Source organism: Ochotona princeps, chromosome 3 (assembly GCF_030435755.1).
Source record: "Ochotona princeps isolate mOchPri1 chromosome 3, mOchPri1.hap1, whole genome shotgun sequence".
Classification (NCBI taxonomy): Eukaryota; Metazoa; Chordata; class Mammalia; order Lagomorpha; family Ochotonidae; genus Ochotona; species Ochotona princeps.
In genome coordinates, this window is record NC_080834.1 from 107,213,236 (window position 1) to 107,457,028 (window position 243,793).

Sequence of the window (243,793 nt, forward strand, 5' to 3'; positions counted from 1 at the left end):
CAGGCCCTCCCCCTACCCTGGTTTACCAGTATGTATAACAGACTGTCCCACATCCCATTTGGCTCTTGTACTTGTCAGTGGGTATTAAAGCTTAGTTCCATCTAACCAACTCAACTCTCCAGCCCACACGGATGTTGTTGAGTGCCTCTCTGTCTAGCCACCCCAGCCCCCATCCTAGTTTTCATGCCCTCCCACGGGACTAGTGACCCAAGAGGGGGGAACCCACTATTTCCCTCCCAGGTCTCTCTCAGTCCCGGTTTATGCATTCTTTGGGTGGTTCTGTGATTTGACTTGACAGAATTAGTCCCCAGTGCCAGCTTCTGCCAGCTGATGCTGTGGCTAAGCCCAAACATCCCTCACCCACTCTAATTTATGCTTGCACCAGCAGGAATAATCTGCCTAGCCTGGCTTTTCCCTGATCTAGTACACGTGCAGCGCACAGGTGTTGCAGCCTTGCTTAGTCTAGTCTGTCCCCATCCCAGCTCAAGCTCTCCAGTGGGAGTAGCTGTCTGGCGAGGGGACCAGCCCCTTAATCCCCTCGCCGGCTCTGCCCCTCCCTTCCTGGATCTTGCGCATGCTGGTTGGGTGCTGCAGTCAAATCCAGTACAGGCAACCTCACCCTAGCGTTTCATAGTGTGCACTGGTTTTGTTGCGAACAGTCCCGGCTCGACCCACACTCTGTTCTGGTGCTCAGATTTGCTAGTGGATGACGTGAACTGATTCAGCCTGGTCTGCCCCTGACCCATGCCAAATGTATGCCAGTGGGAAACTTTCCATGGCCTATTCTGGGCTGTTTCCTATCATGCTTCTTGCACTTACCTGCGGGGTCTGTGTCCTACCAGAGGAGTTGCCCAGGCTCCTCCATCAGAACCTCTCCAAATATCAGATTTTGCGCATACCAGGGGGTCCTTGAGCCAGCCCTATTCAGTTCACCTCATGTCCTAGCAGGAACAGTGGCTTTTCCTGGCTGGCTTTCACCCCATTCTGGTTCTTGTGGTTGGATGTTTCAGCCCAGCCATGGTTCGTCCATACCCACATACGGCTTATACATGGCTCAGTACAGGGTTGAGACCCAGCCTAGTCAGTCCCACATCCACCCTGGTTCTCCAGGACACCAGATGATGTTGGGGTCTGGCCTGGCCTGGTGCATCCAATCCCAGCCCACACTAGTGCCTCGGGAGATTGCAACTGTTTCCTAGATAGAACGCAACCCAATTTTAGCCCATGTGCTCCTTGGTGGGAACCTCAACCCAGTTAAGGTGTCCCCTTACCTCCCCAACTGGGCCTGTTCCTAGCCGTAGATCATGCGCCTGCCAGTGGTTGCTCTGACTCAGCTTGTCTCAGTCCCTCACTTGTCCTGGCCTCTGCCTTAGACAGTGTGGCTTATTGTCCTTGACTCAAGTAGACCAGTAGGTGCAAGAGCAAGGCTAGGCATGACCTGTGCTCCATGCTGGTTTCTAGTTTTGCCTGTAGGCTAAGGTTTGCTCATTCCTGCCCAATGCATTCTGTTCCATTACCAATTTCTTCAAAGGAAGAGTTACCACCATTGGGAATGGTTAGGATTGACTGAGATCCCAGAAGCACAGTGGGATCAACCTGGAGCTACCTAAGCAGCGATTCAGACAACCAATATCCCAGAGCTCCCTGGCCGGGCAGCCAGCAGGCAGAGCCTGGCACCACATGGTGCACTGGCTGCCCTGGGGGAGGCTGAGGACTTGTTCACTGCCTTGCAGCAGTGTCTTTGGCGTGACCCCCAGCATTGGGTCCGACCTGACAGGGGCACCCCCCACAGCCGCCACACTGTGAGGAGAGACACTTGCCCCCAAACCCAAGGCTCGAACCCCTCCCAAACCCACCCAGCCACCAGATATTAGCAGCTGTCCATTGATGTTAAAGGGGTATTAAGGTCACACACTATGATTGTGTTGGAGTCTATTTCTCCCTTTAAGTCTATTAATAGGTAGGTGCCTTGGCGTTTGGTGCATATATACTTCTTATGGTGATCTCTTCTTGCTGAATGGATCCCTTGATCATTATATGGTGTTTTCCATCTCTTTTGATGTTTTTCACATCAATGTCGATATCATCTGATAGAAGAATGGCTACCTTTGCATGCTTTTCCTTTCCATTTGCTTGGAATATCTTTTCCCATCCTTTTGCCTTCGATTTCTTCTGATCTTGGTTAGTGAGATGTATCTCCTGTAAACAGCAGAAAGATGGATTTTGTTTTTGATCCATTCCTCTAATTTATTGCATTTGGTTGAATTTAAAACATTTACATTCAATGTCAATATGGATAGGTAGCAATTTGGTTCTGTCATTTTGGTAATGTGGTGTTCTTTGTTTGAGTCTTCTGTTGACCTTTTAGTGGGATGTTCTCCACATTTGCCTTTGGTTTTGGTAGCTGCTATTCCTTTCCTCTTTCACTAGAACATCCTTGAGTATTAGATGTAGGGCTGGTTTGGAGGACACGAATTCTTGGAGTTTTTCTTTATTATGCAAGAATTTTATTTCCTTTTCAAAGATAAAGGAGAGCTTTGCAGGATACATTATTCTGGGCTGAAAATTTTTCCCTTTTAGAGTGTGTGGAATGTCACTCCATTCTCTCCTGGCCTGTAGTGTTTCCCGAGAGGTCAGCTGTGAGTTTGGTTGGGGTTCCTCTATAAGACACTTGATTCTTGTCACGTGCACATCTAAGGATTTTTTCCTTGTGTTCAACTGAGGAGAACTTGATTATCATGTGCCTTGGTGAAGATTGTTTTTTGTCAACCTTGTTGGGAGTCCTGTGTCCCTCCTGGATGTTGTTTCCCAATTTCTCTAGATTAGGGAAGTTTTCGTGTGTTTCATTGAATACACCTTTAATCCCAGTTGCTCTTTCTGCACCTTCTGGAACTCCCATAATTATGTTGGGTCTCTTAATTTGATCTTTCAGTTCCTGGATTTTTTTTTTTTAGCTTGGCCTAGCTCTGCTTCCAGCTTTTTATTTCCCCCTGGTGACAGGAAATATCTTCCAATTCTGATTCTTCCGCTGCATTCATTCTACTTTTTTTTCTTTTTTTTCTTTTAATTATTTATTATTTTTACTTCATTAATTACATTGTATTATGTGACACAGTTACATAGATACTTGGGTTCTTCCCCCCCTCCCCAAACCCTCCCACCATGGTAGATTCCTCCACCTTGTTGCATAACCACAGCTCAAGTTCAGTTGAGATTCCCCCATTGCAAGTGTATACCAAACATAGAGTCCAGCATCTTATTGTCCAGTCAAGTTCAACGGCTTCTTAGGTATACCCTCTCTGGTCTGAAGACAGAGCCAGCAGAGTATCATCCCAGTCAATTGAAAGCTCCAACATACCATCAGCAAAAATTTACATCATTATGGAATTAATTGACATAGTAATGAGTAACCAATATGTTAAAAGTAAATGCGAGTTCCCAGCCACCTTCTGTGACCACCTCACTTACATTTCAATTTTAGTTTATACACAACATATAACATTCATAACATAACATGCTATACATAACATCATATCATCTTAAATTAAGGCAAACATGTGGTATTTAACCTTATTCATTCTACTTTTTAGACTCTCCACTGTACTTTTAATTTGCTCCACTCTATTCTTAACTTCTGAAATGTCAACTTGCATTTGATCTCCTGTGTAATAAATTCTTTAAATTCTTGTATTATGTGCTTCTTGCTGTTGGTCAGATACTGTATTGTCTATTTCCTGAATTCTGTGTCCCCCACTTTTTCAATGTCTTCTTCAGTTAACTCTGAAGGTGTTAGAGGCTTTGTTCCTCTATCGGGGAGTCTTCAGTAACATTCTTTGTGCCTCTGTCTCTTAATTTTTGACATTGCATTCCTGTTTGGTGTATTTTTCTCCTTAGTGCAGTTTTCTAAGATGTATTACCTGCAGATCTACAAGTCAGCTTTTTCGTTCAATCAGAATCCTGGGTTAGGAAGACGCCAACTGTCCCAGATAACTGGTTTATCAGCAGCACTGATCTTGTGTAAACACACAAGATGGTGCCCAGTGGAGCACTGCCGGAGAGTTGGGGCTGTTGGCCTTGTGATCGGGGGGTCACACAGATCCTGCAGGACATGAACCTGGTGCTGTCCTTCCCATGAGATTAGTTGGGTGTGACTAGCTAAAAATGTGCCCACTCAGGTGTTTGATCCCTGTGCTGTTGGCTCCACCCCACCACCAGTCTACCCTGCGGAGTCTGCAGCCCCCTTTCCGTTCGTTGCTGGGCCAAAATATTCAGCAGGATTGGCTAGTCTCAGCCTGTCTTCACCTCCCGAGCTCCCCGTGCGAACTCAGGCTCCCACCTGGCTGCTGCAGGGGTTGATCTGTGGCCCCCTCTGGATCCCTGGTTGTGGTTGGAGTCTGGATCACAGCTCACAGGTGACTGCTGGGTTTTCTGTTCCCTGTAACACAGCTCTGCAGTTGTCGTTGTCTCTTCCCTGTGTCCAGGAGTTCTCCAGGTACCTCCTTGGTGACTTCCTGACCCCTAACCTTCTCTGTAATCTGCTCTCTGTTCTTTACCCTAATAATTTTCCATCATCTCAAACATGTCTGCACCCTTTGCCATCTGGATTCCTCTGTTTTTTTACTTTCTAAAAAGATCTATCTTACTTGAAAATCAGAGCAAAAGAGGGAGAAAGGAGAGCTAGGCTGAAACAGTGAGATCTATGCACTGTTTCACTCTCCCGAATGATCACAATAGCCAGAGCTGGAGCCATCTTCCCAATTTCCCACATGGGTGCAGAGGCCCAAGACCTTGGGCGGTATTCTGTTGCTTTCCCAGGTTATAAGCAATGAGCTGGGTGGGATGTGAAGAAGCTGGGAAACACATAGGATATGAGTGTCACAGGTGAAGGATTAACCCTAAGATGTTTACTTCCTAGCCCTGCAGGTCATGTCTCTCCCTCCCTTACTGTTCCCCTTTTGCTCTGACACTCAATCTAAGTAGTTATAAGCTTCAGGCTTTTAAAGCCTTGGGCTTGCATGATGGAGAGACAGATGCAATGCAGGCAGTTTGAGAAAGAAGGCTATCACCTGAAATGAGGCAGTGCATAGTATCTGGGGCTGTTAGGGGGCCAGAAAGTGGTAATAATTGTTGCTGTTCTTGTCATCTGTTAAAAAATGTGGGGCTGGCATGGTGCTGCAACACTCTAATCCTCCACTCTGTGGCGCTGGTATTCCATATGGTGACAGTGCCCTGGCTGCCTCACTCCTGAAGATTGTCTGCCTATGGCCTGGGACAAACAGCAGAGGGTGGCCCAAGTCCTGGGGACCCTGAACCCATGTGAAAGATGTGGAGGAGGCTTCCAGCTCCCAGCTTCAGATCAGATCAACCAGTGCAGGCTATTGCAGCCATTTAGAGATTGACCCAGTGGATGAAAGACTTTTTTTTCTCTCCTTTAATAAAGAAGAAAAAAATTGTCATTCAAATAAACAAGTAAATCTTTAAAAAATGTGCAATTGGACCCAGAGCTATGGCTCAGTGGCTAAATGCTCACGTTGCATGTGCTGGGATCCCTTATGGTTGCCAGTTAATGAGCCAGCTGCATCACTTCCCATCCAGCTCCCTGCCTGTGGCCTGGGAAAGCAGTAGAGGACGGCCCAGAACCTTGGGACCCTGCACCTGTGTGGGAGATCCAGCGCAGGCTTCTGGCTGCTGGCTTTGGAACAGCTCAGATCTGGCTGTTGCGGACATTTGGGGTATGAACTAGCAGAGGGAAGATCTTTCTCTCTTCCACTCTCTGTAAATCTGACTTTCCAATAAAAAGAAATAAATCTTAAAGTGTGTTTATTTGAAAGAGAATGTCCCGCCTGCTGGTTTACTCCCTGAAAGCCTGCAAGGCTTGACCAGCTCAAGTCGAGAGCCAGGAACTGTTTTGTCTCCACATGCGCGGACTTTCAAGGTGTGTATAACAGGAAGCTTTGAGCTAGCACACAAACCTAGGCATTTTGATAAGAGATAAGGGTGTTCCAAGCTGCATGTTGACTCCTTTGCCAAATGCCCATCCCCATTTATTTCTTCAATTTTATTTTTTAAATGATCTATTTAGTTTGAGAGACTATCTTCCATGTAGTGAATTATCTCAAATGGCTCTGACCACCAGGTGTGACAAAGCCAGGAGCCTGGGATTGCATCTGGGTTTCCAACATGGGTAAAGGGGTGAAAGAAGTTGAGTCACCTTCTGTAGTTTTGTTGGTACATTAGCAGGGAACTGAATCCCAAGCCCAACAGTTGACACTCTAATATGGAATGCTGGTATGGCAAATGGAAGCTTAATCCACAATGTTAGCCCCTCTTTAGCATTATATTCATTGTTGATTAATTAACAAACTTAAAGTAGTTTCTCTTTCTCGGAGCCAGCTTTTCATCTCTTGCTTGTCTTTCATTAGGGTTACTTTCCTTGTTTCCTTTGACTCTTAAGCAAAGGCTTGTAATATAAGTGAGGAAGAAGAAATCCGCATGTGTAAGCTGCACTTCTGGCCTTATTTCAGCGGATACTAGTTTCAGCTAGACAGCTCCTGTGTGTCCATAGGGCCAACTCAGGCACCTGAAGGCAATACTCTTGGCTTCTCCACAAGACGTGGATGAACATGACACTAACAGCTCGACCCAGACAATATGGGAAAATGCTTTAAAAATCTAAGCATTTACCCACCTTTATACATTATTATTACTATTATCATTATCATTATTATTATTATTATCATTATTCCTATTATTTTAACATAAGCTGTGATTCCTGCTGTCTTCAGAGACAGAGCCACCTGTGGCTTTGCTCTCTTCCATGAGTTCTAGAGTCTAGGAACTTTTGCTGGGGCATGTCAGAGCATGCCTGAGATCGCACACACGTTTCAGCCCCAAGGTGGGTGGGGAGTGGGGAGCAAATGGTCCCGTGCTATCATGGTGTGCCGGTGGACCAGGCCTGGGGTCTTGTGAATTGACGTTTGTCCCAGGAGTGTGGAGAGGTAAGGTCCCAGGCCAGCACATGTAGCAGAGGACTGGTCTGGGGGCCCATCTGTGAGCTTGGGTCCCTGGTGGGAGGGCAGAGCTGCAACCCAGCACAGCTCTGCTGGCTTGCATCAGAACTGGGATTGGGAAGACCGGGCTCAGGAGTTCACATTCTCCTGGGTGCAGGAACTGTGGATTGTTCAAGGAAGGGGTTTTGGGATATGTGGGAGGCAGGACTGCTGAGGGAGTATGTTGTAGGTGAGAAATGATTTGTGGGGCACTTTCATTGATTAGACCATTGTACTTGCAAAGAAGCAAGGATGCTGAGACTGAGTAGTTTGGAGGAGGGAAGCTGGAGGATCTTGGGGTCAGACCAATGCACCCACTCATGTGCATTGGTCTAGCCTGAGCTAGGGTAGGTAGCATTGACCACCACCGACTACTACCTTTCAGCCTACTCCAGCCTGAGCTGAGGGCCTACCTGGCAGGGCTAGACCACAGTTCGCTCCAGTGGGTATCAGCACAGAGAATGGCTCACATTAGGCTCGGCCATGAAGCTAACCAGCATGTGAGAAAACCAGGTCTGGGTGCAGATTCTGTGGGGGATATGTGGGCACACCCCTGTGGAACTGCAGTTTCCGCTGGTTTGCTCAAGAGCTGGGGTGAGTGACAGGTTCAACTAGGCATGAGCTTCCCTGCTGGGCTACTGCTCCCACTGGTGAACATGAAAACTGGGGCCGGTCAGGCTGGGCCGGGCTTCAACCCCCATTGGCTTGCATGTTAGCTGTGTTAGGGGGAGAGCCAGGCTGGGCCAAGTGACTGTATCTGCTAGTTCATGCATGAGCTACAGTAAGTGCAGGTTGGTTGGGCTTTGCCATAACATCAACTGGCCAGTGCTGGTACTGGGGCAAGTCCTGTCGAGTTAGACTGCAGAAGCACCTGGAAAGTGCAAGATCTGAGGCTGGGTTTGGGCCTACTAGGGCAATGGTGGGCACCCCTCCAATGGGTGGCAGCTCCCACTGGTGAGCATGAGAACCAGGGCTGGAGTGGGCCGGGTTGGGCAAGGTGGTAGCAGCCACCAGTGTTAAGCGTGGGGTAGATAGTGGTGTCAGTTGGGCTGAGTTAGGCTGCAGCACCCATAGATGTGTATGAGAGCCAAATAGGATGGTGGACATAGTGAACCAGTCTGCTGACATACTGACATGCATAGGAACTGGGGCTGGCGGCAGGCCTGGTTAGGTTGTTGGGGCTCTAACTGGGCTGCAGTTCCCGATGGTGTATGTGAGGACTGAGTTTGTGGTGGGCAGAATTGGCTGGTCTGCATCCTTCAAGGTTTGTGTAAGAGCTGGAGCTGCAGACAGTTTGTGTAGGCTGTTGTGTGTGACAAACTGAGCTGAACCCTGTGCTGGTTGGCACTCAGAGGAGTCAGATCTGGGGTCACATCTGGTGAGGTAATTTCAGGATCTCCCCTGTAACTGGACTGCTGGATGCAGTGCTCCAGCAATGGTGAAAATCATAAGATCTGTGATCTGACCAGGGTCAGAACTGGGCTCCTCATTTGCTGATGACGGTGCAGTGGATGGCACACCCACATGCACGTACGGGATATTGCAGTCCATTGGGGCCTGCAGAGGACATCTGGTACCATAGCAGAGGAGGAAGGGCAGAACAAATCAGACAGCTCTCCCAGCCAGGCTTTGACAGCAAGTATCTGGGCAAATGGAGCCTCTAATGGACTGTCAACCAATGGACCTTGGAAAGATTTCCTCATCCCTGAATCAACCCAACCAACAGCATTTCAGAACTATCCAAACCACTTGTAGTCCCCTAGGAGCATGCTCCATACTGGGGACCCAAGGATGACACTGGGTGCTGCCTGCCATCCCTGGGTACTGATGCAGTTGGGATGCTGGGTGTGGGTCTCCCCTTCTCTGCCCCCTTCCTCCAGTTGCAGGAAGAAAAAGATTGGAAAAAATAGAAACAAACAAACAAAAAACACCCCTAGTCATGAAGTGCCAGTTTCTAGAAGGAAAAACACACACAATGAATATTGACTCTGTGGACTCACAAGTCACGTGCTCTGGAGGCCCAGGATATCTGTGGGTCAGTGCCATAGTGCCACCTGCCACTGTCCAGATCTGTGCTTGGGGTCTGGCCTGGATAAGACATCTTCCTTTGATCCAATCTGAGTTACTTTTCCAAAGAGCTTCCAGCATGTAAGAGCAGCAGGCACTGAGACCCTGGGCTCACTGCTCTGTAAACTGGAGACAAGCTGAGGTTGTCAAGCAGAATAGATAGAGCTACATGTGACCCCCCTCCAATGATAGGATACAATTTTTTGACTTCTCAGGGGTTTATAATTGATTCACCTTTAAGGAAAAATTGTACTTCAAAATTTGGGTTTTAGCTTTGACATTGTGATATGATTCTGTTGCGATGCAGCTCCCAACCAGCTGTAAGATCTCAGGGTTAACAACTACAGTGGATTGTGTTGCTGGGCTGTTCAGTGAAACAGGTGGATTGTACACTGTATTCATTTATTTGAGAGGCAAAGACACACACACACACACACACACACACACACACACACACAGAACCAGGGTTGGGCCAGGCTGAAGGCAGGACCCAGGGACTCACTCCACATCAGCCACATGGGCGTGTTATGCTGGATGCCAGTTTGCACCATTCTTTTCACCAATACAATAATAAGTCACAGTTCAGGCAAACAAAAGTAGGGAGAGCAAAACAGTCTATTAGTGTATGTTCCAAGACGGGGATGGACCAGTTGAGACAGAACATGACCTGCTTTCCTCTTGGTTTGGTGCTTTTATCCCTAACACAGGAAGGATGTTGACAGGCCACGTGGCTGTGATGCTCCTGATTGGTGTAGTGATTGGGATACACCTGCGGGCTCCGTGTGCCTGTGACTTCCCAGTATGCATTGGGAATGCCTCCTGGGACACCAAGGAAACTGCAGTACCAATTATAGCATAACGATCAAATGACGCAAGGCCACTCTGATGCCAAACTTTCTCATTCCGCACATAACCTAAACTAGACTTTCCTGGTTTGCTTGAGTTCCCATTTTATTAGGACACTTTAATGACAAGTTAATCTGCAAAGCCTGTCTGGGGTGGACCCAGGAGGAGAGCAGGGTTCCTTGCTCTTCCCTCGGTTGGGGGTGCAGGGGAGGGTCTGTGGCTGCCATCCTTGTACCTCACGTCTAACTCTGCTTGACAGGAATTCAGCTCCATCTCTGCTGTGTCCCGAAGTCTCAATGATGGATGGACTTGGCGAGGGGGGGTCCCTCACACTCACAATCCCTCACACTCACTACCCTCACACAATCACAGTTACTACCCCTCACACACACTCACACTACCTCCACACACTCACACTCAGTACCTTCACACTCAAACACACACACTCACAATCACACTCTCTACCCCTCGCTCACACTCACACTTCCCTTCACACACTCTCACTCTCACTACCCCTGACTCACGCTCACACTCAGTACACCTCACACACACTCACGCTCAATACCCCTCACACTAACACACTATCCCTCACTCACACTCACTACCCTCACACTCTCTACCCTCACACTCACTTCCCTCACTCACACTCAGTCACTGCCCCTCACTCACACTCACTCATTACCCCTCACTCACACACTCACTATCCCTCACACACTCACACTCAATCACTGCCCCTCACTCACAAACTCACACTCACTACTCTCCACTCACACATTCATTCACCACCATCACTTACATTAACTACGCCACACTCACACCCTACTCACTCACACTCAATGAGTGCTCACTCAATGAGTGCTCAATGAGTGCTCACTCACACTCACACTCAGTATCTTCACATTCAAACACACACACACTCTCTACCCCCACTCACACTCACACTCACTATTCACTCACATTCACTCACCACCATCACTTACATTAACTATGCCACACTAACACTCACATCCTACTCACACTCACACTCAATGAGTGCTCACTCACACACTCAGTACTTTCACACCCAAACACACACTCACAATCACACTCTATACCGCTCACTCACACTCACTACTCTCCACTCACATTCACTCACCATCATCACTTACATTAACTACACCACACTAACACATCCTACTCACACTCACACTCTGAGTGCTCATTCAATGAGTGCTCACTCACACTCACACTCACACTCAATGCTCACTCAATGAATGCTCACTCAATGAGTGCTCACTCAATGAGTACTAAATCACACTCACACTCAGTACCTTTACACTCACACACACTCACAATCACACTCTCTACCCCTCACACTCACACTCAATACACCTCACACACACTCATGCTCAATACCCCTCACACTAACACACTATCCCTCTCACACTCACTACCCTCACACTCTCTACCCTCACACACTCACTTCCCTCACTCACTCAGTCACTGCCCCTCACTCACACTCACACTCATTACCCCTCACACTCACACAATCACTGCCCCTCCATCACAAACTCACACTCACTACTCTCCACTCATTCACTCACCACCATCACATTAACTACGCCACACTCACACTCACATCCTACTCACTCACTCAATAAGTGTTCACTCAATGAGTGCTCACTCACACTCACACTCAATGAGTGCTCACTCGATGAGTGCTCACTGACACACTCAATGAGTGCACACTCACACACTCAATGAGTGCTCACTCAATGAGTGCTCACTCACACTCACACTCACACTCAATGAGTGCTCACTCACACTCACACTCACACTCAATGAGTGCTCACTCAATGAGTGCTCACTCACACTCACACTCAATGAGTGCTCACTCAATGAGTGCTCACTCACACACACTCAATGAGTGCTCACTCACACTCACACTCAATGAGTGCTCACTCACACTCACACTCATTCAATGGGTGCTCACTCGCACTCACACTCAATGGGTGCTCACTCACACTCCCACTCAATGAGTGCTCACTCACACTCCCACTCAATGAGTGCTCACTCACACTCACACTCACACTCAATGAGTGCTCACTCAATGAGTGCTCACTCACACTCACTCCCACTCAATGAGTGCTCACTCACACTCACACTCACACTCAATGAGTGCTCACTCAATGAGTGCTCACTCACACTCAATGAGTGCTCACACACTCACAATGAGTGCTCACTCACGCTCACACTGAATGAGTGCTCACTCACACACTCACACTCACACTCAATGAGTGCTCACTCACACTCACATTCAATGAGTGCTCACTCAATGAGTGCTCACTCACTCACACTCAATGAGTGCTCACTCAATGAGTGCTCACTCACACTCAATGAGTGCTCACTCAATGAGTGCTCACTCACACTCACGCTCACACTCAATGAGTGCTCACTCACACACTCATTCAATGGGTGCTCACTCGCACTCACACTCAATGGGTGCTCACTCACACTCCCACTCAATGAGTGCTCACTCACACTCACTCCCACTCAATGAGTGCTCACTCACACACACTCAATGAGTGCTCACTCAATGAGTGCTCACTCACACTCAATGAGTGCTCACACACTCACACTCAATGAGTGCTCACTCACGCTCACACTGAATGAGTGCTCACTCACACACTCACACTCACACTCAGTGAATGCTCACTCAATGAGTGCTCACTCCCACTCCCACTCAATGAGTGCTCACTCACACTCACACTCACACTCAATGAGTGCTCACACACTCACACTCAATGAGTGCTCACTCACACTCACACTCAGTGCTCATTTAATGAGTGCTCACACTCACACTCAATGAGTGCTCACTCACACTCACACTCAATGAGTGCTCACTCAATGAGTGCTCACTCACACTCACAATCACACTCAATGAGTCCAGTCTGTCCCACATCCCATTCGGCTCTTTTGCATGTTAATAGGCATTAAAGACCAGTTCCATCTAACCAGCTCAACTATCCCTCATGGTTGTTGTTGAGTGCCTCTCTCTCTAGCCACCCCAGCCCCTGTCCTAGTTTTTGTGCCCTCCTGTGGGAGTGTTAACCCAAGAGGGAGGAGCCCACTATTTCCCTCCCAGGCCTCTCCCACTCTCAGATTATGTACTCTACAGATGGTTCTGTGGTTTGACTTGTCAGAATTAGCCCCCAGTGCCAGCTTCTACCAGCTGATGCTGTGGCTAAGCCCAAACAACCCTCACCCACTCTAACTTTGTTAGCACTAGTAGGAATAATCAGCCCAGCCTGGCTTTTCCCTGATCTAGTCCACATGAGGCACACAGGTGTTGTAGCCCTGCCTAGTCTGGTCTGCCTCCATCCCAGCTCATGCTCTCCAGTGGGAGTAGCTGTCCAGCAAGGGAACCTCCCCATATTCCCCCTGCTGGCTCTGCCCCTCCCTTCCTGGTTCTTACATGTGCTGGTTGGGCCTTGGAGTCACATTCTGTATTGTGCACTGGTTTTTGTTGCGACCAAACCTGGCTCGACTCACACTCTGTTCTGGTGCTCGGATTTGCCAGTGGATGACGTGAACTGATTCAGCCTGGTCTGCCCCTGACCCATGCCAAATGTATGCCAATGGGAACTTTCCATGGCCTGTTCTGGGCTGTTTCCTATCATGCTTGCGCTTACCTGCAGGGACTGTGTCCTGCCAGAGGAGTTGTCCAGGCTTCTCCATTAGAACCCCTCCCAATGCCAGATTTTGTGCATACCAAGGGGTCCATGAGCCAGCCCTACTCAGCTCATCTCCTGTCCTAGCAGGAACAGTGACTTTTCCTGACTGGCCTTCAACCCAATCTGGTTCTTGCTGTTGGATGTTTCAGCCCAGTTACGGCTTGTCCATACCCACATACGGCTTATACATGGCTCAGTGGGGGGTTGAGACCCAGCCTAGTCTGTCCCACATCTCCCCTGGTCCTCCAGGACACCAGACGGTGTTGGAGTCTGGCCCGGCTTGGTGCATCCAGTCCCAGTCCACACTTGTGCCAGGGGAGACTACAACTGTATCCTGATCAGAACACAGCCCCCATTCCAGCCCATGTGCCCCTTAGTGGGAACCTCCACCCAGCTAGGGAGTCCCCCTCGCTTCCCAACCAGGCCTGTTCCCAGCCATAGATCACATGCATGCCAGTGGTTGCTCTGACTCAGCTTCGCACAGCCCCTGACCTGTCCTGGTCCCCTCCCTTAGACACTGTGGCTTAGCGTCCCTGGCTCACACAGACCAGTAGGTGCAAGAGCCTAGCTCCGCATGACCTGTGCTCCATCCTGGTTTCTAATTTTACTTATGGGCTAAGGTTTGCTCAGTCCTGCCTGGTACACCCCACTCCATTACCATCCCACAGATTAGCCAGCCATTGGAGCTACTTTGCCCAGCTGTGCGACCCCCAAGTCTAGACCACATGTTCACCAATGGGAGCTATGACTCACCAGGGGAGTTTCCCAAGTTTTTCCACTTGAACCCCTCCCAGACCTAGTTCTTACACATGCCATTGGGTTTTACCAGGTCCCGGCGCAATCGGGCCTTCCTTTTGGCCTTGCATGAGCTGGTGAATGTTGCAGCTCGGCCCACCCCACACCCTATTCACGATGCACATTCGGGTGCTGCTGCCTTAACCAGTCCAGACAGTTGTCGGTTCTTTAATCTGTAATTGATGGCAGGCTCCTTGGTCACAGCTAGTTTAGTCCATCACCACCCCATCTCTTGAACTAACCAGAGGGGCTAGAATATCCACAATGTTTGGTCCACATATCCTCCACAGAATCTTCCCCCAGATATGGTTGTCTAGCATGCTTGTTAATGTCGTGGCCCTGCTTAATGTGACTTGTCAGTTCTGGGTGACCTGGGTCAGTTCTGTTTCCATCCCTGTCTTCCACACGAACCAATGGGTGTTGTATCCCAGCTCGATCCTACCCACTTCATACTCGTTCCTCACGTAAACCAGTGGGAGCTGCAGCCTAGTTGTGGTGACTCCCAATAACCCCCACCTGGCCAACCCCCTACCCTGGTTCCCATGCATGGCAGTATGTACCGCAGGTTTGTTCAGTCTGTCCCACACCCCATTTAGCTCTCGTACTTGTCAATGCACATTGAAGCCTACTTCAACCCAACCAACCTACTATCCAGCCCACACACATACTGGCAGGTGCCTTTCTTTCTAGCCACCCCAGCCCCTGTCCTGGTGTTCATGCTCCCCAGTGGGAGTGTTTACCCATGAGGGAAGTGCCCACTATCTCCCTACTAGGCCACTCCAACTTCTGGATTGTGCATTCTCCAGGTGGTTCTGGCATTTAACTTAACAGAATTTGCCCGTGGTGCCATTCTCTGCCAGCTGATGCTGCGGCAAAGCCCAACCAACCCTCACCCACTCTAATTTTGCTTGCACCAGTAGGAATAATCAGCCCAACCTGGCCCTTCCCTTATCTAGCTCACATGAGGCCCACAGGTGTTCCCCTCACCTGTCTCGGCCTTTGCCGTCAATGCTGTGGCATAGTATCCCTGCTTCCTGCAGAACAGTTGTTGTAACAGCCTAGGTTGTAATGACATGTGCTCCATCCTGATTTCTATTTTTTGTGAGTTGAAGTTTGCTTGGCCCTGCCCAGTCCACCCCCTTCCAGTTGTAGCTTTGCCCACCCCACATCCTGTTTTAGGATGAACCTTCTGGTGCTGCTGTCTTCTTAAAAAAATTATTTTTTATTGTATTGTTGACAATCTTTACATGGTTAGGGCAAAAAGGTTCCAGGGCTGTAGGAAAGTGGGTAAGACAATTATTTCCATATTGATTGTTTCCTTCATGTATCTGAGATAAAGGGGGTTTTAAGGGAGAAGCCTCACCCAGTTTCCCACCCACCCCAGGTCCCAGATGTGGGGCATGCTCTGAGATTCTTTCTCAAGTCGTTGTGATAGTTCACCAGTTACAAACTCCAAGCATAATAAGGTTGTTGAAGAATCCACTGATTGACATAGTCCATCATAGAGTCTCTGCCCAGTATTTTGCTGCCAACATATAGCTGAGGTGGTTGATCAATTTGTTCTGTCTTTTGTCTTTTCTTGGTTAGGGTTCTGAGTCTGGAATTTCAGTTGGGGAGATCCCCAAAGAAACTGAGATGTTCCTAGTCCAGATTCTGTATGTACTAGCAAGTACAGGGCCCTGGTGCAGTTCATCACCCCGATCAGCTGGTGGTTGCACTTGCTTGGTTGGTTCTGTTTTCATGGTGCTGCTGTCTTGACCTGCCCAGATTGCCATTGGTTCCTTTATCCATAAGTGATGGCAGGTCCCATGGTCACTCCTAGCTTAGCTCCTTGCCAGCCCCACTCACAAGCTAACCTGCAGGGCTTGTATTTCCACAGGGTTGGGCCCACACTTCACCCACAGAGTATCCCCGGAACAAATTCTTTTGCGTGCTGGTTAGTATCTTGACCGTGCCGAATGTGACCAGTCCACTGTTCCACCACCCAGTCAAGTAATGTTGCCCAGCTAAACAGGCCCCATCCATAGCTTTGGTGTGGACCAGAGTGTGGCAGTCAGTGATGCTCTATGCTAATAGCCCTTCTCAGGATTCTTAATTTGGCTGGTGATTCAGTCTGGCCCAAATAGATCTTACGGACACTCACCTCCAAACCATCAGGTCTCAGTCCCCACACTTACCCAAAAGTTTCAGGAACATGTAACTGGGAATCACCCAGAATTCATCTCTCACCTACACTAAAGCTGGTCTTTTTCATGGGTGTCCCTAAACAGCAATTTCACATCCTAAAAACGTCAGAGCTCACCGCTGGGTGGTCAGCAGGCGGAGACTGGCGCCACTTGGTGCACTGGCCACCCAAAGCCAAGGACTCAGTCACTGCCTCCTGGCAGTGGTCTTGGCCTACTGAGTCCCCATTCTCAGATCCGGCCTGGCAGGGGCGCTCCCCAGGGTCACCACCCGTGGGGAGCTGCCATCCGCCCCCAACCCCAAGGCGGAAGATCTTCTAACAGGGGTACAAATGCAGCTCGTCTTGATGCATCTCTACTTTTCTTTTTTTTTAAACCACATTAACTGTGAAGCAGATCCCAGAAGAGCAGGGAGGCCAGCACACTGATGATGGCAAAGGATGGAGAGGGGAAACCACCGTGTATTTCTTCTCCAATCCTCCTCCTTCTATACATTTCATTTACTTGGAAGGCATTCTTGAGAGATGACAGAGATCTACTTGCAGGTTCATTTCCCAAATGGCTGCCATGACTGGGGCTAGGCCAGGAGCTTCTTCTGGGTCTCTCACATGGGGCAGGGCCCTGAGCATTTGGTCCATCCTTTGCTGCTTTCCCAGGCACAGGATCTGGATTGGAAGTGGAGCAGCTGGGTTACAAACCAAAAGAGTGCCCATATGGGATGCTGTCATTGCAGGCAGAGGCTTAATTTACAGTGCCACAACTCTAGTGTCCTCATCTTTTCTTATTCTTTTTTTTAAAGATTTATTTATTTTTATTGGAAAGGCAGATGTACAGAGAAGAGGAGAGACAGAGAGGAAGATCTTCCGTCCGTTGATTCACTCCCCAAGTGGCAACAATGGCCAGAGCTGAGCCGATCAGCAGTCAGGAGCCCAGAGCTTCCTTCAGATCTCCCATGTGGGTGCAGGGTCCCAAGGCTTTGGGCCGTCTTCCACTGCTTTCCCAGTCTACAAACAGGGGGCTGGATGGGAAGCGGGGCTGCAGGGATTAGAACCAGTGCCCATATGGGATCCTAGCAAGTGCAAAGCCAGGACTTTCACCACTGGGCTACCACGCTGGGACCTATCTTTTCTTATTCTTGAACATAGAGCTAAATCAAGATTTTTAAAAAAATCTTAAGACATAATTATTTGTCTTAATGTGCGCACCATTGTTTTAATATCTTGTATCCCACTATGCCTTCATAGCAAACACTTCACTATTCCTAAATGAAGTTCAGAGATGGTATAACCTACATGCATGCATTTAAAAATTATTTACTTCTTTGAGAGGCAAAATGATGGAGAGGGGAAAGTACCCCAACTCCATCTGCTCACTTACTTCTTCCATGGAGTTAGGAATCCAGCCCAGGTGGCAGGGACCCACCAGCATCTGTTTCCCATCTTGGGTCTGCATCAACAAGAAGCTGTTGTTAAGAGCTGAAGCACCCACTGAACTGGGTCGTTCCAGCATGTTGTAACTACCCTCTCAACTGATAGGCTAACCACCCAGGCCTATGTACAGTTTTCCAAGTAATATGATGTCATTGCAGAATTCAGGAGAAATGGAAGCGATTCATGTTTATGTAATTCCCCAGGTGGATGTTTGGGCATGGCCTCATCAGTTGCACAATAGAGTACTCATGTGCTGACATCGAGGTGGACAGACACTCTGGCTGTGATTGCTGAAAGCGAGTCAGCTTGGCTGTGTTACATTGTAACTCAGATCCTGTGAGCAGCATTGCTGATGGTGATATAGTTTTCTAACATGAGGAATCTTGGGTCAAGCTCTGAACGAAGTGCAGACATGTTTCTCTCAATGTAAGTAGTAGTTGAGCTTTCAGGAAAAGCAATGGACACCAGAAAAACACAAAAGAGTTAAATACAAGATACTTTGTGTTTATACACGTTAAATGGAGTTCAGTTTCAGCTCAGATCACTATAGACTTCTACATCTGTATGAATTTTGAACAAGACATGAGTGTCCCTTGGCACTTCGAGCAATTTTTTGCTTACAGATCAGGTCATCTACCACACCAACTGCCCATTCCCTAATTGCAAAGAGTGCTAAAACATCCCACAGATCTCCAAAGTGCTCACCAATTGGGTGACATAGTCTCCTCTGAGATTGACTACAGTGGAGAACGTGAATAAAATTGAACTCTACCATACCTAATGCCCACAAACTGCTTTTTTGAGTAAGAATCTTGCCAGTTTCACAGTGACCCTCTAGAATTTTAGTCCACAAAATAAGATATTATTGGAAGATCTAGTCAAGAACAGCTTAGTATTTTAAACTCCCAAATACATCCCAGTTGGTTGGAAGTGGCTGCCTTTAATGCCATATTTAGAATGTCTGACATAGTGTGTAGCTGATTCCATCATTCAGGAACTATTTACTGAGCATCCATGCTGGGCACTATTCTAGGAGCTGAGGACATAGTAATGTATAAGACAGAGCTGGGTGATCACAGAGCTAAACTTTTAGCTCCGCAGGAGCTGACAAAAGTGTCTGCCATGGGTCAGGAGTATGTAAATTGACCATGCATCTACTCGGCCTGAAATAAAACAGCTAATTGAATCACTGTTGACCTCCAGGAACTCTCCTGGGAGTTTATTTTTTAAAATTTAAGCATTTGATGAAGGTCCATTTTGCTATCATTTGTTCTTTCTCTCTCTTCAGAAAGAAACAACAGTAGCAACAAATAAAATAACCTCCAGGCTGGAGAAGGTGGTAGCACCTGTTTGGCATATGTGATGGTCAGATCTGAAGGCTGGTGGGTCTAAGCCACAGCACCCCCCGGTGTGCATGAGAGCTGGATGGGATGTGGGCTGTGGAGGGCTGTCTAACAGCAGAGGCTGGCACATGTAAAAACTGGGGCTGAAAGTGGGCCTGGTGGAGATTATTTGGGGTTGCCCTGACTAGACCATGGCACCTACTGGTATGCATTAGGGTTTGGTCTGTGGCAGGCTGGCTGGGTTGGGATGCAGCAAGCACCTGTAGGTTCACATGATATCTCAGCTATATCCACCAGTATGTGCACTGGCTGGTGCAGGTGACAGACCAAACCTGACCCTGCATTATCTTGTTGATGCACACAAGAGACAAGTCTGAGGTCACCCAGGTGAGGTTTTGGGGGACTCCCTAATTAGATAACTGGACTCAGATCCTGTCCACAGGAAAAATCACAGGGTGTGTGGTCAGTCCAACCTTCGAGTGCATCTAGTCCTCACACAGGAGGGAAAGCAGAACAATTTGCGAAGTTTTCCTGGCCAAGCTTTGCAGCCTGTCCTGGGTCTGTGGATGCACTAAGGTGGACTTTGTCAACCAACAGACCTTGGAAAGATTTTCTTAGTCCTGGAGCAATGAAGCCAACAACTTCTCAAAACTATCAAAACCATTCGAGTAACAGGCTAGGCACATTCTTCCCTATAGGCAACATGAGATGACGTCCACCCTTATACGCAGACCCAGGAACATGCTGCAAAGCTTGGCTAGGACAATTCTCCAACCTGTTCTACTTTCTCTCGTCTGAGTCCACTTCATGGCCTTGTTGGACTAGATGAGGGTGGCCATCATGTCCCCTGTGTGCCATCTGGACATGCCGTCCACCGTATGGCTAAGCCCTGGCCATTATGTCCACTTGGGAAGTGGACCAGCAGATGGTAGGTCTCTTTCTTGTTTCCCTATCTATGTAACTCTGCTTCTCAAATGAAATAAATATGTTTTAAGATTTGCTTATTTATATTAGAAAGGCAGGTTTTACAGAGAAATATCTTTCCATACTCTGGTTTACTCTCCAAGTAGCAGCAACAGCCAGAGCTGAGCCATTCAATTAGGGGCCGGCACTTTGGGTCAACTAGCCAATCCTCCACCTTGTAGCACCAGCATTCCGTATGGGCACTGTTTTATGTTTCAGCTGATTCACTTCCCATCCAGGTCCCTGCTTATGGCCTAGGTAAGCAGTGAAGTATGGCTCAAGCTTTTGGGCCCCTGTACCCATATTGGAGACCTGGCAGAAACTTCTGGCTTTGGATTGGCTCAGCCTTGGCTGTTGTGGCCATTTGGGAAGTCGATCAGTGAATGGAAGATCTCTCTTTCTCTCTCTCTCTCTCTCTCTCTCTCTCTCTCTCTGCGTGCGTGTGCGTTACCTTCTCTCCATAAATCTTCCTTTCAAATAAAAAATTAAAATATTAAAGCATTCTTTGTTGTGCTAAGCAAGACACAAAAAAGAATGTGGAGGTGATTTTTGTGGGAAGGGGAAGGAGACACGTCTCCCCGTTCCCTTGAGTAAAAACATCTCGGCAATTCAGACACACTGACTCTGGACACGAGATTTTGCAAAGATAGCATTTTTCTTACACATTTCATGCTCTGTGGATGTTGAGTTTTATCATATCCAGCTTCTTTTTTTTTTTTTTTGAAGATTTGTTTATTTGTTTAATTGGAAAGGCAGATTTACAGAGAGAAGATACAGAGAGATGTTAAATCCATCCAACAGGCTGGCTGGGACAGCAGAGGCCTGTGGGATCCTGTTGAGAGGCTCCAAGAAGGAGGCAGAGGGCCTCTTACCCAGAGTGCACTCTTGCCCCCAGTGAGTTCTCGGATGTGCTTTCGTGCTCTCTGATGATAGGTGAACACCTGTGCTCTGTCTAGTCAACGAAACAAGTTCTCCTTATCTATTCCCTGTTTCAATAATGCTTTGACTAAGTCATCTTTCTAGCTTCCATGAACTCTCTGCTCTCAGACATGATCTAATTCTGAGTTGTAGCTGAACTATTGTTTTACTAAGTGTAGAAGAACTGTAACCCTGGAAATAAACTTTGTCAGTTGCCCAAGATAGTACTGTCTCCCTATTTTTTTTTTTTTTGGTTTGCTCCCCTCCCCAGGAACCAGGAAGGTAAACTTGGAGAGAAAGATCTTCTGTCTGCTGGTTCACTCCCCAAGTGATTGCAATGGCTGAAGCTGAGCTGATCTGAAGCCAGGAGCCAGGAGCTTCTTCTGGGTTTTCCATGCGGGTGCAGGGTCTTAAGGCTTTGGGCCATCCTCCACTGCTTTCCCAGTGGAGGCCAGAAGCAGGGAGCTAAATGGGAAGTGGATCATCCGGGACATGAACTGGCACCCAGGTGGGATCCCAGTGCTTGCAAAGTGTGGATTTAGCCACTGGGCCATTGTGCCGGGCTCCCCAAGTTTTTCTATTTTAACATTTATTATTGAATAAATATAGAATATACAATTTATACATAAATATATTTTAAATATTTAATAGTCAACATATTTAATTATATCAACATATTATATATAATATATAAATTATATATTATATTCTACAAATATAATGCATAATATAGAATACAAACAACAGCACATTAGACATTAATATTAAATATTTAATATTATAAATATTAAATATAAATTATATGATACACATAAATTTAACACAAATATTAAATACTTATATAAATATGATATTAATATATTAATATATTTTACTATATAAATATATTATAAATGTATATTTATTTTAAAAAGAATATATATAGAGAGACTTATGTGCATTGGTTCACTCCCCAAATAGCTGCAAAGGCTGGAACCGAGTTAATCTGAATCCAGGGGCCAGGAAGTTCTCTGGGGTCTCCCATGTGGGCACAGAGGTTCAAACACCTGGGCTGTGCTCCACTGCATTGCCATGCCATTAGCAGTGAGCTGGATCAAACTGGAGCAGCTGCTACACAGCCTGATGCACATATGGATTGCTGGCACTGCAGCTAGTGGCTTTACCTGCTATGCCACAGTGCTGCTTGAGAAGTTGGCCTGCAGAGTATGTGAAGGTAGGAAAAGGGGAAATGGGTGCAGAATTGAGGGGCAGAGAGGCCAGTTGGTTATGCATGAAGGAACAACAGGAAAGCAAAGACAAAGCAAAGGCGGTATTGCTACGTCTCACTGACACCTCAGACCTACCGAAAAGGAAGGAAGAATCGAGCACAAGCAAATCCTGAGGCCAGTGTTGGTGACAGTTACACCAGACAGGTCTCATACCACTAACCTGTCAGTCTATCAGAACTGTTCAATGAGAACTGAAAGTAATCTAAAATAACTCACTTTCTCTCCTTCCTCTTTTGCGTATAAAATTTTAAAGGCTGTACAGAAGTATTTTGTTGTTGTTGTAAGAACTGATTTATTTTTATTTGAACAGCAGAGTTATGGAGAGACAAAGGGAGAGACAGACAGATCTTCCACCTATTAGTTCTCTCTCCAAATGGCCACAATGGCTGGAGCTGGGCCAATCTGAAGTCAGGAGCCAGGACTTTCTTCTGGGTCTCCGACATGGGTGCAGGGTCCCAAGTTGTTGTGCCCTCCTCTGCTGCTTTCTCAGGCCATTAGCAGGGAGTTGGAATCAGTACTCCTATGATGCTGGTGCCAAAGTAGAGGCTTGGCCTGCTGTGCCACAGCAGCTGTATTTGCTTTTAGATGGAATTAGAATCACTAAATAGGAAAGAATGGGAGGTCCCTGTAAGGGCAGGTGCAAGTTCTTGGTGCCAGGAAGGGTCTCATGGGTTCAAAAGCATACATCTGGGGTTGAATGAAGCACATAAACATGGCAGCCAATCATTCACTCCTTCAAAGAGAGTCCCATGCCAACCTATTGGAGTGTGTTGAAGGGAAAAGTTACATTTCCAAGGTGGAACCGGAAATGTGATGCAAAAGAAAAAAACATCTAGTTGTTCTCAGCTCTATGTAATGACATGGATTCCCTAAGAACCAATGAATCTTGTCCGCAGTCATAATTTAAAAATAGAAATTGCAGTATACATTTATATATTTTCATTAAATAATATTAAATGATTGCTGATCGATTTATGTAACTTCAATCTGTTTACACAGAGAAACTTGCAGATGAAATTATCCTTGCCTTCTGGTTCACACCAATGTGTTGGAAAAAAAGATATCACCTTGACTGAGAAAGCTACTATGAAAGTGATCTATTTGGCATTGTATCATCCAGATCTGAAAAAAATTCAACATTGTCAATGGTGATTCATGGTCATTATTTGTGAGAAACGAGAGATACACATATACCTTTTAGGTCACCAAAGAAACAGATAATATTCCATTGCATCTTTTTCAGAAAAAGTTTAAGAGGGGGTTACGTTATGGACCTTTGAGTCTTAAAAAATTAGGATGTGACCTTATGCCATAGAAGCTAAGCCTCTCCCTGGGAAAACGCACTGAACCAGGCAAAGTCATCGTCTAAACTTGAATTCTAACAAACCACTTGTTTCAAGAGGAAATGCAGCCGGGATAAAACATTTCCTATTCGTATGAGCTATGCGTGTCCCTCACCAATTAGCTAGGGTCCCTGGGGCTTCAGAACTTTCCGCTGGCACTAAGGTCTCTATGGCAATGTGTGGGGTTGCTGCAGCAGAAGCACAGGTGGCAAGCCGACCAAGGATGGTTGCGTGGGACACACAGGTCTTCCTGGAGCCCCTGGGGCTGACTACCCCATGAGTTGGGCGTCTGCAGAGCACCCCGACAGCTGCGTCTGGGCCTCCACCTCTCCAGGAAGCACTTGGGATGGTCAACTCTGATGCCCAGGTCCGCTGATGCCAGTTGCTGCGCTGGGCTCTGGAGCTCCCCCTGGGGCTCCACTTCCGCTGATGCTTATGCTGCACCCTTTTGGCACCCTGGGGGCAAAAGGCTAGTTCAGGTGAACGGCATCCATTGTGCCCAGCCCCACGCCTTCATGCAGCCCTTCAGCATCCCTGTTCAAATCACACTCCAAGGCAGCCGGAGGCGCCAGGGGAGGTAAGTCACCCTCCGCAGCTCGCAGCCCAAGCTGTGCACCTTGCTGCACAGGTGCGTACAAGAGGGGCCAGGAGGAGGTTGGAGTTGGAGCTAGGCCTTTGCTCTCTTAAGTTTACCCATTTGCCAGGCCCCAGCCCCCGGGTGCCTGGTGGTTTCCCCAGCAGCCCTGATCTAGCTGAGCTGCATCCGTGTGGCTCCCTCCTCTAGGTCCCAGGGTCTTAGAGGCCAGGGATCCTTTATTTTAAAATGATTTATTAATTGTTATTGAAAAGGTAGATTGCAGAGAGAAGGAGAGACAAAGATCTTCCATCTGCTGACTCACTCCCCAAGTGAGCGCAATGGCCGGTGCTGCGCCGATCCGAGGCCGGGAACCAGGAACCTCTTCCAGGTCTCCCACGCGGGTGCAGGGTCCCAAGGCTTTGGGCCATCCTCGGTTGCTTTCCCAGGCCACAAGCAGAGAGCTGAAAGGGAAGTGCAGCAGCCAGGACATGAACTGGTACCCACATGGGATCCCAGCACATGCAAGGCGAGCACTTTTGTCACTAGGCTACTGTGCTGGGCCAACCAGATACTCTTTAAAGCTCATCCCTGAGTCCTGGCCTAGAATATGGTTTGGTATGTATTCAGTATGCATTTCCTGGCTGAATGGAGGAATGGGGAAATGACACCAACCTGTATCCGCATTAACAGTCTCGGATTTCAACCCCAGCTCCAACGCCTGACTGGCTGTATGACTGGGAGAGTTTCTTAGCCTCCCTCAACCTCCTGTTATCTGTGCATTGGAGATAGGACCAGCCCCTGCCTGCCTTTGAACCATCACCTAGCTCTCTGTACTGGCCCTGAGCGGCGTCATTATACACTGCATACATTTTAGTTCTTATTCAACCTCCACCTCCACTCTTTGAAGAGGAAGTAAGAGATCGTCTTTTGACTATTATCTCCCCAGGGCAATGCAAAGCAGAGCAGCTGGGAGCGCAGCGAAGTGGCGCCTCCTGCCTGTTTCAAGGTTGGGGCAGTTGGAAGTAGGCACCAAAATGGAGGCAAAAGCAATGCCCATCAGCTTCTTGGGAATGGAAGGTTTCAGAGCCACGCTCACTCTCTGGAAACTTGGATGATTTTTTTCATGTCAACAGTGGAGTTGGGAGCTGAGTAAGGGAGACATTAGTGGTCATAATGGTCATTGGGGAATCTACTCCCGTCATCCTTCAATCACGTGTATGGGAATTTGAGGGAGAATGCAGGAGGAGATGGAGATACAGTAGCATGCAGTGAGGGGCTTTGGGGAGCAAGCGACAGCTCATGGAGGAAACAGAGCTCCAACTCCCCTAGACGGTGCTAATGCCTCTGTGACACTCAGAGGGACTCACCTTGTGGTCAAAGATCAGATGACAAACAGCCAAGCAAATGGATCTCGGTACCCCTCCCCGCCCCCACTCCCTTCAGAACTGAATTTACTAGCTATGAAGGCAATCAGATTGCAGTGGCGGAATGGGGTATTTTTAAGTTTCAGGTCCCTGTCATGCACAAAAATAAACATTCTTAGCACTGGCATATTTAAGGTGGATTTTGCTTGAAAAGTGAGAAAGTGAACATACATACATGTGCATATGGGTTGCCGCTCGTAGAGAAATACCCTTGAACGGAGTGTAGTGTGTCACCAGATTTGCCCAAGAAGTAAAGGGTGGGGGAGGGGAAGCTAAGACGGCCCTCGACAGTCCCTCTAGCTGTTTTCCCAGTTGTTCTCTTTTATCGGGTAGGGAGCAGTTCGTCTACGTGGGTGAGGCCACCTGGGAATTTCATGGTATCTGCACATGGAATTTGGTATTCCTATGTTCATGGCATTCCCCTCAAGTTCTGGATGAAACAGATCCTGAGAAAGGAGGCATTTTGATTGAAAAGTGCGAGGATAGGATTACACAGGGGGCCGAGGTGGGAGGGGCCTGCAGAGCTCCCTTGTTGCCCGTCTAGCCCACATTATCAAGATTATCGTGAAAACAACACGGTAGCGCGTTTTCTGAAATGCCCAACTGAACTAGCGTTCTTTCCTCTCGCTGAACTTCATGTATCACAGTGACTTCATTCAATCTCATTTGCTGTTTCATAAGAAGCTGCTTAGTAAGTCTGCAATTAAAAAATGGTAAAAATAATTGTTCCAGTCTTTGCTGCAAGGAAAATGAATTACAGGGACATAGGAACTGACTGAGCTCAACACTTAGGAGTAATGAGCACATCTGAGATGAATGTCAGATGAATTAGGACACTTTCGAAGAAGTGCTTCTTGGACAGACTTGTCTGCCTGCCAAGGAGATTACAGCAGGATGAGTGTTCAGACTCTCTGTAATCGAGTTTCCCTTAGTAAGCCAGAACGGGCTCGAAAGCAGTGCGTTCTACTCGGGTGGGAAGGTCTGTCCGCAGTGAAGGCAGCAGCAGGCAGCAGGCACTGCTCTGATTTGAATAGAAGCATTTTAGAGGAAAACATGACTTAGAGATGTGTTACGTGCCAAAAAAAAATTCTCAAGGCTTCCTTCCCTGGGATGCAAGGGTAAGTATCAGAAATAAGTCCTGTTTATGTTTCTGGTCTCAGAGCACCGGAAACAACCTAAAAATATTCAACACCACAGTAATGATAAAGGAGATTAGGGCATGTCCAAGTGATGGAAGAGTAAGCAAGCAGTAGGGTTACAGAGTTGCTAATAACACGGGACAACGTTTATTATGACAAATGGCAAAGAAAAGGTTCAGGAAGGACTAGATTGGGACTAGGATCATTCTCTATTTACAACAATGACTAGCCCCCATCATTCCTTGATTTTGCTTTCCGTTGTGTGAGTTACGCACAGTTAACTCTAGTCCAGAAATATGAAATGGAAAATTTCAGAAATTAGTTGTAAATAATTATTATGGCATATTTCAATTTGACTGTTTTGTTAACCACTTACTAGGTCTCATTTGTGAATCTGTCATACAGCCAGCCAACCAGGTGTAGGATGAGTACGGTATCAGTGATGGTATCAGTTATCCACTGCAGGGCTTACAAAGTGCTCCAATGAGCCTCTAGAGGACACCTGGTACCATGGCTGAGGACGGAGGACAGAACAAATTGATCAACTACATCAGCCACTCATTGACAGTAAAGATCTGGGCAAACAGACACTAAGGTGTTCTATAGCAGCCAGTGGATTTGGGTAAGATTTCATCGTGATTGGAGGGGTGGGATCACCAGCAATTCAGGACTGTTGAACTATCAAAACCTCTTGAGAAATTCATGGTGTTATAAAAGTCTATTCTTCCTGTTGTTGATTTTGTATTGTGGCTTTTCATTTAAGAGGGATGTGTGGTGACCGAGTAATGGAGATTATCATGTCCAGATGTGAGGATGCAATGCAGTGTGTATCTCTACTTCCAGATCAAAGATGGACTCCCAATAAAACAGTTAACTATATGTTGACAATAGGATGCTTGACTCTCTGCCATTGTCCATGTCTGCAATGATGAATATACGACTCCTTATGAAGAGCTATACTATAGTAATAATATAGGAGAATTTGGTGGGGGGAGGGGGCAGGGGAAATATAAATAATTTGAAAAAGAGAAAGTGCTGCGATGGATGAGGAACTAGTGCACAGAGATGGGCAACCATCTATCAAGTGAACAGTAATGACCTCTAAGTACTAAAATTGTTGGTGCTGATTTGATGTCTTTCTAGATTTTCTCGTATTTTCCAAGTTCCATATAGTACACATACGGAAATTCCATTACTTTCATTAATCCTTTTGCATTTGTTAAGGTTTTGTTACTGTCTTAAAGGAGACGTGGAGAGATGGGGAATTATTCCCCACACGGTTGCAAGGGCTGGCTGGGGCTGGACCAGGTTATTGCCAGGAGCCGTAAATTCCATCTGGTTTCTGCAAGGAGAAGCCATCTTTCAGTGCTTTCCCAAGCACATGAACAGGGAGCTGGATCGAAGTGCGGGAGCTGGGACTCAAATCAGGCATTCTGACAGGGGATATCTAAATGCTTTCTCAGCCATTGTACCACATTCCCCAGAATAATTTCTTTTTATGGTTGCCAACTCTTCTACATCTTGGAACAATGTGGACAGAAATATTATAAATAGAAGTTCTGATTTAGAATACTGCCAGATTTGTCTTATTTCCAAATTAGTTCAGAATCAGACAATGCCGGTTTCAGGTAACATACCATGGTAACTGGGGGTGCTAAATGAATGTGTTGAAATGCCACAGAGACCTCATTATAAACTGCTTTTATCCTCCAAGACACGTTAAAATACACAACTAAAATCCAATTTAGAGCACAAGGGAAAATGCTGGGGTTGGGCATCAAACTACAGAAAATATTCAAATCTTAGGGTGAAAAAAATCTCTCTTGAATCAATCAATTACAAATTATAAAGGGCATTGGCTCAAATATCGTTAGAATCCTTTCCATCCCCACTCCCTGAGATTATAGAGGATGAGTAAAATGCTAAAATGAAATGAAAATTCCCAAATCAGATCCTTCATTGCCAAAGAAATAGCCACACCGTCCGCTGTCTTCTGAAGTTCATGTTCTCCAGTGCAGGCTGCTAGGACAGTCTGGGTTGCTTGGCCTTCAGCCCCCTCCCTCTCTGCAGAGTCTGAGGAGGGAGAGCTAAGGGAGAGCGAGGAAGAGAAAGTGAGGGAAGGAATGAAAGAAAGGCAACCAGCAGTGCCCTTGGTAGTAGTTTTGCTACACTCCCAAATGTCATCAGATTTTTTGGCAGTTTGATGGAGCCTGAGTTCTTACCATTGGAGTTGCATCTGTTTGAAGATTTCATGAAGTCTCCGAAAACAGCAATACCTATGGCCACCTCCCCAAAAAAGTCATGAATTAACCTTCTTGTGAGAAATGTCTTGGTTTGTAAAATGTTACCAATGAACCCAACCTTTAAAAAAATCCACCAAGGAGGCCCAGCAAAGCACAGGACCGGGGGTAGTAGGTTCAAAATCTTTGTGTTGGATTTCACTGGTCCCCCAGGCCACCTGCTGTGAGGTGTACCCCAGCCTTTGCCCAGCCGGTTTTCAGGCAGAGCAGAATTGCAGGGACCTCATGCAGAGCTATGAGGGAAGACAGCTGTGACAATTTCCCAGTTCTTAGGGGCTAGTTGCCTTATTCTTTCAGCATGCTGCTAATTCTGTCAATTTTTTGCATCATTCTTTCCACATGGAATTCTTATGGGAATGTTACAGGCATTTTCAGAAAGAATGTGCAATATCCTTGAAATATCCTAATCCTTTTTTTCCCGTAAAACAAATGACAGTTTTAGAGGGAATTCATTGCTAGTTACTGATTAAACAGATCTCTGAAGATCTGCTGGCAGCATTCCATAGTCTTATTGGTTGCAGTATTTTTATTTTATTTTATTTTTTATAATAAAGCAAACATTTATTAAACTATAATAAAAACATTCCATCAAATTACAAAACCTGAGCAAGAAAAACAAACGGCACATGCTTAACTGTAGTTGACATTCAAATAAAATTTGCATTCCCATAATATTATACAGTAATTAGAAAATACCAGCCAAAGTAATATTAGGATACCTTTACGTGCGATCTCAACAAATTTGAACAGAAGCAAATTTTAAAAAAGGTAAATTTTACAGTGAAACATAGCAGTAGATTAAGGATCTTAACATGTTTATTTTACTGCTATTTGACACTATGATACAAAAATAAGAGGATTTACTTGACATTTTTAATAAATATCTCATGGGCTGTTGAGTGCCTTATTGGTGAAAAGATTTAACTGGCTAATCTCATCAATCCATCTTGTACATTTAGTAAGCATCATCTCTGCCCTACATAACTCTTAATGCAATTCACAGCACACAAATGGTTATCATATTAAATACATAATCAACTTGGACTTCTCAACAACAAGGAAATTAGTAAACCATCAAATGGACTGCTTACCATACACTTTCCTCATAACTAAATAACACACAAAAAATCAAAATAATATTTGTCATCACTCTAAACTATTGCCAGCAACTGACGGAAACTGCCAATTTGCCATATTCATGTTCACAACATGCTAAATATACTCTGCTGTTACTTTATCCATGAAATGCCAACATGCCTAGAACAGAGAATTTTCACCATCTCTTGCCGTGGGACCTGACTTGCAGCAATCTATATTTAGATCAGAACTCCATGGGCACTTGATGAACTCTACCTTTCCATGTTGGCTTTCTTATATGAGAGAGAATATATGGTATTTATTCTTTTGTGATTGACTCATTTCGCTGAGCATAATAGTTTCTAGTTGGGACCACCTGGTTTTGAATAGAATAATATCGTTCTTCTTGACAGCTGAATAATAATCCATTGAATAGATGTACCACAATTTTTTTAACCATTCTTCCTTAGACACACATCTGGTTTGTTTCCATGACATTGCTATTGTAGGTTGTGCTGCTGTGAATATAGGATTACAGATCCCCTTCTCGTATGCAGATTTCACTTCTGTTGGGTATATTCCTAAGAGCGGGATTGCTGGGTCATATGGCAGGTTTATTTGCAATTTTCCAAGCACTCTCCATATGGATTTTCACAATGATTGTACTAGCCTACACTCCCACCAGCAGTGAAGGAGGGTACCTTTTTACCCACATCCACGCCAGCATGTGTTGTTTTTCAAATTCTGAATGTAGGCCAGTCTCACAGGAGTTAGGTGGTACCTCAAGGTGGTTTTCATTTGTATCTCTCTGATGGCTAGAGAGCCTGAGCATCTTTTCATATATTTATTAGCTATTTGTATCTGTTCTTTTGAGAAACGTCTGTTCATTTCCTTTGCCCATTTTGCTACAGGGTTTATTTTTTCACTATCCTTGGGTTTCTGAAGCTCTTTATAGATCCTAGATATTAGTCCCCTGTTACTTGTGTAGAATGCAAAAATTTTTTCCCATTCTGTAGGTTGTTTCTTCACTTTTTTAATTGTTTCTTTTGCTGTACAGAAACTTTTTAGTTTGATATAGTCCCATTTGTTCATTTTGGATTTAATCGCCGTTGCTTTAGGCGTCTTTTCTAAAAAGTCTTTCCCTGTTCCTATATCTTGGAGTGTGCTTCCTATGTTTTCCTTTAGTAGTTTAATGGTTTCTGGGTGTAGATTTAAGTCCTTGAGCCAATTAGAGCTGATTTTTGTATAGTGCAACAGGTACGGGTCCTGCAGTATTTTTAAAAGTACTTGGTAACATGAGCTTTCAGCTTTGTTGGGTGGCCTTCTCACCCAGCTCTGAATGGAAGAGCCCCCTTGTGTTGCACTGAATTTGTTCATGACCCTCAGGTGGGTGCCAGGTGGAATAGTCTTCCTAACCCTTCCCTGCATGGTTGGTGAATGTTTGCACTTCTTACAAATGAACTTAGTGCAGTATCTCCTCTTCCCTGTCTCTACAGGACAGCCTTTTCTACCCCAGGGAAGAGGACATATGTCTCCTCTAACGATGGAGACCTGCCTGATGGGCACAAGAAGCTGCCGTCCAGTGCTGGGGAGGACCGAGCCATGCTCCTGGGCTTTGCCATGATGGGTTTCTCAATCCTCATGTTTTTCTTGCTTGGAACAACCATCCTGAAGCCTTTTATGCTTAGGTAAGAAACTCCATCCAGAATTTCCCTTGCAGATCTGTTCCAGTCCGAGAATCAAGGAAGGGGAGCTTGTGGCACAGTGGATGAAACTGCCATGTGAAATATTTGTATTCCATATGGGCGTTGGTTTGTGTTCTGGTTGCTCCACTTATGATCCAGCTCCCTGCTAACAGCCGGAAGGAAGACAGCCAAGGAGTGCCCAAGTGCTTGGGTCTCTGTACTCAAATGGGAGACCTGGATGAATCTCCGGAGTCCATTTTGGTCTGGCCCAGTGTTGGCCTTTGTAATTTTCTGGAGGTCTGGAGGGTGAACCAGGTAAGGGAGGATCTCTCTTTTTCTGTAACTCTTTTAAATAAACAAGGAAATGAATAATCATCATAATAATAAAGAGTAAAGGAGGGGTGGCTGGCTTTGATTTCTCTAGTCTCAATTCTTTTGACAGCAGACCAGGACAGGGATCAGTGAATGACCTGGTTCTCTCTCACTGTTGAGTGTGGAGGAAGTGGTGGTTAAAAAAAATTGGAGATATTCCTGTGTGTCCTTCGCCCATCTTGTAATCCACATGTACCTCAACAATAGTAACCTGGACATTACTCATTTAGTTCATAAGTTCACCTTTCAGTGCCCTGGTTGCAGGCATTTGGGAGGGAACCAGAGGTTGAAAGATCACCCCCTTTTTTTCTCTCTGCTGCTGTGCTTCTATACCTTTCAAAAGCAAACAAAAATTGAAGTATCAAATGTTGATCTCCCATGGCCGGCACCGTGTCTTAGTAAGCTAATCCTGTGTGTGTGGCACTGGCATCCCGTATGGATGCTGTTCATTTTCTAGCTGCTCCACTTCCAATCCAGCTCCCTGTGTATGACCAGGGAAAGCAGTAGAGGATGGTCAAAGTCACTGGGCTCCTGTACCCACATTGGAGACCTGGAAGAAGCTCCTGGCTCCCAGCTTCAGATTGGCTCAGCTCCAGTCATTGCTACCATTTGGGAGTGACTCAGTAGATGGAAGACGTCTCTGTTTTGCCTTTCTAGTTCTGTCTTTCAAATTAAAAAAAATAATAATCTTGAAAAAAAGTGTTGGTTTCCCAGGGAGAAGGAAGTCCTCTGAGTGCCAGAAAAAGTGATGTTGAGCTATCTGGATTTGACAGGGTCTACCTGGCAGTTGCTCTTTTGAATTAGCTGCCTTCCTAATTACATGAAAAACGAGGGATGTGAAGAGCACCAGAAGGCCTGGCAGAATAGGGAGAGAAAAGGCTCCAAGTCCGTCAGGGCAAGGGCTCCTGGGAAAGGGTGGGGGCTCCTTCTGTTGCTTGTCAGCTCTATCTTGCACCATTCCCAGGCTACCGCTGTCAGGGTAGGATGTAGAGGTCACCACCCCGACAGCACACGGAGCCACTACCAGAGCATCTCAGGGCATCTCAGCGCAGGGTGTGCAGCTCCTGACCACCCAGCTTACTCCACTTCAGTGCAACAGGTTCATTTGGTGGTGCCTCTGTTGTTTTGGCTGCCAGGAAGCTCAGAGTCAGTGTTCACCTGTTTCCATAAGCACAAGTGACATTATAGCCTGCAGGTTACATGTCTGATATCATTCTAGCTCTCCTTTTCCTGTCATCACGTTCCTCATCTGATAAAATATAAGCACATGATATATGTTTATGTAACTTGAATAAATATGTGCATAACTGCACACATATGCAGTACCTATATTTTAAAAAATGATTTATTTTTATTGAAAAGGTAGATTTACAGAAAGAAGGAGACAAAGAGCTATCTGCTGGTTCACTCCCCAAGTGGCTGCTAAGGCCAGAGCTGAGCCATCTGAAGCCAGGAGCCTGGAGCTTCCGCTAGGTCTTCCACATGGGTGCAGGGTCCCAAGGTTTGAACATCCTCACTGCTTTCCCAGGTGACAAGCAGGGAGCTGGATAGGAAGTGGGGCTGCTGGGACACAAACCAGCGCCCATATGGAATCTTCGTGTGTGCAAGGCGAGGACTTTAGCCACTAGGCTACCGTGCTGGGCCCTATTGAGCTGATCAATCAATATTTTTCAAGGAATATTCAAACCCTATTCAGGTCAGTACTTCGTCAGCATGTAGACAGCTGAACTTTTTTTTTTTTTGTCTTTTGTAAGATTCATTTGAAAGAGTGAGAGCTTGCACATATGTATAAGAATCATTCACTCACTGGTTTACTCCCAAAATTCAGGGGTTCAAATACTCGGGCTATTATCTGCTGCCTCCCAGACACATTGGCAGGAAGTTGGAAAGAAAGCAGAGGATCTGGGACTCCAAGCAGGCACTCTGATACTGGATGTGGGCATCCTAGGTGGTGGCTTCACCCATTGTGCCACACTACCTACAGATCTTCAATTCTAAGAAATAAACACGCAAATTAAAAACACCATTTAATTGGTCAGCGAGATGGCTCAGTAGCTAAATCTTGGTCTTGCTGGTTTGTGTCCCAGCTGTTCCACTTTTCATCCAGCTTCTTGCTTGTGGCTTGGGAAAGAAGTAGAGGATTCCCGAAGGCCTGGGGACCGTGCACCCGAGTGGGAGACCCGGAAGAGGTTCCTGGATCCTGGCTTCGGATCGCCTCACCACTGGCCTTTATGGCCACTTGGGAGAGTGAACAGCAAATACAAGATCTTCCTCCATCTATCTCGTTCTCTGTAAATCTGCCTTTCCAATGCAAAATACATACATACATACATGCCCCCCTCTAATTTTATTTCAAGATGCCTAGGCTAAATTAACTGGGTGACACGTGGCAGACCCAGACACAAGCTCCAGGCTCCTGGCTGCAGCTTGCCTCAGCCATGGCTATTGAGCACATTTGGGGAGACAACCATACAACAGGTAGAGAATACCTGTTTTCTTCTGTGTCTGAAACTGTCTTTTTAAATACATAAAATAAATGTACAAACTTAAAGGACTCAAAAAAATTAATTGGGTGATAAAGCAAGCCAATGCTATCCAAGAGACCTTTCATTTTGATTTTCGTTTTTTCAACTGTGCCGTCTTTTTCTTAGACTATATCCAGTGAGTTTTGCGTTCTGGGCTTTATAGTCATGGTGCATCTCAGATAGGTTATATTAATCAAGAAAACTGTTTATATTCCAGATATGAATAAAAATACAGGGCCCCACGCGATGGCCTAGTGGCTAAAATACTTGCCTTGCATGCACCAGAATCCCTATGGTCACCAGTTCTAATCCCGCCAACCCCACTTCCCATCTAGCTCCCTGCCTGTGGCCTGGGAAAGCAGTGGAGGACGGCGCAAAGTCTTGGGTCCCTGTACACACGTGGGAGACCTGGATTAAGCTCCTGGCTCTTGGCTTTGGATTGGCTCAGTTTTGGCTGTTGGGGCCACTTGGGGAGGAAATCAACAGATGGAAAATCCTTCTGTCCTCCTCTCTGTATATCTGACTTTCCAAAAAAAAAAAAATCTAAAAAAAAAAAAATAACAGTATGAACATAGCTGACTAATCTTTTTCAAACGATTTGACTGCAGCATTTGTTAATCTAACCTCTAAGGCACAAGGAAACAAAGACTCCTAAGCTGAGTACCCTGCTGTGCAAAGAGCTGGTCCCAACATCCAAAGCATTTCCTCTCACTCATTTGTCTTACCTTGGGCTTGTTCTTTAATAACCTGGTACATAGTTGTCTTTTTTCCACACCACCATCACAGGTCTTTGTGGAAGGTATTTTTCCTTCCATGTCTTATGTATCCAGGACATCCTATGTATTAGTGCATGTTTAAATTCTCAAGGAATGTATTCAACACCACACTCATAGAGCATTTCATGGGAAGCCCTGTGCCTACACCTGAAGGATGCAGGCGATGTAGCTCCGGAGGGCTTCCAGGCTTGCTGCCTTGCTGATAGCAAAGTCTATTAAGGAGGCACTCTACATTTTCCCACTTAGAAGTAGAATGGCTCCACAGGCCTGCACCTTCCTACAACTTCTGGAGACTGATCTGTAGGTGAACTCCCAAAGGCACATTTTCATCAGGGCAAGCCAGTGGGTGTATTTTGAGATGATGGGGCATGAGTTTCCGAGTGAATGTGACTTTTGGTGGTTATAGTATGTAGGATTCTTCAACTATCTGTACCTGAAATAGTATTTACAGGGACTTCGATTCAGACTAACTGATCCAGGATCTCTGGAAGTAAAAGCCTGGAACCAAGGGCCGGTGATATGGCATGGCAGGTAAAGCTACTGCCTGCGTTGGCTTCCCATATGGGCGCCAATTTGTGTCCTTGATGCTCCGCTTCTTTGTATCCTTTCATTTTTTTTTATTTCGATAATCTTTACATAGTTGATTAAGGCACAAAGGGTCAAGGGCTATGGGAAAGTGGGCAAGAGCATTGTTTCCACACTAATTTTTTTTTTTTTTTTTTTGGTACCTGGGGTAGACAGAGACAAAGGGAGAAGCTCCATCCAGCCTCCCACCCATCCCAGGTCCCTGATGTGGGGCATGCTCCGAGGGTCCTGCTCAAGCAGTTTTGATAGTTCAACAGTTCTGAATTGCTGCCACACATGATGAGCTCTTCAGAATCCACTGACTGACATAGTCTGTTTATGGTTGGGGTTCTGAGATCAGTTCAGTTGGAGGGATCTCCAAAGAAACTTGGTCTGAGGTGATGCCAGACCTGATTCTTGTGTGTGCTTGCCAGTACGGGATGCCCCGCTTCTGATCGAGCTCTCCAGCTAATGTGCCTGGGAAAGTAATGGATGGCCCAAGTGTTTGGATCCCTTCCCACAGGTACATGGGAGCCCCCAGGAAGCTCCTGGCTTCAGCCTGACCCAGTGCTGGTCATCATGGCCATTTGTAGACAGCCAGTGGATGAAAGACCCGTCTCTACCTGTTTCAAATACAACCTCAAAAACAAAACCCAAAACCTTGAAATCCACATTTTAGTGCATTGTAACAAATTTATTTAGGTGATTCGAAAGTTTGAAAGACATTAAGCTATGCTTTGGTTTAGTGAAAAATACACCAATAGGAGCCGAGTTGAGACTGATCTTGGTAATGCTAGGATCTCATGGTCCTATATTACCCAGAAATGGCCAGATGCTTTGGGTTGCCACATTAGAAATATCACTTTTCTAGTAGGTGAACTTTTTTTATTGAAGCATTCAGAGAGAAGAGTCAAACTGCACTGCCATCTACACCCGCATTATGGACGACTGGCTGGACTGTGATTTCACTTGTGGTGTCGACTGTCGGGGTCAGGGCAAGTACCCATGTCTCCAGGTGTTTGTGAACCTCACCCACTTGGGTCAGAAAGCTCTCCTACGTTATAATGAAGCGACTGTCCAGAAAAACTCCAAGGTAAAGTTAATAAAATTAACCCTTTCACGCTAGACTGTCCTAACCAGGGTAAGAAACCTGGTGTCATTCCTAGTGGGTCCCTGTATTTGCTTCAAGTGAATATTTTTACAGTGGTCAAATCAGGCTAAATGAAGCTAAAAATATTCTTGGAGAATTGGGGCACATAGAAATGGGAAGTTATTTCAATTTCACAACTTGCCATCTGGAATTCATAGTTTGAATCAGCACACAAGCTCTTTGTAGGCAGTTTCACTTCCCGGTGATCTCATTGGCTACTGGATCAAACATGTGACAACAGATTGTTTGCTTTGAATCAAAGGGTTTAAATTTTAAAAATTATTTTCATTTGTTAGCAAGGGATTTTTTCATCAAAGAAATTTCGAAATTATAACTGGTTCATATGATTTTTAGGTTTATATTTATACCTAAATGGTATTCTATTATTTGACCTGTTACTTTTTGGAGTCTTGAATCAAGTACTAATTTCCATTGGATAGTTCCTGTTTTTATTTTAGATGCAATGATTTTTAATCTCAAAACATTCTTGTAGATCCTTAGTATAACAAATGCCTAAAGGTAATGCCGATAAACCTGAAGGGTTTTTGTTTAAATCATCAGCTCACAGATCCCTTTTTCTCTACTGGTTCTGCTTCTCAGGAAGCAGGGCTCCCTCTGTGGGCCTAGGGCAAAATCCTCAAGTTGTTACCTTTTGGGAAGAGATTGTCCTACAGATCAAAGACAACAGAAATATTATTGGGCAGTGATTGCTGAATTGACAAATGGGTTCCTTGGGTTACCGTACAGGAAGCGGTCAAGGATTTGTATGTGGGCAGCTGACACATTCCTTGTGGTCTCTGCAGTTATACAATGTAAGAATTCCTTCCCACTTCCTCTTAGGAGTATTTATTTCAGTGTCCTCCTGCCAACCTCTTCCCAGAGACTAGACAACATTTTATTGTCTTTGAAGGCTGAAACTAGTATCTTTAGCGAGTTCAGAATTAGAGCTGTTAGACACTTGGTATTGGTGACAATGTCCTTCCTTTTCTCCTCCTCTGATATTCCTAGTGCTTTTATACACCCAAGTGCCACTGGGATGGCAATGATTTGCTCAGGAGCGCTCTGGACATTAAGGAATTCTTCGATCACAAAAACGGAACCCCCTTTTCATGCTTCTACAGTCCAGAGCACCAATCTGAAGATGTTGTTCTCACAAAAAAGGATGACCAAATGGTTATCTTTCACTGTTTATTTTGGCCTTCACTGACTCTGCTAGGTGGTGTCCTGATTGTTGGCATGGTAAGATTAACACAGCATTTGTCCCTACTGTGTGAAAAATATGGCTCTACAATCAGAGACGAGAGAGGTGGCAAAACCCCTCATACAGATCAAGTCAAACTTTGGAGCTCAGGGGGGAATAAAGGCAGGAGCAGACATTCTCTAAGATGGTGGCCAAATTAAAGCAACGGCCTTCAGACAAATTCAATTTCTGCAGTAAAGCACAATTATGCTGGATTACAAACTGTAAAGTTAGGAAAGTTTATTTAGAAAAGGCTCATTATGTATTCTATTTACATGAGGAATTAATTTCCTACTCCAAATTCCTTTTCTCATGAGCTAAGGAAGCATTTTGTTCCCTTGTGGCTGTTAGTTCAGGGAGTTTTCTGCTCTAGTTTAACTCGGAAAAATGGAGATACTGAAGGTATTTTACGTATTGATTATTGAACTATCAAGCCCAACTGTATACAACATAGTTTACATTACATATCTTTCTATATAAATTTGTCATGTGTATTACTGCACTATAGAAAACAGCAGAAACTTAAGGTAAATTTAGCATATTTATGACAGCCTGTGCATGATACAGAAAATTCACAAAGTTCAGAATTATTTATACTTACCTTTGCCATGAACCACGTAATTTTTCTCCCATCCAAGTACTAAGCAGGCCCGACCTTGCTTAGCTTCTAAGATCAGGCAAGACTGGACGCGTTCAGGGTGGTATGTATGGCTGCAGACTAATCACGTAATTTTTCTTTCAGCAACATTTTTTGAGTTTATTATGCTTTTCATAAGCTTATTTTATTCTTTGTGTACATTTTTGTGGGAATGGAAACAAAGGCTAGAAATGTGCCCTGCAGTCAGGAGAAGCTGTACTGGATTTCCACACTCACCCTCAGGTAGTTTACACTGTGAAGTTTTATATGGAGAGCCAACCACTGTTGGTACTGCCAACCAACCGCGGCTATTACATAATGGCCTCATAAGGCACCCCAACAAATGCTTTCCAGATTAAACAAAGTTTTGATGATCCTAGTATCTTTAAAATTTTACTGAAAAATATTACACCACAGACATCAGAAACTTACTTGTAGATGTAACCAAACTAAAAAAAAATAATTCCATGTGTTTTGTGCCCCATCAGTTGTTTTCAAATCATAAATTCCTAAATACATTGCTGCAACCATATTAGCAGATAAAGAAAACAAAAATCTTGTGGTTTAATGCAACATTTAGGAAGCCATGGCATTTTTCAAGGAACAGCTGATATAGACTAGGGCTGAGAGAGACAAGGGAGGACTCCCAACACCTGCTCCCTTTTCTTGGCTAAATGTAATAGACATTCAAGGTCCAGGACTTGCTCTGTGTTTAAGACTAATAAACTTTCATACATTAAAGACTTCTCTGTAATAAACCATGTATGCATGCACATTTTAAGTTATCCAACAACCAAGATTCTGTAGATTTCTATCAAGGACACCTCTATTCTACTTTTTAACAAATTTTTCTCAGTATGGCATTTTGATATATATCTATATATTATATATAATGTTTTGACACAGATCACATATATATTACATATCACACACACACACACAAATATTTTCCTGTGAACAAATTCAAACCCACTATTTTGAAACCTGAAGTCTGTGTTCAGTTATTGCAGTTTTCAATTCTGGTGTCCACTTGATTCATTCCAGGAAAGAGCCATTACACACAGAAAACAAAGTCAGTTCAAATTATCTTAAAACTAGAGCCTATGTTGTGATATAGCTGGTTACATTGCCACATTTGATGGCTGGCAATGGTTTGTGTCCCAGCTGCTCCACTTCCAAACCAGCTCCCCGCTAATGTACCTGAGAAAGCAGCAGAAGGTGGCCGAAGGACTTGAGCTGCTGCCACCCACCAGGAGACCTGGTGGTCTGGGCCTCTATTTTGGCTTGGGTCATCCAGGGAGTGAACTAGCTGATGGGAGATCTCGGTCTCCTTCTCTCTTTTTCAAAACTATCTTAAAAGATAATACAATTTAACCAATGATTTGTTCAATTATTTGGAAGTACTAGCTATCAATGCTCATGTGGATTTCTGTTAAAAGCCCAGACTTGGGGCCCAGCGGCGTGGCCTAACAGCTAAAGTCCTCACCTTGAACATGCCAGGATCCCATATGGGCACCGGTTCTAATCCCGGCAGCTCCACTTCCCATCCAGCTCCCTGCTTGTGGCCTGGGAAAGCAGTCGAGGATGGCCCAAAGCTTTGGGACCCTGCACCCGCGTGGGAGACCTGGAAGAGGTTGCTGGTTCCTGGCTTCGGATCAGCGCAGTACTGGCCGTTGTGGTCACTTGGGGAGTGAATTATTGGACGGAAGATCTTCCTCTGTCTCTCCTCCTCTCTGTATATCTGACTTTGTAATAAAAATAAATCTTAAAAAGAAAAAAAAGCCCAGACTTACCTTTTGCAAAGTTTACCATACAGTAAAACCTGATTGCTTTTAATCCAACTTCACTTTTAACCAAACTCTCACTGGTCCATCTTTTTACACACATACACATGTGTAATATATATGTATAAACCTGTCTATTTAAAATACAGTTCTTCATGCATAGAGGAATTAATATTTAAAGATACATTTCTCTAATAGTTATAACTGAGGCAGAAAAACTGGCTTTTCAGACATAACAGATTCAGATTTTTAAATATGTATTTGCAGCCATTATTGAAAAGAATGTAAACTCAGCTAAACTGATTCTTAGCAACACTATTTTTAAAAAAAGAAATATAAAAATAGAATTATCACAGTTTTTCCTTACATAATACACTAAGGACTATTTGGACACAAGTCAAAGCAATTTTTTTTTTTTTAATAAACAGCGTGATGTTACAGACTGCAAAGTTCAAGAGAAGCAGACATTGACAGTTTCCGATGAGCACAAACAGTAAGTGCAGTCACAGGCCAAACTTCTTGCTAGGTACAGCAAGACTGGGAAGAGGTTTAAAATTTAGTCATATTGTATTATTGTCCTACATTCTCAACAGAATAACACATGCATCTTGCTGTGTCAAAAATTTTTGGGGGTCATTACTAAAGAATATTAAAGGCATTTCTCCTAATACATTATACCACAGGACTTTAGTTCACTGTATGACCAAAATGTAGAGAAACAGTTACTACAATCAATGGGGCTAAAAAGGATGGTTTGAGTTCTCTGTTGAAGTTTCCAAACTTAACCATCTGATGTGTCAGTAGTCACCTTTTGCTAGTGTTACACTCCCCAAGGAATTACAGTTGTGTTATGTTCCAGAAGGATGTATTCTTTTAGATTTTTTCCTCTTTAGTTAAGTCCAAGGACTGAATTATACTGAAATCATTAATTCCAATTAAAACTTGGTTTCTATAACACAATACATTTCTAGAAACCAAATGTGGACAAGTACTCCAACAACTCTTTAGAACATAAAATCTATTTGACAAGGGATTTTTGTCTCATGAGATCAATAGATAATGACATTTGAAAATGCATACTGGAATTGAGGAGTTTAAACTTATTAAACATGTTTTAATGAAAAACACTGAAGATTATCTGCCTTCTTGCCAAGGGGAAGGATTAACAAAAATAAGAATACCTAAAAATACACATGGTTCTTAGCACACCCACAGAATTATCTTAGTGACAGATTAAATAAGGTTGCAGATAAGACTCATAGACTTTAATTGGCTTACAAAATTCATTTAAAAACTTTCCCTGTACTCACCAATGTGACGAATAGGATCTACTGTTGGTAGTGAAAATCAGTTATCTAATGACACTTTATATACAATGGAGTAATTTTTACTTCCCCACATAACTCTTACACATATTTCTGAAAAAAAAAAAAAGTCAGAAAATGTCCTTATGGCTCACAACTATCAGTTTCTAACCTCAGCATGGCTGGAATATTAAACACACTTAAAACCACACAGAAGGAATGGTGCTGTATTAATAACAAGGAAGTACAGAATTTTTACTCAAGTGGAATACTTGAATCAAAGGTTTCTTTAAAGACTAACATCCCAACTTGGGAGAGAAGACTCTTAATGAATTCCAAACTCTTGAATTTTAGAACTTTGATATTTGTTTACATCTTTTATAAAAGATGTCTCTTGACCAGGACTGGAAAGCAGTGTATCTACAAATAGAAATGTGTGCCAATATACCATATCAGATAACAATGAAGTAAAGAGAACAAAATGAACTTTAAACGCTGTATTCAAGAAACCTCGTACCACAAACATCCTCACTGTAGCCTTTTCCAAATGGCTGGCACGATGATTGAATTTTAGCTCCAAGTTTTCTTAATGTCTCCTATTGCAGTTAAAAAAATGCATGCCAACTCTGATTTTGTAGCTTTAAAGCAGAGTGTGCTCCAAGACTTTTGCCTGTTGTACTGAATTGTGACTCATCTTTTTTTCCTAGTCGTCTGAGGTAGAGTTAACCATCCAATTGATCAGGACCACAGTCACCCTGAACTTAACCTCATAATCTCAGAGTGCAAGGACCTTTTAAGAGAAAAGGAAATAGGTTTCCCAGGCCATGGCACATAAGATATATTTACAATTTTAATGTAGTAATTAAAAATGGTTTTGTCTGTATCTTAAAAACAGCCCAGCTGTATTATCTTGTCACTGAGAATTTCTATATGAGGATGCTGTCCATGCTGAAATTTACATTTCAACCTTCACAATCCCATCCCTCATGAAGGGTTAATTCTGTCATGGTATGCACAATGTCTCCTCATGGCCTTCAGTCCCATTTGAGCAGGATGGATATAAAGAATGTGGTTCATGGCTCCTCCCTGTCCCACCCTCTCCCTCCACATTCCCCATTTTTCAAAAACATCTGAAGTAGGAAAGTGTCCTAAAAAAGTAAAAGCACCACGATCTATTAACACCACATATTGCCTTTAAACTGAATTTTTTTAGTGATGTCTTGGACACCAAATTATTTTTTAAAGTGGACTTAGAGAATATGGGTCCAGCCCAGGTGGTGAAGTTGTGCAGACATAGAAATAAGAAGTTAATGTGCCTCAAAATATTGCTGAAATTAAATTTCATCAAAGAGTTGGCAAGGATGGGCTACTGATCAAATCATGGATTGGATGTATAAGAACATTCAGAAAATAGATCCAACTTTTGGTGCTGTGCAATTTCCAAGGTGTCTTTGAAACAGATTGCTCAATTTTTTCCATAAGCAAAATCACTCAGTTTTACATGGAAAAAAGCATACAGGTGGACTGTGTTTTATCTATGTGAAAGTCGCCAATCCATTGAAGGTAAAGTTCAAGAAGGCATATATACAGTCTAATCAAGTCATCATTTGCCTGAAGAATAAGAACTACGCTTTACACAAAATACTTGATCAGCAGCTGTTTTCATAAAAAAAAACCCAAGTCATAGTTTCACAGTTGAAAAATTACACAGTAAAATATTTTACAATTCATTATATATTCACCAGATTCCCATTTCCTAATGGGCTTGTAATAAAAAGCATAATAGAAGGGAAAACCTCAGGGTTGATTTACTTTGACACTGAATTTTACAGGACACTAAGAACCACAGAAAGCTTAGGTTCTAGCAGAAAATAGCAACCAAATTCCATTCTTTAAAAAATCCAATTAGAAACATTAAAAAAAACCAAACCAAATTCTGTAAACGATTAACAGATTTTAAATTAACAGCAGTCTAAAAATATTCAAAATAAATGCTTCTGTATAGCTGAGAACATGGTAAAAAGCTTAAAGAATGATTTCCAAACAGTTATTTCTAGCTACAATACATTTTCTCTCTTTTTTTTACTCCAAAGTGATTATTACAGGAAATAGTTTTAAGTGACCCAATGAAACTGTACAGGCAACAGTCAGTTGTGACACCATGTTCAGTGACAAGGAGGGTTGACCAATCCATGGGAACGGATCTCTGACACTGAAGTACATGCAAGTAGCTCTGTTGTTACTGATTTCCACACAGATCCGAGGCACCCATTGGCATTCTGTTTTAGTCAAGCCCTTTTGCCTTTCTGAGCATTACCATCCCTCCTTTCTTTCATTTCTTAATCTACATTCTTTACAAAATTTGCCTATTTTTAATCCTACAGAATTAATTTGGTTTTAATAACTAAAAGTAAATGGAAATGATAAAACAGGTTATGTGCCGTGTGTGCTTTAATGGTGGAGAGGACGTAGGGAAGGTGGGTGGGTAAATTATCTGGATTGATGTTAAAAAGATGCAGAACTGTACAAATTCCGTACGGGGAGGCTCAAGGCTTGTTTGGCACTCAGGTAACACATGGTTCTCTGTTAAATCTTCAGTTTCCACCCCAAAGTTTCAGATTTATACCATTTACTGTTTCCTATAATCAATCCCTAATATAGAAAACATTGTGATTTTAGTTTGTATCAGTGGGGTATATCTAAATAACATAAAATGATAACTGTGAAGTCGTCTAAAATGATAACTGTGAGCTTTTTATCTGCAAAAGAATCTACTTGATTTCCAGCTCAAAACAGTTTAAATTCGGCTTAACTATTCCAAGACAGTTTACAGAAATAAATTTCCCTAATCTTCAAATTCATTTTTCTTGTTGGCAACATTATATACATGCTTTAGTGAAGTACCTAAATCTTTGATAATTATGCCCTTTAAGGGTGCTAAAATAACCAGATATTAAGAATATTTGTATTAGAGTCCTTTGCTCACTATTTAAGACTTCTAGTATAGGTACCTGATTTCATAGAAGAGCATTTTAAAAGTGATAATGTTGTACTAGAGTTTTCAGTGTGCACTCTATATAAAGTTGTTTTCCAATAACATCTAAAACTGCCAGGAATTTACTGTCCCTTTTTTTTTTTTTTTTTGGAGTGGCACCTGGACATTTGCTAAAACTATTTCCTAGGACATTAGCCATTCATTTCAAACACTGAATAAAATACCACATTCTAGTGTTATGACTAACAATAACTCCTAATTTTGGATAATGCTTTTTAACATGTTTATGAGTGTACTTGAATGGGATTTAATAAGGTAAGAGTGAGCTCTGACGAGGAAATAGGATATGATCTTAAAATGGATTAATGTCCTACTTACATTATTCAGATATGGATACATAGCTTAAAAAGGTAAAAGTTTCATGGTTTCTGTTCCTCCATATTATAAATATTATTAATGAACTTAATAGAGGTTGTGGGAGGGTTAGCATTCAGGAAGATAGTCTAAATGGTATTAATTTTGGCAACTAATTTCATATGATTCAGCCATTCTCAACTATAAAAGAAGATGGAAGATCAGGGATTCATGAGGAAACAAAAGCAAAGGAAAAAGGATGAAGTTTAATCTGCTTTCCTTAAACAATTATACGTTGACTAATGGTACAAGTTGGTAGTGCCTGAGCCTCACCTATAGATCAAGAGAAAAGCTGACCATGCTGCTACTAACAATAAAAAATTTGGGGTACAAAACAATGCATGACTATGGGACAGATTATGTAAATAAAGAATATATATTAATGATAGTTTCTATAATATAAATAGCCTTTAATAAAAAAAATAATCTTTTTTTAATAACATTAATACTTCTATTTTCTGGAAAACATGCATGAAAAATGTGTTCAGTTCAATTGCAAAAGGAGAAAAAAAATCAACTTAAGGTGAATACTGTACAATTCTGGAATGAGAACTACTCCTGCTCATTCTTTTTCTAGGATGATTATTTTACTTTGTGGGAGCCCAGAATTTCCCTAGGAAATAAGAGTCAGATTCTTGTAAATACTGTTAAAAAGAGGAAAAAAAAAAACCTGAAAAAAATCTAAAACCAAAAACACCAGCATACTACAGGTCTCATCTGTGACTGCTCCCAACATTGCGCAGCTAAGACCCCCAAATCACCAAAAGATTTCATTTATTATAAAGAAAAAGTCTTTGAAGAAATCTTAAGAGTCCATCCACCCCAAGCATTTTTCTTCATTAAACAAGGAGTCAAAAAACCCACTTCAAACTAAATTGAACAGCAATGGGAAAAATAAGAAATTGTTCTTCATTTCCATTCTATGTAATTCAACATGAACTCCAGCTGACTCAGTCCTAATGCAGTAACTGCCTTAATTGTGTCCACATCTCAAGGCGCAGAGCATTTACAAGACAAATACAACATCTTTCTTTTTCCTTCTCCATCATTTATGTATATTTTGGGAATTTTTGTTTTGTTCTGTTTTTTAAAAAAAGATACAAATAATCTTCAAAGTTTACCTTTTTGGACTTAAGGCATAACATGAAATCGCGCATTATTCTAAAGCTTAATTTTGAAATGAACTAGTTTAGTGCTATCAAACCCTGTTTGCATTTACATTATTTAAATTATATAGTATTTTATTTCTGTTCTTGCGGTAAGTTCTAATGCTGTTCATGGATTGTGCAATTCCTATGCAATCAGTCTTTGCCTGCTGACAGTTAACAGTGCGGTGTAGAATCCAGATACTGAGCTCTCAGTTTGTCAGTTATCATCTCAGTTCAATGCATGTTGCTTGATTGTGTGGAAGATCCAATCCATTTTTGTTGTCCAGCCACCATGATGTGCATCATTCATTTGTTTCATGAAGTATTCCAAAGCCTCCTGTTCAGTTTTATCTAAGGCTAATGTCTTTCGGATATATGCAATGTCATCAAAAGACTGCAGTTCTGGCATTCCAGAGCCAAGCATCATTGAGAAAAGATTTATGAAGAGATTGGCATGCTGTCGAATAGCTAGATAAGCCTTGTAGCACATTTCCTGAAACCTATAAGTAGTAAGAATAGTTTGGTCAGTAGGAAGCCACTATCCTCAGGTCTTTGCTCATGATACATATTTAGAGGCTTTTAAACACAAACATACAAAAAACACATTCTTCTATCAACACTTTTCCTTTCACTTTCTCCACTAGAATGTGAATTCCTGGAGATGAAGACTTTATTTACTACTGTGTCTCCACTCCAACACCTAAAATAATGACTGGCCCATCAGAAAATTAGTAAGTGTTTATTAGCATATGAATTGATCTACAACAGACACTTTAGGCTCAGTCTAGGTCAGCACTGACTTATAGATACACCGTTTTTATGAAAAGTTTAAAAAAGTACCTCAAGGTCTAAAACAAACTAATAAAACAGCACAAGGTAGTTAAGGAAAATAATAAAATAATCAATCACAGCAATTACATTTCACTAACTTCTTCAAACTGGGTGACCGAAAATGTTGGTTTTAAGCATTATCCATCATTTGTAGAATTCAATTTTTCAAACAGGTGTAAATAAAAATTTTCAGTGTACTATAAAGTTTTGCACTATTTTCTTTCTTGATTAGCTCACCAGATTAAACTGATTTCCTTTTTTATTCTTCCTTCTCAACATCATAAAAAATGTAAAAATATTAAAACATTCAGCTTTTCCTAAAATCATTCTGCTAAATAATGTTATTCTAAATTGAAAAATACCAATTGCTTCAGGTACAGTGTCAAGAATTTTTATTCTGTGCTTTTGATTTCTTGAACTTACCTTTCAAATTCTCTTGTTTTTGTGCATTCTTGGGCTCCTTTACTAATCACTATTAAGAAATCCTGTGTCAAAACAAATGGTACACGTTCTCGCTTATAACCAAATTTTTTCTTTTTGTGGTCCAAAAAGTGTCCAAAATCTATATGAAATAGCTTTCAAAAATAAGAAATTATATTAGTTTCATACATGCAGATACATAATATCTAAAATTAATAAAGGTAGTTTAAGAGCATTAGAACATTTTAAAAAGAGAAAATCATTACTTGTCCATCATCTTTCACCATGATGTTACTATTGTGCCGATCTCCAATTCCCAAAATGAAAGTAGCAACACAATAGCCAGCACAGGAACGTGTGAACAGGTCTATGGCTGCATCGTATCTATGAAGAAAAAATAAACACCTCATGAGTAGAGTGGAAATAGACACAGGGTACACACAATCACTGACATTACAGAAGAAAGGTATTCATGGCCTGAGATGTGAGGAATTTTGAATTTCATTATTATTTTTCTTAAACAAAAGAGCTACTTGTTTTTATTTGAAAGGCAGATTTATGAAGAGAGAAGGAGAAACAGAGAGACCTTCAACTCACTGGTTAATTTCCCAAATAATCACAATGGTTGGACAGAAGAGTGTCTTCCTTGTTTTCCACGTGGGTGCAGGGGTCCCAGGACTTGGGCCATCCTCCACTGCTTTCCCAGGTACATTAGCAGGGAACTGGATCAGAAATGGAGTATCTGGGACTCGAACAGGCACATACATGGAATGCTGACAATGCAGTCAGAGGCTAAATTTACTATGCATGATACTGGCCTCTGATTTTTTAAGATTCGCCTATTTATTTGAAAGGCATAATTACACAGAAACAGGGTGAGAATGAGAGAGGGTGAGAAAGAGAGGGAGAGAGAGAGAGAATCGGCCAGGATGGGGCCAGGACGAAGACTAGAACTCCTTCTAGGACTCCCATGTGGATGTGGGGGCCCAAGCACTAGGCCAACCTCTGCTGCTTTCCCAGGCACATAACAGGAAGCTAGGTGGGAAGTAGAGCAGCAGGGGCTCAGACTGGTGTTCAAGTGGAATAACAACGTTGCAGGTAATATTTAACCTGCTTTGTAACAATGTCAGCCCCTTGAAATTCTCATCTTCAGGAGTCCCAACGAAAATCTCCAGGTCTTGGGGTGGTAGGCTAGTGACAGAATCCTCGCTTTGCATGCACCAGGATCCCATATGGATACCAGTTTATGACCCAGCTGTTCTACTTCCCATCCAGCTCCCTGCTTGTGCCCTGGGAAAGCAGTAGAGGATGGTCCAAAGCCTTAGGACCCTACATCCACATGGGAGGCCTGGAAGAAGATCCTGGCTCCTGGCTTCAGATTGGCTCAGCTTCCGCTATTGTGCCAACTTGGGTGTGAACCAGTGGAAAGATCTTCCTCTCTGTCTCTTCTTCACTCTGTAAATCTGCTTTTCCAATTAAAAAATACCTTTTTAAGAAAGAAATCTCCACATCTTCCCTTACCACAGAATATGGTCTATTATAGTGAAAACAATTAAATTCTAATTAATTTTTCATTTTAATAATAAATTAGAAGTAAAACTCAAATGTGTGATGTGATGTTAATTGAAAAAAAGAACAAGTAAGAACACATTTTAGATAGTAAAGTTCAGTGTACAAAATTTTATCAAAGTAAAGGTAACTGTAATCATCTAAACATATTTCAAAAGATAAAGCGTATTTCTCTCAAATATTATAACTTTTCTATGGTCTAGCTCAGAGGAATATACATAACTGCTAACAGATTCATGATACAGAAAACTTCAGATGAATACAGAAATGATGGTAGAACTCACATTTCTCCTTTGTTCTTGTCTTTGAGCCACTGATGTAAAGTGTGGCTGTTGAACTGTAGTGCGCCTTTCAGGCCACCTTTGCATTGAATCTGCATGATTGTGTGAGAATTTCTCACTACCTCAATCAGTCCCACGCAGTCACCAATTGACAGACAACCATAAGGTAACATTCTATAAAAGGGGAAACACATTTACAATTATGTAATGTAATTAAAAAAATTTAATTTTCTCTTTTGTTAGTGTGACAAACGTGTTTCTGGAAATATACTGAAAATGACCTGCCATGTTTATCTTAACCTTCAACTGAAACAACAGTTACCTGTATATCAGAAGGGCAAAGAAAATTATTATGGTTATTAAAATGAAAACATTGGCAACTTTAAAAATAACGGTGAATTTAAAAATGGTTAACTAACTGGCAACTAAACAAAAGTTCACAACAAAAGTTCTCCCATTTTGGTTTCAAAATTTCTTTGCATTTGTAAAAATTATTAAGGACTCAAAAGAAATTTTAAGTGGATTACATCTACTGATATTAGAAACTAAAGAGAAGATAAAAATTAATCTCCCCCACCCTCGAAGATTTATTTACTTGAAAGGCAGAGTTATAACAGACAAGATAACTCCACCCACTGAGTCCACTTTCCAAAGTGGCTGCAATGGCTGGAGTTGAGTTTGTCTAAAGTCAGGAGCCAGGAACAACTTTCAGGCCTCTCACGTGTGGGAAAAGAACTAAGCACTAGGGCTTTCTTCTACTGTTTTCCAGGCCAATTAGTAGGGATTTGGACTGGAAGTGGAGCAGCCAGGAGCTGAAGCAGCACTCCTAAGGGATGCTGAAACCACAGACGGTGGCTTTACCTCCTACGCCACAGAGCCAGTATTTCTCTGGACTTTCATATATACTTCTATAACTAATTCCTTGTTTTAATTGATATAAATGAAGAAATCAAGCCTCAACGCAGGTAATAAGATAAAGGAGGAATATTCTCACAATAGTCTTTTCAGATAATTTTGAACATTTTTATTTGACACTATGCTGAACCTAACATGTGGCAGTTTTTCAAATCGCAATATGAATTCTGAAACTGTATCAATGAGCTGTTTACAATGCAACATTAAAATCTTGTCATAATTTTTCTCTGGACTTCTCACCCATATATCAGTTTACAGTACTCTGAAGTATTTTTTTGGGAAGACATAATTTACTAATTTATTCAAATATCTCAAATGTGGTAGTATTTTATCACACTCTAAAAAATAACAACTGTTCTCTATAGCTCCTCCCCACCCCTGTAAGTAAATCTTCAAACAAATAACAAAAACAAACAAAAAAAACAAAACAAAAACCAAAACCAAAAAACCAAAACCAAAAACCAAAAAAACCCCCAACTTTTACTATTCCTACCAGTCTAATCAGAACATTTGGGGACACTACTGAGTTCAGTGGTCGATACACGTTTTTCCAAAATTTTAAGTTATGCTTGAAAGCTCAAAAACTATCACTAGCAACAAATATTGTCAAGGCTATTTTCCTTGAAAACAAATATTGTCCATTTTGAAAAAAAATCCATTTCTGTATAACAGCTAGCTTATTATTTTTTAAGTAAAAAAAAAAGTTCCATGAAAAAATAAAAAGCTACCAGTTTCACCTCACACTTTCATTGACAAATCTCCTTGATAACAGCTATACTTTGGCATGTAGAAGTGCTTTTAGGATATGTCCTATTTAATCACTTATTAAATAGGTTAAAAGAAAGGAGTATTAAATAGGACAGGTAGCCAAAGGTGAAGCTGGGGAAAAAAACCTAACATCCACACTGGCCCATAAATTCATTACAGTGTGGTTCTCCTTGCTGTGTTATTCTCATAAAATATAGCTTTACTTCCTAAATTCATAATCTAATATAGATTAAGTCACTTACTTGTATTTTCCCCCTTACTTTCCTGTACTTTGGCTTTTTGAAAAGGATTTATTTATTTTTATTGCAAAGTCAGATATACAGAGAGGAGGAGAGACAGAGAGGAAGATCTTCCATCCGATGATTCACTCCCCAAGTGACTGCAATGGCTGGTGCTGCGCTGATCCAAAGCCAGGAGCCAGGAACCTCTTCCAGGTCTTTCACATGGGTGCAGGGTCCCAAGGCCTTGGACCATCCTCCACTGCCCTCCCAGGCCACAAGCAGGGAGCTGGATGGGAAGTAGAGCTGCCGGGATTAGAACCGGTGCCCATATGGGATCCCGGCATGTTCAAGGCAAGGACGTTAGCCGCTAGGCCACTGTGCCAGGATACTCTGGCTTTTATATCTACCATTCAGTTAAAGACACTCTCATTAACGCTAGCCAAGAGTCACAGTGTTTTTTATAGTGTAATTTCTTATACCTCTTAAAACACTGGCATTACAAATTGTTAATCTATAGATGCTTTCCTTCTATTTGTCCTGGTAAATACACAAATTCCTAAGAGTGCACTGCTCATTTTCTCTTACTTTATGCTCTTATCTGATTGCAACTGAGCATGCTCATGTTCTGAAGAGTCAAGAGCCCAACAAATCCTGTTGATATAAAAGTTATAAATAAATCTGAACTCTGCTTTTGTCATAAACAAAAATATTAAGATTTTCCTTAAATAATTTTTACATAAGTACTTAAACTTTAGACCAGAAAAATTTGTTAGATTGAAAAATGTTATTATTTCCAATGATTATACACTACTTACTGTTTATCAGTAAGAGACATACAATTAATTCTGATCCACTAATTTCTACTTTATCTAACTGCTGCTGTAGCTGGACTTGACTCTTACAATTCCTACAGAGAAAAGAAATTTTACAGAAGGTGGATTTTGGTGGAATGATCATGTATTTGTAAAGAATCAAGAAGAAAAAAAATTAATAGAATCAACAGTGACTTGGAAAACGAGAGGCATGATAGAATCTGGATCTACTACTAACTGTACAAAGCTTGGCAGAAAATTGGTAAAGATTTTAGTTGGCTTTATAAAGTTTGCTGCAAGATATTTCAAGATTACAAAATTTACAGCCTTAGAATTATTAGATTTCTATTATAAATTTTAGTTTATATTCATTAAACTCATAATACAAATGAGCATTCTGTATTTCCCCTATCTTATTCCTTTTGGTGTCATCTCAGAGATAGATGCAGACTGTACTATTTGTTAGAAATAGCTCTTCTTGGGGCCAGGTGCAATAGCCTGGTGGTTAGTCTTCGCCTTGCATGTGCTGGGATCCCACATGGGCTATCAGCGCAGGTTCCTGTCCCATCTGGCTCACTGCTTTGGCCTGGGAAAGCAGTACAGGATGGCCTGAAGCCTTGGGACTCTGTACCCAGAAAAAGCTCCTAGCTTCGTACTGGCTCAGTTCCAGCCTTAATGGACACTTTAGGAAGAACCAAGAACAGATGGAAGATCCTTCCCTCTGTAAAATCTACCTTTCCCAGAAAAAGAAATAAATTACACATACATACACATACAAATACAAATAAATAGCTCTTCTTCTTACCTGGCTGATAATACTTACTGGCTAATTCAAGACAAGAAAGATGAGGACAAATGAAATTACCTTAGAAATTAACTGCTATTAATTACATATATATAACCTATATTTTCTTATGGATAGCTGCTTCTATAATTAATACTAATAGTTTACTTTTACAGGTTAAGTTTCAGCATACAGGTTGCTTTAATGGCTACCCACCGAAGATCAAGACCTTGATTTTGCCAGATATTTTCCATAATGCGAATAATCTGAAGTGTTAGCATATCTTGCCGTAAATCTGAAATTCAAATAATATGTATCACTGGTTGTAATAAATGCAATTTGGGGATCATACAAAAAACAAGTATAGCTATATTTATGCTTCAAAACAATTAATAAGAAAGCAAGACTCTGATTCTTTAATTCTAACATATCCTCATTAACGTAACTGTAACATTGAAGTAATCAAGCACATTATTTCACAAAAATTTTAAAACCATTATTTATTTTTCTCTTGAATATATATCAGTTTTAGCCTAGTGGGATCAACAGAAATCCCTATTGAGATGTCACTTTCCTAACAAAAAGCCAAAGATGATCTTCTCCTTTCCCAATAGCAAAGACTCCAAATAAATTAAATCTTTCTCATATGTCACCTTAACAGACCTCTTTTTTCCTTTGTACTTTTGCTGTGATTTTTGTAATTATTTGTTAATGCACTTCTTTTCCTTGTTAAAGACTATACACTTCAAGAAGCTGTGGTTCTGTTTTACTGCTACAACTCCATGTGCTATGGTCTCACACACAGAATAGGGAATGAATGGATGCTATACAATTCAGGCAAGTAACAGAAACTGATTTTAGTAGTTCCAATCCTGAAGGAGTACAGAAATGTCAACTCAACAAGGGAAAATCAATTGGAGGTAGGCACCACAATCAAGAGACTGTGACTTTTCTTAGGATCTCTCACATGAAGACAATCCTCATCGTCCCATAACTTGTGCTATCCTCATATGCCAGAAGCCCCAAACTCTTACTCCTTTCTGTAGGCTCATGATGCTACAAACCATCAACCATTTCAATGTTTTTCAAGTCTCACATTCTGCAGAACTTCTGTGTGTATATGATTAAATTCTGTTTTTCATATGTTAATCTGTCTTACCAAGAAAACAGGTAACAGAAGGGCAGAAGGGAAGCCATTTTTCTCTCCTCTACACATGCATACTCATTAAAAATAAAAATAAGTACTCAGGTTACAACTGTAGGGGTTAGCCCTCCTGTAGACTCGGGGAGGATACTAAGGACAACTGAATCTCTTTTTAGAAGATCCACCTTCAGGCATGTGATTGGAAATGCAGAGAAACCCACTGCTTTTCCACTGTCCTTAACTCAAAATAACGAACACATTAAAGCAACATCTTTTGGGGTAACGGCTTCAACTCCCTTCTGTGTGTGTGTGATTACAAGCATAAAAACATCTGCCTGTATTGTTTTTTTTCACATGTGTATTCTTCAAATTGCTTTCATTAGTTTTCAGTTTATAAATATCCTGAGTAGAGAAAGGTAGCTACACTCCGGGATCAGAGGCTCATTAACACTCTTCCTTACCATCCCCATTTTTAAAGATGATCTCATTGTTCTGAAACAGTAACTCTGACATGATGTCTGGGTTCTCCCAATTCAACCACAGTGGCCTTTTTGCAGAGGACATAATTCGACACTCTTCAAGCCTTTAAAATAGGTAAAAACTTTACTAAGTACCTTAGCTTTGTTATTTTTCTTATCCTCAAATTTATTATAAATACATATACAGTATAGCTTTTGGATGTGCTACAGTTTTTAAATTTTCTCAATTTTGATTTATGAATTTATTTCTAAGAAGTATAAAGAAAAAAATCTCAAGCTTTAAAAAATTTTTATATGACATGGGCACATACCACTAGTTTTACAGATACTACATTTCATTTCTTATTCTAGGACATCAGAAATTTTAGCTATAAAAACAGCTACTAAATGTTTTAAACTTTATTAAAGTTGTAGAAATTCATTATGAAGACATTCAGTTCTAAACTGTTTGCAGGATAGAATAGGAAGGAATAAGGATATGCTACTGACCTCCTAATTAAACATACATTTTGGCTTTTCTCAACTTTTTTTCTAGAAAAGTTACTGACTTAAACATATCAATACAACTCCCAAGGAAGCACCTTACCTGAGATTTCCTAGTTGATGAGCAGGATTTAAAGGAGACAGAAAGCCCTGTAGGGCATCCATGAAATCTGGCTGCCTCATCTGCTCAACTAAAAACTTCATTTGAACCTGATTAAAAAAAAAAATACAATCATGGGTAGAAACTGTTTTATAAAGAGTAAAACTAACAGCTAATATCTTTTACACTGCTGCTTCAGTATGGTGAGGTCTCTAAATTCACATCTGAGGAATGAATTCTAAACAGGAAGGTTTCCATAGCACAGAGCCCTGTAACTCGGTGACAGTCAAAAATGGCATCATACGCATCTAGGGGCAAGACAAATTCTGTTTGCTGAGTTCTGGTTCTAGAGCAGGGTTGATCAATTATGGACTGCTGATCATTTGTTTTTATCAAGCTCTGTTAGGATGTAGCCATACCCACTCACTACATATTAACCGACTCCATACTAGAATTACAGAGTTGAATAGTTAAAACAGAGACCGCACAGACTATAGAAAATCTCTGTTCCACTTTGTTCTAGAGGAAAAACTACAAAATCCATGGAAACTTAATTTAGGGATCTTAATTTCAAGCTTTTTAGGAGATAACACATTTATATTCTGTTGGGTAAAAACCTTTAATGAAGCTAAAAGTAAACTGCTGGGAAAATGACTTTGAAAATATTTGTTACATTAAGTCTCACATTACATTCAGGGTTTGGCTACAAGAAATATTCCTTTTTAATCAATTGAGACCAGTGGCTAGACTGTTGAGCTATCATGTGATACCTGACATTTTATTTTAGAAAACATCCATGTGTTGGAAATTTTAATGTGGGTGGGGTAGACATGTTGATAAAAAGATTTAACAAAAGTTAATAAAGAACTATTAAGATTACGGTTAAATTTTAAAAATAATTTTTCCCCTTCATCCTATACTGAAGTGAACTGTGATCATGGGCTAAGGTACTCACACTGAGGGTATTTCTTTTTCCATCGCTGTCAACCCTAATGTTATGACAGTGCATTATATACTTTATCATTCACTGTTATAGTAGAACACAAAACCACTCAAAGCAACTGCTTTTGCATCCAGCACTTCAATTTCAGTTCTCTAGCACAAGTTCATTTACACTAACAATGATTTGAGTAATAAATTTCATGTTCGCAATAAATCCTTTGTATTATGGCCAATTTATGATATAATTCTGGCTTAGAAAGAAATGTCTGTATCTAGTTTAGGTATGATAAGTTTTGTTCCTAAGTGTGTAAAGTCCCCTCTAGACCATAAAGTCCAGTATCAAGAACAGTACATTTTCTAATGTACCAATATTTAAAAAGAATATATGTATATATTTAATCACAACATAAATTAAAATCAATTCAGTTATACACTATGTGATTAAATTCATAGAGTAACTTCCATTTCTAAAGGTTTTATTTTTCCTCCAAGTAACAATGATAATGTTTGGAAAAATTCAGTACTGTTAATTTATGTACTTGTTATTTGTGGTATTCACTGGCAGTATTTCCTACTAGTTCCCATTTCACAAGAGGTAAGCAATAATTTCACTCTTTTCAGAAGCATATGATGGATTAGACTGAATAAATGGGGAGTAGGAAAAGGTAATGAAAAATCTTTTAAAATATAGTTCATATTTCCTAATTACACTAAACTATTTTACAGATGACTGCAGCATATCACAAGTATGACTTCAAACTTCAAAACATAAAAATTAATTTCTTTCCATTAATTTTTGATCCTGCTATGAGAAAATAAATGATTGAACAAAGAAAGAAGGGTTCCATAAAAAAGAAAGGAGATATTGCTGGGCCACTCCTTATGGTGGTGAGCATGAGCTGGAACTGGGGCCAGACAGGCTGGGCAGGGTTACAACACCTGTTGGCTTAAAAGTGAACTGGCTTAGAGGGGAGAGCCAGGCTGGGCTAACCGATTGCATCCACTGGTGCAGGCATGAGCCAGAACAAGGACAGGCAGGCTGGGCTTTGCCGCAGCCATCAGCTGGCAAGTGCTGGGACTGGGGACAAGTTTTGTCAAGCTAGACTGCAGAACCACCTGAAGGGTGCAATATCCATGGTAGGGAGTGGGTCCAGTGGGGAGGTTGTAGGCACCTTGCTGATGGGCTGCAACTCCTACTGGTGAGCATGAGAACCAGGACTGGGGGGTAGGCCAGGCTGGCTGGCATGAGTGTGGGCTGGAGGGTAGGGTCGGCTGGGTTGAGTTAGGCTTCCTGCCCAGTAGTGTATATGAGATCTCAAGGGGATGTGGGACACACCAGCCAGTGCACTGCACATGCTGGCAGGTACAGGAACCAGAGCTGGGGGGGGGGGGGGCATTACTGGGGACTGCTCTGACTTGGCTGCAGCTCCCCCTATGGTACATGAGGGCCAAATGTGTGGTGGGCAGGGCTGGGATGGGCTGGGTTGGATTGTAGGCCCACTGGTTTGCAGAGGAAGGAGGGCAGAACAAACTGATCAACTACTCCAGTGAAGCTTGACAGCAAATTGCTGGGCCAACAGAAACTCGAAGGTAAACTGGGACAGTCAATCGATCTTGGAAAAATTTCCTCATTCTTGGAGTGGTAATATCAGCAGCATCTTGGAACAACTGGAGCCACATGAGGAGAATCCTCAGAAAATGCTCCACAATGGGGACCCTGGGATGACATCAGGTGGCAGTTCCCCTACCCCGGGTAATGTGGTAGTTGGGAGGCTGGGTGTAGCTTCTCTTCTTGTATCCCCTTCTTCCCCCCATATACAGGAAGAGGAAAAAGAAAATGTGTAAACAATGGTCTTGCCCACTTTTTCTTGATCCTTGACCCTATTCACTTTGATCAACTATGTAGAACAGCATCAAAAATCAAATCAAAGAAGTGGACGGCCAGCACTGTGGTGCAGCAGGCTGTTCCTTTGTCTGCTAGCACTGGCATTCCATATGGGTACTGGTTTGTGTACTGGCTGCTCCACTTCCAACCCAGCTCTCCATGTTTATGGCCTGGGGAACCAACAGAGACTAGCAAAAGTCTTTGGGTCCTGCACCCCCATGGGGGATCCGGAAGAAGCGCTCCTGATCCCTTTTCCAATAGGCTCAGCTCAGGCCTTTATGACCATTTGAGGAGTAATTAAGTGGATGGAAGACCTCACCGTGTTTCTTCTTATTTCTTGGCAAAACCTACCTTTCAAACAAAAAATATATACATCTTAAAAAAAAAAAGAGAGGAAAGTAAAGACAACTTTTGTGTATCTCATGTGGCTTAAAGACTGTGTGTCAAGAGCTTTGTATGTCTCAAGTAATTTCATTCTCAGAAGAATACTACAAAGAACTATTTTCATTTTGTACTATGGGAGATGTAGTGAAACTTGGATCCTAACCCACTTTGATCTCAGGGACCATGCCCATGACCTACATTCTAATCAGTCATGCCCACAGAACAAATCATATCTCAAAAACAAACAAACAAAAAAAGAAAGAATCACAAACCTTTTGTGTTTCATCCTTTTTTTCCTGTTTGAGAATGTCAGTCAAATTAATGAGCTTTTCCATAGCCTCAACTTGTCTATTCAGGTGCTTCAAGTACATCCCACATGCACGGCAGTAGGACTCCAAAAGCAGGCCAAACCTCTGACTAACTGTTTTATTGTGCATCTCGGATCTAAAAAAAAAAAAAAAAGTAAAAGATGAAAACAAAGCAAAAGATCTTTTTTTTAAAAAAAAAAAAAAGATTTATCCATTTTATTACAGCCAGATATACACAGAGGAGGAGAGACAAAGAGGAAGATCTTCTGTCCGATGATTCACTCCCCAAGTGAGCCGCAACGGGCCGATGCGCGCCGATCCGAAGCCGGGAACCAGAAACCTCTTCCGGGTCTCCCATGCGGGTGCAGGGTCCCAATGCATTGGGCCGTCCTCAACTGCTTTCCCAGGCCACAAGCAGGGAGCTGGATGGGAAGTGGAGCTGCCGGGATTAGAACTGGCGCCCATATGGGATCCCGAGGACTTTAGCCGCTAGGCCCTGCCGCCGGGCCCCAAAGCAAAAGATCTTAAAAGCATAAACACTACTAACAGTAGGACGGTAAAGAACCTATGACTCAGAAGCAAAACCAAAGTTTTCAGGTAGCTCCTAGACATTTAAATTTAATAACTATAACTTCTATGTTTATTTCAACTACTTTCCATTCATTAATTTCAATATAGGATATTACATGAATAAATGAAACGGGACACAAAATGAAGCAAATAAGCTGGGTACAAATACCCAAGAAAACTTGCTCTTTTGGTGTGTTTGCCCGCATTTTTCTATATTCTCTCTAAATTTATGTTAAACTTCGCTGCTAGGTGTCATGTTCTTGTCTTAACATTAAAAAAGATCACATTACCTAGCAATATGTTTCTAGATTTATAGACAGTTGATGACCTTTGAGTACCAGCAATGTCACATTCTACAAATTATTTATTATTCTTAGCCTGCTTTCTAGTAAGAAATATGGGATTTTCACCAGTAATATTCTTAACCCTAAGGTTTTTTTTAAAAATTAATTTTAGGATATTTCAATTCATATATAATGTAAAACCTATGGCTACATTAACCTGGCTCTAGCAAAATTTATCTTGCTTACAGTGAATTGTAATCTGAAAGTATTATAGCTCTCAAATATGAATGAAATCCAGTTTTAAATTTTATTGCTTATTTAATTTTGGAGAGAAAAAGTTGTCATCTCTGGTACCATACTTTCATTAAGGAAAATTCTTCCAGCCAAACAATATCTAAGGTACAGGGCTAAGCATTATGGTAGAACAGGCAAAGCAGTCAGCAGTGAAGCGGACATTCCATAAGTGTGCTGGTTTGTGTCCCAACTGCTAAACTTCCAATCCAGCTCTCCTGGGAAAAGGAGATGGCCCCGTATATGAACCCCTGCCATTCACAGCAAGAGTCAGATAAAGCCTCAAGGATCCTGGGTGTGGAACGGCCCTGCCGTGGCCATTATGGGCATGTGGGAAATGAATCAGCGGATGGAAGATTTTGCTCTATTTTCCTCCCACCTCAACTGTTTCAAAATAAATAAGTAAGGGTTTGGTGCAATGGCTCAGGGGCTTTGCCCACGCGGCTTGACCACGAGGGGATCTCATTTGGGCACTGGTTCATGTCCCAGCTGCCCCACTTCCAATCCAGCTCCCTGCTTGTGGCCTAGAAAAGCATTAGAGGGTGGCCCAAAGCCTCTGGACTCTGCATTCACATGGGAGACCCAGAAGCAGCTCTGGGCTCCTGACTTCAGGTTGGCTACTAGGGGAGTAAACCAGCGGACAGAAATCTTCCTCTTATCTCTTCCTTGTTAATCTACCTTTCCAATAAAAATGAAATAAATCTTGAAAAAAATCTAAAAAAACCCTGAAGTACAGAAGCAATAAATATTTATACACCTGTGAAGAAAGCAAGTAAACAGATACCTAAAGAATTTAGTAGGGAATTACTTTGACTTACTTTAAATGCCAAAAGAAAAAGTGCCCAATCCTTTGATTAGTCAGTGCTTTCTTGAGCAAAAATCTCACAAGAAGGTTATCCAAATACTGTTCATATTTTAGGACCTGGTGATTAAAAAACAAAAACCCCAAATGAATCAGCATCAATTTCTATATGGATAGTCTAAAGAAAAGTCTTCAAGAATATAGGTATAATTCATAAAAGTTGATCATTTTAAAGCAATTAATCAAACACCATTTTTCTATTTACATTATTTTACCTGTACTAGCTGAATTAGGTACTGAGAAAGTTTGTCATCTGTTAAATATTTTTCCAAGCATCGGACAGCAAAAGCTCGAACCATTGGATCTGGGTAATTGCAGTCCAGGAGCTCCATAGCCTGCTCTGGTTTGATTGGAGGCCAGTCTTTTACCAAGCAGTACATCTGTGTAGGAGGAAGAGAAGACATCATCTTTAAAAAGCAAAGAGAGAGATCTCTGAAACCTGGTCTTAGTCTGACTTTAAAATCAGTTTATATGAAAAATTCCCTTAAAGATGGATTAACATTTTTAGTTCTAATTAGTAGTATCTGTGGAAATGAGAAATTGTTTCTCTATAACATTACCATTATTAATTTAAAAGAGGCTATTTCATCTTATATTTTTTAAGATTTTTGAATTAACCAATTTGCATAATAGGTCAATTTTGTGTAATAATCCCAAACATGGCATTTACCTGGGCTACTTCATCTCTGGAATTCCATTTAACAGACAGAAGCAATTTGGGTAGAATCTCTGGGATCGTTACACAATAATGTCTGCATGGAAAAGATGAAAGAAAATAAAAACATTCTTACATCTTGGTTTGTATCAGAAGATATCAGTGCTTAACACTAGTTGTATATGTACCTAAAATACACAGACACATGGTTAAGATAGCCAAGGTAACAAAAAGCACACTGAAATGCATAAGTATTTACATTTAGTTGGCAATTCAGAAAAATTCTGGTATGTTTTACTATTCTTTATATATGGTTCATACTATTCACCCACTTAGGCAACATGAACCACAGAGCCACCAATTTTGTTACCACTGAACAAAACTTATTCTAATTATCTTTCTGCAGAAATACATTGTAATTTATAATATACCAATGTCCTTTAACAAGTAGGATACTTTCACTATAAAATAGTCATTCACTTTGAAAAAGTGCAAGAAAAATAGGTGAGGACTTCTGAAATTAATAATATTCAGACCAACTAAATCATAAATGAATTGATCTAAAACTACTTTTTTAAAAATCTTGAATTTTATGGACAAAAATTCCTTAAAAGTTAAAAAAAATCCCTTAAAAGTCCTATTAGAGGGTGAGAAAGTAAAAAGGGCTGCAATATGGAAAGTAGGAAGAAACATAGCCTTATGCCTTTCTGGACATATGAGTCAAGTCATAATTTTAAAGAAGGGAATAATAAATATGTAGATTATGATTTATTCTGGTAAAAATATGGCAAGATTGTCCAAAGACAAAGTTCCAACTTTTGTAACAGGCAGAAAACATTTTTCCATTGCAACTCTACCTGTGGCTCCATAAGAAGTCTTTCTCTTGCTCTGTGATTTCAGAAAGAGGATCTCGTGTACAAATTGCTCGAAGTTGTTCTTTATCATTTTCTCTTAATTCATTGTCTCTTGCTAGTCTGTTACTCTGTAAGACAAAGTAATATTTTATATGTCTTTTTTTCCTTGGTCATATCTTCCCTCTGGGTTCACGAGAGATCTAGAAAAAACAAATTAATGTTCAATAAGCTTCACATTGCTATTCATTGCTATAAAAGAATTCCTTTTTATACAAGCTTTATGTTCAGAGACAAGGAAAAATCAATTTGTGCAACAGATCCAGTACTTACATGATTAATATTCCTACCAGTCACAGAAGAGTAACTGCCCAATACAAAGGGAGATCAGATTTGGTTTTGAGGGAATGGTAGTAAACAATTTCAGACCCAGCATGATAGCCTAGCGGCTAAATCCTTGCCTTGCAAGCACTGGGATCCCAAATGGGCACTGGTTCATATCCTGACTGCTCCACTTCCCCTCCAGCTCCCTGCTTGTGCCCTGAGCAAGCAGCAGAGGATAGCTCAAGGCCTGGGACCCTGTACTTGAGTAAGAAACCTGGAATAAAGCTCCTGGCTCCTGGCTTTGGATCAGCTCAGCACCGGCTACTATGGCCACTTGGGTAGTGAACCGCTTGGGGAGTGGATGGAAGATCTTTCCCTCTGTATCTCTATCTTTCCAATAAAAATAATAAGTTTCAAACAGTTTCATGTTCCTCACTGGAAGGCTTTCTAATTTAAAAAGAAAAATAAGTAAGGGAGAAGAAATACCTTATTTAAACATTGCACAATGAGTATTAGGAATTTAAAAGAAAATAACATACCTTTTTATAACTTCAAATAATGTGTAACTCTCTTTAACACAAACATGTTAACTACAAATAATTATGAATGTATATTATACAAAACAAATACATATCCCTTAGCCACTTCTAATGGCTACAAATGAAAGCACATATCCAAACTACCTGGTTTTTATGCATTTACTCATGGTTAATTTATTAAACAGTTTAATATCAGTGTACCTATTTGTTTAATGAGCACTGGTTAGGCATGCGCCACACGTCTTGTCCTGTTCTTATTTTGTGGAATCAAATAAGAAAAATACTGGATGGCAGAAATAAGTACTACAGGTGTTAGCAGAAATTACTGAGTGGCTACTTCTGATTGAATATTTGGAAATGGATTCTGAGAAAACACTATACGATACTTTCAAAAAATTAGTGCAGGGCTAGCACTGTAGCACAACGAGTTAAGCCAACACCCATGACACTAGCATCTCACACAAATGCCAATTCTAATTCTGGCTGCACCACTTATGACTTCCTGCTAATATGACAGGGCAAACAGTGGAAGCTGGCTTAAGTACCCAGTTCACTGCTACCTACACGTGAGAACAAGATGCAATTTAAGATTCCTGGCTTTAGCTTAGCCCAGCACTGGTGTTGCAGCCATTTGGGGACTGAACCAGCAGACAGGAGTTCTCTTCTTTCCTCTCTCTCTTCCTATCACTCTACCTTTCAAATAATTAAATCTTTAAAAGATAAGGTAATTTTAATGACTCAATTTTAAGTCCAAGCATGCTAAAGGATTTAAAAAGAATTATACACAGAAAAAGCCTATTTTTGAATGAACTTCTTTAAATATTCTTATATTCAGTTTGTGATTCAAGTTAATAAGGAGAAGTCATCTGCACTAAGATGAGGACAGCACTACAGATGGAGGAAATAGTGAGTTCACAGGATACAGGAACAGAATGAATGTAATGTAAGACAGAATATGAAGAAAGTAAAAAAGACCCAATGCCCAGCAGATAGAGAAAAAAGATCGTCAAGTTTACAGCATGAAAAATTTTGTAAGGGTGAAAATTCTGGATTTTATTTTATATATATTTTAAAATATTTTAAAGATTATTTATTTGAAATTCAGTTACACTGTGTGAGAGAGAAATAGATTTTCTATTTGCTGGTTCATTACCCAAATGGCTATAACAGCTGGGGTTGGGTCAGGCTGAAGCCAGGAGCCAGGAGCTTCTTCCAGGTCTCCTACAGGGGTTCAGGTGCCTATCCTCTGCTTTCCCAGGAGCATTAGCAGAGAGCTGGACCAGAAATGGAGCAGTCACGACTGGAACCAGCACACATACAGGATGCCAGTCTTGCAGGCAGTGGCTTAAAATACTACATTCTAGCACTGATCCCTGTCATCAACTTTATAGGTCTCAGTGGCTTCAGCAATTGACCATTTAGAAATCTATCTGATAAAATTTGATGTATACTATCATCCAAGATAGAAAGAGAGGCTGGCACTGAGGTGTAATGGTGAAAGTATTGCCCACTAGCATCCCATATGGGCATCAGTGCAAGTCCCAACTATTCTTCTTCTGATTCAGTTTCCTGCTAATGTACCTAGAAAAGTACTAGAAAATAATCCATGTTCTTGATGCCATCACCCACATGGGAGAGCAAGTGGCTCAGCTTTGTTCTGTCCCATCCTTGGCTTTTGCAGCTTTTTTTTTTTTTTTAAAGATTCATTCATGTTGACTGAAAAGGCAGATATACAGACAGAAGATAGATCTTCGATCTGCTGGTTCACTCCCCAAGTGGCTGCAATGGCTGGAGCTGCAATCTGAAGCCAGGAGCCAGGAGCATCGTTTGGGTCTCATGTGGGTGCAGGGTCTCAAGACTTTGGGCTATCTTCTACTGCTTTCCTAGGTGATAAGCAGAGAACTGGATGGGAAGCAGAATATTTGGATACTAACCAGTGCCTATATGGAATCCTGGTGCATGCAAGGCAAGAATTTAGCCACCAAGCCATCTTGCCGGGTGCCTGGTGCAGCTATTTTGGGTGTGAACCAGTGGATGGGAAAAATCACTATTTTTCTATCTTTTCCTCTGTCTTTAACTCTTGCCTTTCAAATAAATAAAAATAAACCTGTAGAAAAATGCAAAGTGTGAGCCTTTTCAAATTCAGTCACAAAATTTTACATGAGTAAATAATTCCTTTTGAACGACTATCTGAATCTGAACATCATACTTCCTTTTTTTGCCCTTAGAAAGATATTACTCAAGGGCCAGCACTGCTGGCATCACAAATGGGTGCCCTTTAATGTCCCAGATGCTCCAGTTCTGATCCAGCTTTCTGTTAATGGCCTGGCAAAAGCAGGAAAAGACGGTTCCTGTACTTGGGCTCCTGCCATGCAAGTGGCAGGGAGACACAGATAAAGCTCTTGGATCTTGGCTTTGGTTGAGGTTATCTAGGGAGTGAACCAGTAGATGAAAGATCTGTCTCTCTCCTGGATCTGACTAGAGGCCAGAGATGTTGCTAAGCATGCTGTAACGTACAGGAGGATATACCCTGTAACAAAGAATTATTTGATCCAAAATGTGGATGGTGCTTGACTGAAAAACTCTGTTCTAGAGTCTTATTATTTTTTTGGACTTACATTGTAGTTTGTCTAATAGTTATACAATTTCTTTGTCTCAATTACCTTTTTCTTTGTTACTATGAGTAGAAACTGAAAAATTAGGAATTCTCACCAAGTTCAATGAAAGTCTTATAGACCCCAATCGATGAGAAAACTGCATTAGGTAATGCATTAACAAAACTGAAAGATGACGTAATAGCGATGATTTATCTCAATAGTGCATGATTATTCAAGGCTAAGACTATTCTAGTCTTCTCTTTATTTTTTTGTTATTTCTTTGTAACAGAATTGGAAATAACTATTGAAAAATGATGAAATAATTCTTAGGAAATAATTCTTAGGAAGCAGTAAAACATTTTTAAAAACAGGAAATCTGATATCTCATAATGTATCTTAGATTTACAAAAGCTGCTTATAGTCCCAGAGGGTATTTTAAAGACAGACTGCTTTATTTTAGTATTCAAATATTTTCCTCCTTTTCTTTTGAAGAAAGAAAGTTTTAAGAAAAACTACAAGGTATGAAATAACAATCCTGAAAAAGAGAACTGTTCAAGGAAGAAACTCATCTTTGAAATTAAGTGCAGGAAAGATATTATATTACTTAGTTTACAAAAAGAATTGCTAAACTTATTGAGAAGATTGCTGTAGAATACTGAAAAACATTCCCTAGTGCAGTGTTCCAGGCTGCCTGCGGGTGCTGCTGTTACTGTTTCTGAGGCAAACATATTTCAGGACCTCTTCGACCAACATTCATCGACTGGCCTATCTATTACCTACACAGGTTCGCAGTCACCCCCCGACTCTCCCACTCCCAAAAAAGTGATAAATTCGAAACTAGGAGAAAGATACCACATGGCAAAAAATATCTTAGCACTAACACATTTGTCCTTGAGAAATGAGGACAGTTAAAGGTCCTTGAATTCAGTTGTATCGTAGTTTGAAAGTAATTGCTAAAACTAAAAAACTAAATTAATCCCATATACTCTTTTTTTTTTTTTTTGGATAATCTGAACTAGTATGTTGAAGATTTATTATTTCCTCTGCTTCCAAGCTCAACTAACAAAGTATTTAAGCTTTAGTCTCAAGTTCAAGGTTATTACCTCAGAAAAATCTTCAGATTTTTTTTCTCTCAATTGATTCCCTCTCAACTCTCATTTAGTCTTAGCACACTTTATTTTTTCTTTCCTTACACCTACCATGGTTTATAATCTTGTATTTCTGCTTCGATTTAATATTTTCATTATAAACAAAGAAAAGCAGTGAAGCAATAAAAATACTAACATAAAGAGCATTTCATTCTTCCCCCAAACTGTCCTAGAGCTCACAGTATCAATGGAGTATAACTAGGATACATCATCTCATTCACACAGAGTATGTAATCAAATCTACACGTTATGGTTGATTCTTCAGAAACTCGGTGAGTTGCCTTACCAGTCCTGCATGGGAATAGCTAAATCCTGCTTCTCGGGATACAGACCAATTGGCATGCTCTTCAATCACTGACATATCTGGAAATTTCACTACACTGCTGAACCAGTCAAACTCCAATTCTAAGCATGGGGTTTCCTAAGAGATAGAAAAACAGTTATTATACATATGTAGTATTTGATTATCATTAAAAAAAAAGAAAGAAAATAATCCAATTTGTGATAATGAACAGCTTACTTTATTTGGATTTGATCCAGTAACACCGATAGGGTTCAGCAAATCTTCTAATCCATGAGGTACTGGCCAAAGATTTAGAGCCATTTTTCCAGATACCAGAGTGTCTGTGTAATCAAATAAGTTTATATTTCCCCAAGCCAATGGACAGTGTTCCTTAAAACAAAACAAAACAAAAAAAAACAAAGAATATTCATTTCAGAAGACCTCTCTAAAAAGCAGAATTCAACAACTGTTTATAGTGACAGCAGTATGAGAGTCATAAAAAGTCACACTGAGTTTTTTTCAAAGTCTAATTACTTTCTTTCCTTTTTCTCATTTGTCATTACATGTGTTTTCTTTTATAAATGAGGATGGGACTATGGTACAGTGGGAAAAGCTGCTGCCTGTCGCACCAACATCCCATATGGATGCCTTCTCAAATATGACTGACTTTAGTTCCAATTCAGCTCCCTGCCAACGTATCTGGGAAAGAGGCAGAAAATGACCCAACTGCTCAGGCCCCTGCACCCACATGAACGACCTGATAGAAGCTACTGGTTCTTGGCTTCAGTCTGGCCAAGCCCTGGCAAATTTGGCCAGCTGGGGAATAAATCAATGGACTGAATATCTCCCTCTCTCTGTCTTTCCCCCTCCTGAACTCTGCCATTCAAATTAATTAATTAATTAATTAATCTAAAAAGTATTTATTTTTATTAGAAGGGCAGGTTTTACAGAGATAAGGAGACTGAGATCTTCCCTCTGCTGGTTTACTACCCAAAATGGCTGCAATGGCTGGAGTTGAGTCATTCCAAAGCCAGGACCTTCCTCCGGTTTCCCACATGGGTGCAGGGTCCCAAGGCTTTGGGCCATCCTTTGCTGCTTTCCCAGGTCATAAGCAGGGAGCTGGATGGGAAGTGGGGCATCCGGGACACAAACTGGCACCCATAATGGCATGCAGTACTTAGAAGTTGGAGGATTAGCCAGTTGAACCAATGCACTGGCCCTAAATAAATAAATCTTAAAACAAATCAGGAATATGAACTAAAGCAAGGATGACAGATAAGATAATTGCATTTAGTCACTGCTAAGTAGTTACTGTGTATGGTTAAAAATTTTAATCAATATTAACTCAGGACACACTAATCATAAGTAAATTCTAGAAACTCTCCCAATGTATTCTTCTACAACAATTTATTAAATATTAAAAATAGGTTTTTTAAAATAAAGAAAAAAGTAATGATTATTTTGTGAAGAAAATCTAATTAGTCATATAATTAGGAATTTTCATAGGAAAATAGAGATACCTTACCTCCTTCGCACCCTTTCGGCCTTTAACAGAGCAAATGGAGAGGCAAAGTCGAGCAGCACGAGGAAGATCAGGAATGTATATGTCGTAATTCAGCCATTCATTCCACCTATGTAAAATTTTAAGAGAAAAGCATTTACCAAGAAAAATGCTTTTTCCAGAGTATATAACTGACTTCTATAATTCATAAAAAAAGGACAAACAAACAAAACAGGCAAGTGATTAATTAGAACAGGAAATTTATAAGATCATATTCAAATAGTTATTAAACTTGAAAAAGTACTCAATATTAACATTTCATGGAAACTGGAACCAAGGGGTGATAAGAATGTGCAGCAATCAGACATTTCACACACTGAAGATGGGGTATAATTTATTATAATCAATTTGGAAAACAATCTATCAAAAGTGAACATATGTATATCTTATGATCCAGTTCCACATCTAGAAATAAAGTCACACAAATATGTGCATTTTGTGCACAGAATGTTAAAAGCAGATGACAGTATTTCTGAACTGCAAGCAATAGAAATGTCCAAAACAAAATCAACTGTGTGATATTAATACAATATTTGTAGCAATTAAAATCAACATTAATTACTAACAAAGAGATAGAAATTAAAAAAAATTTTACAAGATAAAGTAGGATAATTTGGCAAGAGTTCTAAAGGCAAAAACAAACAAAAAATTTTAAAAAAAGTAAAAAACAAAACCAAAACCACCCCCACCCCCAAATCAAGTAAGGCTTATTGTAGAAATAAGGAAGAAGAAATTCTGTGGGAGTAAGTCCATAATATTTTAAGAAAACTAAAGATACATTTAAACATATCTAGAACTTGTTATTACTTTTGGATCTTCAGAACTGTTTATAAATTTATGGTAGATAAAATGCTCGATACACCTTTGTTTTCTCAAACTTTTTTATTTTAAAGATGAAATATTCTCTCTCTCTCTCTCTCTCTCTCTCTCTCTCTAGGTACCTGTCACCTACTAGTTCATTCTCCAGATGTCCCCAACAGTCTGGGGCTAGGCCAGGACCAGACCAAAGCTGAGAGTGAGGAATTCCATTCAGGTCTCTTGCATGGCAGTAACCAGAATACCTGGCCTTCATCTGCTGTATTCCAGTGTGTGCATTAGCAGGAAGTTGCACCGGAGCGAAGCTGGGAAGCACTCAATCCCAGGCACTCAAAGAGGTGCAGGCACCCAATGAATGACTTCATCTTCGGTGCCACAATCCCTGCCCCCACATGCTAAGACAGTTACGTCCTATGAATCTATTTGTTTCATCACTGCATTGTCAGAATAATGCATGTTTCTCTCTTCTAAATTCCATCCATCCCACAATACACACAAACATGGTTTGTTTTTTTGGAAATGGTTACTTTTATGAGTGTTTATGCCAAAGCAATTCTGGCTTTGAAGGATAACTGGTGATATTTCTGAAGAAGTGATAAAGTATATAATTTATCTGGTTTAGGGAAAGCATAGATTTAGAACAAGTACTCAATTTCCCATAAGAATCTTTATAATCTATTTTTCTATCTTACTAATAATTTTATCATTCATTTCTAACTTTTTATTAACAGAGTTTTTAAAATTTACATACCAAAATTTTATAAAGTTTATTTTTGGTACCTGAAATAACTAGGACAAATCTACTCCATCATACTGGAGTTTTTGCTTGGGGCTTCCTGGAATACTTGGGTTGGTGGTTACATAGTTTTGACCAAATTTGGAAGTATGTAACCATTATTTCCTCAAGTATTGTTTTTCTATTCTTCTTATAATTATTTCATCCAACTATGACAAACATGTAATATGAGTGGAAAATAAAAGGTTGTTTTAGTAAAAATTAAAAGACATCCTGGTGTTTTCTGTATTACCACAGCATAATTTCTAACCTGACTGATGTGCTTTCTGCTCTACAGTGGTTCAGACTGGGTGAGAAACCTTTTCCTACTTGTAAAGAAGCCTTTAAATTTTACTGAGGCTCAAGAATGTAGCTACCTAAAACAACTTAGTTGTAAGACTATGGGGCTGGCATGATGGCTCAATTAGCTAAGCCCTGCCAACAAGCTCTGGCATCCCATATAGATGTCAGCTTGTGTTCTGGCTGCTCCACTTCTGATCCAGATCCCTGCTTTTGGCTGGGGAAGTAATGGAGGATGTTCCAAAACCTTGGGACCCTGCACTCATGTGAAAGACCTAAATGAAGTTCCTGGCACTAGCTTTGGAACGACTCAGCTCTAGCTGCTGCAGATATTCAGGGAGTGAACTAGAGAACAGAAGTTCATTCTGACTCTCCTCTCTGTAAATCTACCCTTCCAACAAAATAAATAAAATCTTTAAAAAAATCGCAAATCTTAACAGAAGAAACTTTATATAATTTAATTTGAAAGGGAGATAGAGGGAAGAGAAGGACAGAGAGGGAGAGGCAGGAAGAGAGCAAAGGAGAGAAAGAATTCTCTTCCATGTAGTAGATCACTCCCCAAAGGCTGCAATGGCAGAGACTGGACAGGCTGAAGCTACCAGAGTGGAATTTCACCTTGATCTGCCATGTGTGCGACAGAGACACAAGTACTTAAACCATCTTCTGTTGTGTTCCCAGGTGCATTATCAAGGAGTTAATGAAACACAAACCGGCTCCTATAAGAAATGCCAGTGTTGCAAGGCAGCACCTTAACTTACTATGCTGCAAGGTCAGCCCACAGTAACAATTTATAATGTTCCCAACAACTTCCCAGACCTTCTGAGAAACTGATTTATTCCCAAAGATCTGTTAATTGTATGCAATAATTATCTTTTCTGGAGAGTGATTTGAATCTGTCAGTGATACTCATTTGATATAAAGGTCTTATGTCCTATATGTAAATGTCTGGTAGTTTATATAACTTGTATTAAACTACTGATACAAAATTAATGACTGGGGCTGGCATTGTGGTACAACCAGGGATGTCATTATCTTCAATGCCAGCATCCCATTTGATCGTTCAAGTCCTGGCTGTTCCACTTTGATCCAACTCCTTGCTAATTGCCTGAGAAAGCAGCTGAAAAGACATAAGGGCTTGGCTCCTTGCTACCTACTGGCAAGCCCAGACGGAGTTTCAGGCTCCTGGCTTCAGACTGGTCACCCTTGGCTTTTGTGGCTATTTGTTGACAGAATCAGCAGGAAATAAGATACCTCTTTCTCTCCCTCTCTGTAACTCTTTTACATAAAACAAATAAATCCATTTTTTCTTTAAAAAATAATATACACAACCTGTATTAATCATATTGCTAAATACTGATATACCCTTGGAAATAAAATTCAAACTATGTTTCACCTGGGATTAGAACAAGGGACCCTTTGAGTGTTCACATTGTCACATAAAGGCTCTCCTCCATGGTAGATACCTGTTCGAACATAGATCTAAAAAAAAAAAAAAAGATATGTGTACAGATATACTAAAAAATACATATACATCTACACATGCATACTAGACAGAACAAAATGTTACACACTAAAAATAATGCAACTGAATTGAGAACAAGTGAAAAATTTGTTCAGATATAGCTTTCCTATTTTTTTCTTACTATGCTTGTATAATAAATTAATACTGATATAGATTCTTCACCAAAATTTGCTGCTGCCTTCATCCATTAATAACAATAGGGACGACATGTTACTCAGAAAACATCATAACAGGACAATAATTCCAGTAAGCCAGGAACGTAATTCAGTTTTTAAACATTTTAGAAAGATAAATTGGCATATATGCGAATACTACTTACGAACTAGAGGAGTTGAAACAGAATGTAAAAGAAATTAATAATTTTATAAAAAAACAAATATTTCTAGTAAGTGGGATTAAAGCCTACAAAAAGCATCATTTCAGGTCAAAGGTTTTGCTGACAAAATGAATTTTGAAAAACTTTCAGTTTTAACAGTTTACAATTATGGATATTACAATTATCCAAATATTAGAATTATGAACGTGAGGATTACAAAGGGCTGTGAGCTGTGTAACTGGTAGAGCAGATGGAAACTAACTGAATCCATTCCATATTTTTTTATTTTCTGAGATTCAAGTGCATTTCTAGTCATCTGAAAATACATCACGATTCAACAAAATATTTTACATGAAGCAGTAAGCTTAAGTACTTGACCTTACTTTATCAATGTCTCGAATATTTACATTCACGTAGGTAGCACAAAGAATTTTTATTCTGAGTGCACTATTAATAACCCAAAGGGATTTTGTAGATGTTTCTCCATTCATATACGGCGTAGCAGTGGAAATACGTCTGGAATAAGATGGCATGGTAAAGCAGTCCATTGGCAGTTGCGAGTAAAGGCTTTCTTTAGCCATCAGCATTAAATTGGGCATCCTTCCAAGCATTATACAGCTTCTTATATACTGTAAAAGAGTTAAGGAGCAAGAACAGAGTCATTTCCCATAAAGTTTTTCATTTTAAAAGCAACATGTAACAGGATTATGAGAGTTGATATACTGATTTGCATAGGTTTAGAAAAAAATCAAACATTATAGATGATATTTCTTAGCACTTGCTGAGTTTGTAACATTAAAAAACACTACCATTTGAGAACTAGGCTGTAGTACAGATCAACCAAGCACTTGTAAATATAAAGTACACATATGAACACAATTAAGTCAAGTTTTGACACAACAGTTCTATCCTTATTCTTAAGCAAATAATACAACAGACAAAAACAAAATCAGTAAAGATCAGAAGATACAAATTATGAATAGGTACTTAAACAAATAAATAGTATCATTTGTTAGACTGTCACCCAATCTGCAAAGTCACATTCTGCCCAAATATTTTCTAAGAAACGTATTTTTTCTTTTTAAGAAACAGAAAAAAAAAAAAAACAAAGAAAGAAAAAAAAGAAACAGAAAAACATAAAGAGGAGGTTCATACAAGTATGGATATATTAAAATATTAAAAATCACCAGCCTGAATACTTTAGTAGATATTTTTAATATAGTTGTTTTTGTACACATATTATAAGGGTCTGCTTTCTTAGACCCTAAGCAACCTGGAAGGTCAATATCATGTTTTGCTTGATTTTATAAATGAGTATTTGGTACATACTTGACACATAGTTGCTTCTTGTAAGTATTTAATGAATACAAACAAGAGTAACATAGTGCTAATAGGATATTAGAAACAATATATCTTTCAGTATCAATTATGAATTTTTACATGTTCATTTTAATTTTATTCTAGTATCATTGTTTGGGATGGGATAAAAAAATGAAATATCCCATATTTTGGGATTAGTGTAACTGCCAATATTATCAGTTTCTAAAATTAAACAATTACAGAATTAAAAACTTATTTACTAATATTAATTAAAAACACATCCTAAAAGAGACACTAGTTCTCAATGTGATTACTTGTTAAATCTAAAATTAATACTCTTGAACTTGTTACTTACCTTATACTGACTCAGGGGATATTTTTCTAGAAAGTATTCATCACATCCACACACTTTTAGAATATATTTGCCCTGATACTCTAAAACACAAAGTTTTAGTTGTTCAGAGGATAACAACATGCTCCGGGTTTTCTTTCTGATTGCTTCGGCAATTACTTGTTCTGGTACATAGTCATGGTTGATTTTCAAAGTATATTTCTGTTTGTCATTATTTGGAGAAACTATTACCCAAATCACCACTATTATTTGCCCTATAACAGGAAAACATTATTAGATGCAGTCACAACATCCACTTCTATGAGACAACTTTCAGAATGTATGGACCATCATCGGATGGAGTATATCAGAAATTATTATAATGCTAACCAAATACTGATAAATATCGGGTGGAAACAAGATTCCTACCTGACAGCGCTGCCAGATCACACCCCAAACTCATGTTTTATGAAAGTAAATCTATGCCTACTCATAAATACATAGGACTAGGCTCACTTTCATTCTAAAGCATGTAACATAGTTCATGTGTGCCACCTGTGAAGAATGACTCATGACAGCAAGACAGAAAGGATTTTTAGTAACTATGGGAAATAAAAAGCAAATAATAAAGAGACATAAAGATGCTAAGTTGGAATGCTAGAGAAGATAAGGTATGAACGATTAAGGATTAGGAGGCAACAGGAGAGGGATTTCTGATTTTTCTCTTTTTAAGATCAATTAAACTGAGGAAATTGGAAAAATTCGCGCAAATAAAACTATTAATACCACAAAGTGAACTCTTAAGGTACTGCTTTCAATTCTTGCCTCCTGTTAATGAACATCCTAGGAGGCAGCAAGCGGTTGCTCAAGTAACTGGGTCCTTATCACCCATGTGGGAATCCTGGATTGAGTTTCCTGCTCTCAGCTTTAGTATGGCCCAGCCTGAATGTTATGAGTATGTGGGGAAAGAACCAGCGTAAAGAAGCGTCTACCTGCTTCTTTAGCTTTCTTTCTGTCTTTCAAATAAAATTAATCAACTAATTTAACAAAGTTCTGTTAAAGTGGTCTGGGTATTAACACGACAATTATTTCAACTTTTTATATGTTAGAAATTTTCGTAAAAATGTTGGGGAAAAGCAGTAAGAGTATTCTATCTTAAAATTAAGCTATAATAGAAAAGAATTTTGGGTGCACGGACATTTACTTACAAAACAGTAACTTATGAAGGTCCATTTTATCAACTGATATAAGAGATGTCAAGTCTACCTCTACATGATCACTCATTACGATACCTAATTACTAAACTTAATATCAATTAAAACTACTTTATATAATTATGACATGAGAACACAGACTTTTATCAAAAATGTATAAAATGTTTTCATTTATCCTAATTTTTAATTCGTAAACAGTTAAATCAACTGTAATTGTTAGTGTCTAAAAAGAGAGTGGAAATTTTAGAAGGTTTATTTATTTGAAAGAGTTACACAGACAGAAGAGAGAAGACAGCAGGAGAGACAGGCAGAGATCTAAATCTTTTATCTGCTGGTTCCCTCCCTGAATGGCTGCAATGGCTGAACCTGGGTCAGAAGGAAGCCAGGAGTTGGAAGGTTCTTCTGCATTACCCCTGTGGGTGCAGCAGTCCAAACTCTTGGACCACCTTCTGCTGCTTTCCCAGGGATCCATGTGGAGAGCTGGGTTGAAAAAGGAGCAGCCGGGTCTTAAATCAGAACCCATAAGCAAGGCTAGAATTGCAGGCAGCAGTTTTACCTTCTATGCCACAGCCCTGGCCCAAAGAGTGAATTTCAAACTCAAATTCTTCAGTATTTTGAGATAAATAATTTGCTAAGTGATCAGCACGATACATAAATAGCTTATTAAACTAAACTGTATATATTTGGTGCTCACCTACATCTTGTCACTAAGCAGTCCCTGTCATTAAGAACCTTATCATCTGGTTAGGCACTGACTACTAAAATTCAGGCACAGAGAGCAAATTTTACTATAGCAATGACAATTTTCTTACCTTTATCTAATTTATTATATATGTGCTTTGGCAGTTCTGGTGAAGATTCTACATTTGGAGGATAGACATACATTGCTCTACTATGAGGTGAATTGAGATCTCTGAGATCCACAGCTTCTTTACAAACATTCAGAATATTTCTTCGGAAATCCTGTACTTCTGGATCTTTAACCATATCAAATTCACACACTGGCATGCCAATAACAAAACCTTAAAAAAAAAGATATAAAGAACACAGCATTCAATTAAACACAGAATATGATTTTGTTTGTATTACAAACAGGCAATTTTATAGGTGAATAAATAAGTTTCTCTGGGTTAAAAAAATTTTTTGATGAGTATATATAGTAAGAATTGACAAGGTCTCAAATCAAAGATAATACATTCAGCAGGTTAAAGGCAGAAAACATTACCTAAATCAGTTATTCATCCACAAATGATACCTCCTACAAAAACTTTATCAAGTAACATCAAGGTGTTGAAAATAGTTCCAAAGTTTCACAGTAAAAAGGACTTCAGATTTATAATTACATATTAGTAAAAATTAATTTGATTAAAAAGGTTCTGCTTCAGACAGATATTTCAGAAATGTGACAAAAACTAAGCTTCATAGCTATCTGCATCTTAGAACAGGACGACAATGTCAGGACCAAGTTGAAAATTGTATCATACCAATTTCTCGATTGAGGATCTTTTCTTCACGGTTGCCTACTGGTTCAATTACTTTTAAAAAGGGTTGAAAAAGCCGAAGGTCACAAAGACGCCTTGTTTCATCAAAAAATTCTTCCCTTTCTGCTTCTTGGGTAACGCTTACGAAAATGTAAGAAGATTCATCTTGAAGAAGTTGATGGAGAGGGTATTTTCTTGCTTCTTTGAATAGTTCATGTTTTATAGTTATTAATGTAGCCTCACGGAGGCATTCTAAAGTCACTATCATTCCATTTGGCAGTAAACATTCTACTAGGATTCTTGGGGGCATCAAGTGGATGCCCCACAGTTCACCTGATGATGGTCGTGGAGGCATTGTTCTGATCCTTTACAAGTTTCACATATAAAACTATTTGAAGGAATTATATATATGGTTGTTTCGAAGCAGAAACCTAAATCAAAGAAGAAAACACCTGTTAAAAAAGCAACACTTACCAAATAAATTCCTTGGGGCTGTTAAGTATTTTGTTTTCTGTACTCTGATTTGATTAGGAAAATACATAATAGACAGTTGCTCAAACTTTTCTTAAAAATCTATTTCAGTTGATTAGAAAAAATCATTTGCATTAAATTCAATTTAATAAAGTCATCCAAACACTAATTTGATTGCATTTTTCAAGACAAAGCTAAGGCAATAGAAAGATTGGCAAGTAAGTTGTAATTGATACCAAAATTCCCATCACATGCCACCTTTACCATGCTGATTTATAATGTAACAGAACTGGGGCCAGAAAGAATTTTCATAGGTTATTATTCCACTGCTCTTCTTTAAAAAAGTTAAAGCCAGAGAAATTAAATCCTTTCCTTTTTTCACCTGTACTCCCAATATGGCTGTAACAAGAATTTAACACAGCTCAGTCTTTTCTTAAAACTATCTTTTCCATTTCCTTTTTTGGGGGTAAGGGGAAACTAATTCTAGTTTAGGTAATTAATATTTTAGAATACTCTGTTCTTAAAGTAAGTTTTAGGCATATACTCACAATAGCACAATTTCTCTGAAATCTAATGGAATGACCCACGAGTTCTCTCAAATAAACCAGTCTTAATATTTTTTAAGGCCAATCTTTTGTTATTATGGTTTATTTTATTTTTATTGGAAAGTCAGATATAGAGAGGAGGAGAGAGAGAGGAAGAACTTCCATCTGTTGCTTCACTCCCCAAGTGGCTGCAATGGCTGGAAACGAGCCAATCTGAAGCTACGAGCCCAGAGCCTCTTCTGGGTTTCGCATGTGGGTGCAGGGTCCCAAGGCTTTGAGCAATCCTCCACTGCTTTCCCAGGCCACAAGCAGGGAGCTGGATGGGAAGTGGGGCTGCCGGGATTAGAACCTGCTCCTATATGGGATCCAAGGCGTGTGCAAGGTGAAGACTTCAGTCACTGGGCTACCGCATTAGGCCCCCAGTCTTAATACTTCTAACAGAAATGAACTGATTTAAACACGACTGAGAGTCATGACTTTGTCAGTATGTTTATACCATCTGAACTAAGAGCATGTAATATTTTAAAACTGTTAAATACTATTATGACTGAAAAGTTCTTAATTTTTTTAAGACTTCAACATGCTTGGGGTTCATTTGGAAAATCTTACCAAAGTGGCAAAGCATGTTTATTTCTTGCCTTATAAATTTATTTAGTAGCTAAATTGTAGAAGTACAACCAAATGTAACAAATGATACCAGCTGAGAAAGAAAATTAAACTAGAGAAAACAATCAAAAAGGCTTAGACAACCTAACATATGTGATTCCTCCATCAAGTACAAGAGGTACACATCACACATCTCCTTTTCACCAAGAGTGTACTGATGCGGTCTTTGGATCACATTAGGTACTGCAGATACGATGAAGAATAAGGCAGATAGGACCTTTATCCTCACAAGACACAAGCCAAGAATGAAGAGCTTGTTCATATGAATGCTATCATGCCAGACTCTACAAAAGCATCATGTGGTCATCCTGATCGATGGAGGCTGCCATGAGGTAACACAAACAGAACCCTTCAAGATAAGCAGGAGTTTAGCAAAAGGAGAAGCAAGTGAGCAACATGACACATCCACTCCAGAAATTCCCACCTCAGGTTCCTCTCATCTACCTCATAGTCATTACTATCCAAGGGTGCGGAAACTTTTTCTGTTAAGACAATTTTATATTTGTAACATACGCAGGTCATACAAAATTATCAACTGAAAAGATTAACCTACTCTTGCAATGGGGGAATCTCAACTGAACTTGAACTGTGGTTATGCAACAAGGTGGAGGAATCCACCATGGTGGGAGGGTTTGGGGAGGGGTGGGGAGAATCCCAGTACCTATGAAACTGTGTCACATAATACAATGTAATTAATGAATTTAAAATAAAATTAAAAAAAAAAAAAGATTAACCTGCTGTAGATTTACTGAATTCTGAATCCCACCTGCATTTGCCTTGGCAGGGCCAGACCAAATGATTTCATGGGCCTTACAGGGCCTGTGGGCTGGATGTTCCCCAGTCATGAAATCCATCAACCAATTCTCTCATTAATCCATCTACATTCCTTTACACCATTCTCAGTGCCTAGGCACAGGCCACTATTCCTTCCTGTTTAGATCACTGCAAAGGCCTGCCTAAATGGTCCCCTATGCATGTTTGTCCCCTACAGTCCTCCACCTCAGACCCACTGTGACCCAAAGACAGTGGTAACTTAATCAATCATGTTTCTTTTGTATAAATTCTTGGTTGTAATAAGCAGTTAATGGTATGATTCAGAGCTATAAAATATGAAGAAGGCGAGGAGTAGGAATAGCAGATATTTCCAGCCTTCCTCCCACCTCTGGGAACAGAAATTACTTGAAAGACAATGGCAGGGAACAGGCCTGGTTGGGGAGCTTGGGGGAGGCCTTGGCTGGGTGGAGCTTACCACTAAGGGGCGCAGGAACTGGAAGGGGGCTGAGTTCTGGTCGGGTCACAGTTGTACTCCCTTGGCACAAATATGGATTCGGAATTGACGCACCGTGCCGGGTTAGACCGCAACACAGTTTGGTGCTGCGGAGGACCAGGATAGATATGGGACGGGCTCGGCTAGGTTTCAACCCCAACTGAGCCATATATGAGCTATATGTGGGTATGGACGAGCCATGGCTGGGCTGAAACTCTCAACAGCAGGAACCAGAATGGGTCGAAGAGCAGTGCTGGCCGAAGGACCTGCTGGTATGCGTGAAGCCTGACACCAGGAAGGGGTCGGATGGAAGAATCTGAACAGTTCCTCTGACAGGACACTGACCCTACAAATAAACGCAGGAAGCATGGAGGTAAACAACCCAGTGAGGCGTTGGAAAGTGACCCACTGGCATACACTTGGCTCAGGTTGGGGGCAGACCAGGCTGAGTCAGTTCACATCATCCACTGGCAAGTCCGAGTGCTGGAACTGTGTGGGGGCCTGGCCAGGTTTGGTTACAATAAAAAACAGTACAAAACACAAAATGCCAAGGCGAAATGGCCTGTGCCAGTAGGGAATGCAGCACCCAACCAACACACCTCCCACTGGTTTAGGTGAGGGACTAGTGTGTGATGGGCAGAGCCGGGGAGAGCTGCAATACTCATTGGTTCCAATGGAGGTCGGGGCTCAGAATAGATCCAACCCAGGGGTTACAACCACCAGCTGATCGGAGTGATGGACTGTGGTGGGCACTGTGCTTACTAGTAGTACATGTACGAGTCTGGACTGGGAACGCCTCAGAGTTTCTTTGGGGATTCCCCTGAACAAAATGGAGGAATCAAAACATTAACCAAGAAAAGATGGAAGATGGAGTAGATCAATCAACCACCTCAGCTATATGCTTGCAGCGGAAAACTGGACAAGGGGAAACCCTAAGATGGACTATGTCAATCAGTGGACTCTGCACCAGTCTCATCGTACCTGGACTGTTGCTGATGATATGTTGGAGCTTCTAATTGATCGAGGTGATGCTCTGCTAGATCTGCCTTCAAACCTGAGAGGGCCTCCTAAGAGGCCGTTGAACTTGACTGGACAGTGGGATGCTGGACTCTGTATGGTGTGAGCTTGTAATTAGGGAATCCCAACGTAACCTGAGCTGTGGTTATGCATCAAGGTGAAGGAACTCACCATGGGGGAAGGGTTTGGGGTGAAGGGGGGAGAATCCCAGTACCTATGAAATTGTGTCATGTAATACAATGTAATTAATGAATAAAAAAGAAAAAGAAAGACAATGGCAAATATAGGGAAATTATTTTCTGATAGATGAAATACCTGTCTTCATACTAACAACAGAGATTCCCCTGAAACAGGTTTTAAAATATATTGATACCATATGTTACATTTTTTAAAAGATTTATTTTTATTGGAAAGGCAGATACACAGAGAGGAGGAGAGACAGAGAGGAAGATCTTCCGTCCGATGATTCACTCCCCAAGCGGCCACAATGGCTGGAGCTAAGCCAATCCGAAGCCCAGAGCCTCTTCCAGGTCTCCCACGTGAGTGCAGGGTCCCAAAGCATTGGGACGTCCTTGACTGCTTTCCCAGGCCACAAGCAGGGAGCTGGATGGGAAGTGGAGCTGCCGGGATTAGAACTGGCGCCCATTTGTGATCCTGGTGCGTTCAAGGCGAGGACTTTAGCCTCTATGCTATCATGCCGGGCCCTATGTTACAGTTTTAAAAGAAAATTTCTGGGTAGTAAAAAGACCAAAATGACTCACTATTACACTATTGCAGAAATAACTTAAGCTATAACATTTAAAAACAAAAAATGTGAAGACTGCAAGAGAAAATGTCAAATGACTACTTTTAAATGATGATCTGCTTGCATGAAAAAGCTCGAATAACAACAAAACCAAACCACAAGCAATACCAAAACAGCAGCTGTGTTTATGGTTTTTCTTTGTTGAATGGTACTAAGAGGTCTATGCTACAGAACCACTAGGGCAACTATTTTATACAAAGGTTAACCCACATAGTTTCCACATTTTCTGAAAGTTAAGTCTGGTAGACAGATCACTGATCTTGCTCTGTACATTAACTATTAAATACTGAAGCTACATCTTCAAATTAAGGGAATAAATGTGCTCACCGACAAAAACTTGGCCATCGTGGAAAACATTTGCTGGCTGATGCTTTTATATACAAAACAGAGGACACTAACTTATTTACTCAATGGTTATTTGCCTACTTGTGTCATGTCGTGTTCTGCTGTCATCATTTTTCCAGAACTCATAACAAAAGTTCAGAAGATGCAACTGCAGCTAACATTTATTATGTAGTTATGTGCCATGCTTTTTTTTATTCTTTTGGGATAAACTACCATTTTATATTATAAGGAAACTCAACATCAGAGAAGTTGCTTGCTATCACAAAAGAGATTTGGAATCCACCTTTCAATGATTTTAAAATGCATAACTTGACTCATTACGCTGTTTGGGTTTCAATGAGCAGTTCTTGGACAGTTTAGTTCACTCCACTGAACTTCTTCTCCCTCCACCCCCAATTTGTTAAATTGGGATAGCAACAACTACTTCATTGGACTATTGTGAAGAATACTAAATAGTGTATGAAAAACATGGAAGCAAAGATATCAGTAATGTCAAACTTTGTTAATAAACATCAATTATTAGAAACATTATCTTTTCAAACTATTATGAATTCGCCAGATAGGAATAGGAAAAGGTGGATTCTTCCATTTAGGGAAGCAAGTAAATAAGAAACTTCATACAGCAGCACGCAATACTAATGTTAATACCTCTAAGTTAGTATTGGTAACACAGGGCTCACATAGCAGCCTAGAGTGGTGCAGACTGCTGGAGCTTTTCCAGTAGCTGGTAGTTCCACCAATCCCAGCTTCTAATTCAAGTGGTATCTATCAACAGCTTAGGAACGAAGAATCCCTTTATGATCCTTTTTCTCTCCTCTTTCTATTTATTTTTCTAAAGAGACAGAGATCTTCCATCTGTGGCTCACTCCCCAAATGGCTGCAATGGTCAGGGTTGTGCAGATCCAAAGCCAGGAGCCAGGAGCTTCCTCCAGGTCTCCCACGTGGGTGCAGCCATCTTCTGCTGCATCCCCAGGTCATAAGCAGGGAGCTATATCGGAAGTGAAACTGCCTGACCTTGAACAGGTGCCCACATGGAAAGCTGGTGTTGCAAAGGCTTAGCTTACTACACCATGGCATGGGCCCCTCTCTCCTTCCTCTTTTTGAGAAGCACCTGTTTGTGTCAGTGTCTAGTATGATTAGAAAAGAAAGGCAGATACGATGTTTTGTCTCTGTTGAGGACTCACTGATGATGGGGAAAACAACTTTAACAATGTGGTGATTAGTTTAAGATAGAAGATGAACTCAGGAGGAGCTTGAAGAGGGTAGAGAAGGCTTCAGGGAAGTCGAGCTGCAGTAGAGTTTCACAGACTAGTAGGAATTTCACAGCGCGAGTGGCTTGGACATAGGAGAGCTAGAAGAGGAGGGTATTACAGATCACCACAGAATGTGTTCAGGAAATCATCACTGTCAGTAACAATGTAAGCTGCTTTTTTCTATTACTTGGGTCTAAGCTATTTAGGAACAGCTGGCATCTGGAACAAACAAGAAGGTGTGCAAAGGCAGGCAGGGGTCAGAAAATGAAACCATGCTAAAGAGTCTAAATTTTATGTTGCACATTGTGAGTAAAAAGAAGTCTCTGAAACATAGAGCCAAAGAAACAGTACTTTTCATTATTCTTAAATCTATCAGCTTGTCTCAAAGACTATTTTCAGACATAGGATATACTCAAATGAACACTAAAGTATAAAAACTGCATTCTTAAATCTTAATGTATCTGGGTATCAAATGTGTAAAGTAAAAGGGTTCTGTCAGACTATGGTAAAAATTTAATGTTGATAAAGATGGGATTACCAAATTAAGTGCATATTTTTTCTATTTACAAAGAAAACTTATTTAAGGACTAACAGAGGGAGATAAAGCACTACAAAATTAATTTTTGAAATATTAATCTCTATGACTCAGAGGTCCAAGGTCATACAAGGAAAAACTTATTAAGAAGGTAAGGATTAAATATTCATATACTGACAAATCTTGACTATTCTGAACTCAGAAAATAGATTGTTCTTATTTTAATTTTCTATATATGAGGTTCCTTCAATAAATGCATAGAATATGAAATTAAAAGATAGTTATATTTTGGTGCAAAAAATCTGAAATCCATGCATATGAGTGTTCCTCATGAAAAATGCATATTATGGGAAAACTTGGCACAGATTTGAAAAAAATTTTTTTACAGCAGAATGAACTCTTGAATTCCATTTTCCAAGAAGTATTTAGAAATACCCTGTATCTAAATTATTAGGGCAGTTCTATTATCTTGGAGTAATACATATAATTCACAATTTGTACTTTTTTGATAGCAATTCTTATTATAAGCCTTAATTATTATGCTATACCAAAGCACACACAATGAAGCAAGGATTATGAAGAATTTGGGGAAGGAGTATTTCTGGTCCTAAAAGCAGGACAGTCCAGGTTGGAGTCAGTACTTTCTGAAATGCTCTCCACTTTCTCCACTTTGTTCTTCCAGCAGTTAGCTGAGGTTAGCATCAGAGTGCAGTAACAGGCCCTCTGTTGTGCATCTCCACGCGGCATCAACACACACCACTGTCTGAGAAGCTCAGCCTTATGGTCTTAGAAGCACAAGCCTGTGACAAAGTTTGATAACTAGAGATTTTTGGTTCCTTCTTTATTCTGACATAAGGATTGGGTTTGGTTTATCAGCCCAAATAAGGTAAGATGGTACTCAACAGAAGGCTCCCACAAGAACAAAAAAAGTAGCAAAAAGAACAAAAAGTCACAGGTACGTCTTTGTCACTTGACTTCTGTAGTGGAAGGTTTTAGTTTTTTAAATTCACTAGGTAATATAATATTTTGAATATCTGACATTAACCTTCAAGAAGACAACAGCATTTAGCAAATTTATTTTGCTGTTGCTGTTGGTTTTGTTTGTGTGCATGCTAAGACCTCTTTGGTTACCTGCAAATGGAACAGAGGAGGGTCTCCGACAGTTTCCGCTCCTTGGGGTGGCATCTGAAGGCCAATTCACCACCCTCCAAAAGCGTACAACCTTTTTAAAAAAAATCCCTAAATTGAAAACTTTTCTCCATTTATATTAGAACTCTTTCTAGATTTTTATCATTCAAGGTAGAGAGTGATTAAAATATAGCCCACAGAGCAAATTCAGCTCACTGCTAATTTTTATAAAGATTTATTTTAATATCTATTTACAGACTCAACAAACAGTATTTACATATTATCAATGATGTTTTCATACTATAATAGCAGCATTGAGCAGAAGTTATGAAAGCCACGTGGTCTTTTTATAGAAAAAAATCTGCTGTCCTTGCAAAAGGTAGAACTAGCTGACAACATTGGAGAAAATTTTAAACGCATACAAGCTAAGAAGTCATTTACAACACTGCCTCTGCAACCCACTGTACCATTTTCAACTGAAATTCTCTGGGGAAAACAAACAGCATTATTTTTTAGGCAGTAAGTTAAAATCTTCTTTTTTTAATGTTTTTTCAGAATTATTTTAAATTGAAAGTCAGATTTTTGCAGATAGTGACAAAGAGAAACAGAGAGAGACCATCCATCTGCTGGGTCACTCCCCAAATGGCCACAAGAGAAACAGCTGAGCTACTCTGAAGCCAGAATCTAGGAGCTTCTCTGACTCTCTCACTTAGGTGCAGGGTCCCCAGGACTTAGGCTATCTTCCACTGGTTTCCTAGGCCATAAACAGAGATTTGTATAGGAAATGGAGCGCAGGGATATGAAATGGCACCCATACTGGATGAGCATGCCAGCAGGCAGAGGATTAGTCTACTATGCCACTGTGCCAGCTCCACAATGTTAAAATTTTAACTAAGCAGTTATAGTATTGAAAGCTTGCACCCTGATATGGAACTTTTTGAGGAGCATTAATGTTATCCCTAAATGTTATTCTTAAATTATCTTATTCTCAGTTGTTTTCATTTTATCACACACTAAACAGTTACTAGAATTATCTTTAGATTTTTAATCCCCAATTTTCTCTATCACAATTCAAGTAGGATACTTAGCCATTATTTTCTTTACTTTCACTGGATATGCTTGATTTACTAATATTCATTTTAAAATGTTGCAAACAAAACTGAGTACAAATTGTAGACTAACATTAGCAAGACAGTACAGAAAGCTCTTACTTGGATTTCTGTATATTCTATCTTTTTAATTCAGGTTTTAATTTCAAAAGTATGTTATGTTTAAAGTTATGTTTTTAAAACATAATATTTGCATCAGAAAATCATTAAGAAAGTTATTTTGAAGCACACCTCTCTATAAGATCATGAAATACATCCAATACTTTTCAATTGCTTAATCACCTCAAACAGCCATAACTGCTAAAATAAGCAGTTTGTTTCCCAGATATTTATGTTCCATAAATGTAGAAACTACTTAAATGTTCACTGACGGATCAATGGCTTTATTTGTTTATGATTTTTTAAAGAACTACTTCAAAAGAGTATAAGTAGAAAGAAGTTGACAAAATATTTCTACCCTCAATCACAGACCAATAGTAAAATAATAGTTTTATGCAAGTTACATTTTTTTATTTGCTCATTAACTAGAAAACAAAAGTAAAGTTTCCTAGTTTTTAAATGACTAAATGAATCTTCAGTTTAGTTGGATTTAGGAAACAAGAACACAAACTTCCTTCCATGCTAGCTACAGACACAATATAACCAACATACCGGTTAATAATTCAATATTCTGATTACCTGAATATTTAGAATTAATTACTTCCTTTATTACTGTTCCCACAGTCTAAGATGATCTATATCTGTGTTTGATTTCATACTAGACTGAATTTTTCAAAGACAGGGTATTTTTTGGTCACTATCACTTTAGAACACAGAAAAATAACTACAAAAATTAATTCACTGAAATTACCCCAGCAAACACTTAACAAGGGTGTGGATAAGCAAGTAGCACTTGGGAATAGCAAGAAAGAAACTGATGAAAATTTTCCTTGTAAAGAAAAATCAAAAGCACTCAGAGACCAACTGGATTTGAGGAACAAGAAAGATTTAAACAAATTTCACTACAGTGAAAATGCATGAGAAACCAATGTCCTTCAGTACAATTTTCTGAGTCCCAGTTAGGGCCTCTCAGAGTCACAGAGCTGCTGCTGGAACAGGACCAAGAGGACAGCTGTAATATACACTACCTCTGGAAGGATGCACATTACCCAGTTCTTTCAAAATGCTGTCCTTCACTGACCTTTACAAGCTGACCATGAGAAAACAGATTTAACTCAAGCTTTGGGTGTGACAGAAAAAACCTTATTACTCCAACAGAAAATAAAGTTCTTCTGGCTAGTAGGTTAAAAAAAAGGTTTCTATATAAAGGCTTCAATTCATTTTTAATATTCAATTAATGTTCATCCTACTATGAAAAATGTTATGAAAATATACTATAGAGATTTAAAGCATTATATGTAAGCCAAGGGTTTTCTAATATGAGACTCATGGATGAGCTTAGGAAAGGCTTGTGCTAATAAATTTTTATAAGCAACAACAAATAATTAAAGCCTTGCTAAGAAAAGTTTACACCAATTTAGACCTAGTTATCAGTAGTATAAACAAGATGGGTTTAAATAATCCAGTGTGAAATACAGAATCCAGTGTGGTAAATAGCCCTTAGTAAAGTACAGATTAATAAATATTTGAGTTTAGATGTCAAGAATTTCAGAATTCATACAGATACATATAATCACTAAATTCCTCAATTAGGGAAAAAATAAAAATGTTTGTGTATAGCAGGGCGAATGAAGATTTCTTACAGTCTAAGCTCAGAAGGAGCCTAAATATTAAAAAGGTGAAGGTTAGAGAATTATGAGGAAGACAAATGTCATCAAATCATGTAGAAAACCAAAAAAGGGATTTCATAATATACAACTGTAAGATACAACTGATTCCAGCAGGAGCTTTTTAGTAAATATTTTTTCTTTCATGTTCCCTCAGAATCAATGCAGACTATGACATAATTTACACTATCAAAAAAAAAGAAAAAAAAAAAAGAAACAGGCAATCAAAAGTACAGTGTAAATCAGGCCACTCAAGAAACCCTATTTACATTTTCAGATCAAGAATGATAGCTTTTGGTTAATTGTGATCTCAAAACACACAACTAAGGAATTATTTAATCAATCAAATGAAAAACATCAACATTTTATTTTCCTAGTAGCATACTTCTGCTCCAACTCAATGATTTATCTTGATTAACCAGCCTTGTAGCCAACTGGCATGTACTGGGGAAGACAAATAGAAAGAATTAGGGGTGTATCCTTTTGACCAAAGAAAAGCAAAAAAACAAACATTCTACAAATAGTCTAACCAGTGACTTGAGCTTTAACATCTAACACACATAAGAAGCAAATAACCAAAGACAGTCAAAACATCTTGGAAACCCCCAGATTTCTTAAACTATGGTTTTATTTAGTATGAAGTAGCCAAGAGAAGAATGTGTGCTTACCCAGTCTAGTTCTAAGCAAAAATAATCCAACCACAGTGGTTTTACTTTACTGAAGATCTGTACTCTTTTATGCTCAGTTGTACTACCTTATGGAGAACTCCTAAAAGCTCTAAAATTGGAGCTAATGCTGTGGCATAGTGGGTAAACTCTCCACTGACATCCCATATGGGTGCTGGTCAAGTCCCAGCTGCTACACTTCCATCCAGCTCTCTGCTAATGCACGTGGGAAAGCAACAGAGGATGACATGCATGTGGGAGACTTGGAGAAAGCTCCTGGCTTCAGCCTGGGCAGGCCCAGATACTGCAGCCATTTTGGGAGTGAACCAGTGAAAGGAAGGTCTCTCTCTTTTCCTCTCTCTGTGTACTCTGACCTTCAAATAAACAAAACTTAACAAGAAAAAAAGTTTTAAACTTAAGGGAAGCAGGCTCATCTGAAAGCAGCTATCTTCTTAATTGCAAAAGGTGAATAAAAAGCTAATTTATTACTGATGATAAACAGAAAGTAGGGCTCAGAGTCCTTTGTAACTTTTATAAAAAATGAGACTAATGTCCTACGCACCGTAGGAAGAAAACTATTTCCTGGAACTTCAAATACAATGCCACAAATGCAAAACTCTACTCTTCGTTCATTAATTTAAGAATAAAGCTAAACCATAGCTCTAATTTTCAACACAAGGCCATTATTTTTCTTTTTATTTAACATAATTATGCATTTAATTTGAAAGCAAGAATGACAAAGTGATTTGGAGAGAGAGAAATCTTCCTCAATGTCCACAACAGCCAGGGGCAGAGAGGAGTCAGGAACTTCCTCCGAGTTTCCCACATGGTAACAGGGGTCCAAGCTCTTGGGTCATCATCTCTTTTCCTGCCTTCCCAGGAACATTATCAGGGAGCTGGACTGCTGCAGCTGGGCCCTGAACTGGCCCTTCAATTTGGGATGCTTGCATTGTACGCAGTACCTTAAAATGCATTACTATGGTGTCAGCCACTATGGTCAGTATTAAAACCAACTCCCCTGGCAGCTTTTCTATAGCTTTACTATTTTGCATAATGCAGTTAACACTAGAGTGGATTTGGATAACTTGTAAAATAGTTGTTTCCTGGCTGCTAATGATCTAGGGAAAAGAAGAAATAAGAATTTGTCATCAGGGTCTAACCGGGTGAGTTCACTGGAGGTTAAGAATATTTATCCCAGCTGAAGCAACTGCCTAGGTTGCCTTGTACCTCGGCAAGTGTTATATTGCTGGGAGAAAAGAACCCAATAGCTGGCAGGGATTCTGGGCTGGTTGATACCAAATTTGTGCTAACTATACCAGTATGCCAGCATAGCTGCTTTTTCTTCTTCTTCTTCTTTTTTTAAAGATATGTGAGGAAAACTGGGAACACCAGCCTGCGACATGTTTTCATGGCCCAAAGCAGGAGAGCTGAAAATTGTGTGAGGAAGGGGGTCTGGGGACCTAATGGAACGGGAGTAGCTGAGGGCATGCTTGACAAGGAAAGAATCACTTCCCGGGGTTCCATGACTGGGCCGTTAAACTCACACATAGGCGTGGGAGCTGACACAGAATGGTTTAGAGGGGACACTGGAGGGCATGTCTGGGTCAGGCCAAAGCACCTGTCCAAGTGGGAGATTGGGGCTGGGCTCAACAGCATTGTCCACTGCCTGCTGGTGCATGCAAACCTGGGGCTGGGGGCATGGCTGTTTGGGTTAGGCCACAGTATCTACCCATGAGTATCGGAGCAGGGGATGGGCCAGGTCAAGCTGGGTCACAGCATCCACCAGAACTTGAGATAACTGGACCTGGGGGCAGATTCTGTAGGGGATTTATGAAGTCACCTCTATGGGACTGCAGTGCTCAATTAGTTTGCACAGAGAGTTGGGGGCGATGACAGGTCAAGTTAGGCTGGACCACAGAAATAACTGGGCAGAAACCCACCTGACACTCACAGGAGCTAGGGCTGGGAGGAAACTGGATGGGCTCAGGCTGCAGCACCTGCTGGCAAAAGCAAAGGCCATGAGTGAGGGCACACCATGTCAAGCAGGGCAGCTACACCTGCTGGCACATGTGAGATCCAAAGCTGGAAGAAGGTCTAATAGGGGAACGTGGGGAACTATCCTGATAGCTCACAGTTCCAACTGGGGAGCACAAGAGCCGCAGCTGGGGGCAGGCCAAGCCAGGCTGCAGCACTCAGCATGCGTTTATGTGGGCTGGGTCTGGGGACAGGCCAGGCTGGGCTAGGCTGCAGCACCTGCTGGCATGTATGAGAGCCAGGACAGGGTAAGGGGCTGTGCCTGCACGATGGCATGTCAGGCTGGGTAGAAGTACCTAACAGCAGGTGCAAGACCTAGGTTGGGAATGAGCCTGGTAGGGGAACTCTGAGAACTCCTCAGGCCAGGCAAGGCTGCAACACTCATTGGCATGCATGTGGACTGGGTCTGGGTTTGGGCCAGATTAGGCTAGGCTGCAATACCAGCTGCCAACTGCCAGGACTGGATGTGTTATGTCATACTGCAGTGCAGTAGTCCCTTGTAGGCACAAGATCCAGGGCTAAGGGCATGTCTGCAAGGAAGTGTGGGCACTCCACTGCTAGGCTGTCCCTCCCACTGAGAACACCAGAACCAAGACTGAGGGTGGGCCAGCTGGTCAAGATGGCAGCATCTATTAGCATGTGTGAATGCCAGGTCTGGGGGCTAGCCAGGCCGAGTTAAGCTGCAGTGGTAATGTGTGTGCCTGAGAGCTGCATGGGATGCTGGCTGAGCTGGGCTAGGCTGAAGCAGAGGTTGGCACATACCAAAACCAGGGTTTGGGACAGCCCTGTGAAGGTCATTGGGAGTTGTTCCTGCTAGGCCTTGACACCTGCTGGTATGCATGAGGACTGGGTCTGTGGCAGGCTAGATGGGCTGGGACATAGCACCAACTGGTTGCAGGAGATAGGGGTTGGCGCATAACTGACCAGGCAGCTGGCAGCCACCAGTATGTATGTTGACTGGTACAGGTAACACACCAAACCTCAGTCTGCCTGCCTGGCACACACAAGAGTTATATCTGAGGTCACCCCAGGGAAGATCTGAGAAACTCCTCAACTAGACTGCTGGCCTCAGATCCCAGAAACCTCAGAAAAACACAGGGTATGGTACAACCTTGGAGTGCATATGTTGGGAATGGGCTTCCTAAATTTCTGATGTCTGTGCAGTGGACAGCACGCCCAGATGCACACAGAACACACGACAGTCAGCTCATCTAGGTCAGCAGGGAACATCACCTGCCTGGTCAGAGACGGGAAAGCTGAACAGGTTGAAAAGTTCTCCTGGCCAAGCTTAGCACCATGTTCCTGGATTTGTGAATGCACTAAGCTGGACTCTGTCAACCAACAGACCTTGGAAAGATTTTCTCAACCCTGGAGCAATGAAACCAACAATTTCTCAGAACTATGAAAATTACTCAAGTAATACCCTTGCTAAGCTCTTCTCCATATCAGACTCTATAAGGTGCCATCAAATAACCATCCCCCACGCCCAGGTGCTGGTGTGGTTTGATACTAAGGTGCATCCTCCTCCTCCCCCAGAGACACAGGAGAAAAAACAAACAAAGCAAACAAATAAAACATGGAAGCAATTATGCAAATATTAAAAAGAAAAAATTTTAAATTAAGTTAAAAAAAAGTAATGTCTAGCTTAAACATATTAAGCACGGTTAGATAATGGTGACATAATCAACATGTCCTTTTCCACTTGACTTGATTCTTTCAAAGACTTATAATAAACAAGCTGAAGACAAGGTGCTTCTGTAAGTCACGAGAACTTCTCTCCTGCAAATTGATTAAATGGCCTTTCCTGTCTTTCCGATACAGTTCGTTGTCTTCATAAGATTTTCCATGGTTGTATATATTTCAACAGTCCTCTTCCAAGTCTACCTACTATTAAGGGTAAGTGTGTGTGATCTCTAGAAAAACTTTTGCTTCAACTGTTTCCATAGTCTCTCTTCATCAAATAACAGCCATCTTATTCCTTATGTCATGGGATGAGGACATACTTCTGTATTATTTCTTTTAGTACTAATTTTCCTAGTATTTATTTTTTTAAAAGATTTATTTATTTATTTTTATTACAAAGTCAGATACACAGAGAGGAGGAGAGACAGAGAGGAAGATCTTCAGTTCGATGATTCACTCCCCAAGTGACTGCAATGGTCAGTGCTGTGACGATCCAAGGCCAGGAGCCAGGAACTTCCTCCAGGTCTCCCATGTGGGTGCAGGGTCCCAATGCCTTGGGCCATCCTTGACTGCTTTCCCAGGCCACAAGCAGGGAGCTGGATGGGAAGTGGAGCAGCCAGGATTAGAACCGGTGCCCATATGGGATCCCAACGCGTTTAAGGCAAGGACTTTAGCTGCCAGGCCACGGCGCCAGGCCAGCTAGTTTTCGTAGTATTTAGATGCATTGAACTTGCTTGCCTGCATCACAATGATTAACCTTAGGATCTTAACGAAGAATTTGCATATCTACCTTATGCTGTCATTATAAACAAAGTGAAACTTACAACAAACTACAGGTTTATCAGAACTTATTGCTGTATTATCATTGTATTTATCAATTTCTATCCACAGAAGGGGGAAAAGGGCCATAAGGATATTGTTCAGTCTTAGTCTGGTCCAATAAAGACAAGTTAGCAACCTGATTGAGGGTATAACCAGATCCAGCAGGTAAACCCACTGCATCCAGATAAGAGAGTACTTCAAAAAGTCCTGAGAAAAATGTGTATCCATGCAGTTTTGTAATACACATTTCATGAACTTTTTGAAAATCTTTCAAAAAGTACAGATTGAAAAAAAAAAACTGTTCTAAAACAAAGCTATCTTTTAATTATATTTCACATGAATGGTTTGAGGTACATCAATGTTTCCTAAGGTCTATGCTTTGGACTAAAATTCTCACTTTGACAAACTTAACATTCCAAACTCAATAGGATTATGTATGTAAGAAGGTCTAGCTGATCTGGCTAGGGGAGAGAATCAGGACCTAATGAAAGCTCCAGCACAGTCCTTATCTCCACAGGTATATGTGTCTATGATTATACTCTCCCAGGCACAAATAATGAGCAAAGCAGATATTCGTATCATTATCTGAACTGGTTACTGCAAGGACAGTATTTGTAAAATGGAATGCCACGGTCTGAAACGTACTGCTGTGACTGAAATGGTGATTTTGCCAATACTGACATGCTAAGGACATCACCAATTTGCTTTGCAGCAGAACAGTCTGCAGGCAAACAAATTAAATGAAAAGCTTCAGTTTAAAAATACTCAATATTTCCTGAACACATGTCAATTTTGCACAAGAAATAGTTGTGCTAGTGCTCTGCTGTCATTTTCTTCCTTTTAATTATTTTTACAGGAAAGGCAGATACACAGAAAGAAATATCTTCCATCTGCTGGTTCATACCCCAAGTGGCTGAAACGGCCAAAGCTGAGCTGTTCAGAAGCCCAATCCGAAGCCAGGAGTTTTCTCTGGGTTTCCCACACAGGTGCAGGGTCCCAAGGCTTTGGGACATTCTCCACTGCTTTTCCAGACTATAGGGAGGGAGCTGAATGGGAAGTGGAGCAACGGGGACTAGAACTGGCACCCAGATGGGATCGCAACGTGTGCAGAGCAAGGATGTTAGCCACCAGGATACTGTGCCAGGTCCATTCTTGGTAGTATATACTGCAGAAACAGGCACTATCTAATGAACATATAAGAAAAACACTAGTAAGACTTTCCTTTCAGTTTCATTCATCCCAAGGAATAGTTCCTAGTGGCTTGCATTACACATCTGTGTAATACAGTGTCATAAGATACATTTTTATTCATAAAGTATTTAATAAATAAGCAGACTTATACACTGGAAAAAATCTAGCTCTAGGTATTCTGGGTATCCTTGTTTATCTTATCAGTTCTGGGGTCCTTAACATTTTCTGTCTAGCTGTTATCTATCACTATCTTTTGCATCCATCACAAGCTTAGCTTATATTCTTAAATTAATTACTTTCTTAAGTGTTACCATTGTAAAATGTTAAGATATTCCTTTCTCTTGGGACCAGAGCAATCGCTCAACCGGCTAATACTCAGCCTGCAAGTACTGGCATCCCATATGGGCACTGGTTCGTGTCCCAGCTATTCCATTTCCCATCCAGCTCCCTGCTTGTAGCCTGGGAAAGCAGCAGAGGATGCCCCAAGCCTTGGGACCCTGCTCCTACGTGGGAGACCCAGAGGAAGCTCCAGGCCCTGGCTTTGGATTGGGCTTCGCTCCAGCCACTGCAGCCATTTGCAGAGCGAATCAGCTTGAACCCTGACCCTCAAAAGGGAGACCTAAATGGAGTGCCAGGCTCCTGGCTTTGGCTAGCGAGGTCCAGGTCTGGCTGTTAAAGTCATTCGTAAAGTGAACCAGTCAATGAAAGATCTGTCCCTATCACTGTTTTCTCAGCCAATTGAAACATGCTTACTTCCTCTGTCCCAACTGCGCTTATAATATGTTCTTACTCACTGCCAATCTACACACAATAGTATCATTAGCAATAAGACTCAAATAACAGTGCTGTATTTATGACTGCATTTTATTTTCCACAAAAGCAAAATTCTGAGAAAGGTATGAGTCATTATACCCAACGTAAAAAATGTTTCTTTGGTCAGAATATGAAACTTATTACTGAAACCAATAATTTAGATTAGAAATTTCTTTTTCCACATAAAAGGAATAGAATGTCTCTTTTTTTCTATTCAATATACTCAAACCAACAGAACTATCCATATTTCTGCTTTCACAACCCTCCATAGCTGCCTGTGGTGACAAAAACTACCTTTAGTGTAGCTCTTTTCAGTATTACTCTTTTGTTCTATCTTGTCAGGACGTTATTTTCCAAAGACAAAATTTTATCCCTTATCCTTAAAAAGCCATTACAATAGTTGTATACACAGAGAACATTCTAAAAATGGATATTTCCAGAATGCTAAACATTAAAAAAGTTCTCAGGTTTGTTTTATATTTCATGTTTTATACCTTCATAAATTAAAATTTACGGGCCCGGCAGCGTGGCCTAGTAGCTAAAGTCCTCGCCTTGAACGCCCCGGGATCCCATATGGGAGCCGATTCTAATCCCAGCAGCTCCACTTCCCATCCAGCTCCCTGCTTGTGGCCTGGGAAAGCAGTCGAGGACGGCCCAAAGCTTTGGGATCCTGGACCCAGAAGACGTTCCTGGCTCCTGGCTTTGGATCGGCGCAGCTGGCTCCTGGCTTTGGATCGGCTGTTGTGGTCACTTGGGGAGTGAATTATTGGATGGAAGATCTTCCTCTCTGTCTCTCCTCCTCTCTGTATATCTGACTTTGCAGTGGAAATAAATACATCTTAAAAAAAAAAATGGTCACCTTGGCCAGGGTTTGGTCAGGCCCAAACCAGGAGTCAGGAACTCCAGCAGGGTCTTCTATGTGGGTGTCAGTGATCCAAGATTTTGGCCATCTTTCATTGCTTTTCCAGGAGTATTAACAGGGAGCTGGGTCAGAAACGGAGTGCGTAGGACTCAAATCAGCACACATTTGGGATCCTGGCACTGCAGGTGTCCGCTTAGCTTGTTAAGCCACAGTACTAGGTCCTGTCATAAATTTTTTAAAGGCCATTTTCACAAGAAGTCAAAATAATCCATGAAATTATATAATTTCTTCTAACTGCTTCTTTTGTTTGTACTTATTAACTGTGTTTACACTCAAATGTGGCGTTCTTTATGACTATATCATTTCCCTATCTCTAAGGTTAGAATCTTCAGTGTCCAACCAATTTCTCTCTTAACAGTGTGATTTCAACTGATTACAGTATTCTCAATTTCACTTTTCACCTTAATCTTCACTATCACCATCAAACCTTATGGAGTCTTTTTGTTTTTTCAATTTGAGAGAGAAGAGCAGACAGAATAAGCTACCATTTACCTCCTATGGATAGTCCTAGTGGCATGAGCTAGTCAGTGGCCAAAGCCAGGAACTAAAAACTCAACGCTAGTTTCCAACAAAGGTGGCAGGAAGACAAATGCTTGTCATTATAGCTGCCTTCCAGAGTCTCCACTGGTAAGAAGGCGCAGTCAAGAGCCATAATCAGGAATCAAACACAGGTACTCCATCCAACCTGAGACATGCAGATCTTAACTGCAAGGCTAAACATTCATTCACTCCAAACAGTGCCTATGTGAAGTTCTGTGCTGTTTGAGAGACACTAAATGAAAAGGATTTCTGACAAGTACAATATGAGAACAGTATAGCACATTAAGTGGGCCTGAGAGTAAAACGTATTCAGTTTCTCCACTTGCCAACTCATTATCCATGTCAGCAGAACTAGCCATCTAAAATATGATCTAATTACATCATTATTCAATTAAAATAATGAGGTATAGCTACTCTCTACAGAATATAAGTCAAATTCAAAGTCTCACCAATCATGCCCTCACTCTTTTTTCTACCCCAAGCTCTAAATTTGCTAGATCAAGCTTTTCTCCTTACAGTTTTGTTGCATATGTAAATAAAGTATACTTTGCTTTTATACCTATTTCCATTTGTTTCCATTTCACATATTCATCCTGTAAGCCTCGGGGGCAAGCATAGTGGCATAACAAGTTAATCCTCCTCCTGTGTCCTGGCTATGGATCAAACTAGCTTGGCCATTGTAGTCATTTGGAGACTAAACCTGTGCATGGAAGATCTCCCTCTCTCGGTTCTTCTCTCCCTCACTGACTTGCAAGTAAAATAAATAAATCTTTATAAATTAAATCCAAATGTCCTCCTCTAAAGTTCTCCTGTAACTTCTTTAAACTTGGCTTAAGGGCCCGGCGCAAAAGCGTAGCAGTTAAAGTCCTTGCCTTGAATGCGCCAGGATCCCATATGGGCACCAGTTCTAATCCCGGCAGCTCCACTTCCCATGCAGCTCCCTGCCTGTGGCCTGGGAAGACAGTCGAGGACGGCCCAAGGCTTTGGGACCCTGCACCTGCGTGGGAGACTTGGAAGGGGCTCCTGGCTTTGGATTGGCTCAGCTCCAGCTATTGTGGTCACTTGTGGAGTGAATTATCAGACAGAAGATCTTCCTCTCTGTCTCTCCTCCTCTCTGTACATCTGCCTTTCCAATAAAAATAAATAAATCTTTTTTAAAAAAATAAACTTGGCTTAAGAATCCAGATGTACGGGCTGGCATTGTGGTGCCTGATGTCCCTGACAATGGCATCTCAGAATGAATGTTAGTTCAGGTCCTAGCTGTTCTACTTCTGATTCAGCTCCCTGTCAATATTCCTGGGAAAGCAGCAAAAGATGGCTCAAGTACTTGGGTTCCTGTCTCCCCTGTCATGTGTGAGAGCAGCATGAAGTTTACGGCTCCTGGCTTCATTTGGCCTGACCCAGGACAAGCTATTGTGACCAACTGAAAATGAATCAGTGGAGGTCCTAGCACAATGGCTCAATTGGCTAATTCTCCACCTCCAAGCCCCAGGATCCCATTTGGGCACCAGTTTATGTCCCTGCTCCACTCCCCACCCATCTTGTTGGTTGTGGCCTGGGAAAGCAGCAGAGGATGACACAAAGCTTTGAGACCCTGTAACCACATGGGAGACCTGGAGGAAGCACCTAGTTCCTGCTTTGGACTGACCTCTTGTAGCCACTTGGGGAGTGAATCAGCAGATGGGAGATCTTTCCGTCTCTCCTCTCTGTAAATCTGCCTTTCTAGTAAAAATAAAAATAAAAAAAGAACTGCAGGTCCTGCTGATTTGTTTGATCCTACCATGGGCAGAAGCACAGTGGCAGAACCCAAGAAGCAAGGTGTGGGAATGAGGTAGATTTCACAGCTTAGATACCCATAAATGTCACATCGGGTGCTATTTTGTAAAGTGGGATAAAGGCATTGGAGGAGGGACAGCAGTGAGCTGCATATGCACTAGGTCCAGGGGACAATTCACTTCTGGCCCAATGCATTCTACTGGTCCCATTAGGAAAACAATATCAACCCAGTATCCCACTGGTTCTATCTAAAATAGGTACAGCTGCACCCAGTCCTAATTGTAAGTAAGTTCTGGCAAGAAGAGGAAAGACAAAAAAAAAAGCCACACACCAGGCACCACCAACAGCCCTGTGCCCTGGGACAGCTGGTGTCAGGAGCAGGAGAAAGGCTAAGCAGACAGTGAAGTTATAGTACTGGATTTCAGGGGTGAAGAGTGGTAGGCCAGAAGTACAGCACAGACACCTGGACACCAGCACTGAATCTCTCTGGAGGGAGTAGCACAAGGGACAGCAAACAAAGAAGTGGACACTAAATGGCTTAAGTAAAGTTGACTGGTAGGCTTGCAGACAACATAGCTTCAAAACCAGCCCCAAGGAGAAGAATTTGCTAATCAAAGCTGCAACGAACAAGGGCAAAATAAGAAACATAGGCACAATGAAAAAGCTCAAGGACACCTCGCTACAAAGTGGCAAAGTCCTATGTCAACCTCAGCGTAAACTCAGGAAGACATGGAAGAAATACTGGATAAAGATTTTTTTAAAAAATGTTTGGGACTGGCACAGTAGACTAAAGGCTGAAGTCCTTGCCTTGTATACTCTGGGATCCCACATGGGCATCTGTTACTGGCTGGCAGCCCGCTTCCCGTCAAGCTCCCTGCTTGTGGCATGGGAAAGCAGTCGAGCACGGCCCAAAGCTTTGGGACACTGCACCTGTGTGGGAGACCTGGAAGAGGTTCCTGGCTCCTGGCTGCGGATCGGCACAGAACCGGCCATGCAGACACTTGGGGAGTGAATCATTGGACGGAAGATCTTCCTCTCTGTCTCTCCTCCTCTCTGTATATCTGACTTTCCAATAAAAATAAATAAATCTTTAAAAAAACTGTTAAGTTTCTTAAAAACAACAAGAAGCAAAAAAAAAAAAAAGAAAAAAGAAAAGAAAACAAAACAAAACATCTATTTGTTGCTTACAGGAGACACATCTCACCAACAAAGATATAAGGAAACTTAAGTGAAAGAATGGAAAAGGATATTCCAGGCTAATGGAAAGGGAAAACAAGCTGGTGTAGCATTCTTATATTACATAATACAGACTTTGATGTGAAAAACATTAAAAGATATCAAGTAGTACACTACATAATGATCAACAGATTCATTCAGCAAGAAATTACCATAATAAATGTCTATGCACCAAATGCCAGGACACATAGCTACATGAAACAAATATTAATGGATTTCAATGGAGAGACAGACTTCAATACAATAATAACGGGGGAACTTAATAACCAACAACCTCAATGGATGGACAGATTAGTGAGACAGAAACTCAGCAAGGGAACAACAGAACTCACCCAAACAATATAACGAACGGTTTTAACTGATACCTACAGAACCTTTCATTCTTCAGAGAATGCAAGTTATTTTTTTTATCAATACACAGAACCTTCTCCAGAACTGATCCTATTATAGGCCACAAAGAGTCTCAGCAAATTTTTAAAAATTGAAACCATGTCATGCATCTTCTCAGACCATCATGGAGTGAAACTGGAGACCAACAAGTCAAAATATTACAGAGATATTCAAATATTTGGAGACCGAACAGTATACTGCTAAATGAACAATGGGTTATAGAAATCAACAGTGGAAATTAAATACCTGCTTGTAATAAATGAAGGCGCCAAAACAACATATCAAAAGTTATGGGACACGATCAAGGCAGTGTTAAGAGGAAAGTTCATTTCAATCCATGCTTACGTCAAGAAATTAACTAAGTACCAAGTAAACAGGCTAATCATGTCTGAAGCAGCTAGAAAAACAACAACAAAACAATCCCAAGATTAGCAGGAAAAAAAGATAGTAAAATAAGGGAACTAAGGAAGGAAATAAACCACAAATGACCAAAAAAAAAAAAAAAAAACCCACAACACATAAAATCAATGAATCAAAGAGCTGGTTATTTGAGAAAATCAACAAAATAGATTTCCCATTAGCCCAACTAATCAAAAAAAGCAGGGAGATGATATGAATCAATACAATCAGACACAAAAAGGAAAATGTAACAATAGATATTTCAGACATATACAGAATAATAAAGAACTATTACAAGCAAGTATACGCCAACAAATGAAAAGACCTAGAAGAGATACAGATTTTTGAGACACATACAATTTACCAAAATTGAATCATGAGGTAAGTAATAATCTAAATAGACCTACTAGCAGGACTGAGATTGAATCGGTAATTAAATCCCTCCCAACAAAGCCAAGCCTTAGACCAATGGCTTCATTGCTGAATTCTAACAAACTTTCCATGAAGAACCTGGAAGGTGAAATCTCCGAGCCTAAGGAACTGTATCATGAAAAGCAAAATAAGACACATCCTTATTTATCACTCAAAAAAGTTCCCTCATGCTCTTTTTCGATTGATTTCTTTCAATTTTGATTTCTGTGATTTTGGATTAGTTTTGCCAATCCTTAACTTCACATAAATTTAACCACACAGTGTATGTTCTATTATGTTTGGCATATTGAGATTCACCTAGCTTTCAAAAAAACATTACAACTTTATTCATTTTTGTGTTACTGAAGATTTGAAGACTTACTTTGTTTCTGTGTTTGACTATAAACATTCTTCCAACGCGTGTGTGTGTACCTATACATTCATCTCTTTGTATATACTTACACAGTGAAATGCTGGCTTATAAGAACACAGTTAACCTTCTTTAACTGAAGGTTTTCCCTTTAAAGGGCCTATTTTGCAACACTGCCCTTGATTGGTGTCTGGGAACTTGTGCCTTGGATTTGAGTAGGGTTCTCACCCCCTTATCTAGTCAGAGTGACTCATCATGTCTCAACTACTTATGACGACAATATGGTTTATGCTAAATACCTATTTTCCTTCTGGGAACCAGGGACTTGGTTTTGTGTAGCACAAAGTATGATCAGCTTGTGACAGAAATCCCTCTCAACCTCCAACAATATTTACTGCTTGTTAATATTTCACAGGTGTCATCACTTAGGGGAATTAAGGGTGTTTTGTGTGACTCCCTTGAAGAATACCACTGGGAGCCACTGGATTTTACCCCACTCCCTTTTCTCTTTGCTGACCATGTAATGTACACTTTCACTATATTAAGTCACACAGCCACAAGTATTACTACATGGTTAGCCCTGTGAGTCCTCCTAGAATACCATTAAAGAAACGGTCCTGGGGAACCTCTTGACACATAAAATCAATGTTATGTTTAGCTTTATAAAAAATAGTTCTCCAAAGTGGTTGACTGTTTTGCATTCCAACCAGCAATAAACCAGAGTTCCAGTTGTTCCACATCTTCATAACTATTTAGTGATGTCAGTCTTTTTATTTCAGTCATTCCAGAGGGTATCTTACCATGGTTTTAATTTGTAGTGATATCCACTAAGTAATGTCTTAATTGCATTTCTTGATGGTTGAGGACTGTTTTATATGCTTACTGGCCATTTGTGTATCATCTGGGAAATGTGTTGGAATGTGTTGCTGGTTTCAGCAATTCTTCATATATTTGGGATATGTGTTCTTTACCTCTTTTAAGCACTGAGAATATTTTCCTCATTCCATGGCATGTTTGTTTATTTATTTTTATTGGAAAGGTAGATTTTCAGAAAGAAGGAGAGACAGAAAAATCTTCTACCTACTGGCTCACTCCACAAGTGGCTGCAATGGCTGGAATCGAGCTGATTCAAACCAGGAGCCAGAAGCTTCTTCCAGGTCTCCACTGTGAGTGCAGGGGTCCCAAGGCTTTGGGTCATTCTCTATTGCTTCCTCAGGCCACAAGCAGGGAGGTGGGTGGGAAACGGAGCAGGACATGGACTGGTGCCCAACTGGGATCTCAGCGGCTGAAGGGGAATAATTACCCAACTGAGCCATTGGGCAGGAGCCCTATGTTTACTTTTTTTAGTGTTGGTTTTTGATGAGCAAAAAGACTAACTTTGATTACTTCTATTTATTAAATTTTCTGTTCTGATTGGTGTTTTTTGTCTGCTGCTCAGGATATCTTTGCCTTCTTAGTAGTTTGAAAATATTTCTTCATAGATATTAGAATTGTGAAAAGTTATTATTTTTACTAATGACATCAATTTATGAGTGATTTTTACTAATTTTATGAATGGGTTCCTCTTGTATATTATGTTTAATAATTGGTTGCTATTTGTGTAATTCTGAAGAAAAACTACGGTGTACTGATAAATGCTATAATACCAAGAAGTAATATAGAAAAATATGGATAAATTTCACTAAGTAAAAATGAAAGATTCTGATCTGAACTACTAACGAAATTGGAAGTTCACTGGTAAATTAAAGGACATACCTGTAAGATATGACAGATGGTTAATTTCTGTAATTTACAAATAACAGACAAGGTAGTAAAAATTTTTAAGTTACTAACACACAGTAATTTAAATAATCAATAACCCTAAGAAAACAAAGACTTGAAATGTAAAAATAAAACCAACATAATCCTGGTTTTTAGCTATCAGACTGAAAAAAATTGAAGTGTGATGAAACTCTGTAACTGAGAGAAAACACTCTCCAATTGTTGGTGCAAATTTAATTTTCCAGAAGGCAATGAGACACAGTGAATCAAAAGTTAAATGTACTAAAAACAATTTGACCGCTAGAAATTTACTGTACGGTTGCATTTGTGAAATTTACCAAAAAGCCAGGTGAAAGAAGATTCACACACACACACACACACACACACACACAGTGCATCAATAGGAGCACAGCACTAAGTAGAATACGCTACAGCTGTTCAAGTTTAAGTGTTGTCTCTGTATATACGGATATGAAATCATCTACAGTAGAAGAGCAAGCAAAAAGCTCAGAACAGCGTGTTGGAAAAAAAGGAAAATAATTTCTGACACCAAAATACAACAGTTAAGATCATTGGATCCCCAATCATTCCTAAATTAGAATGAGAAAAAGAAAACCAAGCACCTCTTTCGATGAAATTATAAAACCAAAATCTTATACACCAATATGAAGATACGTAAGTATGTCAAAAAGTGAAATGACTTATAAGTCTATTTTGGGGCAAACAGATTTTGAAATTTAGATACAGATTTTTTATTATATTTTTCAAACTTAGAAAGGGAGGTAAGAATGAGCACCAAAACAGTAAATCCAAAGGATACTAAATTTATGGCTGAACAATCCTCAGGGAATACCAAAAAGCTCCAGACAAGCAGATTCTTCCAACTATCAGAACTCAAGGTCTTTAATTCCAAAAGTGTGGCCGATGTTATCTTCAAGGTCAGCAGAAGGTGTTAACTCTTTAAAAACAAATCTCAAGAATTTTTACCTTCAACAGGCACAAAAGTAGAAATGTATCAAGCTAATCAAAGTCTATTAGAGACCCAAAGTTCAGTTCCTTTTCTTCAGCACTGACTATGCTAAAACATAAGCAGTTCCATGTAACATTTTTTCAAGAATGGGATGTAAAACTGATTTTTAGGGAGTTCGTACAGCACAGTCATATAGCATGAACAAGGGATCTAATTGGGGAGGGGTGGGGAGAATCCAAGTACCTATGAAACTGTGTCACATAATACAATGTAATTAATGAATTAAAAATAATAAATAAAAAAAACAAAGGATCTAATCTCAAATGCGGAGCTCTCAATGTCTTTAAATTATGGTAAGCAAGGATCTTCAATGCATTTGAATAAAATCTCCACAATTTAAGATTGAGACCTAAACAGAGTGTGAGACAATTATCGGACTGAGGAAAACCACAAATTAAAATACTTAATACTCTTGGGGCTGGTGCCCTGGTGTAGTAGGCTAAATTTTAGCCTTTGGCACCAGCATTCCACATGTGCACTGGTTTGACTCCTGGCTGCTCCACTTCCAATCCAGCTGCCTGCTTATATTCTGGGAAAGCAGTGAAGGATGACATGAGTCTCTGGGCCCCTGCACTCACGTTGGGGATCCGAAAGAAGTTCCTGGGTCCTGGCTTCCAATTGGTTCAATTACAGCTGCTGCAGCCATTTGGGGAGTGAGTGAGATCTGTGTCTCTCCTTCTCTCTGTAATTATGCCCCTCAATAAAAGAATTCTTAAAAAAAAAAAAAAAAGGCTACAACTCCGAGATGAAGTGCAGAAAAAATGTAAAGTCTGAAGTTAACATCAATGTAGTTTTTTTTTAATTTCCTTATTTTTTCTTTTTAAAAAAGATTTATTTATTTTTATTGAAAGCAGGATATACAGAGAGGAGGAGAGACAGAGAAGAGCTTCTGTCCAATGGTTCAATCCCCAAGTGACCACAATGGCTGGTGCTGCGTTGATCCAAAGCCAGGAGCCAGGAGCCTCTTCCGGGTCTCCCACGCAGGTGCAGGGTCCCAAAGCCTAGGGCCGTCCTCAACTGCTTTTCCCAGACCACAAACAGGCATCTGGATGGGAAGTGGAGCTGCCGGGATTAGAACCGGTGACCATATGGGATCCCGGGCATGCAAGGCGAGGACTTTTAACCATTATGCTATTGCGCTGGGCCCAATGTCAATGTAATTTTAAAGAAAGCAGAATAAAAAGAAAAAGATGAATAAATACGGAGAGAAATTACAAACTAGAAAAGTAATTCAGGAGATAACATTACTGGGAATTCCAGAGAATAAAAAACACAGTAAAGGAAACTTTAAAAAAAGTAAGAAAACTTTAAAGAACTGGAAATTTTAAGTATACAGAAAGCAAGAACCAAATGAATACACGATAAATGAGAAAGCACATACATCAAATCATTACAACATAAAATTTCCAAACATCTGCATGAAAAGACACATTATGTGTAAAGAGAGAAAAATAAACACAAAAATAAAACACATTAGGAACTAGAATAGCACTATAAGATATCAGAAGAATATTTTTTAAATGTTGAGTGAAAATGATTTTTTCAAGGTTTTACTTTTACTTGAAAGGCACTGTTACAGAGAAAAGCAGACACACACACACATATCTTCACTCATTAAATGGCTGCAATGTCTGCAGCTGAGCTGATTTGAGTTCAGGAGCCAGAAGCATCCTTTAGGTCTCCCACATGACTGCAGGGCCCAAGGCCTTGAGCCATTCCCCCACTGCTTTCCCAGGCCATAAGCAGGGAGCTGGATCAGAAGTGGAGCAGCCAGAACATTAGCTGGCACCCAGTGGCATGCCAGTGTCACAGGCAGAGGTTCAGCCTACTACACAATGGTGCCAGTTCCATGAAAAAGATTTTCAACCAAGAATTTTATACTCAGTCAAAATATCACAGAACTATGGGAGCAGAATGTGTACCTCCCGGGTATCTCTTCAGGAAGTCACCAATGGACATGTTTCTGTAAAATGAACAAGTTAAACAGAAGGCACTGGGCACAGAAAATAAGGCTTGAATACAGGAAACAGGTGTAGGGAATTTCCAGGATGTCAAAGAGAATCTATTAAGTGAACAGCTGTAAAACAGATCTAAAGAGTACTAAAGATTAAGTCAGAGATGTTGGTGGGCGGAGACCAGGTAAGTCTGCTCAGAGATGCCAGTGTCTCCAGTGGAGCTGGGAGAACCAGTGCCAAGCCAGACTTCCTGCTGAGCATCCTAGCTCCCTGCCCATGGCTGCCAAGCGATGGGAAAATCCTGAGCTTCGCCTTTGGCTGCCTGGTGGCGAGCTCTGGGTTCCTGGGGGTCTGAAAGTACTGCCTAAGAACATAAATGGAGAAGGTCACAGCAGATGTAGGGGAGAAATGAATCCTGAGGGACACTCAATGACAGGGTCACTGTACTTGCAGTTAAGCCAGGGGACTGAGACCTGGTGGTGTGGAGGAGAGAGACTGGAAGATCTGTATGGGTCAGATTGATTCACCAGCCCACACGGATGTCCTGAGATGGGCTTGTTAGCATGGAACACTGCTGACCACCACATAGTTATTAACAGAAAAACATAGAACCTTACATAATGTCACCACACTATATGGTCATAATAATAAAAACACTAAATACAGATTTCGCCAGTGATGATTAAATATGAATGTGATTCAAAAAATTAAAGGAAAAATGGAATCAAAACAGCTTAAATTGGTGCAAATAATTTCCAAGAGCCATGAACTGCTTTCTCATGTGTATTCTCCATGAATTTTCTGAAACACTCTTGTATATCAGGAACATGAAATAACATGAAGATACACTAAAAATGATGTTACAAAAGGAAAATATTGATGGGTCAAGAAAGAGGATTACACCCCACTATAAAGTAATAATGAGCTGTAGAGGTTGCAATGGGTTTTCCTAAGAACATTGGCTTAGAAAATTTTAGCAGAGGATGGTTGGGAGGCACAGAACTGATCTGCTGCTCTTATTCATATAAATCATAATTTAAAACTATACACACATACTGCTTTATTTCCCTTTTATCTAAGCATCATTCAAAATGCAGTTCTATGAGTCTTGGTAAAAACCACAATCTAGGTTTTAAACATTTCCAATATTCTCTCTATATATATACATACATATGTGTATACATGTACACATATGTATACACATGTGTATATATACATGTATATCTATATAGATATATGCACATAAAACATTTTTGTTTTGAATCAAATATGCTGCTTCAGAACTTTAAGATATAAATGACTTTTATTTTCTTCAAATCAAAGTAATCACTTTTATTGATTTCTTCTACTTACCCACTTCTAAAAGTTTTCTACCGTTTCCATCTATAAAACAATACACGGTCCTAGGTAGTTACTAGGGAGCACTTCCGTTCTGTTATAGGATCCATATACATGAACTTGGGGATTTGGTGATGAAGAATCCCTTCACATGGACATCATTATAGCACCATTTGTGGACTTGTCTTTCATAACTGAATTATCTTAACAACTTTGTTAAAAACCATTTCCCACATAAATACATAATTTGGTTTAACTGTATATTCTTAGAGAATAAACTATACAAACTAAAGATGCTTTGCTGAAAAATGTTTAATTTCATTAGTATCATGCAGGAAAGACATATGGGTGGTATTAATGTTCAAAAGATGAGCCAATTTAAAGAAACCAATTACGACATGATTTCATTGCTAGACTCCTAAATCTCTTTCATGCATCTATATTTATTCTTATGCCAACCCATACTACTTGATTATGATGGCTTTATACCAAGTCTAAAAAAAATCAGGAACAGCAAATTCTCAGGTTCTATGGTTTAATGGGAAGTCAGCTGTTTTTGTGTTTTTGTACTTCCATTTATATACATTTTGGAAAGTTTGTCAATTTGTATGAAGAAGATCCACTAAATTTTAATCGCAGTTGCATTGACTCCAAAACCCAATTTCATGAAAATTGTCATAAGAATATTCTTTCTTCTAATTCACAATACAGTACACTTTTTAGTTTAAATTGTCTTTAGTTTCTGTCAACAATATGTTGTAATTTTAGTGCATAAGTCTGTTTTTTTTTCAACAAACTTATTTTCAAATAATGATGTGATGCTATTGTAAATGGCTTCTTAATTTCATTACTGGAATGTTCACTGCTAGCACCTAGCAACACAATTTTTAAAAGAAATTATTTGAAAGACAGGGCAACAGACAGGGCAGGGAAAAAATACGCATGCACGTACATACGTGCGTATGTGTTTGCCTACCTGCCTGCCTGCCTGTCTCTCCCTTTTTCTTCTATTCCCCTGGTTCACTAAATCAGTCACAATAACAAAGTCAGGACCAAGGCAGGTTAGGAAATAGGAACTCTATCTTGATTTCCCACAGGAATGAAAGGACCCTAAGCCTCTGGTTTCCATGCATTGCCTTCTCGGAAGGAGGCAGAGTAGCTAGTACTGAAGCCAGGCATAGGGACGCAGGAGTCTCAAGCAGTAGCAACTTAACTCGGTGTCACAACTCTGTTTCTCTCTTTTTGTTTCTGTCCATATTTGTTTCATGTCTTCTGTACCACTGTTGTTAAATGCATATATATTTAGAATTTTTGCATTTTCCAGTTTTATTCTTTCATAATTTTGAAATGTCCTTTATATCTAGCAATATTCATTATAAAATTTATTTTGTATTGAGGACACATATATATTTACCAACCAGACTAATTGTATAATTACAATACATACATGTAACAAAGCACTATCAATGCATGCAATTTTCTGAACCTGTTAAAAAATGTTTTAAATTAAAAAGTTTTAAAATTCTCCTTGCTGGATGACAGTAAGTATATACATTCTCTTTTTTTTTAACAATTTATTTTGAATTTTAAGGTGCAATTCCATAGGGTCTGGGACATCGCTCCATTCCCAAATTCCTACCCTCTGACTGATTCTCCCCATATAATTATAATAGCATAGTCCTTCATAAGCAGTCATAAATTCATCAGTCTGTTATTGAAGTGTGCCCCGACATTGCTGGTACAGGCAATGTCAGACAGTCCAACATCCCACTGTCTAGATATGTCCAACAGTTTCATTGGGTATCTAGCTTTGATTTGGAAGTAGGGATGCACATTGCAGTGTATCTTCACATTTGAATGTTAGTCTCTATTACGCCATCACTATACATTCGCTTAAATGAGAAGGCATATAGCAAAGTCAACAACAGGTATGAAGCTAAAACAAAAAATTTAAAGCACCACGTGATTGAAAAATGAGCCACTGACTAACCAACTCATGGATGAATAAAAGAAAACACAAAAGCCTCTTGGGTAAAGTGATGCCATGGCACAATCCATTAGCCAGCGATGGATTCAACAAGAGAAAAGAAACAATTTGGAAGAAAAGAAAATGAAAACAAAAGCATCAAAACACATGGAATGCAACAAAAACATTATGGAAAGGGTTATTGATCTTACAATTTGCATGAAGGCTGCCTTATATTAGAAAGAACATACAGTGTTTGCCCTTTTGGGATTGGCTTATTTCCTGAGCATAATGGTCTCTAGTTGGGACCATCTAGTTGTAAATGGTATAATTTCATTCTTTTTTAATGCCTGAGCAATATTCCATGGAGTAGATGTACCACAAAAATTGGAAAGTAGGGCCCAGCGCAATTGGCTCGATGGCTAAATCCTCAACTTGCAAGTGCTGGGTTCCCATATGGGCACTGGTTTGTGCTCTGGCTTCTCTACCTCCCACCCTGCTCACTTGTAGAAGTGGTCCAAAGCCTTGGAACTCCGCATCCATGAGAGTAGGAAGAAGCTTCTGGCATCAGACTGGCTCAGTTCCAGCTGTTGAAGCCAGCTGGGGAGTAAATCAGTGAAAGGAAGATGTTTCTGTCTCTCCTTCTTTGTAAATCTGCCTTTCCAAAATAAAATAAACCTTTGAATGTATACATATGTCATATAGACAAAGGTGTTACTTGAAATCAGAAAAGAAAACACTATTTGGAACGGACAATGGGCAAAATGTGTGGGTTTCCAACTTATACTTTACATTAACATAAATGCTTAGAATAATGAAAAACATAAAAGTAAAATCATAAAAGCACTATGTTATTTTTAATAGTGTGAAGTCTTTTCTAACCAAAAGTGAGATAGAATGATAAAAGCAACTGAATAAGAAATAGAAATTCTTATGTACAGTAAAATAACTAAGCTAAAACAAAACGCAAAGAATATGTATATGGTTCTCATATAATCAACAGAGAAATCCCTTCTTCAGCAAAAGGAACAACGTAATAAAAATGTGCAAAAGAACATGAGTTGACAATTTATCTAAAAGTAATGTAAATGACCAGAAATCGTTAATATTTATTCATAAAAATACAAATTAAAAGATGTGAGATTTCTCTGTTGAGTTGCAAATGTTTTAAGATTTTATTTAATTTTGGGCCCAGCGCGATAGCATAGTGGTTAAAGTCCTCTCCTTGCACACGCTGAATCCCATATGGACACGAGTTCTAATCTTGGCGGCCCTACTTCCCAACCAGATCCATGCTTGTGGCCTGGGAAGGCAGTTTAGGATGGCCCAAAGCCTTGGGACCCTGCACCCATGTGGGAGACCTGGAAGAGGCTCCTGGCTCCTGGCTTTGCTTCGGCTCAGCTTCAGCCGTTGTGGCCGCCTGGGGAGTGATTCCAATAAAAATAAATAAATCTTTAAAAAGAAAGATTTTTATTTTATTTTTTAATTGGAAAGGCAGATTTATATATAGAAGACAGAAAATTTTTCCATCCATTGGTTCACTCTCTAAATGGCCACAAGGGCTGGAGCTGAGCTGAAGCTGGGAATAAGTAGCCTCTTTCAGGTCTCCTATATGGGTATAGTGTCCCCAGGAATTGGGCCATCCTCCTCTGCCTTCCCGGGCCTCAAGCAAAGAGCTGGATTGGAAGTTGAGCAGCTGGGACATGAGCTGGTGCTTATATGGCACTTGCAGGTGGAGGACTAGCCTGTTAACCCACTGTGCCAGCCACAAGATTTGCAAATCCTAAAAAAGCCTCTAGAAACTGAAAAAGAGACATAATGAAAGCAAAGGGGGGAAAGATTTGCTGAATCAACTAACAAATCTTTATTTCAAGAGTTCTTGTGTAGAAGATAAAATGAAAGGAAAACAGTTAAAAACTAAACAAAGGTTAAAAAAATGGAGGGGACAGCTCTGTGGGGGTAGCCACAAATGAGTCCCAGCTGCTCCACCTTGGTCCCTGTCACCCATGTGAGAGACCTGGAAGAGGCTCCTGGATGTGGACTGCCCAGATCTGCCCACTGTGGCCATTTGGGGAGGGAACCAGTGGATGAAAAGTTCTCTCTCTCTGTCTCCTCTCCAACTCTGCTTTAAAATAAATACTCTTACAATATAAAGTACATTAGCTAAAGTAAATAGCAGAAAAACTGTCAGGTGGGAAAAACAGATAACACACAAAGAACATCTATCTAACTAATAATGCTATTTTCATTAAAAACTCTGCGCAGTCAATTCTCATGAGTAAAGAAAAAATAAAGGTATGGCCAGACAATTAGGTTCCAAAAGTTTTATTTCCTAAGCTAATCTTAAAAAGACAAACAAACAAAAAACCTATTTGAAAGACAGTGTTACAGAGACAGAAATCTCTCATCAGCTGGTTCACTCCCCAAATGGCTGAAACATCCAGGCCTTAGGACAGAACAAATCAGCAGCCAGGAGCTTCATCCGAGTCTCCTAAGAGGATGGCAGGGGTATCAAAGACTTAGGCCATCTTCTGTTGCTTTCCTAGGCACATTAGCAGGAAAAGGGAAAGAAGTCCAGCAGCCATGACCTCAACTGACATGTTGGTTGAACCCAAGACACCCAGCTCAAATCAATTGTAGACATTTAACCGAGTAGTAGAGTAACCTACTAGATATAGAGGTCAAGAAAAAGGAAGATTACATTTTTTAGAAACAGTCAAGCTGAGCTAATGGCCAAATAACATAAACAATAAAAAATCACTACAAAATAAAATTTTTCACTAATACAGAAAGGAATAAGCACAAATTAGAAGATAGTCTGTGTGACAAAAGCATTCACAAAAAAGAACACATTCCAAACAACCAATAAAATTTGAAGAGCAAGCAGCATTAATAACATGTTCAAGAATGTACATACATGCGTTGCAAAAATAACAAACAGAAAAAGAAGGAAGGTAACTGGAAACTTTAGCCAAAGAACAAAATAATAAATCATGCGAGGGGCCAACACTATATACAGCATAGAACACGAGGCAGCTACCTAATGTGCCAGCATCCCATATGGGTGCTGGTTCATGTCCTAGTTGCTCCACTTCCAATCCAGCAGCTGAGACAGCTCAAGTATTTCAGCCCCTGCCACCCACATGGAAAACTAGAATAAAGCTCCTGGCTTCAGTCGGTCTCAGCCCTAGCAGTGGCAGTCTCTTGTAGAGTAAACCAGCGGAAAGAAAACTTCTCTCTCTCTCTTTCTTTGTAACTTTCAAATAAATAAATATTTTTTAAAAGGTATAAACACCATAATTTCTCTCTGATAAAAGGCAGCCTTCATGTAAAATACAAGACCAATAGATATATAGATAAACATACATGTATATATAGCCATCTAGAGGAACTATGTAATAGAGGCTATCATATGATTTGATATCACTAATCTGAAGATACAATGCAGGATGCATCGCTACTTCCAAATCAAACATAGACTCCCAAGGAAAGAATTAAATATATATTGACAATATGATATTGGACACTCTGTCACTGTCCATACCCACAATGTCAACATACACCTAAATAGAATGATGCACTTATGACTGTTTTTATGATCAGGCAAGGTTGCAGTACCCACCAGCAAATGTGTGGGTCAGGTCTGGGGGCAGTACCCACTGGCAGATCTGAGAATCAGGTTGGGGTACAGGACAGGCTGGGTTAGGCTGCAGCACCAGTCAGTTTCACATTAAGGCCAGGACTGAAGGTTGCCTGTGCAGGGTTGGGTGGCAGCTCCCACCAAAACACGGGAGACCAGCAGAGGTGGGGAGGGGGGTGAGAAGGGAGAGGAAGAGGGAAGTGTATGAGCCTGGTGGGGAGTAGACTCCTTTGATGAGCCACTGATGAGCGTGAGAGCTGAAACTGGGGACAGACCAGGCAGGGCAGGGATACAACACCTGTTGGCCTACATGTGAACTGGGTGAGGGGAGAGCCAGGCTGGGATAATTGATTGTATCCACTGGTGCAGGCATGAGCCAGAACAAGGGCAGGAAAGTTGGGTTTTGTCAGCAGCAGCAGCTGGCAAGTGCTGGGACCTGGGGCAAGTCCTGTTGAGCTAGACTGCAGAATGACCTGGAGAGCACAAGATCTGGGGTAGGGAGTGGGTCCAGTGGGGAGGCTATTGGTACCTCGCTGATGGGCTGCAGCTCTAACTGATGAGCATGGAGGCAGGCCTGGCTGGAGAGGTGGTGTTACACACTGACATGAGTGTGGGCTGGAGGGTGGAGTTGGTTGGGTTGAGTTAGGCTTCAGTGCCCAATGATGTAGATGAGATCTCAAGGGGATGTGGGACAGACTGGACCAGCCTACTGCACATGCTGGCAAGCACAACAACCAGAGGTGGGGCGCCAGTCCATCGGGGGTTATTGGGAGTCACTCTGACTGAGGTGTAGCTCTCAGCACATGAGAACTGAGCATGCATTGGGCAGGGCTGGGCTAGGCTAGGCTGCAGCACCCACTGGTTCGCTGATGATGGAGGGCAGGACAAATTGATCAACACCCCAGCGAAGCTTGACTGCAAAATCCCGGCAAATGGAGACTTGGAGCCAAGTGGCCTGGGAAGGACATCCTCATCCATGAAGTGGTGATATCAGCATCTCAAAACTGTCAAAACCAATTGATCAGGACCCTCGGAAATGTTCCACAATGGGGACCTTGGGATCACATTGGGAGGCTCTTCCCCACCCCTGGGGTACTGATGCATTTGGGAGGGTTGGTGTGATTTCTCCCCTTGTATCCTTCTCTCCCCACTCAGGAAGAAAAAGAAAATGTGTAAACAATGGTCTCATTCACTATTCCTTGATCCATGATCCTTCCCACGCTGATCAACTATGTAAACATCAAAAATAAAATTAGAAATTGAAAATAATTTAAAATTGATTATAAGAATAAAATTTTGCTTAAAATTAAGAGCATGCTACTGAAAAACATATAAAAAATAAACTATACACCTGAATGTTATGAATATTTTTGTGAGGTTCATAGTTTTGAACATACTTAGACAAAAAAAAATCTAGTAAAACATTTCTGTATAACCATATTAACATAAATTATGCTATTTTCAACTTTTGAAAGCTACCTACAGTCAGAACATAAAGAGAATTTCATTATGGCTACAGAACAAAATGTAGATGTCATAACTCAAGAATGTAAAAAGTAAATGTGCATAGTTTCTGTGGTAAGGTGGGAGAAGTGAAAAGGAGGAATTTTGTATTTTTACCATTCATCTATCATAGTGGGGAATCAGGAATACTATCGAAAACTGATGATACAAAATGCAGACTCAGCATTTTGAAAGTACAAAGATGAAAGCAACAGAAAAACAGTGAGTTATTGACTAAGCATGATAACAAAATTAATAAACAGTAGCAGAAAAATTTAAAACAGAATTTAGGGAGCAGTTTAGCCTAGTGGTTCAGATATCGGTAGTCTCACATGACAGCGCCCAGGTCTGACGCCTGGCTTTGGTTCCTGACTCCAGCTTCCTACCAAGGCAGAACCTGGGAGGAAGCAACGCTGGCTCAGGCAGTTGGGTTAGGATCCCAGCTGTTGGTTCTGGCATAGCCCAGCCCCAGCCATAGAAAGCATTCCAGGAACAAACCTGCAGAAGGCAGCTCTTTGTCTCTTTACACAAACCAACCAACCCTTAAGATGGGAGTTGGAAGGCTCAAATTTACTCTAATCATCCTCAGTCCAGTGGCGATTAATGGAGTGAATCCTTCCATTTTTCAAATGCTCCTCTACTATTTGTTAGTCAATATTTTGCACTAGTATTGTGGAAGGCTTGTAGGGACCATTATTTTTATAAAAGTTTTCAGAAACTTTTAAGAAAAATCATGTAAGATTTTCTCAAGGGTGTGATATATTTCCAAATGCTGTATCCTAATTTCAATTTTGTTGGTTTCAGTTTTAGAAATACTGGCAAGGGCCCAGCGGCGTGGCCTAGCGGCTAAAGTCCTCGCCTTGAAAGCCCCGGGATCCCATATGGGCGCCGGTTCTAATCCCGGCAGCTCCACTTCCCATCCAGCTCCCTGCTTGTGGCCTGGGAAGGCAGTCGAGGACGGCCCAATGCCTTGGGACACTGCACCCGCGTGGGAGACCCGGAAGAGGTTCCAGGTTCCCGGCTTCGGATCGGCGCGCATCGGCCCGTTGCGGCTCACTTGGGGAGTGAATCATCGGACGGAAGATCTTCCTCTCTGTCTCTCCTCTGTGTATATCTGGCTGTAATAAAATGAATAAATCTTAAAAAAAAAAAAAAAAAAAAGAAATACTGGCAAAAAGAAACAAAACACAAACACACACAAAACCATAAAAAGCTGACAGCTGGTTATAAGGGTAACATACGAGATGACCCTATCTAATAATGTTTCTTTTTAAAGGAGTTGCTACTAAATATTTCATTAACACTTTTAAGTCATGGCTACAATGCATTCCATGGCATATAGAACCTGAATTTTTAAGCTGGTAGGTGATTTCCACCAACATATTCAAACTATACACATATCAACTTGGGAAACTGAGCTTTCAAAACCATGACAGAAGCACACCTGAATACTTGGTTGTTAGATTCTGTAACATGCTTTCACCAAGAGATACAAACTAGCACCACTTAGAAGAGCTTACCAGGTAGGATCTGAAAGTCAGAAACAGCTCGATACAAATGGTTCTTATCCTAGAGTAACAGCCATTAGGCATGTCAGCCCCTACCACAAAACGTAATTATAGCACATACAGGACAGTTCCCATGTCTGGTAATTAGCAGCAGTGTGGAAAGTAAAAGCAGAAAAGCATAGACCCTGGCAGAGGCACTTCAGTATCACAGGAAGAGACAAATTAAGGCAGGGATTATAGTACAAAATGGAGAAGAACTCAAGAGGCAACTTTACAGAAATACCTAAGATCTGGCCATCAGATTTGGTAAATCAAAGAGGATGAGGTGAAGGTTCACCAATATTTCCAACTCAGATAAGAATTAATTAGACTTAGTAAGAAGGAATCAAAACAGAGATGTGAAAACATTCTGAAAGGTATTATTAATCAGGCACCTTTCTACAGTGCTTCCTACACTTTACCTTTCTTTAACTTAGATGAGAGTGCATTTATAGATACTTCTCTCAACATAAAAGTAATTCATTCTTTTTATAGATTAATTCACTTTCAGTACTGACAGAAGTATCTATTATGGGCACAGGACTGTATTGAAAAAAAACACAACAGTACATATGTAAACAAGGAAAACACAACTAAGCTAACCATTATTAGCCATTCTGAAGTATTTTCTTACTTTTTTATGGATACTTTTTGGCTTTATTGTTTTGAACATTTGTACTCATAAAACATACCTTTTATCACATCAAAATGATTTCCTCAAATTGGTGAAAATTCTTCATAAATGCATTTTCTATGATCACCTATTTATGTGGGAGAGGAATCAGTTGACTTGCTGAACATTTAAGTGGTTATTACATTTATTGCTGCAAATAGAATTACTGGGTCAAACGAATGTCACTTATAAAGACATAAGAACTGTTCACTGGGGTAGGTGCTGATCATAGTGGTCAAGATGCCAATGAGGACGCCTGCAACCCACACTGAGATGACTGGATCCAACACTGGGTTTTAACTTCCAACTCCAGCTTCTAGCTAGCACAGACCCTGGGAGGGAATAGCGATGACTCAAGTGACTGAGCCCTGATACCCAAATGGGAGATCTGGAATGAATTCTCAGCTCTCACCCTTTTTCCAGCCCAGCTGCAGTTGTTAAGGGCATTTGCGGAGAGAACCAGCAGATCATGGGGCAGGCAATGCTCTAACTCCCTCTCAAATGACTAAACTGCACACCTGCTTTCCAGAAGTAGCGTATATAGACATAAAACAAATAAATGAGAAAACACCTTCATTAAAAAAAAAACATAAAAATATTCTTGCTAACTCAAAATAATGTATTGGGACTGCCACTATGGTGTAATGGGTTAAGCCGCCATTTGCAGTGTCAGTATCCCATATAAACTTGGGTTTGAGTCCTGTTTGCTTCACTTCTGTTCCCATCCCCTGCTAACTGTGCTTGGGAGAGCAATGGAGGAAAGCCCAAGCCACCCACAGAGGAGACTTAGATGAAGCTCCTGGTTCACAGCTGCAGTCTGGCCCTGCTATAGCTGCTGTGGTCATTTGAGGAGTGAACTACCAGATAATGGATCTCTCTCCCTCCCTCTCTGTAACTCTTTCCATAAGTAAATAAATCTTAAAAATTACAAATTTCACTTTCTTGATCGTGTATCAGAAGCTATTTCCCATTTGCTTGTGTTTCTTCTTTAGTCAATCAACTCATTTTCTCAAACTCTTTCCAGCCACCCACATGAGTCTTGGCACTTTTAAAGTATTTGTACTGGGATGGACGTGATAGCTCAGTGGCTGAATTCTTGCCTTGCATGTACTGGAATCCAATATCAACCCCGGTTCAAGTCCTAGCTGCTCTACTTCCCATCCAATTCATTGTGTGTGGCCTAGAAAAGCAGTAGAGGATGCCCAAGGCCTTGGGACCCTGCATCCATGTAGGAGACCTGGAGAAAGTTTCTGGCTCCTTGGCTTCAGATTGGCTCAGCACTGGCTGTTGGGACCACTTGGGGAATGAACCAGCAGATGGAAGATCTATCTCTCCTTCTCTTTGTAAATCTGCCTTTCCAATAAAAATAAATAAGTAAATAAATCTTAGTTTGTACTTATTTTGACTTGCACATTTGTATTACAAGACGACGAAGGAGGTGGGAGACAGAGATAGAATAAATGTCAATATTTCATTTTGAGTGCTTTAAGTTTGTAAGCCATTTCCCATCTAAATAAGTACCCTTTAAAAATAAGACCAGCATACTTTTTGCTTCTGAAAAATCATGTATTGAGTTGAAAGGCTGAGAGATAGAAACAGACACCTCTCATCATCCCATAACAATCTGGCTGAAGCTAGATGCCCATTCAATCCACATCTCCCACAACTGCTGGAGCTGTCACCTGCTGCCTCCCAATGTACATACATTAGCAGGAAGCCAGAATCAAGACTTGAACCCAGATACGGGATGTGAGTGTCTCCAGTGGCATCTGACACTAACCACTATGCCAAATGCCCGCTCACTGCCTTCATTCAACCCTTCAATTCACCTGGACTTCACTTCAGTGCATAGCATAAGACAAACATAAAATGACTTTGCTGAGTATTTAACACTCTCAAAAATGTTTACTAAGTCTTTCATTTTATCTTGATCTTTGGTCAGATTCTTTTACTATATTTAGAATGTCTGTTTCTTGGCTTTGTCTCCGTACTATCAACACTTTATAGTATGTTTTGATATCTGATCAGGATACAAGTTAAGTCCTCCGTAACTGGTGTTAAGTTATCCATTTAAAATCCATTTTATGTTTATAGATCTCAGGCAATAGTAATAACAACAATCATTTTCTTTACTGGTCAAGCACATTTTTCAAAATTCCCTCCTCCTCCTCCAATAAAAAGGGTATATGCTTAGCCCGTAAGTTCATAAGAAAGTAAGCGTAATAGATGAATTTCTTATCCAAGAACATGAGATTCCTCCTGCCATCTTCCCCTATGTCTCAACAAAAATTTTTAGGTTTCTTTACAGGGGCTCATAATTCTTAATATATAGTTTTATATTTTCTCTTAATATTACAAATTTTCTTTTTCTGATAGGTGCTTAATAATCACAATTATCATAAAGGAGAAATACTGATTTTAAAAAAGTATTATCTATTCATTCCAAAAATTCCTTCAGTTGACTCTTAGTTTTCCTAAGAATGCAATCACATTAGAGATGGGAAATGTGGGCCCAGCACGATAGCATAGTGGTTAAGGTCCTCATCTTACACGCCCGGAATCCCATATAGGCGCCAGTTCTAATCCTGGCGGCTCCTCTTCCCATCCAGCTCCCTGCTTGTGGCCTGGGAAAGCAGTTAAGGATGGCCTAAAGCCTTGGGACCCTGCACCCACACGGGAGACCCGGAAGCAGCTCCTGCCTCCTGGCTTCAGACTGGCGCAGCACCGGCCGTTGTGGTCACTTGGGGAGTGAATCATCAAATGGAAGATCCTCCTCTCTGTCTCTTCCTCTCTGTACATCTGACTTTCCCATAAAAATAAATAAATCTTAAAAAAAAAAAAAAAAGAAATGGGAAATGCTCAGCTCCTTTTCTAGCACTTCTTCCTTTCCTAAGACATCTCTTACATTGGTATGATAAAAGTTGAACTCAAAATAAAACAGAAAATCTGAGATCACCAGGTATAAATTAGTCTAAGATGTAAAAACAGTTTAATGTAGTTACAACACATGATTTTAGCCAAAAGGCTAAGAAGCATAGTACAGCCACAACAAATCATTCAGGATTCCCCTTTCAAATACTACTTTTGGAGAACAGCGAGTTAAGCTGCCACCTGCAGTGCTGGCATCCCAAATGGACATTGGTTCAAGTTCAGACTGCTATACCATGAGCCAGTTCCCTCACAATGGACCTGGGAAAACAGCGAAAGACAAGTCCTTTGGTTCCAGCTATCCATGTGGGAGATAGAGTCAGCTCATGCTTCTGGCCCGCTCCAGTCTCCATTATCGTGGCCATTTGGGGAATAGTCAGCAGAAGATATCTTTCCTCTGTCTCTCCTCTAACTAGTCCAAAATGAATAAATATTTTTAAAGATACATTTTGCATATTGCAATATAACTATTGTACATTCTAGATGTAATATGTGTTATCATTATCTTTGTACAAAGTACATTTCTATGTAAGACAGACTGCAAAACCCTACGCTATATTTTATGGGTTTCAAAGAAAATATTTCTGTATATCCATATTATGTGTTGTTCATCACTATATACCAAGGATCTAGCACATTCACAAGCACAGGGCCGACCTAATATATGGAAAATATTTTTTTATTTTATTTTTTTATTGGAAAGGTGGATATACAGAGAGGAGGAGAGACAGAGAGAAAGATCTTCCATCTGATGGTTCACTCCCCAGCTGCTTCTGGGTCTCCCACATGGGTGCAGGGTCCCAAGGGCTTTGGGCTGCCCTTGACTGCTTTCCCAGGCCACAAACAGGGAGCTGGATGGGAAGAGGAGCTGCCGGGATTAGAACTGGTGCCCATAGGGGATCCCAGCACGTGCAAGGCAAGGACTTTAACCACTATGCTATCGTGATGGGCCCAGAAAATATTGTTTATTCACTGAACTATTCATTTATTTAAAAAGAGATTTATCTATCTATCTATTGATCTGAGAGTGAGAGACTGAGGGAAATAGAGAAATCTTCCACTCACTGGTTCACTCCTCACATGGTCACAATGTCAGGGCTGGGCCAAGAGAAAGCCAGGAGCTTCAGCCCCTGTGTGGGTGGCAGAGCCCCAAGTATTTGCTTTTCCCAAGAACTCAGCAAGAAGCTGGGCCGGAAGAGGAGCCGCTGGGACTCCATGTAGCATGCCTCTATCATAGGCGGTGGCTCTTCTCGCCACAGCACAACACTGACACTTCAACCATTCCTTTTTTAAAATATAAATACACAAGAGATGGTTTTATTTTTTCAAAACCAAATTTTGAAGGCATGTTTGAAAAAATTTCCATTACCTAGATGGATTATGTCTGAGCCATGAAAACATACTAGGAATTATAACTATCTCCACAACATCCACACTGTGACTACTGTTCTTAGTGTTTTTTATACTTCTTTCCTCTATCTGTTCTTTCATGTGTGTGGATTTGCCACAGGAAACTCAACTATACTAGGGAAAATTTATGGTGGAGTCTGTTTCTGCTAACCTCCTGTGTGAAAAACCGTGAAAACCACAAGAGAAAAGATAAAAAAGACAATAAATTAGTATGCGAATCTCACCTACTTACATGGTGTTTGTTTCTTTTATATAAACACCCAATTATGTTCAATCTTCTCTGTGTGGGAGAAGCACTTCCTCAGGAGTCTTGTAAAGAGAAAAGTGTACTCTGAGTTCTCCTGGACTTGCTTGTTAGAAGAATCAGTTGCTGAACCACGAAGACATGGTTTTTGTGACAATGGGAGGGGAACGTTTCATGCGGTGAAGGACATTTTTTAATAATTTTAGATCAGAACCAGAATACTAACCTCTCTGCTGCTTCCAGAGTGGACACACTGGTAAAGTAGGTTAATGCCACTTGGTACGTCTACTTTCCACAGACCAGTGCTGGTTCCAGTCCCAGCTACTCAGCCACTGATCCACTTCCTGTTAAAGTGCCTGCTAAAGCAGTAGATGACGGCTCAAGTACTTGGGCCCTGCTAACCATGTGGGAGATGTGAATAAACTCCAGGCTCTTGGCTTCAACCTGTCCCAGGATTGGCTTTCACAGGCATTTGGGAAGTGAATCAAAAGATGAAAGACAGGATACATACAGCAGCTTAACAGGCTAATCCTCATCTAGTGGTACTAACATTCCAAATGGGCACTAATTCTAGTTCCAGCTGCTCCACTTACCAGCCAGTTCCCTGCTTATGCACTGGAAAAACAGTGGAGGATGGTTCAAGTCCTTCAGACCCAAGTGGGAGACCCAGAAGAAGCTCCTGGCTCCTGGTTTTGCCCCAGCTCAGCTCAGCTGTTGTGACCATTTAGGGAGTAAACAAGTGAATCGAAAATCTCTGTTTCTTCCACCCCTTGTAAATCTTTCAAATAAAATAAATCTTACAAAGCAACAACAACATCAAAAACAGAGGGCCCGGCGCAATGGCCTAGTGGCTAAAGTCCTTACCTTGAACATGCCGGGATCCTATATGGGCGCTGGTTCTAATCCCAGCAGCTCCTCTTCCCATCTAGTTCCGTGCTTGTGGCCTGTGAAGGCAGTCAAGGGCGGCCCAAAGCTTTGGGACCCTGCACTCGCGTCGAAGACCGGAAGAAGCTCCTGGCTTCTGGCTTTGGACTGGCTCAGTTCTAGCCTTTGCAGCCACCTAGAGAGTGAGCCATTGGATGGAAGATCTTTCTCTCTCTCTTCCTCTCTGTATATCTGCCTTTCCAATAAAAAACAACAACAACAAAAACCCTGCGTTTTACTTTTATTTTAAAGGCAAACTTAACAGAAAGAGAGGGAATATGAACGTTTCATTTGCTGGTTCACTTCCCAAACAGCTGCAATCGGTGGAGCTGAGGTCTCCCATGTGGGTACAGGTTGTCGAGGATTTGGGTTATCTTTTGCTGCTTTCCCGGGCCATAAGCAAAGCACTGGGTCGAAACGGAGCAGCTGGAATATGAACTGGGACCATAACCAGAGGTTCATTAGCCTACTATGCAATGGTTTGGTCCCACAAATTAACATTTGTTTTAACATTATAAATACTTTGAAGCAAAAGTTTGATAGTGGTATGTAATATCCAAATTATTTGTTCTGTTATATTTTTAAGTTAGGCTAAGCATATATTGCTGATTTCATGTAAATGAGATTCTATTGTCTTGATTAAATGTAGGATGTCAGTTTCCTAATCTTCAAAATAGACACTACCCTTATATGCATGTATATACACATTACCATGAGGATTAAGGGACATAAAATGTACAGTACGTAATATTCCCCTCTCTCAGATTGATACTAAAGTTTAGGCTTAAGGAAACTAATAATATTCTTTTTTTAAAAGATTTATTTATTTATTTTTATTACAAAGTCAGATGTACAGAGAGGAGGAGAGACAGAGAGGAAGATCTTCCGTTCGATGATTCACTCCCCAAGTGACCACAAAGGCCGGTGCTGCGCCAATCCGCAGCCGGGAACCAGGAACCTCTTCCAGGTCTCCCACACAGGTGCAGTGTCCCAAAGCTTTGGGCCATCCTCCACTGCCTTCCCAGGCCACAAGCAGGGAGCTGGATGGGAAGAGGAGCTGCCGGGACTAGAACCAGCACCTATATGGGATCCCAGCGTGTTCAAGGTGAGAATTTTAGCCGCTAGGCCATGCTGCCAGGCCCAATAATATTCTTAATAATGGGTACATTTAGACAACCAGGGAAAATTTTAGATATTATGTAAAAAGAAGTAATTAATTCCAATACCTAGGTTACACAAAATCCCATAGTATGTAAACACATAACAACCCACAAAAATGATCAAATTCTATGCAGTTTTACATGCATTAAATAATGTTTAGAAATATGCTTAATCAAAGCCAATGACGGGGGACAGTGCAGCATGAGGCAGGCGAAATCTCTGCCTGTGGCCCCACATTCCATCTGGATGCTGGCTCAAGTCCTGGCTGTCCACTTTCAAGTCAGTACTCAGCAGAGAATGGCCCATGTCTTTGGGCCCCTGCACCTACAGGGGAGACTCCAAGAAACTCTTGGCTACTGGCTTTGAACCAGCCTCATTTGGTGGTTTTGGCCAACTGGACAGCAAACCAGTGGGTGGAAGAACACCCTTATGTCTCTCTCTCTCTCTTCCTCTAACTCTTTCCTTGCAACAGAATAAATCAAAAAAACAAACAAAAAAAAGGGCAGGAGCTGGTGTCATAGCTCAGCATGATAATCTGTAATGCTGTAGCAACAGCATCCCATATGAATACCAGTTCTAGTCCCAATTGTTCCACTTCCAATCTTGCTCTCTGATTATGACATGGGAAAGCAGTGGAAGATGGTTCAAGTTCTTGGGCCCTTCCACCCAAGTGGGAGACCCAAAAGAAGCTCCTGCTTTGCATCTGCCCAGCTCCAGTCCTTGTGACCATTTAGGTAGGGAACTAGCAAATGCAAGATCTCTTCCTCTTTCTCGGTGTCTCCCCTGCTCTCTGTAAGTCAGTCTTTCAAATCAACATATAAGTGTGTTTACACATACACACATTTATGTATTATGTAGAATATATATAAAACAGCAACTGACAGAGGCTGGCGTTGTGCCACAAGAAGTTACGCTGCTATTTGTGATGTCACAATAAAAAAAAAAAGACAAGAATCCTATATTGATCCTATATTGGAACCCTGGATTAGGATCCCATCTGTTGCTTCACTTCAAATCTAGCTCCCTGCTAATGTACCTGGGGTGGCATGGGGGAGGCCGGTGCTGTGGCACAGTAAATGAATTAGGCCACATCCTGAAATGCTGGCATCCCATGTGAGTTCTGACTTCTCCCTGTTAACGCACCTGGGAAAGCAGCAAACATCGCTGCAAGTTTTTCAATATCTCCCACCCGTGTAGGAGACCAGATGAAGTCCTGGCTCCTCACTACTGCTTAGTTCAACTCCAGCTGGCATCATTTGCGGAGTGAATAAGCAGATTGGAAGATCTTGTTTCTCTCTCTCTTTCCGTTGTCCAAATCACAAACAAATATTTTTTAAAAACGCACTTGGTTTGAGTCCCAGCTGCTCCACTTTCAAGCGAGCAACTTGCTAGCCCATCTGGAAAGTAGCAGAGGATGCTGTGAGTACTTGGGCCCACATATCCACACGGGACATTGTCAGGTAAAACTCATGGCCTCAGTCTGGCCTGGCCCCAGCCGCTGTGGTCGCTTTGGGGGCGTGAACCAGTGATAGAACACAGCTCTATCTTGCTCACACGTATGCTTACTTTACTTTCTTCTCTATGACTCTGCTTTCCAAATAAAAATAAATCTTTTGAAAAAAATGTGCCTGGGAAGGCAGAAAATGGCCCAAGTGTTTGGGCCCTGAAACTTACATAGGAGATCTAGGTTGAGCACCTGGCTCCTGGTTCCTGCTTGGCCCACCCCTGGCCTCTCTGGCCATCTGGGTAGTGAACCAGTTGAACCAGTGGATGGAAGATCTCTAACTGCCTTTCAAATAATTTAGTTTTTTTTTTAAAATTCAACAGGTTTTTTTTAAAAGATCTAATTATTTTTATTGGTAAGGCAGATCTATAGAGAGGACGAGAGACAGAGAGAAAGATCTTCCATCGCCTGGTTCACTCCCAGGGAGCTGCAACAGCTGGAGTTCAGCCAATCTGAAGCTAAGAGCCAGGAACCTCTTCTCAGTCTCCCACGTGGGTGCAGGGTCCCAAAGCTTTGGGCTGTCCTCTACTGCTTTCCCAGGCCACAAGCAGAGAGCTGGATGGGAAGTGGAGCAGATGGGATCCTGGCATGTGCAAAGTGATGATTTTAGCCACTAAACCATTATGCCAAACCCTTTTCAAATGATTTTTTTTAAAAGAAACCAATGACAACAAAACATTCTGGACAGTTATGAACTAATTATGTGAGAAGTTGAAAAATTTTCTGAAGTAACTCCTACAAATAACAATACAGTATTTAAAAGTATGGGGGTTGCTATTTTTATCACAATTTATGAGAAATATAGGTTATGGGATCCTCATGTTGAGAATAAGTTACCTTGTATGATCATTAAAAGGAATCTAGCCCAAATTGCTCAAACATGATAATGAAAACATATTTTCCACAAACTTAAATATGAGCTAAATCTCATTTATATAAAGTATAAATAACAGTACCGAAATCAGGCAAATGATGCCAGAGAAACTTTTACTAGTAGCAAGTCAACTTCTTTAAAGATAAAGACTTAAGAGACTGAACTTACGGAAATAATCAAAGCAAAGGGTTCTATTCGACTTCTAAGGCTTTATAAGCCTACTCAGTGTATTCTAGGCAGCAGAATAATAAACAAAGGAGTTCAGCACTATATTTAACAAAGATTACACTACATGGAGGATGGGCAGAAATGGAAGCAGCTACAAAAACAAGACATGAAATTATATAAAAACATGTAACATGGGGACTATGACACAAGTATTACCTTCGGGGCATGAAGAATATTAGGGAAAGGAAATACTCAGGAGTACAAACAGAACTGCTTCAATGACAGAGCCCTAGTATGATACCTCCCAAGATGCTCAGATTCCTAAAATGGACATGAAAAACTCAATCCACAGGAAGCTCAGGCTGCATCCATTTACTTAATATCATCTGCCCATTCATTGCTGCACCCCAATCAGGCTAAATCTCCATACACTAATTTCTCAAAGGATTGGGTATGAAATCCAATTCAGATTCCCACAGCTAGAATGAGACCTTCAAAGCTTTTTTTTTTTTAAAAAAAAAGTATTCCCTGTATATCAAAGGTAGAGACACAGGGATCTTCCATCCACTGGTCTCACGGCGCAAATGTTCAAAACAGCCAGGGTGGGGCCAGGCTGAAACTCCATGAAGGTCTCTCACATGAATGGTGGTAAGGCCATCATTTGAGCCATCACCTGCTGCCCCTCAGACTGTAACTAACAGCAACCTGGAACTGAAAGCAGAACCAGTACTTGAACCCAGGTACTCCAATAATGTGCGGGCATCCTGGGCATCCGGAGAAGCACCTTTGCTGCTGGGGCAAACAGCCTGCACTTAAAAATTTTAATAGAACAAAAAACAAGCAGTAAGAAAAGCAGTACCGAAAGCTGCTTTAACAGGCAATCTATACTGTTCATTATTCAGAAACTGGATCCATCAGTAAACTCAGGACAGAAAAATACAATCCAATGTTAAAACCTCAAAATAAATGAGTATAAAACGATTTCTCCTCTCCAGGAGCTCAGCTATTTATATTGTACTTACTATGTGTTAGCACTGACTAAAATGCTATCATGTATCATACACTTAATCTTCATTAAATTATGAAGTAGGTAGTTATTCCTCTGACACGCCAGGAAATGTGTTAACAAATATTTAAGCTAGCAAGTTAAGTAACTTGCCTAGAGTTACAAAACTAGTAATCTTGACAGTCTGGTTCCAGTATGCACTGTCTTATCCAAATATTTAGGTGAGGCAGAGAAAGGAAAACTGGAAAATATTAACCATTTGGGGGGATGTTTCAGGATTGTCTTACTTCAAATATTCTGTTCCTTTAGTTTTTGTTTTTTAGTATCTACTTTATGTCAAAGAGTGAGTGAGAGAGACCGAGCGAGCAAGAGAGTGTCTTCTATCTGCTGGCTCACTCCCCAAATAACCTCAGTGGCTGGAACTGAGCCAGTCTGAAGCTGGTAATCAGGTACTTCTTCTTGGTCTCCCACATAGGTGCAGGAGCCCAAAGACCTGAGTCACCTTCCACCGCTTTTCTAGGCAATAAGCAGGGAGCAAGATCATAAGTGAAATAGCCGGGACTCTAACTGGCACCCACATGGGATGCCAGGGCTGCAGACAGAAGATTAGCCTACAATGCCACTGCATTGGTCCCAATATACTATTCTACTGCCAGATTGTTTGGCCTAATGTTTTCCTCACTAATGTTGCTTTATAACTGATGTGCCCCACAGATCTATTTTCATAATAATAGTAAATGACTTAAAATCTCAAGGTTTTAGAATTTGAGAAATTAAGGCACTTCATGTAACACTGCATCTACTGTCACAGTACTGGAGCACTGGTGCTCTGATTCTAACAGAGGTCCCTGCAAATGCACCTGGGAGGATTGATAGGCACTGACCAAAATGGAAGTTTCTGGGCCACTGCCACACACGTGGGAGACCAAAATGAAGTTCCTGGCTCTTGGCGTCAACCTGGCCTAGACCCAGATAATGTAGCTGCTGGGGGAGTGAACCAGCAAATGGAGGATCTATTTCTCTACCCCTCCCACTCATGCTCTTGCCTTGTCAATCTACCTTTCAAGTAAATAAACTTTAATACATGCGAACAAAAAATTAGTTTTACAAAAAAAAAACCCACACACAAAAACACAAAACAAAATCATACAATTAGGCTAAGGCAGACAGTTAGCTATTCTGAAATACAATAGTAGTTTCAGGTCCAGACATGTAACAAGTTAATCATGAAACACACTTGGAAAAGCAAGATCTCTCAAAGAAAAATAAGACTCAGAAACCTGATTAATTTGTTGAATTTGTGTACATGCTCAGAATAATACTAAATAATAATAGCTGAGCAGTTTACTGATTTGAAAAATATTCAAAAGGTGAGGATGAATAATTTGAACTTTAATACAAACAAATCAATAGGATAAACATCACTGCTTTCTGACCAAAGACAGTAATTTTTTAAATCATCTTTCCATACATGTCTGTACAACTTGAGACAGACACAGAAGAATAAAGAAGGCTCACTCCACCTCTAGAATTATGATTCTAAGATTAGAACACATTTTCCAAAAACCATCTAGTGAGATGGGTTACCAATACTTTCCTAGAAGTCTTTTTAACAAGTGAAGGGTGATGGCCAGTGGCTATTCAGGGTGCTGTGACAGATCTGCTGGCCTCTGTAACTGGTCACTGCTATGTACTGGATGACCTATGTCACTGCCTGTCAGTCAGTTAACTGCTCCCACTGCCAGTCACCAGAGCTTGTATCTCTTTCCCAATGGTACTTTTTCTCTGCCACAGACAAATAGGTTTTCAAATATGCACATGTTTATAAATAAGGAGACAAAAATTATAGCATTTGAAAACACAACCAAGATAAACTATTGTTCTTCTAGTTCCTCTAGAGAGTGGCTTATTTGCTCTTTCCTGAAACCAGAAACAGACACAAAAGGCAATGGATCTCAAACAGTCTGGAAATTCTAAAGACCTTAAAAATTCCGCAGGTAGAGAAACAAACTGAAAGATCAAGATGTAAGGTCTATCAGTTCATTAATACTTGAAAGTAGAACCTACGCTTTTCTAATTCCTAATCCATTGTGCTTTTCACCATAAAACACACAACCTTTCCTTTACTTATCAAGAAAAATGTCTCCAAATGAACAGAAACATGTAATTAGTTAACAATGTAAAGTAAGCTTCTTATATATTTCAACTCTAAACTCAGTAAATGACCAACTGAAACTCGGACATGGCAACACACCTAGTTTTTAAGAGTTCTTAGTATGTAGCTATTAATTTTCAAAAATAAAAGTAATATGTTGAGTTACAAATACATATTTTAAATTAGTGCTTTTTGGTGACCTACATTTGAGCACTATGCTAGGTGCTGAAAGGACACAGGAATGAACACAATATGGTCCTCAGCTGTTCAAAAACGTCTGCCCAAAATCCTCTTCATAACAGTGCCTCACACTTTTGTAGCTCTCCATCAGACACATTAACTCCTACACAAGAAGGAAAAGAGGATCAGAGCAGGCAGATCTGTGCGTGAATAGCTTTCTTCACATCACAGCACGGACTTCTTTGGTTTCCACAACACAAATATTTAAAAATCTGAAGTACACCTGATAAGCCTAGTCTGCAAAATAACTTAAAAAGTTTTTTAAAATCTCTCACTTATTTCAAATAGCAATCCTGGTATTGAAACAAAGACCTTGTGAAACTGCAATTAAGATGTACATGTTATTAAAACTTAACCACTTATAAATGAGTACAGCTTATAGTACATGCCAAAATGACAATGATGAAATGAGTACTTGACTATCAGGTCAAATATAAAATAGTTTCTAGATATAAATTTATATATAATCAACATGTATACTTTTCCCCTAAATAGTTTTCTGAGATTTTTAACCATTTAAAATTGTCACATTAATTATTAATTACTACATTATTAAGTAATTATCTCATTTAGAAAGCAATAAAGTTTTACTGGTGCATTTAACTTTAAATTTCCTAAACTATGTAAGTGGGCTGGGAAGAAGGAATATTTGTAACTTCTTTTATAACCAGGATCAACTGATTCATATAATAAAAAAACAAAGGTAAATAAGGAATATACTTGTAATATATTATCAGTATACCCAAAGTTTAATCACTTATTTTCCCAAAAGATTTATTTATTTGAAAGGCAGAATTACAAAGGGAGAGGGATGGAGACAGCATCTTTTGTCTGCTGATTTATTCCCCAAATGATCATACACAGCAAGGGCTGAGCCAGGTTGAAGCCAGGAGCTTCTGCCAGGTCTCCAGCGTGGGTACAGGAGCCCATGCACCCTGGCCATCCTCTTCAGCAATCCCAGGCACACCAGCAGGAAGCCGTATGGGTAGTAGAGCTGCCAGGACCCAAACCAGTGTCCATATGGTGCCCATAAAAGCTTAACTTGTGCTGATAATGTCAACCCAGCTGAGTAACTTCTTGAATAACAGAAATCTGCAGTCTTCAAAATCAACCTCAGACTTCAGGGTACTGCCTCACATTGCTCTTTACAGCCCAACACTTCAGACTGTTTCTATTCATAGTTCTTCCCTTTGTTTTTTACAATGTTTTTTCTAAAAGGTCATTTTAAAAAATTCACCTTTTGCATAAACTTACTTGGATACTCAAACAAGTAAATTCGATTTATAGAAAAAAATCAGGAACAAGAAACGTCAGCATAGTACTATGTTTTATGTAAAATTACTTTCAATTAAACCAAATAAATAAAGCTAAATTAACTATAGTAAATTAATAAACAAGGCTCTCAAATAAAAAAATCAATAAATTTAGTCTAAGAGGCATCCATAATGGTTAATTTGACACTGGAAATAGTCTTGGTGCCTACCTTCTAGAACTGATCCTAACCAAAAAACCAATTCTTCCTATATTTCTCCCACAGAAGTTATTAAATAATTGTCCCCACATTTTAAGGTTTGGTAAACATGGATTTTATTGTTTTGGGGCCTGCTTTTGTAAATCATCCTCAGTTTTGTTTCCTTCTTCTGAAATAAACAAGTTTTATTTCGGTTAATCTTTAGAGGTGGTGTAAGGTCATCCGTTCAGACTCTTCCCTCCCCAATAGCACGCATAATACATGTATTAGTGGTTTGGCCCTTGCTATCTTATCAATTTCAAACTTCCGGATATAATTTTCCAAGCAGGTTGACCAACACCTGGACAGGTCTAAGAAAATGAAACCAACAATGACTTTTGGCCCCTCATTACACCTGCAGAACTAGCAACAGGCAGGGGAAAATAAGATTTATTACACAGACCGTGTCCTTCTGTCATGTCAGAAAAAGGTACTCATGGAATCTAACACTTTAGCTGAGCAAAGGAAATTAACATTTATTAAGTACTGATCCAAGTAACTAACTCTTGGATTTACATTTTCTCACTTAAGTCAGTAACTCTGAGTAATTTTACAGATCAAGAAATCCGTCCAAAGTAATCCTACAACTAAGTTCTAGGAACCAAATCTTGAACCAAGACATCATATTTAAAAGTCCACGTTGTTAATACTCAGAATTTTAAGGTGAGATCACCAAGTACCACTCAAAGCATCTACTATGATCCCTCCATATTACAGATAAAGACCAGATTGTGATTTCCCCAGAGCTACTATGTTCACGGTGAAACATACATAAGTCTTCTGATTTCCAGGAGAGTGCTTTGTATAAAACAACTCTCATTTTTCCCTGTGTTTTGAAATGGAATTTTACTCTTGGTACAATCTGTAATAACTCAGTTGTGTCTCCAAATGAAATTCACATGCATGGCAATTTCAGGGATATACATTTGTAGTGAGCAAAATATCAAATGTATTTGGCAAGAATAAAAACTTATCTGGAGCTTATGAATTATTATTACATGGTGTAAAAAAGTCTTCCTCCAATATACTTTTTACTCAAATGCTCATATTGCACTATATCGCACACGACAATAACAAAATACATGTGAGGTAAAAAGGAATCTCTATCCTCCTGGAATTTAATACTGGTGCCAGATAGATGAACAAGTAAAAAATTACAATTCAATAAAGTCAATACTAGCACAGTGGGAGTACAGATGCTGGGGGAACAGGAAGCAGGGACTTCTAACCTAGACCAAAGGAGGTGATGTGAAAGATGAGTAGGAGTCAGCTAGTGAAGAAAAGAGCAGTGCACAAATATTTCACTAAGTCTGAACAACATTTGTATATAAAAGCAAGCAAACCCTAAGGGAGTTTCAGGCACAGAAAAGAGAACTGAGTCTAGAGAGAAAAGAGCCAACTCATAAGGGTCTTTTAAAGGACTTGAAAATCTTGCCTTTCAGAAGCAGAGTACTCCTGTTAGTTGGTTCACTCCCCATAAATGCCCATATGAACGGGTGGACAGGACCTGGCGGAAGCCAGCAGCCAGGAGCTGAATACGGGTCTCCCACATAAGTGGCAGAAAATCATGAGTTGAGCCACTGCCTCCCAGTCTGCATGAACAGGAACCTGGAGTCAAGAACTGAAGCGGGATTCGGAATCCAGGCAACATCAGCAGGGGACATGGAAGCCTTAATCATTAGGTTTTCCAACTGGGAATTAAATATGCACACTCACTACTGCAAATACGGAGAAAGGTAACCTTAACTAACCAGTCCTCTCCGATTCTCAGTTTCATTAATTTTACTACAAAAAAAAAAAAAAAAAAGTAGAGGTAGCAGATATAGTGAAGAGTCAAGAAACACATTGGTTTTGTGAAAGAATCTGTCCTTGCCACCTCTCTGGACTCAGAATATCACCCCCTATGGGTAACAATATTGGTCTGTATGTCAGGATTGTCATACAGCTAAATATACTTTAAAAATCTACTTGATAAGGAAAGAATCTTGATTGAACTTGAACTGTAATACTGCACCAAGGTGGAGGAATCCACCAGGGGGGAGGGGCGTGGGGAGGGGTGGGGGATTCCCAGAGCCTATGAAACTGTCACATAATGCATAATAATTAATAAAAAAGTCAAAAAAATCTGCTTGATAAGTGTCCTTAAGTGATACTCTAAAACTTATGTTTCTAAATTATCTTTTAAAAGATAATTTTACTGGAGGTTTTAAAAATCTTCTATGATGTTTAAACAGATTCCATTTAAAGAATCACCTCTAGTTTAGAAATAAAACAGTAATTTAGAAAATTGATCCTTTTAACGCTACTCTAGCTGCTGAAGAGATCAAACGGGATTAAGTTAACTCTCTGCAAATAAACAGATCAACAGAACAAATACCTTTTAAATGTTAATTGCAACTGTTTAAAAATCCTTACTCAGCAAAGGACACTTGTAAGGAAAAAGCTACTTTGTGTACAAAGTAAAATGTTTTAGGGAAAAAGTTACTAAGATTTATTTCGAGTATTTTTAAACGCAATACTCTTTTTGGATGGGTGTTCAAGCAATCTGCTTTAAGTTTTTGTTGTTTTTCTTTTAAGTTTTGTTGTTGTTAAAGGAATGCTCGTTTGGGATGAAGATCTTATCCTGACAGGAAGGAAGCTCTGTCTCCAGGAGGACCCGCTCAATGCAGAGCCAGGCAATGCTGCTTCTCTCTCAGCCCCTTACACAGCCTCCCATCCAGCTTCAGGAGCAGATACACCGTCACGGGGGTGACCTCTCAGTTTACATACAGTATTTGTTTTTAATGCTGCTTCCAATTCATGAATATATTTTTAATTGAACCTGAGAAAATGTCGTTCAAACTTCATTCTCATGCCCAGTCATAATATATTAACGTAATAATACTTGACTTTCTTGTTTTTTCCGTAACACGATTCCTATTATAACTTGCTATCATTTGTTTCAATCACCTATTTTCTGATTTTTTTTTAAAGTGGGAAAACTCACAAGTAATCTTCGAAAGAAATTATGAATGGCATTCCATTTAATTTTGTGCCGGAACATGCGATACAAAAATTTAAAAAACAAAACACGCGGCTCCCTTCAGATAATTTTAGTTGATGACATTGCAGAACGGTTGGTCCGATCATTAAAATTCTCCAAATTGTGTGATGTTTAAATTGAGCTCTGTACTGTTAATTAAATTCTATGCTTGGATTTTAAAAATCACTAAAACTTGAATACACAGACGGGTTAACACATTTAGACTCAAGTTGCGTTGAGAACCAAACTAGCTACACAGTATCTTAACCATTTTTCCAGTCTTGCAACATGAAACAAATTTTGTTCCGTGGAAGCGAATGCCCAATCAACAGCGCCCGCATTGCCCCCGGAACAGCCACAGAATTCACCAGACTTGAGTTGACCTGCCCATGTTTTCTAGAGCTCCCCGCCCCCCGCAACTCCCTGCCTCATCAACTATCACCCAAAACAGCGCCCCGCAAACCCATATCCTGCCTGTGCACAAAGGCAGTGCTGGAATGAGGAAGCTTCACCCAGATGTAATCCCAACTCCCATCACGAGAGACCGTGCAGTTTTCTACAAAGCTCTCGGTCGGGTTCCCCTTACCCTTTACGTAACTCTGCAAACAACTCCCCAATTATTGACATCTAAGAAAAGAGCTTTCGACTCCCAAGCCTGGAAACGGGGTCGGCCACCAGCACCAGAATTCCTTTAGCATCCTAAAATAACCCCCTTCCAATCGCGGTCCAAACACACAGGCTGAAGGGCGGCTGTTTACACTGCTCGATTCGGGGCGCTACCCAACCTTTCCCGACTCAGTCATCGCATAATAGACTTAGTAAAGACACAAGTCACAGGAGATAATGTCTCTAGTCTATGAATGAAATCGCCAAACATTCGATTGTCTCGTTTAAAAGGAAAAAACAAGCTTGAAAAGGAAGGGTGGGAGGGGAGTTGTAGGGTGGGGAGAATGGGTTTTCCTCCAGTACCCCTGCCAGGCAATTTAAACCCGCTGAGAGGCAAAGGCAGGGCCGCCCGGGCTGGCGGGGTCGGACTCCAGGAGTCTTAGGGTGTGACAGCACCTCAGGAAGGGCTAGCGGCTCCGCGCCCGGATCCCCCCACAACGCGGTGTGGGCCGGGTGGGCGTGCGGGACGCGGGAGACCCCGCCAGCGCGGCCGGGGCGGCGGCCCTGGCTGCACTTCCTCAAGCCTCGGGTCGCCCCATCCTTAAAAACAAAACAACACGACGGGCGGAGAGAGGGAGGAAAGGGGAGCGAGGCGGCGGCCCCAGGCAGAAAGGAGAGGGAGCGGGAAGCCCCAGCCTCTGCGGCAGGGCTGGGAGAGGCCGGAGCCCAGGCGGCGGGGAGACGGCCGCCCCTCACGCCGGGCGCGCCCCGGAGTCCCACGGCGCCCACCCGCCCAGCACCGCGCCCACCCGCCCGCTCTACTCACGCTCGGGGCTCCTCCAGGCTCCGCGGCTCCAACCGCATCGGGTCCCGGCCCCGCGGGCGGGGGAGAGGCGAGCGGGCAGCGCGGCCGCCGCCTCCCGGCCCCTCGGCCCCGCCGCTCCGGAGCTGCCCGGCCGGGCCCAAGCCCTGCCTCGCCGGCGGCCCCAGCCCCAGCCGCCGCGGCCGCGGGAGCAGCGCCGCAGACCGGAGCGGCGGCACCGGAACTGCCGCTTTCGCCTGCTCGCCGCCTCTCCTCGCGAGCCCCCGCCGCACGCCCCCGCCCCGTCTCCTTTCTCTGTCGCCCCTGTTTTTTTTTTTTTTTCTTTTGTTTCCAGAATAAACTTTATTGGTCTTTTTCCGCTCACATCGTGTAAACAAACAACGAACTCTTCCCCACCCCCTCGACTCCCCCCTCCTCGGGCAGAGGAGGGTAAGAGCTGAGGAGGGGCCGAGTCTACGTTGTGCCCCGGAAGCAGACGCGCGGAGGAGTGGAAGTGAAACGGAAGAGAGGAGGCGGGGGAAGTGGGCACACCGGGTAACAGCGGGCCAGTGCGCCTGCGCATTTGCTGTTCCGCCCGGACTAGGGGGTGCTGTCAGGGATGGTTTTGAGGCGTGTGACTTTAATTCTCCGGCTTCCGCAGTAATGTGGGTGTTGTGTCATCCTGGGACAGCGTACGCGTCGTATATTTGTTTCTACGAGCGGTGAACAAATTAGGGGAAAGGTGTAGGAAGAAATACTGGGAGCCAGTGAGTTCATTCACTTTTATGCTCACAGAGGAAGCGAGAATTGTTGGGCAGCGGAAAGAGGGGGCGCGGTAGCGAACGGCGGCTGCCAGTGGCTCCCAAGCAGATCCTGGAAAGAAGGTCTTTGGCACCAGCCTTGCTGCGTGTCCTTCTGCCCGGGGCCAGTTTGCAGTGGCAGCCCATCCCTAGGGTGGAATGTATTGCCACAGCCCTCTGCAAGCCTTCCAGTCCTTTCGGGGAAACGGCTCTTCCTGCTTTGTTTCTGGGATTTGATTGGGTCTGCAGGGTTCAGTTCTGACTGCTGCGTGCCCTCAGCCTGGAGCGTCCAGCGTTTGAGACACTCTGCCTGTTTCTTCCCTTTGTGGCTTATCATTTTTATTGTAAACGCGTGGGAACAGTGAATGAAAGTGTGAAGGAAAGTGGTCCCTCGTGGGTTTCCCATTGACTTTTTAAGGAATAGAGGGCGTGGAGGTGAACCGCACTAGAGACTACAGCAAAATTAACTCCCAGAGCAAACAAACAAACAAACAAAAAACACCTGGCGCCACGTTTATAGCTCAATCCTAAATCCGTGCCTCGACACGGTCATGGATTCAGTTAACTGCATTTCCAGTTTTCTCCTCGCTGTCAGTTCTCGTTTTCTCCTCACAGTCCAAGGTCTATGTTCCCTTTCTTGATTTTTAGCAGTTTCAAAACATCATGTTAATCTACAGCAACGAATAATGAAAAGAACAAAAAAGTGTATTTAGTTTCTAGTTAAACTAAGGTATTAATAAATAGTTCTTGGTGGGGAAAAATTATACTAGGGGCATTTTCCCTTCTAAATTTTAAAATAGGCAACAGTTACACGGTTTTTTTGTCATAATTTGCTCTTTTTAAAGATTTATTTATTTTCATTGCAAAGTCAGATAGAGAAGAGGAGAGACAGAGAGGAAGATCTTCTGGCCACTGATTCACTCCCCAAGTGAGCACAATGGTAAGTGCTGCACCAGTCCCAAGCCAGGAGCCAGGAACTTCCTCCAGGTCTCCCATTACTATTTCATTCACAATTGATTCTTTTAGCTGATCTGGTGGTTTCTGATCTTTGTGTGTCTTTGAGTGCTTTCAAAGTTTTTTCAGTAGTCTTCAGTGCTGAAAGTATGTTAACCATTTGTGACAAACCTCGTAGCACAGTGATCAATGAAAGAATGTTTTAAAGAAAAATGATAATAATTTTGAGACAAAATCAAGTAAAAAAAATTGGACTGCTTCAGAATTTTTGTAGCCCAAGGGTTGTAAAGTGAAGAGGTAAAACTTCTAAGTTGAAGCTATTGTTCCATTTCAATATGCTGGAATTATGGGGACAGTTAGTTGCCTTGGGGACTTATTTACATTGAAAAGAAAGATAACCTGGACCGGTGTGGTGGCTTAGCAAGCTAATCTTCCACTTGCAGCTCAAGCATCCTATATGAGTGCCAGTTCCAATGCTGGCTGCTCCACTTCTGATCCAGCTCCCTACTTACGGCCTGGAAAAACAGCAGAGGTTGGTTAAAGTCCTTAAGCACCAGAACACGCATTGGGAGACCCAGAAGTAGCTCCTGCCTTCTGGCTTTGGAACCATCCAGCTTTGGGAGACCCAGAAGTAGCTCCTGCCTTCTGGCTTTGGAACCATCCAGCTTTGGCTCTGGCAGCCATTTGGGGAGTGACCCAGGAGATGGAAAATCTTCCCCCTCTCTCTAGCTCTTTCAAGAAAAAAACAAATCTCTGTTTTTTAAGATAACAGACCCAAATGTGCATTAGGGGTCTGTAATAACACTTAAGTTATTACTAAGCTTTGTAGTCACTTCTACAGGAAGATCAGCTTGATAGCAATATCCTCTGAATGTAGAATTGCCAAGTGAAATGCTGTAACACACCAGGAGAAAGAGAAGCGAACTGCTTCACTTCAGCGAATATGCTTTTAGATTTTTATTTCTTTGAACTTAAGGTTTGTTTTGCCCTGCAGTATCTTGGTGAATGTCATATGTGCACCTACCTATACAGGAACATTTTACGAGTTGCCATTGGGTGAAATGCTACAGAGAACTCAATTATATCAAGTGGGTTGATAATTTAGATTTTCCATATCATTACTGACTTTCTCTATTATACCTGTCAATTGGTAACAGAGGCATCAGTGTCTTCAAGTGTAGCTGTTTATTTGTCCATTCTTGCATTTTTGTGTGTTTTTGTTTCACTATTTTGAAGTTTACTGTCCAGTGCATACACATTTTAGATTTGTGTGTTAAATGAATTGATACTTTTATGCTATGCACCATCTTTCTTCATTCCTGGTAAAATCCTTGTTTTGAAATCTTGGATATAAATATAGCCTTTCCAGCTTTCTTTTCCGGTGATCTTTGGATAATATGTGTTTGCCAGGTTTTGTTTGTTTAACTTTGTTGGTATAGCTAATCTGGGTTACTTGTAGACAACACATAGTGGATCATAAAAAGTTAAAAACAAGCAAAACAAAGTGATTCCAGGGACCAGCACTGTGTGGCACAGCCAGTAAAAAGCTGTTGTTTGCAATAATATCATCGCATATGAATGCTATTTCAACTCTCACTGCTCTGTTTCTGATCCAGGTCCCTGCAGAAGCAGCAGAGTAGAGCCCAGAGCCCAAGTCCCTGAGGCCCTGCCACCCAATTGGGAGAAATAGAAGAAGTTGGTGAGTCTTGACTTCAGCCTGGCCATTGGGGAATGAACCAACAGGTGGAAGATTCTCTATTAACACTGACTTTCAAAATAAATGAATAAATAATTTTAAAAGTAGAATTTTGAAAAGCCCAATCTATCAATCTTAGTTGCTGTTTTATTTTATATATATAATTTATATATAGTCTTTCTTATTATTTATTGCCGGGGTCCATGTGATGGATGTGGAAGACAGGAAGGTGTGAGGAGCATTGCTTTCCTTGAAGGGAGGGCCGCGAAGGAACACCCCCTCCCCCCCCGCTGAGCAGGGCTCCGGCGGGATGTTGCTTTGATCACCTGAATGCAGCCCGCTTTCATTGCCAGACACCGGACTTCCCCACTGAGTTTTCAGTAATCTACCTAGGCATTGTCTGCCCCTGCGGGGTTAACATGTAGTATCTATGTGAGATTGAAAGTTGATGTTACTGATATTCACTTTTAGCAAAATGGTTTTTACCTATTGCTGTCACAGCTGCCTTCATTGGCAATATACTGATTGGGGGGGTTAACTCCACCTTTTGATCCTATGCTAATCAGAGGCATAGCAGAAACCTATTAGGATTTTCCTCCTATTGACTATATGCTAATCAAGGGTGTTCTGTCCCCAGGTGGTGGGAACCTGTGTTCAGGGCTTTTCCTCTCCCATTGATCTTATGCTAATCAAGGGTGCTAACTCTCTAGAGGTAGAGGAAATCTATTTTTACCCTCTTTCTTTGATCTTTGGGTCCTGCCTCCGGAGCTTGCCTTAGGTGAGACAAATGGCAGGCAGAATTATCTTTAGTAACACCCATTTAATCATGATGTAAAAAGTCTGAGCCAGAGTTTAACTGATTCTGTATAAATAAAGCAGACGGCTTTATTGCTGTGGCCACTATCTTCAAGGAATTCTGGTGGTCCGTCTCTTTCTTTCTCTCTTTGCGCCGACTCCACGCACACTTCGCGAGTTCTGAACCCCGGGCCGGAGCTGGACTCCAGCAATTTATTTTATGTTATTGTTTTTATTTTAACTGTATGTCGTTTAGAGAATTTAATTTACATTTAATGTAGTTATTGTAGTTATTGGTATATTTTGGGTTAGTCTTACTGTTGTGTTCCATTTGACATCTCTGTGTTTTTTTTTATGATCCTACCTTCCTGTCCTCTTTTGAATTATTTGAACATATTCTAAGTACTTCATTTTAATTTACATATTGCCTTTTTGGATATAGTCCTTTGTATTATTTTAAAAGGTGTTTATCTATTTGAAAGGCAGAGTTACAGAGAAAGCTCTTCTCACTGCTCGTTCATTCCCCAAGTGGCCTCAGGAGCCTGGAGCTTCATGCTGATCTCCCAGGGGGGTTGTGCAGGGGTCTAACCACTTGAACTGTCTTCCACTGCTGGAGAGCACCAGACTGGAAGAGGAACAGCTGGGGTCACATAAGCACTCCAGAATGGGATGCCAGTGTTGCAAGCAGTGGTTTAACACATTTTGCTGTGACACTGGCCCCTGCATTCTGGTCTTAAGGCCACCAAGGGATGGTTTGTGATTGTTAGTTTTCTAATTGATTCTTTAAAACATAGTTTCTGTTTCTCTGCTGAGAATCTGTTTCTTTCTATTCATTTACTGCATTTGTTAGTCTGTAGCTGCAGAACACAGTAGCCATTTTAAAGTCTGTGTCTGATACTTCCAACAGTCAGGTCATCTCAGGATTGGCATCTGCTGATTGCATTTTCTCTTTAGAATTGGGCAGATTTTCCTATTTATATGTCAATTAATTTTGAGTTGTATACTGGAAAAATTGAGTGCTATTTTGGTTTGATTCTGGGTTCTATTATCTTCTGGGTAATGTTAATTTTTGTTGGCTGTTTCAGTAGATAATCAGCATGATTGGGCACAGTATCATTGAGGGACATTGTTCTGATCTCAGTTCAGGTTCCAGCGGCCTTGCCATGCTGCTTTGATATTACCCTGTGCAAGTGCTATTCAAGAGCAAGCCTGAGACTGGCGCTGTAATTTTAGTTTGAATTCAGGTTTCAGAATCTTTGCTGTGTTTCTTTTGATCTATCCAATATACATAGCTCAAGGGTGAGCCCGGGATTTAGTAGCTTCATGTACACAACCAGTGGATCTTGTTTCCAGCTCTTACTCCTCCCTGGAAATGCCCTCATACTTCTGTGGGTCAGAACCCTGTTTTCCTGGTTTCCCTGGCCAGAAAGGTGGGTGTAGAGCTTTAACCACCCATGCTATCAACCTTGTGCTGCACCATTGTGTGATGAGGGCTTTGCTGGCAGGGGGAGGGGGTAAGTCATGTGATTAAAGGCCAAACAAAACCTTAGGAAACTAATCCTGTTGTAGGTCTTTCCAATTTTGATCACCTGCCATGATTCACTAATTTTTCTCTTATTTTTCAAAGCCTTCAGAAGGCTGCTGCTTTATTTTATCCAGAATTTCAAAGGGAGATTTAGGTTATAGTTGGCTTATAGTACCATTTTGGAGATAGATTTCTGAAATAAAACTATAAATACTTATTATTATGGTTTTGTGTGTGTGTGTGTGTGTATTATGCCACTGTAATGGAAGTTTCATGAGAGCAATGATTTTTTCCTTAGTACTTAGGTATTAGATTTGTAGTAGGAACTCAGTACATATTTGTTGAATGAACAAGATATTGTATCAATTTTATATGCAAATACCAAAATTTAGTGGACAACATGTTGAAATGTACTGACTTGTTGAAAAAGGAACAAGTCTATGTTAGAGATGGAATTGTGGCACTAGAAGTTACTTGTAATCCTGTGCTATAATGACAAGTTCTAACATAGCACTGAAAAAAATCTGCATTTTTCAACTGCCATCTTTTTAAGTATGACTGAACTGAATAATATTCAATTTGGAGCACAGAAATGAGCAATTTGAAAACAATCTTTTAATGTCTGGAGTCAACATTCACATGTAAAATTCACGTGAGTTTGGGAAGCCTTGTGAACTGTTCATCTTAGGAATTCCTAGTTTCTGTTTTATAAGTGCCTCTTGTCTACTGAAATTTTATATCTTGTAGATATTTTTATGACGTTAAATGAGTGGAAGTGGCTCTTAAGGGACGAATAACCAGTTTTACTGCATTTTTAAAAAAAATACTTTACTAAGAAAACAGATTTTGTACCTTGATCACAGTAGAGAACAATTTTCTTAAACTAAAATACAGTTATGTTTAAAGTTGTCAAAGATAGTTGCAATGCCATTGTAGAACTGAAGGGTAAAAAACAAAAACCAAAAACAAAGGCTTTACCTGCTCCATTAAAATATTTCTACCAGAAACAACAAAAATATTTGTTCCTTTGTACCATTTAGTCAAATTAGTTGTGTTTTAGAAGTACAGCATTATGAAGTTCGAAACGAAGGAATACTTCACTGTCAAAACAGTTTTGTAACAACATTTTATTAGAAAGACAGAGTAACAGAGAGGGACAGAAATCTCCCTTCTGCTTCAGTCCTCAGATGCTGCTGTTGACAGCCTGGGCTGAGTTAGGCTCAAACTAGGAACCTGAAACTCCATCCAGGCTTCCCGCATGTGTGGCAGGGGACCACACACATGTGCTGTTTGCCCCGTCCCAGCAGGTATTTATCAGGAAGCTATATTGGAAGTGGAGGAGCCAGGACTCAAGTCAGAACTCCAGAATTTATCTTAATTAATAATGAATACTTATTATATATGTTAATAAAATGTAACAATTGCATTTATTAATAGTAAATAAATGATGTTTTTAGCATACCAGAATTCAGAAATACCTGAGTATCTAAAAGTGTCAACTTCATTGTTTTCTTTCCTCTGTTTCACATTTTCATGGAGATCCTAGAATGCAGCAATTTTGACCCAGCAATTTTGAGTTTCTGCCACCTACGTGCAAAATCTAGATTGAGTTCCTGGCTCCCGGCTGCAGCCTAGCCCAGCCCTAGCCATTACAGGCATTTGGGGAATGAGATTTATCTCTGATTTCTGTGTGGCTCTCTGTTCTTCAAATAAAATAAATATTTTTTTCTCTCTATAAACATACCCTCGCCTTTCTGTCTTTCAAAGAAAAAAGGAAAGAGAAAGAGGTGCCTAGACCTTTCTCTTCTTGTCGGGGATTGAACACAACAGGAGGGCGCTGTGTGTATAGGTCAGAAAGGGGATTCTCAGCGAGAATCCAGTCCACAGGCATCCTCATCTGGGGCTGCTGAGCATCAAGAACTCTCAGGCACAGGTGTGTGAATAGAACCACCCAGTTTTATAGGCTTTGCTTATAGTAACCCGAGTTGTTAGACATGGAGTTGCTTGATCTTCCAGAGTTGCTTTATCGTGGTTGTTATCCAGTCAGATTGCCTTCCCCTTTTCTTGTTTGTGTGAAAATAATTGAGTATTTTAGGGTTAGTAAACTTTTATTGTAAATGTTATGCATATTGTTTTCAAGTTTGATAATGATGATTTCCCCCACTTGAAAATGATAAAATACTTTTGCATGTGTTTTCAAATCTTTTGCCATTTTAATTTTAAGATATAGTTTGAGTCCCTCTGGAATTCCATGTTATGTATACTATGAGTTAGGATTTTAGCTTTTTTTAATGCTGATTTGAAAATACTAATTGTTTTGTTAGCTACAATCACATAACAAACAGAAGTTTGTATCCTAGGACAATTTCCCGGTTATTCTTTTCCATTAATTCAGTAAGTTAGAAGTTAGCACAGGGCACAGTGGAGATGACTCTTCCCTGTTCCAGTTCTGGTTGTGATATTTGAGATAATTGCTTCACTCACATGTCTGGAGCCTCAGCGAGATGACTTGACATAGCTGGTTGCAAACTTTCCAGAACAGCTCAGTTAGGGTCTAGGGTCCCAGTTGTCAGCCATGTATGAGTTTCTGGGTTCCTCTTTATGCGATCTCATAGGCTCTTCCTTTTCTCTTGGCCTCTTGCTGTTGTTTTGTTAGCAAGGTAACTGATTTTCTTCCTGGTAGTTTGGGACTTTTTAGAGTACAAAAGTGGAAGCTGTCAAGCCTGTTAAGACTCAGTATGAAATACCGATTTATGTTGGTCATATTCTATTTGTTAAAGCAGTTCTTTGGCCCAGCCTAGGTTCTAGGGGAGAAAACTATACAAAGGCACAATCACTATGAGGTGAAGTTCATTTGAGGTCATCAGTTAAATACTATTTATTAAACAGCATTGGCTTTCTTCAGTATCTTGAAATACTGTATTTCTTATATAATAAATTCTTGCATAAACTTGAACCTGTTTCTGGACTGTGTTCTGTTCTATTACTCTATGCTAGCATGACAGTGTTATAATAAGGAAAAACTGTAAATAGTTTAATTATTGATGGTCCTGTCACTAAAGTTCATTCATTTATTTATTCAACAAATATTTGTTAAAAGGAATGTCAAATACTCTTCTAAAAACTGTACAGCAGTTAACAAAATAAAATAGCAATTGACAGAACAGACAAAATTCCCTGCTTTCACATAGCTTACATTCTTGTGGGAGAGAGATAATAAAGAAAAGTACATAGTGTGTTGGAGGGTAATTAATCTGGTGGAGAAAAATCTGGAACAGGATAAAAAGTGCTGAATGACGCTTGTGATTTTTGAAGGGATGATCAAGAAAGTCAACACTGAGATTTGAGTAAACTTTACAAGAAATACAGGACCAAGTAAAGTCAACGCAGGGTTAAGGGTTGAGAGAAAAGTCCTAAGCCATTAAAGTAGATGAACTAGATCAAGAAATTGCAACATGGATACATGGATACAGCAGTAAATGTAGCATACAAGATTATAAAAATTGGGAATAATAAACTATTTCTAATTCTCAAAATCTGGGCAGTTAAAGTACTAAACATATACATATGGGTAAAATTAACTACCAACTTCTTGTTAGCTTCTTTAACTTCTTCTCTATTCTTCTGATAATACCAAATTTTTAAACTTTTGTCAATATGTTGAGTGAAAATGTTATTTTGTTTTAATGTTACTGGTAAATTTCCTTATCTATTGCTTTGTTTTAAAAATTTTAGCACAAGAACATGTATACATAAAGTAGAATATCATTAAACAAATTATGTGGAAAGTAGTAATTTATATTTTGTTTCTTTTAGTTTTTTTAAAAGAAAAGATTTATTTTTGTTGGAAAGGCAGATTTACAGAGAGAAGGAGGCAGAAAGATCTTTCTTATACTGGTTTACTCCTTTTTTTGTTTCTTGTTTTTTTAATATATATATTTTTTATTAATTACATTACATTATGTGACACAGCTTCATAGGCTGTGGGAATCCCCCAACCCCTCCCCGTGCCCTCCCCCCATGGTGGATTCCTCCACCTTGTTGCAGTATTACAGTTCAAATTCAGTCAAGATTCTTTCATTGCAAGCATACACCAAGCATAAAGTCCAGCTTCTTATTGTCCAGATCAGTTCAACAGTTTCTTGGGGAGACCATTTCTGGTCTGAAGGCGGAGCTGGCAGAATATCATCCCGATCAATTTAAAGCCACAGCATAACATCAACGACAATTTACAACATTATGGAATTAATTGACATGGTATTGAGTAACCAGTGTTTAAAAAAATGCAAGTTCTTAACCACATCCTGTGACATTTCAATTTTAGTTTATACACAGAACCGGCTGCTATACACCTTAAAATGGCTATATGGCTTACTTCTGTTGTGGCTACAATGTCTGGAACTGAACCGATCTGAAGCCAATAGCCAGGAGCCTCTTCCAGGTCTCCCAGAAGGGCTCAAGGTCCCAAGGCTTTGAGCAATTCTCTACTGCTTTCTCAGGCTACAAGTAGGGAGTCTGATGGGAAGTGGAATAGTCATGACATACACCCACACTTATATGGGATCCTGGTGCCTGCAAGGCAAGGATTTAGCAGCTGAGCCATCATGCTGGCCGTTATTCTTGTTTTTGAAGTCAGTGTCAAACTGTTCTGTTATTTCAAGTATTAGTATAATTGTATTATTTTGCAATTTCTTGATTTAGCTCTTTTTAATAGATACATATGTATTTTGGTTTCCCTACATCCTATATCCTTAGTAGAATAATATAATTTTCGGGCCCAACACGGTGGCTAAAGTATTTATCTTGTATGTGCCACAATCCCACATTGGTATTGGTTTGTGTCCCAACTGCTGCACTTCCCATCCAGCTCCCTGCCTGTGGCCTGCGCAAGCAGTGGAGGATAGCCCAAAGCCTTGGGACTCTGCACCGGCATGGGAGACCCAGGATAAGCTCCTGGCTCTTGGCTTCAAATTGGTTCAGCTCCTGCCATTGAAGCCACTTGGGAAGTGAACCAGCTGATGGAGGATCTTTCTTTCTGTCTCTCTTTCCCTCTGTAAATATGACTTTCCAATACAAATAAATAAATCTTCAAACAAACAAAAAGAATAATTTTCAGCCAAGTATCCATAATTACATTATGACTACATTAATATTATTTACTACAGAGCTAGGCAATGCATACTCTTCTATCTGGAAAAGTCTTAAATTTTGCTTAAATAATTGTATCATTTATCACATGATTTTTCTGTGGATCTATTTTTTTTCCAGATATTGGTTAAATTCTGATATATTTCTAAAACTGATTTTTCCCCCCAGTGCTCAGATACATCAGATAATCGAAATTCCACTGTTTTTTCTCAAAGTCTCTTCCTGGAGCCTCATCCCAGCCAGGGGTGCCTGTCAGCCGAGACTTCCTAAGCTGTTTTTTGTTTTAGAGTACATGTTTGCTGGATCTCACGCTTTTCTCTTTATCGAATACTTCCTCATTTTGGAGGAATGCTCTTTCAGTATGTTCCCAAGAAAGAATAAATGGGAAGCGAATTCTCTGAGATCCTGAATGTTTAAAGGATCTTCATCCTAGTTGCATTTTGGAATTATATTCAAGAGACTGAAAAACAGAAACAAAACATGTGCCCAGGCTCTGGTTCAGACTGACAAAATCAGAACTCATGATACTAGCATTTAATAGTTCCCCCAGGAAATTCTAATGTGATACCACTGCTGAGAGCCCAGACATCTCACCCTTGAAATGGTGGAATGGCTGGATGTGGTATGCAGATAATTGAGATTGTTCCTGAGATTCCTCCTCCTGAAACACAGATCTATATTACACTCCTCCCTTGTATGTGGCTAATACAAGCACATACAGTAAACTGGTAATCAAACGATAGATTATCCTGGGTGAACCTTACTTACCAGGCAATGCCTTTAACAAAAGGCAAAACATCAAAGAACTGCTTTCTTGTTTGCCTTGAAGATGAAGCAAGCTGCCATGTTCTGAGAGGAGGGGCCCATAGGCAAGGATCTGAGTGAAGCCATGACTGTTGAGAGCAATCTGTGGCTGAAGGCCAGCTAAAAAGACAAGAACCTGTTATGCAACTTTAAGGAACTAACTTGTGTGAAAACAGCAAATGAGCCTAGAAGAGGAATCGGAGCTCCAGATGAGACCACAGATGTAGCTGCCCCTTCAATTGCTACCTTGTAATACTCTGAGCAATTAACCCAGCTACTGGGCCCAGACTTCTAATCCACAGAGACTGTGCAATAACAAGTCTGTGAATGAAATGATAGTCATTTGGTATACAGAAACAGGAAACTGATCATCTAGCTGGATCTAAAATCTGTGAGGAAATAATCTCTGTGAATGCTAGAGACATAACTCCACTGGCTTTTAGTTTCCTTTATTGCTACAGTGAAATAAAATGCCATTCTGGTGCACAGTTTTTGGGAGCCATTTGTGAATAAATTTCACATATAACATCATTATCTCACCATATTTTGGAATATGTATGTCCCATTAGGAAATTCTTTTGTAATTATTAATATTATAAATGTAAAAATTATAACTGGTAAATATTACACATATTTTTGGGATATCGTTTCATTAAATGAAGATATATATGTTTCTTATATTTAATCAGGGTAAAATATTTTCAACCATTTATTATCATTTTAATTAGTTAATCATTTAAAATTTTATTTTTTACGATGTTTACATATCTGAAAAGGATACATGCCCATATTGACCTCCAGCCACAGTGGGAAGGGTCAAAGAATAGGGGAAATTGAATGAGACCATTATTTCTGATTTTTCTTTTCTTTTCCCTGCATCTAGGGGCAGGGAAGGAAATAGGAGAGACGCTGCACCCAGCATCCCAACATTTTTGAAATGCTTTTCAATTGCTTCACGGATGAGGAAATCCTACCAAAGTCTGTTGGCTGACATAGTCCATCTTAGAGAATTGATTTGTCCAGATACTTGCTGTCAAAGCCTGGCTGGGAGAGCTGTCCAATTTGTTCTGCCCTCCATCCTCTGCTATAGTACTAGATGTCCTCTGCAGGCCCCAGTGAACTGCTATATCACCCATGTTCATCTGGCATGCCATCTACTGCACAGGCCTCAGCAACTGTGGAGACTGAGTTCTGACACATGCGCTCCATGATCTGATCATATCCTGTGATTTTTCCCCATGGTTGGAGCTCTGAGTTCAGTGATTCATGATTCATTCGGGGGAGTCTGCAGGCAAATCTGCCCTGCAGAGACCCCCAGACCTGACTCCTGTGTGTGCCAGCCAATACAGGGTCTGGTTAGTCCATCAACCACATCAACCTACACACACACTTGCTGGTAGTTGTAGTCACTTGCTCAGTTCTGTCTCCAGTCCCATCTCATATGCAAACCAACGGATGCTGCAGCGCAACCAACCCTGCTCACCACATATTCAGCCCTCATGCACAGCAGCAGGAACTGCAACCCTGAGGAATGACCCCCAGTAACCACCACAGTCCCATCCCCAGCCCTGGTTCTTGTCATGCTGATATGTGCAGCAGACTGGTCCAGTCTGTCCTGCATCCTATTTGGCTCTCGTACACATTAACAGGTGCTACAGTCTAGCTCAACACAACTATGCAGGCCACACTCATGCGAGTGGGTGCCACTGCTTATCCAGCCAGGCCTGTCCCCAGCCCTGGTTTGCATGTTCACCAGAGGGAACTGCAGCATATCAGTAGTTTCCCTACTAGGCAAACTCCCAGCCCTGGATCTTGCACTTTCCAAGTGAATCTGCAGTCTACCCTGACAGGATTTGGCCCTAGGTACAACACCTGCTAGTCAATGCTGTGGCAAAGCTTAGCAGCCTGCACTTAATTCTGGCTCATGCATGGGCCAGTGGAATCAGTTGTTTAGCCCATTCTGGCTCTCCCCACAAACCAGCTCACATGCAGGCTGATGGGTGTTATTCCCAGCTTGGTCTGCCCCCAATTCTAGCTCTCATGCTTACCAGCAGGAGCAGTGGCCCAGCAGGGAAGCCCCTGCAACTCCCCACTATACTTGTCCCTCATCCTGGGTCTTATGTCTGCTGGTGAGTGCTGTGGCCCACACTGGCATGGCTTACCTCACCTCAGCATTCGTTAGTGGGTACTGTAGCCTGACCTGTCCCTGTCTGCCCCCAGTTCCAACTCCTTAAGGCAGTTGCTTGAGCTGAGCACAGTCTGGACTGTCCCCAGTCCCAGCCCTAATGTGAACTGGCTGGTGTTGCAGGCCAAACAGGCCTGTCCTGCACCCTGTGCTGGTTCTCACATCTGCCAATGGGTTCTATGAACAGACCCAGCGTGGCCTGCCCCCAGACTGATGCACACATATGCCAGTGGGCACTGTAGCCTAGGTCTAGGCTGTTCCCAGCCTTAGTTCTTGCACTCATCTACCAGAATGTGTCCTGGCAGAGGAGTTCCTCAAGCTCTTCTACCAGGTCATCTCCCCAGAGAGATCTCATGCACACCTGTGTGGGTTTGGTCCAGGCTAAGTTAACCCACTTCCTATTCTGGCAGGTAGAGCAGCCCTGCCTGATCAGCCCACACACATTCCAGCTCTTACTGTTGGGTGCTATAGCCCAACCATGCCTGGCACACACACAGACCCAGCTCTCACATGGTTCAGTGGGTGCCAAGACCTAACCCAACATACCCTACCCTCTCTGGCTCTTGTGAGCACCAGCGGGTGCTGGAGCCTAGCCCAGTGTGGCATACTCCAGACCTAGTCTACACCCATGTTGAGGGATGCTGTAGTCATATCCAGCCCAGTTCACGGCTCCCATTCTGGCTCACCATTGGGAACTGCAGCCCAGATGGGGCATCCCCTTAGCTCCCCAACCAGGCCTACTCCTAGCTACGTATCTTGCATGTGTAACTCATTACCTAGTTTGGCCTTTGCCATTGATGCTGCAGCCTGACCTGGCCTGGCCTACCCCCAGTTCCAGCTGACTGGTGGGTGCTACAGCCTAGCCCTGCCTAGCCTGCCCCCATCTCTAGCTTTCATGTAAACCAGTAGGTGTGATAGTCTAGCCTAGCCTGGTATATCCCACACCACTTCCTGGCTCCTACACAAGCCAGTATGCTATTGTTTTCCCCGGCCCTGCCTGGGACATTCCCCAGAGCCAACCCAGACACCTTCTGACAAGTGAAGTAGCCCTGCCTAGCCTGACCATCACCCAGCCCTGATTCATGTATTCACCAATTGGAGCAACAGCCCACCAGGGGAGTTTCCCAAGTTCCCCAACTAGGTCCACTCCCAGACGCAGATTTCATGTGTGCCAATGGGTGTTAGGTCCTTACATGGCATATTCAGTCCCCAGGCTCGGCCTTTGTGTGTGTTGTTGGAGATTGTGACCTGGCCTGCCCCACACCCAACTCTTGTGTGCATCTGTGGATATTATAGCCTGGACCATCCTGACCTATTCCCAATGCCAGTACTCATGAGTGTTGGTGAATTCCATGGTCATGCCTAACTCAGCCCATCACCACCTCCAGCCCTCAAGCAAACCAGCTGATACGACAGCCCCAAAGGGTTGAGCCTAGGCTCAGTTCTCTTGTGTACTTAATGTCTCTTGTGTGATTAGTGTCATGGCCAAACCTAATGTGGTCCACACCCTGCTCTGACATTCACTTGGGGGTACTGTGGTCAAGCCCTGCCAGGCAGGCCCCATTCATGACTTTCATGTGTATCATTAGATACTGGTTGATACCAACAGTCCCAGCTCAGGTCTCCCATGTCGGTGGGTGTATTGGTTTGGCCCCAAAGGTCCTCCAGGTTTCCCTTCTCTAAACCACCCAGTCTCAGCTCCCTTGTTTGCCAGCAAGTGCAGTAGCCAGGTTGGTAGAAGTCCCCCAGAAATCACTGCTCCGCTGTCATGTTCTCCCTCAGTAGTCCTCCCTCCCACACATTTCCAGAGCTGCTTACTTGAGCAATCCACAGCCCCCGTGACAATGAACATACAGATCCCCAAGCCCGGTCCTTTGTGGTGTTTCATGCCAGCCTGGGGCCCTGCCTGTCTACCCAGTGCCCTTGTACACTCAGGTGTGTGTTCCCATACCTCATCTGCTGAGGTACTGGCATCTGCCCCCAAATATCTTGGAAAAAAAAAAGAAAATAAAATAGAATAAGCAACTATGCTGGCACACTGGTGTGGTTAACACAAATTTGGTATTAACTAGGCTCAGAATGCCCTCTAGCTGTTAGCTGCTTTTCTCCCAGCAGGGTGAACACTTGCCTCAATGTTAACAACTTAGGCAGTTGCCTACAGTTCAGGAGGGCATTATTATTAGCTAGTCTTGGCAATTTGAAGCAGAACACCAGAACTTCATACTCTTATCTATTACTTAACACTCATTAAATAAGCTTTTCATATCTAACCCTCCCTGCCACTCTGTTTTAGAGAAAAAAATTAATTTTATTTTTAATTTTGTTTACATAGTTGAGAGGGATGCATGCCCATGTGGGCCTCTGATTAGGGTAGGGAGGATTTAGACATGGAGGAAGGTGGGTGGAACAAATGCTACATTTTTTTCCCTATATCTGCAGAGGTGCGGTTAGGGGAGGGGGAGACCTTTTGCTGTCAAATGACATCAATGCCTGAGGATGGGGGGCAGTCATTTGGTGATGCTTTAGATACCCCGATATGAGGAAGAATATTCTAAGGGTATTACTTGAGTGGTTTAGATAGTTCTGAGATATTGTCAGCTTCATTGGAAAATCTTTCCAAGGTCTGTTGGTTGCAGGTTACCTTAGTGCATCCTCAGACCCAGGAACATGTGCAAGCTTGGCTGAGAGAATGGTTCAACCTGTCCTACCTTCCATCCTCTGACGGGGCACTCTGCATTCTCTGTTGGCCTAGATGAGCTGGCCATCTATTGGCCAGATGAGCTGGGTCTGGGGGAAAGCAAGACTGGGCTAGGCCCAGACTGGCCATCTATTGGCCAGCTCATCTGTTGGCCAGATGAGCTATTCTCTATGTACATCTGGAAATGCTGTCCACTGTATGGGCATTAGCAACCACGAAGACCCAGTCCCAACACATACACTCCAAGGTTGGACTACATATATTGTGATTTCCCCTGTGGCTCTGATTTGAGTTCAGTGATCTAGCCAGGGAACCCCCCAATAAACCTTACCTGAGGTAAGGCCAGGTCTGACTTTTGTGTGTGCCAGCCACTGCAGGGTGAGGTATAGGTGTAGCCTGGCCTAGCCCAGCCCAGCCTACCACAGGCCCTGTTCTTCTTGCATACCAGTGGGTGCCTCAGCTTAGTTGGGGTGACCTTCAATAACCCCCACCAGTCCTGCCCCAGCTTTATTATTGCATATGCCAGTATGTGCTGCCACTTAGCAAATCTGCCCCTCATCTCATCTGGCTATTGTGCACGTCCATGGATGCTGTGGCTTAGCTTAGACACTCTCCCAGGCCTGGACTGTATGTATGCAATGGGTGCTGCATTGCCCAGCCTGGCCTGTTCCCAGCCCTGGCTGTCACATTCACTAGTGAAAGCTGACCCCAGCAGGAGAGTGCACATAATTCCCCTACCAGGCCCAATCCCAGCCATGGAACGTGTACTTTGCTGGTGTGTACTATAGCCCAGACTGAGATGACCCACCCCCAAGTATTGGCATTCACCTGCAGGTGCTCAGCTCAGCCTGCCCCCAGACTGAGCTCTCACTGTCAGGTGCAGCTGCCTAGCACAACCCCCAACCCTCTACATGAGTTTATATAACTGTGGGTGTTACAGTCTAAGCTATCCTGGCTTACACTTCTTCCTGGTTCTCACTTGTGCCAGTGTGTGCTGTGGAATGTCTCAGCCAAATTTATCCCCAGGCCCAGTCTATACATATGCCAATGGGTGCTATAACCCTACCTGGGCTGATCCCAGTCCCAGTTCTTGTGCTCACCAGCAGGAGCTTCAGCCTAGCAGGAGAGTTCCCCAAATTCTACTACCAGGCCTGCTCTCAGCCATAGATCTCACATGTGCAAGCAAGTAGGTGCTAAGGCCCAGCCCGGAAAGATCAGTTTCCAGTCTGGCACTCACAGATGGGCACTGCGGCCTAGCACAGCTGACTCACCCCCAATACCTCACTCTCATGTGACCTGGCCTCAGTCACCACCTAACCCAGCCTGTCCCACACCCATTCTGGCTCTCATGGGTGCCAGTGGGTGCTGGAACATAGCCCAGTCTGAATTTCCCCCAGACTCAGCTCATATGCATGCCAGTGGGCATTACAGTCTTGCCCAGCCCGGTCTTCCTCCATTTCCAGTTCTCATGTTCACCAATAGGTGCTTTATCCCAGCAGGAAGTCCCCAGATTTCCCCTACCAGGCTTGTTCTCAGTCACAGATCATGGACCTTCTGAATTCGTAGCTCTCTGGTGGGTGTTGCAGCTTAACCCAGCTGGAAGTAGCCCACTTCCTGGCCCACATGTACCACGAGTGCTGTGGCCTGGCCCAGTCTGGCCTGTCTCCAGAACAGCCCACACAAATGCTGGCCATCTCTAGACCCATCTCTTATGTTCCCAAGCAGGAGCTGCATCCTGATAGGGTAGTTCCCCAAATTCCCCTAATGGACCCACTCCTAGTCCCAGATCTCATACATGCTGGTTGGTGCCATGGCCCTGCTTGGCATGGTCTGCCCTCAGTCGTGTCCTTTGCATGTGCTGGCAGGTGCTGCAGCCTGCCCCACGACCTTCTCCAAGCCTCAGCTCCCATGTCAGGTGAGTTACACAGTCCACCTGGGCTCAGTCCTTGACCATCCCTGGCTCTAGCATAAACCAGCAGGTGCTTTAGTCCCACAGAAGTTAGCTCACAAGTCCCCTACAGCATCTGCCCCCAGATCCAGTTCTCTCAAATTCTGGTAGGTGCTGAAACCCAGCCTAATGTGGCCTACCCCCTGCTCTAAAACATACAGGTATGTACTGTGGAATAGCCCAAACAGGTGTCTCCCCCAGCCCCTTTTTGCAAATACCATCAGGCAGCAGAGACCCAGCCTAGGTCTCCCACATGGGTGTGTGCCTTGGCCTAACCCAGACATGCCCTCAGCCCTGTTGCCTCCCTAGGGGTGCAGTGGGCTGGTCAATGGAAATCCACAGAAGTCAGTCCTCCTCTGTCAAATATACCCTCAACCACCCACTCTAATATGCCCCAGATCCCCTTCCCTGGGGAAATCTGCCACCCTCCAGCCCTAGGTCTGTAGTGGGATTTCCTATGTGGTATTTCCTGCTTTCCTTGCATATGTTAAAAGAGAAAGAAAGAGAGAAAGAAAGAAAGAAAGAAAAAGAAAAGGAAAAGGAAAGAAAAAAGAAAAGAAAAAAGAAAAGAAAAGAAAAGAAAAGAAAGGAAAAATGAAATAGGCAACCATGCTGGCACACTGGTATAGTTAACACATATTTGGCATTAACCAGGCTCAGAATCCCTGCCAGCTATTGGCTGCTTTTCTCCTGGCAGTGTAACACCTGCCTCTATACAAGGCAATCTAGAGAGTAGCCTACAGCTGGGGTGCAACTTTCCTAAGTCTGATAACTACCATTATACTCTCTACTTTTAAAGGACAGTTTTTAAGATTATGTTTATGAGGGAGATCACACAATTCTTGTCTTTCTGTGCTTGGCTTCTTGTACTTAACACGATGACCTCCAGTTCCATTTGTGTTTTTTCAGATGTGAAGATTTCATTCTTTTTTATGAATATGTACCACATGTTCTTTCTCCATCAATTGATGGGCACTTAGGTTGTTCCCATTCTTGATTATTGTAGTGCTGCAATAAAAGTGGGGGTGCAGAGATCCCAACAAACTGATTTCATTTCCCTTGGGTATATACCCAACTGCAGTAATAATAGTAGTAGTGGAGGTAGCATTGATGGATGATATGGAAGTTCTATTTTTCAAATTTTGAGCAATTTCATATTGTATCCCACAATTAGTATACTAATTTGTATTTCCCAGCAACAGTGTACAAGGACTCCCCTTTCCCCATGTCCTCACCAGCACCTTTGATCGTTTGTCTTCAATAACAGGTAGTCTAACAGGAATAAAGTGGTATCATTTTTGTTTCAGCATGTTCTGATGATTAGAGATGTTGAACATTTTATTCATGTTCGTATTGGTCATCTGTTTTTTTTTAAATTATTTATTATTTTACTTCATTAATTACATTGTATTATGTGACACAGTTACATAGGTACTTGGGTTCTCCCCACCCCTCCCCAAACCCTCCCACCATGGTGGATTCCTCCACCTTGTTGCATAACCACAGCTCAAGTTCAGTTGAGATTCCCCCATTGCAAGCGTATACCAAACATAGAGTCCAGCATCTTATTGTCCAGTCAAGTTCAACGGCTACTTAGGTATACCCTCTCTGGTCTGAAGACAGAGCCAGCAGAGTATCATCCCAGTCAATTGAAAGCTCCAACATACCATCAGCAAAAATTTACATCATTATGGAATTAATTGACATAGTAATGAGTAACCAATATGTTAAAAGTAAATGCGAGTTCCCAGCCACCTTCTGTGACCACCTCACCTATACTTCAATTTTAGTTTATACACAACATATAACATTCAAAACATAACAGGTTATACATAACATCATATCATCTTAAATTAAGGCAAACATGTGGTATTTAACCTTTTGTGATTGGCTCATTTCCCTTAGCATTATGGTTTCCAGTTTGGCCCATTTGGCCACAAAGAACTGCATTTTGTTTTTTTTAATAGCTGAGTAGTATTCCATGGAGTAGATGAACCATAGCTTTCTTATCCAATCCTCTGTTGATGGGCATTTTGGTTGCTTCCATGTTTTTGCAATTACTGATTGTGCTGCTATGAACATAGGAGTGCATGTTGGTTTCTCATAAAACAAGTGTTCTGGATATATTCCTAGGAGTGCTATTGCTGGATCATACAGTATGTTGAATTTGAGTTGTTTGAATATTCTCCATACTGATTTCCATAGAGGCTGTACCAGCCTGCAGCCCAACCAGCAGTGGAGTAGGGATCCCTTTTCCCCGCAACCTCACCAACAAGTGTTGTTGGTGCTTTTATTCATGTGGGCCAGTCTTACTGGCGTTAGGTGGTACCTCATTGATGTTTTAATTTGGATTTCCCTTATTGCCAGGGAACTTGAGCATTTTTTCATATGCTTATTTGCCATTTGGGTTTGTTCCTTTGTGAAGTGTTTGCCCATTTCCCGTGCCCATTTCTTGAGTGGCTTGTTTGTTTTGACATTTTGGTTGTTTTGTAGCTCTTTGTATATTCTGGAGATCAGCCCTCTATCACCTATGTCGTGTGCGAAGATCTTCTCCCATTCTGTGGGTTGCCTTTTTACTTTGTTGATTGTTTCTCTAGCTATACAGAAGCTTCTTAGTTTGATGAGGTCGCAATTGTTTATTTTGGTCTCAATTTCTACTGCATTTGGAGTCTTTTTTAGGAAGTGAGGGCCTACCCCTAAGTGTTGCAGTGTGTTTCCAACATTTTCTTCCAAAAGTTTGAAGGTTTCTGGATGTAGGTTTAGATCTGCTATGCATTTAGATCTGATCTTAGTGTATGGTGAGAGATGTGGATCTATTTTTTGTTTCTGCAGGCTATTAACCAGTTGTCCCAACAGCATTTATTGAATAGACCTTCCCATTTGCCTGGATTGTCGTTTGTCTTTTTGTCAAAGATTACTTGGCTGTATCTGTGTGGGTTTCCTTCTGGTGTTTCTATTCTGCTCCATTGATCTTCCTCTCTATCTTTGTGCCAGTACCATGCTGTTTTGATAACCACTGCCCTATAGTATGTCCAGAGGTCCGGAACTGTGATTCCCCCTGCTAACTTCCTGTTCTTCAGGATGGTTCTAGCTATCCGTGGTTTTTTGTGCTTCCAGATGAACCTTTGGATCATTGTTTCCAGTTCCATGAAGAATGTTTTGGGCAATTTGATTGGGATTGCGTTGAATGTATATATCGCTTTTGGCAGTATAGACATTTTAATGATATTGATTTTACCTATCCAGGAGCATGGGATGTTACTCCATCTTTTGAGGTCTTGTTCAATTTCTTTTTTAAGTAGTTTGTAGTTTTCTTCAAATAAGTCTCCTACAATTTTGGTTAGATTTATTTCCAGATATTTCATACTTTTCTCTGTTATTTTGAATGGTATCTTGCTGGTTAAGTCTTTTTCCATCTTGGGGCTGTTCGCATACACTATGGCTGTTGATTTTTGTTCATTAATTTTGTACCCTGCCACTCTACCAAACTCTCGTACAAGTTCTAGCAGTCTCTGTATTGAGTCTCTTGGCTCTTCTACATAAAGAATCATATCATCTGCATATAGTGAGAGTTTGACTTCTTCGTTTCCCATTTGGATTCCTCTGATTTCTTTTTCTTGTCTTATGGCCTCAGCGAGTACCTCTAGGACTATGTTGAATAGTAGTGGAGAAAGTGGACATCCCTGTCTTGTTCCAGATCTCAGTGGGAAGGGTTCCAGCTTTTCTCCGTTCAGTATGATGCTGGCGTTGGGTTTTTCATATATGGCTTTAATTATGTTGTGGATTTTTCCATCTATGCCTACCTTGGTTAGGGTTTTTAGTAGGAAGTGGTGTTGGATTTTGTCGAAAGCTTTTTCTGCATCTATTGATACTATCATGTGATTCTTGTTTTTCAGTTTTTGGATGTGGTGTATCACATTTATGGATTTGCGAATGTTGAACCATCCCTGCATTCCAGGGATGAATCCTACTTGATCTGGATGAACGATCTGTCTGATGTGTTTTTGAATTCTGTTGGCTAGGATTTTGTTGAGAATCTTAGCATCAATGTTCATCAAAGAGATAGGTCTGTAGTTTTCCTTCTCTGTTAGTTCTCTGTCTGGTTTTGGGATTAAGGTAATGTTGGCTTCATAGAATGAGTTTGGAAGGGTTGCCTCTTTTTCTATTGATTTGAAGAGTTTGTAGAGGATTGGGGTTAGTTCTGTTGGGAATGTTTTGTAGAATTCTGTAGTGAAGCTGTCTGGGCCTGGTCTTTTCTTTGTTGGGAGGTCTTTAATCACTGATTCAATCTCTACTTCAGTTATGGGTTTGTTCAGTTCGTTTGTTGCCTCTGGGCTAAGTTTTGGCAGGTGGTAGAAGTCTAAGAACTTTTCCATTTCTTGGTGATCTTCTGATTTGTTGGAGTACAGTGCTTTGTAGTAATTTCTAATTATGGCCTTAATGGATGCGGTGTCTGTTGTTATGTTGCCTTTTTCATCTTTGATGCTGGTAATTCTTGCCTTCTCTTGTTTTTTCTTTGTCAGTCGGGCCAGTGGGGTGTCTATCTTGTTTATCTTCTCAAAGAACCAGCTTTTTGATTCATTGATTTTGTGTATGGTTTTTTTTATTTCTATCTGGTTGATTTCCTCCCTTGTTTTGATGATTTCTTGTTTCCTATTGTGTGTGGGGCTCTTCTGCTGTTGTTTTTCCAATTCCTGGAGGTGTGTGTTTAGTTCCTGTATTTGGCGCCTCTCTTGGGCCTTGACATGAGCTCCAATTGCAATGAGTTTACCCCGTAGCACTGCTTTGGCAGTGTCCCACAAATTTTGGAATGTTGTGTCAGAGTTTTCATTGGTTTCCATAAATTTTTTGATCTCATCTTTAATTTCTTCTCTGATCCATTGTTTGTTTAATAGCATATTGTTCAGCTTCCAAGAGTTTCTGTATTTCCTGGGGCATTTTGAATTGCTGATTTCCAGCTTCATTCCGTGGTGGTCTGAGAGGGTACATGGTATGATTCCTATCTTTTTGAAGTTATTTAGGTTTGCTTTGTGTCCTATCATGTGGTCGATCCTGGAGAAGGTGCCATGCACTGCTGAAAAAAATGTATAATCTGTGGCCTTAGGGTAAAAAATTCTATAAATGTCAACCAAGTCCAGTTGTTCTATTGTTTGTATGAGCTCTGTTGTTTCTTTGTTGAGTTTTTGTTTTGTTGATCTGTCTATTGTTGTTAGTGGGGTGTTAAGATCACCCACTATTATTGTGTGCATATCTATGTCTCCCCTTAAGTCCGTGAGTAATTGCTTCACGTAGCTAGGTGCGTTTGAATTTGGTGCATATATGTTCACAATGGTAATTACTTCCTGATGGATCAGTCCCTTCACCAATATATAATGTCCTTCCCTGTCCTTTTTGATGTGTGTCAGATTGAAGTCCACATCATCTGAAATTAAGACAGCTACCCCCGCCTTTTTTTCTCGTCCATTGGCATGAAATATCTGTTTCCAACCTTTCACTTTCAGCTTCTTCAAACCTCTTCTGGTTAGATGTGTCTCTTGTAGGCAACAGATAGTTGGGTGCTGTTTGATAATCCGTTCTGTTAATCTATGCCTTTTGATTGGTGAGTTCAGGCCATTTGTGTTAAGAGTTAAAATTGAGAGGTTGTGATTTTGCCCTGCCATACTTGTTTTTGTGGGTGTTGATATCTGTGTAATTGCCCTTCCTTGTGTGGACTTTAGTGGGGAGATCTTCCTGTTTGCCATCTTTGCTTATGATTCACCTCCTTTTTTTCTGGAGTTAGTGCATTTCTAAGGAGATTTTGTAGAGCTGGTTTTGTGCTGGCATATTCTTCTAATTTCTCTTTGCTGTGAAAGTATTTGATTTCGTTCTCAAATACGAATGAGATCTTTGCTGGGTACAATATTCTTGGTTGACAGTTGTTCTGATTCAGGATTTGGAAGATCTTTGTCCATTCTCTTCTTGCTTGTAAAGTCTCTTCAGAGAAGTCAGCAGTGATCCTGATTGGTTTTCCCCAGTATGTGATCTTTTCTCTGCTTCGTACTTGTGTTAGGATTCTTTCTTTGTCTTTGTTGGAGTGGAACTTGAGCACCATATGTCTGGGTGAAGATCGCTTTGGGTCATATCTGCTGGGAGTCCTCTGACCGTCCTGGATTTGCGCTGGGTTCATGTTCCAAGTGTTTTGAAAGTTTTCCTGTATAATTTCGTCGAGCACCATTTGCATTCCTGACTCTTTTTCCGCTTCTTCAGGAAGGCCGATAATCCTAATATTTGATTTTCTGAGGTTGTCTTTCATTTCTAGTATGGTCTTATTGGCTTTGTTCAGACTTGTCTCCAGCTGTTTAATGAACTGGGTATGTTCGTTTTGTGTGTCTTCTGTTTCAGAGATCCTCTCTTCTGCTGTATTTGTTCTGTTGGTTAGGCTCTCAATTTTGTGCTCTAAGTCAAGGATTTTGCTTTTCATTTGTTGTATTTCTGAGGATATGTGGTTCTTGAATTCCTTGAAGTCCTCCCAATTCTTCTCATTGTCTCTGACATATTTTAACATTATTTTTTTGAATTCCTTGTCTGGTAGATCTTCTATGTCTTCATCTCACATCTCCGAAATAGACATTGGCTTTTGATACTTTATTGGTAGGGTGTTGACACTCTCATCTGGATCATTACCTTTTCTGGTATTTCTTCCCATTGTGTTAGTGTTTCTTTTTTGAGAGACCTAGGCACCAGTGTGCTGAGGGGTCTCCAAGCACTATCCTGTAGAGATCGGAGTCTGCAGGCATGGAGTAGCAGGGTGTGGGAATTTTCAAGGCACTTTTGGTGCGTCTCCAGAACACTGGACCTCAGGGCACCACTTCCAGGGCCCAGCGGATTCAAAGCGCACTCTCAGCTCGTCCCCTACAGCTATGCTACCACAGGGCGTGGGGGAGTGAAGGCACTCTCTATGCGTGCCCCCTGTGCGCGGGATCACAGGGCTCAGAGGATTCTAGGTGCTTTCTCGGTGTGTCCCCAGTGCCAGGGACTGCAGGGCATGGAGGTTCCAGGAGCTCTCTGGGAACGCCTCCTGCACGTGGGTCCTCAGTGCTCTCCTGGTTCGTCTCCCAAGCACGGGACTATAGGGCGTGGGGTGTTCCAGGTGCTCTCTGGAAGCGCCTCCTGCGCAGGCCCACCCACCCCAGCGCTTGCAGGGGACCGACTGCCCCAGTGCTAGCACGGGACTGCCCAGCCCAGAGGCGTGCTTGGGTTCCTGTGGGATAGCACTGCCCAGCTGAGTGCCAGACCGCAAAGGCACAGGGGAGTATTCAGTGTGCCTTTTGCCTTTCTCCCAGACACAGTTTTGGCAGTTTCAAGGCACTCGCCCTGTGTCTCTAGACGCTGGAGTCTTGGGGGGGGGGGGGGCGGGAGGGGCGGGGAGACGAGCACCAATTGTGTTCAGGCTCTGTGCATGCCCCTGGGAGGCCAACTCCCGAAGCCTCCAACCCACCACTGTCCCCACCCAACTCACTCAGACCTCAGGTTCTTGCAGTCTGCCTCTTCCTCTGGTGGGAACCCTCGCCGCGGGTGCGTCTCCTGGTTACTGCGTCCGTTGCAGGTCCTGGCGGGTGCAGGCGGATGGAACCTGGAGGCTGTGGCGGGTGCAGATCCTGGCGGGGCTTGGCGACCAGGGTGGGCGGCTGCTGGCGCTTCCCGATGACTCAGGGTCCTGGTGTCCGCAGCGGGCGCAGGTCCTGGCGGGTCCTGGTGACCAGGGTGAGCAGATGCCAGCGGGTCCCAATCACCGCCAGTCCTCATGGCCACAGCGTCTGCGGGTTGGTCGGCAGCTTTCAGCGTCTGCACTCAAAGGTGACTCAGCAGGTCAGGAGCGGAAAGTAGTCTTCCCTGCCCTTTGTTTTGTTTTTCCCTGGTTGCTCTTCCGAGTTGTGTGGATTTTTTTGGTTCCACACTGTCCAGGGAACTTCACGTTCTTCTCCCTGTAGTTCTATGCTGCTCCACTTACGCTCTCTATCTGTGAGCTCTCTCACAGTCTTCCTCCTATGTCGGCCATCTTGCGAGTCTCCGGTCATCTGTTTTTCTCCCTTTAAATAGTGTTTCTTTAGGAACAGTATTGTGGAATAGTGGGAAAGCTACCATATGCGATGCCAGAATACATATGGAAGCCAGTTTGTGTCCCAGCTGCTACTCTTCCCATCCATCTCTGAGCAGATGGAAGATCTCTGTCTCTCCCTCTCTCTATTTAACTCTGCCTTTAAAATAAACAATATAAATCTTTAAAAATAAAATTGCTTAAACCTACTGCCCACTTTAATTGGTTTGTTTCTTTCCTATTTAGTTTCTCATATATTCTATTAACCCCTTGTTAGATGTACAACTTTGAAATAGTTCTCCCATTCTGCAGTTTGTTTTTGCACTCTGTTAAGTTTTCCCTTTGTTGAACAGAAATTATTTAGTCTGATGATACCCTATTTAAGGATATCTATTATGCTTTTTTTTGCCATGATTTTGGGGTTTTATCCCTGCCCACTCCAATGCGCTTAAGTGTTTTTTTCTTGGTTGTTTAGTTTCATGGTTTTAGGTCTTACATTTAGTTCTTATTTTGAGTTGATTTTTGTTTATGATGAGAGAGAGAGAGAGAGAGAGAGAGAAGTGTATAAGTGGAGAAGTCTAGTTTCATTAGTCTGTGAGTGGTTATCCAATTTTCCCAGCATTGAATAGTCTATATTATTTTTCTGGTTTTTGTTCTTAGCACTTTTCTTATGGATAAGCTGGCTAAGAAGTGTGAATTTAGTTCAAGTTTCTCTGTTCTGTTCCTGTTCCATTGGTCTGTTTATTTTTATGTTGTTTCCATGCTGTTCTAATTACTGCAGTTTGCTACATGTGTATAAGTATATTTAATCTTTATTTTTACTTGTAAGGCAGATTTACGAAAAAAAGAAGGAGGGACTGTCTGCTGTTTTACTCTCCAAATGGCCACAATGGCTGGAGCTTAGCAGATCAAAAGTTGGAATTCAGGAGATTCCTCTGGGTCTCCCACGTGGGAGTAGAGGCCCAAGGACTTGGGACATCTTCTGCTCATTTTCCAGGCTATAAATTTGGAGCTGAATCACAAGTGGAGCAGCCAGAACTCAAACCAGTACCCATGTGGAATACCAGCACTATAGGTGGTGGCTTAGCCTACTATGCCAAAGTGCCAGCCCCTTTGCAATCTATTTTAAAGTCTATCTTACAATGCTTCCTGTTTTCTTCTTTTTGCTCAGGATTAGTTTGATTCTCTGCAATGTTTGGCGTGAAATTCTAATTTCAATATTGTGTTTTCTAGTTCAGGTGAAAAATGCCATTGGTAATTTCATAGGGCTTGCATTGAATATGTAAATAACTTTGGATAGTATGGACATTTTAGTGATATTGATTTTTCCATTTATGAATATTGGATGTTTTTCCTTTTGTGGGGAGGATATCTTTTCCATTTTTTCTCAATCCAAGATTTTCATTACAGAGATCATCAAGTTTCTTCAAATTTATTCCGAGATTTTTTGGGGGTAGCTGTTGCAAATGAGATTGTTTTATTGATGTCCCGTTTTAAGTATTTTACTGTTGGTATGTAAGAATTGTACTGATTTTTGTATATTGACCTGGTACCCTACAAGTTTCCTTGGTAGTTGTTTTTTTTTTTTTTAAAGATTTATTCATTTTTTATTACAGCCAGATATACAGAGAGGAGGAGAGACAGAGAGGAAGATCTTCCGTCTGATGAGTCACTCCCCAAGTGAGCTGCAACAGGCTGACGCGCGCCGATCCGAAGCCGGGGACCTGGAACCTCTTCCGGGTCTCCCATGTGGGTGCAGTGTCCCAATGCATTGGGCTGTCCTCAACTGCTTTCCCAGGCCACAAGCAGGGAGCTGGATGGGAAGTGGAGCTGCCGGGATTAGAACCGGCGCCCATATGGGATCCCGGGGCTTTCAAGGCGAGGACTTTAGCCGCTAGGCCATGCTGCTGGGCCTTTCCTTGGCAGTTGTATAGGGTGTTTTTGTTTGCTTATTCTTGTTTTGTTTTGAGAGAGTGGGGCTTTTCTATTTATAAGATCATGTTGGTACAGGTGGGCCAGGCATGCGAAGTGGAATCCCTGCTTCATCGGCCCCTTTTGCCTGATGAGTGGGAGGCATAGCCTGCCCCAATTGCTAAAAAAAGCAACTGGTATCATCTTTTTTTAATAAAGATTTATTTATTTTTATTACAAAGTAAGATATACACAGAGGAGGAGAGACAGAGAGGAAGATCTTCTGTCCGTTGATTCACTCCCCAAGTGAGCCGCAATGGCCAGTGCTGCGCCGATCCGAAGCTAGGAGCCAGGAATCTCTTCCAGGTCTCCCACGCAGGTGCAGGGTCCCAAATCTTTGGGCCGTCCTTGACTGCTTTCCCAGGTCACAAGCAGGGAGCTGGATGGGAAGTGGAGCTGCTGGGATTAGAACCAGTGCCCATATGGGATCCTGGCGCGTTCAAGGTGAGAACTTTAGCTGCTAGGCCACTGTGCTGGGTCCAACTGGTACTATCTTAATGCAGGCAGCCAATGCACCCATGTAGGTGAGGAATGAATCCTGAGGTTCACTCAACAACAGGGCCACTATTCTTGCAGGTAAGCAAAGAGACTGAGACCTGGTGGTTTGGAGGGGAGAGACTGGAAGATCTCTATGGTGTCCTAAGATCACATGGGTGTCCTAAGATGGGCGTGTTAGCATGGAACATTGCTGACAACCATACTCCAGTCCACATGAAAACTTTGGCTGGGGACCTGTCTAGCAGAGATAGACCCCAGTACCTGACTGAGTGTTGGAACAGGGGACAGGTCACATTAGGCAGGGCCATGACACTAACCAGCACACGAGAGAACCAGGTCTGGGAGTAGATTCTGTGGGGGATAAGTGGCCCAAACCCTGTAGAAATACAAGTACTGCTGGCTAGATCAAGAGTTGGGATGGTGATGGGCTGAACTAGGTATGAACAGAGAACCCACCAACACTCACGGGCACTGGGACTGAGAATAGTCTGGGCAGGTCCAAGCTGCAGCACCTGCATGTGTATCCTAAAGCAGGATGTGGAGCGGGCCGTCCTGAAACATCCACCAGCTCATACAAAGGCCAAGATGGAGGAACGGGCTGTGCCGGGCAAGGTCCTAGCACTGCTGGTGCATGTGGGATCTGGGTTAGGGAGTGGGCTGAGTAGGGGAACCTGGGAAGCTCCCCTATGGAGCCATTGCTCCCACTGGTGAGCATGTGGTTCAGACCCAGGGATCAAACAAGCTGGGCAAAGTAGCCCCATCCATTGGCAAGAGTGTGGGTTGATTTTGGAAGGGGGCTGAATGGGCAGGGCCGAGCAAACCTTAATCCACTGGCAAGTGCAGAAAGCAGGCTGGAGCAAAGGTCATGCCAGGCTAGGCTGTCACACCTACTGGTTTACATGAGCAAGGGGTGTGGGGGCAAGAGATGGGAGCAGACTGAGCAGGGCCAGGTGACAGCACCCGTCAGCGAGTTGGGACTGGGGGTTGGCTAGGTCAGGCCAGGCTGCAGCATCCAAAGACAATAGCTAAGGCAGATAAGGGGCTATGCCAGGCCAGTTCAGAGCAACCACTGGCATGCGCGAGATCTGTGGATGGGAAAAGGCCTGGTTGGGAGCAAAGGGAGCACCCTGGCTGGGTTGTGATTCCCATTGGCGAGCCCAAGAGCTAGAGTGGGGGCTGCAGTCTGGTCTGGATATGGCTGCATAGTATCTTGGCACAAGTGTAGATTCGGGATGGGATGTGCCAGGCTGGGCTAGACTCCAGCATCCACCAATGCTTGTGAGAATCAGGGTGGGTGCAGAACGGATTCTGCTGCTACTGACAAGGCTGAGCTGTGTCTGGGTGTAGACTAGGTGTGGCTGAGCTGTAGCACCCAACAAGAAGAACCAGAATGGTTGAGGGCCAGTCAGGAAAGGCCACTGTTCCTGTGGAACAAGAGGTGAACTAAGTAGGGCTGGGCTATGGACCCACCAGTGTGGGCGAGATCTGGCATTCGGAGAGATCCTGATAGAGGAGTTTGAGTAACTTCTCTGTTGGGACACATTCCCTGCAGGTGAGTGCAACAACCAAGATGGGGAGCAGCCCAGAACAAGCCCAAATATGGTACCCAGTAGCATACATTTGGCGCAGGCCGGTGGCAGGCCAGGCTGGGTCAGTCCATATTACCCGCTGGCAAATCCAAGCACCATAATGGAGTATGGGTTGGGTTGGGTTGGGATGCAATACCAGCCAGTCCATAGTAGGGCCAGGATTGTAGGCTGGCAGGGCTGGGCTAAGCTATAGTTCCCAGCAGTGTGACCTGGAATTGGGGAAGGGCTACAGCACTCACTGGCAAATGATGAGGTGAGGTGGGTCATGCCAGACTGGGTTGTAGCACCCAACCAGCACATTTGAAATCCAGGGGGTGGTGCGGATGGACACAGCAGGAGGGTCTTCAGAGGCCCCCCCTACTGGGCCACTACTTCCACAGTGAGCGTGAGAGCTGGGATGGGGGCAGATCAGGCCAGGAAGGGCCACAACATCTGATAGCCTACATGTGAGCTGGATCAGGGAAAAGCCAGGCTGGGCTGAATGTATCTTCTGATACATGCACAGTCAGTATGAGTGTGGGTATATTGGGCTTTGCTGCAGCATCAGCTGACAGATGTTGGCAAGGGGGCAAATTTTGTCAGGGGTAGGCATGGCTAGAAAGATGGTGGCACCCTCTGGCACCAGTGTGGACTGCATAGAGGATGGTTGGGATGAACTGGACTTCAGTGCCCATTGACATGTATGAGAGCCAAATGGGATGTGGGAGAGATGGGACCAGTCAGCTGTACATACTGGCAAGTATGGGAATGAGGGTAGGGGGCAGGCCTGGTGGGGGTTATTGCAGGTTGCTCTGACTAGGCTGCAGCTCCCACTGGTTTATGTGAAGGCTGAGTATGTGGTGGGCAGGATCAGCTGGACTCCAGCACCTATTGGTTTGCATAAAACATGGGGCTGGAGATAGAGCTGACCCAGCAATTGCAGCTACCAGTGTATGCATAAGCTGATTTGGGTGACAGACTGTGCCAGACCATGTATTGGCAAACACACACAAGAATTAGATCTGGGATAGCCCCAGATGAGGTTTCTTTGGCGATTCCCTACCAACTGAACTGGTGGATTCAGAACCCCAACCATAGAGAGAATTGCAGGTTCCATGGCTTGACAGTTGAGTGCATGTATCAGAGCTGGGCCTCCTCAGTGACTCAGATGGAGCAGTGAACAATATATCCAGGTGCACATGGAGGATATGGTAGTACATTGGAGCCTCCAGAGGACATCTGATAGCGTGGCAGAGGATGGAGGACAGAACAAACTGGTCAACTACCCCAGCCAAGTGCTGGCAGTGAATAAGTGAGCACAGAGACTCTAAGGTGGACCGTAGCAGCCAGTGGATTCTGGAGAGATTTCATCGCGATTGGAGTGGTGGGATTGCCAGCAATTCAAGACTGTTGAACTACCAAAACCTCTTGAGAACCTCATGGAGTTGTAAAATTCTATTTTTCTTCCTGTTGTTGATTTTGTACTGTGGCTTTTCATTTAAGCGGATGTATAGTAATTGTGTAATGGAGACGATCATATTCAGATGTGAGGATACAATGCAGTATGCATCTCTATTTCCAGATCAAAGATGAACTCCCAATAAAACAGTTAACTGTATCTTGACAATAGGATACTTGACTCTCTGCCATTCTCCATGCCTGCAATGATGGACATATGACTGTTTATGAAGAACTATACTATAGTAATAATATAGGAGAACTCAGTGTCCTCCATGTGCATCTGTACATGCTGTTCACTGCACGGGCATCAGCAACTAAGAAAGTCCATTCCCAACACATGCACTGCAGTGTTGTAGCACACCTCCTGTGATTTTTTTCCCTTGTGGCCAGTCATCAGATCTTGAAGTAGGTCTTAGAGCCAGTGTTGTACAGCAGGTAAAGCCACCATCTGAAATGCCAGCATCTCATGAGGGTGCCGACTTGAGTCGGTTGTTCCATTTCCAATTCAGCTCTTGGCTAACGAGCCTGGAAAAGTAGCAGAAGATGGCTCAAGTGCTGCCACTACTCTTTGTGCATGCCTTCCTCTGTATTCCATCTAGCTCCCATGCACACCCATAGGTATTGTGGCTTAGGCCAGCCTGATCCAGCACCAGCCCTGGTTCTTGTGCTCACCAGTGATAGGTACAGCCTAACAGCAGAGTGCTTACAGTTTCTCTGCTAGGCATATTCCTAACCCTGGATCTTGTACCTACCAGGTGGTACTGTGGTCAAGCCTGACACAGCTCACACCCAATTATGGTGCTAGCTAGCTGGTGCTATGGCTTAGTCTGAGATTCCCCAGCCAAAGTCTTGGCATTCAGTGGCAAGTGTTGTAGCCAGGCTCGTCTTAGACTACTCAGAGTCCCAGTTATCACCAGTTGGTAGAGCAGCCTAGCCCAATCAGGCCCATCCCTAGCCCTAATTTGAACTGGCAGGTGTGGTCCAACCCATTCTGGCCTACACCCTGTCCCGGCTTTCACTCGTGCCAGTGGGTGCTGTGAACTGATCCTGCCTGGTCTTCCCCCAGACACAGCTCACCTGTGTGTCAACAGGTGCTGCAACAGCCTGGTGTGGTCTGCTCCAAGCCCTGGCTCTTACACTCACCAGCAGGATTTAAAGCCCAACAGGAGAGTTCTCCAAGTTCCCCTACCAAGCCCACCCCCAGCAGCAGATCTATTGTGTGCCGATGGGTGCTGCTACGTAGATTGATATGGCTAGCTTTAAGTCCTGGCACTTACTGATGGGTACTTTGGTCTAGCTCTGTCTGGCTCAACCTCAGATCTAGCTGAGACACATGCAAAAGGTTGCTGCAGCTTTGTCCAGCCTATTCCACACATAACCCTGCCTCTCATATTTACCAACAGAAGCTTCCATCTCAGCAGTGGCGTCCCCAGAGTTTCCCTACCACGCCTGTTCCCAGTCCTGGGTCTTGTGTGTACTGGTGGGTGCTTTGAGCCAGCCTGGTATGGCCCATCTTGCAGCCTCAGCTCTTGCTGGTGAGTGTTGTAGCCCAGCAGCTAGGTGCAGCCAACACTTTGTCATGAGTCTCATGCTTTCCAGAGGGTTCTGAGACCTGGCCCAGCCTTGCCTGCAACTAGACCCAGCCTACAAACTTGCCTGGCCTGCAGACTTGCCTGGCCTGGCCTGGCCCCAGCTGTGGCTCTTGTGCTTCTCAGCAGAAGCTGTGGCATAGTAGGCAAATTCCCCTAACATGCCTGCTTCTAGCCTTGGATCCTACATGTACCAGTGTGAGCAGCAGCCTTGCCTGGCATGGTCTGCCCTCAGTCCTGGCCCTTGTATGCGCCAGTGGGGGCTGAAGCCTGGCCCCATCTGGCCTTCTGTCAGCCCCAGCTCTCCCATGAGTGTCAGGTGGGTTCCTGTGATGTGAGTTCTATGGCCCAGCCTGACTTGGCCTGTTACCTCTCCCGGCTCTTCGTGTAAATCAGCAGGTGCTTTAGTCCCATAGTGGTGAGCCCACAATTCTCTTACAGAATCTGCCCCCAAATCCAGTTCTCTCAAGTTGTGATGAGTGCTGAAGCCCAGCCTGATGTGGCCTACCCCCTGCTCTAAAACTTACAGGCAGGTATTGTGTCCTAGTTCTTTCTCCCAGCAGTGTAACCTTACCTAGGTTCAAGGCAATTTAGGCAGTGGCCTACGGCTGGGGTCTGTTCTGTTTTATTTGAAGTCTCCTATTCATAGGAACTTTTTTTTTTTTTTTTTGAAAAAAAGACTGTGTTGAGATAAATTAATGTAATGGTAGTTTCAAGAGGTTCTTTTGCAATGTGGGAATGTTTGTAGTAGCTATCACATGTTTGTTTTAAGGATTGAGTGGGGTTAGGAATTTAGAATAATAACTAGGATGGTGTTCCCCTTACTTTTTCCTCCCTTTGCTTCCTTTCCTCCCTTATTGTCTTCCTTCCTCATTCTGCTTTTTAAAAAATCTGTTTCTTTCTATTTCTTCTTAATATTGCTATGATGGTATATTATCATGGATCTTGGATCTCTATTGGAGGCACTTTCAACTTACTGAATATTCCCATAGGTCTCATCCATTGTTACCCACATTGACTTGAGAGATATCAGTACGTATATCTATGAATTATAGTCAGACCTCTGACATAAAAATAGAGGCTTGATTTCCTGTAACATGCTGAAATCCCTTGCTAGAATTTTACAGAAAGCTTATTCAGTGAGAGAACTGTGCTGCATAGTGTCTATAAAATATATCATGTTCCGCCTAGTCAAATGAAAGAAGCAGTCTATATTTGTTATATTTATACAACACAGAATCACTCCCTGTAGCACTCTCAGTAAACTGTGGGAATATACTTGAGGGAGTTCTGATATGCTTATCATGGTCATTGACGGCTTGGCAAAAGAGAAACTATTTGAAAGGTATGGTGTAGAAATGTGTGCTTGTCCCACTAGCACACATTTGGCATGGGTTGGGGGCAGACCAGACTGAATCAGTTCTCATCATCCACTGGCAAATCCGAGTACCGGAACAGAGTGTAGGTCGAGCCAGGTTCGGTCGCAACAAAAACCAGTGCACAATACGGAATGCCAAGGTGAGGTTGCCTGTACCGGATGTGACCCCAACACCCAACCAGCACCAGGAATGGAGGGGGTGGAGCTGGCAGGGGAATGGTAGGGAGCCCTTGCTGGACAGCTACTCCCACTGGAGAGTGTGAGTTGGGATGGGAGCAGACCAGACTAAGCAGGGCTACAACACCTGTGTGCCTCATGTGAGCTAGATCAGGGAAAAGCCAGACTGGGCTGATTATTCCTGCGGGTGCAAACAAAATTAGAGTGGGTGAGGGTTGTTTGGGCTTAGCCGCAGCATCAGCTGGTAGAAGCTGGCACTGGGGGCTAATTCTGTCAAGTCAAACAACAGAACCAGCTGGAGAGTGCATAATCTGAGAGTGGGAGAGGCCTGGGAGGGAAATAGTGGGCTCCTCTCTCGGGTTACCATTGCCATGGGAGGGCACAAAATCTATGACGGGCTGGGGTGGCTAGAGAGAGAGGCACTCAGCAACAACCGTGAGGGCTGGATAGTTAGGCTGGTTAGATGAAACTAAGCTTTAATACCCATTGACATGTATGAGAGCTGAATGGGATGTGGGACAGCCTGGACTAGTCTGCTACACATACTGGCAGACCAGGGTAGGGGGCGGGCCTGGTGGGGGTTATTGTGGGTCGCTCCAACTAGGCTGCAGCTCCCACTGGTTGATGTGAGGGCCGAGTATGTGCTGGGCAGAACTAGGCTGGACTGCAACACCCATTGGTTCCAGTGGAAGTCGGGGCTGAAAACAGAAACAACCCAGCGATTGCAACCACCAGCTGATTCGGGCAATGGACTGCACCAGGGCCCTGTACTTGCTAGAACATACAAGAATCTGGTCTGGGAATACCTCAGACATAGTTTCTTTGGGGATATCCCCAATTAAACTGCTGGACTCAGAACCCTGACCATGAAAAGACAGAAGACAGAACAACTCAATCAACCATCTCAGCCATATGTTGGCAGTGAAAAACTGGGCAAACGGAGACTCTATGATGGACTGTGTCAATCAGTGGATTCTGCAGTGACCTCATTGTGCTTGGAGTGGTGATAGTGGTAGCAATTCAGAACTGATGAACTATCAAAACCATTTGAGCAAGACCCTCGGAGCATGCCCTACATCCAGGACCTGGGGAGGGGCTTCTCCCTCAATATCCCGCTTTACTTCAGATACATGAAGGAAACAATATGGAAATGATAACTTTACCCACTTTCCCATAGCCGTTGAACCTTTTTGCCCTAATCAAGTATGTAAAGATTGTCAAAAATGTAATAAAAAGTGGGAAAAAAGAAATGTTTGCTTGTGTATGTTTACGTATGTGTGTACATCCCATTTGTTAGCCACAGATGTATCAGATTGCATGTTATGACTGTAGACTATCAAACAAGTAGTTGTGTATAAAATTACAGATCCACTGTGTAGCAAAGTTATGATAAAGATGAAAGTATAGTTCTTGTCTCTGCAACAGCAATAAATTAAGTCTGTACTCTGAGAATTACAAAATCAACAGAGAGGAAATAATCCCATAGTACTTTGTTAATACAGTCTGAGTATTTGTTCAATAATGTGTAATGTTTGTTGGGTGAAGAAATAAGTGAATGTAGCATTTTGAAGTATGTTCAAGCATCATCCAGATAGAAGTATGATTGCTCTTTCCCCAGGCGTACTATGACTTTTCTGCTTATGCTGATGTCTCAATATTCAGGTGACATTCAAATATTTCCTTTTATCTGACCCCTCTTATTGTTTGCTGCCATCTAGTGTAATAGAGTTGACACTGTAATTCTGGTTTTTAAAATTTTATTTTTTCCCAAATTTATCATTTTTTAAATTATTTTGTGATACAGTTCTGTAGGCTCTGGGATTTCCCTTCCCCCTTGTTTTTTAAAGATTTATGTATTTTTATTTGAAAGACAGAGTTACAGAGAGTTATGGTGAGAATGAGAGACAGATGTCTTTCATCTGCTGGTATACTCCCCAAACAGCTGTAATAGGTAGAGTTGCACCAGGCCAAAGTCAGGAGCCAGGAGCTTCTTCCAGGTCCCAAACAAGGAATTTTGTCATCCTCTGTTGCTTTCCCAGACCACCAGCAGGGAGCTGGACTGGAAATGTTGCAACTGCAACCATATGAGATGCTGGGGGCCACAGATGGAGGCTTAACGTGATGTACCACAGCACTACCCCTTCAATGCTGGTTTTAATTAAAACAGTATTCTTTTGTTTTTCTGAGGAGTAGTGGCTTTTATCAATCATTTTAAAATCTGAACCACTATTAATATTTCAATGTAACAGGAAGAATGCCATCATTATGATACTATACAATGAAGTCTTTGCTTTTAATTCAGTTAGTGAAAGGACCTGAATAAAACTTAAAACATGGGTGATGGTAAGGGTATCCAACATAGTTTTCATAACTGACAGATAGTATTATGGAGTGGCATGTGGTTTAATGCAACTTCTGCATAGTATTGTTGTGTCCTGGGTTCCTATCTGCTGAACGTTCAATGATGTTTTCCCAATTAATTTTTAAAAAGATCTTATGTATGTATGTATTTTAAGGGTAGAGTGACAGAAAAAGAGATTTTCTACCTGATGGTTTACTCCACAAATGACTGTACCGACATACTGCCCAGATAGGTGACAGGAGCCCAAGCACTTGGGCCATTTTCCTCCACTTTCTTAGGCTCAACAGCAGGGAGCTGGATCAAAAGTGGAACAGCAAGGTTTCAGTCAGCACTCTGATCTAGGAAGCCAGTGCTGCAAGCTGTGGCTTACCAACCCCAATGACGATTTTTTAAAAAAGTATACTTCTTTTATTATTGTTATTGTCATTCTATGATACAGTTCCATATGCCCTGGGATTTCCCTGACCACCTCCTCAAGTGCCCCGCCCCCATGATGATTTTAAAAACATAAAAATATAAAAATGTAGTAGATCATACTATTTTGTATTTTTCACTTTTAAAAAGATTTATTAATTTGTTTGAAAGTCAGAGTTACAAGGAGAGATGGAGAGAGGCAGATACACTAGGAGAGAGATACTCCATCTGCATGCAGATTCACTCCACAGAGGGCCATAATGGTGGGGTAGGCCAGGCTGAATCCCGGAATCAAGAATATGATGGGTGGCAGCTTTACTTGCCATGCTACAACACTGGCCCCATTTCATGTAATTTTTGTTTATTTATTTTCCCCAGCTATATGCAACTGCCTAGATTGTCTTATACCTAGGCAAGTGTTATACTGCTTGGAGAAATGCAACCAACAGCTATCGGGCATTCTGGACCTGATGAATGTCAAGTTTCTGTTTTTCTGTTAATCATACCAGTGTGCCAGCCTAGTTGCCTATTCTACACACATGCACACACACACACACACACACACACACACACACACACTTTAAAGACATGTGGGGAAGGTGAGGAAAGGAATGCTGGGCTGGGACAAGCCACCTCAGAAATGAGGGTGATGAGAGTGGGGGCATGGGAGAGTTGCAGATGTCATGGGAAAGGGGGCTGGAGGATATGTTGAAGTAGGAGAGCTGAAGACATGTTAAATAGGGGAGGAATGACTTCTTGGGGCTTCTACTGACTGGGCCACTGCATTCATAGGCAGGCAACAGAGCTGAAACAGAGTGGTTTAGAGAGAGGAAACCAGGGGGCATGTATGGGTCAGGCCAAGGCACTGCCCATGTGGGAGAACTGGGCTAGGTTAAATAGAATTGCCTGCTACCCACTGGCAGAAGCAAAAACTGGGGCTGGGAGGGGAGGCATGCCTGGTTGGGCTATACCACTCATGAGTATCAGAACAGGGGACAGACACATCAGGCTGGGTTTCAGCACCCACCAGAACTTGATCTAGTGGAAGATTCTGTAGTGGAATTGTGGATTCATTTCTGTGGAGTTGCAGCACCTACTTGTCTGTGCTAGAGCTAGGGATGGTGAAGGGCTGAGCCAGGCTGAACAACTCACATTGGACATTTACGGGGGCTGGAGCTGGGAGGAGACTGTGTGTGGGCAGGCTGCAGTCCCCTGTTGGTACATGCAATGATTGGGACTGAGGGCAGACCATGCCAAGCAGGGAGATGGCATCTGTTGATACATGTGTATCTGGGGCTAAGAGTGGACCTGTTAGGGGAACTTGGGGAACTCTCCTACGAGGACGCAGCTCCCTCTGGGGAGCACAAAAGGGGCTGAGTGTGAGCCAGATAAGGCAAGTCTGCAGCACTCATCAGCATTTGTCTGGGCTGGGTCTGGGTACAGGCCAGGTTGGGCTAGGCCTCAGCACTTGCTGGTACACATGACAGCCGGGACAAGCTTTAGGCCATTTCCAGCTGTGCTAGTCTACAACACCTGCAGTGAGATCTAAGACTTCAGGAGTGTAATGCCAGGCTGGGTTGAAACACCCACAGTACTTGCAATCTGGAGCTGAGAACAGACCTGGTAGTGGAACTGTACCTCCCATTGGTGAGTGTTAGAGCCAGGGATGTGGGCACACTGGGCTGGGCAGGGCTGCTGAAGTCTTGGGCATGCATGTGAGCTGGGTCTGGTGTGTGTGTAGAGGGAATACTGGGCTATGCCGCAGCACCCACTGGCTCTCATGAGAGCCAGAATGGACGAGGGACAGGCCAGTGTATGCCACACCGCCTGTCAGATCACTTAAGAGGCTGTGTGGGTGGGCCCGGCACAGTAGCTTAGTGACTAAAGATCTTGTCTTGCAAGCACTGGGATCCCATATGGGTGTCAGTTCTAATCCAGGCAGTCCTGCTTCCCATCCAGCTTCCTGCTTGTGACCTGGGAAAGCAGTCAAGGACAGCCCAAAAACTTGGGAGGCTACACCCGTGTGGGAGACCCGGAAGAAGCTCCAGGCTCCTGGCTTCGGATCAAGTGCAGCTCTGGCTGTTGCGGCTCCTTGGGGAGTGAATCACTAGATGGAAGATCTTCCTCTCTTTCTCTCCTCCTTTCTGTATATCTGTCTTTCCAATAAAAATAAATAAAATATAACTATATATAAAATAAGAGGCTGTGTGGAGGCAGCCTGGGGTGAGCCAGGCTGGGCTAGGTTGTAGTACCCATCAGTGAGAGCCAAAATGGATGCAGACTCTGCCACACTACCTGCTGGTATGTGCCAGGACTTGGGGCTGGCTATGTCAGGCTGGGATGTAGCACCTGCAAGCATATACAGGATTTGGGATTGGGAGTGGGCCTGGAACGGGACTTGGGATAGCTCTCCTGCTAGGCTGTAGCTCCCTGTGTTGATGGCCAGAGCTAGGGCTGGGAGCAGGCTAGGCCAGGTTGGGCTGCAACATCCATTGGCATATGTGTATATTGGAACTGCGGTGGGCTGGATTGGGCCAGTTCACAGCACACACTGGTATAAGTGAGAATCAGGACTAGGTACACCTGAGCCAGGTTGGACAGTTACATCCACAGTTTACATGAGTGGCCCTGCTGGGCTCGGCTGCTACACCTGCCAGTGAGAGCTGGGACTGAGGGCAGGCTGGGCTGAGCTAGGCTGTAACACCTGCTGGCAGATGCTGAGACTGGTGGTGGGTCACCTCAGGCTGGTCACAGTGCAAGATCTGACATTGGGAGCAAGCCTTTTATGGGAACTTTGGGGACCACCTGCTGTGTCACTGCTTCCATTGGTGAGTTTGAGAGCAGGAAGTGGAGAACACCAAGCTCAGATGGGTAAAACGAAGTGGAAAGTGCGAAAATGTTCTAGAGGATGCTTAAAAATTCAACAAACTATAGGAGGTAAGAATTTTACTGACTTGTCACTGATCAGTTGCAGGCTATAACTATCTAACTCCATCACTCATGGAAGCTGGAACTCTTTTTTTCTTTTAAGAAGTAATTATGGATTTTCTAGTGTGGCTTATGAAAATTGGTTTTATTGCCTCATAAATAAGATATTAGACTTAACAAATTGTGGATATAATCTCAGAAATTGTTCCTTTAAATGTGAGGCCATTTTTTTTAAGAAAATAAGAGGAGAGAGCAAGATGGTGAAATAGGGTAAGGACAGGTTAAGATGGATGAAGAAGGAATTGCTGAAGAAAAGCATAAAGGGCATGATCCTGGAAAATAGGAGCGGACAGGCTGATGACAGAAGGACATCAGAAGACCCGTGTACATTGGAAAGTAGCAGAGACAGTGGAGCGATGCTGCAGTGAAAAAATATCCCAGTGGCAATTGGAGCTCCACCTGTGGTCAAGTGGAAAGGAGAGATCATCAAGAATGCAGGAAGGTAAATCCAGCCATAGAATTGTCATTCTACTGATTTGTTCATCTGATCATGAACAGAGCAGAGGAGGTGAACCCTATTGGATGGGTGTGAGAACAGGGTGGATTTAATGGCCCAGACCTCCACTGATGCACATTGGACACTATTTTGACTTCTGTGGCAAAGCCTCTGGGAAGTGTGTGGGGGGAACAACAGTAAGTTGTGCATGTTTTAACTGAATTATTAGAAATGAAAACCACAATACGAAAAATTAAAAATTTGTGGAGATCCTCAATAACAGAATGAGTAAGACAGAAGAAAGACTCAGAACTCGATGTCTACACATTCAGAAATGCTGAAATAATCAGAACGCTATAAAAGGAACTGAGTAAAACTAAGAAAGTCATGTAAGAATTAAGTGACACCATCAAAAAGCCAAGTGTAAGATTATGGCATGCAAAGTAAAACTAGTTTGGAAGATATATTCAATAAAAACTTCCATGACATGAAGAAAAAATGGGAAATCAAATACATGAAGGGCATAGAAACTTAAATAAATGTGACCAGAAGCAATTCTCACCACGACACATCATAATTAAGCTCTCTTCAAAGGAATATATATATTTAAATATGCACATGAGAAAAGTCACATAGAGGGACCCAATTAGACTCACAGCTGACCTCTCACAAGTTCTACAGGCCAGAGAGAATGGAGTGACATATTCAAGATCCTAAAAATAAAAATAAAAATGAAAATATCTAAAAAAAAATCACCCAGAATAACATACCCAGTAAAGTTTTCCATTGTACTTGAAAATGATATAAAATACTTTCAAACAAAACTGACTTGGCCTCTACCAGACAGCTCTGTAAATGTTGCTTAAACATGTGCTACAGGCAGAGATAAAGAATAACACCTACCAAATCCAAAGGCAAATGTGGAGAACATCTCAATAAAACCAGCAATGAGAAACCAAATGCTAAAATGATAGGACCAAATCACTGCCTGTCAGCAATAATCCTGAATATAAATGGCTTAAGCTCATCAATCAAAAGGCATAGATTAACATACTGGATTAAAAAGAGCAATCGTCTATCTGTGGCCTACAGGAGACACATCTCACCAACAACTACATGTGAAAACTGAAAGTGAAAGGATGAAACAGGGTATTTCAGGCTACTGGAAAGAAAAAACAAGGAGGTGGTCCCAACCCTGGATCTCACATGTGCCAGTGGGGCAGTTGCCCTGCTTGGCATGGTCTATCCTCAGGCTTACCTTTGCATTTGCTGGTGGTTACTTCAGCCTGACTCCACTGTTTCCTCCCAGCCCCAGCTGCCTTGAGTGTAAGGTAGGTTCCTTTCTGGTGAGTTCTGTGGTCAAACCTGCTTTGGTCTGTCATCAACCTGGCTATCTGCACCAACTGGCAGGTGCTTAGTCCCACAGAGGCAAGCTTGCAAGTCCCTTACCTAATCTACACCCCAGATATGATTCTCCTGAACTCTGATGTGTGCTGTGGCCAAGCCTGACATGGCCTACCCCCTTCCAACACTTTTGGGTGGGATTGTGACCTAGCCTAGATAGTCTTGACCCCAGGTAGCTCAGCAGGCAGTGGGTGATACGACCAGCCTAGCTCAAGTCTCCTACATGGATAGGTGCCTTGGCCTAGACATGCTGTCCAGTTCCCCTGCAATCCACTCTATCTTAGCTCCCTTGCCTATCTGTGAGTGCAGCAGCCAGGTCTGTGGAAGACCCTAGAACTCTTTCCTCCCCTGTCAAGTATGCCCTCAGCTGCTCCCACTCAAATATGTCCCCAGACTCTTTCCTCCTCTTGCAGCTGCCATGCTTGAGAGCTGAGGTGGCGCTTCTCAGCTCAGTGTTCCCTGTTTTCCCCACTTATCTTAAGGAGAGAGAGAGAATAAGGAACTATGTTGGCATACTGGTACAGTTAACACAAATTTGGCATTGGCTAGGCTCAGAAGGCCTGTCAACTTCTGTACACTTTTCTCCCAGCAGTATAACACTTCCCTAGGTACAAGGCATTTTAGGCAGTTGCTGACAGAAGATGCACAAAGGCAAAAAATTAATGCACAAAGGCAAAATTTTTAAAGATTCCCACCTCATAATACTTATATATTTTTGCATTTGTAATTGAGAGAAGATAAAGTGCAAAGGTTCTTCAAAACGTTTATGGTAAATATGTCTTATGAAAAAAGCTATATGTGGATTTAAACATAATTTCACACCCAAATAAACTTGATTTTTCACCAAGTTTGTTGATGTTCCCTTATGTATACAGAAACTGCCATGAATTTAGGCCACTTTCAGGGAAGTTGGTTGGTTATAGCTAGTAACTGTCTACATTGGAAGCATGTTGCCTGGATAATTTTAGCATGCAAGAAGACAGGATCATATCTCATATTAGCTCTCTAGGGTCCCAGGTCCAATAACAGGAAGCTCTCTGCTTTTCCAGATCAAGGTAGCCAACCAGGCCATGGAGGCAATGAAGATTTGAAGTGCAAGGGGGTTCAATTTGCCTTATACTTAAGTTATGGGGGAAAAGCATCAAAATATTGTCACTCTAAAACAAAACAACATTGACAAGAAGTTGAAATTTGTACTTGTTAAGAGTTTGCTTCAACCCAATTTTTTGCAAAAATTGATACATTGATGACAATGCCTTCCTGCTCATTTACCAGAAGACATGATTTTGCTAATGTGTTTACTTTTTTGTGTCAGAAAATAATGTAAAATATTGCTTTTGCGTTCAATGAAACATATAACCTAGGATTACGAGAATTCTAACTTTGCTGTGTTCAGGAACTCCCCATTTGGTTGACAAAGATGAGGATTTCTACATTACTGTCTGAAGGCTTTTTTCCCTGCCAATTATTTGTCATTTACCTTTTTAAAAATAGACATCTCCTTGCAATAAGCCATTTTGCATTCCTAACAGCACCAGTGTGCTTACCTAAGGACTTGCAGTGACACAGTAGATACCAGTGGTCTTCAGTAATGAAGGCCCTTACCAAGCCGTGTTGGACATAGTTTCTGGCACAAGCTGGCCAGCAAATTGCTTCAAGTTTCACCAGTGATGACTGGAAAAGAAAATCTGAAGGAGGATTAGCTGGTATACTAAATCAGGCTTTGAAAAGTGCTCAGGTGCCAGTGGGAAGCCAATGTATACCTGTATGTGAAATTGATTTGTTGTCATTAAGCTGCAACTATACGCTAGAGAGCACACTGATGAAACATTCAAAAAGCCAGTGTGAAGGCCTCAGGGCCTCTCTGGTGACCCCAAAAGAATTTTTTGTCTTACAGTGGGAGAGTAAAAACAGTGGAAAACCATACTCGAGTCTTAATAGTTTATATCGTTAAGCCTCATGGACAACTGAGGGTTCAGCCAAGGTTGGACTACTGTGCCAGGTTAAGACCTTCACTGGGAAACTGGAAATGCTGATATGGATGAGGAAATCTGTGGACGATTCCAAAGAGGTTGCATCTCCAGAGTTTTCTGAATCCTCAAACTTACAGAGGCACTCCCACTTTCCTACTGTGGTCCATCTCTGGAGGCTGCAGCATCAGCAGCCCATATGGGTGCCGGTTTGAGTCTGGCTGCTCCACTTCTTCCTCTTCCTTTTTTTTTTTTTTTGTTAAGATTTATTTATTTTATTGGAAAGGAAGATAAACAGAGAAGAGAGACAGAGAGAAAAGAGAGACAGAGAGAAAGATCCTCCATCCACTGGTTCACTCCCCAAGTGGCCCCAATGGCCAGAGCTGAGCTGATCCAGAGCTAGAAGCCAGGAGCTTTTTCTGGGTCTCCCATGTGGGTGCAGGGTCCCAAGGCTTTGGTCCATTCTCAACTGCTTTCCCAGGCCACCAGTAGGAAGCTGGAAGGGAAATGGAGCAGCCTGGACACGAACTGGTGCTTATATGGGATCCCAGCATTTGCAAGGCGAGGACTTCAGCCACTAGGTAGGCTAGTGCACCAGACCCTCATGTTGAAATTTAATTGCCACTATGATGGTAGTCAGAGGTGGAATATTTGAGATTAGGGGCTACCCACTTCTGATCCAGCTCCCTGCTAATGCATCTGGGAAAGCAGCATAGGCTGGATCTGCACCTGCACCCATGTGGGAAGCCTGGAAGAAACTCCTGGTTCTTGGCTTTGGCCTGAACTAGCCCCAGCATTTTCAGCCATTTGGGGGAATGAACCAATGAATGGAAAATGTCTTCCTGACTGTCTTTTTCTGTATATTATATGTGTGTGTGTTATAAAGAAAAGCCTAATACCACCAGAGTGCTTATCCAAGGACTTGAAGTGACACAATAGGCACCAGTGGTTAAGATTGTTCAGAAACAAGAGCCATTACTAAGTGTTACATGAGAAATACTTTTTGGCACAACATGGCAGCCAAACTGTGTGTGTGTATATATATATATAGTTACCAAATATATACACACACACACATATATATATATATGCATATCCACACAAAATATTTACATAGATTTTATATACACATATATAAAATAGACATTATATATATATATACATGTACAAATATATACACACACACATATATATCTGGTGCCTCCGTCTCTTATTCCCAAAGGGCAAAACACAATCAAGGTCTCTTGCCTGCACTAGGGACTCCCAAAGGATCTCTGTTTTTATTTTCTTTCCAGCTTGCCAGGCCACTAACTAAGATCAAACTATTACATATCTAGAGACATGCTAGATTTGACATCGGGAAAGGAAGATCATACTCTAAAGGAGTTAGCTGCAGGAGGTTCTTAGTCAAGGTAGTGGCTAGAGCTAAAGACAGGATCAGGATGAGTTTATTGGAATCATTCTTTAGAAACATGACTAATACACTGACAAGGACTTCAAAGCATGTCACAAGCTCATTACCATGGTGGCTCTTCAGATCTTATAAAAGTTGAGGGCTCACGCTGAATGAAATTGAGATGCCTGTATTCCTCATATTACATTGAGAAGAATGTGAGATCTCCCTTCTGGCATTCTGCCAGGGGAAGTTGTCGTTTCTCCTTTGTGGGAATTTTGAGGAAAATTCTTGTTAATACTCATTATGAAATCCAGCTTGGAACCACAGTGCTTACGATAATACCTCCTTGGCTTTATTGCACTGCCATGTCCTTCTGACACACAATGATGGGTTTTCTACTTCCACGTTTTATCTGATTTAGTTGCAACATCTTTCTACTTTCAGTTTTTATTATCATGCTTATTGCGCACTCAAGGAACTTAAGGCTTGGAGAGGTCAAATCAGTAGTGTTACTGACTTCTAAGAGACTGAAACTACAGGTATGGAAGCCTCTTCAAGGTGTCATTAACCAAGATGAACTGTATGTAAATGTTCCACTCTTATTTACTTCACCCAAAATTATGATTCCTCGGAGTGGCCATTGGCTTGCCTTAGCTTGATCAGTTGGCTAGCAGAATGTGACACCTGGACTGACAGTCATTTTGCAAGAGTAATTTTAAAAAGTTTGTTGAAAAATGGAATTAGGACCCGGCGTGACAGCCTGATGGCTAAAATCCTTGCCTTGCACGCACTGGGATCCCATATGGGCACCGGTTCTAATTCGGGCAACTCTGCTTCTCTTCCAGATCCCTACTTGTGGCCTGGGAAAGCAGTTGAGGACAGCCCAAGGCCTTGGGACCCTGCACCCACATGGGAGACCTGGAAGAAGCTCCTTCAGATCGGCTGAGCTCCGACCGTTGGGGCCACTTGGGGAGTGAATCAGTGGATGGAAGATCTTCCATTCTGTTTCTCCTCCTATCTGTATATCTTACTTTCCAATAGAAAAAAATAATAAAATCTTTTAAAATGGTATTAAAAGAAAAGTTTATTTTGGTGCAAAAATATTTTGAAATCCATGATCAATTTTTTTGGTAATATGTATTTTTCACAAACAAATATAACATGTTTATTTGCTAAATTTTGTGCACCAAAATGAACATCTTTCTATTTTTTAATGGAAGAGCCATTTATGTATTTGAAAGGTAGAGTGACAGAAAGTGAAAGACTGAAATCTTCCATCTGCTGCTTTACTACCCAAATGACCTCACAACTGGGTCTGGGACAATTGCAAATCAGGAGTGAAAAACTTCATCCTGGCATCCCATGTGGGTGGCAGGAGCTTAAGCACTTGAGCCACCAGCTGCTGTTTCCAGGTGTGTTAGCTGGGAACTGGATTGGAAGTAGGGTAGCCAGGACTTAGAACCCATACTTTTTTTTTTTTTTTTTTTTTACAATCTTTACATAGTTAATTAGGGCAGAAAGGTTCAAGGGCTACAGGAAAGTGGGCAAGACTATTATTTCCACATTTTTTTTTTCTGTATCTGGGGTAAAGGGGGAGATAAAGGGAGAAGCTGCACCCAGTCTCCCACCCATTTCAGGTCCCTGATGTGGGGCATGCTCCGAGGGTCTTGCTCAAGTGGTTTTGATAGTTCAACAGTTCTGAATTGCTGCTGATCTCGCCATTCTAAGTATAATGAGGTCACTGCAGAATCCACTGATTGACATAGTCCACCTTAGAGTCTCCGTTTGCCCAGTTTTTCATTGCCAACATATGGCTGGGGTAGAACCCATATTCTTATATGGACACTAATGTCTCATGTGGCAGCTTAGCCCACTATGCTACAATGCTCACCCCTAAACTTACCTTTCATTTACCTTTTTATTTTTATAGGTTTATTTGCTTATTTGAAAGTCAGAATTACACAGAGGGACCTACAGTATGGGGAAGGGGAAGAGAGAGATATCTGCCATATGCTGGTTCACTTACCAATGACTGCCACAGGTTCCAAAGGGAACCTGGAACACCATCTCGATCCGCCACATGGGTAAGCCAGAGCACAAGTATTTGGCCATTTTCTACTGCTTTTACAGGCTCATTATCAGCAGGGAGCTCAATTGGAAGTAGGGCAGTTGGTCTTGAACCAGTGTTTGTGATGACAACATTGCAGGTCATAATTTCAGTGCCATATATATATATATATAGCCTTTCAAATAAAAACAAATATACATATATATATTCCAGTGCCATATATATATATATATATATATATATATATATAGCCTTTCAAATAAAAACAAATATATATATATTTATAAACAATTTTATATTTATATATATTTGGTTATATATATTTGTTTTTATAAATATAAAATTGTTTATAAATATATATATTTGTTTTTATTTGAAAGGCAGAGTTACAGAGAAGGAGAGAGAGTGAGAGAGAGAGAGAGAGAGCGAGCGAGCGAGCTGCTAGTTCACTCCCAAAGTGGCTGCAATAGCCAGTCTGGGCCAGGCTGTATCCAGGAACCAGGAACTTCTTCCAGGTCTCCCACATGGGTGCAGGGGCTCAAGGACTTGAGCCATCTTCTGCTACTTTTCCAGGCACATTATCAGGGAGCGGAATCATAAGTGGAGCAGGTGGGACTCAAACCAGTGGCCATATGAGATGTTTGACCACAGGCTGAAGCTTAGAATACTATATCACAGTGCCAGTCCCTTAAACTCATTTTGGTTTTCCAGATAAGAAGTACCCTCATATTCTCTATTGGCCAGAGTAAGGAATGGTTCTCCAAAAGATAGTCAGAATACTGTTCCAAAATAATGGTGGAGGCTGAGAACAGATCTGATTAACTGGTATCAGCCACCGTGTGTACAGTAGTACCTACTCACAGTGTCTGTATTTGGAAGTAGAAAGATTTGCTGGTAGAAAATATAGAAATTAGATTAGTTTCACTTCAACATCCCACTCTCTGTTACTGAAGAGGTAATATTTATCCAAGTTCTAATTATCTACCAGCTTTCAGCCACTCTTTTCTTAAGCAAACAGAGTGCCATCTGTCTCTATGAAAGTGTATATATGTATGTGTGTAACGCTTACATATTTGTCACTTCTGTGCTAAGTCCTTGCCTTGAACGCACTGGGATCCCATATGGGCGCTGGTTCTAATCCCGGTAGCTCCACTTCCCACCCAGCTCCCTGCTTTTGGCCTGGGAAAGCTGTAGAGGACAGCCCAAAGATTTGGGACCCTGCACCCGCGTGGGAGACCCGGAAGAGGTTCCAGGTTCCCGGCATCGGATTGGTGCAGCACTGGCCATTGCGGTCACCTGGGGAGTGAATCATTGGACGGAAGATCTTCCTCTCTGTCTCTCCTCTCTGTCTCTCCTCTCTGTATATCTGACTTTGTAATAAAAATAAATAAATCTTTAAAAAAAATTCAGAGTTCATGCACTCAAGTACTATGCTCAGATAAATTTCTGATCTTCAAGAGAAGCCACACCTTGTTAATGTGAAATCTATCATTTTAAAACATGTTAATGACCCAACCGAGTATGTTCATGTCTGAATTAGCTGCATGGACAGACAGTAGGAATTTCAGATTAGTTTTAGCATCAGCAGAAGCACTACAGCTTTAAACAAGTGATAAAATGATGTGGTTTTTATAAGGAAATTACAATAATCAGTGCAGTGGGAAACTCTTAATTGCCAAAGTACAGAAAATGGTAAGGTATAACAAGCACCTGCATCTTGGTTTCTAAACCCCATTCTCCAATTAAACAAACCCAAGATTTAGGGGAGAAATGGTTGATTTCAGACTTAGGGCAGGGAAAATAGGACAGGCCTAGAACTTCCTGTGGTACCAGAAAATAACAAAATGCTTACATAATAATGGGAGTACATCAGAAGGACACAAGAGACATCTTGAAGAACCTCCTGATAGCCAAATCGAGGGTAACAAATCAAATAATGACAGTAATGGATTATAGCTCATAGCCATGAATATGTGTGAGTCCAAACCAAGGTAAATAAGTAATTGAGTATATTTAAAATGGAAGACACATGAAAACTCTTCCTAACCGTTGAAGTCTGTTTAATAAATGTTAAATGAGAATGAGAACAGAATTTTTGCATTTGCCTAACACTACGGTGATGATTGTCTCAGGCAAGAAACACTCATGGATATCCATGAAACAGTGGGAGTGTGGTGATTTTGTACATATAATAGTCACACAGTTTTAAAGTCCCTCCTAAAGAGGGACTTAAATTACTGTCTTAGTCCATTTTCTGCTGCTGACAGAATACTTTAAACTGGGTAATTGATAAAGAAAAGAAGTTTACTTAACTCATGGTTTTAGAGGCTGAGGAGCTCCTGCACACAGCAGTAACTTCAAGCCAGCCCCTTCATGGTGCCTTATCATATGGCCAGAGTTCCCAAAGCAGATGAGGAAGCACTAAGGAGAAAGCACAGGATGGCGTAATTTCCTGTAACAGTCTGGGCTTCCATAACGAACTCCTAGTGGGTAAGCTCATAAAATGTATCCTTTCATGAATGGTGAGCCCTCCTACAGAGGTTGGGGACCAACGTTCCAATACACATGTTTGTGGGGATTCCTCCAAACTATAGCCATCACACAGGTAAAAATAGTTACTTTATAATGGGAAGACTGGCAGGCATCACCTCTCACAGTTTACCAAAGGTCACATCACCAACAACGAGACCATCATGTCATGTGCCTTCTGTTAGCTGAGCTGAAATGGCTGCTGCCTCACTTCTGTCATCGTCTTGTCAAAGAGGCAGTCCCTGAATCCAATCATGAGGAAATACTGAACAGACTCAAATCAAGAGATGCTCTGTAAAATAGCTGACCAGTATTCTTCCAAGATACCACAGTCAAGAAAGGCAGAGGCTAAAGGATTACTCTAGATTACATTTGGTATGAAATGGAATGCAGGATGTGATTTTGAATTGGATCCTGGGCTAGAAGAGGATATACAATTGGTAGAATTTAAATGTCCATAGATTAGTCTATAGTCTTTAAATATTGTATCAAGAAATAAATTTCCTGACTTTGACTATTGTACTGTAGGTTATAGTATATGTTAATATTTGTGGAAGCTAAGTGAAAGGTATAAGAGATTTCTTTCTGCTAATTTTGTACTTTGTTTATAAACCTGAACTTATTTTAAGATTAAAAACGTCTTCAAAAACCTTAAATGATTAGACATGGGCAATAAATTTCATTGAAGGATGCTGAGAATTGTGAAAATAGTATGAAAGTAGTGACCTTTGGGGACGCAATTTACTGGCTCCAAGGTGAGCTTTTGTATTAGCTGAGATAGGCCAGGTTAATCTGTACTAAAACACACCTAGAATTCTCAGTGCTGTAGCACATAGAGATTGGCTTTGCACTCACACAGAAGCCGTCATCAGTCTGGTGGTTGCCCGGGCAGCTCACTAAACAGGAACTCCTGCTACTCCAGCATGACTCCAGAGAGTTTGGCAGGGGGCAACAGAGTGTGAATGGCTTTAAACCATTTGTCCAGGAAGCTTCCTAACACTTCTGCTCACAGCCCATTAGCTGTAACTAGTCATATGACCCCCACCGATAGGAAAACGTAAGGGAAGCCTGGGCATGGCAGTGACCGGCTTTGCCACACTGTTATCTTGCAGAAGAGGAAACTGACTCAGCCGAATTCAGTAACTTCTTCAAGGGCATATGATTTGTTAACAGAGTGAAGAAATTATTGTCTGTTGCAATTATTTCTGAGCAAACTAATTTTAAAGACCCCATTTTTGAACACCTGATTAGTAAAAAAACAAATAAATAAAAAAAAAAGCTAGCAAGAATGTTTCAAATGTTTGCTCTAACAACACATAGCCCAGAATGGAAAAAGTAATGAGATGATCCAAAAGCTTGTTAGTAAGGAAAGAATGCCACATGGGAGTGTAGCTAACTGATTCATAGTATATAGATTAACATCCTGGCATTTGGTCATATATGTTGATAGAATTTTTGCTATCATTCTGCCATGGTCTCCCTGTCCTCACCTGCCTTGTAGGAGATACAGCTGTACACACAAAGAAAGTGTATAATTTAACGAATAATAGTCAACATGCATGTGAACTTCAGCATACCCCAGAATCACTGTATGTAATGTTGCTGAACTGTATGCCAGTCATTCATCCCCGGAAGTAATTAGCATGTAGGATTTGAATTAGTCATTCCATCACTTTTTCCTTGTTTTTACCATATGGAAATACAGCCCTGGATAATATACTGCTTAATTTTGCCTTTTATTACATTTTACATGAACAGTCATTCTTCCTATGTTGATTTGTGGCTTCAGTTTTTAGTTTAACATTGTTTGAGATTCAGTCATACGGATACATGGAACTGTAGTATAATTTTTTACTGCTGTTTAATATTCACTTAATGAACGTATCATAACACATTACAAACTTCCACCTTGTTGGGTATTGGGGTTATTCCCCCCCCCTTTTTTTTTTGCTAATAGAAGTAGTACTGCTGTAGATATTTATGTTCATGTCACCTGGAGAACATGGGAACAAGTTTTTCCAGATTTTATATCTAGGGTTGAAATTGGTAGACTGCAGGATGTGGTTGTGTTCAACTATGCTAAGAAGCTAAAAACTGCTTTCAGAGGTATCTGTGTCTGTCCATACTGCTTCACATCATTGCCCAGAATGGGAATTTGAATTTTGTTCATCTCACCTTAGTGGTGATGTGACATGATATTTCATTGGGGTTTTAATTTAAATTAAAACTGTTATTCACCTTATAGTTAGGTCAAACATCCTTGTGTAAGGTCATTGACTTTCTTTTTAAAGATTTATTTATTTTTATTGCAAAGTCAGATATATAGAGAGGAGGAAAGACAGAGAGGAAGATCTTCCATCTAATGATTCACGAACCAGCACCCACATGGGATCCTGGCGTGTTCAAGGCGAGGACTCTAGCCACTAGGCCATCATGCCAGGACCAAGGTCATTGGTTTTCTATCAGTGTCTATTGGAATTTCAAAAATAAAAGCTTGTTACTATAAAGAGATGATTTTCCAATAAAATTATTTGGAAAATAGTGAATAATTACTTTACCTATTTTCCTATTGGATTTTTTTTTAAAGATTTATTTTATTTTTATTACAAAGTCAGATATGCTGAGAGGAGGAAAGATAGAGAGGAAGTGGAGCTGCCGGGATTAGAACCCGCGGCCATATGGGATCAAGGTGAGGACCTTAGCCACTAGGCCACGCCGCCAAGCCCTTCCTATTGGATTTTTTCCCTAAATAATTGATTCACAAGAATTCAATATAATATAATAATATAATATTAATAACTAATAATATAATATAATAATTAATATAATATATAATAATTAATAATATGACCCTTATAAGTTATTTAGGCTTATAAATGTATATAAATATACACATATGGATTCCAACCCTTTGTGGGTTTTAAGTCATTATTTTTTTAGGGAATTTATTTGTTTATTTGAAAGGCAGAGATACAGAGATGGAGAGGGTTATTCCACCTGCTGGTTCACTCCGAAAGGAACAATAACGGCCAGTCTGGACCAGGCTGCAAACAGGAGCCAGGAGCCTCATCCAGGTCTTCTGTGTAAGTGTAGGGGTCCAAGCACTTTAGACATTTTCACACTTTTTACTTAGGCACTTAGCAGGGAGCTGAAGTGGAAATGGAATAGCTAAGACTTGAACTGATATCCATGTGGGATATTGTTGGTATAAACGGTGGCTTAACCCTCTATTTCACAGTGCTGGTTCCCCAAATTGATTAAACATATCCATTACATTTTTTTTTTAGGTCAAGGTTTATCTTCTTAGTATCTTTGTATCATCTTGTTTTCATAGAATGGAATGAAATTTAGCTTTGTGAGTCTTTATTTTTACGTTATATACCTTTGAACAATAAGATTTTGCTAAAATAGATAAATCAACTTAATAAAGGAAATCTTCAGAGTAATGCTAAGAACTAGGGCTTTCAGTTTTCAGTATATTTTGGGAAGATTAAGGGTTGATTATGTTTCTTTATATGATCACAATACAAAGTACAGAAATACAAGAAACAAACTTTTATAACTCTCAAACTCTTAGTAAATTGGTTTCCCAGACAAATACTTGCCCTTTTGGTATATTGATTTTGTTCTTTTTTTTTAAAAGATGTGTTTATTCTATTTAAAAGGCAGGTTACAGAGAGAGGAGGATACATACATACAGAGAGAGAGAGAGAGAGAGAGAGAGAGAGATATCTTCTGTTTCATGGTTCACTCCCCAAATGATTGCAGCAGCCGGGGTTGGGCCAGACAGAAGTCAGGAGCCAGGAACTCCGTCTGCATCTCCCACTTGGCAGACATGGGCTTCTGTTTAACCATCTTAGCTACTTTCACAGACACCTTAGTAGGGATCTGGATTGGAAGTGGGCCAGCTGGGATTGAAACTGACACTCATATGGGATTCTGAAGTTTCAGGATATGGTTTAATTTGTTAGACCATAATAATGGTCCCTGTTCTTTGAATTCTTGTCAGAGTGTTATAGTCTGGATTTTATGATCATAGATCACAGTATAGTAGCATTTAGGATTTTCTTCCTAGGCTGGATAAAGCAAAGTGACCTGTTTCTACAGGTATATCAGGATGAACTCATTTCGCAATTATTATCCAGAATAATAATAATAAAATTAGTCATTTATTTCATTAACCTTCATCCAATTTTAGGAAGATCTTAACTTACATTCCTAAAATTGCAATTTTGCCTGATAGGCTTTCTTCTTTGAAGTGAAAACTGAAAAAAAAAAAGGAGTATGGGAAATACAGGATAGACAAAGATGTAAACATATGCTTTTAGTAGTTCAGTATGAGCAGTATTGTGAGTCAGCAGTAGATTAATGACCTATCATTAAACATCTTATGCTTTAATCAGTTTTGTGAATAAACTTAACTATTCTTGTAGAGAAGTTAAACAAAGGACACAAATTTCTAAGTTGTTTTTTTAAAATATTTTAAATCTTTCACTTTCGTATTGAATGTTTGTTAACTTTGATGTACAGCTTTCACTTGTCAAATGGCAAATGCTAGTCTTGGGATGGCAGTGAACCCCTGCCTGGAGTGAAATTTGATTTTCCCTGACAAATGTCCTGTTGCTGTTCTTAAGTAATACTCCTACCACTTCCCATTGCCCAAAGGAGTTAGAAATGTTGGGAAACCCAGTGTTTACTTCCTGCAGGATGTTGACAAATATAAAAAACAGTAAGATGGTCTTTTGCTGCCTTCTAGTCCTGGGAATAGCCTTTGTTTTTCTGTCAATGACTTTCTCAGAATGTGTTTTGACTATGTAAACAACCTAAGCCAACATGGCTCTGGGCAGCTCCCTCCGTGGCATATTTTCACCACTAGCCACTCTGGGCTGCACTGTGTTCAAGATGATCAGTCTTGGTCTTTAAGAGCCATATGAGTTGGGCCTAGCACAGTAACCTAGTGGTTAAAGTCCTTGCCTTGCACACACTGGGATCCCATGTAAGTGCTGGTTTGTATCCCAGCGCCCTGCTTCCTATCCAGCTCCCTGCTTGTGGCCTGGCAAAGCAGTCGAGGATGGCCCAAAACCTTGGGACCCTGCACCTGTATGGGAGACCCAGAGGAAACTCCTTAGCTCACCTTAGAGTCTTGATTTGCTCAGTTACTTGCTGTCAAAGCTTGGCCAGGAGAATTGTCAAATTATTCTTCCCTTCATTCTTTAAGATGACACCAGATGTCCGCTGTAGGCCTCAATGAACTAGCTGTCATGTCCCCCATGTGCATCTGGGCGTGTTGTCCACTGAATAGGGACAGTAACTGAGGAGGCCCAGTTCAGATCCATTCATTTCAAGATCAGATAGTTTTTCCCTGTGGCTGGAGTTTTGAGTCCAGAAGTCCAGTTGGAGATAGGTCCCTAACGAAATCTTGCCTGAGGTGACTCCAGACCTGACTCCTGTGTATGGCAGCCAGTGCGGGGTCCAGCTCAGTCTGTCACCCACATCAGCCTGCACACACACTGGTGGTTGCAGTTGCCTAGTCCTTTTTCCAGCCCTATCTCATACACAAACCAATGGATGCTGCAGCCCAGCCCATTTGTACCCACCACTCACTCAGCCCTCATGTATACCAGTGAGAACTGCAGCCATATCAGAATGACCCCTCAATAACCCCCATCAGGCCTGCCCCCAGCCCTGCTTTCTCTAAATGCTGGTATGTGCAGCAGACTGGTCCTGTCTGTCCCGCATCCCATTTGGCTCTCATACGCATAAATGGGTGTTGCAGCCTAGCTCAGCCCAACCAATGCCACTCATGCGAGTGGGTGCTACTGTCTGTCTAGCCAGGCCTACCTCCAGTCCTGGATCTCATGCTCACCAGTGGAGCTGCAGCGTATCAGAGGGGTGCCTGCAATTTCCCTACCTGGCAAACTCCCAACCCTGGATCTTGCACTTTCCAGGTGGTTTTGTGGTCTATCCTGACAGAATTTTCCCCTAATTCCAGCACCTGCTAGCCAGTGCTGTGACAAAGGCTGATTAGCCTGCATGTACTCTGGCTCCTGCACAGACCAGTGCATATGGAGACTTAGCCCAATCCACTGCTGCCTATAACCCAGCACACATGCAGGCTGATGAGTGTTGTAGCCCTGCTCAACTTGGTCTGCCCTAGTTCCAGTTCTCACGTTCATCAGTGGAAACAGCGGCCCAGCAGGAGAGCTCCTGCAGCCCCCTACTAGGCCTGCCCTTCCCCCTGGGGTGTTACATGTGCTGGGCTGCGGCCCAGTCTGGCATGGTTCATCTCACCTTAGCATTCATCAGTAGGTGTTTCAGCCTGGCCTGGCCTGGCCTAGTCTGTCTCCAATTCCAGCTCATTCTGGCAGGTACATGAGCCTTGCCCAGCCTGAACTACTGCCAGTCCTGGCCCTAATGTGAACCAGCTAGTGTTGTGACACCACCTGGCCTGTGCTTCACCCTGTCATGATTCTCACATCTGCCAATGGCTGCTATAAACTAACTTAACTTGGCCCTCTTGCAGACCTGACCCACACAAGGGTGCTGTAACCTGACCTGGTTTGGGTTGCTCCCAGCTTCAGTTCTTGTGCTCACCTGCAGGGACTGCCTCCTGACAGAGGAGTTCCCCAAGCTCCTCTATTAGTTTACCTCCCAGTGGCAGATCTTGTGCATGCCGGTGGGCTCATGGCCCAGACTGACTTAGCCCACCTTCCACCCGATACGTAGAGTGGCCTTGCCTGACCAGCCCATACCCACTCCAGCTCGTATTGTTGGGTGTTACAGCCCAGCCATGCCTGGTCCACCCACAGACCCAGCTCTCACGTGACTCAGCGAATGCTGAGACCTAGTCCAGCCTGTCCTACATCCTCTCTGGCTCTTGTAAGCACCAGTAGGTGCTGGGGCCTAGCCCAGTGTGGCACACCCCAGACCTAGTCCACACCCATGCCTAGAGATGCTGCAGCTATTTGCAGCCTGGTTTGCTGTCCCTATTTCAGTTATCACGCTCACTAGTGGGAACTGTAGCCTAGTGTCACTGGTGGGTGCTACAGGCTAGCCATGCCCAGGCTGTTCCCTTCCGTGTCTTTCATGAAAAGTGGTACATGTGATATCCTATCCACACTCCATCCTGGCTCCTGCCTGGCCTGGCCTGGCCCTGCCTGGTCTGAATTCCCTGCTCCCCCCAAGACAACTCACACTCCTGCCAACAATTGGAGCAGCCTTGCTTGGTCTGACCAACACCCAGTCCTGACTCACAGGCTCACCAGCAAGCAAGAGCTGTGGCTAACCAGCGGAGTTCCTCAAGTCCCCCAACCAGACCCACTCCCAGACCCAGATCTCACATGTGTCAGTGGGTGCTAGGCCCTTACCCTTCGCAATCTGCCCCCTAGTCTCTGCCTTTGTGTGCTGATTGATGTTGCCACTCTGCCTGCTTCACACCCAATTCTTGAGTGTGCCTGTGGGTGCTACAGCTTGGCCCAGTCTTGCCTATCCCAACTCATGGTTATGCCTTGCTTAGCCCCATAACCTCCCTGAGCCCTCGAGCAAGCCAGCCAGTAGGGCAGTCTCACAGAGGTGAGCCTACAAATCCCCCATGGAATATGCTTCTAGACTTGGTTCTCTGGCATGCTGGTAGTGTCATGACCCAGCCTAATGTCATCTATACCCTGCCATGACACTCACCTGTGGGTACTGTGGTCAAGCTGTGCCAGGCAATACCCCCCTGACCCCCATCATCCATGACTTTTGTGTGTGCTGGTTGGTACCAAAAAGCCCAACTCAAGTCTCACAAGTGGGCAGGTGTATTGGTTTGGCCCTGAAAGGTCCTCTGGTTTTCCTCCTCCAAACCACCCAGTTTCAGTCCCCTTGTTTATCTGCAAGTGCTGTAGCCTGATTGGTGGACGTCCCCCAAAAGTCACGCTTCACCTGTCATGTTCTCCCTCAACAGCCCTCCCTTCCATACATCCCCAGACCTCTTCCCCAAGCAATCCACAGCCCCACATGTCTGTGAGCACCCAGATCCCCAAGCCTAGTCCTTTGTTGGTGTGTTGTGCCAGCCTGGGGCCCTGTCTGCTTCCTGGGACCCACGCAAGCTCGCATGCAGGTCCCCAGATCTTGTCTGCTGGTGTGTCAGCTTCTTCCCTTCAAATATCTTTGAAAAAAAAATAGAATAGGCAACTATGCTGGCATACTTGTATAGTTAGCACAAATTTGGCATTAACCAGACCTAGGATGCCCTTCAGCTATTGGCTGCTTTTCTCCCAGCATTTGCCTAAGTACGATGCAACCTAGGCAGTTACTTACAGCAGTGGCAGGATTGCTTTTTCTTCTTTCTTTCTTTTTCTTTTGAGATTTATTTATAGAAAAGGCAGATTTACAGAGAGAAGGAGAAACAGAGAGAAAGATCTTCTATCTGCTGGTTCACTCCCCTATGTGGCCTCAACGGCTGAGGCCAAGCGAGCCCAAAGAGCTTCTTCCAGGTCTCCCACGTGGGTACGGGGTCCCAAGGCTGTGGGCCGTCCTCTACAGCTTTCCCAGGCCACAAGCAGGGAGCTGGATGAAAAGTGGAGCAGCTGGAACGCGAAACAGTGCATATAGGTTCCCAGCACATGCAAGGTGAGGACTTTAGCCACTAGGCTACTGCACCCAGGATTTGTTTTCTAACATTAAACTGAAGTCACAGTTCTAGAACAATTCTAATTTTATCTTTCACACAATAACAAATCTAAAAGGAAGTATCAATGAAATCATGACTCCCCACTCAAGAAAATTGAACCCTGTTTCATTGTACATAGAATAAAATCTGAGCTCTTTTTGTGGCCCCTGAGCTCTGTCCTTCCCTCTTAATTCATCATCAGTCTCCTTGTTCCTGTTGGACTTGTTCCCGTGTCTATGATGCATCATGCCAGTTCCCACCGTGTGGCTTTTTTTGTCTGACTCTACCATTGTGCCCTTGAGCCTTCATGTGTTTGGCTCCTTGCGTTGTTTCAGGCCTCAGGTGAACTATGACCTTAGAATAAGGACCCTCGTGAGAGCCTCCCACCGCCTTAGGTTGCTGCTACCGCTCTTGCTTCTGATCACTTGTCTTAAGTCACATTTTCTTTAAGGCACTTATGTGTTTCTGATGGTATTTTATCCTTGTCTTTATGACACCCTAATTATTTTTCTTTTCAATTAGCTTTATGTACCGAGATCTTGTGGTCTTGTTCTCTGCTGTGCTCACAGACCATGTCACAAAGCCAATTGCATCTGAATTTGTAAAATGGATAAACACAAGAATGAGATGGTAGAGTCCCCTAAAGTAGTGAAAGCTTTCCTAGAAGCTGGGCTCATTCCTTTTCCTGCTGAAATTTCAACTCTGAGTGTGCTTTTATGACCTGGGGTGCTTGCTTTCTTATTCTTGTTTTGTTAGCAGAAGGTGGGTAGGTTTTCCTTGCTTAAAAAGAAAATTTAACTTGGCAACGAAATCCATGGACAGGTTATGACAATTACTAACAGTATTCCTATCAACTTCAAGTGCACTTGCTTTTCAAATGAGATTTCTGCAACACCCTGACATTAATGAATATTAGCATTGGAATGGTCTTTTGGGATTTTACAGGCATGCCTGCCATTTCTCCTATTTGCAAACTACTATAGAAAGGGGCCTAGTGGCTAAAGTCCTTGCCTTGCATACACCGGGATACCATATAGGTGCTGGTTCATATCCCGGCAGCCCCACTTCCCATCCAGCTCCTTGCTTTTGGCCTGGGAAAGCAGTGGAGAACAGTCCAAAGCCCTGGGACCCTGTACCTGCATGGGAGACCCAGAAGAGGCTCCGGGCTCCTGACTTCAGCTTGGTGCAACTTTAGCTTGGGGAATGAATCAACGGATGGAAGCTCTTCCTCTTTGTCTCTCCTCCTCTCTGCATATCTGACTTTCCAATACAAATTAAAAAAAATAAATAAATTAAAAGTGGCACTTTGTAATCTATTGAAAAACTAGCTTTTAATGGGGCATGCATCATGGCACAGTGGGTTAGGGCTCTGTCTGTGACACTGACATCCTGTTTGAGCACCAAGTTAAGTCCCAGATGCTGCATTTCTGATTCAGCTCCTAGCTGATGAGCTTGAAAAGACAGTAGAAAATGGTCCAAGCATTTGGGCCTCTGCTACCTGTATGGGAGACTTATCTGGTGTTCCAGTCTCCTGGCTCCAGCCTAGTGTTGGCTGTTGTGGCTGTCTGGGGGATGAATCAACAGATGAAAAATATCTTTCCCTTTCTCTCTGTGATTCTGCCTTTCAAATATATAAATAAAATCTCAAAGAAAAGAAAATTTTGTTAATTCCTATGTATCTTAGGAAAGCTGGGTGGACCCAGGGCAGGCAGGTGGTACCTCAGGCCAAAACAGTATGCCACCAGAAGAGCATGGCCAACTTGGCCATGGACATGGCAGCAGTAAGTTATCCTGGGAGGGGGATTTGGGTATGTATGAGTGAAGGAACCACTGAAGATGTTACTTACAGGTAAGGAATGGTTTCCTCTGATAGGGACACTGTAATTGCAGGTAAATGATGAGGCTAAAACAGGGTGGCTTGGAGGGGGAGAAGCCAGAAGACATGTTTGGATCAGACTGTGACACCTAAGCACGTGAGAGTCCTGGGCTGGGCTAGCTGGCATTGATCTCAGTCCACTGGTGCACATGGAAGCTACCTGTCAGGACTGGGCCACAGTACTCATCAGTGAGTGTTAGGCTAGGGGGTGTGCCATGTTAGGCTGGGCCATGACACTAACCCACACATGAGAGAACTGAGTCTGGGGGCAGATTCTGTGAGGAATTTGTGGGTCATCCCTGTGGGACTGTAATACCTGCTCATTTGCATGACAGCTGAGGATACTGATGGGCTGAGCTAGGCATGACCGCGAAACATATCAAAACTCATGGGAACTGAGGTTCTGAGTTGGCTGGGTTGGCCCAATCTGTAGTACCTGTAGGTATATCCAAGAATGGGATGTGGGGGCAAGTCAGGATGCAGCATCTACCAGCACTTACAAAGACCAAGACGAGGGGGAAGGGGTAGACTATGCTGGGTATGGTCCTAGCACCTATTGGCATGTGTGAGATCTGGGGCTGGAAGCAGACCTGCTAGGAGAACTTGGGGAACTTCCCTACTGGATTCTAGCTCCCACTGGTAAGCACAAGAGTTGGGGCTGGGTGCAGGCCAGACTAGACAGGAATGTTCCACTTGTCGGCAGGTATATGGGCTGGCTAGTTTGGTGGACCTTGGCCAAGTCATAGCACACTGGTATGTGGGAACCAGGATGTGGTATAGGCCATGCCAGGCTAGGCTTCTGTACTTGCCTGTTTTCATGAAAGACAGGGAAAAGGAAAGACTTGGTAGGGCTAGGCTGCAGCGTCTACCAGCAGAAGCTGACACTGGGGGTAAGCTGGCTCAGGCAGGCTATGGAATCTGATAGCTAGGGCCAACATGGATGATGGGCCATGCAAGGTTGGGTCAGGGCAATCACTGGCACACACAGGATCTGTGGCTGGAAGTAGATATGATTGGGAGCTAAAGGCGTGCTGCTGCTGTGCTGCAGTTCCCACTGGTTAGTGTGTGAGAGCCAAGGCTGGGAGTAGCCCAGACCAGGCCAGGTTACAGTACCTGTTGTTATACGTGTGGGTCAGGTTTGTGGGAGGTCTGAGCTGGGCTGTTTTATAGCACCCACTGGCAGATATGAGAATCAAGATGGGATGCAGGATGCAGGATAGACTGCAACACCACCTAGTTTATATCAGGGCCAAGACTTGGGGCTGTCTGGGCTGGGATGAGCTAGCTGCAGCATCCACCAGCATGAGTTAGAATTGGGGGGCAGGCTGGACAGAGCCAGACTGTAGCACCTGCTGGTGAATTCTAAGGTGAGGTGGGCCGTGACAGACTGGGCTGCAGCATCTACCAACATACTCAAGACCTGGGACTGGTACCTGTCAGCCTGCACGTGAGCTGGGTTAGGGGGAGAGCCAGACTAGGAGAGGCCATAGTATCCACTGACACATGCATGAGCCAGAAGAAACAGCCCCCTCTCTTCCCTTGTGTCCCTGCCTCCCTCGTACACAGGAGGAAAACACAAGTGGAAGCAGTTGTCTTATCCACTTTCCCCGGTACCTCAGCCTTCCCTACCCAAATTGGTGATTCACATAGGCATAAATCCTTCTCTACTGTGTAAACAACGTGAAACATAAAATAATTTTTTAAAAAAGATTTATTTATTATGGGCTTGGCAGCGTGGCCTAGTGGCTAAGGTCCTCGCCTTGATCCCATATGGCCACTGGTTCTAATCCTGGCAGCTCCACTTCCTCTCTATCTCTCCTCCTCTCAGTATATCTGACTTTGTAATGAAAATAAAATAAATCTTTTAAAAAAAAAAGATTTATTTATTATATTACAAAGTCAGATATACAGAGAGGAGAGGAGACAGAGAGGAAGATCTTCCGTCTGATGAGTCACTCCCCAAGTGAGCCGCAACGGCCGGTGCTGCGCCGATCCGAAGCCGGGAATCAGGAACCTCTTCCAGGTCTCCCACACGGGTTCAGGGTCCCAAATCTTTGGGCTGTCCTCGACTGCTTTCCCAGGCCACAAGCAGGGAGCTTGATGGGAAGTGGAGCTGCTGGGATTAGAACCGGCGCCCATATGGGATCCTGGGGCGTTCAAGGCGAGGACTTTAGCCGCTAGGCCACTGTGCCGGGCCCATAAAATAATTTTTAAAAGAGAAAGCTGACATTTAAACCCAAAGAAGCCCTACATTACTATCTTATTTATATATCCAAAAAGTTTTACATTTGATATGACCTCAGATATCATCAAATCCAAAGTATTGTTGCACATCAGAATGTAGTACCTACAGCTGTTAGGTGTTTATTTTTTTAAGACTTATTTATTTTTATTGGAAAAGCAGATTTACAGAGAGAAGTAAAGACAGAGAGATAGATCTTCCATCTGCTGGTTCACTCCCCGAATGGCAGTAATGGCCAGAGCTGATCTGACCAACTAAGGTAGCTGGTACCTCACAGCAAGTGATGTGCACTTTGTTGTAGCCCTCCCCTTCTGAATAGAGGTGATGGATGTAGAACTGGACATGGGAGCTCTCCTTTCCAAGAAAATTCATCTCAGGGTTTTAAAATTTAGAGCAGAAAGACAGACACTGGGTTCAGCCTTTTCTGTTGATAAGAGCGCTGAGCACCCACATTTCCCCCTTGTGAGAAACAAAGCTACTCTGAAGTAGACTGGAGCTCATTTGCCCCTGGAGAGAGACAGATCCCAGACAGTGAGAAAGATTCTGCGCAGCATCTTGAGTCCTTAGTTTCAGGTTCCCAGTTGCCACACCTGCAGGTGGGCTGCTAGAGTTCCAGGATCTTTCCATTTCTTCTGAAAAATCGGTTTGAGTATGTTTCTGTCATTGCCAGCAGGAAATTCACATTGAATGCCTTGAAGGTTTGTAGGAACATTCTAAATCCTCAAGGAAAGATTAGTTAATATTGCATGTTTACTATGTGTAGGTACTAGAAATCCATTATTTGTTACCCTAACAATCCCCAAAAGGAGATTCTCTTGTCTCTGTTTCCCACATTAGAGAACAGAAGTTCAGGAAGAATTCATGCTAAGTTAGAAGGTTAGTTACATAGTGCTTCCATTAGAATTTGAATTCAGGTGATCAAGTTCCAGTCTGTGTTCCTTCCCATGAGTCATAATGCCTTCAACTCAGAATGAGCTATGGCTTGCTACTGAAAGTGTGGAACGGTGACAAATGGTGATAGCATCCCTTGGGAACTTGTTAGAAATGCAAGACTTTCAGTCCTAACCTCAGTCTGACTCAGACATTATCTACACTTTAAAAAATGTCACCGGGTGATTCATGTGCATGCTAAATAGAGTCTGAGAAACTTTGAATCAATGGGAACTCAGACTGGGGTCAGGGAAACCCAAGCTAAAAAACTTGGGACTCGAATACTTTACAATCATTTCTTGCATTTAAATGGATACATTCATCATTACCTGGCTGGAATTGTTGTGAATATTATGTTATCTATGGCATTAAATATCTCAGGACATAGAAGCTTTTGTTACGTGTGAGTGTCCTTTCTTCTCAATAATAATCATTCTGTCCATTGTTGGACAGCATTGATAAGGGGATACACAAAATGGTGTGTAGGTATGAATATATGAATGAAGACAGGTGTTTTGATGCCATAGGCGAAGTTGGTACTTGAGATGCCTGCATGCTATATTGGAGAGCCTGGCTTTGAGGCTAACCTCCACCTCTGCTTCTGATCCAGCTTCCTGTTAATGCGCACCTTGTAAGATAGTGGAAAATGGCTCAAGCTGTTGTGTGCCTGACACTCATGTGAGAGATTCAGATGGGATTTTTGTCTCCTGACTTTGGGCTTGTCCTGTTTCTGCTACTGTGGGCACTTTCAGTGAAGCAGGAGATGAAAGATCTCTTTCTCTCTCTGACTCTGCTTTTCAACTTTAAAAAGAATTAGTAGAAAGTATGAATGAATACACATTGCATAGGCATTTCCCCTAAGCTGTATAGTAACTAAAAGATGAAGGGCCAGGAGGATATATGGTTTGAATTTCTTTGTCATGATGATTTGCACAATTGAGTTCATACTAGTGTCATCAATGACCAAGAAAAACTTGAAATCTAACTGATTTGAGTAAGAGAGACATCGTATTCTAATAAAAATTAAGTCTAGAAATGCTTCAAATTGCCAGAGAAATTGTGTTAGATCTGTCCACAAGGAAGAGTGTAGAATTCTTGCAGCAATAGTGGAAGCTGACAATAAAGCCTTTTAAATGCTTGAGGACTATAAAAAGCTTGGATCATTTTTCTGTATCCCACCAAGTTTACTTAAAAGAAAATATATTTCATTCACTGAAGCAAAAAAGGTATAATTTTCCTATTTTTAATAATGCCAATAGTATATCACATATTGTTACCTATGCTGAAGAAAATCAGAAAATCTTTTTTTTTTAAAGATTTATTCATTTTATTACAGCCAGATATACACAGAGGAGGAGAGACAGAGAGGAAGATCTTCCGTCCGATGATTCACTCCCCAAGTGAGCCGCAACGGCCGGTGCTGCGCCGATCCGAAGCCGGGAATCAGGAACCTCTTCCAGGTCTCCCACACAGGTGCAGGGTCCCAAATCTTTGGGCTGTCCTCGACTGCCCTCCCAGGCCACAAGCAGGGAGCTGGGAAGTGGAGCTGCCGGGATTAGAACCGGTGCCTATATGGGATCCCAGGGCTTTCAAGGTGAGAACTTTAGCTGCTAGGCCACTGTGCCGGGCCCGAAAATCAGAAAATCTTAATGATGAGCATGGAAGTCTTCAATCATGGTATGGTGGCAGGAAAGAGAATACTGTAAAAGTTTACCCCTGCAATGGTTTTATAGGTTTGATATAATTCAAATTAAAATTCCAATGGAAATTTTTCTTGGGAAATTTGACAAAGGTGATCATAAAGTTAAGAAGCATAAAAAGTGATAGGCAAAAATATTTTTAAAATGTAATGAGATACGTACTTTTTATTTTTAGGTAAGTAATCTCTAAGCACAGCACAAACTGTGTGTGGAAGAGGTCTACATTGGTTATCTTTACTTAACAAATTACTCAAACCTTGGCAGTCATCTCTTAGGGTGCCTGAGGTTGGGGAATCCGGGAGTGACTTATTTGCATGGTTCTGACTCAAGGTATCTAGTAGGGTTGCTGTCAAGATATTGGTGGAGGTTGCAGTGGTCTGCAGGTGGGGCTACTGCTAAGGATTTACTTACATGGTCATTTTCAGGGCTGTTGGTTGAAGGCCCTAGTCTCTTGCCCTGTGAGTTCCTTCATAAGGCAGTACAAGTGGGGCAGGAAAAGTTCTAAGAAGAGCAAGCAAGTCTTTATAAGCAACTTTCAGTACGTTCACCTACTTACCTTTAGGGGCAAATATTTCCAGAAGGGAGTAACTAAATTTTTCTTCTATTTTTGTTTAACATAGGTGCAGGAAAAACAAGTCTGGTTTCAGAACATAGGAGCAGCAAATTATGTTGTCACCCAGCCCAGGTGAACGTGAGAGTGACTGCAACTTTAGGGTTTGGGTAGGCTTTATGGAAGTGCTCAGCTTCAAAGGGTAAATCTTTCTTTTTTTTAATTAATTTATTTGACAGGTCATGCTCATATCCTCATGTATTAATTCACAGTGGCTGGGATTGGGACTGGGACAAAGCCAAAACTGGAAACTGGAACTGGATTCAGGCCTTGCATGTGGTGTCAGGGACACAAACCCTTGAGCCATGTCTCCCTGGATCTGCACTAGCAAGGTGGCTGGACTCACCAGCTGGAGCCAGGCATTGAATGTAGATTCTCCCAGTGCAGGCTGTGAGCCTCATTACCACAAGCGTAATGTCTGCTCCTAAAATGTTTGTAAATCACAAAATACTACAAGCAAACAAACCATTGGGAGGATTATTTCTAACAAAGTGACAGTAAGTTGGCATTCTGTTTTGTAAATATTATTCATTTGAAGGAGTTACAGATAGGTAGAGACAGAGAAAGAGAAAAATCAAGAGGGAGAGAGGGGGAGAAGAGAGGCAGAGAAAGATGAGGGAGGGAAAGAGAAAGAGGGATTGTAAAGAGAGCTTTCATTCCTTGGTTCACTCCTCAGGTGGTCTCAATAGCAGCGACTGGGCCAGGCTGAAATCTGGAACCAGGAACTCCATGGGAGGGAATTTATATAGGCAGCAAGAGTCCAAGCACTTGAATAATTCTCCGCTACCGTCTCAGGTGCACTAGCAGGCAACTGGATCAGCAGTGGAACAACCTGGATTCAAACCAGAGCTCATATGGAACACTGGTGTCTCAGGTGGCCAGTCAACCTGATGTGCCACAACACTGGTCCCTGAAGTGTTGCCTTTGTGTTTTCCTTTGAGTATTTGACAGGCAGAGTTACAGAGAGAGCGACCACACACCATTTCATTAACTGCCACATTGTAAAGATGAGAAGAATGTGTGATATGTAATGTAGTGTGTGAATAATGAGATGATCACAAATCAGACAACAACTTGTGGGAATACTGAGAGGATTAGTGTTCGCAAAAAGCAATTTCGCAAAAATGTATTCAGAGCCTGAAAAGTGTTCATTCCCTCTGATCTAGTAATTTCATATTCTAATAATAAAATCTAAGAAAAAAGTACCTATAAATTCAGATGCAGACGTAAGAACAAAGATGAAGTCCAGTGAAATACTATTTATTCTACTGAAAAATTGGGAAGAACTTCAATTATTAACAATTAGCCTGTTTAAATTATACTACATACATAAATGGGATATTATGGAACCAGTTGAAGATGCCATTTTGCAGGAATATTTATGGGAAGTACTTATGACAGGAGTAGCATAATTCAATGTCACTAAAAATATATGCTTTTACAAATGTGGAAAAAGGCCTAAAAAAGAAATGGTGCAAGCTTCATAGATATAGTATAATTACAGAAAACCAATTTCTACTTTATGTATTTTTGTGTGTTTTTACCAAGAGGATTCGTATTCATTTTCTTTTGTTTTATTTTATTTTTCTTATGTCAGGCAGACACAGATAAAGACAGAGAGACAGAGAAAGAGATTCTCCCGTCCACCATTTCACTCCCAGATGACCCCCACAGCTATTATGGGGCTGGGCCTGCTCCAACACTGGAAGCTCCAGCACTGGAAGTGTGATAGTGACCCAAGTACTTGAGGCCTCACTGCTGCTTCCTAAGACCTGCACAGGCAGGGAGTTGGCGCTACCAGCCAGAGCCGGGAATGAAGCCTACGTGAGCCCCTGGAACATATGAGTCTCCCAGCTACCAGGCTAAATGCCCACTCCTTGTCCTTGTTTTAATATGACAGTTTTCTCTTGATAAATTCAGAGAGTTTTCCACATAATAATAACACTAACGGGACAAGGTTTTTGTGAAGTACAGTTGTCCGGTACTTATCTAATACAGGATAGAGAAAACAGAAATTCTTCATACATTCATTCAATGAAGCAGGGTTCTGCTCGTTATTCTGTGCCAGACCAAAGATGGCATCAGTCTCACTGTTGAGATCATGTCCTTCCTAACATTTATAGTATATATAGAATATATATATATGACAAAATGTAGATTAGCCAGTTCCATGTGCACTTATGTTACAAATCTCTACTAGTCTCAAATCATTTCTGTGTAAAATCTAATCGCCTTAGAGTGATCATTTGTCTTGTTTTTTTCTAAGGATAGCCTCAAAACTGTTTGAGGGAAGGGTAAACCAGGTAAGGGGATGGTTTACAAGGGAAGGCATGTGCATCTGGTTGTCAGATATAAACACTCCTTGGGTTTGGCATAAAAAGTGCTACTCATTTCTCCATTGCTTTTGAATCAATAATTTATCTGTCCGCTTTGTCTTTCTCCAATCTGACCTATAGTCTCTTAATCTGCCACAACCTTCTCAGCTGCTTCAAATACTCTCATGCTATAAATATGAAAAAAAGGAAGGAAGGAAGAGGAACCTGGTGATGGCTTAGTGACTAAATCCTCAGTTTGTAGGCTCTGCTGGGATCCCATATAGGCACTGGTTTGGCACTGCTGCTCCACTTCCCATCCAGCTCCCTGCTTGTGGCCTGGGAAAACAGTAGAGGACGACCCAAAGCCTTGGGACCCTGCACCCATGCGGCTGACTCAGAGGAAGTTTCTGCCTCCTGACTTTGGGTCAGCTCAGTCCTAGATGTTGCAGCCACATGGAAACTGAACCAGTGGACAGAGGATCTTTCTCTCTCTGTAAATTTGCCTTTCCATTAAAAATAAATAAATCTTAAAAAGAGAGAGAGAGAGAAGAAACAGAAGGAGGATCTGGCTCTCGTTCTCATGGCTGAACACTTTTATTTATTTATTTATTTGGCTGAACACCTAAAAAAATATTTTATTGGGGCCAGAGCTATGGCTCAAAAGGCTAATGCTCCAACTTCAAGTGCCATCATCCCTGCTCATCTCTGGCCATTATAACCATTTGGGTAGATGGTAGATTTTTCTCTATGTCTCCTTCTCTCTGAAATCTGATTTCCTAATAAAAATAAATCTTAAAAAATTAAAAAGCATTTTATTTATTACTGTATTTGAAAGGTAGGGTGATAAAAAGGAAGGGAAAGACCTCTTTTCTGTGCTGGTTCACTCTCAAAATGATAACAATGGCCAGGATTGTCCATACCAGGATTGTCCAGGAGCGTCATCCTCTTATGTGGGTGCTGGGTCGTCATCTGCTGCCTTTTCAGGTGCATCAACAGGGAGTTGGATTGTAGGTGGAGCTGCTGGGACTTGAACTGGTGCTCAGATATGGCAGGCAGCTGTGTCAAGTGGTTGCTTAACCTGCGGCAATACAGTGTCCAATCCCTTTATGGTGATAGCTACTCTCTCTAGGCTTATTGTTGGAAACTCTAGGTGTTCGGTTGCTCTTCTGAATCCCACTGGGAACAGGACTTTGATAGCCTCTATTTTTCGATCTTTAAACACATCTGGGAGTTCTATTATTTCTGTTGTCATGGCTTCTTTGAAGTGAACCCCAGGTACCTGGTTGGTGAAGATGTATAAGGCCTTTCCAACGATACACACAAGTGCCTCTGGGGTTAAAAAAGTGATTCCCTATATCTGTGGCCGATTACATTAATGTTCACAATTAACCACACGACTCCTTGCTCTCTACCCAAACTTCTCCCCACTGTCAATATCCCTACAGAAATCTAAATCTATGTCCACTTCAATGTGATCTGCCTGTGGAAGCCACAGACTTCCTCCTCACTAACTTGGGGTTTGACCATGTGAAAGTCTTTGACCAGGGAGAGTTGAGTGAAATCGTCCTTTTACAAATGGCAGGAGCTGCTTTAAGAGATGGCACACATTTCTCCCGGCTCTCTGGATCTTCTGGTTTGCCATAAGAATTGTCAAGTCCCTCGTAGGAGCTACTTACTTCACTAGATTGAATCCTGGAATGAGAAAATCATGGAGTGGAACTCAGTTGGTTTACAGTATGTAGCATAGACAAACCTTTGTGCCTACAAGCCGTTGAGAATTGGTGGATGTTTTTTACAGCAAAAGTGACAAATACCTTATGTGTTGCCTATCTTTTTTTTTTTCTTCAGATTTTTTTAGGAGCTGAAACTCATGATGTGCAACTGTTCTAAACCAAATGCCATGACTTATGAGACCATTGTCGCTGTCATGAGATTCAAATGTTTCTTAAATAAATGTCAGGCGTGTGGCAACATCTTTCTCCCTGAGGAAGCGAAGGGAATACTCTAGCTGTCCGAGAAGAGCGTGCGATCAGGAGTAGAGAACACCAAGTTGTATATGTGTTTATGTGAAGACTAGAGGGTGAGGGACTTCAACTAACAGCTCAGTTTTATCCTGACATACAGACATAAACATGTGTGAAAGCATGCGACAAAAAGCTTGGGAACACTAATGCATTTATTTTTGCTGCACTGAGGAAGTGCAGAGAAAATGCCGTAGGAGCTCATGGAAGAGTAGGCCTGAAGAATAAGCAAATGTGGAAATGCATAGAGGGAAAGAAAAGTCTTTTGCATTCAGATACAGATGAAGTTAATCTGGATAGTAAGTAGGAGGAATGTGGCTAGTGGGTAAAAGTAAGGTTGTTGAGCCCGATGCCATAGCTTAGTGTCTAAATCCTCACCTTGCATCTGCTGGGATCCCAATTGGATGCTGGTTCGTGTCCTGGCTGCTCCACTTCCCATCCAGCTCCCTGCTTGTAACCTGGGAAAGCAGTAGAGCATGGCCCAGATCCTTGGAACCCTGTACCCATGTAGGAGACCCAGAGGAGGCTCCTGATTCCTGGCTTCACATTGGCTAAGCTCCAGCCTTTGTGGCCACTTGGAGAGTTAGCCAGTGGATGGCAGATCTTTCTCTCTGTCTTGCCTTTTCTCTATAATCTACCTTTCCAACAAAGAGATACAAATCTTTAAAAGGAGGCTGGTGGGAAGTCAGATTGGAAAGGTACGCCCCGGCATAGTGATAGTCTGAGCTCAGGAGTATAGATTGTGCTGTTTTTCCACAGTCAAAAAGGTGGGGAGTGGATTTCAACAGCATTTATTTATTTTGAAGTTTTATTTCATGTTTTAGAGAGGAGAGACTAAGCGAGAGAGCGAGTCATCTGCCGGTTCACTCCCAGGGTGCCTGTTGTCCAAATCTTTCACGTGGGTGGCGGGGATCTAATTACTCGGCCATGGCCACTGCCTCCCCAGGTTTGCATTAGCAGAACGCTGGAAGCAGGAGAAGGTATCGTACCTAGGTGCTGTGATACGGGGATGTGTGTATGTTAAGTGCTAGGCTCAATGCCTGCCCCACATTTTAACAACAATGTGGCCATTTAAAAGTTTTTTTTTTTAAGATTTATTTTTATTGGAAAGTCAGATATACAGAGAGGAGGAGACACAGAGAGGAACATCTTTTGTCTGATGATTCACTCCCCAAGTGACCGCAACAGCTGGAGCCGTGCCGATCCGAAGCCAGCTATCAGGAGCTTCTTCTGGATCTCCCACACGGGTGCAGGGTCCCAAGGTTTCAGGCCGTCCTTGACTGCTTTCCCACGGCACAAGCTGGATGGGAAGCAGGGCTGCTGGGATTAGATCGGGTGCCCATGTGGGATCCTGGTGTGTTCAAGGTGAGGACTTTAGCTGTTAGGCTACTGTGCTGGGCCTGGGTACCTAAAATTTTGTCACATTAAGTATGTGTACACCTGCAATTGGAGAAGATTCAGATGTGTGATAACGCTTCTCAACTGATGGTATGAACTAGTGATGTGTATACTAGTACATCTGCTAAACGTTCGTCATACTTATGAAGTCATTTCCAGTTGATTGGTGATAGTACTGCACGCTGCATGTCTCCAAGAAGCGTCTTAATTTTCTGCAGTGTTTTATCTACCACTGTCTCTCTTACTATATTTAGATCTCCTTGGCATTTGGGTTAGTTTGGATATTAGTTTGGTGTCCTGCAAAGAGCCATATAATCAAGGCCTGGTCCCAAAGTTTTATGCTAATGGTTAATGGACTGAGGGTGAAAACCCAATTATGGTCCCTGAAGACAAAGGGAGGCTGTGGAAAATGGTGAGTTTGAATTAGATTATAGGGGTGCCCCCCCACTCCCTCCACAACATCAGACATGGTGGCTCTCTCTTTTAAAAAAAGATTTATTTACTTTTATTGGAAAGTCAAATATATAGAGAGGATGAGAGACAGAGAAGCTGGGGACAGGGAGCTGGATGGGAAGTGGAGCCATATGGGATCCTGGCGCATGCTAGGTGAGGGCTTCAGCCACTAGGCTATCTCACTAGGCCCGACATGGTGGCTTTGTAAGCACCCAGACACGCATGAACACACTCCCTCTTTCTCCTACCTGCCTTGCTATGTAATCCTTCCTCCATGCCCTCTTCCCAGTCCTCATCAGACGGCAGGCCTGTGAGGCTGCCCAGATGTGCACAGAAAACCTCAAAAATCATAGCTCCTCTCACCTATTTGTCATAGTGACAAACACTATCTAATACAGCATTTGAACTAATGATGAAAAAACTCAAGGCAACACTATGAATATGCTTGCTCTCATTGACCTGCACCTGCACAATGATTAAAATCGTACATTAATAGGACAGAGAGCTTAGCATAAAGCTAAATAAAGGACCCAATTAATTTTGCGTGAATTGAAAAAAAACAAAACAACTTGTAGACTTTTGGAACCAAAATTCCTCAATCCATCTCAGCATCAACCTTGTTGCTGTCGGGGTTGACTGTGTGAGGGTGTGCAATCCCAGGTGAGCCAATGCCTTCCTCTCTTCCTGGTCCATCCTCTCTCACGGGTGTGTGTGTGTGTGTGTGTGCTGTAGGTCAGGAGAGTCTCCTCCATGTTTTGCTCACTCTGGAGAGGGTAGAAGTGCGGATATCTGTATGGTGGGGTGGGGATTCTGTGTCATTGAAAGCCGCTGCGCTGGTCACCAAGCTTTTCTTGGCTCCATCTTGGGGCAGAAGTGTGGAGAGCACAGTTAAAACGGTCTGGCAGTAGTGAAGAGGATCCTGGACTTGTAGGCTGCTCCACGCAGTCCCCTAAGACGCAAACAGGCTCAGAGGCAGCCTGAAGTGCAAAATATTTGAATGTCAACCACAGGCGATCAAAGTTTCTGTCGCAAAAGCTCTGCTCACGTCGCTGCTGCGGACCAACTTTCCGTGGTATATACGACGCACAGCTTGAAGAAAAGGTCGGCTGGGCTGAGAGCCTTTGTTCCTCCGCCGCCTGCTCGAGCCTCGCGCTCGCGGTCGCTGCACCTGCCCCGCGCACTGCCCGACTGCCGGGATGCGGGAGCGCCGCGGGGCCTGTTCCGCTGGGCACATGCGCAGAGGCGACGCCGCCCGGCGCCTTCAGTCTCCTCCTCCTCCGTCTCCCGGTTCCGCAGTCACTTCCTGCAGCTGTTTCTCCGTGGGTCTGCTCGGACTGACTTTTGACAGTGCGCCTTCAGGCTGTGGAGGGGCTTGGCGGGGAAAGTTGCTCCGGGGAGAGGCGGCGGTGGCGGAGCAGCCCGGGGCGTGGGCGGGCGTCCCGGGCGGGCACGGCGCCGCGGCTGCCGACGGGGCTTGGGGGTTCCGGTGAGTGCGGGGCGCTGGGGCACCTCGGGGCTGGTAGGACGGGTCCCAGGGCGCCGGGGTTGGCGGGTGCCTCCCTGGTGCGGTCTTGCACCTGCCCTCCGGCGGCACAGTGCGTGCCCCGCCTGTAGGTGTCTGTTTCACGAATTTTGAGTGTGCGTTTGCGGGGCGTTGGGTGGCGGGGGAGGAGGGTGTATCCGCGTGCAGACGCCCCGGCCTCGGCTGCGGTCCCCGCTCTGTGGGAGCGGGGATTCCATTTTCTGTGATGGCATCCTTGCCGGCAGAGGGGTGTGTGTGTGTGTGTGTGTGTGTGTGTGTGTGTGTGTGTGTGCGCGCGCGCATCGCAGGACTGTAAGGCCATGTGGGTGATGCTAAGTATCTGCAATTCGGATGCAAACGTGCAGAAGGTTCCCCGGGATTAGAGACCGTCCTAGCTGGGGCTGGAACCCACCTGCCAATTCACCAAGGCCCTCTGCCCAGTTTGCTGCTGGTTCCCGAGCCCTCCTGATCGGATACACCTCGGCTCCGCTGATCCGGGTTGTTTTCTCTCGCATTCCTTCTGACTGCGATCTGATGACCTCTGAGTAATGTTCGCCAGGCTTTCCCTCGTTTCCAGAATTCTCAGTCACACAGGTCCCTCTTGTTGAGGTGCCAGTAACCTGTTCTTTCTACTGTTTCCTCTTTAGATTTCTCCAAACGGGAAAGAGCTTGTCTTTAACTCAGTCTGGGAAGAGTAGGCCCCAGACCAATCTTGAGAACTAAATCTGCGAAAATAAATCTATTTTGTTTAAACAGAGAGCATCGTGAAGCTTTGAGTTTCCTTTAAAGTCCTCGCAATACCTTTCCACCAGGACATTACACTATCAGTACTGCATTTTTTGCTACTGTAAACATCAGATTGGTTTTTAAAAAAATGATCTGAGTATTTATTTGTATCAGCCTTCATACTGGTCTCTTAGACTAATGCAGCAGTAGAATGGATCTGAGTTGCCAGTGGTTTGGGTCCATATTCTACTCTTCCTGCATTCCTTAAAGGCATGGTTTTGTTTGTTTTAGCTTTATATTAGATGCTAGCTTTTGCTTGCAAATGTAGTACTACTTGTGGTTGTCACATATAGATCATGTGAGTTGGTGAGTACACAAGAAATAATTTTGGATCATCTAGCCAGTCTTTTTTAATATAAATAACCAGTGCAGGAATGGGAAAGGTTGTATCTGCAGGGTTCCCCCCCTCAATCCAGGGGATTTTTTTTTTTTTTTTTTACCTCTGGAAGGAGTCTCTTTGTACCTCTGTGGTTTGAGAAGGGCCTTTATTCTCATGGAAACCTGGAGGTGACTGTGGGGGAGACACTTGTTGGGATTTCTTCTAGTGAGAGTGAGCGTTCCTAAAACATGTCCGGACTTGTCTAGGCAATTGGTAGCATTGATTTTCGGTTTACATTGATTTCCTTTATCCAGATGTTTTGGCCCCTCCTCTACCGTATTTCTCATGAACTAGTAGCATGTTTCTGGCAATTTTGCAATCATTGTAATTCTTACAGGTAGCATGTGTTGCCTTTTAACTTTGTGGGTTATGATAATTAGGTAGTTAAATTTTTAAAACAGCTTTGTCTCCTGAGTTTGCTAGTAAAAAGTGGCTACAACTGTCTTTGCTTTTTGGCTGTTTTGATTCAGATCTAATTGAGAGAACTCACACCACTAGAAATAATACCACGGTAGGGAACCTGTTTTTTTTTTTTTTTTAAATATTCTAAACGTAATTTATTTTATGATACAGTTCCACAGGCTCAGGGATTTTTTCCTCCTTCCTTCCCTAGGCCCCCTCCTTTCTTTGTTTTCAAAGTAAGGATGGTATACTTTTACATAAAAAACAAGTAACATTTTTTTCTAAATATGATTCATGGGAAATGCTGTTAAATATTAATAATGTAGACATGTTCCCTTAACTACAATGTTTCCCCATTGTGCTTGATTTCCCTGCTGCTCTAAGAATTCATTATAAAAGTTGTCACTTCAGTTGTTACTTGATTGCACGTTGCACGTGCTGTGTAGCTAATCAAATGTGATCAGAGAGACTTCGAACTTTCCGAAAGTTCTCTCATTTATGTTCATAAACCCATCATGGCCATAATGAACACATCTCTATTGCAGATGGAAATTTTTGGCAGCTTAAAATAGTTGTATTCCATGGACCCAGAAAAGAGGTTTTAATAATATTGAGAACTGTAGTTTTTGAAATAAGGATTCTAATTTGGGTTAATGAGCATCTTGGGAATCCCAAAGAGTGGACTGTGGTTTGAAAGGACCATCTTGGTGGGAGGCAGGAGAAGTCCTGGATAGTCAGGAGACAGAAGCTTTTCTCAATGAAGTAGATTATTAGTTGTCTAATTAGAAGGTGGAAGAAAACTCCCTGAAGACTGAGGAGCTGGAATTGGAGCTGGTGGTAGGGTCACCCTGACTTTGTTCAGCATTTACTTTTTTGGTTGAGGCTGTGCTGAACATTAGCCTTCTTTTGTGCAGGTAATTTATTTCTAGAATGAGAGAACATACGGAGATTTTACAGAGATCTCGCGAATATGTTCTGAGGCAGAATGAGATGGGCTCCCACATTCAAGGGCCTCCAGGGCTGATTGGAGACCCAGGTGGCCTGGAGAAGGCAGGTGCATTACTGGGAGTGGTGCCTCTGAGAACAAGCTAGCTAATTGTTTGCAATGTAGAAATGTAGGCCAGGTGCTATGGGATCATTCTTTCATTGTGACAGGCCGTGAGTCCCTTGAGTTTTCAGTAGTGATAACTAAATCAATTTAAAAATTGAAGGCAAAATAAAAACACTGTGTGTTCCAAACAGTGACTCTATGGCTGTCTGTGGCCCATGGACTTTTTCAGATTCTGTTTTAAGAGTCATTGGCTCAGCTGCTTAAATGCGGTGGATCAGAAGGATCACTTTTAATTATTTCTGTCACATTGTTCCGATGGTTCCTTGATATACTTTAGCTGGTTCCAGGAGTCCTTGAAAGATTGTGAATATACATCACTCTTTTTGACATCATGTGGATGCTAAGGAGTTGTTAAGATTCTGAGCTGGTGGGGGTTTTGCCTAGGCACAACCATTATGAAGAATGTTGAAGTGTCAGTGTGCCTGAGGGAAGGGGTCTGGGTTAGGTGACCTTCCCTGTCCATTTCAGCCATTTGACGTTTAGATTTAATTAGCACGGGTGCAATGCTATTAATGCTCATGGACTAGAGGGACAGCAGTTGGGACTGTGCCAAGCACAAGAAAGCCGAATCTGTGAAGTTGTTTTCTGTGGAAGAGCATTGTGTTAATGGGAATTACGTGGCAGGGGTGTCGGCTGGAGAAGGCCGACGGAAAGAAGTCCCAAAGATGAGTGTGCAGCAGAAAGGAAAGGGTCAGATGGTGTTGATGGTTACATGTCTTATTGCTGAGGTTCTTTTTTCTTTTCTTGTGTGTTTGCCGTTCATTCAGATTGAAGACCTGGCTTCTGTTTGCCACGTGGATTATGCCCCAGGTTTTCCTCCCCAATGATTCTCTTGCAACACGCAGGGCTTCCTCCGCCTAAGAGGCCCTCATCCTCCCCTCCTATGTCAGTGGCCTCCAGGTCTCCAGGAACTTTGCAGCTTCCACCACAGAAGCCTTTTGGGCAGGAGGCTTCCGTGCCACTGTCAGGAGAAGAAGAGCTGCCCGGAGGTGGAGACCAAGACACTGCCCTGGAGGAGCTCTGTAAGCCCCTGTACTGCAAACTCTGCAATGTCACCTTGAACTCGGCCCAACAAGCCCAGGCGCATTATCAGGTAAGGGAAGAAAAGAAAACCGGGTACTCAGTGTTAGGCTGAACATCTAAGGGCCCTGCCCAGGTAACAGTTGCCTCTCTAGATGTGACCGATCGTACCTGGAAACTCAGGATGACATAGAGAATAGCTAAGTGTTAGTTTAACTGGAAGCCTAATGTTGCTGCGTTTAAAATAAGCCTTACTTTTTGTACAGTGGGTCTTAACCTCCCACACCAGGCCGTTTGGCATCTGTTAACTTTCCAGTTTTTGCAGGCAGATGTAAATCTATCCTGGTATTCAAACCTGATTTTCTAAGGAGAACAGATATTTGAAATGTGATACACCAGATTCAATCAATGTAGAATAATTAAGCAGTGAATATGGTTTGAATCAATTGAGGGTGACTTCTGACTTTTCTGCTTCCTGACTTCTACCTGTTCCTGTGTATCTTACGACTGCTAAAGAAAACACGTATTTTTGTGTAATGAGAATAAAATGACATTGCAGTATTGTGCTGTGCCTTTCATTCAAAATAAGCATATTTGAACTTCTTTTAGCCCATTTTGATGACTCACACTTACTTTCAGATTTAAAATTTTTTACTTTCCTGTAAAGTACCTAGTGAAGATGACTGTATAAAAGGTGTTATTTCCTAAGAACAAATGAGAGATAGAATTTTGGCTAGAGAGAAAGGGTATAGTAACTCTTTTTATTCCAGACTGTTGTTAACATAAGACTGTTATGATTTCCCTTTTGGAGAAAGGAGACCTGGAAGGTAATTGAGACTAAATCTCATTGTCTGGGAGGATGTCTTCCAGGTCATAATGGATGAACTTACTTGTTATTTGTGTGATATCTTCAGAAGCAAGACAGCATGATGGAAAGTGGTTGGCTAACAAAATACTTCTGTTGTGCAACTGTAACTGTCTACAATCTAAAAAGCTTGTGTATGCTCTGGGTGAAGTCTTTCCTATTTTGTTTTGATCCTGAAGGCTGTGTCACTGTGTGTATGCATCGGAAGCATTTTGATGGTGTATTATTTTTTCATGCACTTAATGAAAGACAGGACACCTTGCTCCCCCAGTTGTTTAGTTTTTCTTTTTACTGATTTGTTTATTTTTATTGGAATGGCAGATTTACAGAGAGAAGGGGAGACAGATCTTCCACTCTCCAAATGGTTGTAACGACTGTATCTGAGCTGATTCAGAGCCAGGAGGAGCCAGAAGTTTTTTCCAGGTCTCTCATGTGGGTACAGGGTCCCAGGAACTTGGACCATTCTTTGCTGTTTTCCCAGGCCATAGCAGGGAGCTGGATCAGAGTGGAGCAACTGGGTCATGAACTACTGCCCATATTGGGTACTGACGCCGGAGGGTGGAGGATTGGTCTGTTGAGCCACTGTGCTGGTGCCACCGTCTAACTTCATTTTGCTCTCAGGTGCAGAGTTAGCTGTGTGTCACACACTGGCAGTTGTCATCCTCACTTCATAGAGGCCTTCTGCTGTCATTTACAATTTCCCCTTTTTCCTTCATTTCTGTTCCCCCCCCCCTTTTTTTTCTGCTGCTCACTCCCATGGTGTTATGCGGGTGTTTCTGTCTGCTTAAGATGATTAACCTCAAATCTAAGATCTGTTTGCTTTCTTCTCTGTTCATGCCTGTGGAGTGTTCAGGTTTCTAGTATGAGACTCTGGATTCTGAAGTTCTCATTTCTTAATGTCTAATAAATCATTAACTTGAGCAAACCCACTTGTGTGTCATGCACATATAAAATTACCTTTTGAAGGAGATTTGTTTGCTTTCATGAAGGGGAATTCTTGGGCTGTGTGCATTCGGATATGCACATGCATGGGTAATACCTGCCTTTCTTCTTCTAATCTTGCTTTGTGACTTTGTAGAGAGTGATGCATGTTTCTGGTTGTGCATAGAAATAATTCATTTTCATGCAAGGCCATTGGATTATAAGGTTTATAAACTAGATTAAAGAATAGAATCAACATTTAGTTGAGTTTTTTCTTTTAAAACATGTGTACTAAATTTTTTTAGTGAACAAAATTATATTTAACCTCATTGCCTCAGTGATGAAGTAAAGAAATTGGAAAGTACAAGAAAAAGAAAGTAAAATTTTGGTAAATAACTCAGTTAGTATGTTTAAGTGGAAAAGTTGGAGGAGAAGGACAGTGTGTCATAAGGTCAACCAAAACAACCAAAAGCCAGGATCAGGATGGGGGTGAGGGGTAGACACTTGGACCGGTGGTTGAGACAGCTCCTTGGGCGCTCACATGTGGCATCAGAGTGCTTAGATTAACTCCTAGCTAGGAACACAACATGTGAAGTAATAGATTACTGACATCAGATAACTCAAAACATTTTTAGGCAGTGAATGCCATTGATGGAATTAAAAATTTCAGATTGCCAGGGTATTGTAAATACCTAGAGTCTTAATCTATCATGTTGCAGCAGCTGGGGACAGACAGGGGAAAATGCTCAAGGAATACTTCTCTTTTAGCTCTCTTCCATTTCCCTTTGACACTCCGCTGTTCTCAAACTGCTGCAGTCTTAACAGTGACCCATGGGTTCTGTAGTCCGTTGCTCTCTAGCTTTTTGGAGGAAGATTTCTTTATTTTTTTACTTGAAAGATAAAATTACTCTGAAGAAGCAGATCAACCACCTGCTGGCTCATTCTCCAAATGGCTGCAGTAGCTAGAGCTAGACCAAGCCAAAACCAGGAATCTGGAACTCTCTCGGGGTCTCCTATATGGGTGGCAAGGGCCCAAGTACTTGGGCCGTCTTCCGCTGCTTTTCTAGGCACATTATCAGAGAGCTGGACTGGAAGCAGAGCAGCTGGGAATTAAACCAGCACTCATAGGGGATGCTGGCATCACAGTGGTGGCTTAACCCAGTGTGCCACATACAGGATTCTCTCCAGATCTTTTAACAGGGTCGGTTGACTTCAGAACATCCTCAGTGGTTGTTTTACTTTTTAAATGAAGTTATCTAATTTTCCGGACTCCAAATTATGGCTCTGGCTATAACTTAATTTAAAATCAAATCATGGAGGAGAAACATGTCTTCATTTTATTAAATTCTTTCTCCGTGTTTTAGGTTGCACAGGGCAAGACTGGCAGGGAGTAACAAGGCCATTCTGTCAACTTGAGTGCTCAGGGGAAGAGCCCTTTTAGACGGAATGCTGTTAACAGGAATTTAAAAAGTAAGAAGCACAATAATCATGGCTAAAGCATCCTTGGTCTGTAGTCATTAATTTATCTTGCAATTTACATATCCATTTGAAAAAAGAGCTAGTTGTTGAAGGTAGTTTCTAAAATTTGCTGCAAGCGTAGGTCCCTAGTTCTTATACTTAGCAGCCAAAAAGCAAACTGACATATTAGAGAGAAAGGACACAAGTAAAAAAGTAGCTTTAGAATTATAATAATTCTGAATATAGTAGTCTAAATTCATAACAGAGAGAATATAATTAGATTTTTCCTCAAAACTTAAAGTACTGACTTTGGTGTGTATATTTTTACGTTGATCAAGCAGTTTTGGATGGTACAAACTATGACTTTGATTTCAGCTAATTTTTGTATTTTTAAGATTCTTCCATCTGATTGTTTTCCAAATTATCTTGCATCAGACTATGGCCAAAATATACTTCAAAACTGGGGGTTGACTTGTGTGCTCCTCAAAGTGGCAAATATGCTTTGTATCTGACAGATTGCGTTGGAATCTTGGCTGAACTATAGAGAAGATGCTTAATGCTTTTTTTTCCTTTTTTTTTTTTTAACTTATTTATCTTGAAAGAGCTATACACAGAGGGAGAGACAGACTGAGAAAGATACCTTCCTTATGCTGTTTCATTTCCCTCATGACTGTGTTGGGTAAGGGCCATTGTATTTCCCTTGCAGGATTGTGAGAATTATGTGTAATATATAAATAAATGTTGGTTGGTTGAAATAGAATTTGTTATTCAGAAGTTGTTAAGGAGGGGATGATGCCATGGCTCGACATGCTAAAGCTGTACCCTGTGGTGCTGGCATCCCATATGGGTGCTGGTTCATGACCCAGCTGCCCCACTTCTGATCCAGCTGTCTGCTTGTGGTCCGGGAAAGCAGTGGAGGATGGCCCAAGGCCTTGGGTCCTTGAAACCATGTGGGAGACCTGGAAGAAGTTTCTGGCCCCTGGCTTCAGTGTAGTTCATCTCTGGCCATTTGGAGAGTAAACCAGAGGATAGATCTTCTGTCTCTATATTTTTCTCTATAAATCTGCCTTTCAAATAAAAATAAATATTAAAAAGTGTTGAGGTGTACATAGTTGTTTTACTCTTGCTGCAATCTTCATATTGGAGGACCTTTTGCAAGTAAGACTCCGTCTTGATCATTATCCAAACATACTCACTCCTTCATAGCCAACTAACATTTACCTAAAAGGAACTGTATACAGAGTAATTCAACCAATTTAGATGAGGTAATAGGAAATGATTGTTGAATCATTGTTGTTTTAGCTGTACTTCTAGGCCTGACCTAAAAAAGTCCCTTGTTGAGTCTCTTGTTTTCCTGTGTGAAGTGGCCAGTTCTTTTGTAAAGATTTAGTTTTATTTGAAAGGCAGATAGACAGAGAGAAGGAGAAACGGAGGGAAAGATCTTTTCATGCACTGGTTCACTCTGCAAGTAGCTGCGACACCCCTTCCAGCTCTCTTCTGGTCAGCTTACGAGGCAGAAGCTCTCTAGGGGCCCAACCTTAGCTGGGTCTCATTCACTTCTAATTCCTCAGTCCTTATTATTTTAGAAGAATAGATAGTCTTCCATTTGTTCAGGTATGGTTTCCTGTTCTGTACCGTGGGTTTCTTCATCTAGCATCACTTCTTCACCTCTGTCAGGTGAAAAACATGCTCACATCTTTTCCTTGTGAATAAACATAGCAGCAGCAGCCTGTTCACTACTGTTATCTGTCTTATTAGCCGACTTGCTCTTCTCCTGCTGTCTGTGTTTGGCCAAGTGTCCTGCTTTCCATTCCTCGGCCCACCCGCACTCTGGCTCCCATGGCCACCTTCCACTGCAGTGGGCCTTGCCAGGCCATTGATCTCACAGGCCAACCCTAGTTTTTTTCTCACTTGACCTCTTGAGAACCTTCTTGCTTATAAAATGTAGAAATACTTTTATTTAAAATAATGTCTGTGATTTGTAATGAAAAATAGTAGTTGCTTGTTATTTCGTCCCCGCCGCTCCTCTACCTTTGTTTTTTCCTTTTTCTCTTTGGTGTTCTTTCCGTCTTCTGAATATGATTGGTTTTAGTTTTCCTTTCACTCTGTCTCGATTGATCAGTTTTGTCTCCTCTTCATCAAAGTAAGTTTAGTAGGCTTTAGTCTCAGGGTGACTGCAATTGTTGGAAATTGACATTCAGCTTTCACGTTCTTTGAGTAGGAGGATATTATTTACTGTGGGACTGTTTTTGTATTTTTCCTATGTCATGAGCTCATGCACTCCCAAGTTGTGCAAATAGATAACCCTTCAGTAAACATCATGTTACTCAAAAGCTTTTAGTGGAATTTGTTTCCTATGTGGGATAGGACCTTAAAATCGCTCTCTGTTCTGCTTTCAGTTTATGAAAAATCAGGAGAAGAATCTTATGTTGCCTTTTAAAAAAATGGGTGGCGTGGGCGTTGTGGCACAGGTGTTAAACCTTTGCTGAGGACTGTTAACAGCTCATGTGGAGTGCCTGTTTTAGGCTTGGCTACTCTGCTTCTGATCCATCTTCCTGCTAATGAGCCTGAGAAGGCAGCAGAGTTCAGTCCAAGGGTTTGGCCCAGCCAGCCACGGAAAGACCTGGATGGAGTTCCTGCCTCTGGGCTTTGGTTTGACCCAGTCCCAGGCGTTGCAGGCATCTGGGGAGTGAACCAGCACACAAAAGACCTTTGTTTCTCTCTCACACACATACGTACGTCACTGTTTACTCCGCATTTTAAAGAAAGGGTAGCCTCTTAATCTTTGTTCTTATTGCTTATAAGCTGTTTCTGAAATCCACTTATTTCTTCTTGTGATTTTGAATACTCGATCCATCGTTAATATGACTTTGTTGTGTGGTTTTCTCTCATCTTTTTTTTTTTATCACATTATATTTATGAAATCCTTACTGCACAACCCCGTCCTCCATGCTCAGTCTCCCTAGACTGCTCTGCTTTCAACGGGATGCGCTCTGGTGTTGCTGCTTAACTCTCACCTTTGCACTTGGCTTCATTGCTCTGAATAAGGCCAGTGTTATCTAAACCTACTTGACCTTTTCCCTTGTTTTCCATCTTGCTTTGTGGGAGTATATGTTCACATCATGTGAGGGAGGCAGGTATACTTCAGAAACTTCATAGAAAAAGGGAAATTAAAAGATCATTTTGATATGAGATATTTGGAGTTTTTATTAATACAAATATTCTATAAAATGTTTTAAGACCCAGTGTATATTGTAATACATTTCTATCTTTTAAATATAATGAGGGAGTAACAGGAAAAAAAATTTTTTTTTGAGTCTTGGCCTTCATAATTGACAATTCAGTTCCAGGTATAAAATTGTTTTTCCTCATAAGATTAGACTTACGTATTCCCTCCTCTCCACAAAGTGTCTAATGTTGATGAAAAGACATCTTTAAATATTTTTTAAAGATTTATTTATTTTAATTGGAAAGGAGGATCCGATTTACAGAGAGGAGGAGGAGAGAGAGAAAGATCTTTCATCCACTGGTTCACTCCCCAAATGTCCACAGTGGCCAGGGCTGACCTGAGCTGAAGCCAGGAACTAGGAGCTTTTTCCTGGTCTCCCATGTGGGTGCAGGGTCCCAAGGCTTTGGGCCATCCCCTACTGCTTTCTCAGGCCACAAGCAGGGAGCTTAGAGGAAGTGGAGCAACTGGGACATGAATTGGGCCCTTATGGGATCCTGACACTTGTAAGGTGAGAAGTTAGCTATTGAACCATTGTGCCCGGAGAAATCATTTTCTTTTGTAGGTGAACTGCTTTGATTTCATGCCTTTTCTTTCCCCCGCTCTAGAAGCTTTTGTGCTTTCCTTTCTATGCTGGGAGCGTAAAGTTTCACAATGGCAGACAGTTCTAGGCTTGGGTCTGTTTCATTTGTCTTGGGTAGCAGTTTGTGTGCTCCTATTGGGCTGAGCTCGGGGCAGATTTCTTGGAGATTGTTTCTTATGTGTTGTCTGTTTTTTCTTCTTTCGAAATGTTAGTTTTTTCTAAACCTGCTGGATCAATTATTCACCCCGCCCATCTTCAGCACTACTGAAATTTAGCGGTGATTTCATTCCTTGCACAGTATTTTCACCTCGTACCTGTGGGGACATATGTTCTGAACCCCCCTCCCTAATAAATGCCTGAACCCATCGAAGGTACTGAGCCCTGTAGGCACTGTGTGTTTTTCCTGTGCATACATACTCAAATTTAATGCCTTTTCCATCTTATCTAAGCACTGGACAACCACAGTGGCAGTCATTTGTGTAATTTGTAGTGTGATAGCAAAGCTGGTGCAAATTTCTTTGTCCTTCTTCACAGTTTAATGGTTAGAAGATTCTTCCTTACCATAGGCATTAGTGCTGTCAGCATAGGATTTTTAAATTTATTCTTGTTTTCGTTTAAAGCAAACACTTTATAGCTTCTCACTGCATATCTGAATTGTTAGTGTTATTATTCTTGTGCATTGGGGCCATGATTAAGTAAAATAAAGGCCACCTGGACAGAAGCAGTGTGGTACTGTGAAAGTAGGTCTGATCACCAGGGTGACTGCTGAGTGGCTGAGGCGGAGGTGGCACACAGGGCAAGAAGTAGGGTGGCATGGAATTTCATGATACTGCCCAGAGTGAAGGGCAGTTTAAACGTAGGAATTGTTTGTTTCCGGTATTTTCCACTTAGCATTTCAGATTGTGATTGACCCTACGTTGTATTGCAAGTCACCTACAAAAGAGTAGGAATCAGCACTGAAATCACGGAAAAGCATGGATGAAGAGGGAAGACTCCTGCACTGCATTTGTCTTCTGTCATTCTGTTATTTTAACATTTTAATATGAGAAGCATTCTGGACTTCCATATGGGATTTTAAAATTGTGATAGCTTTATTTTTAATTTTTAAGGCTCTCTTGGTTCCTTAACCATTCACATCTGTTCCCCCCCCATAGTTGATTGAGAACATGAACTTCTGCAGTTTTCATGTGCCTTTAACATGCACAGGATCTTAATTTTGTTTTGTTTTTATCTCACAATTTTTAAAAAAAGATTTATTTATTTTCATTGGAAAGTCAGATAAGCAGAAAGGAGGAGAGACAAAGAGAAAAATATTCTGTTCTCTGATTCACTCCCCAAGTGGCTGCAATGCTGGAGTTGAGCTGATCCGAAGCCAGGAGCCAGGAGCTTCTTCTGGGTCTCCCATGCAAGTACAGGGTCCCAAGGGCTTGGGCCGTCCTCTGCTTGCTTCCCAGGTCACAAGCAGGGAGTTGGATGGGAAGCAGGGTGGCTGGAACATGAACCGGTGCCCATATGGAATCCTGACACATGCAAGTTGAGGACTTTAGCTGCTAGGCTACCACACCAGACCTTTGTCTCACAATTTTTGAAGGGCTGCTTTTGCAGAATGCTCCCAGTTTGGGATTGTTTGATGAAACTGAAATTATGTGTCGTTTGGCATGAATTGCACGAAAACATATCTTTCCCAATGAATCATATCAGGAAGAGCGTGATGTGAAAATCTTGTTGCCTGCACTGTTAACTTTGTTCATTGGGAGGGTGATACCTGCCAGGCTACTTCTTAGTAAAGTTATTCTTTTCCTTTTTGTGTTGCCTAAGCGTCATCTGGAGATTCACTTTGAGACTGTGTGAATATTCTAATCACATTTTTTGCTCAGGGATGATTTTTGCCTGTGTGTTGATGATTATATCTGCCTTTGCCAAATGGTGATTTTTAAAAATTTTAACCCTTTCTTGTGTATGTATTAGTTGAACTTTTACTTTCAGGAAGAACTTTCTTCTTTTTCCTATATTTCTTTTTTGCTTACTCCTGTCACTGTGGATTTCTGTGTTATTCTTCTCCTATGCTTATTCTATACATGATACTGTTGTCATTACGCTTTTGATGTTTTAGAGTATCGCAGTTTGCTGTGAGTCCCTTCAAGCTAGTTCTTATATTTTTTCTCATGCTTCTATACATTTTTTAACTTACTTTCTAACATACAAAATATTAAAATATCTTCCCACACTTTCCCAATGCTAGCCATTTTTCAAGGAGTCTGGTTTCTTTAAATGGAGAGTGATATTTCACAACCAAAAATTCAGTGCTAGGAATTCTCTTTGGTTGTGGGATGTCATTGTTCCAGACCCTCTCAGTGGACAGAGCTAATACATGTGTGCGTTTTATCTATGTATGTATATATACATTGAAAGCTGATTTCAGGTCAACACTTTCAGTGCAACAGAACAGTGTTTGTGTAGCTTTCCATCTTGTCTTGTTTAAATATGTTTTTGATAGTGAAAAAACATGGACTTTCACTTCAAAAATACCTATTTACTTTGTTTTTTCTTTTAAATGTATGTGTTTTTTAAAAGATTTATTCTGTTTATTTGGGAGAGTCATGGAAAGAGAAAGAGGGAGAGACAGAGAAGGGGCTTTCATCCACTGGTTTACTCCTTTAATGTCCACAGTGACTGTGGCAGGGCTAGGCTGAAGTCAGGAGCTTCCCTCATGTCCCCCACATGGCTGCAGGGGCCAAGCGCTTGGGCCATCCTCTGCTGCTTTCCCAGGCACAGTAGCAGGGAGCTAACCCAGAAGTGGAGCAGTCTGTGCCATGACATTGGTCCCGATGTGATTATGTTAATATGCTTTTTTTCTCCATATACTTAGGTTTGTTTCTGTTTGTGTTTCCCATTGGGTTCCCCCTATCTTACTTTTTTGTAAGTCAGCAAACTATTGGTGTATGTCTGGAATCGGAGTGTACAAGTTACACTCCACCATCCTTTGTAATTTGTTCTTGTTTCCCTAATAATTGTATCTTTATTTTCCCAATATTTATATCTCCTAAAATGACTTGACTGCCTTGTTTTGTTATGTATATTTTAGTGTTTGGTTTGTCAGTTTTTAATGCTATCTCAGTGATTACGTGTTGCAGAATCAATGAACTTAACACCATTTCCTTATTTTCTTCTGTGTGTGTGTGCATGTATGTCATAATTCATACATTTGAACATTAGCTTTTAACCCTCATTTTTTATTCTTGGGTTAGTTTTTAATATTTAATTCATAAATATGAAGATGCTATTGTCCCTTTGCTGAACTTTTCTCAATCATTTCTTGGTTGGATTAAGCTCTGATAGCTTTCTCAAGGACTTTTGAGTACTGTATTTATAAAACGTTTTTAAAGCAATTTTCTTGGGGGCTTGCCTTGTGGTATTGCGGGAGGAACCTCTCTATGGTGCAAGCATCTCAAATAGGGCCTGGTTTGTGTCCCAGCTGCCCCACTGCTGATCCTGCTCACTGCTAATGGCCTGGGAAAGCAATGGTAGATGGTCCAAGTGCTTGGATTCTTTCCATCCATCTGGGAGACTCCGATGGAGTTCCAGGCTTAACTTTGGCCCAGACCAGCCCTGGCCATTGCAGTCATCTGGCCATGAAGCAGTGGACAGGAAATCTCTCTGTCTCTGTCTCCTTCTTTCTGTAACTCTGATTTTTAAAAAAGTTAAAATCATTTCAAAAATAGGCTTGCTATTTAGGTGGGTCGCATGGCTTTGATAGTTTTCACTTTTTAAAAATTGTGATCTGTTCACGTAGAGAATGTGGAGAGAGAGTGAGAGAGAAGAGAGACAGAAGAATCTTCATTTTCCATCTGCTGGTTCATTTTTTTCAGAACGCTGCAACAGCCTTGGCTAGGCAAAGCCGAAGCCAGGAGCCAGGAACTGCATCCAGGTGTTCTACATGAAAAGCAGGGTCCAAACAGCCCATTCCACACTGCTTTTCCCAGGCAGGGAGCTGGATCAGAAATGGAGCAGCCAGGACTTTAATTGGCACCCATGTTAGGCTGGCACTGCAGGTGGAAATGTAAATGCTATGCCCATGGCACTGACTGCTGTAAGTTATTTCTTGGTGTCTCCTGTTAGTTGCTTCTCTGATCTTTTAGAGTTCTCTTTATATTAATTTTGTTCTTGTGCTTGCTGTTACTGACTTTCTTGAGCACCACGTTTTGCTTTTAAGGCTGGGAGCCTGAAGGTTTATCTGGGTCTCCCATAATGGGTAACAGAAGCCCAGTTGCTTTCATAGGCACATTAACAGAGAGATGGATCAGAAGTGGAGTAGCCAGGACTCAAACTGGTGATCATGTGGGATGTGGCATAGCAGGCCATGGCTTTACCAGTTACGCCAAAATACTAGCTCTAGTTACCCTGCTTTTCTGTTCTTGCTATTATTTCAGTCGTTTCTCTTGTGTATTTTGATATTCTGATTTAAGGTGATTTTTCATTTTCTCAAGTGATTGGATATACTCTCTTCAGTTTGGAGTGTCATCGTTTCAATTATTTTCTTTTGTGTCCTGTATTTTTAGGGGTTTCACTTGCTGAAATGTGTTGAATTTTTTGGTAGCTTTGTATGGATGATGCATTTTTTGTGTTCATTTTGTGATTCAAAGTGGTGTATGAGGTCCTTCGTTCAGTAGCAGCCACTTCATCACAGCGAATTTGTTTTCTTTCATCATTTTTTTTTGTTGTTGCCCAAGGGAGGTGTTGGGTGTCCTGTGATTTTTGTGGCACTCCTGTTGTCTTTCAGGACATTTGCTGTCCCTGTTGGGCCTTATTTCCCCATAGCCCCTTCCTGAGGTCCTCTTGCCTTGCTCTGCCTGGAAGCCACGTTGAACACAGCTGCTTCTGATTGCGTGGACGCTGGAGTGACTTCCCAGGACTCTGTGCTCTGGTCCTCACAGCGAAGCTTGAGTGTTTTATAACCATAGACTGTGCTCTCTTTCTTGGTGGGGTCTTGGAGCACTTTTCACCCGGCTGATGGCTTCCCGTCGTCTTTGTCGCCTGCTGCATTGGTCAGACTGCCCGTGCTGACTGTGAAGGCTTGTGGTTCTCAGAAGCATGGATGATTGCTGCTTGTCAAGGTTTGTGTATTTCACCTAAAGTTGTTCTGAAGTCGGGGCATTCTGTGCTTCTGGTTAGGTGGGTCGCATGGCTTTGATAGTTTTCACTTTTTAAAAATTGTGACCGGTTCACGTAGAGAATGTGGAGAGAGGTAAAAACCTGGGCAACTGCCACCTTACAAGGTGGAAGCTCTTGGGCAAGTGTTTCACTTCCCGAACTCAGTTTCCTCATTTGTAAGAGGAAGATAACAGCTCTTGTACCTATCTGATGATAGAGCGTGAATGAGTATTAAACATGGTAATGTCATGGAATGCTTTGAAAACTTCCTGGCACATGATTGTCATCATCATTGTCCTGAGCATGCTTGGTCACTACTGGCAGTGTTGCACTAGGAACCATCTAGAGTCGGTCTCTCCAGCAGGACTGTCCCGTCTGCCAGTCCGCGGGTTCCTGTAGACATGCTCTTGGTTCATACAGCCCCCATTCTTCTACTTAGGATGACAACTTTCATTGTTGTACAAGCAAGCTGAAGTAAAAGTCTTCTTGAAAAAAATTTGCTTTGACCCCATTTAAAATGCTCTGTGTGTTTCCTCTGCCCTTTGTCCTGGCAGACCCTTTTTACGTGGTTCCTTACACTGCTTTCCAGTTTAACACCCCGTACCCTCTTACCCTTTACGTGACCTTTTTCGCTTACCATTCATTCGACTGAAATGATTCTTACCCAGGCCAGCTTTGATCTCTGTCTTCTCAAATCCAAGCATCACTTCTCTGACCCGACTTTACTCAATACTGTAGTGAGTTTGCACCTGATGATCCATTTCTTTTATTGGTTAATGTTGTTTTAAATGACTATGAGACAATCAGGTAAAAAATACAGAAAATGAACATTTGATTTGCCATCAACTGATGTGTCTTTGTATCTTCTCCTAACTGAATTTCTGTCTGTGCCCCTAGATACAGCCAGTGTGTTGAATTGGTGCTACCAATTGTGTTGAATTGGTGATCATTTATTTGAAAGGCACAGTTACAAAGAGAGAGGGAAACACACACTGATCTTCTGTCTGTTGGTTCACTCCCTAAATAACACCAGTGGTTGGAGCTGGGCAGTCTGAAGCCAGGAGCCTGGAGTATCTTCTTGTCTCTCTCACTCTCTTTTTTTTTTTTTTTTTTTAAGATTTTTTTTTAAATTGGAAAGTCAGATATATAGAGAGAGGATGAGAGACAGAGAGAAAGATCTTCTGTCTGATGATGCACTCCCCAAGTGGCTGCAACGGCCGGAGCTGTGCTGATCCAAAGCCAGGAGCCAGGAGCCTCTTGTGGGTTTCCCACACAGGTGCAGGGTCCCAAGATTTTGGGCCATCCTCGACTGGTTTTCTAGGCCACAAGCAGGAAGCTGGATAGCAAGTAGGGCAGCTAGAATTACAACCAGCGCGCATAAGGGATCCTGGCATATGCAAGGTGAGGACTTTAGCCATTAAACTACTGCGCCGGGCCTATCTTCAAGTTTCTTACGTGGATGCAGAAGCTGAAGCACTTGGGCTGTTCTCCACTGCTTTTCTAGGTTCATTAGCAGGGTGCTAGATTGGAAGTGGAGCAGCCAGTACTTGAGTTGGCACACATCTGGGATTTTGGCATGGAGTGGGTTTACCATTCTGTCATAGTGATGATCCCATACTGTTTTCTTATACGTTTGCCACAAAATGGTATCTGCCCATATAGTATGGAAGTATTGCCTTCACCTTTCAAACTTCATAGTAAAAATAATTCCTACATGTTTTTTGAACCTGTTTCTTTTTAGTCATCTTTTATCCTGAGCATTACTCCAGTTGCATTGACTGCAGTGTTTATTTTCGCTACAGTGGCAGGTTCCATTGCGCGAATAGGGTGCACTTTACCCTATATTGTACACGTGTGCACTTAAGTTGTTGTGACTTCTGAGATTACAGATTTTCTGCTGTTACAAAGAATCCTCCTAAGGAAATTCTTACAGGTATCTCCTCATGTGTGTTTTTGTTTAGTAACACAGCTAGAGTTCCTTGGTCTTAATGTATCTAACTAAATTTTGTTGCTTTGAAACACCTTGTTCTAGGCTTTCATGGTAATTTATTTGTCTGGTTTTCATTTTTTGTCATTCTCTTTTGTTTGAGATGTATTTATTTATTTTGAAAAGCAGATTTACAGAGAGAGAGAGAGAAGGTCTTCTATTTACTGGCTCACTCCCCAAATGGCCACAATAACTAGAGCTGAGCTGATCTGAACCAGGGAGCCAGGAGCCTCTTTCAGGTCTCCCACGTGAGTTCAGGGTTCCAAAGACTTGGGCAATCCTCCATTGCTTTCTCAGGCCATCAGAAAGGAGCTGGATCATAACTGGAGCAGATGGGGCAGGAACCAGCGCCCATGTGGGTTGCTGGCAACACAGCGTGGTGGATTAACCTGTGGAGGAATGGCACTGGTACCAGACTAGACATTCTTAATCTGATTTTTAAAAAATTGTCATTTTTTTGGTATGCTCTATATTATTTTTATTGATTTATTTTAAAGATTTATTTATTTTTATTTGGAAGTGAGTTATACAGAAAGGAGGAAGGTCATTCATCCAGTGATTCACTCCCCAAGTGGCTGCAACAGCCGGAATTGAGCCTATCCGAAGCCAGGAATCAGGAGCTTCTTCTAGGTTTCTCATGTGGGTTCAGGTTCCCAATGCTTTGGGCTGTACTCGACTGCTTTTCCAGGCCACAAACAGGGAGCTGGGACATGACCCAGCATCCATTACACTCTATACTATAATGTGCTTTGCTCTCCCCATCAAGTAAATAATATTATTGAGTTCCATTTTTTAAAATTTCCATTTAAAATTAATATTATTATTTTATGACACAGTTCCATGAGCTCTGGAATTTCCTTTATCCACTTCCCAAATCCCCTCTCCCGCTCCACTGATTCCCCCTATATTGTAGCAATAGTATAGTTCTTCATAAACTGTCATATGTCCATCATTGTGGGCATGGACAATGGCAGAATCCAGCATCTATTGTCAAGATATTTTTAACAATTTCATTGGGAGTCCATCTTTGATCTGGAAGTAGGGATGCATACTGCATTTTATCCTCACATTTGGATATGTTAGTCTCCATTACACAGTTACTGTACCTCCCCTTAAATGAAAAGACACAATACAAAATCAACCACAGAAAGAAAAACAGAAATTTATAATGTCATGAAGTTAAATAACTGAATGACTAATGTGTCATTGAGGAAATGAAAAAGGAAATCAAGAAGCTTCTTGAAGAAAATGATGCTACTGTATGATCTATGAGTCAGTGACGAATTTAATATGATACAAAACATTTAAAGAAATGAAAATAAAAACAAAAACATCAAAACCTGTGAGTTGTAGTTTCTGCTGATCTGAGTTGGTCAGATGTGTCTTCTGTAGGCAATATATAGATGAATTTTGTTTTTTGATCCAGTCTTCTTATCCATGACTTTTGATTGATGAGTTTAAGCCATTTACATTCAGGGTTAATATAAATGGGTGGTTCTGTCATTTTAGCAATGGGTTGTTCTTTGTTTGATTTACTCTTCTGTTGTTATTATACTGGGATGTTCTTCACATTTGCCTTTGGTTTTGGTGTGTGCTATTCCTTTTCTCTGTTAAGAGAACATCTTTAACTATCATTTGTAGGGTAGGTTTGGAAGAGGCATATTCTTTTTGCTTTAATGTGTAAGAATTGTATTTCATTTTCAAAGACAAAGGAAAGTTTGGCTGCGTATCTTATTCTTGACTGAATTTGTTTTTGCTTTTAGCATCTGGAATATGTCACTCCATTCTCTTCTGGCGTGTAGAGCTTCCAATGAGAGGTCAGCTGTGAGTCTGATTGCCATTCCTCTATATGTCAATTGATGTTTTTCACGTGCACATTTAAGGATCTTTTCCTTATGGTTGATTGACGAGAGCTTGATTGCACATGTGTTATGGTGAAGATCACTTTTGGTCAAGCCTGTTGGGAGTTCTGTGCTCCTCATGGATATGGTTTCTCAATTCTTTCTCCAGATTAGGGTAATTTTCCTTTAGTATTTCATTAAATACATTTGAAAACCCAGTTTCTCTTTCTGCTTCTTCTGGAACTCCCATAACTCTTATATTTGGCTTTTTAATAGTGTCTTTTAATTCTTGGGTACCTTTCTTACTTTGCGTCAGTTCCTGTTCCAGGTTTTTGATTGTTTTCCCATTGTGACAAGAACTATCCCCCATTCTATATTCTTTCTTCTGCCTCATTCATTCTGTCATTGAGACTTCCCACGGAATTTATAATTTGCTGCATGTGTCCTTTTCCAAGAATTCTGCTTGATTTTGTTTTACTGTTGCTATTTCCTATGTGACATATTTATTAAATTCCTGCATATGCTTCTTTTTGTTGATAAGAAACTTTATAACAATATTTAAAAATTCTTTATCTTCCATTTTTCGATGTATTTCTTCATTAATTCTGAGGTTGGTAAAGGTTTTTGCTCCTTTGCAGGAGAGTCTTTGGTACTATTCATTGTGCCTCTGTCTCTTCTTTTACTCTTGGTCATTGTACTTCTGGTTAGCAGATTGTTCTCCTTAGGGCAGGTTTCTAAGCTGTGTCACCCACAGGTCTACAGTTTGATTTTACTGATTGAGTTTGGTACTTACTTCTTTGCAGTCACTTGTGCCACAACCTCCAACGAATTTCAGATCTGGACTGTTGTATTAGGCTTCCCCTCCCATCTTCGTAGCCCCAGCTCCTGGTTCACCACTCTCCGCTTCCTGTGATACAGTGGTGTGGCTGCTCTGTTGTCTGCATAACCTTTCTCCCACTTCTGTTTTAGCAATTCCCAGGATTAGTGTGTTGCTGATCTTGTTGGCTGTTTGGTCTGAGAGTCACTCAGACCTCCTTTGACGTGTAGGATGCCAAACTCAGTATTGTCTTTTTTGGGGGGACCAGTGCAATGCCCTGAGCTGGAAATGAGTTCACTCCCAGCTCAGCACAGACACAGCTCACTGTTGTCCCTCCAGCCGCACAGCCTTTGCAACACTGTACAAAATGGCATTGATGTGCCACTGGTGGAGTTCTGTTGACTTTTAGATTTGGGGGCTACCTGAAGCTATATTGGGTGGAACTTTTAGGATGCCATGTTTGTGCAATGCACTGAGCCAAACATGAGTTTGCTCCTAGCTTAGTGCATGAACAGTCCTTACCTGTGAACGCCAGCTTGGTCTCTAGGCTTCCCTGATTACACATGTCTGCTTCTCCTCTTACTTCATAGGCCATGCACCTTCAGAGTCATTTTCTTGTTCTTTGTGCCTAGAGCCTTGTTGTTGGATGTCTTCTCTATCTCCCTGTATTTCTGGCTTTTAGCTTTGATTCACTCTGACCTATTCCTAGCTGGTGCCAGGGTGATCTTGGTCTAGTCTCACTGCTTCACTTAGGCTCCCAGAAACTGCTGCCTCTAAAGTCCAGATTCCAGATTCCTTGTCCAGACAAGGCCCAAGGGTGAGCACCCTGCCTGTCTCTACTCTCCGCTTCTTCTCCTACAGACTCCGGCGCTGTTTTTTCTTGTGGGTCTTCCACACGGCAGGTCGAGGCCTTGCTCAGGCCATGACCTCGGTGTGAGGTTTTCTTTTTCCTTTACTGTTTATCTGACCAATCAGTTTTTGTTCATTTTAAAAGATGACTGAGCACCAGTATTGTGGCATAGTGAGTAAAATCTGCAACACGAGCATCCCAGTAAGGTGCCAGTTGTGTCCCAGCTGTTCCACTTTGGATCCAGCACCTTGCTAATGGCCTGGGAAAAGCAACCGAAGACGACCCAAGTGTTTGGGCCCCTGCTACTCATGTGGAAGACCTAGAAGCAGCTCCTGGCTTTGACCTGGCACAGCCCTGGCTCTTGTAGCCATCTGGAGAAGCAGTAGATGGAAACTCTCTCTCTTTTAGTCACCCCCTCTCTGGCTTTCAAACAAATAAATAAACCTTAAAAAAACAATTTAAATGATTCATTTACTTTTCTGAAAAGTATTCATTGACATGTTCAGGCAAAAGTTAGAAATTTCTGCTTTGTGTTTTCCTAGTAGTTATATTGTCTCCATTTATAATGCTTTATTTATCCTACTAATATTTATTGATTACTCATTATCTGCTAGAAAATATTCTAGACATTGGCAGTAGAATAGTAAAAATGACAAATAAAATCCTTCTTTTTAAGAAACCTATTTTCCAGAGCAGAGGAAAGAGAGAAAAACAAGTGAACAATATTGTTTTAGATAGTCGTAAGTATTGCTGAAGTAAGATAATACTGGACAATGTGATAATAAGATGGAGAGAGAATGCATGCTTGGAGGGGTTGGGCAGGGAGGATAGGATGGGAAGCTGGACGTGGGATGGGCCGGTACTTGAGTAGAGACCTGAAAGATAAGGAAGAGCTAGTCCTGCAGAGATAAGGAAGAGGTGCATTCTGGGTAGAAAGGAGCAGTAAGTCCAAAGACCCTTGAGCTAGAATGAGCTTGGCATATTGAAGCAACAGATAGCAGGCCATGAGGCGGGGCTAGAATGAGAAGAGGAAAGGAGTCCCATGATGTAAAGTCTGAGAATACAGGACCAGGTCATGCATGGCCTGATAGGTGAGATTTGTCAGTTTTAAATGTAAGAAGCACAGGAAGATTTTAATTGAGAGTGATGTAATCTGATTTATGTCCAGAATTATCAGTCTGGTTTATAATAAGGAGAATGATAGGGGACAAGATTGAAAGAGGAGATCCATTAGGACTTGTTGCCTACTGCAAGTGAGAACTATTTGTAGCTTGAATTACTGGTGCTGTATTTAGTGTCCATGGAGAGAAACGGAATGACTTGGAAAACATTTTGAAGTTTGGCTGATGAGACGTGGTGATAGATTGAGTGCTTTGATTTAGGGGAGAGAATCCAGAAAAGGATCCCGTGGCTTTTTTGGAGTAGCCAGGTAGATGGTGGTGCCATTTCCTGACTTGTTGCTGACTAGTGGTGGTGGCGGTGATGAGAAAGTCTTGTAGCAAAGGAATCAAAGCTACGCTAAGTTATGTATCCTCCTTTAGACTTCAGAGGGCAGAAGGCAAGAAAGTAATCGGCCATGTGACTCTGAAGGGCGAAGATGGAATTAAATCATGTTAACGTGTTTTCAAGCTGTGGGACAGAGTGAAATAATTTACAGTTGGAGCCTAGATGGATCAAGAAGAGGGCAGCAGGTAGGGCCTTGGGCATGGCAGAGTTTAGTATCTGGAAGAACATGAGGGGTGGGGAGGTAAGAGATCCATGGAAAATAAGAGACGGACTATTTGAAGAAGCGGGGAAGGTCAGCTGTGTAAGGCTGGTTGATGTTCAAGTAAGATCAAGGCACTGATTAAACCTCTGATCTGATGCTGTGAAGGACACTGAACATGGCGATGTGACAGATAGAACTGAGCTATATCCACTGCTTATGACTCTGCATCCTGCTCCTGGGGCTTTCCATGTAAAAGATGATGAGTAAACGATAGCCTGCAGAATTGGCTTTCACGGTGTTCCTTCACATCTGCAGGAGGATGCTGCTGAGGATACCTGTGTCCCATTTCAGGGGACCTGCTTCAAGTGCCAGCAGCTCTGCCTGCTTCAGCATCCTACTCATGTGTACTCTGGGATGGTACTTAGACTAAGTACTTAGCTCACTGCCACACATATGGGACACCTGGGCTCCTGGATGCAGCCTGACCCAGCTCTGGCTGTTGTAGGTGTTTGAAGACTGAACCAGTGGATGGAGGATATTTTTCTCCCTTCTCTCTGTCTTTTAAATAAAGTAAATAAGTAATACATAAGTATGTATATAAAGAGGAACAAGTGGTTTTGCCTTCGTTTAGAATGCACTTGAAAATTGATCCTTGCCATCAGCTTGTGTGTTCAAGGAATGTAATCATGAGATAATAACAAAACATATAAAGGGCAACATGTGATTACATAGTAACAAAACACATGAAGGGCAAATCTACTTTCATAGAGTTTTTGCAGTGCATCCTGAAGCCACTGTGTTGTGGTGGAAAGGGCCATGATTTGGGTTCAGAAGGCTTGCCTCAAGCTGTGGCTCTTCTGTTTAGTTCTTCTGAAGGAGTCTAGGGGCAAGTCCCCCACATACATCATCAACAAATCCCTGTACGACTTGCTTTTTTAAGTTATTTTGCTTTGTTTAAATATCTTATTGTTAATTAATTAATTAACTTTAAAATATTTATTTATTTTTATTGGAAAGGAGGAGAGAGAAAAGTCTTCCATCTGCTGACTCACTCCCAAAGTGGCTGCAATGGCTGGAGCTGAGCTGATCTGAAGCCAGGAGCTGCTTCCTGGTCTCCACTCAGATGCAGGGTCCCAAGGCTTTGGGCTGTCGTCTACTTCCTTCCCAGGTCTCAGGCAGGGAGCTGGATGGGAAGTGGAGCAGCTGGAATATGAACTGGCCCCCATATGGGATCCCAGCGGATACAAGGCGAGGATTTACCCACTAGGCTATTGTGCTAGGCCCAAGTTGTTCAGTTGGTTTGTTTTGTTCAAAGCTTTTATTTAACAGACAGAGAGGGAGGGAGGAAAAAAAGGAGAGAAGGGGACAGGAAAAGAGAGAGTGTTCTGTTGGTTCATTCTCCATATGCCCACAATGGCTCGCCTGGGACTGAAGCCAGGAACCAGGAACCAGGAACCATGTGGGAAGGCAGAAAGTGATTTGATGAGCCATCACCTTGCCTCCTGGAATGCATAAGAGCAGGAAGCTGGGTTTGGGAACTGGAGCTGGGCATCAAAGGTAGGCATTCTGATGTGGGACACAGTAGTTGTGACTGCAAGGCTGATGCCCGTTCACCTTACAGGCCTTATGTGAGTAGCAAGTTAGTAGTGCATACGACAGCCTGTGCAACCGCAAAGTACTCTAAATGCTGTTTTTATAAGAAAAATAACAGGACTGTCCATCCATGGCCGACTTAGAAGAGTAGACCAGTGTTGGGAAATTCATCTTTGAGCCGTAGCAAATGAGTGGCAGCACATTGGGGGAGCACAGAGTACAATTGGTAAAGTGACGTTTTTCCAGAAACCTGTAGGAAATGAGTTTCTCTTGGCTTTGTTCTCTTGTGTTTCTTCTGTATATCCAATCATTCTTTTAGAGTCAAAGATTAAACTGTTTTACTTCAAGAACTAGTAATCGCATCCAGGTAGTGGTCTGTTTACTCAAGTGGTGGGTACACATGAAAGATTAAAATGTTGTTAGTATTGCTGTTGTGTATGTTTTTTTTAATGTGGAAATATTGATTAGCCTGATTTGACAGATTTTTCTTCTTTGATTATTCACTTTCTTCTTACTTGTAGGGTAAAAATCATGGTAAGAAACTCCGAAATTACTATGCTGCAAATAGCTGTCCTCCCCCTGCCCGGATGAGCAGTGTGGTGGAGCCTGCAGCCGCTCCAGTCGCTCCAGGCCCTCCGCAGGTGAGACTGTGGCACAGATGATCATGGACGGATTTTGTTATTCATGTGTTCATTGGTAACAACGGATGATAGTTCCTTCTTGGTATGTTTAGTTCCTTGAACTACAGTGCTGGATCTAATACATGCCAAATCTGTACACTTCGGGAGTTTTTAAATTTTGAAAGATTCAGCGTAGTCTGTAGATACAATTCTTTTTTAAATTATTATGAAAGATTTATTTATTTTTGTTGGAAAGATTACAGAGAGAAAGAGAGACAGAAAGAAAAAGCTTCCATCCACTGCTTCACTCCACAAGTGGCTACAATGGCCAGAGCTAAGCTAACCTGAAACTGAGAGCTGGGTGCAGGGTCCCAGGGCTTTGGGCCGTCCTCCACTGCTTCCCCAGGCCACAAGCAGGGAGCTGGATGGGAAGTGGAGCAGCTGGGACATGAACTGGTGCCCACATGGGATCCCGGTGTGTGCAAGGCAAGGGCTTTAGCCACTAGGCTACCACTCCAGACCCTGTAGATACAATTATATGGTAACGATATTCCCTCCCTCCCCTATCATTTCTGAATGATAGGATTTCTTACTGGCTTTGGTTGTAATGCATCAAAGTAATTAGCCAGATATCGTAATGTAGGTGCTTATGTGTTTCTCAAAACTTTAGGTTAGATGACCTGAATGTCTAGGCCATGTTCTGAATGAAAGGAGAGATTTAAAAAAGTTATTTCTTGTTTAATCTCATATACATTATATATACATTATATATACATATACATTATATTCTTCCAGTTGCAAAATTAGTTTCTTGAAGCTGTGGTTTGCTTACTCTTAGGTTGAGAGCTTATAATACACTTTCTGGACTTTGGTAAGACAGAACAGTTTAGGCAAAATATTCCTCCATTTTAATTGCCTCTGAAATACTGATTTTATTCCTTCAACTGTCTCTGAAGCTTTATTCATCTGCAGAATGACACAGTAGCCATAATAATGGTAACTGCCCCCAAGTACTTGCTATGCCAAACTGCTAAGCACTTCTCATCCATTGCTTTATTTCCAGAAAAAAGAGGATGAAGTGAGAGCTGCGCTTGACTTGGTCACAGACTTTAAGGGACACTCAAAAACTCTGTAATCATGACAAACATCTAATACATTACTTAAAAACTTCAAAGTCAGCATCAACTGTCAATGATGAGCCAAAGAGGAAAAAATAATTGATGTTGAGTTCCTTCCTTCTCAGGCTATGATGTGACTTCTGATGGCACTGTTATTGATCCTGTAATCATTTAAAATTTTGCTATTTGTTCATTAATTTTTTTGCTCTATGCTTAATTTTTTTTAAAAAATATTCAGTCAGAATATTCTTTTTTTTTAAGATTTATTATTATTATTTTTTTATTACAAAGTCAGATATACTGAGAGGAGGAGAGACAGAGAGGAAGTGGAGCTGCCGGGATTAGAACCAGCGGCCATATGGGATCAAGGCGAGGACCTTAGCCACTAGGCCACGCCGCCGAGCCCAGAATATTCTTTATTTTGGTCAGTTGGAGTTTTGGATTCTTATATTCTGTGCCCAAAGGTAGTATCTCATTTGTTTCATTGTAGTCCTTGGCTCTTACTTCATTTAAGACTTGCAACAGCTTAGAACTGTGAGCCTCATTCAGACGTGATTTGTCGGGACTGGTGTTGTGGTACCCCTTGGAATGTGTGTGTCCTGCACTGGGGGCTGATTTGAGTCCTGGTACTCTGCTTCCAGTGTAGTTTCCTGCTAACGCATTCTGGGAAGCAGCAGATTTGACCCACGTGGTTGGGCCACCTGCCCTTCATGTGGGAGATCTGAACTAAAGGTGAGCCCTGGCTGTTGTGTGCATTTGGGCAGTGAACTAACAGGTAGATTTCTCTCTTGGCTCTGCCTTTCAAGCAGATGAACGTAAATAAATATTAAATGTGACCTGTGGGCCGGCAGCATCAACTTCACTGAAAGTTTATTAGAGGTACAGGTTAGCTAAACAGTGCCGGGCCGGGTCCAGTCCTGCCGTAGCAGCACAGCCCTTGCTGATCCTTACAGTGGGTTCTCTTGTTCTCAGGACAGTCTTGCCTACCAGCTGAGTCAGTGCCATTTTCTGAAATATCAACGGTCCAGAATCTTTTATATATATGACACATGCATACACACACAGAGGGAGGAAGAGAGAGACAGACACCGCCCATCCATGAGCTCCTTCGCCGTGATGTCACAGATGTTCGTGATGACAAGAGCTGGGCCAAAGCCAAGGCTGGGATCTGGGGACTCCGTCTACGCCTCCCATGTGTGTTGGGAAGGAACCCGATTCTTTGACCTGTCACCAGAGTTTCCAAGGAGTTGTGTTAATAGGAAGCTGAATTCAGGGTAGATATTGAACCTCAACCCTTGTCTTAGCCACTAGGCCAAGCACTTGTCCCCATCCTGGGGTTTTGCACTCAAACACTCTTTTTTTTCTCATTTCAGATAGCAGTAAGCCATTTAGGTGGTTATAATGCAGAATAATGATTGAGGGTCATACAGTATTTTTTAAAAATTTTCTGGAATCACTTACTATTTCCTTTTGTTACAAAGCTGAGTGTTTATACTCATACCAAATCCTTTGGTTCTTTTTCAACTCCTAGAAGGACGGTTGAGGCCCTTTCTTTGACTTCGTCTCTTGTGTTGTTACTGACAGGTGGGCTCCTTTAAGCCAGGAGGCCGGGTGATCCTGGCCACTGAGAATGACTACTGTAAGCTCTGTGATGCCTCCTTCAGTTCCCCGGCTGTGGCGCAGGCCCACTACCAGGGGAAGAATCACGCCAAGAGGCTGCGACTTGCAGAAGCTCAGAGTAACTCATTCTCGTAGGTATTGCCATTTTCTCCGAGGCCAAAGTGTTATGTGAAACTGTAAGAAAGAGGGTTGAAAAGGATCCCTGTTTAGAGGTCTCATTTTTTTGCATCTTTTTTCCTCCAGGGAATCCCCAGAAGTGGGTCAACGGCGGAACCGGAAGGAAGGGAATGACTTTAAGATGATGCCTAATAGGAGAAATATGTACACAGTACAGAACAGTTCAGGTATCCTGTTATCCTGTGTATTTCCATACACCTTGCTTACCTTCTACAGTTGTGCGCCTTTTAAAGCAGTTGTCTGTAATGGTACTAGGTAGATCTGAGAATTGAGAGCAAGGCATTGTTTTATTTTGAGTTGGTCTGGTGGCTTTCAGGCTAATCTCTGCTCACGTCTTATTTGTTTTCTACCTAGTGTATTATTTATCTTGGTTTTATATTATACTCTGTGTTTTAGATTGTTTATGTTTGTTCTGATGTTTGTCAGCACAGAAATGTAAATGCTATGAATATGGGGTGTTTGGCTTCAAGTTGTACTGTGTGTAATTCCCATTTCTTGGGGGAAAACAAAAACAGATCATTGCAGTGCTTTTTAACCAGGGCACTGAATCAGCATTACCTGGGGCAGATTTTACAAAAGCCATATTGCTTAAACCATGACTTTCAACCAGTAAATTTGGACTGGAACCTCAACTCAAATGGCTTTGAAAGTATTTCCTTGCCGATCCTGATGTTAGAACCTGTGTCTGCAGGTGTGTTTCCTCCTTAACCTGTAGCAAATCCGGCAGAAACGAAGGAAACTTGAGAAAGCTCTGCATCTATGTGTTGCTTGGTGAGAGGGATGGCTTCTCAGACATGTGTGGCTAGCTGACCTTGTCACTGTGCAACACCGTGGAGAGGGCCGCACACGCTAACATGGCCTCGGTGCCACCAGGCTGTCGAACCTTGTAGGACCATGCAGTTTGTCGCTGTTAAAACATCATTATGACTGTATTAGTAGCAGATACAATAAATATTAGGATAAAGGTAGTAAAATTTTGTTCTCTGATCAAAGTGTTATTAAAGGAGATGTCAACAAGAGCAATATGAAAACAAATAACGCTTTTATTTGGGACTTTTTGAAACACTTCTATATAGCTTATGAATCAGAGAAAACATCACACTGGCAATTGAAAATTCCTAGAACCAAATGGTAATGAAGTAGATCAGACCTTGTAGGGTGCAGTGAAAGCAGTATTTTGAGGAAAGCATTTTGTATTTATTCTTAGGAAAGAAAATGAGAAAATTAGATGAACTAATATTTCAGCTTAAGAAATCAGTAATATGAAGAAAAGAAAATGAAATTATTAATAGTTACCAACTTTTTTTTCTATTTGTCATCCCAATCTGGTCATAAATATGACTACTGTAAAACTGAAATGAGATCATATTTTATGATATGCTTGGTTTACTAATGATGTGAAGAGCCCTACCTTTATGTGACTACAGCTTTGCTGCGGCATGGTTAGTGCCAGTTGCATTCATTGGTTTGTTTTCCAAATACCAGATGTGAATCTCTTTTCCCTAGTTCCTGCTTCTTTAAGCAGTACTAAAATGTATTTCCTTACTAGTAAATCTCTCTGTGAAAACTCTTGTTTTTTCCCCTTGAGTATATTTCTCTGAAGTAGAATTCATAGAGTAAAAGTGACATGATTATCAGATTTTTGATACAATGCTTAGCAACTAAAGTATCTTACAAATTGTTCTTACTTTAAAGGAGATTGCCGTTTAAAGAGTGGGTTTTAACTCTGCTGTGAGGCTCTGCAGTGATGTTTTGGCAATACTTGGAAAACTCATTTTATCTTTTTAGATTGTGCCTATATAAACATACAGTACAAAATCCACTAACCTCATATTTATTTAAAGTTAAGAGCATGTGAATTTTATGATATGAACCCTGAATTGCAGATTACAGTGTTAACTGACTGGCCCATCATTCGCCTGGTGCGTTTTGATGATCTCACTTGTTTTGCTTTAGCAGGTCCTTACTTCAATCCCCGTTCTCGGCAAAGGATTCCCCGCGATCTCGCCATGTGTGTTACTCCAAGTGGCCAGTTTTACTGCTCGATGTGCAATGTTGGGGCTGGCGAGGAGATGGAATTCCGGCAGCATTTGGAGAGCAAGCAGCATAAAAGCAAGGTGTCGGAACAGCGGTACCGGAGTGAGATGGAGAATCTGGGATATGTATAGTGATGGTCATACTCCAATAGAGCAGCTTGTCCTGCCTCTTGTTTGCCTTCTGTCGACCTGCCCTGCTTTGTGGTCTGTTGATATGAGTGCATTCCTCTGCTTAATGTTAGCTCCTGTAACCTGTAGCGGTACCATGAGATGTCAAAACTGGGGGCGGGGTAGGAGGAAAGAATGGGCTGCGTAGGTCATAATGCTTTCTCAGGTCAACTACGTTGAGCTGCTCAGCATGTGACCTACCTGCTCTATCAGAAATAACCTTTCATCTTGGCCCAGGTTCTGGTTGACTAGTAGTCTGACCACTTAGAGCTGTGACTATTGAAAAATGTCATCTTTCGCCAGTTCTAGCTTCAGGTTCTGTTAAATCAAAAATTATGTGAGTTCTTCCGATTACAGTAAGAACAGGTAAGCAGAGATTTAAGCTTGCCCAGGTGTCATTGGAATATCACCTTAATGCATTGGCCGTGGAATCATTTATTACAATGTGAGGGTCTTTCCCAGGTCATAATTTTTCTTGTATGAGCCCCACGTGCATCCCTGAACTGAAGATGTTCTTGAATTCAGACACTGTCACTGTGCTTGTGGACTTCCAGACAGCTGGGGTGCATCTCCAGCTTGGCTTTCCCACTTGTAATTGGCACCTCCTTCTCTCCTTTTCCTCCCCTCCTCATTGCATCAGCCTATCTAATAAGCTCAAATTTACGCCCCGGCTGTGCTGTGGGATTTCCAAAGCATGCATTTGAATATTTAAATTGGTATTATTTTTTAAGAATTTTTTTCAACTGATCTGTAGGAAATGGAAAGATATATTAGATTTTTTCTTTTAGAGTTATGCGTTCATTGGTCATCACCTGCACTTACATGAAAATCATAATGGTAAGTTCAGATCTCTTGACATTTTCTTTTGAAAGACATTTTAGATAATCCGATCCTAACATTACTGACATTGCTCTGTGTCCTGCCAATTAGTTGGCTGTCCTGAAAGTTGCTACCACTTGCCCACTTCTCAGAGAGGATGTTTTTTAAAGAAAATTTAATGAAGTATCATTATTTCTAGTAGAAAAATACATGAACTTTGGAATTTTCTCTTTATGTGGCTTCCTTGATGATGCTGAAAGCATATTATAGATGACTTTGGCCTTTGTTCATTATAAAGGTGTTATTATCCTTGTTTTCAAAATGAGAAGCCATAATGTATATCTGGATTATAATGGAATATGCCGTAAACTTCCATTAATCGCATTGAATCTCTTGCTCCATTGTACATTACATGGGTAAGACTGGTGCTCATTCATGCTTCATTTGAAAGGCCACAATCACCAGGGAGTTTATATTGAGTGTTATCTTTTCCACATGATGGTCAATTCACATTTGATTGCTTATATTACTAGTGAAAAGTGAAATTTCTGTTTTTCCTTGAGAATTTTATAGGCAAATAGATGGAGAGTAGAAAAATTATAGTTATCATTTATTTTCTGTAATATTTTGGAACAGTGCTTGAACACTTTAGCTCTGTAATTAAAATCAGATTTATGATTAACATTAGTATCAAGTTATTTTATGGGAATGGTTGTTTATTGAAAAGTAGAATTATTTAGTGTTTTTTTTTCTTTCAGAAATAAGAATGAAATAGTATGTGGTTGAGTTTCTAGTTAGCCATGTGATTCTTAGTATAGTAATCCTTTTTGGAGTAATGGAGTACACTTCATTTAGAATAATGTAGGGCTTATCTCCTTGGCCAGTAGGTGATTGATTTTGCTGCTAAGCTTAATTTTTTTGGTAGATTTTCCTATCATAGTGCTGGACACTTTGTTCTGTGATTACTTAAAAACTAATTTTTCTCTTTGTGTTTACATACACACAGCCATATCCATCCCAGTCCCTTAGCTGTGTGTTCTTATGTTATACCATAAAGAGAATTTTAATGACTCCTTATTTCAGACAACAATGAAGAATTATGGATATGGTTTTTCATTTTTATAAAGATGGCATTTATTCACTTTCAGTTTTTCCTTTGGAAACAAAGTTCAAGGAAATGCCTTTCCCTTCTCCCCACTTAACAACTCCATGAAAAGTGGTGAACTTGGGGCCTGCTGCTTTTGCAGGGCTTGTGTATTCAGGTTTCCAGTTTCCCAGTGCCCTTAATAGATGTTATGAATACATAAGCGCATTTTCTTTTAAAGAAAGAAGTTAGATTTGTAGTGTTATTTCTTACTTGCTCTATTTCTTTGCACTAAATAAAAGAACTATGTGTTTGTTTTATATGACACTTTAATACCATATTGCCTACAAGAACTCAATTTGTTCCTTACTTTCCAAACTCTAGGACGTTGATAAATACTTCCATGAGCATTGACAGAAGTTACATACACACCTAAAAGATTCCCGCACCTCTAGTTTTGGGTTTGTTACCTTGCAGGATTCTCGTGTGTTCTGTAGGTGAAACAGAGGGCAACAAGGTGTTGGCTCTGCCTGGCACACGTTCTCGTATTTAAGCGTCCCATGTAGACGGTGTCGTTCCCTGCTGAGGCAGGTGGTGTGGCTCCTCCGTCGGTGACATCCGATCTCCATTGGTTTCGTTTTGTGCAGTCCAGTCCTGCTGTGTGCTTCAGGCCTTGTCCCCTGTGCTCCCTGGGAATCCTGTTACTGCGTTTTTGTATACTGTATACGAGGATGTCTGTCTGAGGCCCCGCAGTGAAAAGCCTTCAGTCGGACAGGGTAGATCGCAGTAATCATGCAGAACTCACAGCATCGAAGTCTCTTCTCTGTGCTTATCTGTGTATGTTGTCATGAAAAGTCAGTGGTAGAAAATAACAATTAGAAACTCTTCTAAGATATTGTGGACAAGTTGTAAAGGAGAACATTCATGTTCTAATTAAAAGCTTGGATTACATTTGCCTTCAAAGTGTTTTCTTTTTCTTTAAAAAAAAAAAAAAATGAGGGAGGGTTCTATATGTCCAATAATCCTTTTGACTCCACTCTGAACAGAAATGCTTTGTTAGTCTTGGCTTCTCTGTCCGTCGTGCCCTGTGACTTGTAAGTATGTGCATGTTGTGTATTGCATTTGTCTGCTGTCTCTTATTGCATTGAACTCTCTGCAAGGGGAATACTTTTTCTGTGCTATTCATTTGAGAAAAATTCCCCCTACCCAAATCTTCCTAAACTTTGCAGACCATGTAGGATTTTTGAAACGCTCAAGTTGAATGCAGAGCTATAGCTGAGGTCTTCCTGAACAGGAAGGACAGGATCCGCCTCATTTTCCAAACCTCTTCTAACAACTATATGCTTTTGCTTATAGCTGTCTATATTTGAACA

General features: G+C 41.9%; 3 protein-coding genes and 1 long non-coding RNA gene across 10 annotated transcripts; 2 read left to right on the top strand and 2 right to left on the bottom strand.

Annotated features, from left to right (window-relative positions):
- Positions 1-24,433: 24,433 nt before the first annotated feature.
- On the top strand, positions 24,434-41,665 carry KCNMB3 (potassium calcium-activated channel subfamily M regulatory beta subunit 3). Its single transcript, XM_004591279.4, has 4 exons — positions 24,434-24,495; positions 31,932-32,123; positions 37,252-37,450; positions 41,597-41,665. Exons 1-4 carry the CDS (start codon positions 24,434-24,436, stop codon positions 41,663-41,665), a joined length of 522 nt encoding a protein of 173 aa, XP_004591336.1.
- A 3,991-nt stretch (positions 41,666-45,656) lies between these two features.
- On the bottom strand, positions 45,657-135,993 carry PIK3CA (phosphatidylinositol-4,5-bisphosphate 3-kinase catalytic subunit alpha). 2 transcript variants are annotated; one of them, XM_058661064.1, is made up of 21 exons: positions 135,546-135,993; positions 77,399-77,826; positions 76,727-76,936; positions 74,725-74,975; positions 73,433-73,678; positions 72,605-72,690; positions 69,285-69,390; positions 67,997-68,149; positions 67,763-67,897; positions 62,875-62,999; positions 62,033-62,114; positions 61,578-61,742; positions 61,319-61,422; positions 59,320-59,491; positions 55,840-55,946; positions 55,236-55,357; positions 53,847-53,925; positions 50,134-50,304; positions 48,547-48,664; positions 48,284-48,435; positions 45,657-47,529 (listed from the first exon to the last, which is right to left on the bottom strand). In XM_058661064.1, the coding sequence occupies exons 2-21, from the start codon at positions 77,748-77,750 to the stop codon at positions 47,259-47,261; spliced, it is 3,207 nt and encodes a 1,068-aa protein (XP_058517047.1). In that variant the 5' UTR covers positions 77,751-77,826; positions 135,546-135,993; the 3' UTR covers positions 45,657-47,258. The 2 variants fall into 2 exon arrangements, 1 of the variants encoding a protein (XP_058517047.1); XR_009245085.1 differs by lacking the exons at positions 45,657-47,529; positions 48,284-48,435 and adding an exon at positions 52,850-52,941 and having other exon boundaries at positions 48,551-48,664.
- A 1,323-nt stretch (positions 135,994-137,316) lies between these two features.
- Positions 137,317-149,952, bottom strand: LOC131479756 (uncharacterized). Its single transcript, XR_009245086.1, has 4 exons — positions 149,716-149,952; positions 147,208-147,352; positions 137,675-137,790; positions 137,317-137,416 (listed from the first exon to the last, which is right to left on the bottom strand). It is a non-coding gene; the product is annotated as an uncharacterized LOC131479756 (long non-coding RNA).
- ZMAT3 (zinc finger matrin-type 3) lies at positions 138,892-240,516 on the top strand. 6 transcript variants are annotated; one of them, XM_058661071.1, is made up of 7 exons: positions 138,893-138,974; positions 164,626-164,698; positions 213,526-213,851; positions 235,300-235,419; positions 238,101-238,267; positions 238,380-238,480; positions 240,270-240,516. In XM_058661071.1, exons 3-7 carry the CDS (start codon positions 213,582-213,584, stop codon positions 240,479-240,481), a joined length of 870 nt encoding a protein of 289 aa, XP_058517054.1. In that variant the 5' UTR covers positions 138,893-138,974; positions 164,626-164,698; positions 213,526-213,581; the 3' UTR covers positions 240,482-240,516. The 6 variants fall into 6 exon arrangements, with proteins under 6 accessions (XP_058517055.1, XP_058517054.1, XP_058517056.1 ...); XM_058661072.1 differs by lacking the exon at positions 164,626-164,698 and having other exon boundaries at positions 138,892-138,974; XM_058661073.1 differs by lacking the exons at positions 138,893-138,974; positions 164,626-164,698 and adding an exon at positions 196,772-196,794.
- The last annotated feature ends 3,277 nt before the right edge of the window (positions 240,517-243,793 follow it).

Excerpts from the sequence above, each read along its gene's own strand:
- KCNMB3 (XM_004591279.4), top strand. The coding sequence starts at position 24,434 with ATGCAGCCCTTCAGCATCCCTGTTCAAATCACACTCCAAGGCAGCCGG. Across the intron at positions 32,124-37,251 it reads CTGAAGCCTTTTATGCTTAG|CATTCAGAGAGAAGAGTCAA; the intron begins GTAAGAAACTCC and ends TTTTTATTGAAG. Across the intron at positions 37,451-41,596 it reads CTGTCCAGAAAAACTCCAAG|CGTGATGTTACAGACTGCAA; the intron begins GTAAAGTTAATA and ends TTTAATAAACAG.
- PIK3CA (XM_058661064.1), bottom strand. The coding sequence starts at position 77,750 with ATGCCTCCACGACCATCATCAGGTGAACTGTGGGGCATCCACTTGATG. Across the intron at positions 74,976-76,726 it reads ATATAATAAATTAGATAAAG|GGCAAATAATAGTGGTGATT; the intron begins GTAAGAAAATTG and ends TTCCTGTTATAG. Across the intron at positions 68,150-69,284 it reads GCCGAAAGGGTGCGAAGGAG|GAACACTGTCCATTGGCTTG; the intron begins GTAAGGTATCTC and ends TTTTGTTTTAAG.
- ZMAT3 (XM_058661072.1), top strand. The coding sequence starts at position 213,582 with ATGATTCTCTTGCAACACGCAGGGCTTCCTCCGCCTAAGAGGCCCTCA. Across the intron at positions 235,420-238,100 it reads TCGCTCCAGGCCCTCCGCAG|GTGGGCTCCTTTAAGCCAGG; the intron begins GTGAGACTGTGG and ends TGTTACTGACAG. Across the intron at positions 238,481-240,269 it reads CACAGTACAGAACAGTTCAG|CAGGTCCTTACTTCAATCCC; the intron begins GTATCCTGTTAT and ends GTTTTGCTTTAG.